At 42.0% G+C, this 280297-nt stretch overlaps 4 protein-coding genes across 13 annotated transcripts; all 4 read right to left on the bottom strand.

Moving 5' to 3' along the window:
- Positions 1-51371: 51371 nt before the first annotated feature.
- On the bottom strand, positions 51372-57024 carry ADRA2A (adrenoceptor alpha 2A). Its single transcript, XM_035133793.2, has one exon. The coding sequence runs from the start codon at positions 57011-57013 to the stop codon at positions 55652-55654; it is 1362 nt and encodes a 453-aa protein (XP_034989684.1). The 5' UTR covers positions 57014-57024; the 3' UTR covers positions 51372-55651.
- Positions 57025-90957: 33933 nt separating this feature from the next.
- SHOC2 (SHOC2 leucine rich repeat scaffold protein) lies at positions 90958-141177 on the bottom strand. 2 transcript variants are annotated; one of them, XM_035132853.2, is made up of 9 exons: positions 141055-141177; positions 116450-117430; positions 111070-111207; positions 102560-102690; positions 98157-98345; positions 95349-95471; positions 94401-94538; positions 93500-93617; positions 90958-92509 (listed from the first exon to the last, which is right to left on the bottom strand). In XM_035132853.2, the coding sequence occupies exons 2-9, from the start codon at positions 117150-117152 to the stop codon at positions 92301-92303; spliced, it is 1749 nt and encodes a 582-aa protein (XP_034988744.1). In that variant the 5' UTR covers positions 117153-117430; positions 141055-141177; the 3' UTR covers positions 90958-92300. The 2 variants fall into 2 exon arrangements, with proteins under 2 accessions (XP_034988744.1, XP_060130714.1); XM_060274731.1 differs by lacking the exon at positions 141055-141177 and adding an exon at positions 139973-140388.
- Positions 141178-155930: 14753 nt separating this feature from the next.
- On the bottom strand, positions 155931-177272 carry PDCD4 (programmed cell death 4). Of its 9 annotated transcripts, none has more exons than XM_035133026.2 (13): positions 177114-177256; positions 168888-169053; positions 167607-167708; positions 166339-166638; positions 165727-165821; positions 164962-165075; positions 163962-164183; positions 161060-161157; positions 160503-160617; positions 159673-159780; positions 158989-159099; positions 157524-157663; positions 155931-156611 (listed from the first exon to the last, which is right to left on the bottom strand). In XM_035133026.2, exons 3-13 carry the CDS (start codon positions 167647-167649, stop codon positions 156551-156553), a joined length of 1407 nt encoding a protein of 468 aa, XP_034988917.1. In that variant the 5' UTR covers positions 167650-167708; positions 168888-169053; positions 177114-177256; the 3' UTR covers positions 155931-156550. The 9 variants fall into 9 exon arrangements, with proteins under 9 accessions (XP_034988917.1, XP_034988916.1, XP_034988918.1 ...); XM_035133025.2 differs by having other exon boundaries at positions 164962-165078; positions 177114-177255; XM_035133027.2 differs by having other exon boundaries at positions 155931-156057; positions 164962-165078; positions 177114-177255.
- A 5073-nt stretch (positions 177273-182345) lies between these two features.
- On the bottom strand, positions 182346-214856 carry RBM20 (RNA binding motif protein 20; the record flags this gene model as incomplete). The annotated part of the gene is made up of 13 exons (XM_035132788.2): positions 182346-189346; positions 193454-193575; positions 194864-194983; positions 196011-196647; positions 199475-199570; positions 201385-202072; positions 203595-203674; positions 205254-205385; positions 207636-207779; positions 208881-208972; positions 210563-210654; positions 211315-211376; positions 213708-214856. Coding segments are annotated over 13 exons (3525 nt in total), but the record flags the coding sequence as incomplete, so codon positions are not given.
- Positions 214857-280297: the final 65441 nt, after the last annotated feature.

Below are 280297 nucleotides of genomic sequence, written 5' to 3'. Positions count from 1 at the left end.
GTCTATTCATTTCTTAGTGCAATTCAGAGAGCTAGTTTTACTCTAAAATGGCTTCCAGTCACTTTACCTGGACTGACTTCCTCCATATAATGCTGCCCAAGAACCAAGATAGCCCACAGAGGTCCATCTTTCTGTTGCTTCAGGAATTTGCAACCACCCATGAGGACATTTTCTTTGTCAGCCCATCACCTCTGGAAGTGCTTTCCTCTGGACACTGCTTCTGCTCAGGGCAGTCAAAACTTTTCCTTTTATTCAGGTCTTTGAACCTTCCTAGATATTTTGGCTGCTGCGAGTTTTGTTATTGTTTGTTGATATTATTGAACTGTTTTCAATGTGCACCACTCAAATCTCCTTAGGGAGGATGAGTAGGATGCAAATGATTTTAAATAAATAAGTAATACCTAAATAAATTTCCTGCAGAGAAAGGTGGAAGGCAAAATCAATCCTCCTTCACTCCTGTCGACAATCATCACCAAAAACAGGGCTTAAAACTCCTTTGGGATATTTCACAAGCTAGTTTTCACACAATACCCCCCCCACCCGCTGCCTTTCCCAGAGATGTTTTCCCCATTACGAATGTATGTATGCTGTCTGAGCAAACTAGGGACTGTGGGCTTGGTGATCAATTAGTGTTTTCTAAGTTGAGCTCCATTAAAAAAAAACAATTTGAAGACTTGTTTCTGAAGTCACTCTCAGGCATCGGCCTGTGCAATATTGAATGCTTTTAGTTTCTTTCCATCAGTCAATGGCAGCTTTGCAAATAGCATTGACGTAAAATTGGCAGTTCCCTCTGCTTGCTTGCTTGCTTGCTTGCTTGCGGGCAGAACACAGTTGCCCTGGATACATTTAAACTGAGGCTGGATATAGACTCACTGAACCATAGACTTGGAAGAGACCCCAAGAGGCATCTAGTCCAGCAATCACAACTAAGGCATCCATGACAGATGGCCATCAAACTTCAGGTGTTCAGATAGCTTCTTTTTGCCCATCCAGAGTAACATGCAAGGGGGACTTCAATTCACCCACATCTCCTCCCAGGTGATATGGGTGAGTTCCATCTATCTCTAGTACTCAGGCATCTCACCACAAGGTGACACTCTCCACTTGCAGCTCAAGCCAGGGCATCGTTTCCTTGACATGCCCACTGTGATCCATCTGAGTAGATTGCAAGTATGATGCTTTTTAAATAAAAACAAAAATCTTTCTATCCAAATATTTCTACCCAGGAGGACAAAACAATTACTGTACTCCCCAAACCATCATAACGCAGGATGGCTCCAAATATCAGCAAATCTGCAACTGTGTTGTTTTCTCCTCTATGTGCTTCCATTTGAATTATTTTTAGCATATCATGACTGGAAAGAGGTATCTGAAGAAGTGTGCATGCACACGAAAGCTCATACCAAAATAAAAACTTAGTTGGTCTTTAAGGTGCTACTGAAGGAATTTTTTTATTATGACTGGAAAGGATTGATCCAACTCTCTGCCAGCCTGGCAATGGATGTAGATGCCATGGCAGATGAGGCTTAAGCCTTCAGGACCTATATTGTTGCAGTAAGAAAGGTAGTGGCTCACATTGCAATCCTAATGCACATCTACCCCAAAACAAACCTCACTGAATTCACTAGTACAGTGGTACCTCTGGTTAAGAACTTTATTTGTTCTGGAGGTCCGTTCTTAACCTGAAACTGTTCTTAACCTGAGGTCCCACTTTAGCTAATGGGGCCTCCCGCTGCTGCCGTGCCGCTGCCACACGATTTCTGTTCTCATTTTGAAGCAAAGTTCTTAACCCGAGGTACTCTTTCTGGGTTAGCGGAGTCTGTAACCTGAAGCGTCTGTTACCTGAAGCGTTTGTAACCCGAGGTACCACTGTATTCCCAAGTTAGTGGGTTGTGGCAGCTGCTGTTATCTGATCACCCATTGACCACATCACTGCTGCTTAGCAGGAAGTACAGGAGGGTGGGCAAGGTGATGTTGAGCTTGGCACAGTGCAAGTGCATCAGCAGAGCACCAGTTGCCCATTTGCACTGTGCTGACCTCACCATGGACTATCTGCGCGCACATGCACAGACACACACAGAGAGAGCAAATGTGAAAGCAGCAGCAATGCAGGCAATGGGAGGTCAGGTAAGCGCCATTGGTTTGGCAATTGCTACTGCTCCCAGGTAAGAGTGCATATAGGATTGCTCCCTAACACTTTCATTTGTCTCATGGTGCCTTAATCGCTTGCTTTTCATTTCTTGCCTTCATGTAGCCTATCAGCCTTAAGTTGCTCACCTTGCTTGATATTTTTTTTTCAGTAGACAACCAGAAGCACACCATGCATTACTGATATATTATATTTTCCCCAAAAGTTAAAAGTTTTGCCTGACTGACTGCTTTACTTATTAATTAAATGTCTTTATTTATTAAATGTCTATCCCACCCTTCCTCTCAAAAGGAGCCCTTTAATGCTGCAGCTCACAAATATGACAGTATTTTTTAAACTTAGCACAGGCATTAGATTGTAAATGCAGAGTAGTCAGTAGGCTCAGTTCACCCTGGCAAGGCAATGGCCAAATGTCTTAGATTTCCGGAGCTTCCTTGGTAACTTGCAGCTTTTCTTCTGCTGTTGGCCCGATATGTAAATATTAATGTCACTTGTTGCGCCCTCATACTGGATTTCAATGCAGTCTGTTGTACTAGCTGGGCTAGACTACGCAGCAGAGCACAGCACAGCAATGCAATGCAAACAATAATTGCCCAACAGCTTGCCAGAACATCCTGAAATAATTATCTTCTTTACCACTGGCGGAGCAGATAGCTGTACAACTCAGCATGCATCCTCATGTAAAGTATTATTCAACGGCTGTAACTTTGCTACCCTTATTGAAGTGCTCTTCAATCTCTGTCAGTTCAAGTTGTACTTCATGTAAATTCCTTTCTTCTTCTTCTTCTTCTTCTTCTTCTTCTTCTTCTTCTTCTTCTTCTTCTTCTTCTTCTTCTTCGACACAGCAAAAACTGTTTATTTTCAAAATAGGAAAATTCCTCAAGGAATTTGCAATCAAACACCGTGTTTTCACTCACCTTTCTGAAATGAATTTCACATAGGTAATTAAATCTGGATAAAGATCCTTGGAGAGACAAACCCTCTCTCTTTTATAAAAGTTAGAACTAAGTTGGGATAGGGACGCAGGTGGCGCTGAGGGCTTGCCGATCAGAAGGTCGGAGGTTCGAATCCCCGCGACGGGGTGAGCTCCCGTTGCTCAGTCCCAGCTTCTGCCAACCTAGCAGTTCGAAAGCACATCAAAGTGCAAGTAGACAAATAGGTAAAGGTAAACGGCGTTTCCGTGCACTGCTCTGGTTCACCAGAAGTGGCTTAGTCATGCTGGCCACATGACCCGGAAGCTGTACCCCGGCTCCCTCAGCCAGTAAAGCAAGATGAGCGCCACAACCCCAGAGTCGTTCACAACTGGACCTAACGGTCAGGGTTCCCTTTACCTTTACCTTTAAGTTGGAATAGTATTTTCACATCCTGAAAACCTCGCCTGCGAAGATCACAGTGGAGAAGCAGGAAGGCAAAGATAATAAGCTGGAGATCAAAGTCTACTGTAGTGTGTCGATACCTCATGGATGTTTGCCGTTTACAACCCCTGCTATCTTATTGCTTCTCCTCCTAGAGGTGAACGATAATCTGTGGATTCAAATCAGTTGAATGTCCACATTATATAATTCAGTATGGTGGCTGTCATTCAAAAGGCTTCAAAGGGGAACCATCAAAGGTGCAAACTACCCGCACTGAATAAGGGTATAATGAGGTTATAGCTGGAGAGCTATTCATATCAGTGCCTTCCATTGATATTTATTCAGGTTTTGTCTGAGACATTCTGCTTTGTGTGGCAATGTCCCTCCTTCCCACATAATCAAGACTCGTGACACAGAGATTAAGATTTAATTGGGTGGTTAAGGCCACAACTTTATTGATAAGCATGTTGAGCGGAATTGGCTTAGGCGTTGGAACCTAACAGACTATATCCGACTCCAACCCGTGTGTTGGAGTCCTTGAGAAGTTAACCACCAGAAAGGAGCCCCGCGATGTAGATCTACTAGAGCTCCTCCTGTGGCCACCGAAGGGGCGTGCCCTACGGCCCAGGCAACTCCAGGCTCAGGACCAAGCAACGCCCCCGGAATCCTTTAACGGAATTACTTCTCCAAATTTGGGCAGCCGTTGACGTAATCTGCCCCTCCTCCTTCTATTGTTATGCAAATTTCCAACGCCTAACCGCCACTTGAGCCCCCCTAGGCTCGCCGACAATCCGCTCGCATGCCTTAACCAATAATTTGAGATTAATTGGATTATTTAGGGACTTCCTATACTGTTTAAGGGGCCGTGATCCTCCTCTCTTATTCACCTAATTAAATTCTCTAACACGTAACCAATCTTTGATTCCCATTATTACGTTCTCGAGCCAAACATCATTCCCCCTGGGCGACAGATGAACACCATCGTAACGATAAAGGGCTGCTTCGCTCTGTTTTAAAGTTGGATGCGAAATGGCACGTCCATTCAAGGACAGGACTCTGCGGATCACGAAGGAATTCAGGAGCCGTCTGGCTCTGTTCAGGGCGATAGGGCAACGTCCATCGCGCCAACTGCGCCTCTCAAGCAAGGAGGACCAAAGCAGCGTCATCCTCGGGCAGGTGTCCAAAAGGGTATCAAAGTCTCTGAATATTTGCAATTTTAAGTCCACGGCATTGCGATAGGCAAGGTCATTCTCTCCAAGCTGGACCACCAGTAGGTCAGGGTAGCCGAGCGAAGCAGCCCGATTTTGTATTGCCGGCAGAAACTCGTCCCACAGCATGCCTCTCCTCGCAATCCAAGACACCTGGACGAATTCTGGAAGGCCCAGCCCGTTCCCCAGGCCCACCTCGATGGCCCTTTCCCGAGCCCAATGGACTATGCTATGCCCGGCTATCCAGACCCGCACGATCCGAGAACCTGAAAATAAAGAATGACAACCGGGGATCAGCCAGGCCACCGCGTCGATGCTACGTACGAATATACCTTTTGTACGCATTCGATTTCCACCTCCCCAAGTCCTGAATTCTCTCGGATGAAAGGCCCAAATGCATGGCTGACGTAGCTGCGCCAATCCTAAAAGAGTGAGCAGAGAATTGATTGGGATTATAGCCGCAGGAGGCAATGGCCTTGCGCAGAACCCTGGTAAATTGGTGGCGGGTGAGCCTGGCGCCATCCTGGTGGATAAGCAATGGGCCTGGGCCGGGGGGCCGGAGATAAAGAAACCGTCTGGTATCCTTCACCGGACATGGACCTGGGGTACCAGTGGCGGGGAGCTTAATAGTCGCGCCCCTTCCCCTCTGGTCCGTTTTGGAACAGCGTATGAGCACCTGCATTTGGGAGTCAGCCAGTGACACGTCCTGCATGAGTATGCCGCGTGTGATGCCCAGGGGGGAGTCCTCGCATACTACCTCGCCCACTCTGAGCGCTCCAAAGTACGCTATAGAAAAAGCTGCGGAGAATAGGCGCGCCTCAAATTTGGACCAACAGAGGGACCTCAACTGCCTGTGTACCTGAGCCAACATGTCAAAGGTAATGGGTCGCCTAGGGTCGCTGGCAGGGGGCTGGAGCCTGCGCCAGCCCTCCATAGCTCTACGCAAATGGAAATTGTCACACGGGTCTGTAAAATAGAGTGATTTTGAAAAGAATGTGATGGCTGCTGTGTGAATGTTGAGAGTCTTTGGTGCGCGCCCCAGGTTCCTCAAGTGCACTACATACTGCATGACCTCCTCCAGGGTAGGTGGGCCCAGAAGGGAAGCAGTGGACTCTTTCTGCCTGAACTTAGTAAAGTCTGACCAAGCCCGTTTATACGAGCTCAGTGTAGACGGGGCAACGGAAGCTAATACTCCCTTTAGGATCTCTCGCTCCCAAGGTTCCATAGGTGTTCCGGGAACGGCTCCGGCGACTGGCTTGCCTCCGGTGCCAACGATCGGAAGCGATCCATCTGGAAGCGAGACAGAGCATCTGCGATGTTATTATTGACCCCTGGCACAAATTTGGCAGAAAAATGCATATTCAACTGCAAACTGAGTAATACGAAGTGGCGTAGGAGGGAAGACACCCTCATCGACCGCGTGGATTGCCGAGTTAGGACGCTGACCACCGCTTGGTTGTCGGTTCTGAAGCAGACCCGTCGGTTCCTGAATTCTTCGGACCATAAGTGCACGGCTACTACTATAGGAAAAAATTCTAAGAATGTTAGGTCGCGTGTGATGTCTGTACCCTGCCACCTGGCCGGCCAACGCTGCGAGCACCATTTACCTCTGAAGTAGACCCCGAAACCTAAAGCACCTGCCGCGTCGGATTGCACTTGGAAATCAGCCCGCAGCAACATGGTGTCCTGCCATAATGACACCCCGTTGTAGTTCTCAAGAAACACCAGCCAGGATTCAAGGTCGGCCTTGACCCCGCGGGGGAGCCGCTTCCTATGAAAAGGTTTGGTTAGGCCTACCGTGAGCCTAGCTAAGCGCCGGCAGAATGGGCGACCAGGTGAAATAACCCTGCAGGCAAAGTTGAGGTGTCCTAGCAGTGATTGCATTTGCCTAAGGGTAAGTTTTTTAAGGGGAATGAGTTGCCTAATGGTCTCCTTGAGGGCAAGTAGTTTTTCTGAAGGCAGGCGTGAGGTTTGTGCAACCGTGTCCAGTTCTATGCCTAAGTACGTGAGGCATGAGACGGGGCCTTCGGTTTTTTCAGCAGCCAATGGTACCCCTAATTCCTCTGCGAGAGCTGAGAAGGCCCGCATAAGGCCTGCACACTCGGAACTGCGAGCCCCAGCCACGAAGAGAAAGTCATCCAGATAATGCGAGACCCCTGGAAGACCTGTCCTAAAGCGCAGGGCCCAGTCCAGGAATGTGCTAAAGGTCTCAAACGCGGCGCATGCCACGGAGCAACCCATCGGCATGGCCTTGTCGATGAAATATGCCTCATTGAATCTGAAACCCAACCATTTATAGTCCCGCGGGTGAACTGGGAGTAGGCGAAATGCTGATTCAATGTCACATTTAGCCATTAACGCCCCTTTGCCAAATTGCCTTACTAACTTCACCGCCTGATCGAATGAGGCATATTTTACCGTGCACAGCTCCTGGGGTATTCCATCATTGACTGACCTGCCTATCGGGTGGGAGAGATTGTGTATGAGCCTGAATTCCCCGGGCGCCTTCTTAGGGACTATTCCCAATGGGGAGATGTGGAGATCAGGTATCGGTGGCGACGCGAACGGGCCAGCCACACGTCCTGCTGAGATTTCCTTGTTAATTTTCTTAATGGCTATATCTGGTCGTTCCCTAATGGATTTTTGATTGGGGGGTCCACCCGTGCTAGGTGGGGTACGCACGGGAATATGGAAACCTGTTGAAAACCCTTCCCAAAGGTATTTAGCTGCATCTCTATTGGGGTAACAGTCAAGCAGTAATTTCAGAGGGTGAAGCTTTACAGGAGAGTGGGCCAGAGCAAGTGATCTATTAATATTTATTAGTCCCCGAGATTGATCCCTGGGGGGCACCTGAGGTATTTCTGGGGCCCTGGTGCGAGTTGCCCCTGGCGCCCCGAAAGGACTGCCTCCCTTTAAAACACGAAACTCCCGGGTGCTGACCCAAACACTTTTCGCATTCGTGGGAGTACTTACAGTTGGGTCGCTGGCAAAGGCCCTTATTATATTCCCAGCAAACCCTGCGTCGCGGGTCCCTCTTGGGTTCAAACCTTGCGGACCTAGGTGGATCCGTCTGCTTCCTTTCTACATATGGGACTACGTGATTGCTCCAAAAATGCTGGTGGCGCTGATCCCACCTGGTTTTTGGGTTTTGCGAAGCATTCCTACGGAAGTCTTCATCGTAATTCAGCGCAGCCGCCTCCCCGGCCATCCTGTAGGCCATCCTAACATCGGCTATGTAGGCCATAAGGTGCATTGCCCTTTTTGGATAAGCAGCTGTTATCACTGCGATCCAAATATGCATTCCATCCAGCCAATTTTCGAAGGTGCGGTCAGCCCGTGGTGTCCTATGTCTGCGCCTGCCGTACTCCTTTCTCTTTTCGCCCTTTCCCAGCGTATGGGACAATGGTAAAAGGGTGAAAATGTCTATAAAATCGCCATTCAAGATTTTTTCCCTTGTTTTATTTGATAAATGGGATCCTAGAATGATATCTGTGTCTGAATTGGTAGAATACTTTGAGTCTGGTATCAAGGCACCGTCCCTCCATTCTAACGTCCCCTTGAATCCCTTACGATGGGTGCTGGCTCTCCTCTTATGCACCCACAAAGGAAGACCCATCTGATCCTCCGCAATCCCCCAATAATCCTCCATTGGGATCTCGCCATCTGAATCGGACGTACCTGAGTCATCGGAGTCGTCATCCCTAGTTCTCTTACGCTTGTCGGTTTTCTTCTTCGCCTTTCCGCTCCGATGACGCTCTTCTTCGTTCCGCGACGCCGCTTCGCCACTTCTCGCCGGCCTGGAGTTGTCATCGTCCCCTGATGTATCGGAACCCCCAGCTTCCCGTTGCACCACTGGTTGCGCGGGCTGGGCCCCTTGGAGACCTGTAATAGACTGTGAGGACTGCCCGGGCGAGCCTGCTGCTTGAGCCCCGGCCCCCAGACTTTGGGCATTGGGGGCATTGGAGCGCGCCTTCTGCCCCCGTGTCCGTGGGGCCTGGCTCGCATAGCTTCCCCGCTCGGAGCTAGAGCTGGCAAATAAGGAAGCCGAGGTGCCCGGCGACCCGCCCTCTGAAAAACAAGTGTCTAGGATACAATCCTGAGACTCGGCAGGCTCCTCCTGCGACTCACGAGGATCATCCTGTGTGGCCTCAGCCGCGGGGGCCAGAGATTTTGCAATGGCCGCCAGCTGTTTGCAAACATCCAGCTGGGTCTTCTGAAGAGTGGAGACCACACGTGCCAAGGCCTCAGTCTTGTCCTGTGCTGCAGGACTCTTGGAGGGGGCCGTACCGCGCACACGCTTGGGTGCCATTATCAGATTGCAGCTAAACCAAGTTATGTATTTGCTTATCACCTGTACTCAGGGTTATTTATTTACTTTATTATTATTATTATTATTATTATTTGTAATTTGCCTATTTATTTTATTATTATTTCCTTATTTATCTATATATATTATTAATTATATTTATTTATTTATTTTATTTATTTATTAATTTGTTTTGAGATTATATATATATATATATATATATATATATATATATACGGGCTTATAATTGAAAAGTTACCGATTTATTGCTATTATAATTTATAATTGCTATGCGTCACCACAGGGGGACGAATGAGCTATTTATATGACCAGAAAGTTAAGTCCCAAAGTAACTCACTTCAGCAAAACTGTCAGCCCTCAGCTGAACAGATCACTTATAATGTACCAGCATTCAGCTAATGCTTGGCAGTGGGTTGGACTGGATGGCCCTTGTGGTCTCTTCCAACTCTATGATTCTACGATCCTAATCAGTTGTTCCTAGGGACGCCACTGGCCAGCACTCAGCTAATGCTTGGCGGGGGGTTGAACTGGATGGCCCCTGTGGTCTCCTCCAACTCTATGATTCTATGATTCTAAGATTCTAGTTAGTTAACTGGCTTATTATCTTTGCATTAACTCTCCTATGATAAACTCTGGATGACCACTAGGCACCACAATAAATCAAGGAAAAACTTTGGCAAAAGCAAACCCTTTGGAATTAACAGTATGTAATGTACCGACTCTGGGTGACCACTTGGCACCACAGTACCACAGCCTGAGGGCTTTTAATCGCTTTAGGTGGCTGCTGGAAACAACTGCAGAGCCTAAAGCAGAAATTGACCTTCTCAAAATGGCGGCCGCTGGTAGATGCACAAGGCCACACACAAGATGGCCGCTAGTAGATGTACAAAGCCACTCACAAGATGGCCGCTAGTAGATGTACAAAGCCACTCACAAGATGGCCGCTAGTAGATGCACATAGCCACTCACAAGATGGCCGCTAGTAGATGCACAAAGCCCCCCACAAGATGGCCGCTAGAAGATGCACAAAGCCACACACAAGATGGCCGCTAGTAGATGCACAAAGCCACACACAAGATGGCCGCCTGGTATATGACGCTGATCAGAGAGACCCACTTAAAATGGCCGCTGTACACCACGTGGTCCCTGACTGCCTCCAAATGAGCTCTCAGCCAAATAAGAGCAGCGAGGGTGGGAGAACAAAATTACGCTGTAAATTATAAATTAGCCGCTGCAATGACGCTTTCTCTGCTAAGGGTCGGCAAGGGGGAGGAAGCCAGATGCTAATGTTTACCGCTATAGGGAAGGTAGGGGGATTGAAATCAGAAGTTGCTCACCCGGCTTCGCGTTGGTCCCTTTAAATAGAGTTGGGAGAGGAGGCAGCCGCCTCGACTCTGCAACCCAGACTGCTGGCAGTGAAGACAAAGAACCTGGGAAGGTCGGTGAACTCGCTGGAGGAGGCTGCAGCGCTTTGAAATGCTGCCAGAGCCGCGAACCCGGCAAAGGCTGTTGGTCCCCACGCTATTTGTTGGCAAGAAGTAGCTGGCGATCGGTCCTGAACACCCTCTTCGTCGTGGGAAGCTGAAGGAGGCTGCGGCGCTTCGAACGCTGCTGGAGCCGCGGACCCTGGCAAAGGCTGGCGGTCCCACGCTATTTGTTGTCAAAAACAGCTGGCGATCGGTCCCGCCGCACAGCTGATGAGCGGTAGCGCTGGTGGCAGCCGCCCGACGATCCCGGGTTCCCTTTGCTCTTTGAGGCTGTCCGCTTAAAAGGCAAGGTAGGAAGGCAAACAGGGGAACAAAACGGCAGGAGCAGAAAGAGAAAAAACGACGAGGCAAAACAGGTTGCAAAAAACCGATGAACTGTTCGCTCCGGCGAACAAGGGAGTAAAGAGGTCGGCTTCCCGCCTGCGGGGAGCTTTAAATCTGCCGGCTCCGCCCCGACCGTTCTCATTGGCTGGTCGGGGATGACGCAGGCGGGAAGCCACCATCGCGTAGGGGCTGAACTCGCAGCCCCTACGCGGTGGTGCAGTCGGTCGGCCCACAACGCCACTTCCGTCACAGGCGCGGAAGTGGCTTTTCTACAGTATCCTGTTCTGTTTCTTACTTTCCACCTAGGTGGCCACTTACACATAGGGATATAGAGTGTCTATTTCAGTTTCTCACTTTTCCAACCTTAAGTGCAGCCCACCTCATTTTCCCATCCATCTATGGATTTTTTTCAGGTCTTCGTGAAAATTTGCAATTTCCCCACAACATTACATACATTTGTATGTTGATAATGTATTCATTGCTTTTTACAAATTCCCAGCAAGTGGGAAGTAAGAATCCCAGACACTAAACACCACCACAGCATCCTAAGACTGCTTCTTACCAGCAGCTCTGTTAAAATCCAAATAGAAAACAAGCAACTTTTGGCTTCACCTCTCCTTGAAAGGTTTCCCTTCCAGCTGGTCATTGCAAAAAATCTGCAGCTAAGAAACTAAACGCATGAGTTTGCTTTTTCCCTCCTCTCTCCCAATTCGTTTTCCTTTTGTGTCATGACTTTTGGATTATAAGCCTGACTCTGAGACCGTCTTGTCAGTGATATTGCAAGCTGCTCTGGGAGAAGTGTGTGTGTGTGTGTGTGTGTGTGTGTGTGTGTGTGTGTGTGTGTATGTTTGTTTGTAAAAGCAACATAAAAATGCTTTAAATAAATATCTATTTATTTTTAAGTGAAATCCACACCTTCTGTACTCATGGCACTGTGTGAGGTTTTTCCTCTTGGCCAGCTTACTCAGAGCATCCACTTAGGGCAGTTGAACTGACTATAAAAAATTGTTGTGGCTAACCATTTCCCCAAAGCTATTCGAATATCATATGATAAGGGAGGGGGGAGGTTGCTATTTGCAAGTTGTCATATTCTAGGAACTTTTGTTTCCATGACTCAGTTGGAGATTGTATATCCCCAAAACTTAAACATTCAATCTGGATATTAAAACCTAGGAATCCCTGGAGATATCATAACTATCATGTTGTACTTGCCAGTTTGGCATTACTGCTTAAACACACACCAGGATGCTTATTTGCTTTTATTTTAGTGTTCAAGAACAACAACAAAATGAACGGGGGGGGGGGAGGAGTCCTAGTTTTTGAAATTGCCAAGAGATGTGAAGCATAAAAGACAATCCTAGTTATTATCTGTATAAAGGAAAAAAATCATTTATCTCTCCATTTCATGCAAATTAAATAATTGCATAAGATGTGGATAATGTTTCCCTCCCCCCCCCTTTTAAAACCAAACCAGCCATGTGGCTCAATTATAAAAAAGAATAGAATGAGACTATCCTGAAAAACAGGCAGTCCTTGAACTGCGGGCTACAGCACAGTGGGCCAATGATTACCAAGAGGGGGAACTTAACATTTTAGATGTACAGTAGTAAGAAAGACACAACACCAGCTTGGGATCAAAATGGCCACAACTTTATTGATTGTAGACGTAAACCAGATTTGGTATAGGTGTGTCCTGTATCAGCCAACCCAATTGCTGGTTGGTATCACCATCATGGCCAAACCTAGTAAAAGGACACACACACACACACACACACTGATGCAGATCTAATGGGGAAATCATGCCAAGATGCCATTCAGGGATGTTCTATGGTCCGTCGGCCCCCGCCTGGGCTCTCAGACAGAACCCAACCCTTGGACCCCTTTAATGGGGCACCTTGAATTGTCCCCCAAGTCTTTGACTAAGGATCAAACCCAATGCCCTTTTCCGCCAAAGTTTCCATACTACCTTGAAAAGCTCTGCCACACGGCACAATGAGGATGCAATGGAGGCAGCAAAGTACACCTTATTTGCTGTCTTCACTGCAGTCTGGGTTAGAAGAGGAAGACAATGGCTGGTGGGCAGACCGGGAACATTTGGGCATTATCTTTACCCAGTTGAATGAGCTCAATGCCAGTATGCAAGGCAATGATGACAATATCCTCACAGCTACAGACGAATTCTGCATTCGAGAAAGAGCTTCAGCTCTGGTGCATAAAGACTGATGCAACATAACATGGAAATGTTCCCACTGGTAAAATGTTTTAAGATGAGCAATGAATTGTATGGCCTCCTCATTCAGGAACATCTTGCAGCACTGGTAGAAAAGATGGATCATTATTTCCCACTGTTGTCTACAGAAAATTTCCACTGGGTTAGAGACCCCTTCACGAATTGCCGCTGTTTAGGATTGGCATTGAATGAAGCGAAGTAAATGGCCTGCATTTCAATTGAATGCACCTTGAAAATGAAACATAGGACTATGCCGCTTCCAGAGCATTGGCTAGTCTTCTACAGTTATCCACAACATATTGTTGAGAACACAGATTTTCAGCTCTGATAAATATGAAACACCAGAAAAGAGAAAGGCTTCTTTGTGCTGATGAGGAGATGAGAGGGTTTTTTTGCCTCAAATTAGACCTAACATAAAGTAGTAGTGTTCTATGTTATAAATCAAGCACTGCTAGAAGTTGTTTTTTTTTTCCAATGTGTTTCTTAACAATAATTTTTTTTGGTGTAGTGTGAGCAATTTTTTATTCCAAAAGTGTGACCCAGAGAATAACGTCTGAGAACCACTGCTCTAGACTAAGGAAGTAGATTGCAGTATCTATTTACATCTGTGCTATAAAACAGTCTGACATATCATAACAGCAAACAAAAGGCTTCATGTTCTCATTATTACTAACCCCAACATTTGAGAATATTGGTTTTCCTTCCTGCCAGCTGTGCACAGGAGGAAACCTCTGTTGAGATTTCATTTTCATAAGACGTCATTTTAAGCTTTCAGCCTAAGGCTCCTGTTGTCGATTCCCCTAGTAAATCAGAAGTCATTTCCACTGTGTCCAGGTGAGTCACTCTGTTATCAAGCAGGTTTTAAGACAGAAGAGCAGAGCAGGTCAGTGAACTACAGAGGGCAGAAGGAATTGATAGCAAGCAAACAGATACAATTATACTGTAGAGCATATTTAACATTTTTTCTAAGCTTCTCAGTGGAATTAAAACAATAATAAAAACCTGTTCCATTTTATTTGAATTGCAAATAAGCAGAGTTGCCCAGAAGACTTCATTGTGCATTGCAGGAGCCAGACCTTTGGATTTTTAAATCTGACAGTGCAGTCCTCTGTGTGTGTGTACTTGAGAATAAATACTGCTGTGACCAGTACAGATTACTCCCAGGCAGTTCTTTTTTCTGGAGGTACTCAAAGGTATGCAGTACTCAGGTACCTTTTTCTTTCAAAAGTTAAAAGTGTGACACTTAGCGTAGCAACTTCATGGTGAGTACCGGCACCTTGTTTTCTAAAGCAAAAAGCAAAAAAACCAAATCACAGGTTCCCAGGTAAATGGGCATAGGAGTATGCTGTAAATGTTTCAATTACCTTTAGTACAGCAGAAGTTAGTTCTGGTGATATTATTTCCTGCTGACCTGCTCTCTTGGGCATTGGTCCAGACAATGGTTTGTAGTCAGAATCTATGTTCACATTCTCTCCTAAAGTGCTCTGGAAAAACAAAACAGCAGCAGCTACATTTCCGTTATATACAAGAGTGAAACTATGACCAAGGGCAGATCTACACTCATGGTTTATAACATTAAGGAAGGGTTAAGGAATGGTATTCATAATGTAGCTGGATACATTACCTCCTACTTTTAGCGTTCATAATGCGTTATTAAAGTGTGACACCAGAGAGCACAGTAGAGCAACCAGGAACCAGCAGTAGAGAAACATCTTGACAGAAGAAACAAGGTAAAAAACACTTTTAATTTACACTTATGCCCTGTGACGTTTTAGAATGTTATATCTAATATCAGGTCAATGTAGATCCAGCCCAACATTTTAGAGTGCCCTTGGCTCCATTCAACATAGCTACAATTTGCAAAGGGAGGGACATGGAGAAGGTGTAAAGTGTAGGTACTGAAACAAGAAAGATGTTGGATTATTTGAGGGGAGGAGCACAGTTGAGAAAGACTTCATTTGAACGTCACTTTAAACAAAAATCGTGGGGGCTTTGCTGCTCCCCTGCTCCTGCTGCCGCCACACAGCTATAACTTAAGCTATAGCTTGGCTTAGCACTACATTTGAAGTTCATGGCTTGTTTCCCCAAAGCAAAATGTAATTGGCAAGCCAAGAACAAATCTTGATCACAGCTTGTGGCTCGCTTGGAAAGAAACAAACCATGAGTCCAGCATTTGGACATAATGCTAAGTCAAAACATAGCTTAGCTCCCAGTAGTGCTTCAGCAGGAGATGGGGGAAGCAGACACATTTTTCAATGCATGCATCACCACACTTTGTAAAGCATAGTTCAGTTTAACTATGGTTTATAAGTGAACACAAAGTGTGCTGGTGCATGCATTGAAAATAGTTTAATTATGGTTTGAAGTGAAGTGCAAAGCAAGTGATTGAGTTGTATCTAAGATGTTGATGTTCTGATCTCTGCCCTGCCAGGAAGCTCACTGGATGGCCTCAGCAAAGTCAGCATCTCATGACCTTGGCTAATTTATTTTACCGTTATTGAGAAGATAATAGAAGGATATATTGTAGCCCAACCTGATCTCTTGGTGCAAGATGGGAAAGGAGTATAAATAACTGGATATCTGCAGACCGAGAGAAGTAAATTTACCCAGTAAATCATCTAAGGCAGACCTCCCTAAAGCAGAACACTTTTTTCCCTGTGAGATTAACTGCTCCAAGCAGGCTCCGTATATCCTTATTACAAGCAGATAAGAAAAGCCTGCTGGATCAGGTCAGTGACCTATCTAGGACAGCATCCTGTTCTCACAGTGGCCAGCCAGATACCTCTGGGAAACCTGTGAGCAGGACCTGACTACAGCAGCACTCCATCCTCTTGCATTCTTCAGAAACCAATATTCAAGATCATACATGGAGACAGAACATAGCCATCAGGGTGAGAGGCCACTGATAGCCCTCTCCTCCAGGAATTTGTCTAATCTTCTTTTAAAGCCATCCAAGTGGGTAGCCATCACTGCCTCTTGGAGAAGTAGATTCCTTCATCTGGTGAGCTGCTACTTGCATGGTGCTGTTTAAAGCTGCTCCACATAGGACATAAAATATGCCAGCTAGCCCAAAGAGGACTTACATAGTACAACACAAAGAGATAGTAGCAGAGATGTCACCATCAAAGGTAAAGGGACCCCTGACCATTAGGTCCAGTCGTGACCGACTCTGGGGTTGCGGCGCTCATCTCGCGTTATTGGCCGATAGAACCGGCGTACAGCTTCCCAGTCATGTGGCCAGCATGTCAAAGCCACTTCTGGCGATCCAGAGCAGTACATGGAAACGCCGTTTACCTTCCCGCAAGTAGTGGTATCTACTTGCACTTTGACGTGCTTTCGAACTGCTAGGTTGGCAGGAGCTGGGACTGAACAACGGGAGCTCACTCCGTCGCGGGGATTCGAACCGCCGACCTTCTGATCGGCAAGCCCTAGGCTCTGTGGTTTAACCCACAGCACCACCCACTGTGTTTGCCATCAAATCCCATCAAATCCACCATCAAATCGCAAATATCAGCCCTCTATCCTAGCAACAAGTTTGAACAGACTTTAGAAAATGTTCACCTAACCACTGAACTGCAGCCTACCCTGGAATGGAAACTGAAGGCTCAGAGGGCAAAAACAGGTGTAACATGATGGGAGATCTGTGATTGTAGATTCTTCAAGACATGGACTACTTAGCAACACTGTTGTGCTTTAAGCTGTAAGTAGAATAGAAAAATCTGCTTCCAGACTTTGATTCCAGATGGGCAGTCCCTTTCGTCAGTGTTAGGTGGGGGAGACAATGGTGTAGCACAGAGGTAGTCAAGATGGTGCCCTCCACATGTTTTGGACTACAATTCTGATAATCCCTGACAATTTGCTAGAATGGGGTTGATGGGAGTTGGGAATCCATCACATCTGGAGGGCACCACATTGGCTACACCTGGTGTAGGGAGAAAAGGTTAAACATTTGTTTCGACTCTTGCTGCACTCCAGATCATGATTCAGAGAGAGAAAGACTTGGGGGGGGGGCAATTTGGAAAGGGAGGAATTAAAGTGATGAGACGACTATAGAGAAGGAATACAGTTAGGGTGGATAACAAAATCTGTATTTGCCAATCACGACTCTACCATGCTGTGTCAGCCTTTGACTTACTACAGAATACTTTATTTCAATGAGTGAATCATACAGAATCCAAATTGTTAAGGAAAATGTGTGTGTGTCCATTTGGACTGCAGAATAAGCTCATGGTCCATTTATCTAGCTCCGTTCAAGATTTGATTGCTAGGCTCTTCTGTATGTTAATTAAACTAATGATGTACCAGATTTATCCATGACTTGAAGCTGAAACAATTAATCAGCCAAGAGGAAATATCACAGTGCCTTTGCTCTTTAAAGGCAGTGACAAGAGATGATTCTTCAAGGGACAGCAAGGCTATAATTTCCATCAAATTGCACAAGAATCTTATTAATATTGCCAAATGGTTCTTTCCTTTTCAACAGCCAGGATGTCATCTATGGAGCTTTTGAAATGCAGCATACAAGATCACCGAGAGAGTAGGAAACTGGAAGCAAGCAAGTGACTGAGTTGTAAGAATAAAAAAAGAGAAGTGGATCGGGGGGGGGGGAGAGATGTTGTCATGCAGAGTGGTTGTATTGATTGTCTCAGTCACTTCATTGTCTCAGTCCCATTTCTACAATACTCCACTCCGTTCACCTTTCAACCTGGTTTTCATGGCCAGCACTACCACCATGGTCACTTAGAATTCCAGGGGTATTGAGCATGCTCCATGCATATTGAGCAGATAATTGTCCCTGCTTAAGGGTGGGGATGTGTTTTTCCTGTGTATCAGAAGTTGAGAATCTGTGGCTCTCCAGTGTTGTTGGAGTCATGGAATCATAGGATTGTAGAGATGGAAGGAACCACTAGGGTCATCTAGCCCAAACCCCTGAAATGCAGGAATCTCTTGCCCAACGTGGGGCTTGAACCCATGACCCTGAGATTACAAGTCTCATGTTCTACCAACTGAGGGATCCCAGAGTTCCATTGACCCAGACAACATGACAAATGGCCAGGGGTGATGGGAGTTGGAGTCCAGCAACATCTGGAGGGCTACAGGTTCCCCTTCCCTGTTTAACTCATCTGCAAAATTTAGGATTTCATCCAGCTTGCTGGTACCTCCCCCTTGTGCTTGGATGGTGCTGTCTTGACTTCATAAGTAATGGTGCTCACACCTGAACACTGTAAACAGAGAGAACAAGCAAGACTCACAAGAAAATGTTGCAGTGTGGAGTGTGTCTGTTCCCTGGTTGAGTCTGCCATGCTCTCCTCCATTCCATTCCCTCTCCCAGCTGTTTTTCTGGTTTTCTTCCCCAACAGCCACTGAGCATACATCATCCTCATTCAGCTATTTGGGATTCTATCACCAAACAGACTTTGTTTTTTTCTGCAAACTTTGGGTTTCCGCTAGAATTGTTCATGCATTGCACCATTTTGGCTACATAAGGATTGGTACTCATGCCTGAACACCAGAAATGGAGAGAATAAGTAGGGTTATCAACAAAATGTTGCACTGTCTAGTACAGGCATCCCCAAACGTCGGCCCTCCAGATGTTTTGGACTACAATTCCCATCATCCCTGACCACTGGTCCTGTTAGCTAGGGATCATGGGAGTTGTAGGCCAAACATCTGGAGGGCCGACGTTTGGGGATGCCTGGTCTAGTACTACTGTTAAGGGTTCCAGCCACTCATGCCATTTCCCAGACTATTCAATTCCATTCCATTTCCTCTCTCTATTTTTCCTTCTCCAACACTGTTGTTGTTGTTGTTTAGTCGTTTAGTCGTGTCCGACTCTTCGTGACCCCATGGACCATGGCACACCAGGCACAACTGTCTTCCACTGCCTCCCGCAGTTTGGTCCAACTCATGTTCGTAGCTTCGAGAACACTGTCCAACCATCTCACCCTTTGTCGTTGGACAGTGTTCTCGAAGCTACGAACATGAGTTTGACCAAACTCCAACACTAACCATCAGTTATTCTGCAACTACTGAGCATGCTCCATTCTCACTGGCCTGGATTGGGGTGGGTTGAAGTTGTTCCATTGAGGGTTTCCCCCCATTTTAACATGTTTTTGCCCTTCTGCAAAACTTCAGGTTCCCTTGAGCTTGCTGGCGCCTTTCTTGGGCATGGGCGATGTCACTTTGTTACGTAAGTACCAGTGGTCGGATAATAGGTTTGCTATTAATATGTAGGATAATGTGCTCAGAGTACAGGTAAGCTAAGAAGCTTCTGGCTTTTATTATTGTCTGGCATGTCAAGGGAAAATATCAAGTGCATTTAAATATCTCAGTTGAAAAATGTTTGCTCCTCCTCGTGGTTGTGGAGGAAGAGAATGATTACATGCAGTTCAGTCGTGTCTCCATACATTTAAGAAAAGATAATTATAAAAAGAATAATTTCAATTCTTAGGGAACCCTCCTTAATAATATTTTAATCTTACCCTTTTCCTACAACGTAATTATGTGAAAATACAATGCCTACTTAAATCACACTTAGAAGATTGCAAGCAGTGGTTGAGAAATCCTCTAGATTTCTCAAAAAGGAACCAATTTGTGCCATTTTGGTAATCTGTCCATAAAGTTCAACCTTCCAGCCTTAAATACATCAACATGGGGACTTGTCATGCCTGAAGCACCAGCAAAGTTCCAAGGTTCATTTACCAAAACAACCATGTCCTAAACCTTGTTCATCTAATGATCAATTGGAGGGCCATTTTCTCTTTCTCCAATATTGTGCTACAATATTGCACCTGCTAAATGACTGCAAATTAACTCAAGGGTATTATTCTTTCAACATGATGTTTCAGATAACTTAATGATACTATCACAGGATCTGTGGTATTGACACCCTGAAATAGCTTTCATAAGTTTAATAACATTTTCCTAAAATTTCACTATGTCGGAGCAGTTGCATCTAATGTGTGCAAATGTATATTGTCGTTATTGTTTGTGCAGCTTATACCAATTTCAGGACAAAATCCTCCAAGGGCTGAAGTGGAAGCATCTAAATAACTTTGTAATAGCTTTAACTTATATTAACACACGTGGAGAATGGCTTCACAATGATCAAAAATTACTTCCAGGCCTCTTCTGAAACTGACTAGCCAATCCCCTTCCCTTCATTTCTTTATGTAACCAGAACTTGCTGTAATTCTGTTGCCGCAAGTCACACATTATTGACAGCCCCTGATGACTTCTTGCTGTCATTGTTTCCTCAAGCTCTGCAAGATGTCTTAGACCACGAGCCCAGCTAATTAATTGAATGACAATATTTCTGACTTTAAAAGTCCCAAGAAAAAGGAAGTCTATTATTATTCTGTTCCATTCAATCTTTCTGTAATGACATGGCCCTCCCAAAACAACCCGTGGTTTCTAATTACTTACAGAGCCCTGAAATGTTTCAACTTTTCACTATGCATTGACTGCCTAAAGCAGCAGCCCCCCGCCTTTCAGGACTGCAACTCCCATTTCATGGGTGATATTTAAGTTTTGCCCATTGAAGGGGACGCGGGTGGCGCTGTGGTCAAAACCACAGAGCCTAGGGCATGCCGATCAGAAGGTCGGCGTTTTGAATCCCCGTGACAGGGTGAGCTCCCGTTGCTCGGTCCCTGCTCCTGCCAACCTAGCAGTTCAAAAACACCCCAAAGTGCAAGTAGATAAATAGGTACTGCAAGAGCGGGAAGGTAAGCGGCGTTTCCGTGTGCTGGTCTGGTTCGCCAGAAGCGGCTTAGTCATGCTGGCCACATGACCTGGAAGCTGTACGCCGGGTCCCTCGGCCAGTAAAGTGAGATGAGCGCCGCAACCCCAGAGTCCTTCGCGACTGGACTTAACGGTCAGGGGTCCCTTTACCTTTACCTAGAAGCCCATTGAAATGAATGGGCCTAATTTCATCATGTTTATTAATTTCAGTGGGCTACTCTGAGTAAAAGCTAGTTGAATATCTCCCCATATATTGCACCCATCTAGTGATAAAAACTTGTGTAGGAACCCTAGAGGAAGCCAGCTGGGGAGGGACAATCTGAGGGTAAAAAGCTGCAGTAACTAGACATTTACATTTTATCACTAAGGCTTAATTGCTTTACCAAATGATACGCCCGGCAGCACAGAAACTGGATCAGTACAGGGTTTTAGAAGTAATCTTTGTCCCTGTCAAAGATAAGTATAGTGCAAAATTGTGCAAGGTCATTTGTTCACTGTGTCTTCAAGCTACTCTGGAGCCACACTGGCCAAATAAGAGGGTTCCCTAAAAAGCCAAAGTTTTTGCAATGCCAAAGTTACACACAAAACATGTCAGGGCAGTGAATGGCCAAAAGACAGAAGCTGTAGCTTGGTCTTGTCTACGAATCAATTAATGAGGAACTATATGATGATAATGGCGCATCATTTGTCTCATCTCTGAACATCAGTGCCAAATTATAGTCATTAACAATCTGATCCAGCTTTAAGGATTGGGGCAGGGGGGAGATTTATAAAATTCAGTGCTGAAATTATGATCCAAGACAATATTACATGCAACTTTAAGACTATAAAGGTGTGGAAACAGCTGTTATTTCATCAGGTCGCAATCTTTTCTTTTCAATTTAAGGAATCACGCTAAGCTGAATGAATTTCACCTTTATGTGCAAGCCACATAGCAAAAATGTTCCTCGGTGGCTTGTGATTAGTGGCACAACAGCTGTGCAATGACTGCTTAATTGCATTGTCGAGTTGGCCCATTTCAGCCTTTAAACTGGGCAAGTTCCTGCCTCCCAAAACAAAGTGAAGGACGCTACAGCAGCGATGCAACCCTTCTCCCCCATTACCAATTCTAATTTGCGTCCCTGTCTAATAAACATTAGTTTTCTGCATACAAAACATTTCTGTTGATTATGAATTTCAAATAATTGGATAGTTTTCTCTAATCAAATGGGCTTGTGCCATCTGTTTGCACTCCAGATCGTGTTCCAAAGGAGCCAACAATGGGACATTCTAGAAACAGCTGGCAGGCACCTCTATTGTCTGCCCCAGAGCACTCTTCAGTTTCCAGGAAGTGAATTGTGTTTTCCCAGCAAAACTGAAACCTGGCACCTCTCACACCATGCCTTTTACTGCATGACCAATGTGTGAGAAGGATGGCATGTGGGGAAAAGAGGCCCTGCCATGTTCTATTAAGCCCCTACATCGTGCTTCAGGGGCAAATGGACAATCAGAGCCTCAAACTGTAAAAAAGAAAAGAAGAGAAATAAAAGTCGAATGACAGCTTCATACTTCATCCTCTGTGAACTTTATCTCAAGGCAGCTGAACTTACAGGTCAGTGCACTGAAATTAATCGCCTCAGAGATAAAGGACTCCTCACATGTGCAGCTGGAGAGAGTCTCTGTTGTACACATGAAAGTTTTCAGCAGCTCCTTCCCTCAATGCCTGTCCACTGAAAACATTTCTCAGCTCACACTATTAAAAAAATATTTGTGCACCTCAAAAGTTGATTAGGAAGTAAAGGAGGCAAAGAAGTGCATAAGGGAGATTGCCAGTGTACAATCTCCTGAGGTATACAGTACATAACTATATGGAGGTCAGGCATTCAGGAAAATCATAGTAATAGAATGTTTAAAGCTGCAAGGTCAGAACTGCGAAAGTGCTTTAAAGATCATGTGGCTGGCAGGTGCTCTTTTTGTTTTCAATGCTTACACCACTGGAGGGGTAGAGTGTTTAGGGAACTCCATCACACCAGAGACACAACATGGTAGATCTTCAACACCAGAGATAGCCCATCTGTATTCTATCAGTAACGGGACCCAGGTGGTGCTGTGGTTAAACCACTGAGCCTAGGGCTTGCTGATCAGAAGGTCGGCGGTTCGAATCCCTGCAACGGGGTGAGCTCCTGTTGCTTGGTCCCTGCTCCTGCCCACCTAGCAGTTCAAAAGCACCCCAAAGTGCAAGTAGATAAATAGGAACCGCTACAGCGGGAAGGTAAACGGTGTTTCCATGTGCTGCTCTGGTTTGCCAGAAGCGGCTTTGTCATGCTGGCCACATGACCTGGAAGCTATATGCCGGCTCCCTCGGCCAATAATGCGAGATGAGCGCGCAACCCCAGAGTCGGTCACGACTGGACCTAATGGTCAGGGGTCCCTTTACCTTTTATTCTATCAGTAGCAGGAAGGTGTCATCTGTGGTCTGCTTGTGACATCGCCGCCACCTCCAGTCAACCACTGAATCAATGGGGAACCTGTGGCCATCCAGCTGTTGTTGGACTACAACCCCCATCATCCCTGGCTATTGTCCATGGTGGCTAGAGCTGCTAGGCGTTGGAGTCCAATATCTGGTTAACCACATCTAATATTAGAGAATTCTTTAGCAACCAGTTTTATGTTTCACCTCTTAATTCTCTATTTTGGTTTAGTTACTTCCCAATATTTGTAAAGATATTCATTCTCCCACATCCATTGCTGCCTACTATTTCAATAAAGAAGATCTACAGGGTTCATTTAGAGGATATTCATAGTACCTGTTCATACATACATATTGGAGGTACTTGCAGAAGTACCATAGCACAGTGGCGCAGCACATGTAACCATGCCCAGGTTCAATCCACAGCACCTCCAAGTAGGATTGGGAAATTCTCCTGCCTGAAATCCTAGAGCAGGCACCCCCAAACTTCGGCCCTCCAGATGTTTTGGACTACAATTCCCATCATCCCTGACCACTGGTCCTGTTAGCGAGGGATCATGGGAGTTGTAGGCCAAAACATCTGGAGGGCCGCAGTTTGGGGATGCTTGTCCTAGAGGACCACAGGTTCCCAAATCCTGGTGAATGACATCATTACCTCTGCAGAAGAATCACACTGTGTGTGTGTGTGTGTGTGTGTGTGTGTGTCTGTGAGAGAGAGAGAGAGAGAGAGAGAGAGAGAGAGAGAGAGAGAGAGAGAGAGAATATAAAATTTGAAAAACAACTAGGGATTCATCCCTAGGGTTTCGCTACCTTATTGACGGTCCATTTATCAGCCTGTGAAAAGAGCATCATTACATCTGCAGAATAACAGAACTGTGTGAGACATTGTAAGATTTGAAAAACTAGAGGTTCCCATCTACTTTACTTTATGGGAACCGTACAGTTTGGAGTCTCGGATTTCCAACAGGAGTTTGTAGAACCACAAGTGCCTTAAAGGCTGCAGACAGTTCACCTGCCATATGTCGCTCATAAGAGAATAATAGGTACCCTGAAGCAAATCATGCTCAAAAGCCATTGTGAGCATGAAAGGAGGAGAATTCTCCGCTTCCCCCCCCCCCGTCCCTGCCCACCCACCAAATTGTTGGTACTCATTTCAGCTGAGAGGGGCTGAAATGCACATGCGATCTACAGTCCTGCTTATTACTTGATTCCCACACATTTTACTCCCCCCCCCATTAAAATACTTTTTTTTATTAGAAAACATCACTTGTGAGTTTATATGGTTGCATTTATTTATTTATTTAAATATATGGTTTTTCTTTTAGGAAATACAGCTGTAAAAAGTCAACAGGATGTACAGATGGATAAAAAGAGAACAAAAACACAGGTGTGACTATGACTGAGTGAAGTAGAGAGGCTGTTTATAAAACCTTCAATATTAAGAAATAGATATTGGGTGATAAGTCAGAGTTACATCAGAGTTTGCATCAGATCAGGATCCATTAACAAACAAAAAACATACAAACAATCATTTGTTTAGGGGAGGGGACAATCTGAAACATGGCTTGGCCAGGCAAGTAGATAATCCATCAGGGAGGAGACAAATACCTGCAGAGGACCAGGTGTCTATGGAAAGCCCACAAACAGGACCCAAATCCTAGAGCACTTTCCTCAGTTCCCAGGGATTCAGAAGCATACTGCCTCTGATGGTGGAGGCAGAAACTGCACTTGCAAAGGGAGGGAGGGAGGATTGTCTGGTGTCATATGATGTAGGCAGCCCCGCCCACCAGTCAAAGTGGGCTACAAGGACTGGAGGAGCTCTGGGTCTGGCCTGCACCATCTAGCAGTAGGTCTCCAGATTTCAAATAGGGAAAACTCCCAGCCCTAACTGGGCATGCCAGGGATTGAACTTGTGGCACAAAGCTCATGCAGAAGATAAGAAAGCTAATAAGAAAAGCCTAACAGCGCTTGATCCTCGTTTCACTGCTAAGTAGTGACTATACCCACCAGCAGCACTATTTATTCTGTTCCACGGCTTCCTACACATGCCACAGTTATAGCAATAAAATAAAGAAGTCTGTTTTGTGGTTTGATGGAGTCATTTTCTTTAAAAAAAAACCTCTCTTTCCCACATGAGAAGCTCTAACAAGTGACAAAAATAGAAACAAAACTCTTGTTCGGTTATGCAACTCTGTTTGGGTTGTCGTTTTAATATATTTAAAAATATATTTAATATATTTAAAAATAATCAACAAAACTGGATCAAACTTTCTGAAAGAGAGAAGTGGAGTAAATGAAGTTTGGGTTTTAAATAAACAAACAGTTATTTAACTAGATATATTTTTAAAAAAATATCCGAAGTTTATTCCAAGAGACTGCTGGCCACTTCACTATGCAAGCCTTATGTTTTATGCTTATGTACAGACCAGCTGGAGGGGAGTAGGTGGAAAAGTGATGAAACTGTGACTGGCTGTGATATTTGCATTCAATGAGTGTGCAATCTGTGTACCTGCATCATACACATTAGTTGAGCTGTACAAATCAGCAAGTGTATACTCTTTCACACAGTACATATGTAGAGGCAGCTTGTACCTGTGCTCAGTGTAACAGCAGTTCACCTGTAATGTTCATTAAGCATAGTCTGTGCCACCCAGGTACACAATAGTTGAGCTGTACAAACAAGCTGGTGTACACTATTTCGTGCAAACACTTGTACATGCTTCTACCTGTTTTTGCTGTAATGCACCAACAGCGGGTGGCACTGTGGTCTAAACCACTGAGCCTAGGGCTTCCTGATTAGAAGGTCGGTGGTTCGAATCCCCTTGACAGGGTGAGATCCCATTCGGTCCCAGCTCCTACCCACCTAGCAGTTCAAAAGCATGTCAAAGTGCAAGTAGATAAATAGGTATCGCTCTGGAGGGAAGGTAAACGGCGTTTCCGTGTGCTGCTCTGGTCCGCCAGAAGCGGCTTAGTCATGCTAGCCACATGACCCAGAAGCTGTCTGCGGACAAACGCCGGCTCCCTCGGCCTATCGAGCAAGATGAGTGCCGCAATCCCAGAGTCGTCCGTGCCTGCACCTAACGGTCAGGGGTACCTTTACCTTTACCAACAGCTCTAATGGTAGAGTGGCAGAGTTCAGAAAACCTCTTTTGAAACCAGAGATTCCCAACTTCTGTCCAAAAGCAGGAAATTTTCTGGCCATCCTGATTTAAGGGACAGATGGAAGCTTAGAAATGGGGGGATGTGGAACAAAGTAATTTAAACAACAATAAGCAGCTATTCCTTCAACTGGAAACATTGCAAAGTTTCTGAGGTCCATTTGAAGAAAATGCTGGCAGGCATGTCTTCCTACTGGCAGTAAGTGTATCAGCATTTGAACACTTTCCTAATGTTTTGCTACAAATACTCCAGCCATCCTATTCCTGAGCACTGTTGAGAGTATTTTGGAGAGCCCCTAGAAAACTCATTCTGTCCGACAGCTAAGACGCCTAACAAACCAAAGCTGTGCAAACATATAAGGCAGCAGCAGGGAACACATCTTGCCAGTGTCAAAACAGCCCCACTTGCTTCCAATCTGGTTAGTTCAAGACCCTGGGCTGGTTTTAACCTTTCAAGCAGCGATGGGGTGAAGTCCCACAGTGAGGCTCCGAAGACAACTATTTTCTCATAACAAGCACTCACGACAACAGTAGAGCTATTCAGTTCTGAGCCAGCTCAAACCCTGCCATGTTATCATGTTATCAAGAGCACGGAAGAATCCATGGCTCCCTCACACCTAGGCTCATCCATCCCTTGCTCCTAACTGGCCTTCAAATTCCCTTCCATCACCCATCCAGCAACTTCAATGTTTTGTTGACTTACCAGTCTTGATGCAGCAGTAATGTCCATAGCTGCCATGTTATCCCTTTTTTTAAGGGATTTTCCCTTATGCTGAATAGGCTTCCTCGCGAGAAAAGGGAAAACTTGGCAGCTATGGTAATGTCATGAAGGCAGGCGAGCAGAGATCAGGCATTACCCCATACATGTGCACTGGGCTGTTTCACATGTGTTTTAATCTGGTTTTTAGCTTATTGTTCGTTTTTACCAATTTTTGAACATTTTAAATAGTTGTTCTTACCTGCTTTTCAAAAATTGATAATTTCATTGTGTTATTGTTTCCTAAGCTGCTTTAAGAGCGAGAGCACAAGGTTTATTTGAAATCAGCAAAGTCTGGGCTTGTTTTAAAACAAGCAGGACTTGGGGGAATGAAAAGGTCTTCGCCTGATGCTGAAAAGGCCATGCAAGCCTCTCTGGGAAGCCTGGTCCACAACTGTGGTGCCACCACTGATAAGGCCCTCTCCTTTCTAGCCACTCATCTCACTTGCCCTTGATGCACAAAGCAGGACTGCCAAGCTGTGTCTATTACAGCTCACACAGGTGTGTTCAGGAGGAGACATTGTAAGCTGGTCACAAAGAGCTTTAAATTGAGCCAGTGAGAGAAACGCACCACACCCATATTTAGAGGTACTCTCATCTTCCTTTCTGAATTGCATTTGCGTAGCTCCACTACAGAGTCTAGGGATAAGGCATGAGGAGCCCAACCTGCAGCTCTGCCCCTATGAGTCTGATTAATTAGGAAGGAAAGTGGAGGAGGGAAATCACAGCAGAGATAAGAACTCAAAGACACGGCTCACCCAGACGTCCTGTTGTGCATTGTTTCTAAGTTCTTTAAAACTCTGTGTCTGAGCAGTCTTCCCCCCCCCAACCATGAAAACCCACTCTTTGCCACTAAATTAGAGCAAACAGCAATCCATAGAAAACCTGAAATTTCATTTGTTCCAATTCACCATTCACCAGGTTTTGTCCTCTTTCTCCTCCTGGTTGAGTTATTCCAAGGCAACATTGAGACCAAGGAGGTTGACAGCCAATGTCACCTCCCAGACTGGTTGTAAGTAAGGAGGTAGGCAGGTTGGGGGCTGGCTGAAAGCAGACCGAACTTGGTGGGACAGTGCCTCACTTGCCCCAATTGAGCACCAGTAGTGGACTATGACTCCCCGAGCAAGGCCAAAATCCCCCCACAACCTCTCGCTGCTTCCCAAAGGCGGGCAAGGAGGTGTTGGGCTCTGGGAAGAAGGTGTGGGGCTCTGGTAGGAGCTTTCTTCCCAAAGCTGAGAAAGTGCTAACTAGGCTTTGGAAAGGATGTGGGAAGACTCTAGGACCCTATCGGAGCTTCCTCCTTTCCAAACCCCAGCGCCTTGCTTATTGGAATTTGAGATGGCACCCCCTCAGCTCAGCACCCGTCTCAGGCAAGCACCACAATTTGAACCTGGAAAACTTCTGCACACAATGGCTGTCTCTGAGCTGAGCTTCTTCCACCTTCCAGCTGGAATGTAAATTTTGGAGTAAGGGAAGGTGAAGCAGAAGCAATTCAGGATGGCCCACACTTACTTAAGAAGGCTTGGATTCAATGGGATTTGGGTTCAAATCCCTGAAAACTTGTTATTTCTAGGGGGGGGGATCTATTTCTAAAACGTTTCCCAGCTCCAAAAGTTGCCATTATTAATTTGGCATCTGAGTCTGAGTGCCTTTCATAAGGCTTAATAAAGGCTGCGTAAAGTTCTGCTTATAATAGCTCCCTCGTTAATAACACCGCGGAGTGAGACAGCTGATTAGCGTGTGAGAATTAATCATGGCTAATCATGGAAAGAGGGGGGGGAGAGACTTCATGACCTGCTGCTTGCTTCCCAAGCTAGCATTCTTTTCTCAATTTTTAAGCAGCCAAAGCACAACCTAAAGAGCTGCAATTCACAGAATCATAAACTTTGTCCCAGGGTTTGTTGTGCTTGGTTCAAAAGCTCCTTCCTGTAACGCGCAGCTTGTAGGTTTGGAGGTTTTGGCCTTTTGTTTAGAGGCAACAACGCCAGCGGAGCAAAGAGAAATCTTGGAACAAAAAAGATGAGAGGAAGAATCATGAAAGAACAATGAGTTTCCGGCAGTACAAGGACAAGAGCACGTCTTTGGGACTTTCTCAGACACAAAGGGGCACTTTTAACAAAACCTTAGATCAAATCTAATGGATAGCTTAGTTGGTTAGAGTGTGATTCTGATAACAAGGTTGCAGATTTGACCCTGTGTGAGGCAGCTGCATATTCCTGCATTGCATGGTGTTGGACTAGATGATCCTGAGATTCCCTTCCAACTCTATAATTCTATGCTTCTATGAAATCAATGGGCTGTGCACTGTGAATTGATTCTAATAGGCTACTTGGTATAAAGGAAACAGGTGCCATTCTCTCTATGAGCTTCTTGGAATCAGTACACAGAAAACGCAAGATAACCGAGCTGGTCTTTGACCGTAATAAAATAATTATTATATATTATTATACGAAAGATATCCTGGAGGAGGGAAGAATATTATGGAAGACCCCATCTGGTGTGCTGAGTGTTACAGTCCAGAACAGGTATCCCCAGACTGCGGCCCTCCAGATGTTTTCACCTATAACTCCCATGATCCCTAGCTAAGAGGACCAGTGTTCAGGGATGATGGGAATTGTAGTCCAAAACATCTGGAGGGCTGAAGTTTGGGGGTGCCTGGTCCAGAACCAACTCTTCCACCTCGCCTGCCTGTTTCTCGTGGTTGGTCTCTGAACTAAAGCATATTCTCGTCCTTGTTTACCCTGCCTCTATTTCTTTGTGTTGAATTTTAGATTTCATGCACATTGGGACTTGGGTCCCTCCCCTTTTACCACCTTGCACATTGTTGTTGTGATTTTTTTTTACCCCTGTAGATCGCATAACGGAGCAAGGATTTAAACTGACTTCTACAAGCCAACTAAATGTAAGACTTTCCATTAAACCCTGCTAGCTTTTCTCATTACTGGAAAAAGTTGGAAACGGCGATTTCTGAAAAAAAATAAAATTTGGACGTATGCAGTGCAGCTAATGGATAATCTAGCAGAAGAATGCTTTGGAGGCAATCTTATGATTTCAAGAACAGTGCCTCGTGAAACTGAACATTCAGGACTGACAACAAGGCTGAATTACATTCCCCTGGTGCAACCCTACGATTAGCAAAGCTGGGGGTGGGGAAATGCTGCGATTTATGTAAGTCTCTGGGATTAGTGACCTAGAGCTTTTATTCTCTTGTTTGTGTTCCTTGTTGAATGTGATGCAGCCAGACCTTGTGTGTCTGGCTGCATCACATTCAACAAGGAACACAAACGCCACACAATGGCACCTGCTGGTCCTTCTTGGCTATTTCAGTTTGTTTCAGCCATCTCTTTCCATGCCAAGTAATGGCAAAAATGGAGTGACAAGAACAAACAAAATCCTGTCATGAACCAAAATATTTACAATGGGAGGAATTCTGTGTAGCATACAAATCCCTTAGCACTGTTCTACCGGTAGTTGTCCAAGCAGAATAGCTTGTGCAGGAGAAGGCACAGGAAGCCAGCATGGATTTCAGGGCTGGATGCATAATAGATGCTGCCTGTTGTGCAACCTGTTGCAGAAAAAGCTTCTGCTAGTGCAAGTGTTGCATTGAATTTCATATTGTGCAACCATTGTTTTCACCCTTATGCTAGCGCAACAGCCCTTGAGCTGGCAGTCAGAGAACATGGAATCTGAGCCAGTGCTCCTTTTACCAGAGTAAGAAATACATTGGAAATGCAAATTATCCAGAAATGTGATTTGGGACTTCTGTTCTTTGGCATTAACAAGAGCGAGAATATTTGTATCCATCATCGCTTTGGGTGGGGGTGTCTTGATGGCTGTTGTTTTTATTATTATTTCTTAAATTTCTATACCACCGTTCATCCCAAGATCACAGGGCGGTTTGCAATATAAAAAAACACAAACATACATACCATAATAACAAACAATAACACAAAGTTATTGTGCCCCCCCCACACACACACAGTTTAAAAGGCCATAGATTGTTTAATTAGCCAAAGGCCTGGGATTCTCCAATATGCTGAACGCATTTGAAACATTGCTGACTCCAAGTGAAAGGTGTAAAACTGTGGATTTCATGGCAGAGTTTTTTGCCATATGCTGGCTACTCTGCATGTATCATGTGTGCAGCATGCAAATCAAGCCAGGCCTTCTGATCTTGAGGCACATTAGTATTCACTTACCTAATCTGCGTGCTGTATTCTGCTCGCACTTGGGAGCAGATTTTGCAGAACCTGCTGCCTTTTCTTTCAATAGGAGTGGGGTGTTCAAGAAGAAAGTAAAAGGAAACAGAAATTGCTGGCTGGGATTACTCTTATTCTTGAAAATCACAAGTCTGTTGGAATTTCACTTAGGTGTGGCCGACCTATGTCCCTCCACATGCTGTTGGACTGCAGCTGTCCTCATCCCAAATCATTGGCCAGGCAGGCTGGGAGTTTGAGTCCACCATCTGGTCATCCACCCATTTTAGAGCAGAAGTGGGCACAAGGTAGACTGCTGAAATGAAGAAAACTTGGGGAAACCAGAAATGGTTTATTTATGCATGCCAGAACTGTGAACTCAGCTCAATTCTGGTGCTCAAAACAAATTTCACTGCTCAGCAGCTGCTTAGAAGCACTATGTCCTTATATTCCAAGTGTGCGTCTTTTGCACCTGGCTCTGGTTGCTCAGGATCTTAGTAAAACTCATAGTAGATCCCACAAGCCTGAAGTCTTCCCTCCCACATTTATTTTAGCAACCAAATGTATGCATTGTGTTTCACCTCCTACTTCTGTTTGATGTAGCTACTTCCCTGTATGTCAGATGTCTTTCGAATGTTGCTGGACTCCATTTCCCATCAGCCTCAGTCAACATGGCCAGTGATCAGGAACAATGAAAGTTGTAGTCCATTTTTGAGAGAAAAATAACAGTGATCTCATTGTGGGAGTTTACTATAGATCCCCAAGCCAAACTGAGGACACAGATGATGCCTTCCTGGAACTGATGGCCAAGCATTCAAAAGGAAGTGAGATAGTAGTAATGGGGGATTTCAACTATCCTGATATTTGTTGGATGTCAAACTCAGCCAAGAGCATAAGGTCGAACAGATTCCTCACTGGCCTTACAGACAATTTCATTGTCCAGAAAGTGGGAGAAGCAACAAGAGGATCAGCCATTTTAGATCTGGTCCTAACCAATAGTGATGACCTGGTTAGTGGGGTAGAAGTGGCAGGATCATTAGGTGGGAGTGATCATGCTCTTCTGGAGTCAGAAAAGCTAAAGCACAGAATGAACTCAGGCTTGCTAGAGAGGTTAAAAGCAACAAAAAGGGCTTTTATGGGTATGTCCGTAGCAAAAGTAAGAACAAGGAAACAGTGGGGTCACTTAGGTGAGAAGATGGTGAAATGTGAACAGTGGACAGAGAAAGGGCAGAACTCCTCAATGCCTTCTTTGCCTCAGTCTTCTCCAAAAAAGAAAACAATGCCCGACCTGAAGAATATGGAGCAGATGATTCAGCAGGGGAAACACAGCCCAGAATAAGTAAGGAGGTAATACAAGAATACTTGGCTAATTTAGATGTATTCAAGTCTCCAGGGCCAGATGAACTACATCCAAGAGTATTAAAAGAACTGGCAGAGGTGGTTTCAGAACCACTGGCAATAATTTTTGAGAATTCCTGGAGAACAGGCGAAGTCCCAGCAGACTGGAGGAGGGCAAATGTTGTCCCTATTTTCAAAAAGGGAAAAAGAGAGGACCCAAACAATTACCGCCCAGTCAGCCTGACATCAATACCAGGAAAGATTCTAGAGCAGATCATTAAGCAAACGGTCTGTGAGCACCTAGAAAGGAACGCTGTGATCACTAAAAGTCAGCATGGGTTTCTGAAAAATAAGTCAGACTAATCTGATCTCATTTTTTGACAGAATTACAATCCTGGTAGATGAAGGGAATGCTGTGGATATAGCCTATCTTGATTTCAGCAAGGCCTTTGACAAGGTGCCCCATGATATTCTTGTAAAGAAGCTGGTAAAATGTGGGCTAGATAATGCTACCATTCAGTGGATTTGTAACTGGCTGACTGACCGAACCCAAAGGGTGCTCATCAATGGCTCCTCTTCATCCTGGAGAGTAGTGACTAGTGGGGTGCCACAGGGTTCTGTCTTGGGCCCAGTCTTATTCAACATCTTTATGTTGATGATGGGCTTGAGGGCACCCTGAGCAAGTTTGCAGATGACACCAAATTGGGAGGGGTGGCTAATACCCCAGAGGACAGAATCACACTTCAAAATGACCTTAATAGATTAGACAACTGGGCCAAAGCAAACAAGATGAATTTTAACAAGGAGAAATGTAAAGTACTACACTTGGGCAAAAAACATGAAAGGCACAAATACAGGATGGGAGACACCTGGCTTGAGAGCAGTACATGTGAAAAGGATCTAGGAGTCTTGGTAGACCACAAACTTGACATGAGTCAGCAGTGTGATGCAGCAGCTAAAAAAGCCAATGCAATTCTGGGCTGCATCAATAGGAGTATAGCATCTAGATCAAGGGAAGTAATAGTACCACTGTATTCTGCTCTGGTCAGACCTCACCTGGAGTACTGTGTCCAGTTCTGGGCACCACAGTTCAAGAAGGATACTGACAAGCTGGAACGTGTCCAGAGGAGGGCAACCAAAATGGTCAAAGGCCTGGAAACAATGCCTTATGAGGAACGGCTTAGGGAGCTGGGTATGTTTAGCCTGGTTAGGTTAAGGGGTGATATGATAGCCATGTTCAAATATATAAAAGGATGTCATATAGAGGAGGGTGAAAGGTTGTTTTCTGCTGCTCCAGAGAAGCGGACACAGAGCAATGGATTCAAACTACAAGAAAGAAGATTCCACCTAAACATTAGGAAGAACTTCCTGACAGTAAGAGCTGTTCGACAGTGGAATTTGCTGCCAAGAAGTGTGGTGGAGTCTCCTTCTTTGGAGGTCTTTAAGCAGAGGCTTGACAGCCATATGTCAAGAATGCTTTGATGGTGTTTCCTGCTTGGCAAGGGGTTGGACTGGATGGCCCTTGTGGTCTCTTCCAACTCTATGATTCTATTATTCTAATACCTGGAGGACCACAGGTTCTCCATCCTTGCTGTATAGGCTCATGTATCAGTTCTCACATATTTGTAGCTATCTACAACTCTAATTCACATGCAATACAGCCCTAGTCTACCTATGTGCTATGCACTACAAAAAACAGGTCTAAGGATTGCATTGTTGTGTTGGTGTAGAAGCTATAGGGTGCAAGTGTGGCCCAAGTACCAATCACCACCACATCCCGTTTTCCTTCAGAAAAAGCCACATTAGAGGATTCAATGGATAGCAGAGATGCAATGAACTGAAAAGGTGATTAACCATTTGCCTGCAAGGCAGAACGACTAATTTTTTAAAAAATTCTGATAGCATCAGTGAAAATTTTGCTCATGTTAATGTAGTGATGTGTAACATCAATATTGCACACATATGATATTATGGGGCAGGGGGATTAATTGAGTATTTAGGTAATTGTCTTTTCAATTACATTGTATGCTGCTTGGAGTACCAGGAAGGGCAGGTAAGCAATATTTTTACATCAATAAAATATCCACATATGCTGTATTAAGATGGAGACATAGCAAGGGAGCAGTAGAATTTCTAATGCACTTTCCTTGACATGGGTAGAATTGCTCAGGGAGACCTATATCTAGTCATGGAGACGAGAGCTTGCATTGAATATCAGCGAAGTCTTCTTTTTTAAAAGGCTAACCTACTACTGTTAATCAGATGACTCATACCAAAAAATGTTCTGTCTGAGGGATTTTAAAAAAGATTATCATCAGATCAGCAGTGCCTGCACTAAACTTGCTGGAGAACAATTTTCTGGCAGGAATTTCATCCATCCTAACCCTCTTCATCCCTGTTAGTGGTAGCAAACTCTGGAAACTTCTATAAAAGAGAGAGGAGTGAAACAACTGATACCATATTAAGCTTGAGGCTATACAGGCCTGCTCATAGCAGGAAGCATTAAACACCTAAGGCTTCCTAGGGCAAATGCCACTGTACCAATGGATCTGTAACCACAGCAGCATGAGTTATATGTATTTGAAGCCATCCTACATGAAAAGTGAGTAGCTGGAGGAAAACAATGACCTGAATCAGGCAGGCAGGCTTTCGTTTTTTGACATGAACTTGATAGCGCATCTTCATCAGTGCTGATCAAGACTCTCATATGAACTTACACATGAAGCACCTTTTTCTTAAATCAAAACAGTGTTGACCGTCTGATGCTGGTACTGCTACCATTTCATCAAAGTCTTGCACAGTGAATGTGAATCATTGGCAAAATATTCCTATCATTACCGGTTGGGTTGGGTTGGGTTGGGTTGGGTTGGGTTGAATTGAGTTGAGTTATCTTCCACAAAACTGCCAAAAATGCTTTGCAGTTTAAAGAATGGCAGATAGATCAAGGGACAACTTAGGGTTGAGACGAATGATAGTTTTTGAGGGAGCTACAGATGATATGAAACTGCATACTCATGAATTGCTCTTCCAAACTTCATTCATGGCACCATCCACATGGACTTCTTCTCCACAATCCAGGAGGGAGAGCCTTGCTAGCCAATCTATGGGTTGTTAAACATCTGGTTGGCATACCAGCATCAGACAATAGGGCTGGCATTCCTTTGGTTTTTATAGTGCCCTGAAGTTTTAGTGTGCAGTGGGGTAATGGCTAGGTGAACTCAACCGTTTTTCAAATTTAGGTTTCACTTATGTGTCCCCATTTTCTGGGGGCAAACCAAGTTTGGGGTGCAGCAGAGAGAACCATTCATGGGGGCGGGCCTTGTAAAATAATTCATACCCTCCAACATTTCTCCATTGAAAATAGGGATGCCCTAAGGAAAAGTGGGACATTCCAGGATCAAATCAGAAACCAGGATGGATGGCTTCTGTAAATCCAGGACTATCCCTGGAAAATAGGGACACTTGGAGGGTCTGAAATATCCTTTTGCCTCCATCCACATTGGTGAAGTCTTATGGTGGGAGGTCAGAAATGTTTGTGAGGAGGGGGCAGCTACACTAGGCCCTTCCCCCTATGCCCTTTTCTCAGTTTCAAATGGCTCTATAAAAAAGAAGGGCTTTTTTACACAGAGCTGCAGTGTAATGTGTAGCTTTTCTTTAGGCATTGCTAGAGCACCTTCTGATCCTCCTCATGGGGCATAAAATGTTTGATAAAGTACAAATGAATATCGCTGTTTTCCACATTGTTTATATTAGGAATGGGGAGTGTATGGCTCTCCAGATGCTGTAGGACTCCCATCTCCCATCAACCCTTATTGCTGGCCATGCTAGCAGAGTCTGATGGGCACTGGAGTCCCTCAGCCTCTGGAGGGCTAAAAGTTCCCCTTCCCTGGCTTCTATCTTGAGAGTGAGCCAGCAGGCAGGCAGGCCTGTGCATGTAATTCCGGCACAGTGCCCAATGTATTTTGAGTGCTTCTATAAATTATGATGATGAGTCTTTCAGCCTAAAGGAACACTCTTTTCTACAGCCCGAAGACAGCCACCCCACTTCATGGCAACGCCAAGATGGCATTCATGAAGGATCACATTTGGTTTTCATTTTAACTGAACTATATACAAGATAGTATTTTTAGAAATAACTATATTGGCATACATGAATGCAAAATAACCTTCTGTGTCAACAATTTCCAAGATGGAAAGTGCCAGCCATGGTTTTTTAGAACTCAAGTCAAATTTGGAAGAGGAACAGCTTGCAGCAGACAACTGTGTATTTGGAATAGTGGCTTACAAGAAATGTGTGCATAGAATGCGACAGCCAGCCCAGGTTGCATACTTTATGGTTGATAATAATTGCAATAAGCCTGGGTTCAGTATCTTGTGGCAAGAGGTAGCATAATCTTTTTTTATTAAATGGCAGTCACAGCATCTAGTTTTCTCTTAGAGCTCCTTCGGCCAGTCAGGCTTCATCCTCTCACACCATTCTCCGGAGATCATATCAAAACTCCCATCCCAATGTTTCTTGTAAGGAAATGTCTCGAAATTGATACAATCGCTCTAATAATGATCAACTTTCAAAATCTGAACCAGGTGGTAGGCTTGCTTATTATAAGGGGGGGGTGATCTAAAATGTGTATTATAGAGATGAGAAACCCTGTGGCCTTCCAGATGTTCCTGGACTCCAGCTCTGATCTCCATCCATGTGCTTTTTACCCTTCATGCTTTCCTTATTGTGCCAAATATCACTGATTTCATGTTAAAACCTGGCAAACCCATTGGTTCCAATTTTCCATGTCTTTTCTGAACCACCAAGCCACCTGAAATGGGTTGGCATCTCCTTTGTAACCACAAAATGTCCTCTCACTCTTTGTACCTGCACTACTATATCCCATTTTCTGTTCCAGACCCCTCATGGTTATGGTTAAAATGCTCCTAAAAGCCTCTCACTTACGTCAAGCATCCTGCATCAGAGTCCATGATAGAGTGGTTTAATACTTGAAAGAGCTCTAGAGAAGTCCCTGTGATCATTAGATCTGATTTCCTAGGTCTACCTAAGCTCACTACAAATTTAGCTTATTGTTAAAGCATGCTGCCACAAAATTAAGAAATCTAAAGGCTTAACACAGTGCCCATCCGGCTCCCAGTTATGCCTGAAAGCATAAGGGATTCCAGTGGCATGAATACTAGATGCATCAGAGAATCAGAATGCCTCTAATACCTGCTTTCCCTCCTCTTTATTATAAAAATAGTGTGAAAATAGCTTTATCGAGAACTTCCTGTGGTTTTTCTTCATAACCACAACATTTCACTGTTAATGTACAACAGAAATTAACATATCTAAAAGCCTAACACTAAGACCTGCCAGCTTCCCATGGCCTCTTTGGGGCTTTTCCTTGCTTTTTCTTTTGTCAGTTTATCCCATTGTAGTGAACAGCAGACAATTAATTATGTCAGTTCAGAGCTAGGATCGTTAAGGGCTCATTGTGGAAGGAATGGCACTTACCATAAGATCCTGTAAGTCCTCAGCCACTTCTGATACCAGAGGCACCACCTTCTGTGGAGGATTGAGGGGGCCCGTGTGTGATGCCACACAACTTGGCACGGAGGGGCCCTCTGAACATTGAGGGGGCCCAGCTCACAAGGTCCTGGTGAAGAATTCCAGCCATATTTTCATTCCTGAGCTTCAGTAATATATAACCCACTATACACAGTTTGAGAAGGAGCCATTGTAATTTTTTCCTGGCACGCTCCCGCTTGTAAGGTCTACATTTAGAAGGGCCATTGTGTTTGACCTCTCGCAAAATTTTATTTTGAAGCAGGGGTGGTTTTCATTTGACATGAGAACATCCTATCTGGTAGGACATTTTGCGTTCTTCTGGGTCTTATTCCTTTCCTCTCCCCTCCCTTGTTTCATCAGATTGTGAGCATGCAGACATGGCTCACCTTGTGCTTTAAATCTGTGCATTGTTTAGACCAGGGGTCAGCAAACTTTTTCAGCAGGGGGCCGGTCTACTGTCCTTCAGACCATGGGGGGGGCGGACTATATTTTGGAAAAAATATATTAATGAATTCCTATGCCCCGCAAATAACCCAGAGATGCATTTTAAATAAAAGGACACATTCTACGCATGTAAAAACACGCTGATTCCCGGACCGTCCACGGGACGGATTGAGAAGGGGATTGAGCTAGATCCAGCCCCCGAGCCTTAGTTTAGACCAGGGGTCCCCAAACTACGGCCCCCAGGCCGGATGCGGCCCAATTGGCCTCCCAATCCGGCCCGCGACGACCCCCACCGCCCGCTGCCGCCGCCCGCTCTTACGGCGCGCGGCGCAGCGGCGATCTTCAAAATCGGCAAAAAATCGCCGAAAATCCTTTGTGCGCATGCGTATGGGCCTCTCCCGACCCAGAAGAGGTCATTTTCGATGCACTTCCGGGTCGGGGGAGGCCCATACGCATGCGCACAAGTGATTTTCGGCGATTTTTTTCCCGACCGTGTGCGTGTGCGCATGCGCACGGGCGCGCACTCCCCCGCCCTCCGGCCCACCGCGCAGTCGGCGCGGCGGGCACCGGCCCGAAGCCCGGTAAGTCTGGGGACCCCTGGTTTAGACCTTTGAGATGCTTTGGAAATAACAAATATCAAGACATGCAATGCATACCTTGCGTATCTTTAATTGAGTGCCCCTCCAAGTGTCCTTTTTACTGCACATTCAATTTGTGCCAGTGATGGTATTGGGGTGGTAATACACGATCCCTATTTCAGTAGTGTTTGGTCATGCAAAAACTTCAGGGTGGGTGTAATGCTTCACTTCCAATCAGTGCAACTTGGTGCTGAAGTCCTATAACTTTTTATACTTCAAATGTCTCTGTTTATTTTTTGCTCCATTTTTGTTATGCTATAGCATGGGTAGGCAACCTAAGGCCTGTGGGCTGGATGCGGCCCAATCACCTTCTGAATCCGGCCCGCAGACAGTCCAGGAATCAGCGTGTTTTTGCATGAGTAGAATGTGTGCTTTTATTTAAAATGCATCTCTGGGTTATTTGTAGGGCATAGGAATTCGTTGATTTCCCCCCAAAATATATACAGTATATATATATATACAGTCCAGCCCACCACACGGCTGAAAAAGGTTGCTTACCCCTGTGCTATAGTGCAAGAGTGCCGCTATGAAAGGCAAGAAAGCAGTAACATTGGGGAAACATTGCAGAACAACTAATAAAGCAGAATGATGTGTGGACAATAGAAATCCACCATTAATGTGCTCTCATTGCATCAATTACATGTTGCAGAATACGGACGGGGACACACACACACACACACACACACACACACACACACACTAGATGGGCTCTGAATCAGTGCTATGGCCAAATTCTGTCCTCTAGTTTTTGAAATAAGAAATTTGCTCACACTTCCTAATCTGAAAAAGGCCATGGAGAGATTATGGCAATGGCTTCCACTGGGATTTGACTGAAATGGGCTATCAAGCACCTGAGATCAGTGCATACACTTTATTTTAAAGCGAGGTTCTTTCATCTTTTAAAAAAAATCTGATTTCTTTAAAAATAAAATGACATTGCTTTAAAAAAGGCAACAATCAACAACTGTCAGGGGCATGGTAGACAGCCTCTCTGGCTTCCTACACTTACAGGAAAACCCCAGCTGAGTATGTCAAGCATCCAGGAAGGCTGCAAAATGCAAATATTCAGAGAGATGATTTGCAGAATGTAAGAAGGACATTCAGAAAGCCCTTCAGCCACCTCAAAATAAGGTAAGCACAAAACTATACCCCACCTATGAAAAGTTCGCTGTCATTTTCTCTCTCATTTCAATGCAATTTCGTTTCCCACTAATTCATAGAGAATGGTTGAAAATAATGCAGAAGATTTTTTTTTTGGCACAGCACTGAATATGAATATATCCATAATAATGAGACATTCCCTTGATTTTTTTGCATTTTAAAGCAGCAAACACTACATATCCCAAAGGACCTTCTGTGTCAAAGGCAAGCTAAGAGTGCAGAGGCTACCACACTAGACTGAATAGGATTTCCCAAGGCAGGAAAACTTTATCTGTAGCTCTGATCTGGATGTCAACACAAAGATAGGTTGAGGCGATGGAAACCATTGTTCCGACTCAGTCGTGCATTCTTATAGGGGCCAACTGAGAGCAGGAGAGGTGTGTGCAATTGCAGTGTCCGATGTCATACCATAGACAACATCCGAAATGCCACACACTAACCATCCCATCCCAAAGCAAATAAAGTGAAGGAAGGCAGCAACGAGTCACATGCCCCAGCAGGCAAACCTGGTAACCTTGCTATTCTATGGCTTCTCTGCACTTGAGCAGAAGCCGAGACTCTCAGCTTGAGAACATCACTAGGTGCACTTCAGGCCCCCTCCCAACCCAAACTCTGAAGAGCCAATTCCATGTCCTTAGACCAAAGTGGGCGTCCTTAACTATTACATCTGCAATATCTCTCATCTCTTTTGTTAGATTCAGGAAACACCACCCTCACACATTCTTCTGCTGCACAAAAATAAAATGTGTACACTTTGTTCAAGGCAGTGCTATGTGACCAGAGGTGCTCCTTTAGTTTCCTTATCCTTGCTGTTTTTCTCATCCTAGTTATAAAGGTTTTCAACACATGCTATTGGAAAAACTGCACTGATATAAATGAGTCTATCTCTGCCACTGGCTCTTGAACTGCCCTTTACTGCCATTAATCATGCTAGACGTGGCTTTTCTCCCTGCCCTCCTTTCACTCCCAGTTCCCTCTCTCTGCATCTACTTTTTCTCTGAGCCTTTTGGGTCAGCCATGAGGAATCCATGGGCCTCCAGCTATTATTGGACTACAGCTCCCATCGTCCCTGACCAATTATTGTGTTGGCTGGGGCTGATGGGAGTTGAAATCCAACAACACCTGGAAGGTTGCAAGCTTCTTATCACTGCTTTCAGTGATTCTGTTTATTCATCTCGCATTCTCCAGAGTTTTGTCCTCTTCTTATTAATCTTTAAAACAAATGTGGCAAACCTCAAGCCCAGGAGACAAATAAAGCCCCCAAGGTCTCTCTTTCTGACCCTCAGGACTCTCCCCAGGCCCACCTCCACTTTGCTACACCAGCCAAGATGAAGCAGGTTCTTGCCTTGCCCATCCAGCAGTCCAACAGAAGCTTCTTTTCCACTTTGGCAATACTGAAGCCAAAAGCCAAGGGCTGCAGAAAAGAACCACAAATTCTATTTCATTATGCTATGTTCGGGGAACCTTTCACCTTCTGGAAGTTGTTGGACTATGTAGCCCATCATCCCAGACCATTAACCCATGCTAGGTGCAGCTGATGACTGCTGTAGTCCAACATCTGAAGGGCCACAGGTTTCCCAGCCATACATCACATCTATAGAGAAAGGAGTTGCATGTGATCTTCTGTGCTACATATCCAGAAGCAAACTAACCCAAGAGCCCTGATTTAATTGGTTACCTTGATTAGTTGTCAGGCTGCAACTATGAACCCACTTTTTCTAGGGTATATATTTCATCTTTCTGAGTGAGGGGAAGCTATTCCCAAGTCAAGTGCTTTGTAGAATGCCATCTCTATGGGGTTTTCTGTGGTTTGTTGTCCAGTTGAAAAAATAAAAGTTAAGCAGTAATGAAAACAGATGGGCAGTTTTTATTGGTTAAGATAGCAAGTGTGAAAGCAGAAAACACATGGAGAACACACATGTCTCTCATCCCTGGAGGTAGCTATAAGTTCTGGACAGAGATAAAATGAGCTAAGAAGCCCTAGCACCTATTTTTTGTCAAAGGGTGGAGACACAACTTCATTCCTTCAGCATGTAAATCTAGTTCCCTTCCCTGGCAGATAATTCACATGAAAGCAAATAATTTCAATCTTTTAAGTAAACAGAAAGGCTCTGTTGATAAGGATGGAACATCCCTATTCATGTGAGAGTCTGAATGATTTGTTTGCCTGCTCTAGGCTATGAATCAATGCTGGTCTCTCATGGCTGCTGGGGACAGAACTGCAACATTTATAAGAGATCTGGATAATTTTATTAAAGAGGGGAGAATCCTTATCTCCTTTATAAGCAATTGAGCTGTCTGCCAGAAAGCTTGATAGCTCCTATGATGGAAACAGAACACACTTTCTATTATACATGCCTGGGCTGAATAATGAATGCATCAGGAAGCTGCAGACAGTCTTAACAGAGCAACACAGAGGAGAAAACACAATGAGCTTTTTAGGCCATATGAACATAATAAAGAAAATGGTAGCTTCCCTGTTAAACGGCTGTAACATTTTGTGGGTGGATGGGTGTGTTTTCTTGCTTGTTTTCAGGTGTCAACCCTAATAAATGACTAAGCTCAATAAAATCCCAAGTTGCAGGGGCTTTGCCAGCTCCTTTTCTGGGTACACAAGAACCCCGATAATATTGGTGGCTATAAAACCTTTGCTATTTAGCATAACGTTGATCTGGCTCATGCAAGCATTCACAATCATGTATGGTCAGTAGTGTCCACCATCCCAGGGAGATCAAAGATTCCTTGTACTTTCCTAATATACACATATAGTACTCTAGGGTGTTGAATTCTTTCATAGTTGCTTTTCTGAGGAGACCTATTACATCATGGCTTGCACCTTCCAAATAATGAAGCCCTAGATTCCTTTTCTTTAATTTTCCATTTAGGACGTGGAGAGAGAGATTTTAATGCAAGGAGATACCTCACAATGAATGAGTGGCTAAGGTTTATCTGTGCCACACCTCAAGCCATTTGCTTTTACCAAGCAGGCAAGGCATTGTGTATTGATATATACTGGTACTGCTTGTCTGAGGAAGAGAACAGCCCACACACCCAAACCACAAAAAGCCTCTCAAACCCAGACAGCTGACACTTTCAATGAAGTAAAATCTGAGGAAAGCAAATGTTATCAGATCTGGGTCTCTTTGCCTGAAACACAGATTCAATGTATCAGGGATAACAAGGTTTGTTGGAAATGGATTATTATAGCCTAAGACCACATTCTTGTTTCATAATATACTTTATGCCTCTTGCTCACTCATCCAAAGTCTGCAGTTAGAGGGTGTGGGGGTGTGCTATAGATCAGGAAATAATATACGACAATCTTTTTTAAAGTTGTGTACTGATTGTGGTTCACAAAACCTCGGCTTAGTAACCAGTTAGGTTTCATCCAAAATTCTGTAGATACAAAGGGGAATATACCAGAAGCTCATCCAGTGAAATGTTTTGCACTACCTGTTCCTCAGCAAAAAGCATGAGCCACTTTGAACACCTATAAACCTTGCTTCACACATCCCTATGTAGCTTCTGTTCCAACATCTCAGATAGGAAAGTGTGCGATTATAGCCAGGCTTCAAGCATCAGTATAACAGTGAGGACCTCAGATGGTTCAATCCACTGAGATGATCTGGGGTGAATGTGATTGCTAGATTATATAGTCACTGGAGCACTAGGGGGGTATATCATCTTCAAATTATCAGACTTGAAAATGTAGTTGCTTTTCTCCTTGTAAATGGTAGCCTTGTATGTTCACCGAACTCCTCAGAACCTTCCCTCTACTAAGCAAATAAAGTCCATTACAAAACCTTGGATGTGTGTGATCACACGCTGCTTGAGAGCTACTGGAATCCCCCATTGATTCTCTAATTTGCTGTCTTTCCACTAAGTCTATTAGCAGTGACCATTCATCTGGTAACATTGCTAATCAAACTGCAACTTTACAGCAAAGTGCAAGGGAGCAGAAGAACGGTTTTAGGGAAATTACTACTTTCACCCTTGAGATACCCTCCCTCTACTATACCCCTTACAACAAGCAGACTCTAGCTAAGCTATAGCCCTCCAGTTGTTACTGGACTACAACTCACATCATCCCTGACCATGCAGGCTGTTGCTGATGGGAGTTGAGCAACAGCTGGAGGGCCACAGTTCAGCCACCTTCAACACAGATTACACACACCATACTGAGGGCACATTACCTCTGGTGCAAAATCAGTATGGTGTGAAGCAGGGATGTGCACCAATGGCAAGATTTGGTTAGGATCCTGATTTGGAGCTTTGTAAAACTGCAACATTCCAAAGTGTGTCATGTTCTGGCCAGTTCAACTCAGAGTAGACTGTTTCATTTCCCCATCTCCATAACATTCCCCCCCCCCTTTTCACAGAAGTGGATTAAATTAGCAGGCACTATAGACCCTCCAGTCTATATGGGACATGGGTGGCACTGTGGGTTAAACCACAGAGCCTAGGGCTTGCCGATCAGAAGGTCGGCGGTTCAGATCCCCGCCACGGGGTGAGCTCGTGTTGCTCGGTCCCTGCTCCTGCCAACCTAGCAGTTCGAAAGCACGTCAAAGTGCAAGTAGATAAATAGGTACCGCTCCGGCGGGAAGGTAAACGGCATTTGCGTGCACTGCTCTGGTTCACCAGAAGCAGCTTAGTCATGCTGGCCACAGGACCCGGAAGCTGTCTGCGGACAAACACCGACTCCCTCGGCCTATAGAGCGAGATGAGCGCCGCAACCCCAGAGTCATCCACAACTGGACCTAACAGTCAGGAATACCTTTACCTTTACCTATGTTTCAATTTTACAAAGCTCCCCCCTCTTTCTCCTCCCATGACCCCCTGAAATCCAGCTCAGAGACACACATTTGTTTGCTACAGACAGTTGCCTACAGTGGAGCTCTGGTGTTTGGATTGCTACAAAGCAGCGTTTCTCAACCGGTGTTCCGCAGCAAAGTAGTGTGCCGCGAGACACTGGCTGGTGTGCCGCGACGTGCGTCGAGGAAAAGGGCGCTTTGCATTGCTGACGGACTTCCGGCGAGGCAAGATGGCGCGCGGCACGGCAGCGCGAAGCTCCTGAGAGCGACCAGCGTGCCCGTGCCGCCAGCCTAGCCTCCGGACTGCCGGAACCGCCGCCGCCGGTACGCGGGCGCCAAGTGAGCCCGGCGGATTGACCGGGGAGCCGCTGGAGGCCCCCCCCCCGCGACCCCACCGGAGCGACACCGAAAGCGCCCGGCTGGAGGATCGACGGACCCCTGGGCTCCGCGGCAGCCATGTGGGCGTCGGAATCGCCCGGCGGATCAAGCGGGGAGCCGCTAAAGCCCCCCAGCGAGCCCGCCTGTGGCCGGGAAGAGCTCCGAAGCCCGGGACCTCCCACCACGCGACGGCCCTGCCTCGTCGCCGCAGCCGTAGCCACCCCAGCCGCCCCAGGAGAAGAGGAAAAAGAGGGAGGCCCCCCCAGGTGAGGGAAAAAGGGAAAGATAGGGAGGAGAGGGCCCCTCGCCACCCCCCAACCCAGGTGAGAGGGTAGGGAACCTCTCCCCCCCCCAGAGGGAAACCCCCGACCCCCCCCAACGGCCACCACACCAGGACAAGATAAATGTTACTTTTAATTTGCTTTCAATAGTGTGACTTCTAAATTTCTGTGATTTTTGGACAGGTTTTCTGCTAGTCTTACTCATTATTATTTTCATATCTATTGTTGGCTTTCAGCATTTTGCTGCTTATTCACTTTTTACCACTTAGCATAATGAAATTTGCTCACGTGAGGTTTCTTTCTCTCTGATATACTAGTAACTAGTTTGTTAAGTGCAAGGTAGTCATTTCCATGCAAGTAAGAAAAGATTCAGACCTCAAAAAAGATTCAGATCTCAAACGTCACACCCAGCTGCAGCCTGAGTTGTTAAAATGTTGTTCTTCAACTTTGTGATATATTTTCTTATTTGGTTTTAAGTAGCTTTATGGTTTTCACTGTATGTGTTCATAATTTCTGTGCGCCATATCGGAAATACAGTACTACCTATTACAGCTCCATTGATACGGCAGACCTTCTGACTCAAAAGCTCTCCCCCAAGGGATATTTGGATATTTATTTATATATAGTCAATATAGGCACAGAGTTAATTTTTTAAACTTTTTTAATGGTGGTGTGCCTAGTGATCTTTTTCATGGAACAAGTGTTTTTGGATATGGGCAGACATAGGTTGCTGTGGTGATGGGGTGTGTGCTTGAGGTGTCAGAAAAAGAGTGTCTTTAGAGCAAGGTGTGCTGGGAAGAAGTGGAGGAAAGAGAGGGCCATGTTGGGCAGGCTGGCTGAAGGCTGGCTGGGAGAGATTTCTTGCGCTCCAGTGCTGCACTGCTGTGGGGAACCAGCCTCTCTTGAAACAACCATGCTGTAAGATCTAGACTCCCTCCAGCAAACTGAAGGTGTCAATAGGTGAGTAAATCCTATTTCTTAAAGCTACAACAGTCTCTGCCACGTCTTCAATTCTCCAAAGGAGAGCAAACCCTAGGTGAGCCGCTTGAATCTTACTACCACTTAGCAGAGTGGGGTTAGTGCCCAATCTCTGTATCAGTATATTCCCAGGACCTGGTACTGAGAGCCCACTGCTTTTGGATGCAGAGTTGCCACTGACAAGCCTACTGTCTATGAATTTGTCAACTCTCCCCTTAGACCCACCTCAGCAACTGACTCCTCCGCGCTTCCTACATTTACAAAGCTTTCTCAGAAACACAGAGATCAGCATTTGTACTGCGCCCAAGGAAACTGTGTTTCCCTGGTAGACCAGATTGCTGCAAGAAAATTATTCCACTCTGTGCTTACAGATCTCACTGCAACCAGCACATTCTATCCAGGCAACCTCCAGATGCTAGCTACAGTTCAGTCCTTGACAATAAAACAAAGGTTTGAAATCAGTTTGTTACTCCTCTGATAAAAGTCATGCTCTTTGGCTGTTCTAAATGATTAACATGGAGGTAATATGACTGTTGGTTTTCACTCTCTGCAGAAACATTCCCCATGGTATTGTGAGCATATGCGATAAATAATTCTGCCCAAGGCAGTTCTAGGTTTATTTGCAAAATATGTGCATGACTTCAATGTATTATTGAAAACTTCAATACAAAATAAAAATGGAGTTAAAAGGGAAGAAACCCAAAGGACGCTATCCAATTTTCTTAATGAATTAATTTAAATGTAGGAATGAAAATGCTGAGTCCTTGTACAACAATTCTAGAAGCGCTTCAAGTTGAGTAATTGATCTTAATTCCTGGAAAAGGTTATTTTAGCGCATACAAAGAACAATCAAGTGTGGTAGAATTTCCTGCTGAAAAACAACAAAGAAGATTATTGTGGTGCATTAAAGATTAACAAATTTATTTTAGCTTCTGATGAAGTGAACTGTAGCCCATTAAAGTCTGATATGGTTCAATTCTAGTGGACATTTTAAAGGAACTGCAAAATTTAGAGAAATGAGAGACCCCCACCCCAGGTTTCTATGGATCACTTCATATTAATTGTACTCCAGAAGCAGAACAAAAATGTTTTATTAAACTTTCCTATTGGATGCCAAGTAGACCAAACCTCCACTAATTATGCAGTTCCCCTGGTAATCAGTTTCATGCCCAGTAATCAATTCTGTGACAATGACTGAAGCTACACAGCATAAAATGCTTAATGTTACTTGTCAATATCCATCGGAAATTACATCCATTTCAGTGGAGAATGTCAAAAGTTATTAAGGCGTTTTGGTTGAGAAATGTATTCTTTCCACCTAAGCGGCTCACAGAAGTTCACTGCCAGCCAGTTCAAACTCTGCCATCAACTTTGGCGGCAATTGCCCTATTTCTCCAGTAGACTTTGGGGGTTACTGGCAGCCACTTTTCTTCTGTAAGCATGATGGAATATCTGTTTATTGCCCCTGAACTGAAGCCAACAGTTTGCATGTTACAGGGTAATGATAGGAGCTTGGCAGAGCCAGCCCAAGACATTTTGCCACTTGAGGCAGGTCCCAAAATGGTGCCTCCCTCCCCGCTATGAAAGAAGGGGTGAGTGAAGCTCTACATCAGGAAAAGCAGGGGGGGGAGAAAAATCAACATTTGGATCTGCTGCCCCTGGGGATCCTGCCACCTGAGGCAGTTGCCTCACCTGGCCTCATAAGTGGGTTGAATCTGAACATTGATTCACAGGAGGCTCAGTAAGCATGGGTGCCTCCGGATTTTGTTTCCTACATTTCGGTCTTATCCATGAGAGGATTTATCCAGCATCGTCTCTTACTTGGTAGACATGCAAACTCCCTCTACAGCTGGACTGAAGTTCATTGGATTCTCTTCTTAGTGACCCTGCTCCCTGGATTGGCTTCCTGTTGCACTTCAGATCAACTTCAAGCTGGTAATCATTACTTTAAAAGCTCTTGACCTTTGAGTATTGTCATTTCCTCACCATCCCTCACTTGCTACTTCTGCTAAATCCAAGTTCATCTATCTGTGCTCAATTTGTCTTCCTCTTTTTTCATTGCATTCTCAAACCTTCCAGTTTCTGTCTCTCGGTATGTATCCAAGCACTCAAAACCTACTTATTTAGCAAAACAATTGCCTCCACCATCCTAACCTCACCATGCCGCCTTCTCCTTAGCATTTGATTTTAAAAGGTAAAGGTAAAGGGGCCCCTGACCATCAGGTCCAGTCGTATCCGACTCTAGGGTTGCGGCGCTCATCTCGCTCTATAGGCCGAGGGAGCCAGCGTTTGTCCGCAGACAGCTTCTGGGTCATGTGGCCAGCATGACAAAGCCGCTTCTGGCGAACCAGAGCAGCACATGGAAACACCGTTTACCTTCCCGCTGGAGCGGTTCCTATTTATCTATTTGCACTTTGATGTGCTTTCGAACTGCTAGGTTGGCAGGAGCTGGGACCAAGCAACGGGAGCTCACCCCGTTGCAGGGATTCGAACCGCCAACCTTCTGATCAGCAAGCCCTAGACTCTGTAGTTTAACCCGCAGCGCCATCTGATTTAGTGTTTCCATTTGGAAAAAGAATAATCACTGTGTGGCTACACCACATTGTGGCAATAAATGTGGACCGTAACCCATACTGCCCCAAGATATGAAGACTTTCACCAGCACCAACAGTTGTACCCAGCTGACGCTACCAACATCTAGCAGTAGTGTTCAGATTCCACACTCGGTGGGGGGCGAGCCACTCTAAGCTGCCAAAATGCAGAAAATCAGCCCTGTTAAGGCTATATTACAGGCATCCCCAAACTTCGGCCCTCCAGATGTTTTGGACTACAATTCCCATCTTCCCCAACCACTGGTCCTGTTAGCTAGGGATCATGGGAGTTGTAGGCCAAAACATCTGGAGGGCTGCAGTTTGGGGATGCCTGCTATATTATGTACCAGCCCTCCCATCATTAGAGAGCGGATGGGTGGTGACTGAGGGGAAAGGGCTTTTGAGTGATGGCATCCTATTTCTGGAATGCACTCCCTAGAATTGCTTTCCTGGTGCCTTCATTGTTGAGTTACAGACTTTCAATTGAGTGTTTTTTTGTATGTGCCTGCATTCATGCTGTTTCACACTATTTCATAGAGGTTTGGTGCTTGAGCCTCTTTTTCATGTTTTAGATTTGTATTGATATGCTTACAATTTTACATTTTGGCAGTCACTTTGAAAGCTTCAGATTAAATCATCATACTGATTAGAAGGAGCAGTTATAGTTTGTCCTCATGTTGCTGGATTCCAGAATATACCGTTACAAATAAGGGAAGTGTCCCATGAAGTCTCCGAGAGCTTCCAGCATCCATTCTGCAGACAGTCTTCATTCAGGCACTGAAAGAATGAGGCATGTTAAAAGACACATGGAACAAGTTGTTTGGGCAAGCTCTCACTCAACAGTGCCTGAAGTGAAAACAGCAAACATATTCTGAGTGAAAAAAAATCAGGGAAGCCTTGGAGAAATGTTTGATTAACTTGTCACTTGAGATATCCCTGAGATCTGTTATCTCTCATATTCTATTTGTGTTTATTGTAGGTGAAGTCAAATAGCAACCAGGATTTCCTTATCATCCACTTACACTTTGATTTTTGTGTTTGTGTTACCAAGGGGAAGACAAGGCTTCTTCATTTCTGTATATGCTTCATTCACTTATGTGCTATATTTTCACTGATTCTTGAAACTCAAACGAAGTTCAGCTCAAAAAATATTGAAGAACAACAACAAAAATTAGGTAGCAGGAGGCAAGAGGTTTGATGGAGAGGAATCCTAGAGGAACAATAACAGAGATACTTCTGCCAAGAGACTGCAGTAAAGAAATAATCAACAAGAGATGAATGAACAGGAAAAACAATGGGTTACTTTTCAAACTCATTCTTCATCCTTTTTCATCTGGTTAGCAGAAAATCTTAGCCAGAATCTAACATATTTAGGATTCCCTTTTGAACCCCTATGCAATGATACAGACTATGTATTTTGTACCTATACATAGTGGTACCAAACTTAATTTAGACTCTGGACCTAATGGTCTCGAAGCAGACTCCAGATTGTATCAGTCTCAGAGTAGACCCCATTGAAATGAATGGGCGCAAGTTAGTCATGTTCATTAACTTCAATGGGTCTCTGAGTTGAACTAGCATTGGATAATGAGTGAATTGGCCCTTCATCATCACCGTTTGTGGTTATCTGTTCAGAGTCAACCAGGTTCTTGGATTAGGAAGATGTGTACTATAATGTGCAATGCAATTTGGACATGGGAGAGACAGAGAAAGAGGTGGCTATAGATAGATATAGAAAAAGATATTCACACACACACACACACACACACACACACACACACACACACACAATAATGAACTATATATTCATTATAGCTATAGGATAATCAAACAGCACTTCACACATGCTTCCTCTGGGTCCCTTTTGGAATTTGGTTAATCACAAAAATGTGTGTGTGTGTGTGTGTGTGTGTGTGTGTGTGTGTGTGTGTGTTACTGTGATAATCAATACAGAGATTTTATCTATGTAGCGAAATGTTTCAGCTTCTGATCATTTTTTTTATCAGAGAAGCTGACAAAGGCAGAAGCCCAAATCTTTTGCCACATTAATAAAATTCCTGTTCCATTATTCACAGTAATATATATTGCAGGGGAAATCCCCAGGAATCAATGATAAAACCCAAATTGCTGCCTTTGCCCCATTTATGGCTTTGTTATCTATTTCTGAGCAGGTGCAATCTTTTCTGGCTTGCTCTAGCATGAGCTCCAGTCTCCCAGCATTGTGAGAATGTGCCTTTCCCCAGCACTAGCAGGTGCCCGGTAGAATTCAGTTACTGCTTTTCTTCCTACTCTTAATAGCTTCTTCTTGCACTTGTAACCTAGTTAGTCAACAGTCTGTCAGCGGCTTGTAAATACTACATGGACACAATATTTCACTTGAGAGAAAGAGAGAAGGGAGTTGGAAAACTCGGCCAGCTTGAATAGGCAAAGGATAAATTGCCCACACAGTAAGCCCTAATCCTTGTTCTTTAAGAGGTACATGAATGGGTTTGCTGTGCCAGGAAAGAAGAAAGCAAAATAATATCAAAGGCTTGTTTGTCAGTGGTGCGCAATGAAGCAGACCATTGTTCACATTAACATGAGGCATAACAATGACTTATGCAAACTACAAGAGGTGACTTCAGCAGGTGCTTTAAAAGGTCAGTTTCCCATTTCCATGTAAGTTCATAAAACCTGGAAATGGCTGAAAATACAGACAAGTTGAGATGTAACATGCTTTTTGATGTGTAAACTTTTTTATTCTTATTTATATATATAAAAAAAACATTATGGCCATATCTGTTTACAGGTATCATTCTCTTAAAAAGCAAAAAAAATGCATCGATGAGGTGGTTGTACCAGGTGCAATTAAAGTTTCAAAAACACATTCCAGAAAAATCAGTATTATCCCCAATGTAAAATATTATCCATTTGTTTCATGAATGCATACTTACTATTGAAATCCTAAAAAATAGTCAATTCTTCAAAAAAGAATCCTCTGGCAACGGTCAGTTAACTTCTTAGTTATGCTACTTCAGACTGGCTGTCTGAAAAATTGTGATTTATTCTGCCATGAGTGAAAGAAGAGTCCCATGAGTGCTTTACCACACATCTGGACATGGCTCTGGCCCTGTAAATGCCAATGGAAGGAGAACATCAGTATGTGCAAACCAATGGGGATGCAGGATTCCTTCTCCCACTGAAAACAGCAGAGCAGCTTTGATGGGCAGGGAAGCTCCACATTTGAACTAGAGCTCCATACATACATTTAAGCTACACCGCACTCATAAGAAATCAGTTTGCAGGCATGTGTGTACAGGCTAGAGACAATGTTGGTGCGCCAGCTAAATAAGGCTTAAGCACTTCTAACTTCTTCTGGACTTGTGCCTTGTAGCTTTGTGCCTGCTCTGGAATCCTGAAGAAGCACAGAACCATAGAGTTGGGAAGGGATCCCCGAGGGTCATCTAGTCCAACCCCCTGCAATTGCAGGAATCACAGCTAAAGAACCCCTGACAGATGCCATCCAAACTCAAGAATCCCTGATGCCACCCAAACTCTGTTTAAAAACTTTCAATGAAGGAGAGTCCACCACCTTCCGAGTGATGGACACCAGACTGTCCTCTCCAGACTGTCCTTTCCAATCGAACGACCACTGAACTCCTTGCCAGACAGAATCTGCTAGAGACTAATACCCCAGCTCAGAAGTGGCCAATCTGCCCTGAGCACTCCTATGAAACCATGAGAGAAGACATAATGTGCCCCAAATGAGGTACCTTATTCAACTAGCACAGGACATCATCGGACAGAGCCACAATGCAGGCAGTTTGCCTAAAACGGAAATAAAACTCCTCCCGTGTCTAATCCTCTTCTTTCTCTAGCAAAGAGCGAATAATTAAGACTCAGATGTTTCAGATTTTAGTAGCTGCAATGAGCGGGAGAAATCACAAAGGTTATAATGGTGGGGCCTTTATAATTGCATCTTTCTGCAAGAAGTATTATCACACAGTTAAAGGGGGGAGAAGGAAGGGAAATACAAATACCAGTCCCAAACCCCTGGTTCATTTCTTAGCATTTTCTCCCTGCGTTGCTAAAATGAGTCATCTTTGCAACAGGTTTGCAATGCCATTGTTAAGCTTGTCGTTTTGTGGCACTGTGCTGGCATAGCCGATGGCATGTCCCGCTGTGTAAACATGTGTGCACCTGAGCACTTTAGAAACACACCACAACTTTGTATATACTAGTACGCACTTCTACAGAAGGGTCACCATCTCCTCTCCCTAGAAAATTGCTTTGCTTTAAAAGGAAGTTCCTGCATTTGAAATGTTAGCCATAGCAGGCTCTCCAGCGAGAAAACCATTTCAAAGCTGGGCACAAGTAACACTTTCAGCGTTCAGTGGCTACCTCTGCTTCCCTTCCTCTGGTTGTAGCATCACATCTGACAGCTGTTTTGTTTCACTGAATAGAGCTGTCACATTCAAAGCTAAGAGGCAGCGCTGAGACTTGCTGCCTGTTTCTACAGTCAGAAGAGGACTGGTCTGAAAGGAGGGGCATCAGTTGTGCTCTGTAGAATGGAGACATTTAAAATAAATAAATAAAAGGGCCAATTCAACTAAGAAATTTGCCTTAAAGGAAGAACTTGGGTAACCTTAGAATTGTGAATATATGTGTTTTTAACCACCATCACCAGCCAGAAACTATCATGACCAGTTTTTATTTAAACGAATACTCTTTTTACAATGTTTAAATGATGTCCCCGATTGCCTTCCCACCCCACACCCTTTTAATCATATTCAGGATGTTTGTCTTATTAGACAAGGAAGTTATTTGCCATCGACTGGGATGGTGGGGTGTGTGGAATCAGGAAGATGTTTAACACAATTATTGACTTTTCCCCCCCTGTGCTGCTATGAATGTTTTTTTTCCATGTGGTGTAGAATAACACCAGTAATTTGCTTTTTCTCTAGGACAAATCAAAGAAAATGTTTATAAACCAAACTTGAAATTAGAAAAAAAAATATGAAAGCTGACATGCTTATGGTTACTCCAAAATAATAATAATTTAAAAATTCCCTATCCACACTGAAATGTCCTTGTGCATGAAAGGAGGTTTTCTTGTGCAGACACCCTGCACAAATGAAAATGTTAACAATCAATGCAAATCAGGTAACACTGTAAAGTAAAGCAAAAAGGCTGCATCTATCATTTTATCTATTTACAGTCACAGGTAGGAGAAATAAGTTAGCATTGAACGCAGTCAGTGGAGTAACGTCAAGGGAAGAGCACCTTATCTTAACCCTTTAAGAACCCAGTTGCTCTTCAGCATCACAAATCTAAAAGGAGCTCATCCTTTTGAGAGGTACTATGCTTCTCGGTTGTGAAACTTTTAATGCTTGTTTCTTTCAGCTGATGGGAAAAGAGGAAATAAAGCCTTTTAACAATACTGCATACATAAACAAAAAAACATAAACATTGTGTTTTTTTGAAAAAAATACATATAGGGTGTATAATAAAACACTGGCCATTGTCGAGCTTATGCTAACAGTTTACAAAGCCAAAAATCCAACACCACATTGGAAATCTTGGTATTTAATACTGTCATTTTTAAGATGGATGAGATGGCTCTGAAGGTTCATTCTGATGTGTCTTTGATTATTTTTCCCCCACCCCACATATATTTCAAGTTCTCAAGAAATATTTAAAGTGGTTTCAAAGCTGCTTTCTCCTACAAAAGTTAAAGAAGTACAGATCTCAAAGATGCAATACTGTAGTTTTGCATGGACGTCAGGGACATATCGTCCAAAGGGCAAAAATAGAAAGAAAGTGCTTCTGAAATATATGACTTATATTTTCATCTTTGTTGCTTCCCTTACACACTCCAATCAGTTAATTTCAGTTTGCCATAAGCCCAGTCTGTAAGTGTATAGAAACAATACCTACAAACAGGTCTCTAGATCCATCACTGGGCAGAAACATCTCCACCTGGGCCAAGGCCAAAGTCACCTGAAGTCTTTGAGAAGTCAAAGGTCATTCACTGGAAAAGACACCACCCACTTCCAAAGCCCAACCAGAGCTGAGCCTCTCTTCCGTAAACAAGTCTTGAAAACAAACTTGAGTCCATCCCTCACACAATCCTTTTCCGGTCTATCCTGCAGAGAATCTTTTTAAAGGATCTCCTGAAGTCATGGTTGAAGATGGTGTAGATGACAGGGTTGAGGGAACTGTTACAATAACCAAACCAGAAGAAGAACTTGAAGAGTGTATCGGGCACAGGGCAGCTCTTACAAACGGCAGTCAATGTGTAGGTGAAGAAGAAAGGGAACCAGCAGACCACAAAAACCCCAATCACAACCGCCAGCACAAAAGTGAAGCGTTTCTCTCGGTTCTGCCTGCCTCTCCACCGGGAAGCTTTCGCATCTCTTTCCTCCTCAACTCTGTTTGGCAAAGTGTCCCCAGGCTTAATCTGGCTTAGCTTGGTCTTCCCCTTGCCCCTTTGCGGCCTCTCCTGCTTCCTACTCTGACGGGTCTCATTGTGTTCCGATGAAGAGGTGTCCTCCAGGTCTATACCGTTGACTTCTTCCCTCTCCTGGCTTCCTCCTGCCACAGCCACCTTCTCCCCATTGAGCTTGGTCATGGCGGGCATGTCATCCTTATCTGCCAGACCATTCTGCCTCCTCTCCATGGCCTCTGCTCTCTTGCCAGGAGGCACCCGAGTCCTCCTCTTGGCAATCTGGTAGATGCGCATGTAGACCAGGATCATGATAAGGCAGGGAGCAAAGAACGAGCCGATGCAGGAAGAGATGATGTACCACGTCTCTTTGTTGATGCTGCAACTGGGTGCCTTGCTCTCCGCATTCAATTTCGCTTGCTGGCTGTCGGGGTCGCCCTGTTTCATGATGGAGATGAGGGGCGGGAAGGAGATGACCGCAGAGATGACCCAGACGAGGAAAATGATGCTCTTAATGCGGCGCGGCGTGCGCTTGAGGTTGTACTCAATGGCTTGGGTGATGGACCAGTAGCGGTCGAGGCTGATGGCACAGAGATGCACGATGGAAGAGGTGCAGAAGAGCACATCTAAGGCCAGGTAGATCTCGCACCACACCTTGCCAAAATACCAGTGGTCCATCACCTCATTGGCCAGAGAGAAGGGGATGACCAGGGTGGCCACCAGGATATCGGCCGAGGCTAAGGAGACCAGGAAGAGGTTCTGAGGGGCCTTGAGCGCTCGGCTGGTGAAGATGGCAATGATGACCAAGACATTGCCAAAGATGGTGACGAGCATGAGCAGCGTGGCGAGGGTGATGAGGGCCAAGGTGGTGTACATGGGGTAAGGGAGGCCACCTTTCTGCCCACCATCGCTCCCATTCAGGCTCCCGTTGCCATCCATGTGCTGGGGGTAGCTGCTTTCCTCCAGCAGCGGGGGGTGCAGGTGTGCCAGGGAAGAGATTCCCCCCCTCTCGGTGAACGGGCTCCCCAGGTTAAACATCAACCCGAGCTCGGTAGGCTGTTGGCGGATGTGACCCTAACACACACCCTGCGAGGAAGGGGAGAGGAGGAGGGAGCTCTGGGTGCCCGGTGGATCAAGCAAGTCTGGTCTGGGGAAGCTAGAAAGAGCAACCTTAATCCAGTCAGCAGGAACAAGCGCTGCCTTCAGCTTTCCCGGTCCCGGTCGACGATAACCGACGAGAGAAGGAGCAGCAGCAGCGATCTCCACTGGGGAGGGAATCGGCTCCGATTCTGCCGTCTCCGGGTCTCCCTTCGGCCAGGGAAGCGCGCGGCTGGCCTCTGCCCTCCCAGCCCTCGCTAGCTCATCTCCGGGCGTATCGACGGGACGAAGTCGACCCCGTCTTCCGCCTCTCCCGCAAAGTCGCCAATAAGTCCAGCCTGGAAGGGAGGGGCTCCTCAGGAAGCCATTCGGAAGCCGCCGGGGCTGGGAGACGACGAAAGTCCCGCTTACCTTCGCGGGGAGGGCTCCGGAGAGTTGAAAGGGCGGCGAGGCAGGTAGGACCTCCCCACCCACCAGGGACGGCTTCTGCTCCCCGTCGCCGGCGGAGCAGATCCCAGACAGCAGCGAGAAACGCCGCGCGGTTCGCTGAAGCCAGTCGCCGGGCGCGAGGGAAGAGGGAGGAGGACTCTCGGCGGGCTTTGCTGCCAGGCGGAGGAGGAGGTGGCGGCGGCGCGGGGGGCGCGCCCGGCAAACTCTCGTCGGTGGCGGAGCCAGCGCCGTCCGCAGCCAGTGGCGCCCGTTCGAGCACTGCCTTCCCGGCTCCCGGCTCGCTTTATAGCCCGGGATCGGTCCGGTGGTACCGAGCAGCAGCGTCAGCGCCACGTGGGGACGGCCCCCTGCGCGCTTCTCCGCCTCTGCCTCGCAAGAGCGCCGCGCTCCTCGCTCGCTCCCCAGGCGGAGAAGGGGGAGAGAAGGAAACTCCGACGGGCCACGGGCAAGACGCGCGCCCTTGCCCACCTGCTCCCCTCTGAGGGCGCTCGCGCGAAGCCCAGCAACTTCCCACGGAGCTGGGTGGACGCGAGCGAGCGCCCCACCCGCACAGCTACAGTGATTTCTTGCGCACACTTTCGAGCCACGGACACACCCAAGGCAGAGCAATCTACCATCTACCTTTCTTTCTCTCTATCTCTCCCACACTGCATAGCTGCCAAGTTTTCCCTTTTCTCGCGAGGAAGCCTATTCAGCATAAGGGAAAATCCCTTTAAAAAAGGGATAACTTGGCAGCTATGCTCTCACACACATGCACCTGACAGCTATGCATATCCTATGCATAGCATTCAGCGTTGTACAAAGCCACCGTCTCTCTGATCCAGGCACCCCCAAACTGCGGCCCTCCAGATGTTTTGGCCTACAACTCCCATGATCCCTAGCTAACAGGACCAGTGGTCAGGGATGATGGGAATTGTAGCCCAAAACATCTGGATCCCTGATCCAGGTAAAGTTAGGCAAAACCAACAAGTGGTATTTGCTTGCACTGGCTCTTGAGGAACTGGCCTGGGGCCAGCACACAACTGCTCATCTGCACAAGAGCAGCACGCACCTTGCACAGCCATTGCACAAGTCCCTCCTTGGGTCACTTCTACAACCTCTGTGCACAAAGACTGATAAGAGCTGCAGAGACCAGCATAGGCCACTTGCACCCCTTGCGAATCCACACAGCACATGCCCAGATCCCTTGGCTAAGGAATGTCTACATCCTTCCCCATACAAATAGGCACCTCTTTATTCTGTACACAGAGATCCTACCATAGGCTCAGCCAGGATTTTTTTGGGGGGGGGCAGAACCAAGTTATCTGTGACGCAAATGGTCAGTTAAGTATTTTTATGGATCCTACACCCACTGCTTACATCAGGGCTAGCTAGCCAACATGGCACCTGACAGATGTTGTCAGAGTCCAAATCCCATCATTCCTCACATTGTTGCCTGAGACTGATGGCAATTGGAGTTGTGGGTAAACAACATTTAGAGGTCACCATGATAGCTATTCCTTGCCTTACAGCATCCACATTCTCCCCTCAGACATACACTCAAAGGACAGCGCTAAAATAAATCTATGCACATGCATGCGCACGCACACACATCTCCAGATTATGCATAGGGATTCCCAAAAGACACTCAAGGCCCAATCCAGGGAAACAAGCAATTTTGTAAAGTCCCATTGATTTCAATGGGGAAATTGAACACTGACTCGTGGTTTTTCACTAGGAAAAGCCATGTAAATTCTTAATTCTCCCACTGAAATCAATGAGCCTTTAAAAGCATGCTTAGCTTGGGTTGTATCAGGCCCTGTGTTCTCAAAACTAGCCTGCCTTCTTGGTTCATCACTGAACATCCCTGTTCCTCTAGAAAAACCTAGTAATCCCTTCATAATCAAGGCCCATCCACACCATATATTTCAAGCACATCCAATGCACATTTATAGTGCATTACTTTCTCCAAAGGTTCCTGGGAACTATAGTTATGGATGCTGGGAACAGTAATTGTGTGAGGTGGAAACTGCTGTTCCCAAGGATTCTTGGAGGGAAGTCTTGTGCTATAATTGTTCATTGGATGTGCTTTAAATGCGTGGTGCAGATCCAAAGCTTCAGTGCCCACTTATTCTCAAGTATGACCTGAAGAGATGAGACTATTCCCAAAGAAGCGACCATCACAGCCTTAGTGTGTCCTGTTGAATTCTACACGACTTTCCTCTGTGTAGATATGTATAGGACTGCACTCCCACACTTCCTGTTGCCTCCACCCTAACATCCCATCTCACCTTTCACAACAGACTGAGCTTGGGGTGCCCCATTTAAGCCTCTGGTATATACGCACGTGAGTTTGCAGGCACAGCAAATTGTACGCATAGGTTAGTGAATAGTCTGCCTTCAGTTATTCAGGCATGTGCAAGGAGGCTGGGTGAGATGCTGTTTAGGTCCATAATCCCATTCCAATCTTAAGGTTCAGTAAACTGCATCAAAACACACGGTCCCTACAAGAAAGAATGTTGCATTCTGAGACTCCCCAGAACGCAAACACACCCACCTGCTGCGTAGCTTGATGCTTTGAAATAAATATGTGCAGAAAGTCCTGGTTTGTTTCAAGGAATATTGTTGTTTAGTCATCTTAGTCGTGTTCGACTCTCTGTGACCCCATGAAAAAGAGCATGCCTTGGAAACTCTCACTTTCTTCTCAAAGCTTCTCCTTTTTATGTCCATGGAGTTTTCTTGGCAAAACACTGGAGTGGTTTGCCAGTTCCTTCTCCAGGTGGATCACATTTAGTCCAAACTCTCGGCTATGGCCTGTCCGTCTTGGGTGGCCCTGCACAGCATAGCTCATAGCTTCTTGGAGCTATTCAAGCCCCTTTGCCACAACAAGGCAGTGATCCATGAAGGGGTTCAAGGAATATACTTCTGAGCAAATGTGCACTGGAGTGCAGTCTTAAGTATGCGAGCCTAAACTTCTCTCCTCAGATGTAAGCCTCATCAAGTTCGGCGGGGCTTCCTCCCAGGTAAGTGGGCTTGTACAATCATTCTTACCTTGTGTGTGACTTACTTCAGAGTAGACATGCATAGGCTTCTGCTTTACATCTTCATTGTACCTCTCTCATCCTCACACAGAAACATTGCCTATATCCCATCAACTCACAAAACTACAGGTTACCTTGGTCTCAGGCATTCCGTACTCATATTACATGAATCACCCACTTTATTATTTTATTTAAAAAAAAACAAATTAACATAAAAAGATGATACAAAGAATAGACCAATACAGTAAAGTAAAAGAAGAATACAACAAGATATTGGCCAGAAAGTTACCATTCTGAAATATCAAAATGAACTCATTCTATAAATTTGCTTGAACTACAGTGGTACCTTGGGTTACAGATGCTTCAAGTTACAGACTCCAGTAACCCAGAAATAGTACCTCGGGTTAAGAACTTTGCTTCAGGATAAGAACAGAAATTGTGTGGCGGCAGCAGGAGGCCCCATTAGCTAAAGTGGTACCTCAGGTTCAGAACAGTTTCAGGTTAAGAACGGACCTCCAGAACAAATTAAGTTCTTAACCCGAGGTACCACTGTACCTTCTTTCATCATATGTTAGTAAACTGTATTCCATATTTTATTAAACCAGCATTTGGGATTTATCAGCCCACAGTTCCAAATCATATTAATTTCAATGAGATAGTAACATGATTAATCTGACTCTGGATTCTATCTTTTGTACACCTGAGGATTCCAGTGCCTTTAAGAGCCGCGAGCAGGCTTTTCTCATTGCAGTACTTGTGTTTCAGTTTAGTTACTTCCATGAGATAATTCATTCTAGGTGCCTACTTCTCTGATACACATACAAAACCCACAGATCAATACAGAGATCTTTTTTTGGAGAGCAATACTTAGTGGGTACTCATAACTATCTTTTTAAGTGCATTGTTAAAACATACATGGTGGGGTTACTTGGCGAAGGGCCACAGCTCAGAGGTGCCAAATTTTTATCTCCCAGAGGGAAGATTCAGCGCTTGTATGAGTTTGCGGATCCTCTTGGCTGGACTGTGACAGCCCCACCCCCGCCCCGCCCCACCCCCCCTTCACTCTAGTTTAACACCTCAATATGCAAGTATTGTGCTTTGTGCATTTTCTTAGACAGGATCAGCTCTCATACCATTTGTCACCTGCTTAAGCGCTTCTCCTTACCTTTTCTGAACTGCTAATCACTGTGGTCAGGATTTACAGAAGGGTCTGGATTCAGATGGGCAGGGGAGTTCTTGGACACTGAAGAATGTGCAGCCCACTGTTGCACAGGAGCCTGCCTGGACCAGGATCACAAAGAGAGAGTTTCCATCTTTGTGTGTTATTCACAAAACCAGAACTTTATTGGAAGAGCCTCACCCATGCAGCTTAGGGAGGTAGTTGGAAAATGTGTCACATTTACTGTGGCAAAATATGGCTTTTGACAAGCATGTGTGCATGTGTTAAGGACAAGCGGGTTTTCTGTTCTGTTCCTTTATTTTGTGGGTTCACTCTGCTCTCTGTTTCACTCTTCCTGATTTACAAATTTGTTCCAGAACAGGAGTATGCACTTCCATCTCCTCCCCAAACACCCCCTCTCTGTGTTAGTAATCTACACAAACACATTATGTATGATTTCGTTCCGATTATGTGGTGCTTTGCCATTGTGCAACCTTCTGGGTGAACATCAGCAGGACAGCCCACAACCCAGAAAAAGAATTGTGATGCAAGTGGAGTAAGTGGATGCTCGGATTGCTTTTTCGCCAGTGCCCACACAGCTGCCCACCAGTGGTGTAGAATAGAGGAGAGATATGCCAAATTGCACAGGAAGAGTTCTATTTTTCAGAAACTGAAACAAACAGTGTATGATTTGTAAAGGGAGTGTGGACCATAGCCTAGTGGTGCAGTAGCTGCCTTGCATGCAGAAGGTTTGGATTCAATCCTGGGCATCTCTAGGTGGCACTGGGTGAGACCCCTGTCTGAAACCCCGGTGAGCTGCTGTCAGTCAGTGCAGACAATACTGGGCTAGATGGATGGACTCTGTAGAAAGCAGCTTCCTGTGTAGGATTCTTAAAGCACCAGAAACACAACTCAGTCACCTGAAACACCAAAATCCAGGGAGAAAGATGGAGGAGAATTTTCGAAAGCATCTGTAGTACGTTCGTGTTTGTGTGAAAGATAGATAAGAAAAAGAAGGGGGTGGCGGGCAGAACTCTTCATTTGTTTGTCTGATCTCCAAGAAGAAAATCAGAAGCAAGGCAAGGTCAGGGCTATGACGTTGATGCTCTTGGCTCAAAATGTTTGATGGCCAGGACTGCTTGCCTAATCATGAAATGTTTTATCTTTCCTGAAGAAGTAGTTCCTCAAACAGGGAGGCAAGAAAGTTCCATTTCAAATGTCTGTGCTATTCTCTTTATAGATATTTGTCTAACATCAGTCACCCCTGATGCCTCTGAGTGCCATAGAAAGGCATTCGGGTCATGTTGCCGTATGAATCATTGAAAGATCCCAGTTAGGGGAGCTGCTGTGTACAAACTTTGCCATCAAACAGAGTTCCTTCGGCATCCAAGCTTTGTATGTTTGGATTGAGCAAAGCAGGATTGCTCTGATTGCGGCAAATTTCATGTTTTGCTGCTACGTTTAAGCTCTGTTGCAAATGGTGACAAGGCGCTTTGGCACAATACCCCACACATGTCCATTTGTATACCCCTGTCCATTTCCACTCTTAAGCAGGACAGGTGTGCTTTCTTTTTCAAATATTGGACAGAAGAGGATGAACTGAAATCAAAACTCACATTTAGAGTTAAGGCGCTTTTAGATTCCTAAAGGGTGTGCTGGGAAGACCTTTGAGTGGCCCATGGCAAATCCTTGAGTGAGGGCCAGTGTGTAGGCAAAGTGTTAGTGTCACTGGCATTTATCCAACACATCACTAAGTAACCATCCCATCAGCAAAAGGATTTCCACTTGCACAATGAGACTTCCCTCCCATCCCTTTCACTTGCCCCCTGAATCTGTTCTGGGGTCGTCCCCAAATCACCACCACCCCTCAGAGCAGATTTGGGGAGGGTGCAGCGGGAGGAAGTTCCACTGTACAAATAAAAAATCCTTGCACTGATAGGATGGTTACATAGCCCTGCACTGTATACAAGGGACCATAGACATATCTTCAGCATCTGTTTTCATTTGGGAATATGTCACTTGCAAACATTGTTAGCGTGAGAAAACAGTCCATTTTAGTGTAGGTTTCACATCTGAATTCCTGACACAGGGAATTTGTTGGGGAAGAAATCGCCCATTAAAACAAGTTCCAACAAGATGTAGCCATAGTCACAAACTCATATATCTTTAAAAGCGGGTTGGACAAGTTTGTGGAGAAATAGGATGTGAATCCACTGTGAAAATAGGATGCTGGACTGGATGGGCCTTTGGCCTGATGCAGCGGAGCCCTTCCTATATTTCTGTGTTCTTAGTTGGACATACAGTCAACTCCATCTCAGCTCTGGTTCTGCTGTTGGCCTTGAAGGTTGACCTCCTCTTCAGCCAGAGTTCTCAGTCTCTCTGTATTGGTGACATCGAGTAAAATAGATAATCGCTGTGAGACAGTCCTTCACCCTCTCTCTTCCTGCCTCTACCTAGATAAAGTAAACTACATGTCCTCCGGGGAGGAGATATGACACTTCTGCATGCAGTGTCATGGCCAGTAACAATCTGTACAAAAGTATTCTTCGATATTTTTATTCATTTATTTTGACCATTTATATGCTGCTTAAATGCAATGGTCTCTTCACAGTATATCGCAACTTAGAACAAAAGGAATAATAATGAGGTAAAGCTATAAAATCAGAATCCAATTAAAATGTCTGCTGAGATTTGAAGAAGAAGAAGAAAAAGAAGAAGAAGAAGTCTTCAAGAGACAACAGAAATTCAACCAGAAAGGGACCTGTTTAACTTAGATTGGAAGAGACTTCCATTAAATTGGCCCCACAATACTGGCATGCGTCAAAGTCAAAGGGGGACTACTCACAGTGACTCCCCTGAAGATCTCCATGATTGGATAGGAAAATAAGGGATCAGGGAATCTCTGATATATCCTGGACCCTTGTTGTCAAGGGTCTTGACAATTAATACAAGTGAACCAGAACCTGCCCCAGCAGAGTACGGGCCGCACTGGAATTGTGTGCTGGCAATAGTCTGTTCCTATCAACCCTCTAGGTTTCCATCAGCTCGAGCCTCCAGAGCAGGCCCAAGTATAGCCCCACATAGAGCACATTGCAATAATTGAGTCCAGAGGTTACCAGAGCCTGAATCACCATGGCTGTCCATGAATGGTCTAGCCATAGCTAGCAAATGGCACTCCTGGCCAGGAGACTTCCAAACTCCAAAACTGTTCTTTCAAAAGGAGTGTGACCCCCATCCGGGACAGGCGCAGGAACCATCAACCCACAATGCCTCCATCTTCCCAGGGTAGTAATAGGAAGACCAAGTTTCTAAGTAATCCTGGCTGTCAGTGCTAAAACATCACAAGGTACTGGGAGAATGGGGTTATTATGGGAAGCGCTAAACAAAACAACGGCGGCTCATCCTATTAAGAACATCATTTCTAAGCCCCTGTTACCAGCTGACAATGTCTCCTGGTTTCATGGTAACTGTAAACATTAATCCATAATTTCAGGTGTTTTGTAAGCAAAATTAACTGGCTAATTAACAGTGCAAACCTTTACCGTACACGTCTACACAAAAGTAAATATCATTACGTTCAACTGCTCAGCACAGGAAATTCATAGTTAATAGATAGAAGAGTTGTGTTATAAAGGAAAATCCCCTCTATAACAACAACAACAAAAGTTCTGTTATGAAAGAAAAACCCAACATTGGAGCAAAAAACTAAAACATTGCTACAGAAAACAAAGAGTGCAAGGGTGCAACGACACCTACTGGTAGTATTAGGTCGCTGCAGTTAAGTTTACCAGCACTCTGATGATTTATTATTATTTTTTTCTACTTACATTCCAGCCAGAAGGCAGCAAGTCTGTTACATCCATCTGCAACTGATGGTTACTGACAGGCTCATGGTAGGGAAGTGACAATCTGAAGTGTCAGGGATTTGAAGAGCAGGCGGTGAGCAATCAGCATATTTGGTGCAGCAAGAGCAAAGTACGTCGATTCTGAAATTCACAAGTGTATTCAAAAGTGGCTTGGTGTTTTGTTTTGTTTTGTTTTTCTAAAATAGTGCAGCATTTCAAGAGGCAATAAAGAATTCCGAACCAGGATTAAAGGCAAGGTGATCTGGCTGTCTAATATATAAAACTAGATGCAACCTATGCCCCAATGTGATTTATGGCTGAAGAGTGATGACAAGCAAATGACTCCACAACAGCACCAAGAGAGAAATACTTTTGCAGGAAAGGAGAAAGGTGGGAATTAATCAACCACCACCATGGATCAAAGAGCTCTGAAACCCTTCATGACGGCACACAAAGGAATTGATGACAGCCATTCGCAGGGAGATGGTTAAGACTACTTTTCAAAAATGGATTTATAGCCTGATGTTATAAAACCATTTTGAGCTATGGTGGCTCAGCCAGAAGCAGCCAGAGAGCTGGCATTTCCCTGCGTTCCTCGGCTGCATCTCTACGCTTGCTTACTCAAGGGTAGGTCCCACCTGATCTGTGAGTGGGCCACTTTTAGGACTTTTAATAGTGCTGTTTTCACTGTCTGCATTTTAATAAATTTATTTTTATATTGTTTTTATAATTTATTTGCTTTTTAACTATGATCTTGTATATGTTTTTAGCTTTCTGTATGTTATCTGTGTTGTTCTAGTTTTTTCCTAAGCTGCCTTGAGTCCTGGTCTGGGGAAAAGGCAGGATATTAATAAATATGGATATAATCATAAGAAGTACAGCAGCACAGCAGCTCTACCCTGTCAGGTGAGCAACCTCTGTCCAGTCCTGTATTTTCTGCCGTATTTCCTCACTTTCCCTACTGGGACCATGAGGATCACACAGTGTGGATTATCATTATGAATGGACCAATGCCACCTCCCAGTGGGTGCAAGGTAGGGAGCCCAACACTAGGTGAAGCCAGAGGCAATGGGAGGCAGAGCCAACTAATTCTAACCTCCTCTTCCCTGATGAATTCTACAAAGGCCACATGGAGACTAAGGAGGAGGGAAGCTGGAAGCGGGTGGGGGCTGGCTGAGGGCAAACCGAAGTTGGCAGGGCAGTGCCCCAATTGCACTACTAGAGCAGCCTGCCCTGCCACTTCCATTATCTTATGAATCCTACTCGACCACACTGCTATGCAAGAAGGTAACAGTCAATGAAGAAAAGCAATGCTGCCACAGGAAGGTAACGTTCACCCCAGGCATCCCCAAACTTCGGCCCTCCAGATGTTTTGGACTACAATTCCCATCATCCCTGACCACTGGTCCTCTTAGCTAGGGATCGTGGGAGTTGTAGGCCAAAACATCTGGAGTACTGCAGTTTGGGGATGCCTGCTTCAGCCTAAGCAGCTTTCACCAGCAGTGCTGGCCAGGGCTGATGGGAGTTGTGGTCCAACAACCTCTGAAAGGCACTGGGTTGGTGAAGGTTGGCCTACAACTTCCATGAGTTGATCCAGACACCCTTCCTGAAATATTAAGAGCCTGGGAAACCAAAACACCAGGCAACAGCAGAGTCTCCTGTCCTGGTGCTTTAAAGATCCACTTGACCCATATCCCATAATTCCCCCAAGGAGCTCAAGGTAGTGTGTATGGTTCTCGCCCTCTTCATTTTAGTCTCACAACGACCCTGTGGTGTAGGTTAGGCTGAGAGATTGTGACTGGCCCCAGGTCACCCAGTGAAGTTCATGGCTGAGCAGGTGTTTGAATAGTGTGGCCTCGCAGGTCCTAGTCCAACATGCTTAACCACATTTAAGCCTGAGCCGCCATCACAATGCAGTGGATCATAAGAATCAGCTATGCCATTTTATGAGCAACTCCCTGTGTAACATTGGGAAATTGCCCTCCTAAGGGCATAATGGGGATGGGCAGTTAACAAAGGATAGCTATTCAAATTAGCACCTATTGTCTGCAATACTAGCAATGTCAATAAGGATACTGTGTTGAATGCAATTCAAGAAATAAATCCCCAATCCTGCACCACCAGGTGACTCTGAAATCAGAATTTAATCCAGCTGGTGGGGTGGGGTGGGGGAGGCAGCCAGAGAATGAGACCCTTGGAGGGAAGAATCAAAAGAGCACAGCCCCACCCCTCTTTTGCCCACTGTGGGGCTCAAACCCATGACAAGGGGCTCCGCACTATAATCCTCACATCAATCTTATAATGTAAAGGTAAAGGTAAAGGGACCCCTGACCATTAGGTCCAGTCGTGACCGACTCTGGGGTTGCGCGCTCATCTCGCATTATTGGCCGAGGGAGCCGGCGTATAGTTTCCAGGTCATGTGGCCAGCATGACAAAGCCGCTTCTGGCAAACCAGAGCAGCACATGGAAACGCCGTTTACCTTCCCGCTGTAGCGGTTCCTATTTATCTACTTGCATTTTGACATGCTTTCGAACTGCTAGGTTGGCAGGAGCTGGGACCAAGCAACGGGAGCTCACCCCATCACAGGGATTCGAACCGCCAACCTTCTGATCGGCAAGCCCTAGGCTCAGTGGTTTAACCACAGCGCCACCTGGGTCCCTAATCTTATAATGTAGGTCGATATTATTCTATAGCAGTGTAGGGACGGAGACAGTGGCTTACCTAAGGGCAACAAAATAGTTTACGAATGACATGATATTTGAACTACTCAGCCTCACAGAAGCCTTTGGGCAAAGCAGAACTTTTGGATGGGCTTTTACAAACTGTTCTCCAATAAGTTTCTCTGGTAAGGTTGGTTTTCTTTAAATAGTTTATTGAGAGTGGTTTTGTTTGTTTGTGTTTCTTTTTAGGATGGTTCAAGTGTCTTGCATTTGCCCTTTCAAAAGAGAGAGGGTGCAGGAACGAGGTGTTTGTTCCTTATGGTCCCTTCCAACTCTACAATTTTATGAATGCTCAAAGCACTGTATCAAGGGTGGCCCTCCAGGTTTGGTTGGGCTACAGTTCCCATCATTTCAGGCCACCTTCCATGCTGGCTGGGGCTGATGATAAGCTGGAAACCAAGAGCATATCAAAGGCCACAGGCACCTCATCCTTGCACTCTCTAAATGCTCATTGTTGTTACTGAAAAAGCTGACCAGCCATTATCATGAACAATTATCTTCAGCATTGTATTTCCTTTTTAATTAAGCATTTTGACAAACATTGCCTAAAAAGGAAGGTTGACTGCCATTTCCTCCCCCCAATAAATTGTGCACATGTTTAAACCCTTCTCTTTTCAGCTGTGCAAGGGGGACAGCTAATCCAGTGCGGCTCTGTGCAGTGCTTAGAATCATTCATTTAACAAGACAGTCTTTTCCACGAATCAATTAACTGGATGCTCCTCTCTCTGTTCCACCAAATATGATGGCTATTCCTCATTCAGCAGCATGAAGAGTTTCCTCGCCGTTGCCTAGCTTTTAAAAGTGCAGCCCAAGCAGATTGGAGGTGAACAAGGGCAACTGTCCTACATCTGACCTTGAAGAAGGGAGCATAACAAATAATGTGCCTCGGCTTGTCTGACAGATCTTAATTTAATGAAATAAAATGCACAGCGCATGCTAATAAACCCTGGAAGCTATCATAATCCTGACAGTAGGTAAGAAAAATATTTACACACCAGCAGGTGGTGTTTGTACAACCTGTACTGCAAAACACTCCTCTTTAATCGATGCAATTGCAAAGGAGAGGTGACAACTGATATTTAAAGGCAGAGAATGAAATAGAAGAAAAGCCCGGCTGGATCATACCAAAGACCAGTCTAGTCCAGCATCTTGTTCTCAAAATGAAAAGCCTGCAAGCAGGTCCTGAACACTCTCCCTGCTTGTGCTTCTCAGGAACTGGTATCCAGAGGCATACTTCATCCGAGGCAGAACATGGCTAGTAGGCACTGAGGGCAAAGGTTTTAGTCTTGTTTCCTGTGTAGAGATTATGAGTTCTCAACACGTGTCATGCTAAATAGTCTGACAGTCTTCACTTTGCTTCTCAATCCAGCTGTGTCACCGGAGGCTCAGGTAGCCTCAGTGCCTAGAGCTACTGTGAGGGACGAGGGATACAGGGAAGTCCCTCCCATCTTAAGTTCCAGCCCATCCCCAAGCGCGGGAGAGAGTAAGGAGAGCTCTGCCTCCAGCGGAGAGTCAGGAAGTGGTGTCCGAGGCTCAGGCAAGGTTGTGGAGCCCAGGCCGCAGGTGGGACAGGAAGTAGGATGCACAGGGGGGAGGCCAATTCCCCCAACTCCCGAATTGCGACGCAAACGTAGGGGGAAGAGGTTGGGTCTGCCAAAGCTGTGGTGCTGGAAGAAAACGCGCCAATCGCCATTCGGGAGTTCAGACACCTCACCTTAAGGATGCATTTTTACCGCTCTGAACACTGTAAATAATCAGCACTCAATAAAAACCTTAAAAGACCATGCTGGAGTCGTTACTCTAGAGTAGCCATACCAGGCCCTCTGACAGCAACTCCCGAATCTTTTTTTTGGCTACTTTGGAGTGCAGCGATGAGCGCTCAAGAGGCTGAGCATTGGAGGCTGGAGGCCGAAGCAGCGAAGCAGGAGCTGCAGAACCTCACAGCGCACGCACAGCAGCAATTGCATGCCGCTCAGGAGGAAGCGCGAGGGGCGCAGGAGGAGCTGAACAAGCTGGTGGACCAGGTGAGGACAAAAGAGGAGACTGAGAAACAGCTAAGGGTGATGGTTTTGGACCTACAGAAGAAGTTGGAAGAGGAGAAAGCCGCTAGAGGTGGGGGGGTGCCCCAGCCGCAGCTAGTCCAAGTGAGAAGGGGACAGAGCCTAGTCACCAAGTTTAGCGGCGACCCTAGGGAGTACCTAGGATTCGAGACAGAAATAAATTATGCGCTGGAATTGCATGCAGCAGAATTCCCAGATGACGCGCACAGAGTCTCCTTTATCATAGAGCATTTGACGGGGGCCGCCCGAGAATGGGTAAGACCGCTCATCGCGCAAAAAAATCCTTGCATGAAGAACGCAAAATTATTTCTAGAAGCTTTAAAAATAATGTACGCTAGTGACAGTGAAATGGAGGCCACTAAAGAGGAGCTTCATAACTTAACACAAGGAAAATCGACAGTTAGGGACTACTGGGCGAGATTCACCATGCTGGTGCACAAACTGGGGTGGGATCTGCAAAGTGAGCCAGTGAAATCAGCCTTCTACATGGGTTTGCACGCAGACGTTAAGGATGAGCTGGCAAGAGGTCCCAAACCGCGAACTATGGATGAGTTAAGCAAAGCGGCGCTAGCGGTGGGGGTGAGACAGGAATCCAGATGGAATGACAAACAAGCGACGCGCGCAGCAAAACCTTGGTTCCCACGCTCCCAGGACAGACCACATCACCAAACCCCACCCCAGGGCCCGCCCCCACACCCGCCCAGGCCAAGCCCAGAGCCGGAACCGATGGAGATCGGAGGAGCGCGCGCGCGGGCTTTTCAAACCCCGGCGGCGCCAAGACGCAAGGAGGGAAGAGGCGGGAATTGCTTTCTCTGCAACTCCCCCAGGCATCGCGTCAGAGACTGCCCTCATCGCAGAGAGTGGCAAGGAAAGGCGGGAACGGTTGTACCTTCCCCAGCTGACGCAGCACCACAGCAGGGAAACGAGACAGCCTGGCTGCAGGAGACAAGGGGGAGCGGCCAGGCACAGTCAGCAGACAACAGCCCCCGCCCGCCCACCCGCACAGAGAGGAGCACAGCCAGCCCACCCCTCCCAGAGCAGGAGTGGTTCTAGAAGTCACGCTCACGCTCACGCTCCCAAATGGCTATCCCCTGACAGTCCTCGCCTTAATTGACAGTGGTGCCTCAGCCAACTTCTTCTCGAGAAACTTTGCGGAAGAGCACCAGATCCAACTTCTGCAGCTGGATTTTCCCCTGCACGTGGCCACCATTGACGGCAGAGAGCTGCTGGGAGGGGCCATCACACATCAAACCCCCCCCATGAGAATGACGGTGGGAAGGCACTCAGAGACACTGGCTTTCAACGTCACAACCATCTCAGACCCCCCCATCGTCTTGGGCATGAGCTGGCTGACGCGCCACGACCCCTCCATAAGTTGGCACCAGAGATGCATCACTTTTGGATCGGACTTTTGTCTGGAACATTGCATGCAGCACCAACCAGGGGAGGGGCCTCCGATAGCCACGGTGGCCACCATGCACGTCAAGGGGGGTGAGGCAATACCCAAGCCGTACTGGGACCTGCAGGAGGTCTTCAGCGAAGCGGAGTCCGACCACCTACCCCCACACAGGCCTTTTGACTGCCAGATCAACCTGGTGCCAGGGGCAACTATACCCCCAGCCAAGCTGTACGCCATGTCAGATCAGGAACTGGAGGATCTGCGCGCTTTCATCGACAAGAACCTCAAGCGGGGGTTCATCAGAGAAAGCAAGGCAGCAGGGGGCAGCCCGGTCTTCTGGGTGGACAAGAAAGACACGCAACAGCGCCGTCTGGTGGTGGATTTTAGACGGCTGAATTCGGTGACAGAGCCAATGGCTTTCCCCATGCCCAGAGTGGATGATCTCCTGACAGCGGCACGCAGGGGCAAGATCTTCACCAAGCTCGACCTAAGAGGGGCGTACAACTTGATTAGGATCCGGGAGGGTGATGAATGGAAAACCACGATGTTCACGCCTCTGGGCTCTTTTGAATATCTGGTGATGCCCTTCGGGTTGCAAGGGGGCTCAGCATGCTTCCAGGCCTTCATGCACCACGTCCTGGGGTCCCTCCTCTTCAAGAACTGCTTGGTCTTTCTGGATGACATCCTTATCTACTCCAATGACCCAGTGCAGCATGTGAAGGATGTCAGGGAGGTGTTGCAGCGCCTGAAGGACAACCACCTGTATGTGAAGCTGGAGAAGTGCAAGTTTCACACCAAAGAAGTGGACTTCCTAGGCTACAAGCTGTCAGACAAGGGGCTGGCGATGGACAAGGACAAGGTGCAGGCCATCCTGGACTGGCACAGCCCCAGGACGCGCAAAGATGCCCAACGCCTACTAGGCTTCGCGAACTTCTACAGGAAGTTCATCAAGAACTTCTCTCGCGTCACGGCTCCTATCACCGACTGCCTGAGAGGCAAGCAGAAGTTCCGGTGGACACCAGAGGCGCAAGCAGCGTTCGAAAGCCTCAAGAGGGTATTCGCTTCAGACCAGCACCTGTTCCACGTGGTGCAGGATGCGCCCCTACGCCTGGAGACAGATGCTTCGGACAAGGCTCTGGGAGCGATTCTGTTGCAACTGGACGCCAACAGAGAGTGGAGACCCTGTGCCTTCTTCTCCAGGAAGCTGACCCAGCCGGAACGCAACTACACAGTGTTTGACAGGGAACTTCTCGCGATCCACGCTGCGTTCCAGCACTGGCGACACTTCCTGGTGGGCGCCAAGCACCCCATCCAGGTGTGCACAGACCACAAGAACCTGGAGTTCTGGAGAACTGCCAGGGTGCTCAACCAGCGGCAGATACGGTGGGCAGAGTTCTTCTCGAACTTCAACTTCTCCATCCACTACATCCCGGGGGAGCAGAATGTCAGGGCGGATGCCCTCTCCCGCAAGCCAGAGTACATGGAGGAGGAGTTGCCACCGGCACCCAGGCATATTTTCCCCCCATCAGCATGGTCCTGCGGAGCAACAGTGGTGAGCGAGGCAGAACTCACAGCACTGACAGCAGCTGATGAATTTGCCACCCGCATCTTCAGAGAACTGAGAGGGGGGGGGAGCAGGCCAAAGACTTTGAGGAAAGGAGGGGTTTGCTTTTTTACAAGGGAGCCCTGTACCTGCCAACCAGACAGCTGAGAGGTAAGGCCCTCAAGCAGATGCACGACAACCCAACGGCGGGTCATTTTGGAAGGGACAAGACCACTCACCTAGTCATGAGACACTTCTGGTGGCCAGGGGTGCGGGAGGATGTTCGGGATTATGTAAGAGGATGTGACACCTGCCAGCGAGCAAAGGTGGTCAGAGCGCCACCAGCTGGTTTGCTGGAGCCCTTAGCCACACCGCACAGGCCGTGGGAAGTAGTGTCCATGGACTTCATCACAGACCTGCCGTCGTCCAGGGGCAAGACCGCAGTGTTGGTGGTGGTGGACCTCATGTCCAAAATGTGCCATTTTATACCGTGTGCCAGGGCGGTCTCGGCAGAAGAGACGGCCAAACTATTTGTTGACCACGTATTCAGACTGCATGGATTGCCTTTAAGGGTTATTTCGGATCGTGGCCGCCAATTTGTTTCCAGGTTCTGGCGGCGGCTCATGAACCTCCTGCAGGTGGAGGTCAGCTTGTCGACGGCTAGGCACCCGCAAACCAATGGACAGGCGGAGCGGGTCAACGCCATTCTGCAGCAGTACCTGAGATGTTACGTCAGCCAGAGGCAAACGGACTGGGTGGATCGCCTGCCACTGGCAGAATTTGCCTACAACAATGCGGTGCACGTCTCCACAGGGGTGTCGCCCTTTAAGGCCAACTACGGGCGCGACCTCAGATCTTTCCCGGAGAGGGAGGGGGAGGAGGAGGAAGAGGGCCCACAGACAGAGGATTGGGCAGAGGACCTGGAGACGGTGCACCAGCAGCTCAGAGAACACTTGGAGAGGGCCAAGGAAGCGTACAAGAAGGGGGCAGATCGCCACAGGCGACCGGGAGAGGTCATCAGGGTGGGGGACAAGGTTTGGTTATCCTCGGAAGGTCTTCCCACCAGGGGGCGATGCAAGAAGTTAGCACCCAGGAGGCTGGGCCCCTTCACGGTCACGCAACAGGTCAACCCGGTAGCCTTCAGGCTAGCACTGCCGGAGGACATGAGAGTGCACCCAGTGTTTCATAGATCGCTGCTGTCGCCGTACAGGGAAAGTACCAGGTTCAGGGACAGCGATCAGCCTCCAGAGGGAGGGGGGGAGACGGGAGACGCCCGACAGCTCAATGAGGCAACTGAGATTTTAGACTCAAGGAGAGGGGTGAGAGGACTGATAGCATGGGAGAGTACCTGATAGCATGGGAGGACACTCCGCCGTCCCACAATGAGTGGATACCGGCCACAGAAGTACCTGAGGAATTTTTAGTGGAAGAGTTCCACGCCCTGTTCCCCCACAGGCCCAAGCCCTGGCACATGGAAAGGGAGGGAGAGGGGGAGGGGCAGGAGGAAGGGATAGCAGGCAGCAGCTCTCCATGGAGATGGGAAGCGGAATTTGAGGACACGGAAGAAGAGGTGTGGGTTTCACCGAGGTCAACGACGTCAGAGGCAGGAGAGGACTGGCAGAACATTTTTACTCCCACCAGCTCTGACGCCACTGACTTCTTGGGATTCCCGTCTTCTCAGGGGGAAGGAGAAAGATCGCAGGATTGGGGGGAAATTTTTACACCCACAGGCTCGGATGCCACAGACTTCTTGGGGTTTCACTCGTCCCCAGCAAGCGGAGAGCCACTAGGAAGGGGGGGAGAGGAGCCTGGGAGGGGGATGGATGTGAGGGACGAGGGATACAGGGAAGTCCCTCCCATCTTAAGTTCCAGCCCATCCCCAAGCGCGGGAGAGAGTAAGGAGAGCTCTGCCTCCAGCGGAGAGTCAGGAAGTGGTGTCCGAGGCTCAGGCAAGGTTGTGGAGCCCAGGCCGCAGGTGGGACAGGAAGTAGGACGCACAGGGGGGAGGCCAATTCCCCCAACTCCTGAATTGCGACGCAAACGTAGGGGGAAGAGGTTGGGTCTGCCAAAGCTGTGGTGCTGGAAGAAAACGCGCCAATCGCCATTCGGGAGTTCAGACACCTCACCTTAAGGATGCATTTTTACTGCTCTGAACACTGTAAATAATCAGCACTCAATAAAAACCTTAAAAGACCATGCTGGAGTCGTTACTCTAGAGTAGCCATACCAGGCCCTCTGACAGCTACCTTTTACCAACTGCAGTTGGTTCCATAGTTATGGCCTGTTCTGGACCAGGAAAGTTTGGCCACAGTAGTTCATGCATTCATTACTTCAAGACTGGATTACTGCAATGCACTTTAACTGGGGCTTCCCTTGCACTCGATCCAGAGGCTGCAGTTAGTGAAGAATGCTGCAGTATGATTGCTGACAGGAGTGAGGCCTTGTCAGCATAGAACACCTGTGCTCAAATATCGGCACTGGTTGCTGATCTGCTGCTGGAACAGATTCAATATATTGCTTTTTATGGGATTTTTTAATACATACTAAATAAATAAAGTATACATAATTCAACTTAGACATTGCTCGATTTTCTTCTTTTCCTTTCCCCCCCTTCCCCTCTCCCCCCAAGTGCTCTTAGATTTTAAATATTATAGAAAGAACATGAATTATATACAAGAGCAAAGCAAAAAATAGAATAGAAAAGAAAAAGAACCAAAAAAGAAAAAAATCAATTAGGTTATATAATAACACAAATAAGCAAACCATGGACTTCCTGTTAATTCCTCATGTAAAACCTTGTTTTCCATATTCAGATTCAATGTATTGCTATTAGCATATAAAGCCCTTAACAACTAGGGACCAGTTTACCTATGAGATCGCCTTACCCATAGCTGCCAAGTTATCCCTTTTTTAAAGGGATTTTCCCTTATGCTGAATAGGCTTCTTCGCGAGAAAAGGGAAAACTTGGCAGCTATGCTTACCCCACACGTGCCCACTTGACCACTTCGATAGGCAGAATTGGCACTACTACAAGTGCTTCATAATACCCGTTCAGCATTTGTAAGAACTCAATCCTTTAGTATGGCAGCACCTGCCCTTTGGAACTTCCTGCCTATTGAAATCAAGCAGGCACCTTCACTATACTCTTTTTGGCACTTCTTTAAAACTTTCTTGTTTAGACGAGTCTTCCTAGATGCTTAGAAATGCTAGGACGAACTTTAATCTATTTTAGTATTTTAACTTTCGTATGTTTTAATGCAAAAAGTTTCCTGGTTTTATGGTTTTATCTTTTTGTAAACTGATTTGAGGTTTTTCGTCTCTCTTTTTTACAATCAAGTGATATATAAATTTTATGAAACAATGAATGAATGAATGAAGGTTCCATCTGAATGACCCACTGGCTCTAACCTAAAAGCAGCCCTATACAGTCGTACCTTGGTAGTTGAACACCTTTGTTGTCAAACAAATCAGTTCCTGAACATCACAAACCTGGAAGTGAGTGTTCCAGTTTGCAAACATTTTTTGGAACCTGAATGTCAGACGCCACTTCTGCAGCTCCTGCAGCCAATCGGAAGCCGCGCCTTGGTTTTCGAACCATTTTGGGAGTCGAACAGACTCCTGGAACGGATTAAATTTGAGAACCAAGGTACGACTGTATATTCATTAGCTTTCAGCTTTCCTTTAGAAAAGAAATATTGTGACATCTTGGGAAACAATTAAAGACCTTCCCAGATTCATATTCTCTATTACTGAAACTTTTTTAAAAAATTACATAGCAAGGCAACTGTTAGATGACTGTAGGTAGAAGATTCAGTTAGGTAGCCATGTTGGTCTGACGCAGTCAAAATATATAATAATAATAAAAAAATTGTCCAGTAGCACCTTAGAGACCAACTAAGTAGAAGGTAACTTTCCGGGGGGGGGGGCTGGATATACATATGAGTCTCACTGCAGAAGAACACACACCCAAACCTTCTAGCTACATGTAACATGTGAGAAGACCTTTACTCTTTCTTGCACAGCAAAGCTATCCTCCCACCTTCCTCTTGCTAGTTATGTGTGGGCAATCAGAATGCCATGCTGTTGGCCTTGAAAAGACAATAGACACTCCCTGATGCTGACAAGCCCATGGAAAGCAGAGAGGGCACAAAGGATCCATTAGCCAAATCAGTAAAACAAGCAGAGCCGGTTAAGGAAGCCAGTCTAGTCCCTTCAATTAAAGCAGCTGTGGAAGGATAAAGGTGGGGAGGGGAGAGGAACTAGCTAGAGAAATATTTCTGGATTATATGTTGAAAAAAAAGACTGTCTGTGGCTTTCCCATAGGTTTCCTTTTTTTTCAGCTGGAATAGGTGCTCTCTAAGACCCAACATTTGTATTGTTTTCGCAACAGAGGCTGGTGCACTAAAAAGCATCACCTTATTAGCCATAAGGTACTGCATATTTAACTATGTCCTTTAGAAATCCTGGCACGTTCTTGTATCAAGTGTGTGTTCTTTCTAGGTGCTCCGTGTATTCTTGGAAACAGCTGTTTGTACACAGCCTTCCAGCTCAGATGTACATTTACAGCATGAAAATGAGTCATCCCGCCCGGGATTCTAAGCAGCTTTCCACACCGGTTCTCCTTGTTCAGTATTTTGCCATCCTTGCAAATCACAGCGAGGTAGACAGATTTGAAATTCTCTCTCGTGTTAGTGCTCTCTTCAACTTTGCAATTAGAGAGTCCACAACCAGACACTTCCACATACATACATTGACAGCAAAGGCCAAAAGGGAGGGGGAGAGTTTCTTGGGATAATTGTGCAAAATTGCAAGCTTTCCAGAAAGCAGACAGCTCCAGAGCCATTTCATGAGCTGAAGAGGTGACCTAGCAGCTTGTTAGAAGTGGATTGTCTGCACCCAGTTATTATTTCATCACCTAGTAGCATGCCAAGGGGGGGGGAGAGTTACTTTTGTCTATCACACAGAAACTTCGCTTGTAATTCTTTTACAATGGCCCCCAATTGAACCACTGGGTGTGATGCTATTGTTCCACACCTCTGCATAGAGGGATTGAGGCATCAGGGCAGTACAGGGATGCTAACTTTAATAAAATTGGGGGGGCAGGTAAGCCCCACTCTGCATAATCAATCACAAGACATGGTATGCGCACACCATTTGAATGACAATACCCATCATTTTTTTGGGGGGTGGCCTCCTCAAATATTTTATTGGGGGAGCAAAGGGACCTCGGCCTCTAGGAGCTGGCTCCTATTGGGCTGTCACTGTGTTCTCTTCTGCTTCTTCACACCCTCTTAAGAAAATGTTTAGAAGACATATGACCTAAAGTCACATTTAGATTTCTTCCATATATGTGTGCACCTGGTTTTCAATCAGTTTATTACGTCCTTACAGCTCCCACAAGCTGACATGATCTCGGACAGCTCACACTAAAGTCTGCCCCAGAGGCTCTGGCACATCACTGTAAGAAAAGCAGCTCTTATTTTGATATGCTTTGTATTGACTATACATCCTGATTTCACATGTGCATAATTGCTTCGCCTTGCGGACGCATGACTGGCAGCCTGTATAGGCAGATGGAGACCACAACTGCCATGTCCAAAGGAGCCCGTGAGAATGAGTTCCAAGTCAAGCTTCAGAAGAAGAGCCAGCTGGTCAAAGGTGTGGTGCCTGTTGAGAGAGCCACAAAGAAAGAAAAAAGGAAAAGCACAGGAAGCTGGCCTTACTCAGATCCAGACCATTTGTCCAGCTAGCTCTAGGTTGTCTGCACACTGACTGGCAGCACATCTCCAGGGTTTCAGACAGCAGCTTTCACCCCAGCCCTACCTGGAAGCATCAGGGGTTGAACCTTGGGGGGGGGGGGGTTGCATGCAAAACATCTGCTTAAGCCACTGAGCTGCAGAACTTAAGACGGCTAGGCAAGGCAGCAAGGCAAAGCTTTCCCAGTTCCAAGTCAATCCGAATGATCCCAAGCCCTAGTCAAGCCACCTTTGCCTTGACACTTGAAGGCAAATCAGACCCAGGAACAGTTTGGCACAGGAGATGAAAGGGTGGAGGGCTGCCACCCTCTCTGGCAGCGCTGAAAAAGCTTGGCCACAGAGGGTGTGTGTGTTCTACCAATTACATCTGCACTTGGATATTTATCTCTTTAATTTCTTTGGAAACCGGGTATTTTGGAAGAGAGCCTAGTTCTTTGATGACAACATGGCAAGCTGAAGACATGTTCACAGTTTTTAAAGCACAGGGCTTAGAAACTTTTTTTTGGTTGAAAGGGGGAATATTAAAAAAAACCAAACCTCTACATTCTCATGTGACAAGATCTTGCACAATGTCAAGGTTTCAGTCTTGCCACAGTGTAGCCCATCTTGGCTGTTGCATTCGCTTCTCGTATATTAGCATTACATCACCACAATATTGCTCATTACCAGCTAGGGTGGAACAATCTGTGGCCTGCCCTGTATAATTCCTTAGAACAGCAAATGCAATGCAGCAGTTCTCGCCCATCCCAGAGGCAGAACATAGAAAGTGTTTTTTACTTGTGCAAAAAGGAATCGTCTTTTTGGCTTCACGGCACTTTCTCCATAAAGAGCCTTGGAGGCTGACTCAGTGCTATGGGCTTGGCTGCTGCATTAGTGAGTCCCTGCAGATGTTTATTGCATCACAAATCGATAGGAATAAACCTTCTGAAGACAGAGAGGCAGCAGTGTTTTGAAACAGCAACTTCTTCCTAGCCTGGAAACCTCTGTCCATTTGGCTGAGGCACAACTTGACTCTGTCAAATGCACCTTTTTAAAAGGGCTCTGCAATGTAAATCCAAGGCTCAGCCAGAAATGGTGGAGCCAAAAAGAATCACAAAACATTACAGTATTTGCCATTACAGTATTTGACACACCCATCTTCATCAATTTCCCACTGGCCAATGAAGGCCCCTCATGCCACTCAAAATGCTGTTCTCAAGGGTTGAGGAGAACCTTTGGAACTGTAGAGGATATGATGTGAACTGCGGGCCCTAAAAAGGGAGATTGGGGGAAATCAGGAGACACGCCCTGCATGAATGAAAGTGATCCCCACTTTTCTTCTAGGAGACCTCCAGAACAATATTATGAAGCTGGCATGCATGTGGGCATATAGAATTCTTTGGATATTGTTTTATGTGTGAGCATGCCTGCCCAAGACTATCTTCAAATTGGTTCTGAGAAGATCATCACCAAAGCATGCCAAAATGACCTGTGTGAAACATGTTCAAAGTTCAGCACACACACTATATTCAAATTGGGGTCTGGAATTGTTAGGGAATTGTCTTAAGACGTTCAGCAATTTTTATATTGAAATAGCCTGAGAAATGTTACCATTTCAGGGGACAAAACATGCCACTCCTCCTCTCTTGAGCCATGATGTGAATGCGATCTGTACCCCCAACACATTACATTGTCAACCTACCAAAAAGTATCTCCAGGGTCCAGCACACAGACTTTGAATGGATCTCCTCCTCCTTAAAAGGCACAGTAGCATAATTGTTGACCTGCAGCACTGCAGTGCAGCAGCCAAAGTAGAGCATATCTTTTTCTCCCAGGCCTGTAGAAGAGTTGCTTAGTCTGCCCTGGGCTTTTCAGCTGCCCTGTTGCTATTGTCTCACTGTTGCATTGTCATTTTAATAATCTGTATTGGTAGTTTTACTATTACTCAACTTGCTTTGAGGCTTTGCAAAAAAGCAGTATACTGTATACATTTCTGGGGAAGAATCTAACATTATTTCCCTTCTTTGCCATTCCCATACATTAATGAGAGGACTGAAAATACAAAACAAGAAATGCTGAAACCCGTTCCTCTAACTGCATATAGGTGAACTTTCCCTGGACTCAGTTTTCATCATGTTGAACATGAGGGGTGAACAGGACTGCAGATGTACTGGAGCAGAAATTGCCAGGTGTTGCCCAAGTGTCATTGGAAGCAAAGAAAACAGGGAGTAGCAGAGGCAAGTAAGGATGTTTAGGATAAAGGGAATCCACCTTGTCTCTCACACAGGAGTTCAAAGGAAAAGTGTGTAAAAATAGAAATATCCAAACTACCTGTCAGTTCAGATGAGCCAGGTGAGTTTCAACTGGCAAACTTTGCTTCAGTGGTCACGATCCGTCCAATGAGCAACCCTTGCAAATTATGCACTTAATTTCATCCTCAGCAAATGAGCTGGATATTGACTCTGCCCAGCAAGTTTTGTAAGTCACCTGGTTGGACAGGATAGCTTTGTGTTTTTCCATTATTCTCACACTCAGCAGAAGCTCCAGCTCTCCTTTGCTCAAAACCACTAATTTTCTCAGCTTCATGTGGCAATTGTTGTAAATGGAGCAGTGTTGGAAACACCAGCTGCACAGACTATAATCACCCAATCCTTCTTGAGTCAGTCAGATTGCTGACACCTTTCCATGGTGGTCTTCTCATAGATAAGCACACACACACAAAAAAAGAGAAAGCTGTGAATTGAAAGAACTTGAAGCGGAAGAGGACAAGCACACAACTATTTGACCTTTCTCCATACATTGCAAGGAGGGGCAGAACTCAAGTGTTGCCAGTCATGGCATTCTCATGCATGTGCAGCCCTCAAAGGAGGCAGATCTTTTGCACTCTTCAAAACAAAATCATTACACCTTTTGCTTGTATGGCACTCACTTGGACAGCAATTCCTAGAGTGGCCAGCAAGAGTATGAGTTCAGCAGAAGTTTGTTGCCCAAGGCAAAGGGCAAGATGGCACCTCCAGTTCCAAATACAGAAGCCCAGCAGCCTGGCAACTTATTACTCAATGCGGCAGCATCCTCCACAACTGAGATCAGCAAGTTGGTGTAGGCAGAATGTGTGGCGCACACAGCTTTGTTCTTGAAGAGCGGAATGACCAGGGAAGCTCAGTACTGATGGCTGGAGTGTTGTGCCACTGTCGCCCTTCACCCCTCCCAACATCTAATGCCTGAGGTGGTCGCCTCGCCCTGACTAATGGTAGGGCCAGCCCTGCAAGTGGGACTGGGAGGGTGTGGTAGACTGCTGGAGAAAGCATGAGTAGTGCTACTGTTAACCCTGCGTTGCAGGGAGTTTAGACCCTGCATTGCAAGAATTAGATTACCCTCAGGATCCCTTCCATTCTGCGATTCCTTTTTCATTGTCTGGGTGGGTGGGTGGGTGGCAGGCACACAGGGAAAGCTGACAAAGTTTAAGTTTGCTTCTTGATAGGACGGCAGCGGTGGGAAAAGTACAGAAGGGAAGATCGCTACACCACTTTAAAGTAGGTTGCTGCTGCCTGTGGTGAGGAACTGACATCACTGCAGAAGTGAATTGTGAGAGAAAAGAGTGAGGCAGAAGGGCCTCCCACCCCTTCCCCCACCTGAAAAGGAATAAGCCAAGCAGCTCCAAAAGGATTCAAAGTCAGTATCTGGCTGCACTAGTGGAATTGAGTATGTGCAAATATCTGCCTGTGTAGGCCTCCAAGAAGCCAGTGGGCTAGGGTTCTTGCAACGAACCTTTGCTCGCCTCTTGGAATGTGTCGACATCAAGCTAGAAAGGCAGAACATCACAGAGATAGTAGCACATAAGGTTGGGTGGAGACCACGAGAAATCACCTAATCATCCCTCCTCAACCTGGTGACCCTCCAGGTGTTACTGGACTCCCAACTCCTACCAGCCCCAGTGGTCAGGGATGATGGGAGTTCTTCAGATCATCTGGAGGGCACCAGGTTGGGGAAGGCTGTTCTAAATGGACAGCTTTAGCCAGAGAGAACCACCTGATAACTCACAACATCAGTTATACTGGAGATATACTGGAGATTTGTATTGGAAACTTCCACAAAGTTTCAGTTTAAAAAAATATGTATTACTTGTGGCTTACCTGATGGTAGAGGAATAGGCAACATTTAACAAATGTTCAAAAAAATCAGAGAGAGTTTAAAACGGCTTCGAAGAGGTCAGCACCTGCAAACTTCACTCAGGCTGCAATACTGACTTTACCCAGAAGCCCCATTCTACATGTGTGCCCTTAGCCCTCCTACTGACATTTCTTTCTGTGTCAAGATGTACTCAATGTTTTGCAGACGTCAGCTTTTTAAAAAAGCAAAAGGCTATCTCAATGTGCATATTTTCCTTTTAAAGAAAGGTAAAGGGGACCCCTGATCATTAGGTCCAGTCGCTGATGAATCTGGGGTTGCAGTGCTCATCTCGCTTTATTGGCCAAGGGAGCCTGCGTACGGCTTCCGGGTCATGTGGCCAGCATGACTACAGTAAGCCGCTTCTGGCGAACCAGAGCAGCGCACGGAAACGGCGTTTACCTTCCCGCCGGAGTGGTCCCTATTTATCTACTTGCACTTTGACATGCTTTTGAACTGCTGGGTTGGCAGGAGCAGGGACCGAGCAACGGGAGCTCACCCTGAGCGGGGATTCGAACCACCAACCTTCCGATCGGCAAGCCCTAGGCTCTGTGGTTTAACCCACAGCGCCACCAGTGTCCCAAAGACTTTACTTACCCACAAATGCCCATGAAGGCCAATCACATTTATTAAGCTAAAAAAAAAGGCCTTGCTAATGTTAGTTTAAGGCCTGTTAACAGCAGAAGGGTTGAGTTTGTGGAGCTTGGCAGCTTCTGTCTCTTTTACTGATATCTATCAGATTGGATGGATCACAGAGATCTGTTAAAAGCCAGTCCGCATGAAAATAGTCATGAGCTGTGCAGCAGAATTAAATGGCACAGCCTGGAATAACCATCTGCTCATTTTACAGATTAAGGAGCTCTAGCACCATTACTTGAATGGCATTGCTTTCAAATGTCCTCTCAGAACAACTCGTATACTACAAAATGCCTCTGAGCAAACCACAACAATCACCAGCCAAATTCTTGGATTCATGAGAGCTCCATCTCATTCCCCTGGCACATGATGTCATGGCTATTCTTTTCCCTGTTTTTAAATCTACGTCTCCTAGCTTCTTTGGTGGATACGCCTCTACAAATTGCTAGTGATGTGTCTTACTTTCATCAACAAGCTCTCCTTGAGCATATTTTAAAATAAAATATTGTAACTGTTTATAATCTTACAAGAGCTAAGAGCCAAACATTGTATCCCAGATATATATTCAACCATTGAAATGAAAAACAGTGATAGGACGCTGCACATTTGTGTGGAGTGGCAGGAAAATGCTGCTGAATGTTTTCCCCTCTAACCATTATAATGACCCCAACCCAAAGCTGCTTTTTCAAAGCTGGAGAGGGCATTTTTGAGTATGGAATAGGTCTGTTTTTGCTTTTTGATCACACATTCAGGAATGCGAACTGATGAGAGGGGAACATACCAGATAAATGCATAGCTGCTATGTTTAGTAACGGTGGCAGCTACGGAAGAAAGCAATTGCAAGGAACCCACATCTGCTCAATGTGGGCTTTTGGTGTTGCCTTATGAAAACAGAAAACATACCTCTTTCTTTGGTTTCCTGTGTTTTAATTTGAAGAGCTGTGCTTGACTACATTGTCTTACCTGATCACATCACAGAGTGGCAGAAACTGCTTTGTCAGTGGATCTCTACTTTTGTGGGGTGTCTGTCCACTATTGCCGCTTTTCAGGTCAGGTGTTATTTTACCCAGAAAAATACCCAAGAAACTTGCCTCCACATTGCAAGCAATTTAAGCTCTGGCTATAAATACGTACAGCGATTTACAGCTGAATCACTGCCATATTGCAATGGGTCCCCAAGCTCATGCCCACACCTATCAGGGATGTTGGCCGACCAAAAATATGGAGACTGATAATGAAATGGCAGCAACCCACATAGTGCCTGGCTGGTGATGCAGAGATCATTTGTCAGGCAGAGTGGTTGAAGTGCACTGTAGCTTTGAGGTTAGAACATGGCCTGAAAACATACATGACAAAACTCAGGAGGATATACACGAGATGGATGCAATGAGAACCCACTGGATGGCATTCAAGGAAACTGCAATCAAAGGAATTTAATTATGTGGTCTTCCACATGGATCACACGTGGTAAGATAGGCACGTGTGCATTTATCACATTGTATGCTGTATACGAAACTACATGGAATTGATATTCGGGGGGGGGGGAGGGAATCATTGTAAAGTGGCCCTAACTGGGACTATCTTTAGAGATGTATGGCAGCTAATGGATTTAGGTTGAATCCTGATAAGACAGAAGTACTGTTTGTGGGGGGCAGGAGGCGGGCAGGTGTGGAGGACTCCCTGGTTCTGAATGGGGTAACTGTGCCCCTGAAGGACCAGGTGCGCAGCCTGGGAGTCATTTTGGACTCACAGCTGTCCATGGAGGCACAGGTTAATTCTGTGTCCAGGGCGGCTGTCTACCAGCTCCATCTGGTACGCAGGCTGAGACCCTACCTGCCCGCAGACTGTCTCGCCAGAGTGGTGCATGCTCTGGTTATCTCCCGCTTGGACTACTGCAATGCGCTCTACGTGGGGCTACCTTTGAAGGTGACCCGAAAACTGCAATTAATCCAGAATGCGGCAGCTAGACTAGTGACTGGGAGTGGCCGCCGGGACCACATAACACTGGCTCTACACTGGCTCCCAGTACGTTTCCAAGCACAATTCAAAATGTTGGTACTGACCTTTAAAGCCCTAAACGGCCTCGGTCCTGTATACCTGAAGGAGTGTCTCCACCCCCATCACCCCATCATTCAGCCCGGACACTGAGATCCAGCACCGAGGGCCTTCTTGCGGTTCCCTCACTGCAAGAAGTGAGGTTACAGGGAACCAGACAGAGGGCCTTCTCGGTAGTGGCACCCGCCCTGTGGAACGCCCTCCCAGCAAAGTAAAATAAGCAACTATTTTACTTTTAGAAGACAACTGAAGGCAGCCCTGTTTAGTGAAGTTTTTAATGTTTGATACTGTACTGTTTTTAATATTCGGTTGGAAGCTGCCCAGAGTGGCTGGGGAAACCCAGCCAGATGGGCGGGGTATAAATGATAAATTATATTATTATTATTATTATTATTATTATTATTATTATTATTATTATTATTATTATAGGAACATCTTGTACCTGAAGTTCTACCTTCTCATCCAATAGCTATGCAAACAGACTTCAACAGGGAATTATGCAAAATAAAAGAGTGCACCTATAAATCACCCAGATTCGATCATAATAGCCAGATTATCACACAGAAGAGCTGTTCAATTCACCTTAAGGTTTGCAAAACCGACATAACTGATCAGATGATCAGTTTGCCTGAGCAACAAGCAGCTGTAGGCACAAGACATCAAGACCTGCCACTAAGAGTAATGATAGTTAACAATGCCTTGGGCTTCTGGAAACAAGAACCTGAGCTTGCTTTTTCTCAACTTTCTCCAGCTCCAGCTGCTGAAGACAGATCAAAATAATGTAATTTGTAACTAATTTAATCATAAAAAAACAAATCGCTGTTGTGGGTGATTTTTCATTGATAGTTTTAATCCGAATCATAATTCCATAATAGGATTATTTTCCATTTATATAACTCCTTTGCATTTAGCACTCATCTTTCCAGTCCTTGATAAGCTTTAATAAATCCTCACAGCAACCCTGCATTATCCTTATTATACACCAATGAGGAAACTGACAGCATAGATTTGCAAAAGGCCACCAAGGAGGTCAGACCAGCACAGGGAAACGGCAGCAGAGACAAGACAATCCTATTAATAGCAGGCACTGTCGGCTGGCTTTACACCTCAGCAAGTGTAAAAATCAGAAATAAGCTGGGCTCTCATCTTAAAAGTGGTCATAGGAAGAAAAAAAAACCATTTGGGCAATATTTAAAGCAGCACAGAAACTCTCCAAAGTGGCAAGGCATTTTGTTGTGTTTTTGCACAAGCAGAGGGTCTTGCTCAGGACTACTGTTGATGGGACTCATCACTTGAATCCTGCCCCACGTGCATTCAGAAGTTCTGTTGAACCCAGTTTGCTCGATTCCCAGTTATACAGGGTTAGGGTTGCACTTTTGCGATCATTTGAATTGCTTTGTAGTTATAGGTATTTCAGGAAGCAAAGCATGAGCTAGTAGTATATGGACTGGATCCAAACTACCAGGATTGTTATAATGCATATGAGAAGTGGAGAAGCTACTACAAGAAAACTGATTGACCTCAGGTGATTTCCCATCTTTTCAATATAGGATACATAAAATGCACCAAAATTCCTTGTCAACTATTGTTTTTTTGATTACCAAATGTAGTGAATACCAAATGAATTGCTTACACTTTCAAGGCTTACTGATCAAAAAGGAAGTAAAGGGGTTTTTTTTAACCAAGATTTCCTTTATAAAGGTCTGCATTTTTACACAACTGCATTTGCTTGCTTTTAGACCAGTTACTATCATGCAAATTTGGTAATAAATATAAATATACAATAAACCTTGTTTTATACTGGAGGGATGGGTGGGACGAACTCTTTGAAAAAGGACCGAGAGAATGGCAATCCAAAATGTCAATCATCTGCGATACTGCACAGATTTACAGACAAAGTTAAATTAAACTTTACCACTAGCAAATGCCCAAAAGACTCAGTGGCAGCTCATTTACAAATATACTATTTATAATGATACATTGATACAGAATGACTTATAAAAAAGCAAGGCAATCTTTTATAGACATAACAATCAACATTACAATAATTCAGAAAGTACAATTTTTGTAGACCGTTTTACACGCTTTCATTTTCAATCACAAATTAGTGTGGTCTTGTATTTAACAGGCAGAATCCTGCACTGTCCTGCTTAAGACCTAAACATTGAAATAATAAACAGAATCTTCAGATCTTTGTAGAATAAAAAAGCCATCAGATTTTTTTGCAGATATTATCATTAGTAATTGCCCTACATGTGCCTTTTAAAGTTGGTGTGTTGTGCAAATTACTGCCAAGTGTATACCTAATTAAAAGCAAGTTCTGACATGCTGATTAAATATACAATGGAAGTGCAATATTGACTATACAAATGCTCTGCTGCATTCAGGTTCTTGAATAATCGGGAAGGCATTATTCCTTTGATATGTGAAGAATACAAAACCATCCCAATGCCCCCGTTCCAAAACTTGTCCTGGTCAAAGATGCTACTTTAAATTTTGCCTGCCATTTTGACAATAAGTAGCTACAGTTTTCTCTTCTTAGTACTACTATACAAAAACATTTCAATGAGCTAGAATCCCTCCTAAGGTTAAATATTTGTCAAGATAAATTGTGTAAATAAAGTCTGAAACATCAAAAAGCAAACACTGCAAAATTTTAGCAGGGAACACATTAGAAAGCCCCCACCAGGGAAGTTGGGTAAAGATCTTTAAAGCCAAATTATGCAGCCAAATTAATTTACTGCCATTAATGTAACATGAATATTACACTAAGATATATACATTGGTTTCCCAAGGAGTCAATGCCAATTATTCCTCCTTTGCAATTCAATGTAGCAACTCAAACCTAAGAAGTGGAGGTTAGGTTTTTTGTAACTTCCCTAACTGTGGCAGATGTACTTTGCAGTCCATCTAAGAGGTTCCTTCGGCAGTGCAGAGGGGGATTTGTGCTGCTACAGCTAAACCAGCACATGAGGCAGTTCCATCCTACTTGCCATTAAAATTCTGTTCTAACACTGAGGCACAGGGTTACTCCAACGAAGCACAGCAAGGGCTACACTGACATCCATATGCATCACATAAAAGTCATACAGGTTTTATCCCTTTGCTGTACAGTTGCCAGAGAACAGCACAAGAGCAGCAGCACTGATGGTGGCACCCTCACTAGAGCCAAGGTGATGACCTCGATGGACATGGCATCTGTTCTTGCACTAGGAAACCCATGTACGCGATTCTATGGGGAACAGTCTAGTAAGAATGCTCCAAATATATCTGCTGTTGTTTCCATGATAAACTTCGGATAATATGCACTGACACCCATCAAAACTGCTTGAGAGACCTGAGAAGATTGTCACTAATTCTGAAGCTTCGCGCAAAAAGGTAGAACTGACTTAGTAGAGCTACTAAATGTGTAGTGTTACAACAGCAAGGGGCACACTTACTAGACATCCCAAAAGAACTATCTAGATACATATATCCTCTACCTTGATAATGTCTCAGTATCACAAATCCTAGAATTTCCCCCAAGTTTCTGATTGGCACAGATTCAGTTTTTAAATTCCAGTTAATACATCCTTGCTAGATTTAGGTGGACATTTCCTAATTGGTTAGAATCCATCATTTTGCCAAGGAAAGTAAAGATATTCTGGGACACAATAACTTTCTATTACGAGAAATCAAATTCTAAAATTCAGAAGACAATCAGCTGCATTATTAAAATATTTTCTGATTTATTTTTAGCCCAGAATTTATTGCTACCTCCGTCTAAATTTATTCCTTTTGCATCCTGTGCTGATTGTGGAACATAAACTTGGATTTGGGAGTCCTGTAGATTCTGTGCTTAACAGTCTATACTTTGACTCCTCTTTACCTTTGATACTGAAGTATAATTGATTCACCTTTTTTATTTTTTTAAAAAGTTCATTTTTTAAAATGTTTTAATGAATGAATAAAACCAGTTTTCAACATGCAAGTGATCTTTCAGAGAGAGAGAGAGAGAGAAACAGTCCGTCACATAATCCTTGGCAAGATGAACAATTGTATTAATATATTTACAGACAAAACTACCAGTTCCATAAATGCAGTTCAACTTCATCTACCCACAACTCCACAAAGTGGCAGAAGAACCCAACCTACTAGAAGCATACTATCCTACATCAAATCTGTAAAATGTTCCAAAGATGCTATTCTCATTTTGCCTGGAATAATTTTCAATACATGGCCAAACTCTGGCTTTAAAAGTAACAGATAGAGACAATTGATTATAGAAAAAAAATATCTCCCCCCTAAAAGTGCATATGGGCAGCATATAAAGACACAGACTGAGTTACTGGGACAAGTTTACAGCTTCAGCATAAAGTGGACTTTCACCTTTTAAACCACCACTTTGTATTTTAACACCTTAATGCTCAGATGGATAGGCTTTCACGCAGCTGAAACTATACAGTCCTTTGTATATCCAGTGACATCTAGACTAGTTTCTGCTACCAGCTTAAGCCCGTTACAGGTTTTATGTAGCTTACCTGCCTTCCTTTAAACAAAAAATCTCCCTCGCTAGTGAAAAACCAATCAATAAAAGCTATAATTCATATAAAAGAAAACAGAGCAAGGCAGTAAGTTATGATGGGCTCAACCCAAAGGAACTCAGGCACATCCAAATCCCACTAAAGCCTCTGACACTTGGAGAGCACTCTTAAGCATCTTTACTCAGAAGTAACTCTTACTTATACTGCCAGGAGTGTGCATCTTACTTATTTACATGGGACAGGCATACCTGATAATCTGATAATCTCTGGATAGTACTGATTAAATGGCTCTTAATGCCAGAAATAAAAATTCCAAAACCTTCAAGAGATGAACAAGATTCCTCTGGCTTCTGTGGTGCGTACAATTGGTTCAAAAGACACAGCTCTCTCTAAATTCCACAATCTCAGAAGCAAACCCACTGTAGTGAACTGACGTTGAAAACAACTGCCCAGAATGCAAGATGAGTGCACAAAAAAAAACCTAAAAATGGCACTGCAAATGTGGTGGCCAGTGTCTGTTTCACCGCAGCGTTATTAGCCCTTCATACAGCCACGAAAATGACAGTAAAACTGCATGTGAACCACTTTACTGTTCTTTTTTACAGAGCAAGTTTTAAGTACAAATGAAAAGGTGTCCTTTTAAAACAGACCGGTCTTTAATACTGAGACTGATAGGATGAAGTTGAGAGAATAAACCATGAAACTGAACTGATTACTTTGAAGCAAGTGTCCCACTTCTGCAGGGAAAAGTGCATTTAGTTCAGCAGCAAAACAGCACAGCATGAAGATATTGTGCTTGGATGCAGATGCTCCGTAACAAAGGAAATATGTACAAGGCAAGGCAAGATTTAAAGCCAGAGTAACACTGTCAACCAACCATAAATCTTACATATACTGCAGTGCTTTAAAAGACACATTCATTAATTGTACAAAGACCGGGGGAGCTCTTACAGTTGCCTGGTGTAATATATATTCATTCCTCGTCAATGCACTACTAGACCTTGACAGAAAATTGCAGGTTTTCAAATATATCTGTCAATTTATGTATCAGAATACGATGCTTGTGCTAGATGAGGCCAACCATAAAATAAGTGGATCAAATAAGATATGCTTACAAACGATAAACTGAAGAGAGAGAAAGGCCTAAATTCAAGCTTTTGTTGAACTGCATCTTTTCCTACTTACGCTTTTGTTTTAATATAAAATCAGACAGTAAGAAGCCCTCGGCATATAAATTTTAGATATGAGTATAACAGAGCAAATCCAACAACAATAATAAAAAATAAAAATAATCCAGTGATTTACTCTGACTGTAAACAAATACAACACCATTTGTTTCAAATCTTAAAATAAGTTAAAGAATCTCCCCAACTAGAGGACAAATCACCCGAAAGGATTTTTGACAAAGAGAATGGGCACAGAGGGGAATGATTAAAAAAAAAGTTTGCGTAATCAAGTTGCTTGTTTTCCCCATAGGAAGAGGGCTCCATCTAAAAATGTTTTGTCCCTTAAACTGTTCAGCAATTAGTTGGCCATTGTTTTTTCAGTGAACTGGTATCTCCAATTACCCAGACATCCATCAAATTCGGCAAAGAAAACTTAGACAAGCACTTTACAAAGGAAAAAGAAATCTAAATGGCTATGCTTCCTCAATTAGCAGAAACACATAAACATGGTCTTGAATTTGCCTGTTTTATATTATTTATGCTTTATATATAATATAATATACAGCCTATATATTATATTATATATTCACACATATGCAATACCTATAATGCTCTTTGCATTTTGTACAGTGTATGGAACAACCCAACTTTTATCAAACCCTGGCACCGTGTGGCCTAGATAATATTATGTACACAATGATACCCTCAATGCAATTTATATTTTGTACATCATTAGGGCAGATATCCATCAGACCATGGCACGATATGGTCCCTGCATTTTGAGAAACTGGATGATAAAGGAAGGTCCACCTGCAACAATTTGAGCTGGAAGGGTATTGAGTGGGCAGTTCTCAATGCTCATTATAGACAATTTACTGCAGAGGGCCAGTTCAAAAGGAAGGCTGTTCAGATGAGGGTTGTCATTTAGATACAGTTCTTCCAGATTCTCCAGTGTACCTACAAAAGCAAGAATTGCCATAATTAGCACTTAAAAAACACCCTTGGCTGAAACTAATTTAGATCCAACTGGTGTCCTTGCACTTATGGAAGGGCTTTCTTTCGGGCTACAGGAAAGGACGAGAGCCTGATGTTGTTAATTCCCTCTCCCCATGGCAGTACTCCATATCACCTTCTATGCTGTTCTGAAGGATTAGACAACTGATTGGAGCAGATTTCTGGAGGGAGGGTGCAGGAGAGTGACTCAATGGAAACTCCCTCCCTTCCTCTTGCATTAGGAGACACATCTGCTAGATCAAAAGCCTTCCCATGAGTGTGAGGGTGCCAACAGAACTCCACAAACCACCCAGAAAGAAGCTCTCATTAAGATATTCTGAACACATCAATAGTTTCTTCTTCTGTCAGTTATCACAGTACGGCAACCCGTTTTCCCACAGGATCCAAACAGATGCCTTGAATTGAAGATGCATTTCTCAACCACAGCCATTTTCTATTGTTTGCATGCAAAACGAAAAGCAGTATGAAACTGAGAGACTGTGACTTCCCCTCACCAACTGAAGCCTATTGTAGATAATAAAATTGTCTTATTTCTACTGTCTTCCCAGCTACAAAATCTTGAACTCCGAACTCCTACCTTCAAGAGACTTCATTATGCTAAAGGTCTTCTGATGAGGGATATGCTAGACTCCCCAGACTGGCAAAGTATCTACCTGTTGCTTTCCAAATGTTACAAGAAATATAGTTCTGCCCACATGCTGTGCTGAATTGCTGAGGGCTGACAGTGCTGTAACTTTGATTCTTATTTGGTGGCTTTTCCCCATGATGGTACCCCAGAATTGGTTCTTCCTGGGACAATCCTGTGAGCAGGACACAACGGGAATGTAGCAAATACTGCAGATCATCAACACCAGTAGACTACACCTCCAGCATTTTATTGGCAGCTAAAACAATACCACATCGTTTTATGTATGGATAAAACAAATATCTTACCAATTTCCTCAGGAAGTTGTGTAAGAAAATTCTCTCCCAGTCCAAGATGTGTCAGATTGATGAGGTGGCCAATTCCTCTAGGAAGGGTGCTCAACTGATTATTTGTTAAGATCAACCTCTGGGAAGAAATATGCATATGTAAGCATCAAATTAATGCCATCTTCAGTCACCCAGAACAAAGATGGGTAACCCTATCCAATCATTAGAATCACAGCCTTCCCCTCCCCAGCAACCATAGGGATGTAAGAAAAGCCTGCTGGATCAGGCCAATGGTCCACCTTGTCCCGCATCCTGTCCTCACAGTAGCCAGCCAGATGCCTGTAAGAAACTCACATACAGGACCCAAGCAGAAGGGGCACTCTCCCCACCAGTTCCCACTGTGGTTTCCAGCAACTGGTATTCAGAAGCATTACTGCCTCCAACCATGGAGACAGAGCATAGCCATAGTAGCTAGTAGCCATTGATAGCCTTATCCCCATTCAAGTTGGTGGTCATCACTGCCTCCTGTGGGAGCACGTTCCATATTTTAACTATGTGTTGTGTGGAGAAGTAGAAGCCTAGCATGGAATTTGTCTTGTTCACAATGGCTGCACACTGGGTCAGCGTCTTGGTCAAGCTATCCACTAGGACCTCAAGGTCTCATAACGCATCAGTTACCCCATGCAACATGTCATGACCCAGAATTCAGGTTTTAGCACTCTGCAATGTTATCTACCATACATAGAAACCAGGACACTTCTATAAAATATCTCCCAGATTTTACTTCCAGATTATCCACCCCCTTTACATGGCAATGCCACATATTGGTGAAATGTGTGCACAAAGAGGCAGCCTTTAATACCAAATCAGGCAAAAAGATCCATTGATAGGGGTTCCGTTTTTATGTGGTAGAGATAGGTACCTGAAGTTCCCTAAGGTACGCTATTTCATTGGGCAAGGATTCCAGCTTGTTTTCCTCTAGATCCAATTCTCTTAACTTTCGCAGGTTCCCAATGCCATGGGGAAGGTTTCTTAGAAGGTTGTTCGACAAGACAAGAACCTAGAGAAAGACGTATGTTGAACTTTTAATAAACCAGCAGGTTATTGGCTAAGTAAACATTCAGTAAACTGAAGGCTCTTCAATTAAAAAGCTGGAGACGGCTTAATTTCGCCTACAAATGCCACATTTCAGGGATGAGTGTCCCTTGCCCTATGCCAAACTCCTCACTAGTTCTGCTTAGCATCCTCCCTGAGTGCTTCTGCCTGGTGAGAATGTGTCTTTCAACTGTGATAACACCTCTAAGCTGGATAGAAAGGAGTGTGTAGAAATATCAGAGTTTTGAAGATTGGATCAAATGTCGCCTACTCTAGAATTAACTTTTGTCTCTGGTCCACTCATCGCTGGCTCTGCGTACAAGGGAACATGGGCACTCAAGCTGAAAAAGGTTCCCTACCTCTGCCACACTGACTCCAGCAAATGAGAATCATGATACAGGGACACATCTCTCAAACAGCTGTACTTTCACATTTTTCCCCAGCCAATGTTGATTTTAATTAGCACAGTTTAGCAAAGGGTTTGCAAAAAAATACCACCCAACAACATACATATAAAGTAGTTTAATCTTCAATTCTAAAATTAGTTAGAGCAAAGACTGAATAATTTTAGCAACCATTTAGGAAAAAGAAACAGTACTGAGAAAAGCAACCTTTCCCAGGAAATGTTTAAAAATTTCTGTGTAGCTTTTTGTGAGTTCTGCACAAACCTGTTTTCAATTTCACTATTATTATTACATTATTTATTAGATTTCTATACCACCCTTCATCACAAGATCTCAGGGCAGCTCACAGGATCTCAGTGTATTCCACTCACCTCTAAGGAAACAAGTCCAGACACATCCTCGGGAATCTTGTTGAGTTGATTTGTAGCTAAGTTCAGTTCTACCATGCTGGTCCATGTCCCAAAGTCCAAGGGAAGGGACGTCAGCTGATTGTCCTGAAATTTCATATGAATGTAGTTGAAAAAGTAAAAGACAACTACTTGAAAAGGACATTAATTGGATACAAGAGTAGTCAACATGTTCCCCAAGAGGATTATAACACACATCAGCCCCAGATAAGCCTTCCAATAGCCAGGAATGATGGAAGTTGAAGTCCAAAAACATCTGAAAAAGCACCACATGGGCCACATCTGTTTTAAAGCTTTTTAGTTTTTTACAACTGTTCATTAATATTTTTAACAGGTATCTTTACATTACAGATCTCTTTTAACTTCCCTTGTCCGGTGGTATTTTACTATTCTTAATATAAGCCACTGACTGTTTTCACAGAAAAGCAGGATAGAAATATTAAACTGTTAACATGACATGGACAAATTCATTACATCACAGGACCAGTGTGCAAAATCAATCCAGCTGTACACATCTAATGACCTGAAATATAAAGTTATAAGAAAGGGGATCCGATATGCAAAGTGCTACTAATCGTATGGATTCACCTTAACCTTCATTTTGCTGAAAACCAGCTACAGTACAGCTTAAGGAACAGCTTCACACCATGTATTTACAGAACATATGCAGCCATAGTTTAAGGGAGTAATCAGGTGTGGAACGACTGCTCCATTTACCTAATTGTTGCTGCTACATATCTGGTGTGTAAACATGGCATGAAATCATCCCCATCTAAACAAGGAGATAATTTAGAATTTGAATAAGCAATTTGTTTTTAAAGGTGGCAGGGATGATGGGGCTACAGGGTGCACAGTCCTTCCTTCTCCATTGCTGGACAGAGAGGTTTTGCAAATAGTAAGTGCTGGCAAAACCCAGTCGCCCACAACCAATGTCTCATCTCCCACTGATAAAAGATGTGTGCAATCTACTCCAGCTACTCTTATGGATTTCCTTCCAGATAGTTTCCATTACACCACAGCTGACACCTGACGCAATCCCCCAACACCGGCTGCTGGAAGGGTCAATACAGAGTAAGTGCTTGTTCATTGCTTCACATGGTGGCCACATAGACATTTCATAGAGAGAAATGTGATGCTACTCTCTCCTCCATAACAATGTCCTACAAATATCTTAAATAAAAAAACTTTTGAGGGGTATATACTGCCTTTCTCCAGAATGTGAACACATGCATGCGCACAAAGTATGGGTTTTTTACTTAAAAATAAACACACAGATTCCATATACAGCAAGGCTGTTCTCTCGGATATCAAGTTAGAATAATATTGCAACTAAGGAAATACTAGCACTATTGGGAAACCCTAATGAGAGACCAATAACTTATAAGGAAAATAGGATTTATTTAAAGCATTATAGCTGGGAAGTGGTACAAAAGAATAGTCAATATTTATGCAAGGTCTACATTTTCATTAATGTTTAAAGCACTGCTACACTGTGCTTATTATTTGTAATCAAATCAGAGCAGTATATTATTTGAAGTATATCTAGTCCTCTCTCAGATGATACACTTTTTAAAAAAGCAGGTTGTGGCTAGTATTTGTGTTAACTGGAAGTACAACTTATCTATATATAAGAGCCAGTTCTCTGCAAGTAAAAGACTCACCACCTGCATTACAAACAGCAGCATTTAATAAAGTTGGCAATACTTAGATCCTCTGTTTTAGACCATTATTAAATGAAAGAAATTATGTGTTGCAATGGAGTTCAGCTACACTTCAAAGAAACTGACAATAAAATATTTGCTTTTGGCAATTTAATATTGAATTCAAGTATAACCAAAAATGTTTCCTACAATGTGAGCAGTCTACTTATTATATTTTCATGAACGCAAATATAAATATAAATATGTAATATGGATCTAGGCTTGAAACACCTTAACATCTTGTTCCAAATGCCAAAAACCATATTTGTAGCATGCAGTGATCTGAGTCAACCTATTTCACTGTCTCAGCAACAACTTTCAGCAACAATGGAAGCAAGCTCTTCCATTTTGCAGACTGCCAACATTTGAAACAAATTTTTAATTACAAGTAATTTATGGATACTTGTTTGTATCCAGTGGTGCCATTCTGTTTGTGCAACAGGCTCCTGTTTGTGCTAAATAACTTGTCTCGCCCCTTCAGTTCCCGAGGCAGTCTCAGAATTCACCCCGGAGGATTGGAAGACAGTCTAGACCAGATTCCAGGGGGCAAGGAGAGGAGATGAAGGGCAAGTGTTATGTGAGTCAAACTCTATACCTGTGCAGCCTTGGAGACAACCCAGTATGTGGCAATTGCCCACTTCTCTGTTTACCTCCCCGTGCATTTGTTTTTCACAAGAAAAAGGAGCAAATACATAAACATGCTGCCCGCTTGGGCTCAGTCAATTTGAAACACTGATTATGCTTAACAGAAGTACTTTGTCTTTTGCTAAAGCTACAAAAGCAGTGGGGGGAAAGGAAGGCTTCTGCCTGCTTCTAAAGAACATATATTCAAATCTGCATTAGAAAAGAAGTTTGTGCTCTATTCATTTTATGCTATTCTCATCAGATATATGAAAAAAGAAGTATCAAATCAACAAAGGCTTTTTTCCAGTTTTATACTTAATATTGGACAACTCATCCTCTACTGTCAGGCATACCTGGTTATCTGCACCTCTTTACTTAACTGCACTTAATGTTTAGTAACATTGGCACGCCTGGATAAAACAGCTCCTGATAATCAGCAATGTCTCACCTTCATGTTCAGCTTACTTAACACTTTTGCTCTGGAGAAAATTCCAAAAGGGATTTTATTGATGCGGTTATGCTCCATATTGAGAGCGTAGATGGTAGAGAACTGTGAGGGGCCACCCACTGGATATGACTGGAAACAGTTCCTTGCCAGAGTGAGGCTAGTCAGATTCACAAGACTGGATAAGAGACCCTGGGGAAGCGAAAAGGAAGCACACAGATCTAAATACAAACTTGCATGAAATCTGAACATCAACATACCGGTACTTGAAGAGATGTTTTTTCTTTTCTCTTGCATGCCACCTAATCTCCATTTTAGTGTGACAACATATGGGTTTCTGTTATTTTTTGCAAAAATTATAACTTTAAAAAAACCAAATACCAGTAGTCTGAACCAAAGCACAGGAAAATGTTCACAATAGCTTCTTTATTTTTTAGTTAAAAAGAACTTTATTTCTTTCTTTTAAAACATTACATAGAAAACCGTCAAACACAAAATAAACACAGAGAAAAGAAAAGACAAAAATACAAATTATATACAAATTATATGCAAATTAATTACAAATTTAAATAGAAATAAAAATAAAAATGCTTCCGATTGATAATATATTGTTTCTATCAATTTTTAATTGTTCCCTGTTTCCTTTTTATTATATTTTCCCACCCCTCATGGGTGAATCTTTTTCCCATTACTATTCATACATTCTCTTTAAACGATACTTAAATTAATTTAGGCAAACTACCAATTTGGTATTTATAACCTCTTTCTTTAGGTGTTCCTCCACTAACTTCCACTCTTTTTGAATTCTCTGTTTTGGTGTATTTCTTATGGCCGCTGTCATTTTATCCAAATTCATATATTCTATTAATTTAATTAACCAATCTTGAACAGATGGCACCTCTGCCCCCTTCCATTTTTGCGCTATTATGATCCTTGCTGCTGCTCCTGCGTACAATATGATATTTCTCTTATCCTTTGGTATATTTTCTGGTAGCATACTTAACAAAAATACTTCTGGAATGTTCGCAAGAGCTTCCATGTAAACGTCAATACCAGGGAACAGTTGTGCACTGTGCACAGTGGGAGTGTGCATGCAGAACTGTCACCAAAACTGATGGGAAGAGGAAGCATCTGCTTGCACAGAACTTGTACATACAGTGCTGTAATTGCTGATTCACATGTGTTTAAAAAAGATAAGCATGTCATTAAAAAAACCCCACTCATTACACCGGTAAATTATTTCCCCAAAGTAATGGCTGAAAATAAACTCTGGGCAACATGAAAAGCTTAGAATTAATTCCAAGTAGTGAGGTAATGTCTAGATAGCTCAGCCAATTATAGTACTTTCGCACTTTGTAACAAGCTCAGCCTATGCAAAAGGGAGAGCCATGTAATTCATGGCTGAGATTGTGCCAGAGATTTAACTTATAGCCACCTTACCATTTATTGTTGCATCCTCATGTAACAGGCATTATATAACACAGCATTGCTTGTCTCATTTTTGTGGAAACCAGTGCTTCCGTAACACCTATGCTATGGTTTCATTTGATAAGCACAATCAATTCTCCATCAAAATAGCTGTTGCTGCATCCATTGCTGTCTAAAACTAGAGGACTTTTAAGTGGGGTTGCAACTTTTAGCCAAGTGATCTGTTAGATTAATAGATGAAAAACTTTCAGTCCACTAAGAAAGAACTCTTCGCCCAATTGAATTGACAAGATTTAAGCAAACTGCTAATATTTTTAATGTAAGAACTTACCACAACTGTGGCAGCAGGCACCATCTTGGAAGTGGCATATTCTGGCCTCTTCTAACAATGAATCCCACTTCTAAGATGGTGTCGACTGTAACATGCCCATACATGAAATAGAAGCATGCATGTTTCTTAGGAATTATTGCTTTGTTTAAATGTAAATTTATGCAGAAGCAATAGACTAAACTATCTTTAACTGGGTGACAGCCTTACTTTAAAGATAACAGCTTGGATCTTAAAAAAGGAATTTCATGGGAAGAACGGCTTCCTATCTCTTCACACCCTGCAGCCATTTGTGCCCAAGGATATCCTGAACAATGTGGGATGGGGCACAGAGGACAGCTGAGGTACACAGGAATTGCTCCAAATTGGGCTGGATTTAAGGGGAGTTAGCTTAAGCAAGCTCCAAAGTTTCCCATCCTCTCCACACACACCTTCCAGGCCACAGTATTCAGGAGCCTGCCTCCTTCACCCAACGAGGACTTTTGGAGGACATCAGCTGTTGCAGGGAGAACGAGGGAACTGTGAATTTTTGTTCTGTTAACTTAAGTTCCAAGACACTGTGAGCTCAGATAAGGTACACACCATATACTGACACAACTTTTAGGATTAACAAGTTTGGGGCTTTTAATTGCACCCTCAATATTTTTAAGTTTACGCTTCTGACAAATATCTGTAAGTAACAATCGAAACAAACACAAAAGAGATTCAAACAGATTACAATATATCATTCACCATGCAAGCTGTTATATATGAAAAAGAAAAGCCCGGCCTCGCCTAGGGACGGCGGGATACAAATAAAAATGTATTATTATTATTACTATAACTATTACTATTATTATTATTATTATTATTATTATTATTATTAAAAGCACCTGAAGACAGGATTGGTTTTCTTCATTTACTAAAAAGGTATCACATTCCTACTTGGTAATTCGGAAATTAGAAAGAGTAGTATCAAACAGTAATGTTCCACCAATGAAAGGAAATTACTGGGCATTGACCATAATAAAAAGATTGATTGGTGGAAAATATCTATTAACAGATTGGGGAAGGGAGACCATTTTTTTTGGAAATTCGACACAAGCACAGCCCCCTGGGCCCAATTTGATATAGGATGGAAACCCAACAAAACAAAATGGGGAGACACGGGTGGCTGCAAAGGGGTGGGGGTGGGGGAATTGCAGAACATTGCCTCTTCCCCTCTTCCACTAAGGCAGGGTTTCCCAACCTTGGGTCTCCAGCTGTTTTCAGACTACATTTCCCACCATCCCTAACCACTGGCCTTTCTAGCAGGGATGATGGGAGTTGTAGTCCAAAAAACAGCTGGAGACCCAAGGTTGGGGAATACTGCACTAAGGGATGCCTTCCATCAACAGAGTAGCACCATGGGATATCACTGAAAGTTTCTTCTTCTAGTTTCTTATGCCAAACTTTCTTTCTGATGCAATTAACATTGCATCATGGTGCCTGTGATGATGGAGTACTGGTAAACTTGCACAAGACTCATCATTTTAAAAAATACAGCATACTGCAAGGTGTGCTCTCAAGTACTAGTTATAGGAATTTCCATCAGTAAACTCTCAAAATATCCAGCAGTAACCACCCTCAGCAGAACATATTTTTACTGGTGCAACAGGACTTCCCCTTCTTCTTCTTTCTCCTGCAGCCCCAAGCCCACCCTCCCAGAATCTGCTCCAGAGTGCTGGGGTACCTCCAGAGCAGACTTGGGGAGAGCACAGAGAGTGAGCAAAAGTCCAAAAGTCTGCATGTTGCCCTAAACTCATAAGGTATTTCATATTAATCATATTTAAGTCCTTCATGCCAAAGATTGCAATGGAGCTTTGGCACCACCGACATTTCAAAGAATATTGAAATCCGCAAAAGCTTGATGCTGAAGGCTGTCATAATAAACTCAGCCACATAGATATTACATTTTTTAGCCATTTTCAAACACACTGATTATTATTTTTTAGGGATCAGAGAAGAGGCTGGATAATGAATGTACTGCTTCGAAAAGAAACAAAGTACTTACTATTTATGAATACTGTTGGACAGCTGCCTCTCCCAAACTAGTCTTTTAAGAACTAATGTTTATTAGGCATTGCATCATCATGAGCTTGGTATATTTTGCAATTCTGCAGTTTTCTTTACAAATGTTTTCTTTCTTCTGCTGCCAAAGAGACTTGCTTTAATGGATTACCCCACTACACTAACATGCAAGTGGCTCTTTGCAGCAACAATTACAATTTATACACAGACTAGCACTTCTGAGTAAAGCCATTTTTATTTGTTAAAAGAGTTTTTGGATTGGGAGCCAAATTTATCTTATGATAAAGCAATCTGTTTTGCTGTCAGTCTCCTTTGTATCTTTAATTACACTTGAGTAACTTTCATAATGCGCTTGGGAGGGGCAATTCAGCTTTATTCTTAAAAGCTTCCAGGCAACTTTCTCACAGCAGCAACTTCTTCAAGCAGTATCCATTCATTCCCATTCAATTAGTGCTAATGCTAATAGTTTATATCCAATTTGGCAAATTTCAGTAGCCTTCCATTTCCAGAGCATTTTTCTTCTAATGCCGGTTCCAGTGCTTTAGAGCAGCATTTAAACAACATTAAGCCGCAATCACACAAAAACTGTAGAGTGCCTCACCTCTGGTAAAGTAGAAATCATGTTGTTCTCCAAATTCAGTTCATCAAGTTTACTGCACTGTGCTAGAGACCTGGGTATTGCCGAGAGCCGGTTATACCTCAGCCCGAGGCTTTTCAGACTGGACAGGTTTCCTAAAAAAAAAAAAAAAAAAAAAAAAAAGATGGCTAAGAGATATTTGCTCCCACTGGTTGCATTTTCTTGGAAAATAACCAATTCCTAGAGTTTTTACAATTTCTTTCCACAATAATATCTATGCATATTTTGAGCAGCAGCATATTTTCAAAGGATTTCCCAAGTACAGACGCAAACACTGGTGAAGGATTCAGAATTTCAGCTATGTCCCATTTTGGTGTAATCAATTTACACTACTCAGCTTTGCTTTCGTCTCTAGCTGCCTAGCAATTCTCTCAAAGCATACAGCTAAGTTTTTTATTTGTTTCTTTTTAAACATTACTGGCCACTCATCACTCTAGTACTTTAGACCACTTTACACATTTCAGATTACATGGGTAAGCACTTCTGCAAGAACAGAGGAAGGGGAAATTAGCAGACCTCCAAAGCAATACAATTAAGGACATAAAAACCTTGCATGTGAGCTGCATGTGCCAGCGGATAATTAATGAAAAGCCTGCTGCCATCTCCTAATGCTTTCTGAACTTAACCCATGAGACTGTATTGCAAATTGATCCATCTCTCTTGGTGCAACGCTGAGCATAAGATCAATATTGCCAGGGCAAGCTATCCATTTCGTCAACAGAAAGCTCCAACACTTGTCAGTCTATAAAACTTCGTGAGATGCAAACTTACAGTTAAATGTTTTGCTAGAAGGTGCTCTTATTAGGTGTGGGAGATAAATTTCTTAGGATTGGCAGCTTAAACAGAATTCACAGATGAAGAATAAAAAACTTTGCTACTGCAGAAATATATTTATAATCATGATTATAAAAAAATTAATACTGGCTTTTTATGACACCTTTGTCCATATTCATTTTTATTACCAAGCTTAGCTATTTCTCAGACCAATAAGAAGAATGATTGGCACAGAAGCTTTAAGTGTAAATTTGCAAGCCACCATCACACTCTGCAGCACCTTTGGGAACATAAGCTTCACACTCATAAAACATACTACAGTATTCATGATTCTAGGGAAGTATGCAAGCAGACATAAGCAAGGGGTGGCTACCTATTTTGCCAATGGAAAACTAGCTGACACAAAGCAATCCAATCTTATGTGCTCTCTACCCTGCTATGCATAAAGGAAGATGCAGACAACTTTTTGTTCATCAAGTATCACAGCCTTGTAAATAAACTCACAAAAGTTAGTAGCGTGCACATTTTTTTACTAGCTTGCTAAGAGGCTAATAGCCTAGGTTTACATGCTGCCTGCAGAGGGGAGGAAATTCTCCCCTATTCCAGTCCTGAAATGTAGGGTACTAGCCTCTTACCATGTGAGTTAAAATAACTGCCTTCTGCCAAACAGGATGGTGGTGAAAGAACAGGACCGAGAGACAGATTTCCCTTTTTCTGTAGCCACCATGGAAACAAAGTAGAGAGGCAGAGGCCGAATGGAGGCATCCAGCTCTCCACTGCCACTCAGTTCTCTTGCCTGCATGGCTTAGTGTGTGTGTGTGTGTGTGTGTGTCAGAGAGAGAAAGAAAGAGAGAAAGGGGGGAATATTAAATCAATGGCTGTGAGGAACAGAAAGGGGGCATGGAGAATCTGTTTTACTTCTGTGATATCTCTTTCTATTAAGAAGGCTGCAGTAAAATTTTGAAGGTGGTTAATTCACCATCTAAGGCCAAATTCACACCATACATTTAAAGCACTATGATGCCGCTTTAAACAGCCATAACTTCTCCCAAAGAATTCTGGGAGTTGTAATTTGTTAAGGGTGCTGAGAGTTGTTAGGAGACCCCTGTTCCCCTCAGAGCTTTTGGTATGGCCCCATGATCAAGTGCATCGTCCTGGATTTTATAATCTAGGGGGGAAACCAAGTGGATCTTGAGGCTGGCGCCATGGGTCAGAACAAGCTGAACAGACGCAGCTGATCCCAAAGACAAAGGACGCAAGAGCTTCATAAAAATTGATGCTTAGCCACCTAGCACAGCATGAGTAATCCAGAAATAGATGAAGTACCAAATTATAATGATGCTTGTAACCTTTGCCCATAACAACTTTTTGCTCATAGGCATTTAGAAGATGCTTGTATTGAACTTGCCTGGATTTGTTTCCAAAGTACAAGACTTTACACCTGCATTTTCCTTGTTACACAAAGCTTCCCACAGAATCAGCAGGTCAATTCTCCTCTAAGTAAGCTGTTCATAATTTAAATTTTGAATTAATAAAGACCAGAATGATGAAGATCTTCACTGCTTACACTGCCAATGAGGTCTAACAAACACACAATGGCAAGATTAAAAAGTTGGACCTACAACTTTAATTCCATTCACCTAAATGACTAGTTTAGTCTGGGGGTGACACTTGACCTTTCAAAAATAATGCTGATAGTCAAAGCATTTAGGGAAGTCCTATGAGGATATTAAGTAGCCCAGAATGCAAGAAGAGGCCTGGGTAGAGAGCACAACAGATACAGATCTATTTTCCTGTAACCTCAGTGGATCTCAGTAGGAAGAGTAAGCAATTGTTTTCTCAAGCCTCTTTAATATTTGCAAACTGCCAAGATAGCTCCTCTTAGGAATGCCTGCTAGCAATTGATCAAAATGGTGAAGGTTACAGAAAAAGGCCTACGAAAAGCTTTTGAAAATTATTCAAGTTAAAGCATATGTATCCGAATACAGTGAGCCAGATTTCATATTGCAGGGCTTGTGATCCACCTACCATTGAAGTCCTTAACTCTCTGTTCACCCTAGTGAACAGCAGTGATAAGTTCGTATGAGAACTACTTGACTCTCATCTGCATCAAGCTGCCACCAACTTAAATCATCCACAATGCATTGCCCTCTTGCTGTAAGTGCAATAGGGATGGCGGAGTCTCCAGCATTAGCAAGGTACCAGGCTATCCTGAAGAGTGTAATGCTTTTTTGCAAGGAGCAAGTCTACACACAGTACAAGCTATTTAATTATAGGAAACTCTTCCTAGAAGCGTTTCTCTTTTTAAAAAGATGGGCTACAACCTTTAATTTACGTACCTTTTTGATTACAGTGGTGCCTTGCTTAACGAATGCCCTGCTTAACGAAATTTCCGCTTAACGAAAGGTTTTTTCTAGTGGAGGTTGCCTCGCTAGACGAATTCGTTTTATGAAAAATTTGTCTAGCGAATCGCGGTTTCCCATAGGAATGCACTGAAATTCAATTAATGCGTTCCTATGGGCAAAAAAAAATTCAATGCATTCCTATGGGATTTGCTAGACGAATTTTTCGTTATAAGAAAAGACCCATGGAAGGCACCACTGTAGTTGGAGATATAAACCAGGAAGATTATGTTTTCTAAACTTTGCTTTCATACAGGTTTTTTACAAGAACTACAGAGACAAGGACTTTTAATGCAGAAGGACTTGCAGTAATAGGCAATCACCTCTCCAGTAAAGACAGGGATTGATGGTTAATTTAAATGAAACTAATTTAGAACAGTATCTGGATTGGTAATGACTTCGGGGAGAAATTGATTTGGGATTATCTGGATAGGATATGGGGAACTAAGTAGGGCTTATCGGGATGTAATTAGAGGTTATTAATTATAGAGGGATTGATTTTGAGCAGAATCTGGGAGTGAAATTAACTGAAGGAAAATAAATTGATGAGGAACTGACCTGGGGTAATTTGGGTGGAATATTAATTCAGCAAGGGATATATGGGTGGTTATTGTGATAGTTTTTAAATGCATTTATGCTCGTTTGGTTAGTTCGTTAGCCACTTTGTAAAGGTTATTTGCTTGGGAACGCAGAACATAAATATTTAGTTTAAAAATAAAATGAGCTAACAAATAAACTGAAGCTCTCCGAACAACTTGTTCACATCCTTAGACACAGGGATCCTCTAAAGCAGGGGTGTCAAACTCAAATTCATCGGGGGCCGCATCAGCAGTTTGGTCACCCTCAAAGGGCCGGTTGTATCTGTAGGACTATGTGTCCACTCTTTATTATCATAAATTATTGTCACTGCATTCAATTATTACTGTTTTTTGTAATAATGTAAGTAATAACTAGCTCTGAAAGCAGAAACATAGTCAGAATAATGGCAAGTAGATATTCAAATGTACAATTATTGTACAATTTATTGAAAAATGATTTTTGGTAACTGCACTGGGTGGTGGAGGCTCGCTAGGGTTTCATGCAGGACCTTTGCAGAGCTACTAGTACCTGGAGATGCTGGGGTCCTTCTGCATGCAGGACAGATGTTCTGCCAGTGAGCCACCACCCTTCACCAAAGGGACTGGCTGAGGTTGACTCACTGGAGCTGCTCTCCTGGTTCCAGGGTTTAAGGGCCAGAAGTATAAAGCAGCATCCTATGTTTCTGAGGAGAAGGAGGGGAGGGGAGGGGAGGGAGGGAGGGAGGAAGAAAAGAGGGAGTGGGAGGGAGAGAGGAAGGAAGGAAAGAGGGGAGAGAAAGAAGAGTAGGAAATAAGGAAGTGAATAAAGAAGGAAAGAAAAAGAAAGAGGGAGAGAAGACGGAAAGGGAGAAATAAGGAAGGAAGTAGAGGGAAAGAAAGAATAAGAATGAGGGAGAGGAAGAAAGATGGGAATGACAGAAGGAAGAAAGGAAGGAAGGAAGGAAGAAAGAAAGAAAAGAGGGAGCAGGAGGGAGAGAGGAAGGAAAGAGGTGAGAGAAAGAAGAGTAGGAAAGAAGGAATAAAGAAGGAAAGAAAAAGAAAGACGGAGAGAAGACAGAGATAAAGAAGGAAGGAAGGAGAGGGAAAGAAAGAATAAGAACGAGAGAGAGGAAGGGAGAAAGGGAAGGGGGGGTCGCCGCCTTGATTCAGCGCCAGAAAAGAGCGCGACAGGACCCAGGGGCAAAAAGCATTTCCCGTGCAGCGTGAGGCAGCGGGTGTCCGTTTTAGGAGAAGCGTGTAAAGCCTCAGAGTTGCACGTTCGTGAGGCTGAGCCGTGGCAGGAGGAGGAGGAGGTGAGGCAAGAGGAGGAGGAGGAGGAGGCGGCTTGCCGGGTCGGTGCCCGGCAGCGCCATGCGGAGAGTCCCGAGCCTCTGGGACGCAGCAGTGCTCTGTAGCACTTTGAATCCTCCTCCTCCTCCACACGGCGCTGCTGGGTGCTTTGTCTGTGCTTCAGCAGCAGCAGCAGCAGCCATTTCCAGGCGCCGAGCCGTGGCAGAAGGAGGATTCAAAGTGCTACAGAGCACTGCTGCGTCCCAGAGGCTTGGGACTCTCTGTGCGGCGCTGCTCCAGCCGCCTTTCTACCCCCCCCCCCGGCCCCAGCTGTTTGTCGGCGCTTTGCCGGAGCGGCGCTTCAGCAGCAAGGTCCCGCTGCTGGGTCCCGCTGGCTGGGGCGCTCGGTGGGCCACATGACGAGGTCTGGCGGGCCGGATTTGGCCCCCGGGCCTTGTGTTTGACACCCATGCTCTAAAGGGTACAGCCACCAAAAAAATGTCCCTTTACAAACAGTAATTCTGTATAAGAGTTCAGCTTCTGTCAGCTTGATTTCCACTATGATGAGACATTGGGCAAGACCTGAGTCACATGAAAAGAAGTACAGTAGGTCACATCTCCTCCCAAACCCCTGAACAACCTCCGAGAGCTGCCCCCATACAAAGGAATAAAAAATAAAGCAGGCGCCATGTAAAGTAGTAATTTGGGAATATCAAGAGCTGCCACATGTTCAGATCTAATTCGAATTTAAAAATAAACAATGCCTTAAAAAAAGTGCTTATTTGAGATTAAGGGCCAAACAATAAACAACATTTGTCAGATATTTAAACAAGGGTACTTAACCAGGATCCTTTTATTTTGGATAAGAAAGCAGCCCAATCTGGAACATGCACCTGGGTCCAGATTCAGGAGCCACAACACTTTTGTCCTGAAAATCACAAATTTCTGGCTGATTTGACCCTCAAAGTGTTGTTTACTGCAAGCAACAACTGGGGTGGGAGACAGTAACCAGATAAGGAGTGACGTTCAGCAGAAACCAGTGTGGAGCCCTGATCTAAGCCAGGCACATGTTCCAGATCAGGATGCTTTTTCTCCAAAATAAAAAAGAAGCCAGGTTAAGCACACTTGTTTAAATATATGTTATTTGCATGCACCTTTTCTATATCAGTGCCTCATTAATTGTTGTAAATGTAATAAATGATAACTATGTGATTCTTTATCTCTGAATTTGTGTTTATTTAGCATTCACCAATCTATCCAGGGTTGCAGCAAGTTAGGCCTGGAAAGTACCGGTAGATACTGTAAAATGTTTTATCTCCTTTATAAACATAGCAGCTGTCTTACATGGAACTGAGTGTCCTTCTACGTATGGATGTTTCTTGTGAAGTGTGCCTCTGAAGAACAATGATGGAGGAGGAGGAGGAGGACAGAAATTTAAATCTAGACAAAAACCTGTTTAAATTATTAAAAACCTATACTTATCTATAGCAAACCATTCCCAAAAGAAGGTAGAAACGGGGAGAAAAAGCACAGACAGATGAGTTCAGAGGTTGGTGTGTAGCTCTTGAAATAACTAAGAGGTGTGTGACTGCTACAATCTGCTTGAAGATGATTACATTTAATCTCTAACTGAAATGAAACAAAAATTCTGCTGAAGACTGAATTAAAGACAGACAGGCAGACTTTAGGACCACCAGCCCATCTACTCTGTTGTGCTTATTAATTTCAAGATTTATGCCCTGACTTTCAGGCAAATGTTTCATGCTGCTAACATTTAAAATTTCATGCATCCAATGCACACCTATGGTCCACTGGAGCCAAGTGCTGGATGTTGTAAGGAAAACTCTTGTCAGTTTTCACATTCCACCCCCCCCCCTTACGATCTTTACAAGTCTCTGGGAAGGCATGTTGAACCTTAATGCAGGAGGGACATCAACAGTACTTGGAATGATGCCTGAACACACATATAATGGTGTCAATATCTAAGTTACGGTAATCATCTGCAATGGCAAAACCTATTAGCAATTTCACTATTCAAAATCCTTGTGTGGGCTGCGATCTAAATCTGACAAGCAGAATCTTGCCTGCAAAAGCTAATGCCAAACAAAAGTTCTTAGACTAACCTTGAACTTACAAGGGACTAAGTTGATCACTCCCTTCCTCAACTGATCTGTTTGGATCAGCTGAGTTGGGGGAGGGGGAGCTGTGTACTTGTACCATGTCCATGTGTCTGTGTTTCTGTGTTTGTGTATACATGGTGTGTGTTCATGCTTGCAAGAATGTGGGGTGGTGACACCCACCGCTGGCATGGAGCAGGGGATGCAAAACCATGGATGCGGGGGAGGTATGTAACAACCTGGGTTGAGCTCTACTATATATATATATATATATATATATATATATATATATATATATATATATATATATATATATATATATATATATATTGTTCCTGTATATTCAGCTGAATGAGACATCAGCCTCCTGCAGGTTATCCCCAACCTATTTAAAACTCAGACTGATGCAAGGGCCGGCCTCAGGGGATCGGGCCCGCGATTGGCGGCCACCGCTGTGGCGCACACGATTCCGCTCTCCCCGCCTCAAGGGCTGGCCTCAGGGGAGCGGGCCTGCGATCAGCGGCAACTGCAGCGGCGCATGCAATCGCACTCTCCCCACCACCGCTGGGCCTCAGGGGATCGGGCCCGCGATTGGCTGTCGCCGCTGCTGCGGCACACACGATCGCGCTCTCGCCTCCGCCGCTGCAAGGGCCAGCCTCGGGGGGTCAGGCCCACGATCGGCGGCCACCGCTGCGGCACGCGCAACCACACTCTCCCCGCCGCTGCTGCTGCAAGGCCTCGGGGGATCGGTCCCTCACTGCCCCGCGCCTGGCGCCGTCACTGCAAGGCCGGCCTTCTGCGCCTCGTGGGATCGGGCCCTCACCGCCGCCACCGGCCTCCCGCCGGCCACGCCACCTGGCATAGGGCTGGATAGGGCCCTTGCCACCGCTGCCGCCGGCCTCCCGCCGACCGCGCTTCCTGCTGATCCGGCCCTATGGCCGGATCGGGCCCTCGCCGCCACCGCCGCTCAGCCGGCCTCCTGCTGCCCCGCGCTCGCTGCCCCTCGCAGGCCTCCTGCTTGCCTTTAAAGTGCCTTTTTAAAGGCCCTGGAACGAATTAATCCGTTTCCAATGCATTCCTATGGGAAACATCGTTGCGACTTACAAATGTTTCTACTTACGAATGTGCATTCGGAACGGATTAAATTCGTAAGTAGAGGTTCCACTGTATATTTACCTGCCTTCAATACTGATTCTCAACAAATGTGGCTGGAGATTTGGGCACAGAATGGCAAGGGACAAGTCCAAATGCCTGCATTGGATTACCCTGGACTAGTCACGCTCCCCAAAACGTGAAGCCAAAAAATAAAGATATTTAGCCACATATTTACATACCTATGGTGTCTGGAAGGTCCAGGAGCTCGTTGTGCTGTAGGTCAAGTTTGGTGATCTGTGTACAATTTCCAATCTCCTTTGGAAGATGCTCAAGCTGATTGTGTGCTACATCCAGTGTTATGAGGTTAAACAACTCACCTAAAAGTGCACAAAGATACATATATGAAAAAGTCATTCTTCTGCCCAGGACTAAACAGTGCAGATGCAAAAGGCCACCTTTAAGGCATGCATGGCATTGTCAAGTTTCAACCTCTAATCCCAACCCACACAATTTCACAATTTCTCTTCTCATTGTAACATAGTAAAGTAGGGATAAGAATAGTAATTGTATGGTGCTGGTATTCTTCCCAATAAAAAGAACATGCATTTTAAATTTCTTCTTTCTGTTTTGCACCAACATGGCTGCTCTTACAACTAGTACTTTTCACAGTACTAAATTATCTTGCTGACATGTTATTTATAAGACAGTTTCCCCCAAATTAAAAACCTGGCAAGAACTGATTAATTTTAATTTAAGGCTGGAATTCTTTGCTTACTTTGCTTACTTACCTGGAGCTAAGTCCCATGAACCTAATTACCGGTACTTCTGATAAAACAACTGATAGAGTGCTTTTCTTAAAAATGTTACAGAAACAGATGCAGATATTGATACTGTGTAAGTAGAACTCTAACAGAAACAGCAAATCTACCATTTCTCACAATGAAGATGAAAAACCTGTCTTATTAAAACACACAGACTTTCTCCTATATATAGACTGCTTAATATTGTCATGCTTTCATTTAAGGAGGTAGGAATCTCACATCTCATTGAGACGCACAGATACGTGGAAAACAGTCGTGTTTGTTTGTTTTTCTTCACTTGAACCAAATCTCCAGTTTAGCTTATATAAAAACAAACTGATAGTTTTTAATTCCCATTTTCCACCTACTACCGGTATGAAACCTTTGTGTTTCACTTAAGGATGGAGATGGATCCAAGTAACTACTCAACTTTATCTTTTCAGAGATAGGGGGATTATTCATCCTACATATTTTCTTTCCAGCAGCCTTAGATGCAACCTGAAACCTGCATATCATGTAGCAGAGCCCCATCTGAATGTCTGCCCCTCCCATGTTCCATCATAAGACTATGACTAAATGGAGACTTTATAGAATCAGCCTGTTTCCTGTCCATCCCATTTTGTTTACCATCTAGCCTGATGGAGCATCTTCCAGAACCCAAAAGCTTGCATGCTGCTTTGAGACACTTTGGTTGGCCGAGTAAAGGTGTTGTCATAATGCAGATTTTATTAAAATAAAAAAATTCCTTCAGTAGCACCTTAAAGACCAACTAAGTTTTTATTTTGGTATGAGCTTTCGTGTGCATGCACACTTCTTCAGATACCAATTTTATTATTTTTCTTACAGCCATCATGGCTACCTTCACTTTTTGTGAACCATGTATGTATGTACAGATGCATTCTTCCTGCCACAATTAACTTGGTGGGGGGAAAAATTGAGACTGCAAGGATGATATGCAACTCTCCTGACCGGCTGCACACTCTCGCTCTCTCTATAAGCAGATTGAAAATTCTAAAACCCTTTACATCATGATAAATCCTGCATCAGATGACAAAGGGAATGGATAGAGAGCTTTCCCTGGGCACGTAAGGAAAAGGACATTATGAATATTAGCAATTCTAGATTTTTGCTTCAATTAGCATTTGTCTTCTGACCTCTTCTCTGAAGTCATCTCCCCTCCATTTTTCTTAAACTGTGCTAGCCCACTGAGGAGTATTATGAGACCTGCACACATTATCCAGCATACTGATTGCATTAAATAATTTTTAGTAACAATAAGATGAGTCAAACTAAGTCAATACAGAGCAGTCAATGACATACGTGTATCTCTGCTAGCAACAGTGTTTATTAATCCTCTTCTAGACTTTCTACCTACATAAAAAGGTAACCTAAACTATAGTTGTAACACCTGAGATTTTAAAAACTTGAAGTATATTTTTAAAATTCTGGCATTGAAAAATATTACTAAGCTTATAGTAAGTACTGTACTAGAATGTCTATTCCCTGATTGATTTTAAAAGTGCCAGTATACAAAAAACAATGCACCTTCATTTTTCTTTTCTTGCCAGCTACCCATGTAAGAACAATTATCTTATTAATTCTGATCAGGAGTCCACTAAGCTCTTAGAAATCCATTCTCATTTCTCTCATTGCTAACATATACAACAGCAAGCTGTCTTACTGGCTCTGGGTTTACCCGGAGCACTGCCCATCAATTGTATCTCATACCTACAATTCTATTGCTGTCTGGTGAAAAACTCAGGAGATAGCACAAGTTACGCTCATCTTATAGAAGAGTGGGAAACCATTTCTTTTCATTAAATTAAATAAGCTCTACATCTCTTGGGCATGGCAACCAACAACTCCCATTACACACCATCCACCCCTTTCTTGAAAAACCTGTCCAACAGGGATGTTCAAAATATGTAGGTCAGCCTTTACTGCAATTTCCCCAAACCACCCCAAATTGAATAATTTTAGAAGCATCTGCTTTCACCTGCTTTGCTACCTACATGTGCACAGCTGTGAAAAATAGAGAAACCTGTCACCATTTCAGTCAGCTGTTTTATTAGAGAATGCATGCATTGAATAATAAAGCTACTTTGTGTAAAAATAAAACCAATTGTATGAAGTGCCTCTAGAAATGTGCAACAAACTAGCTATAAAAGAATGCATAAGGTAAACCTAAGATTACAAGAAGAATGCATTGGATTCAGTCAGAGACACTCCCATTTGTTTCTTCATATTTCTCATGCTTCTTCTGTGACTCACTATAATTTTGAATTTTATCCCACTCTTCACCCTTGCTTCAATGGGATGGAGGATTTCATAGAGAGATATGGAAATAAGCTAGATCTACAATAGGGGATCCCCAATGTTTTCTTCAGGAATGCATAATTCTTAACATTAGCTGTTGGCAGGACTTCCCATTTTTAATTCAGTGCAACACCTCAGACTAAACAGTTCTGAGAAGAGAAAAATAAATCCCCTTTGGTGGTTTCTCTGGCGCCACAGTGGGTATACCAAAATACACAAGCACTGTGTAGTCCTTCCCCCAACAGACACAGCAGAGAACAGTATTTCCAATTGCTTTCCTCAAAGGTATCACACAAAACTTGTCAAAAGGGCAGCAGCAATAAGTCTTGTTCCAAAAGCAAGACAAATATAACCAGCTACCAATAAAAGTGGTAAAGATTAGTCTGATATCACTGAGAAAAGGCAGAGATTAACAGCTAAAGTAAACATGAGCCATTTGTGAGAATCAAGTTGTTGCTTGTTTCTACTGTTCTTTAAATTGTCCACAGATCAGTTCACACACTTTATACAAATTCAACATGACCTAGGCTGAGTTATGCTGCCGCCACAGCAAACATCCTCTAATGCCTAACCATTTTTTACTTAGTTTTGCGCTAGATGTCCACCTTATTTACTTATAGAAACTGCAGAGTGGGCAAAGGTTGGCAAAACTAATACTTGTTTCAAAATTATTCTAAACAAGTGAATGTATTAAGATCACCCTGGCCACAAAAATGGAGGCACCCCTCCCACTGAGGTTTCTATGAGTTTTTAGAGAGTAACTTGCCCTAAGGAAGAGTCAGCAATAAAAAGCCTTCCTAATCCCTCTCCAACTGTTTCCAAGTACAAGAACTGTATAGACACATACACTGCATGAACAGGCATTTTTTTTTGAGTGACTTCAATAATAGAAATGCCATAGGAGTGTATCCTGTTTGCATACACTTCTTTACTTGGTCACTGTATCAGGATAGAGTGCATGGAGGCATCTTCTCTGTGTTGATTAAAATTAAAGTCTCGTAACATTGTCTTAAATCAGAACCACCAGTTTACTTATTAAAAAATAATAATAGAATGAATAAAAGAAGTTTAAGGAAAGAGGCCAGCTGAAAGAAAGCTGAATTTCTTGAACAAAATAAAATAGAAGTGTCTTGAAACACTTGAAGACTAAAAAATTAATAAACTGCAAGCCTAAAGTGGCAGGCACACATACACATCAGCAAGTGGAAATGGAGGGCAGTGAGGTTAGAGGGAAACAAGAGACAAAAAAACCCCCAGTGATAATTACATAAAAGTGGGATAATTACAGCAACAAAGCAAAGTTGGTGACAACACATATATCCTGGTGCATATATCTGTATATAGTTACATAGTTATTTAGGAACTGTTAAAGATGTACATACGGTAGTTTAACTGTAGAAATTTTCACTCTGCATGATACTTCTTCAGGTCTTTATGCTATCCCCATATGGTCTTAATTCAAGAGAGCAGCCAACATAGTCCCTAAACCTCAACCCTCGTAACAGTACTGTTAAATGATCATAGCTTTTTCAGTATTATGGCTTATAGGAAAGGAGTCGGCAATTCATAATTCTTAACCTATTTTTAAAATCTTGAATTTATTCAGGTTCTTAGTTAAAATACTAGCCATGCCATTTTTGCAACTTAAGCAATTTTCCACTCCTGAAAGAAATGTGAATTTATGATTCAATCTTACATTTATGAAATGATTAATTGCAGGCAAACTGATAGTAATTAGATAGCACCAAAACTGCTTTCTCCTAAAGTGTTGTTTGTACCCCAGTTCTTAAGAAGGTATTTCTAACTTTCTCTACTTTTACATATATTAATGATCACCCCCAAACAATAATACTCCTTCTGTCTTAGGCAGCACAGATACACAATCCTTAATACCGTGTTTCTCATATTATAAGACATGTCTTATATTTATTTTTTCCTCAAAAAAACACACTATGGCTTATTTTCAAGGGATGTCTTATTTTTTTCCTCCTCCTCCTGCCGCGGCCAGCATTGCTGCTGCGCCTATCACTATGTCTTATTTTCGGGGTATGGCTTATATTCCTTGAATGCTTAAAAATCCTGCTATGGCTTATTTTATGGGTATGTCTTAAAATATGAGAAACAGGGTATCTAACAGTGTATTTGGGAGCCAAGAAATGGTTCTCTTCTTTCCTCAAGAACTAAGCCTATTTCATGGAGTCCAATACGAAGGAATAAAATTTGTGGGACAATAGTTGAAACCCAGAGAAATATATGAAGTATGGTTCAGTGCTTTAGGAATCTAATGGCCACATGGCATGCATTAATTTGGTGAAGCCCACCCACCGGCAGAATGGAAATCACTTGCACGGCAGATTGAGCATTAGTGGACCCTAGAGAGCAGATCTGGGGGTCCTAGGGAGCAGGAGTTTATTCCTGCAATGGTGGCTCTTGCCCATGGATAACAATTCAATCCACTGTTACATAATAAGATTTAGTACAGCGTTTTAAAAACCACTCTTACCAATTTCTTCAGGTAGTTGCTTGATTTTGTTCTCCCGTATACTGAGCATGATGAGTATCGACAAGTTTTTGATATCCTTTTCCACAGCTGTGATACGATTAAAGCGTAGATAAAGTGTGGTAAGAGACCTTAGCCTGTACACCACTGGAGGAATTTCTCTCAGTTTGTTGTGTCGCAAATCAACCATGCGAAGCTGCTTCAAGTTATCAAGAGAGTCAGGGAGGCTGGTAAGTGAGTTCTCGTTCAGGGCCAGTGTCACCAGATTCACAAGACAGCCCACCTCAGACGGTAGTGACTGCAGTTTGTTTCCATATAAATAAAGTTCCGTCAACTGCGTCAACTCTTTGACAGATGATGGGAGTATGTGTATCGACCTCTTGGCCAAGTCCAAGCGTACTGAGTTTTCTTCCCGACATTTGTTTAGCTCTTTGATCACCTCGGCATTGCTGGATTTCTTGCGAGCACCTGGAGCTGGATTAGGTCGTTTTATTGTATTGTCCACTGAAAAAGCCACACCCGGCTGTGCACTGCTGGAGTCCTTCTTCCCATCTTTGGCTTCTTTCCCTTTGGTCTTAAGCTCTCTCTCTTTGCTTTCTTTTCCAAATCCACCAGATGTCTTGGCCTCTTTCTCCCTTTCCTTTGCCGAAGACCCTTTTGGGTCCTTCTCCTTACAATCTTTTTCTTTTCCAAGATTACTACTCATGGTTCCTCAGTTTAACAAAAAACCACGTGAAATCCAATTTCAATTTCTGTTAGCGAACCTCATTCACCACCCAAGAAATAAGAACCCCCTAGAATGATTCTTTCACTGCTGAACGCACAAGGAAGTCTAGAAGACAAAAACCTTGGCCAAAAGCAGCAAATCTGACGGAACAGTAGCTATCTGCTACATGTTGGTTTCAGAAGTACTTTCTCCCAGCTTTGATATCCAAAGATCCAGCTATTAGAGCTCAGATAATCATAGGATCTTCATTAGAAGCTCTGCAAAACAAAAAGGTAGAAAGGGTAGGTAATATGTTGAGGATTACAAAAAAATGACAGACATGAAATCATACCCCATTACCAACTTTTTCAAACTGGTCTACTGTAACTAAGAGTGTGAGTATGAGTACCTTCTACTTCTGCAACTGCCCCATTGCAGGTTTTATTTATTTATGGAAGTGCTTTTATCTTATGCTGATCTATGCCCCTAATAAAGATTTGGATTGGATTGGTTTAGAAACATTCTAAAGGCAAAGAAGGTGTGATATATTTCCCGAAGGTGTAAAAGGCAAAGAAAAATACCCAATATCTACAGTTCTTAAGCTGACTTATCAACTAAAATGCCAAGGAGGTTCCCCTGCCTTTTTCTGAGCTGATCTTTCCTACTGTTACAGTGAACCACAGTGCTCTGAGAGTCAGCTTGGTGTGCTACCTTTAAAAATGTACACATCTGAAAAGGCAACTGCAGATATATTTGGGGTGCCTAAGTTGTTATGCAACTAAAGTTAGATTTAAAAAACAAACAAATACAATTTATTCCCCAAGCAAAAGCTACCTAACCACCTATTTCAAATGTTCTTATACATCTGTAAATCAAATTACATATTGCCACATAAATGATATGTTGAAGAATACTATGTGTTGATGTTATGGAAGAAAAAGAATGTGGAAAATATTAAACAGCACTTTGTGCCTCTCAGTATAAACACCAAATTTCATTCTTTTGACAACAGAACGTATCACCACTTTCTTCTGCTCTGCCTTATCACCAATATGCTTTTCTATGATGCTTAGGAAACATGTTTGCTTCCTTAAATACTCTTAAAAACCCTCTGCTACATGCATGCTAAGGGGCAGTGTATCTCCACCCAAGTACCAAACACTAGGAACAAATAATGGAAGCCATTTTTTTTATACTCTTAGTAAAAATTCTAGATACAGTACAGGTAGGTAGCCGTGTTGGTCTGCCGTAGTTGAAACAATATAAAAAAAATTCCTTCCAATAGCACCTTAGAGACCAACAAAGTTTGTTATTGGTATGAGCTTTTGTGTGCATGCAGTATATCTGAAGAAGTGTGCATGCACATGAAAGCTCATACCAATAACAAACTTAGTTGGTCTCTAAGGTGCTATTGGAAGGAATTTTTTTATTTTGTTTCAACTACAGCAGACCAACATGGCTACCCACCCGTAACTAGAACTATGGAAGGCACCACATTGAGCCACATTAAATGGAAGTTCATTAACCTCACCAAGAAACTTGCACAGGTACAGACTGACATCTTCTTTCTGACTAAATGCAAGAACCAGGACATTATACCTAAGAGTCTTAGAATTAAGAACCCTCTACAATCCACTTATCCTACTGAATATGCAATCACCCATTCCCACTACCCTTCTGAGTAATACCCCTCCCCACCCTCTCACTATATATAAGGGTCTGGGGACTTCTGTTTCAGTGTATCTGAAGAAGTGTGCATGCACATGAAAGCTCATACCAATAACAAATTTAGTTGGTCTCTAAGGTGCTACTGGAAGGATTTTTTTTATTTTGTTAAAAATTCTAGAGTAAAAGATTTGTGCAACAGGATCTTAATGATATAATATGCAGAAAACCACACATTTGTCAAAGAATAACAAACTATAATCCTTGGCTTGAATACAAACCCAGAATGCTATATTTTATTTTTATAACATTCTAACTTAAGTAGAAGAGGGTAAAGAGAAATACTGAGATATTCCACTGTGTAAGAGCCATATGCCTTTTCTCATCACAGCACTTTACACTTACACTAAGAGGTGCAAATAAGTGGGAATTGGATGCTTGTTCCCCTAAAGTGTCTTTCTATTACACAATAACCAACCACACTTTTATTTGATCAGTTTCACCTAATGCATCTCCACTGCTGTTTTTAAAAGATTCCTAATGCAAATACAGAAAAAGAGCTAACAGAAGCCATGCATGGAAAGATAAGAACAAAATATATTCTAATTATCACCTGCTTAAGGGTTTCTGTAAATATCACCTTCACAGACATTCCACTTGGCCAACATGTATATATGTAGCCATCGTTCAATTTCAAACCCAAATATCTAGTACACATACGGAACATAGATTTTGTTCTGTGAATCGTTCTGAGACCTCTGGGTATAGGGCGGAATATAAATTCAATTGATGATGATGATGATGATGATATGCTTCAGTTTCTGCCTCCAAATTTGCAAGACCCAACTTATGCGGAACACAAGTAATTTTGTCTGCCAGTGGCAGCAAATTTATCACAGCAGAGACTGCTTAACTGCAGTTGTAAGTGAAAACAGTCAGGATTTATCAGGACATTCACAATAAACTTTGTCAGTATGTCCACTTTAGACTTTAGCAAATACTCTGTGAAGTAGTGTTCAGATAGCAATCCTTTTATTCTGCATTATCTCACCTCTGGCGATTGGAAACAGTTTGTACACCAGCCCATGTGGTTCCTCAGCACGTACATTTTTTAGTTCTTTATCACTGTTGTCATGGCAATTTGTGGTGTATTGCAATTTTGCATAATCTGTAAAATCTTGAAAGCCATAAATTGCTCTGAGTGATGGTCTTAGCTCCATCTGATAACACCCACATTACAAAATTGCTAGCTAGCACTACTGACATGTTTGTTGATAAATGGGAGTATACGCAAATGTTGAATGGCTTTGGAAACTAAGTTACACTGCTTTAAGTTAAATATGTGCTAAAGAGTATGGTGAGCAAAACTAAGAGAAAACTGACACAGTCCAAAGGAGTTTCTCCCTTATCCTGTACAGGATCACAAAAAGAATTTTCCACTGGCATTACTCCACAGGATCTCAGCAAGTTTTTGGATCCGCTCCCAAATGTTTCATTATTGGAATGTTGATAAGGAGATCATTTGTACCATCACAATACAAAATATATTCTTAGAATAACAGAACTGGCGATTGAGGGTGCTGGGAGAGCGAGAGAAGGGGGGAAAGGAAAACTCAAAAATTACAAAATCCCTAAAATCCCGAACATGGACCAGCATGGCTACCCTTGCTTTTTATGTAAACAAAGTACAGTAGTAAGTATGATGGATATATTTTTACAGGTAACTGACAATATTTTGAAGTGCTTTGTGGGTAACTAATGGACACTGGAATCGTAACACAGGGGCAAGCAGAAACTCAATTAATATATATATATATATATATATATATATATATATATATATATAGATCTGTTCACGATAACTTTTTACTTTTAACTTGCTTCCTGTTCCTACAGGCCAGAGCGGACTAACCTGACCCTCCAAATGTTGCTCGGCTCCCAATTCCCACCACCCTCACCCAGCACAGCCAATGGTCAGGGGGGAAAAAAACTAATGGCCTTCAGAAACCTAACGCCAATCAGCTGTGAAGGTTATTACAGTTTTTGTGAGTATGCGTTGTGGCTGCTCTTGTAGTTGAGAGCATTTCACCCACCACCCCTGAAGCTACTGTCACAACAGCATTGCACATGTAATGTCTTAAGCACAAAAGACAGAAAAAATGTTTCATGATATTTTGTCAATCTTGGTACTCTCAAGGCTTATTAGGGAAGAGCTGCTTAAATACCACAGACTGCATAGAATTAAACAGAATGCTGTTCTTAATCCCTATGGCTTCACAAGGGAACAGAATCACAAAAGTCTACCAGGAAATTAAGTACACTTACTAGGTTAACAACTGCTATTCCTCTGCCTTCCCATCTTCTCTGCTACAAATTGTGCCTGCTTTAGCCCTTAAATGCTTTTGTGCTTTTATGCACCTCAGCTCTGGCTTCAGTAGTGTAAGATCTTCACTCTGCATTTTCTGCCTACAATTAGTAGCTCAAAAAATCACAGGATTGTATTTCTCAGAAAGGAAAAACTGATTTTATTTCAAAATGAAACAAGGAAATGCTTTCAGCTCAAGCTTGAACAAGAAAAAGAAGAAGGTATCCTTATGTTAATATAAAGCAAAGCAGCTAGGGTGACACAACCAAATAAACACACCCATCCATGGTTAACTGTTAGTAGTTTTTTTAAAAAAATAATAATAATAAATAATAGTACTGCTAATATGGGATTTTCATTTAATTAAGCAATTTTTAAAAAGAGGTGGTATTTTATTACTGACTGCTGATTTTCAGTACAGTAGTTGGGGCTTTACTTACATGAATGCAACAGTCGATACTCAGTTCCATGATATTTCATTTTCCGTTTTGCACACTGGGAGCACATACATGTTACACAAATGCATCTTCTGTGTGAAACTTCTCATGTCCTTCTTTTTGTGGCTATGCGGAAATCCTTTTTGAAAGGCCAAAGCTGAGTTCCATAATCAGAAGAATAAATAATCTATGTCATTTGGATGACATGGATTTTTTATTCTTCTGATTATGGAATGAGGTTTGGTGACCCTCATTAACAGTGGAAGTGTGTTGCACAAGACTGCAATGATAGGGGGAAAGCACCATTGGGTGTGGGGATAATGTTCCAATGGCCATGATATCTATTTTATCCTGTTCTGGGTGGTTTCCCCTTCACATTTCAACCCATACAAAACAGCTGCCACTGTTCAGGAGGGCTCCCCAAACCTCTGAAGTTGGTCTTAGGGGAGGAGAGGAGAAGAAAATTTATTGCATAAGCTGCTTTCCATTTGCACAGCCCACACTGTGAAAAGAATCATGCAGTGGATTGGTGTCAGGGGAACTATGGCAACTTGCAGCACCTGTGTGTGTGTGTGTACGTACACACACACACACACACACACACACACACACACACACACACACCCCATCACTTGGAGATGCATGTCTTCCTTCCACAGTATGTGTTTACTGCAACAATCAGCAGCACAGCCAGGGCAAACATGACTGCAATGTGAAGAGTGAAACAGCTCTGCAGTGGAAGAGCCTATGCTGCAGATTACTTGCCCTTGCAAGGAAAGGGAGGAAATGGTAGAGATGTGAACATGGGTGAGGAAAAGACAAATGATGACCAATCCTAGGCTACATCTGGGATGGAGAGCTGTAAACATAAGAATGAAAAGGGCTGTAATCCTGTTTTAATTATGCTCAAACTACCACACTATAGTAGATTAAGAGTGGAGAAATGTCACCTAACCCAATTACCAAGTAAATTAGAAGGGAGGCTTAGCCAAACCAAACTCTGTGGGCAAGGAAGAAAACAACAAAGATTGTTTTCGATTTTTTTTAATACCAGGAGCACTGCTTTTCTGGTGCTATCAGCAATTTGCAAGCATAGACTTACATACAGCAGAGTCTGCGCTTTGGCAACTTTGCTGATAAAATAGGCTATAAATACGAATGTTTGCTCTCGCAGAAAAATGTGCATACAATTTAAATATGAAAATATTTTTCTAGCAAAAGCAAACTTTTAAAACTGATGCACAGCAATAATGATAAACAGCTACACCAATTGCTAATTACGATGGTTTATAAAATCCCAGTGTCACTTCTTTAAAAAAATAAATTATGCTGCAACTGACAAGAGTACTGGGACTCTTCCGTAAAGTTAGTTGCATCACTTTACTAGAGGACACATCAAAGACCACAAAGAGGGTCACAGTGTTACACCACAAGGCATGGTCAGCAAAAAACAACAACCCAGGAACTCTTAATCACCAGTTCATAAGGAAACTTCTAAGACAACAATACATATCTTTTAACAAGTTAAAAGTGTTCAGCATCTCTGTATTGCTAGGCAAGACAGGACAGATCCAGATAGGAAGAGGCGAATCCTAGAATACAGGTAGAAAAGAGTTCTTCCTTAGGCCAAACTAGATGTAACATCATCCATGCACCCCCATGAATAGTTGGCTGCCCACAAACTGAAGATCTTCCAGCCTCCCTGACTTAACAGCAGCTGTCCCTGCTGCCAACTCTGTAGAATATGAAAAGAGAAATGCTGTGTGTGTTTGTGTGGCCAGTTTCATAACAGTGATACTTGCTAATGTCAAGCACCGTCGCTCAGAATGAAATGTAGCATATTAAAGCATATAGTTATCACTATAACAGCATTCCGAAGTCAAAGGACCTCGGGTGCAATATAAATTGTAACGGAACTGTTTCATCAGATACATTTGTGTGCCGCCTTCCCACAGTTCAAACCATGCTCAAGGCAGCTTACAACATGAAAAGAAGGGGTGCATCCTCTTCATTTGGCCTTTGGTGCTGCTGCCTTCTTTGTGAACAGAGCCTACTTATTTATTTATTTTTGCTTGGACTGCTGTTTTATCTCAGTGTATTTTTATATTGTATTTTGATCTGCTATTTGAGATGAGGTGTATCACCTTCAGCCTCAAAAGGTGACATAAAAATGTTGCACATATTAAAATAAATTATGTCATGAAAAACTGAGCAGCTTCAGAAGATCTTATTGCTGCAAGAGGGGAGAAGTGGGGAGGTATTTTCCAAACAGATTCTACAAAGTCTGTTAAAATGATGTATCACGTTTTTAAACACATGTGCTCAATGACATTTCTACTGTGGGGTGGGGGGTGGAAATCAGACTCTCACCATATGCTAGTTAGATGCTATATTCTTCAGAACATTTAAGTTGCAAGAGTGTATAAGTGCTTTATACATGTGAATTACCAAAATTCCCCACAGAAAACAGATTAAGCCAAGGTTTAATACTCATTTGTTTTTATGTGTCATGAATAAAAGTGCTTTAGATCTCCATATTTTCAAATTAAAAAGGAAGGGAAGCACATATTGACTATTACAAAGCCACAAGCAGTTTATTGTTAGCAGATCAATGCCATTTGTATTATATATACCTATTTGGTCATTAATAGGTATTTTTGGTTTTTTGCACTTTCTCTTTCATAAATGTATACAGTATGTGGAATTTATAAATCTTCAAGGTGGGATTAAAAAACACTCTGGCAAAATACTGCTTTTCTGTTATCTCAACGTATTTTCTGGGGAAAGATGGGATAAGACTCATATCTAATCAGAAATGTATTTTGGTCCATGACCAGCACAAAATGCATATTATACCTCAATGCTAAACATTGCTAGCATGATTATTACATCAGATGCTCCAAATCCAGGGAAGTTAAAACTGCATACATTGAACTTTTCCACTCAGCAATAAGAATTCCCAGAGGGAGTGCAAAGTAACCCTGTAACAACAGGCAGAATCCCTTAAAGAAAGTTCTAGCCTTAATGTAATTCAGCATTTAGACAGCAGTTTTCAGTATTCAAAAATGCCTTAAGACAAGTTTTCAATAATGCCCACAGGTCAGTATGAGAAGACCACAAATAAGATCAACAGTAGTGACGTTATATTTAATTCTGGCTACCACATTGCACCATCCACAGCATCAAGAGGCAGAAACAGAGCCCTCAAAGCCTAGCAGAAAGCTCTGGGTTGGAGACAGTGAGCAGTATTCTACTGAATAGTTGTGCTAGCACAAGAATTAGAACTTGCCACAATGGGATTCCCCTCTCTCCTACCCCTGCACATACCCCAAATCTGCTCCAGAGGGTTGAGTGAAACCCCAGAACAGGTTTAGGGGGTGCAGAGGAGGGAGAAGAGGATAAAATGTTTGGGCAGGAGAAACATGTGTGGTGATGGAGCAATCTGCCTAATGTCGTATTGAATACAGCCTATCCTAAATTACTTGAACTTAATTTCTATTGAAATAAACAGGAGGCATGTTTAACAATCTACGGTGTTTTATACTGTGGTTGTGGGTTATTGCTTGTGTTTTGTTATTATGGTTTGTATTTATTTTGTTTTTATGCTGTGAACTACCATGTGATCTTCAGAGGAAGGGTGGTACAGTGGAACCTCAGTTTATGAACACCTCAGTTTATGAATTTTCGGTTTATGAACGCCGCGGACCCATCTGGAACGGATTAATTCATTTTCCATTACTTTCAATGGGAAAGTTCGCTTCAGTTTATGAACGCTTCAGTTTATGAACAGACTGCCGGAACCAATTACACCCATGCTTCAGTTTATGAACGCTTCAGTTTAAGTACTCCGCGGACCCGTCTGGAACGGATTAATCCACTTTCCATTACTTTCAATGGGAAAGTTCGCTTCAGGTTATGAACGCTTCAGTTTATGAACAGACTTCCGGAACCAATTGTGTTCATAAACCGAGGTACCACTGTATAGAAGAAATTTAATAAATACCAATAGTAAGAATTAACTTGTTCTGTTCATTTCAATTGGAATTAAGTTCAATTTAGTCTGGATCCAACCATCTCAATTTCTTCTGGGAGCAAGAAGCAGCACAGCCCACCGCTACCCTCACATGCATGCAGAGAACTTGGGGGAAACACAGGCTCTCATGTCTCACTTTACATAAGACAAGTCAGGAAAGCTAGAAGCACTGAGGGAGACCTGTGCTGCTCCTGGCCTTCTCCAAAACCAGTTAAAATGAGGGCCCAGTGTGAGGGTTGAGGGGAAGGAAAGTGTTAGCAGTGATTGTAAATAATGTCTGGCTTCTAAGTCCTGCAAAAGTGTGTGGACTGCTGCTCAGTATTATCCCCATACCACTGACAGGGGGATAACTCAAATATAATGGCTTGCCTAACATATTTGAACTTAGAACTGAGAATTTCTGACTCCTCTCACAGTGATTATGCTACACAAACTTTCTCCTTGTGCAAAAACATTACAACTGAAGTGTATGCCAGGTGGGAACTGCAGCATTCACAACTTCTAAAGACAAACCCTTGCAAAACACACACACACACACACACCCTTTTCTGCTTTGCATATTATGTTCCTATCACAACTCATGTTTCTCTTCTAACATTCTCCCAATCCCATCTCTCACATACAAAAACCTGGTTCCACATTTCGCAAATGCAGTCCATAGCACCCGCACCCATGTCTCCCAAGCTCAATTATCCATTAAGAACTCAGAAAACAACTAGCTTAGCACAGACATAGCTACGTCACCAAGTGAACAGAGATGCTTATCGCCATGGAGACCTTTGCACTCTCTCCTCTGTTCCCACTATAATTTTAGAAGATAAACATTGTGCTAATAGGAATGTTTTTGCTGGTTAAAAGAACAACTTTCAATTCAACCAGAGCAATTCCACTCCAACAAAACCACTGCAGAATTCCCTTGATAGTTTATCCCAGACTAAGAACTCCCCTCCACCAGCACCTTGACTGGAATTACATGCTAAAGAGGAAAATATTCTAGACTGAGATCATAGAATTGTAGTGTTAGGATCATCTATTCTAGACCAACCCCTTGAACTGCAAGAATCTGTTGCCCAACGTGGGCTCAAATCCACAACCATGAGACTAAGGGTTTCATTCTCTACCAACTGAGCTATCCCTCATGTACATAGTTGAAGCAAACCCTTTTTGTCAAACTCCTAAATATGCAATTTGATTAAGCTTACTGCTATGACACTTGGGTATCATCCACACAAAAAGGGCAGCTTTTTTGTCTTTTTCTCTCTTCCCCTCCCCCCTTTTTTGCTCTTAATGAATTCACTGTGGAAATGAAGCACAGTGAAAATGGATCATTCCAGTTCCAAATGAAAGGAGGAATTACTCTGCTCCGCAATAGACAATGAGCTACTACCACCAGAGTTGGTCCAAGACATTTTGCTGCCCAAATACCAAATGGTGTCTCCCCTTTCTTCCCTATTTCAGAACAAGTTCCGCAGAACATAATGGTATCTACTTGTGAATAACCAAACAAACTTGGATGCAGCTGCATGTGTCCTGAATTTTCTACTGGCCCCTGCTAGCAACTGCCCATGACTGTAAGGACAATGCAAAGATATGCATGATCTCTGTGCATGCACACACAGCCCTTTGCTCTCACTTTGCCCCTCCTTTCATACAGGTAAGCAAACAAGCCAATTAACCATAGCTACCAATTATTTTGAACCAGAAACTAAGATTAATGACTTTCAAGCAAGCCAACTTCTTGAAGACAACCTTAAAGTGGGGAGGTGTGAACCCCCTTCGCCTCTGAACAGAAATATCAGTTCCAAGAAATAGAGCATCACCAAACAAGCATAAATTTAAGAAGTCAAGTCCCTACTATGTGATGCTGGCACAAAGTGATTTTCTTGATAAACTGCTTTATCGGGAATCTGTCGACTATTTCCATTCCTTCCATGATAAAGGTTCCATTAATCCTCAGACTGATTAGAGTACCAGGTGACTACATCTCCCTCACAGATCCTTGTATCAAGGACACTGTCACTCTTTTAAGGAAAATAAAATGGACCACCATTGCCAAGAAAGTTTGAAGCCCAAAGACATTCGCAGGTTTGCAATGGGGTCTGCATTCCAAATAAGTAAGGCTAGGCTAGTGGAGCCAGTGTGGTGTAGTGGTTAGGAGCGGTAGACTCATAAGCTGGTGAACCGGGTTCGCGTCTCCGCTCCTCCACATGCAGCTGCTGGGTGATCTTGGGCTAGTCACACTTCTTTGAAGTCTCTCAGCCCCACTCACCTCACAGAGTGTTTGTTGTGGGGGAGGAAGGGAAAGGAGAATGTTAACCGCTTTGGTACTCCTTCGGGTAGTGATAAAGCGGGATATCAAATCCAAACTACTACTCCTCCTCCTCCTCTTCTTCTTCTTCTTCAAGCTTAATTTTGACACAAGTCAGAATTCACCTAACTCATTACTAACTCATCCAAACTGAAGAAGTTTATCTGTATCTGTATCTGAAGAAGTGTGCATGCACACGAAAGCTCATACCAAAATATAAACTTAATTGGTCTTTAAGGTGCTACTGAAGGAATTTTTTTATTTTTCATCCAAACTGAGCACTGAGAAGCTTCTGGAATACTAGCACAGCAGCTCCCTGGGGCGGAGAGAAGACATACACAACTCTATTAAAATTAAAGCCAACTCTAACTGACTTTGATGGATCTAGGCCTCTGGGAAACATGTTGGCCATTTTAAATAAATAATCTTATCAAATAAAAGGACAGCGTAAAATCAGATTTATTAGGATAACAAACAGTTCTAAAACTGAGATGGAACATGCTTCAACTGGAGGCCAAATGAAACATCATTACAAATGTGGGAAAGTAATAATATTATTTTATTATAATAATACCTGAAACTCATGCTTTTAAATGGAAAATTTGGCTGATTCGTTGTTGTTTTTAATGTTTTTTAATGGTTTTCATAAAGTTTCCAGCATCTCCTTTAAACATCTCCCAACACACATGTGAAAACACATGGAATAAGGAGAAATTCTGCTGTGCATGACTTATAGATCAGGCAAAAGAGCCCAGGCAATAAGGTTAATAATGTAGAATCATTTGCAGAATTAATTTTTAACTGCAATATTATATCTTGGTTAAGGTTCTTCTCTTTGAATCTGCAAGTATTTACACTTCAAATGAACTTTTACTGTCCAAGCTATGAATTTGATATTTACTCCAAATATACCTTGAAGCATTGTGTTCACTGTTAACTTTTTTAAATTAAAGATTAAGCTTTAATTTAGACTTGCTTATTGGAGAAAAACCAGACAACGCTCGTTTAGACCGATTCTGATAAAGCAAAAGAAAAACCGATAGTGAAATAGTGTATTGCTAGCGTGGGTTGAAAAATACCATCTGCTGCAATTACAATTTGCTTCCCTTACTTTGCAAATAAGAGCTTTTAACTTCTTGGTTCCGGTTTCTGTTTTTGGCTTCATGCTAATAGATTTGTTCGGATCAAGTACACTCACTCAAGGCAGAACTCAATCGCAACTGCAAACATAAAACTGATAACTATTCTTTCCACATTTCTGTATATTATTTCACATATGAGGTAAAGTATCATGCCAATTCCTAGCAAACTCACTCTAGCATGATTCGGAGAGGGGGCAAAATCAGCTTCTTGTTCCAAGCACTAGAATTGCCAAGAGCAAGTTTAGCCCCCTCCTCAATGGTGTGCATGCCTTTACTTTCCCATGTAGGAATGAAAAAAAATCATATTCATTCCTATGAGAGAAAACAAAGAGTTACACCTGGGGATAATATCACACACAACCATAATTAACCCCAACAGTGGCTGGCAATACCAGTACAGTGGTACCTCGGTTTATGAACACAATTGGTTCCGGAAGTCTGTTCATAAACTGAAGCGTTCATAAACTGAAGCGAACTTTCCCATGGAAAGTAATGGAAAGTGAATTAATCCGTTCCAGATGGGTCCACGGCGTTCGTCAACCGAAAATTCGTAAACCGAGGTGTTCATAAACCGAGGTTCCACTGTACTGGAAAGCAGCCCATGGGAGACAACAGTACCTCCCCTCCTGAAAGCACCTTCAGGGTTCTAAAGCAAGGACAACGTATTTCTGAAACTTCTTTTTCCCTCCACCCCACAAAAACTAGAGGGATGTTTGAAAGTGGGGAATAGAAGGAGGCAGCAGTAGGGGCTATAACATTAGTGACACTTAATATGCAAATGTTGCTCAATTATCATTTAGGAGGAATTCTTGGAAATACAACACAAAGCTAGGGCGATCCCCAACTGCAATCCAGTACAACATTAAGATACAGGAGGGGATACAGAGGCTGATGTGTTATATATAACACTAACACACACACACAAAATACACACATATGATTACATGTATGTATGTATGTATGTATGTATGTATACAAACACACCTTAATGCCAAAATGGCTTCTAAGCAACTGATTGAGCAGAGGAGCAATCAGCAATGCCACAGCAAATTAGGCAGGAGTGCAGGTCTGACTTCATGCTAGAACCAGACAGCCTTACCACCACTATTTAGCATAAATGATATCGGAGAATACTGTTTATTTCACCAAGCTCCAAAGCACAAGAATATGTGTTCTAAAAACTTTTACTGGTTCCTTCAAGATAACCTGAGCTGAAATATGCAGGAGTAAGGAAAGTGCTGGGTGCAACAGATTGTTACGTACTTACTGTAAAGAGAATTTTTCACACAAACAGACCTCCAAAATAATGTTTTGAGGCACATGGATGTCTTTTTTATTATTAAATTTTTATTCACTTTTCTTTTTCTATCATTACATACATCTCATATCAATAACATTTATATTGCATCATCTCTTCCCTTCCCTCCCGGGCTTCCCTCAGCTTCCACTTCTGGTTTGTTTCCCTCTTATTACATACAGCTATTTCTTAAAAGTTCACTATATCATTTCTTTGTTATTTCAAATGTTCTTTGTTAATACGTGGGTGTCTATTATTGCAGCAAGAGTCATATACTGAGGGACTTGAGCTATTAAGACTTGTCAGCTGCCTCATACCAATTCTTCTTGCAGCCTGCAAAACTTGATTCACCGCTTTTTCCAGTGTTCATGTAGTGGCAGACCTTCCAGTACACGTAGCTGCCCTCCAATTTATGCAATGCCATACATCAGAAGGATTTGGGCTTCTGATTCCTTGCCACCCACTGTGTCAAGGCATATCAACCTAGTTTGTAAAGTGAACTTCTTGTATTGCTTTAGTTATGAATAACTGGGAGAAGCTACGATGTACAAAAAGTTTTACAAGTCTCCCGATCACCAACACACACAGCGCACCATTACATGACTTTAGTCACACACAGTATGCCTGGAGCTCATAAGAGCTTCATTCACAGCACACACAAAAAAGGCGATAAAAGTGGTAACTTTGATACACCCTAAAACTAGCCTATGTACCAAGGGTGCAAATTTTAAGCAGGGTGTAAGAGTCATTTTAACCAATGTGCTAAGGAATCTTTAAAAGGGTAAAGGGACCCCTGACCATTAGGTCCAGTCACGGACGACTCTGGGGTTGCGGCACTCATCTCGCTTTACTGGCCAATGGAGCCGGCGTACAGCTTCCGGGTCCTGTGGCCAGCATGACTAAGCCGCTTCTGGCGAACCAGAGCACCGCACAGAAACGCCATTTACCTTCCCGCCGGAGCGATACCTATTTATCTACTTGCACTTTGACATGCTTTCAAACTTTAGTAAACTCTAAAGTATTGAGGAATTGACTCAATGATCGCTTGCAAAAACTTTCCTCTATAGGCACACACATTGGCCACACAATTTACATTGGCACCAACCATGTGGCGAATAGCTTTTCTATCCCAGTTTCTAGCACTGCTCTTGGAAGGACAAACAGCTGCAGCGCAAGAAGTTTCTTTAAACAGCTTTGGCCAGTACATCAGCAATGGCTATTCCTAGACACCTTGATGTATGGTCTGGAAGCTGTAGTAGATAATGCAGAATGATAGAACTGCACTGGCTGCTGATTTGCTACCAGACCAGGTATTGACCTACAAAGCCTGAACAACTTTGGGCCGGGCTATTCATGTGAATGCCTTCTGCAATACTGACCTGTCCAGCTACTGTGGTCATCATCAGAGGCCCTCCTGGTGTAACCAACTGCATCTGGCAACAGCTAGCAACAGCCAAGAGGAGGACCTCTTCTGTGATGGCAGCCTTACTATGTAATAGCTTCCCCCCTGAAATAAAGTATGCATTGACTTTGTTGCACCATAGGCACATGCTGAAAATGTTCTTGTTTGCATCAGCATCTGATGGTTCATAATGCCGGCCGCTATAATTTTAAAACTCCCTACTGCTTGCGTTGTGTTGCTCTGTTTTTAGTATATTGTATACATGTGCTTGACTGTATTGTACTCCACTTGCATATGTTTTACATGACAGAAAGCATATAAATATTTTAAAATCAATGCTGGAGCTATATTGCCAGACAAACCCCATAGATAGAATATGTAAAAATAATGACTGAGAGAACTTTGAGGGAAGAGATTTTCAACATGACATGCAGGCTTAGACAGTACTCAGTTTATGAATGGGGGTCTCCAGTTTTTTCCAGAATCATTATGCTTGAATAATACTGTATATATCCTCCAGGAGTGTACCATCTAAGGAGATTCTATATACTGTACCAAGAATTCAAGCTTTCGTTTAAATGCATGAACCATTCCTAAAAGCACATGTCTTTTGATATTACTACCAGCAGGGCTCTGCAACAAAATGTTGCAATGCAGAAGACTTCTGACCAAGGTTGCAGTTACTCATTTCATTACCCCACCCCACCCCCACCCTCAATCAAGTTAGCATTCTGTGCCCACTAAGCATGCTCAGATTCCTATCAGCAATTCTCACTTCGGTCCCTAGGGACACTTAAAACAGATTCACCAAAATATATCAAGATAATGAGAGGATTCTCTCTTCCCTTTTTATCACTATGTGCCTCTTCCTCAGGCTTCCTTTTCCAGTTGTTCCATTCCATTATCCTCCCACTCTGTTTTCTGTTTTCCCCAGTCTATGTTAGTCAGCAATGTGTGGCCACCATCCTCTTTGGCTATTTGGGCAGGGGAGGGGCAGAGGAGAATCCACCGTGAGGTATTTCCCTGAAGTTTTTATACTCCTGTTATCCTGAGTCTCCTGATACCTCATTATTGTGGGTGGTGCAGTTCTGTCTACCTTTGCGTGAGCATGTGAAGACTTGCCCCAGAAATAAAGAGAACACTGATAACCTGTGTCTAAATGTGAAAGAAGTTATCTGGGGAGAAAGCTCTCTAAAATTGGCTTTAGCTCTCTCTCGTCACCAAACCAGGATGATTTTCATTGCATAAATTTGTTTTTAAGTCACCTGATGTATCTTCAACTACTTTCAGTCTCAAAGTTATTTTTAATTTCTCCACAAGCATTCATTGCAAAGGGCATAGCACAACAGACTTGTATTTAAAACAGCTCAAGCTGGTACAAGTCCAACTAACATTAATGCTGCATTCTCAAGAGGAGCAATTTCAGTGATTGGCCCAACTTTAAATAGCCATGTAAACAAAAGAAGAAACTTCATGACATGTCATCAGTGACAAATTCTTTGCTTATGAAAGCAAGAGTTTCTTCCACTGCTCCCAAACTAAGCTTGTTCAGCATGAATAAATTTTGTGTTTTACAACCATCGTAATGTCTGAAAGAAAATGAAAAAACACACCAATTTTTTTCATATGATCAGGATTTTTACTAAACAGTCTTTTACTATACAGTCTTGGAAATACTAAATTGCAGAAGCCAGTGACAAGCATTCACTTCTAGATCGCAAAATAATTTTGAAATCACTTTGCGCTGTGCCTAATCGCAGTTTGCCTAGTTTCGTCACCTTGCATTTACATCTGAGTACTAAATGATTTCATCTCCTTTTATAAATATACAATTAAGGGGGGAAGGGTGCAATGGAGGCTACAGATTGCCAGCATGGACAACAGGAGCACAGGCTAACACAAAGAAAGGAAAGAAAATAGTACCTAGTTGGTATTAACCACTCAATTTAAAGACACATGCATTTGGAAGGAACTGTGCTGATAGAGGAAGAGGGGAATATTGTTTTACACCAAGAATGTTACCTCAATAGAGATATGATTGATCACTGGTCAGTATCAGATAGCACGCTAAATGAGAGAGAGAGAGAGAGAGAGAGAGAGAGAGAGAGAGAGAGAGAGAGTGATTGAGAGTGAGAGTGAGAGAGAGAGAGAGAGATAAGCATAATTTACAGAATTCTGTATCTTTTCAGTAACACACACCACCACCACCACCACACCAATTATTTCAATAATTATTTATCTTTCCAGTCAGTTTGAGCTCTCTTAATGTATGAAACAAATTGTATATTATTGTCTTTTTGGAAAACACAATTAAGGGAGGGCAGGGTTGGTGGAAGCCACTCACACTGATGGCCATTGTGGATAATAATGTTATTAGGGTCATGGACTATTAAAAAAAAGGTTATTTCATTTAATCCTTCCAGATGGTACCAACCATCCTTTCTAGTCCATAGATTAGGAATGCTGTATATGGAAGAGAAACTGTACTCCCTGCCACCAACCTTGCCTATTAGCAGTAACATCCTGCACAATCCTCTTTTAATAAAGCGCACTGCCAGCTCTGAGCAAATCTCCATAAACATAATATATTTTAGCATCAACAGCTAGACAGCAAGCATGAACTCAGCTGTGCAACAAGCAATATTTCGTAAGTCACGAGAGTACAAATGGAGAAGATATTTCAAAATGTACTTGCATCATGTAAAAGGCATTGCTCCTTTACAACAGGGGTGGAAAATCTTTTTTCTGTCAAGGGCTGCATTCCCTCAAAGTAGACAGGGGTTGCATGCTGGTGTTTGGTGGAGGTAGAGACAGCAGTGGGTGTGGCCAGAGCCATAGGGGGCAGGGCACCCCCATTTCTCTTTCTGCCATGCCCTTCTCTTGACATCCACATAAGGTTAGAAAGGAGATGGACTTAGCTACCTCAAACTGCACAAACTTCCCACACAGAAGCCAGTTCCATTTATGAAAGTGTGCAAGCTGCATGCATATCATCTACCCCAGCGTTTCTCAACCGCTGTTCCGCGGCACACTAGTGTGCCGCGAGACGCTGGCTGGTGTGCCGCGACGTGCGGCGACGAGAAGGGCAATTTGCGTTGTCACGTGCCTGGCGGCCGCCAATATACATTACTGACCCGCCAGAAAGCAATATTTCTCCTCCTCTTTCCCAAAGCTCAGTGCAAACGACTGGAGGGTGGTTTTAGAGTCTAGGGAGGCCCCCTAGGGAGGCGCGCTCCAGATCCGCCGCTGGCCCCCCTTAAGCCGCATCAAGGTTGCTCTGCCTCCCCTGCCTCCTTCGCCCGTCCTTCGCCATGGCTGCGCGGCGGACGCTGGGCTTCGCGGTCCAGAATTACTCGCAAGCAGCAGCCAAGGTAACCTTTCGCCTTTGAGCCGCCCCGCAGCTCCCCTGGAAGTGCGCGCGCCCTTGTAATTTGGCAAGTGTTTCTTACAGTCATAATTATATAGTCAATATAGGGCGGCACAGTTAAATTTTTTAACTTTTTTAATGGTGGTGTGCCTCGTGATTTTTTTCCATGGAACAAGTGTGCCGTGGCCCAAAAAAGGTTGAGAAACACTGATCTACCCCACTGAACACACGCAGGCTGGGAAACAGCTGGTCATTTGCACAAGCATCAGAGAGGACACACATATTCACAAGGCTATGCCAATTTGAGGGGGAAAGCACATTATAAAAAACAACAGCATGATGATGATAAAAGTAATTATCATGTTTGGCACTGCCTTTAAGAATAATGTGACTGTAAACTAACATAAGTAAAGGCATCTTCCTTTATAGCCCATCTTGAGTTCCACCTTGGAAGACCAAAGGAAGAAAGGAAAGAATCAGAAATGTACTTAAAATTCGCTCCCTCTTCTTTCCTTTGAAGTTGGATCACTTCACAGTGATCTGACAGGTAAGTTCCCCCCACCCCAGATCCTGTCCCTCAACCCAGATCTACACAATTAACACAGAACTGCCTAAAATCAGTACAGTTGCTTCATGAGATAATGACTGGAAAAACACATAGCAATGATATTATGCTGAAAAGAATGTTATGCTGGAAAATACTTCTGCTTCAAGCCAGATTGAGTACTTTAGGCGTGTCTAATGGAAACTGAGCTCTAGGCAGTGCAGGTAAATGAAACAATGTTATCAACTCATAGACACTTCCCATATCAACAAAATGGAAATTTAAAACAGAAATAATAATATAGCTATCAGCCACAGCAATTCTAAAACAGAGACAAGTGTTTGGGTCCTGACACACTGAACAGGGTTTGTCACTTATTCCTCCATGTCAGCCTTTGTTAACTTGATGCCCTCCATATGTTCTGGACTATTAGCCCCACCAAAAACATATCAAGGGCTCCAGGTCGGCAACAATCTACTTCTTCATACACATAAACTTTTATTCTCCTTTTTCCTCTCTGGTCCCTTATTCTGTTCAGTTTCAGCTTATGCAATCAGCTGATGTGGGCAAGGTGCTGGCGGCAATATATCCAATCACATGCCCTCTTGACCCCTGTTCCTCCTGGCTCATTAAATCTAGCAGAGGTGGTCTGACTGGTTGGGTCCAGAGCATGAAAAACTCTGCATTGCATGAGGGGACGGTCCCTGCCTTGAAAAAAACAGTGGTACAGCACTCCTAGATTTCTCAGACTAGAACTACCAATGAAAAACACACCTTTCGGGGAGAAGATGGTGATGAGGGTTGTGGTGGGGCATGACACAGATTATTTAGATCCATTCCAATCTGGGTTCAGGCCTGCCCATGGGTTCCCTGATGGATACCCTTTGCAAAGAGCAGAGCAAGGGAAGTTTGGCCTTGCCTCGTGATCTGTCCTCGGCTTTTGATGCCACTGACCATGGTATCCCCCTGGACCTGCCTCTGGGGAACAGGAATTGGGGGCACTGTGTTACAGTGATTCCAATCCTACCTCCAGGGCCAAGTCCAGAGAGCTGCATTAGCAGAGTGCTTTGTAGCCCATGGCAGCTATGTTATGGGTTGCCACAAGGTACTATTTCCAATGCTATTTAATATCTTGACGAGACCCCAGGAGATCTGGGGCAAGGTCCCATCAGTATTCTGATGACACTCAGCCCTTTTTCTCCATAACATCTGAATCGGGAGATGCTGTGCAGTCCCTGGACCAATGCCTGGTTGCATTGAGGAAGAACAAGAACAAGATAGAGACACTGTGGGTGGGGGGGTTCCTGTGTCCGAGAAATTAGTCAGTTGGCTATCCTGGATGGGGTTGCACCAAAATTCATACTGCACAAAGGTGTTGTATGGCCCTGACAGAGGAAGAACTTGCACAAGCTTGGCTTGTCATACATTAATCAACACAGAAGGAAATGAAAGTAGCAGGGAGTAAGTTTTGATGGAGAAAGATACATAAATGAACAGCAGAGCGAGTCATCAAAGCTATAGGTGAAGATAAATGAAAACCTCTATTTGCCATCACCTTTCATCTGAAAAGAATTATCTGATCAACTTTACCACAAACAGCTTGGGCAAAACCAGGAAATAATATACAGTATGAGCTGCCCTGAACCTTTAATCTGCGTCCAATGCTTACACAGCATATTACAGTGTTTACAGTATTCAAAAATTACTTCAAATTCTTATTGCAAAATTGTCTTCTCATGACAGTATTTTACAAAAGCCTTTATTAATTTTGATCCAATCTAGAATGTTTATCCATATCAGTCCTTGGACATATTTCTTAGAACTGAAACATGATAATGTATATGAATTTTTGATGGCTAATCCTGTTTCTTTTTAATATTGTTTTATGGAGTTGTAATGTTATATATGCTGTAAGTCACCCTTGGTGGACAAGATATCTCTGTTTTAATAAAACAAATAAATACCACTGCACATATTGAATTTATTCCCTCACAAAATTAATATCTGTCAAAATGAAACTGTTGCCATGGATGAGCTCACTAGAAGAATCGTCAAATGAAACTGAAGCAGTGCACACAGAAAATATGAACACATTCATAAATCTATATACCCAAAAACTGTTGCAGAAATTATACGCTTGTGCAATGAAAATTTGACCGTCTCGCTCAATTAAAACAAGAACCAGCATGATAGCATAATGTAACTATCAAGATAATATACGTGCAAGCCTCTCCTTGGCCTCTATGACATCTGCAAACTGTGGGAAAATTGTAACTAGCAGCAACTCTACACACAGTGACAGCACTGTTTACAAACCTTACTTCTATCTACAGGTAGGTAGCCGTGTTGGTCTGGGTCGAAGTAAAATAAAAAAATTCCTTCAGTAGCACCTTAAAGACCAACTAAGTTTTTATTTTGGTATGAGCTTTCGTGTGCATGCACACTTCTTCAGATACAGTGAAATATAAGTCCCCAGGCACTTATGTAGAGAAGGGGTGGGGATGGGGAGGGGAGATCATTTGCAGTCGTTTTTGGTCATCAACAGCTATCAGTCAGTCAATCACCCACTTCCACCACCCTTCTGAGTGATCTCCCCTCCCCATCCCCACCCCTTCTCTACATAAGTGCCTGGGGACTTCTATTTCACTGTATCTGAAGAAGTGTGCATGCACACGAAAGCTCATACCAAAATAAAAACTTAGTTGGTCTTTAAGGTGCTACTGAAGGAATTTTTTTATCTTACTTCTATCATAATCCATAGCACAGATAAGGAAATCACTTTCTACATCTATAAACTACTGGGAGCATGGGAGCCTGCAGACTTGCATGTAATTCCGGCCATGCTTCTACATTTTAAAGCTATTGCAAGCGGAGCTCCAAGTACAAAGTAGCTTCCCCCCTGAAAACCTGCTGCTTCCCCAAATCATATGTAAATAACCATGGCCTCTTAATTTCACTTGCTACATCTATAGAAACTCCAGAGCTCAACAAACCAATTTACACGTGATGATTATCACAAACTAAAATGAATCCAGCTGCCATCTATTGGGAAATCTTACTTGCTAAGAGCTCTCGGGATAAATCACCGAGACAATCTAAATATTTAAACCCATGTCAACAGTAATGGATTCTGAAAAATCAGCTTATCTAAAATATGACACTAAACAGAATAAATGTAAATGTATTGATAAGAACTAGGTGGGACTCCAGAGATCAAGAAACTATTTTTGCTTAAAGCATGACTGCATATATTGTGTAACTTCTAAGAATGCCAAGCATGCCTTACAGTGCAATCCTACACAAGTCTATTCAGAAGTACAGTAACTTCACTGGGTTCAATAGGACTCACCCCCAGCTGATTGCTGATTGTATTTTCCCTTATTTTTTAATCCCATTTTAAACTTAAGATAAGGCTACAATCCTTTTTTTAAAAAACCCTCTGTTGAAAATGACTAAGAATCTGCGTCAATTGTGGGAAATGCTCTTTAACTTATGTTTGAGCAATTTTATGGTTCCAAAAGGCAGGCTACAATATACAATTAAAACTCAGCCATAATTGCTATTTGCCTGTGAAAACATATTTCTTCATGTGCATATGCAGTTACTAAAAATGAATGATTTTACATACCAGTTTAAGCTACATTTTGAAATGTTGCATTAAAAATGCTGAGTTAAAGTTTGTCTTTTAAAAAACGCATTTTAAAATCTTTTAAAAGAGTCTTGAAAAAATCAAAACACCCAACACTGAAATCTCATGCTCATTAAATAAAATAAATCTCATTAAATAAAACTGTATTTATACAGTTAGCAAACACATACACACATTTGTTACATGTAATAAATGGAAACAGATTTCAAACTACTTTAGTGTTTATCAAATGGTAATCACTAAAATCAAATCCTTTAAATTTGATAGCTAGATGATTAAAGACAGTAGAATCATATACAGAAAACTGAAATATAATCACAATGAAATAGGAAAAGAATTACATACACCTCCTTTAGAAAGGAAAGCGGGGCTTTTCAGAATCAACATCCAGTGTTAAAAATGGAAATACAACAGTGGTGCTGATTACAGTCAAAATCCCTGAAACAATTTTTTCCCTTGATCTTCATGCTTGGTGAAAGACAAGCTGCCCATCTCAGCTTCTGTTATTGACATCACTCCTCCACAGTATATACACACTTTCTCTTGACACCAGACATTTTATTTTAGAGCAGATAATCCAACTCTCACCCATCTGAGGACACTGGCTATACCTGCTGGAAAAGGGCTTCAGTGCTTTGTGTGTTCGGGGCTTCCTGCTTCTTCTCGCGACTACCTTCTGCTGCTGCTGCTGCTGCCGTTTCTCCTTCTGCCTTGTGGCCTCTAAGGCCCAAACCCCTGTCTCCTGTCAGCAGCACAAGCAGCAGCCCGAGACAAGCCTTGGATCAGAGGCTCCTCCACCTACACCCTTGCAGCAGCAGCAGCAGCAGCAGCCAGCAAAGCAGCGGCGCACACGCGCACAGGCTCAGGCACACGCGCGCCCTTTCGCCAACCACCTCCCGAGCCCTTTCCCCTGCATACTCCACCCACTGCCCGAGGTCGACCCGGAGGGGTCCCCCTTGCAGCCCCGCCCTTCTCCCTGGGCCACAGCAGCCTTCCCCGACACCACCACCGGCTGGGGCTGCCTCCCTAAACAAGGGCTTCCACTGCACAGGTGCAAAAAAAACAACAACCACCCCTGCTGCCAGGAGGGGCCTTTACTTGCCACTGCGCCCCCCTCCTTCCTTGGCACCCATCGCCCCCTTTCTCCACGCACGCCTTCCCTTCGGAACCTCCCCCTTTTCAGCTGCTCTGCTTCCTTCCCCTGCAGCCCAACCTCCCCCTCCCCATCCATTTTCCCCCTTGAAAAGGCGGGTTCGTGTGCGGCGCCCCCCCCCCCGACAGACGCGCCCCCTGCCCGATCCGGAGCCCCATTTCCTCCCTTCCCCTCCGCACTCACCTTTGCGGGACTGCTCGCCCCATGCGCAGAATCCCCTTCGCCCTCCCTCCCGCCGCCTCCCCTTTCCCAGCTGCCAACGACACCCCCCCCCCCGGTTGCAGCCCGTCGACCTCCCGCATTCCTCCGCTTCCCCCTCCCCGCTCTCTAGCGAAGGCTCCCGCCTCCCTTACCAAGCTCCCGATACCCCGCTCGAGCCGCCCGCCTCCCTCCCTCCCAGCTGCCCTTACCCCTACAAGACGGCCGCCCTTCCCACTTCCCTCCCCTCCCTCCACATTCCAGCTGCAGCCCCATATCTGCCCCCTGCCGCCGCCGCCACCCCCCGTCCTCAGGCCTCCCCCCCCCCCGAGCTTTCCTTACCGTGGAGGCTCCTCCGCCATCCCCTCCTCACAGCCGCTTCCACCGTCCGCCTCGCCCGCCTGCCGCCGTCACCGCGCACCGAGCGGCCCGTCACGGGACTCCCCGCCCACAGACCTCCACGGTAACCATAGAGAGGGGGAAAGTGGCAGGTGGAGCGGCGCGCCGGCTTCAGCGCCCGGACGCCGCCATGTTAACCGGAGGCAGGGTGAGTGAGGGGAGGGGGGGAGTCTTCGTTGCTATTGGCAACGGACGAGCACGACTCGAGGCATTAATGGCCGAGGGGGGATAGGGGGGCAAACGCCGTGATGCGTGTGCATATAAATATTAGGACCCCAAAGTCTAACAAACGAAGTTGGTTTTATTAAACGTGATACAGAATAAAGGACCCGCTGCCCTCGCTAGGTATGCAGCCGCGCTGAGGGCAAAAAGGCCGCCCTCTCCTCCCCTTCGTACGCGTACCGAGAGGCATGGCTGTCCGTTTGCCGCACAAAAGAGCGAGGACGTCGCCGCTGCTGTTCGCCCGATTGCGCGCTCGCGAGAGGCCCCTGGGCGAGGCAGGGGGTGCGGACGGTGGTGAGAGCAGCCTGCCTGGCTCCGAATGGGTTTTAATCGCGGCGGATAATGGAGAAAACAAATAAGGAAATAAAGCTCCCTTGTGGATTGAATTCCAAGTCGGCATTCCGTCTTCCCGCCGACACCCATTTTAAGCGTGTCGTCAACGTCAGGAATTGCCTCCCTATGGAATGGCCACAGGCCTGGCGAACTTTTTTCATAGGCAAAAGTGGGGGATTGACACCAAAACACATAGGAAGCTTCCTTGTGCATGCATGCATTTTGTTAATTGGGGGGAGGGGAGAGAGAGGAAAAAAAAACAAAGGAGGTCCATGTTTAAATCAAAGAGAATTGTGCAGTGGTGGCCCTCGATTTAATTCCACAAGCTCCACTGCCGACGTCTCCGTTTTGGGCCAAATACGTCCTCCCTGTGCCTGTGGTCTTCTCAAAACGGGAACCGGGAGTCACAAAAAGTAAGGGTGTGGGGCATTGCCCAGGCTGCAATCCCAAACAAGCTTCCAGCAAAGTAAATACCAATGGACTAAGTAGCTTTGGACATTACAGCACCAAGATGTTTAAGTGTGCTACTCTAGTGTCCCCACTAGAGCAGGTGGGGAAGATGGATGAAATGACAGGCATGGGGAGGCGAGGGAGTAGGAAAACCCAGGGCTATCTCATAATTTTCCCATGCATTCACAGACAGGTGGATGACTCTTCTTCCTCCAAAGGCACTCAGGGCAATGTACAACAAACCATGACATGGTACTTTACATTCAGAGGTGTGTTTGTTTGTTTGTTTGTTTGTTTGTTTGTTTGTTTAGTGGAGGAGTCTTCAATCAGATCAGCTCCCATTTGCTGTGTGAAGTGGTGCAGTCCAGACACAGGTTTACCACCACAGCAGTAACTACACAGCCAAACTAGATGTTGCATGCAGGCACTTGTGAATTCCCCCAAGTGCTTCTTATAGCCAAGTGGCCTGAAGCTTTAAGCAAAAGAGGGGATGGGACTGCTTAACCCTTTGCCCCACAGCTATTTTTCTGTCCCAACTTTTTTTTTTTTGCACCATAGTTAGGCCCATAGACGGAGGACAAGGTAGAAATATTTGAGCGGAGAGGGCTTTGTGTGACTAAGCAGAGAAAGCAAAACAAATTTTCAAATAAATAAATAAATGTGGGGTATGATTTTTCACATGAATAAGTAAAGATCTGAAACTAAATTCCTATGCAACAATAGTAACAACCATTAGGTTTTGCATAGATTTCATCGAAGCCCTAATTAATTGTTTAACAATGTGACAATTTTAGAAACGGTAACAAGGAGGGTGTTTTATATCTCTCCTATTCTCAATCCTACACGTTTACCCTGAAGTAAGTCCCACTATGTTCAGTAATAATAATAATTTATTATTTGTACCCCGCCCATCTGGCTGGGTTTCCCCAGCCACTCTGGGCGGCTTCCAACAAAAATTTAAAATACTGTACATTAAAATGTCACCCATTAAAAACTTCCCTGAACAGGACCACCTTCAGATGTATTCTAAATGTCTGGTAGTTGTTTATCTCTTTGACATCTGATGGGAGGGCGTTCCACAGGGCGGGTGCCACTACCAAGAAGGCCCTCTGCCTGGTTCCCTGTAGCTTTGCTTCTCACAGTGAGGGAACTGCCGGAAGGCCCTCGGCACTGGACCTCAGAACGATGGGGAAGGAGACACTCCTTCAGGTATGCTGGGCTGAGGCCATTTAGGGCTTTAAAGGTCAACACCCACACTTTGAATTGTGCTCGGAAACATGCAGTGGAAATTACGTCCTAGTAAATGTGTTTAGAACTGCAGCATAAAGCACGATTTAAAACTTTTTAAAAAATAACAAGCACAACAACCTTGCAGAAATGGACTGTTTCCTTGGGACACCCTGTGATCATGAATGTACCCCAAACTGCCTCCAGTAAAGTATTTCAGATCTCACCATAGCTGTCAAGTTTTCCCTTTTTTTAAAGGAAATTCCCTTATGCTGAATAGGCTTCCTCGTGAGAAAAGGGAAAACTTGACAGCCATGGATCTCACTGTTGCATATCTGAAGGTACTGCATAGACTTAACCACCTAAACCTTCCAGTTTAGTGCTTTTCAAGAGGGGAAAAATGGCTTGAATTAATCATGGAAATGTAAGTCAGCACACTGGGAAAAAGAGCTAGGAGATGGGAGGGAGGACAGTGCTGATGAGACCCAAAAGATTCCAAACATTTAAACAGGAAAAGTCATCCATTTTATTCATATGACACTAGCTGTTTAGCAATGCAATTTCTTCAGCCAAATGTATACAATGCAGTCATGTGTCTCCTGGCTGCCAAGTGTGGTTTTGTTTTTTTGAATAACTCATTTCCCCTTAATAGCCCTGCTCTTGGCAGGCAGAAGTTTACAAGGTGAAGTTTCTTCTATCAATTCATTTCCATGCCAGGGAATGCTTCACCTGCTAGATTTCAGCCCTGAAACAGCAAATGTTGGCATCCAGACAGCCAAGTTGTTAAGATTTTCAGGACCACTTACCATATTGTGATTAGAATCACATACCTTGTTTTGTGTTTCTAAACCAGAAGCTGCCCTAGAAGGCCTGTGGCTGCCCTGGCTGGGAGGAGTCCTCTTTCCTTAGGCTACATATGTCCTGCCCACAACTCCAATCCATTTCAGTCATTCTGCTGGCATGTTTCAGGACTCATAGAATCATAGAATCACAGAGTTGGAAGAGACCGCAAGGGCCATTCAGTCCAACCCCCTGCCAAGCAGGAAACACCATCAAAGCATTCTTGACATACGCCTGTCAAGCCTCTGCTTAAAGACCTCCAAAGAAGGAGACTCCACCACACTCCTTGGTAGCAAATTCCACTGCCAAACAGCTCTTACTGTGAGGAAGTTCTTCCTAATGTTTAGGTGGAATCTTCTTTCTTGTAGTTTGAATCCATTGCTCCGTGTCCGCTTCTCTGGAGCAGCAGAAAACAATCTTTCTCCCTCTTCCATATGACATCCTTTTATATATTTGAACATGGCTATTATATCACCCCTTAACCTTCTCCAGGCTAAACATACCCAGGTCCCTAAGCCGTTCCTCATAAGGCATCGTTTCCAGGCCTTTGACCATTTTGGTTGCCCTCCTCTGGACACGTTCCAGTTTGTCAGTATCCTTCTTGAACTGTGGTGCCCAGAACTGGACACAGTATTCCAGGTGTGGTCTGACCAGAGCAGAATACTCATTCATACTTCCACTTACCTGTCCTGCTGCTTTTCCCCAGGGAAACCCACTGAATCGGAGCAAATGTCAATTGGGTTTTCTGCAGATTGACATTTGCTTCGATTCAGTGGTAAATAGTGGGTTTCCTGGGGAAAGCGGCACAGCAAACGGAAAACTGTTCAGATTCATGTCTAGAAAGCACTGGGCAAGTGGAAAACCTCTCAGATCCATGCTTTCTAGGCATGGGGCAAGCAGAAGTGTGAATAAGCCCTCAAGGACAATATCTGGTATTTGGCCAGCAAAATAGGGATTTCACCAAATCCATTAGCCCCTCATCTGATTGATTTTAGGTATAGTATTGTATTCTAAATCACACAAGGGTTTCTCTCTCTTTGTGCTTACTCTCTTCCTGTGCAGCCCATCCAAACTGCAAACAACAGGTGTTTCCATGCATCACAAAATCTGCTCAATGTGGTTTGTCTCTGGGCTGATTTGTGATGCATGAAAGCTGTTGCTCTTTTACCAACACATGACAGTGGCATGGCTTGTGATTGCCAATGCTCATTCCTACAGTTGTTCCCATTTATCAACAGGCAACGGTTTTCAAACGTTGGAAAACTCGTATAATTCTTGAAACTAGTAGCTAAGGAACAGCAGTCATTATATCTGAGGCCACAAGAGGGCAGTCTTTCATATATATTGGATCTGACACATCAATGTCTTTTTGGCCATGGTTTCCTGGGAAGAGTGTTAGTGAGGTCTACACATTTGAAGGCTTCCTGCATGTAGACTAGACCAAACGGTACAGAGTCATTTCAAAATTTAGCCTTGCCCATTTGACCAGAGGTGATTGCATCGTCCTCTGCATTACTAACCTTGAAGCTGAAGGAATGAGCCTAAAGATCTCCCAACATGCTACATGCCATTAGAAACACAGCTAAGCTGTATCTTCATAAACACATTAATCATTTGCATGAATTACTCAATATTTGAAAATACACCTTCCTTAACTAACTGGTGTCTCTTCTACCAACTTCCCTTCCCTGTATATTTGGGGGGGGGGGGTTGTAGGGAATAGTGATTGTTCAAGAGCAATCAAACAACTGTTCTATGTTTTTCAAGGAGACACAACATTGATCCAGAACTTCTCTGTTTAGCAAGAGCGCAGCTTTAGAAAGGCAGGGTGTCTATCAGTGAGTATTAGCCATGATAAGCCAAGTGATCCTTTCGCTTCTGAGATTGTATACCACTTTCTCAGGGTGGGGCTTCATGTGCTGCTGTGTGCTTCCCAGAAGCATATGGCTGGCTACTGTGGGTAAGCAGGAAGCTGAAATTAAAAAGACTTACAAGTCCATCAAAAAGCAAAAGGGCTAGATGAACCTCTGATGGGAGGCTATTCTATAATTTAGGGTGGAGTTGCATCCAAAAAGGGGCCTCTCTCTTGTCCCTAACAGCCATATTTTATTGGCAAAAGGGCAATGAGGAGGACCTCAGGAACTGAACACAGTTCTTCAGCGTGTACAGTTTTCAGGTGCTGTAAAATAGTAAATGGTGACGACACGGACCACAACTGCGAACTGTGAGGTAGATGTACTCATAAAATTTGTGTTCCGCTACTGAGGGAAGTGACGTAGGCTAGTCAGGCAAAATGGCTGCGTCTGCAGTGGAGAAGGCGTGTTGTGTTCTTGAATTGAGCAGAACGGAATCTGTAAGTGTTGTGCAAAGGCATTTTCAATCGCGATTCGGGGGGGGGGGAACCCCGGAGCAGAAAATGTTATCTGTGACTGTTTCTAAAAAAAACTTTAAACATTCCCCTACAATTCTGTTACAGATAACATAAGATATATTTTACTGTAGTCTTCTTTTTTATAGTGCGCTGAAACTGTATACTTCATTATGAATCACCCTGTATATGTTCTTACGCCTCACCGTCAATAGGTGCAGAATGATTTCAACAAATCTAGGAGCAGATTTTCAAAAATAAAAATGGAATTGTAACAGGGTCCATGAAATTCAGTAGTGTGTCATTCTCAGAATCTCATCTCATGAGCCAACTCGGACCCTGTGATCATCATCATCTGAGGCAATGCTTTTCTAAAGTTAAAAAGGTGTTGGTATTCACCATGAAGCTGTTACAGTAAGTGTCACACTTTTAACATTTGAAAGGAAAAGGTGCTGGTGGTGCGTACCCTTGAGGGCCCCCAGAAAAAAGCACTGACCTGAGGCCATTCTTCATGTGCCCTTCATGAGAGGTGGTTTGATTATTACTTCCTAAGATTAAATATTCCAGTGTACTTCCTAAAAAGAAAGTCCAACTGCATTTAGTGGGGCTCAGTTCTGGACTGCAAAATGTGGAGGGTTTGTCCAAAGCGGGGGGGGGGGGGGAGCCTGTATTCCAAAGGTGCATGAAGCCCTTAGTCCAATTTCAGATGGGTAGGAGAGCCCAGAAGGAGAGATGGGTGGGAAAAGGCCACAATGGATGGAGCAATGGGTCAAAGCTGGTTGGTTTTTTAACTTGTTTGCTGTTGACTCAGCAGCTGCCTTGTTGTTCTGAATTAAAATTTCATTGTACTTCTGGCCTCCCCCCCCCCCAAACTTGCTATTGCGTATGAAAGGCAGCATAGATATATTTAGGGCTTTTTTTCAGCCGGAACTCAGTTCCAGCACCTCTCAGGTGGGCTTTATTGCCATTATAAGAAAACAAGGGAGGTGTTCATACAGAGCTCCAGCACATCTTTTTCTAGAAAAATAGCACTGGGAATATTTAAATGAATGAATGAAAAAGATAACATGATACCTGGTAGGAATTAACATGTAACATTCATATGTTACATAAGCACTGGTTTCTCTGTGCAATTAACCAGTGTTGTTTATACCCACAAACATGCAAACTTATTCCCATGAATGAACTTAAATAATGAGCAAATAAGAAGTGGACATTAGATGTGGATGGTGGGAAACATGGATTTTTGTCTAGATGTAATCAGTCATCTATGCTACCACATATGAGATGAAAAAACCAAAAAGTTATCTTCGACACGTTCAGAAAATTCCAGCGAAGGGATATTCTTGAGCACATATGAGATGAAAAAACCAATGTTATCTTCGACACGTTCAGAAAATTCCAGCGAAGGGATATTCTTGAGCACCCATGAGAATAAATCACCCTATGTTATATAGCAGATGCAAAAATTCCTCATGATCTTAATAGGTACAAAAAGGAGGCTTCCAAAAGCCTACACACATTATAAATGCCAGAGGATTTTACACCTCAGAAGTTGGCACAGCTCACTCATTTTTTGTCTTCATGTGAAACTCAACTTAAAACGTCTTTGGCACAAACTGCAGAAAGACAGGAAATAAAACACAGCCTCGCCCTTTGCAAGTTACTGACAAGGCTGCCATTCATTTTCTACAGAAAAGTTTTCAAGAAAAAACTGAAACTTTCTGAACTGGATAGTGTGTTAAAAATGTGGTTGCATCCATTAAATAGGTGAGATCACCTGCCTTGGGTAGCAGCTATCAGATCTGAAGTACTATTAGAGAGTAGTAAATGGACAATTATTTAAATCTTTCATATATTTACCATAGGGCAAGGCAATGTCTGATATAAAATATATTATGATTTAATTTAATAAAATCTGTGACATTCTTACACTCATATGGAAAAGCTTTTGACTAAGAGTGCTTCCAGATGGGAGCTTAATATTTAAACAGGCTGGTGAAATATCATAAATGAGTTATAGACAACAGGGTTTTTTAAAAAAACAGGGTTTTTTTAAAAAAATAAAACATGTGTTTGTGGTATTGGGTTTCCACTGGAAAGGATAAATCTGGATTAAATGTGGGGTGATATGAGCTGGTGTTTTAATGGAAGTGTTGTGTGGATATGGCAAAAAAACAAAACACAACACTTCCATGCTTGGAGAGCACCAGTTCCACAATAAACACCTGTCTGAAGCAGTGTTTGAAACTCCCATTGCTCTGGGCACATTTTGTGACAGGACATTTCATTAGCGCAAGCAGTTTCTGAGTATCCCAAATGTACCACAGAGCCTAGGGCTTGCCAATCAGAAGGTCGGTGGTTCGAATCCCCGCAATGGGGTGAGCACCTGGTGCTTGGTCCCTGCTCCTGCCAACCTAGCAGTTCAAAGGCACGAAGTACAAGTAGATAAATAGTTACCACTCCGGCAGGAAGGTAAACAGCAATTACGTGCACTGCTCTGGACTTAGTCATGCTGGCCACATTACTTTTAAAAGACAACTGAAGGCGGCCCTGTTTAGGGAAGCTTTTAATGTTTGATGCTGTATTGTTTTTAATATTCGGTTGGAAGCCGCCCAGATTGGCTGGGGAAACCCAGTCAGATGGGCGGGGTATAAATAATAAATATTATTATTATAACCCAGAAAAACTGTCTGTGGACAAACGTCGGCTCCCTCGGCCAGTAAAGTGAGATGAAAGCCACAACCCCAGAGTCGTCCGAGACTGGACCTAACGGTCAGGGGTCCCTTTACCTTTACTAGGCTGGTAATCAAAAGAGGAATATGTTACCGAGTTTGTTATGCAGATCCAGGTCATCAGTAGACTGACAAGCCCCAACAAAAGTAGGCCCCAACAAAAGATAATACAACTCTCTTAAAGGCTAAAGATAATGAATCCCTAGAGTAATTCCCAGAGGTTTTGAAAATGGAAACCAGCCAATTGCATTTTGAACTATCAAGTCTACACAGACAGTTATATTTCACCTCCAAAACACACCCACATCCACAGGCTGCAAAGCAAGTTAACAAAATCTCTTTAAAATTTGGGGAGTGAAAGAGCATGGACACAGAGGCAGAGGTGTGCAGACTAAACTCCACTCCTATGGAATTAAGTTCAAAAGCTGATGTCTTTTGTTCTCCTTTTCCTATGTAATCTGACACTGTTTGTTTAAAATCAAGGCAGATTAAATTGCCAGAAGGGACATACTGCTCATTACCGGTATTAGTTAACATGTCTACTGGAGACACATTTTGCCATCATGGCAGCCAGAACCAATTAACTCCTTTTGATTCCCACATGCGTGGGAATGAAAGGCGGGAAAACACATGACTATATCTTGGGACTAATTAGTTCAACTAGGAAAAGATAATAGAAAGCAGGGGAGGGGGAGAGACCTTGAACAAGTCCACAGCTTGTTATGAACTCTGTACATCAGTTCAGAAGAGCCTTTTTATGAGTTAGAAATTTTATGCAGGGCCAGCGAAACAGAAAGCTCTACCGTGTTTCTCATATTATAAGACACGTCTTATATTTATTTTTTCCTCAAAAAAACACACTATGGCTTATTTTCAAGGGATGTCTTATTTTTTCCTCCTCCTCCTGCCGCGGCCGGCATTGCTGCTGCGCCTATCACTATGTCTTATTTTCGGGGTATGGCTTATATTCCTTGAATGCTTAAAAATCCTGCTATGGCTTATTTTATGGGTATGTCTTAAAATATGAGAAACGGGGACAGTAAGCACTGAAGATGGGAGCTTCCTTACAACAAGGTGTGCCAGAGGAACAAAAGGTGATCCCACTGCATGGAAGGGCTACACAGTATCTTTAGTGTCCAGAGTACCTGAGTTAAAATATATTGCTTTCGAAAAACTTTATTTTTTGGCACCCACCTCCTTCTTCTTTCCCACCAATTTCTTTCAAAAAATTTTTTAGTACTTTTTATAAAAAATATATAAGCCACAACCCACACTAGGACCTTATGGTGAACCACAAGTAATAAATTGAATAAATAATAACAATAATAAAATTCTGTCATTCAGGCATTGCAAAATCTTTCAGAAATCAGTACAGTACTGAACACTTACTGCCAATACATAATGAAGGATATTTTTATAGCTGGGATTTGTTTCTTTGTAACCTCAAAATACAATGCTGCATTTATTATTTATTTTACATTTATTTTGTTGTTTAGTCGTTTAGTTGTGTCCGACTCTTCGTGACCCCATGGACCATAGCACGCCAGGCACTCCTGTCTTGCACCGCCTCCCGCAGTTTGGTACCCCCCCCCCATTTCCACAACAAAGTAAAACTGAAGGTGGCTTACATATAAAAATATAAACCACAACAAAAATTAAAAGCAATCCTGACAATGCAAACAATAAAACTAAATTTGCAATTAAGGGGGAGAGGATAAAACAGGATTATTATTTTAAAAACAAACAATTAAGCTTCTAGGTAGGAGGGGAGTTCTTGGGTTAGGCAAGAATGAGAATGTGTATCCATTGCAGCATGTTAAAACTGCAACCGTGCTCAGAAGTTAGCCAGTGTCCCCTGAAAAGTGTGCGGACGATTGCACCCTGAAACAGAGCGGAAGGGCATTCTGCACATGTTTAGGGGCTCTGGGAACCTTTTAGAAAAGTGCATAGCTGCCAAGTTTTCCCTTTTCTCGCGAGGAAGCCTATTCAGCATAAGAGAATTTCCCTTTAAAAAAGGGAGAACTTGGCAGATATGCAAGCGTTAGAGAGTAGAGCCGGGGTGAGGCTCTCCTGAACTAAGCCACGCCTGACCCGTGGACGCCCCGGGTGGCCGTTTGCAAGCTATTTGTGTTTACATCAATTGCTCCATTCCCAGACGCCCCAGTGCACAGTCTCCGTCAGTCGAAGTCTACCAGGAAACGCGAGAGAGGGCGGGGCGGGGCGGGGCGGGGCGGCGGGTCCCGATGGAACGCAACCTGCGTCACACTTGGAACAACCGCTTCCCCGCCCCCGCGGATCGCATCGCCCACCGCTCATTTATCGGAACCCGCCCCTTGGTTGCTAGTAGTAACGAAGACGTTACTGCCCTTTCGGCCAATAAAAAAGGTGTCTAGGCGCGGTTGGCCTAGAGACCTGAGGAAAAGGGGGCAGTCCTCACGTCCGGCTGCCGTTTGAACACCACGTGCGGGGAAGATGCCTTATTCCAAAGCAAGGGAACCGCTCTTCCTTGGGATCTCTATGATGCTCCGTCTTGCGTCGGTTGAGCCACGAGTTCGACGCAGAACCAGAAGTGTTTGTCGCGGGTGGTTGAGGCGGTTCCTGTGCCCTTGGGCTGCTATGGTGGTCCCCGCTGCGGGTTGAGCAGCTGAGCCCGGCAAATAGAAGCGGGGAGGCAAGGCAGGTGAGGCACGTTGGCAGCAGGGATGTGGAGGGAGGGGCGCCAAGGAAGGAGGAACTGTTTCAATTTGGGGCTTTTAAAGTGCGATATGGCAGTGGGTAAGGCAGGACGTGATGGGGGACGTGGAAAAATCGCACGTACGGTACTGTGGAGAAATAAATAAGGTTTTTTTCCCCTCCTTTCCTAGTACTAAAATGCCCCCCACCCCGAAGCGGGATATTCAGGGCAACTTTTTCACCCAGTGTAGAGTTGGAAGGGACCCCAAGGGCCATTTAGTCCAACCCTCTGCAGTGCAGTAGCTCCTGAGAGGTCTTGCATTTGCAAGGCGAGGTTGTTTAGTTTCTCCCAAACATCTCCAGCAGATGCTTAAACAGGCCTGAGCTAACATTCATTAAGCAAGTTCTAGGGCAGCCCTGCCTTATGAAGATCCTGGATCAGTTGAAGTTAGATTTTGCAGCTGCCTATCTGCTTTAAGCTAAGAGAGGAAAGGGGAATATAGGAATGCAATGTTCACCTTTACAATAATACCATGATTTCTAATCCTAGACTGATTGATGGTGGTTGTTCTTCAATTCTGCCACTAGAAGAATGTCTGAATTAAAATTTCGGGAGGTGCTGCCCAAGCAAGGTGAGTGACTTACCCAAGCATTCATCAAAGTGCACTTGCCAAGCTTCTCAAGTGGCTGTTGTTGTGCGTCTCCCTCTGCTTACCTCTTGTGATCCCCCCCCCTCTTTTTGCCAAGTTACAAAGGTTGCATGGGGTTTCACCTTATCACACTACAGGTGGGTAGCACTCTTAGGGTTTGGCCTCTGGCAAATTCTTTATCAGCACTGCAAGATTTTATATCCTGCACTTTCTCCCCACAGCGTGCTCAGGGCAGCTAACAGGATGCAATCTGGTGAAACCATAGCCCAGGCATCCCCAAACTGCGGCCCTCCAGATGTTTTGGCCTACAACTCCCATGATCCCTAGCTAACAGGACCTGTAGTCGGGGAAGATGGGAATTGTAGTCCAAAACATCTGGAGGGCCGAAGTTTGGGGATGCCTGCTATAGCCAGTATACGATACTATAATTTATGAGGACAATTACAAAAAAAACAGGGCCTGAATGTACCTATTGCCTTCTGGAGCTCTGGACAAATACAACTGTAGTCAAATTCCATCTGAACATGGGCAGGGAAGGGGACTGTCTGGAGAGACAGGGTGTGAACACAGAAGAAGCTCTCTTGTGCATTCTCACCCTCCTAGGCATCTACAGCAATGGTATTATAAGAAGTCTCTTTCTGATTGTAAACTGTGCATTGGGGCATACTGAGAAAGGTGTTCCTTCAAGTACCTGGGGGCCTAGAGCATTTAGGATGTCTGTATAATAGTACCAATACCTTAAATTGGACCAGGTAGCTCACCAGCAGCAGTGAAATACTCTCAGAATTGATGTGATGTTCTTTCTGGCCATCTACAGATGCCTGAGAAACATTATATTGCAGGGATATTTCCATGTAAGTATGTTAATATGTAGCACAGGATCAGACATGTTACTTCAAGGTAACAGTTTACCACTGGCCTTGTTACTATGTTGAGACCTGAATGCTTCCTTACCGAGGATTACAGAGCCTTTATTCTTTTCACAGAAGTAGCCTGTTTTATAACTATTAATAGTTTTACACCTGTTTAGCTCTTTCATGCTCTGCATCCTGTGTTATCTATCTCCCCTTAAGTATTTTTAACAGATGGTGAATAATACTGTAGTATGATTAGGTTCTTTCAGCTAGGCTTGCCCTTTGACCCTTATATTGAAACATATTTGTGCTATTGTCTATATGCTGCCTACTACACTTGATGTCAGGAGAAGGGGCTAGTATCACACTTGAACTTCATTTTTTTAGTACACGAATGGCCCAATAAAATGAAAAGCTTTGATGCAAGTACAGTACTATACCAGCAGCTGCCAAAAAAATGTGAGGTGCTTAAATGGAGACTTCCATGTGTACTACTCTACACAGCTTAATAACAGAGAAGTGGGTTTGGTGGCATCCACATGGAACTGTAGTGTTTGAACTGGCAGATATATTCTTGAACATATATTTTATGAGCTTTGTAATTATCTTAGGTTTCTCAATTTTTCTTGTTTTAGGGATGTTAGCAGTAGAAGATGTGACTACTATGGTGTTATGCAAGCCGAAGCTGCTACCTTTAAAGTCAGTTACCCTAGAAAAGCTTGAGAAAATGCAACGTGAAGCACAGGAAACTATTCGACAGCAGGAACTACTAGCTCAGCAATGTTCAAACTCCGAATTCATTCAATAGTTTACTTAAATGGATTTTCTGTACTGCTGTATCAATGTATATAGCAATATGATATGCTGTGTAAAACAATAGTGAAGTAGCAATGCTCTGTTTCCAAAGAAATTTCATATGAACAGGATAGTAGTTGTAGATTCTTACAGATTTTCCCAATTGTACTACTCCCTTTTAAAATATATTCAAGTATGTAGTCATTTAAATCCAGGCAATCTTTTTAAAAATGGCATTCAAAATCCTGCTCTAGGATTTCTGTATTGTTTTTCACATCAGAGGTCAACTTAGCAGCCTTACATATACTCAGCATGGGGAACCTTTTTGGCCCAGCTGGTCAGATCGTTCACCTCTGACAGGTGGCAGCTAATTTGCCTGTTACCTAATATCATAATGATGCTGGATGATTGCCATGAGGGTTGTCACACCCACCAGCCCAAGTCCCTTGTGCAACACTTGGGAACCACAATGCAAGTGGCTTTGCCAGCCCTGTGCTCAGCAAAGTGCAGTGTATTGGGCTGACAAAGCTGCTTTCTGCAGAGATCAGCTGAGCAATTTCCCCAAGGTTTAGGTTTAGAAAGGTTGACACTTCTCCGCTAGACTACTATAAAACTTGTTTCTATACTGTTAAATATACCAATATGCTAAATACTATTTTGTGTTGTGTTGAATTATTCATTTGTACTGTCACTATTGCATTGATGCAATGAAACAATGAAAACATTCAGTGCACACCCTTCTGTATGTAGACATGTCTAGGTTCATGAGAATTTAAGGTGTTTTTTTAAAAAAAATCCATTCTAATTCACATACATGCAGAGATTACTTGTAGAAGGTAAAGTACTGGTACCATAACTTTAGGCTGTAGGTTTCTTGGACTCAGGGCTGGCAAAGGTCATGCAAAGACAGGCTGGCTCCTGTTATTCCATTTCCTGGCAGAAAGCCATACTGCTGGGTGTGGGGCTGCCTCTGAATTCTGCTTTATATGTCGAATAGCTTTTCATGTAAGAAGGAAACATGCTCTGCATGCATTCTAACTGAGCCAGTCAGTACCAGCTGTGGCTGGATACAGCCAAAAATTTCCCAGTCTTCTGTAGCAGAACCAACTCATCCTTCTACACTTCTCTTTTTTTACAGCTAATCTTCCATCAACTTTATGTCTGCATTTATTCTCACACTAGGGCTTTTAACCATGGCTGCAAACTAGTTTGAAGCTTGTTACAGACTAGCATTAACACTGGTGCAAACATATCAATGTACCATAATAAGCTAAGAGTGGGAGCATGTCTGCTAATAGCACACCCCTACTAACCATGCATAAAAGAATCAGCAATTTTATGTCAGCGGTGGCCTCTTTCTTGCAATGCAAACCATTTCTGTGCTTGGCAAGCTTTTAGGATGAATCAGTTAAATTATTCCAAGATTAGTTCATTGTAGAGTAATGATGCTGGCATACAATAGGTAAAGCGACCCCTGACCATTACCGTAAGTCCAGTCGTGACTGACTCTGGGGTTGCGGCATACAATAAAACTAAACTAAAGTGCACTTTAAGCAGATAACACAAAGGGCCACAGGTAGAGGTCCTCTAGGAGCAGATTAGGAGATGAACCATAGAGTAAAGAGTAAATGATTATGTACTTCTAGAATTGTTTAAGAAAACAAGGCAAAAATCTGCTTCACAAAAGTTTATTTTGCAATACATTCTATCAGAACTGTTCGTTTTTCCAGTATTGTAGAAAAAATAGATGTTCCAGCCACCATTTGCTGAATTAATTTAAGAGCAAATCAATTGTTCCCCTGGAAAAAGATGAATACATCTTATGATCAAACTAAATTCTTAGATTCTTTAAAACAAAGAAAAAAACTTTTTTCTCCCAGCAGCAGCCAAAATAGGGTTCCAGCAGCTTAACAAACCATTCTATAAAGCTTTGTATAAACCAGTGATTTCACTATAAAAGCACTGTCCTTAAAGCAAAGGAGTGGTAGGCAGGCATCAATGCAGAACATGGAATGATTAGATCAAACATATGGCACTTCCAAAATAGCTTATTTTATCAAACTTCCACAGAAAGGTTGTTACTTGTTCTGTCCCAACTATAGATCCAGAGAAAAGAAAACTGAAGAATTTCCCTTGTGAACAAAAGTTTATAAAACCGTCAGAGGGTATTTGTTCCCCAAAACAAGTGCATCTCTTAAAAAATAAATGAACTGTGCTAAACAACTCTTACTATAGAATATATATATATATATATATTCCCTTAAACATCTACAGCTGCAAGAGTTTGTTCATTCAGTAGCTTTCAGCTTTCAGGCGGCCTCCATCTCCTTCACTTACAAAGCGCTTCCTTCCCCTAAAATTAAATATACAATAAGCTTTCAGTATATCCCTTAAACTTGGCCATATGAAGAGGAGGGCAGAAAGTTAATTTGCAATCAAAGAAATTGTAAATCGCCCTCAAAGCAGTGTGGTTAGTTATATGTATGCAAATTATAGACACTTGTGTTTGCTCTGTTCTATTAGCAGCATATGAGCTGCTTGTTGGGTTCGAAATCTGATGGGGGCAGGGGAGGAAAGCCAGGAATCTACAAAGGAGAACCCTACTCTGACATTTAAGAATAGATTGAGATTCCAGAATCGGCTTAGTTAATATCCTAGTTTTGGCGAGGGTTATGCTTCAAAATCATTTATTCTGCAGGAATCTAAGAATTCTTCAACAGGGTTATAATAAGTTATGAAAATTAAAGTGATTTAATAACCAGTTTCCTCTGACCCCCAATCATCCTAGCAGAAGTGGAAAGAAAAGCAGCTACAGCACAGAAGAAGATTGGCAATATCTGAGAAAGCACAATGTAGCAACATGAACACAAGTGAAATATCCATACAGTCTTACTCTCATATTTATTTGCTGTCTTTCTTCAGTTGTAGAACCCAAGGTGGGAAACACGTAGTTCCCAGGTGGTCACCCATTCAGGCACTGACTAGAACCAGACCTAATTCACTTCAACAAGGTGATTGGCCTCTTGGGCCTTCAAACCACACACTTGGATTTAGAATAGAAGTTTGGATCAGAGATTCCAAGCTATTCCACCCACTTTAGCCAGCAGCAGTCCTAAAACAGCCTGTACTACCATGCAAGAAGAAAAAAAATAAGTTGCCAATCTGACTTGATTAAATTCTGTTGACAAACTAGCCAGGTTTACACCCCTTGGACTTAATTTGCTGCTCAGCTACCTCTCTGACACAGTGATTCTTAAGTATGTACCTGGAAGGACAGAGGTCTCTCATTGGCTTGGAAATTATTCCTGCTCTAAAGCATTCCTCTACAAACCGTTCAAGCACAGAGTATGAATGTGGCACATCAAGATTAATGTCCGGGATTTCACGGTAAACCCGTTCATAGCCCTGCAACATCAAAATTAGGATAAAATTCATTATCTCAGGAATTTTCAGTATAAATTAAGTAAACTTTAAAAATGTTTCTATCTAAATGGGTATTGTCAGGGTTGCTGTGACTACTCTTGAGTAACGACCTTCCACATGCTTGTCTTTCAGAAGTTTTCATTAGTGCACATTATTTACAGTGTAACAAACTGCTGGTTTCATGTCTACTCGCTCGAGTCAGATTCCTGCACTGCCCCCCTCCGCGTTCTGGACCAACATAAAAGCCTCGGAACTGAGAAGCGCCTCCCTTTTCTCCTCAATTCCGGCGTTGGGGGGAAAGGTCTCCAGTCTGACTGATTCCTGTCCTCTCTTTCCCTCTCTCCCTGCCGATGGATGTTGCCAGAGCCCTGGCACTCTTTCCGTTTCCTGACTCCCTCCCTCAGACCCTTCGCTCTCATGACTTGCTGGGAGACGAGCTGCTTTGGATGGGGGGGGGGTTGTTCTCTGTAAGCCCTCCCCGTTACAGGTATGTTACCTTTAACTTTCACTTAAATATATATAATTATATATCTTTTATATCTGTTGCCAGACTTCATACTAATTTAGTCCCCAATATCTACAGTTAAAATATTAGCAGCGGCAGACCTACAGTTTTGCGGCCCTAGAGCTTAAACTGTAAACCCTTTCGCAACCAGAAATGAAGTCCGGGTAACCACTGTTACCTTGTTCAATGGGGTTGTTCCATGACAGTTCATCATCACAACTACTACATCTCACATTTTGAATAAAATTGCTGTACTGGATTATCTCATGTGTCAAAGTCTCTGGTGTGAATAAAAAAATTCCTATGCCTTATAGTCTTCAAGTTATGGGAGATGAAAATTAGGGAAATGTTATATACTTGCATGATGCATCATAGAATGATTTGAGTTGTGTGACTCAAATTCGGTCTACAAAAACCAAACATTTTAAGCAATGTGGACTAAAGTGTCTTCTGGGGCACCTCCAGGATTAGGGTCCCTGAAGCTTAAACTTCATTGGTTTCATAGTAGATCTGCCCCTGAATATTAAGTAGCAGGTGACAATAGAGCCACCATTACTAAACTTAAGACAACTAATCTAACTTGGTACAAGACAGATTTCTACATTCTTTCTAGCTTTTCTATTTAAAAATATTATTGAAAAACCCTCAAATTCTGTAATGAAGTCAGAATTTGTGTTCCCTAATCTAATTCTAGGGCTGTTCATTTAATGCCAATTAGTATACACAAATAAATGCAACTTACTGTTCTCAGCTATAAGGATATTTAACAGGAAATGCTTGGAAATCTGTTAGGCACACTTACTCTTTTCATTTGGTCCATAGTAATGACAGCAGACCTCCAGAGGGATTTCAACAAATTAAGCATCATTTGAAAGTTTGTTTCTCCAGTTGATTCCAAAACCATCACAACTGCCTAAAATGTAAAATCAAATGAATTAAATGTTCAGGTAGAAATGGTGGGAAAGTACATATTTTAAGCAAGGAACAAACATAACTATACTGCAGAGGAAAAAGGATATTATGGAAACAAGCCTGAGAAGAGAAAAAATTCCCATAAGTCTAATAGAGAAACATGTTTTTTAAGCCAGTATAAAGTATAAAAGGAAGCCAAAGGTCATATGAAAACATTCTCTTTTGAAATGAACAATATGCAGTATTGATATTCCCTTCATTGAAAATGAAGTAAGAGGTAGTCAATGAATTACTTAAGAAGGAACTTCAGTCTTTTTATTTACCAGGCATCTTATTAGGGAAATAAACTAGTATAAAAAGTACAGACTATGTAACACAGGCTACGGTAGGAAGCATCTTTGTCAGCTTACAGGCAAGTGTAAAATAGTACCACCAAAGTCTCAATAAAGCTCCTTCAACATAAAAATCATTATGCATGTTAAAGTTTATAACTTCAGAACTAAACTTCCAACGACAGTTACAATACTATGTTGTAGAAATTAAAATAAAAAATAAAGTTTCAATCCTGCCTTACTTCATATACAAGTTCATGGTGAAAATGTGGTACTTCTAACTCCTGGAGACAACGTTCTGCTTCAGAAACATCTCCTGAAAGAAGGTATTCTTTCAACAGCATATCAATCTAGTAGATTAAAAATACAGAAATGTGTAAGACCAGATGTTAAAAAGCTTACAATTCTGAAATCTATAATGTATTTCAATTTCTAAAGTAAATGTTTACTGATGAGCACCCTCTATGGCACAGTGGTCAATGCTTTCTTGATAAATACAAAAAAAATATGAATTTGTTATATAATGCAGGCACGATCCCAAAAGATAAATTATGTATTAATTATTGTAAATGAGATATAAATGAAATGGAAATGAAATATTGTTCAGTACATATGTAATCATGAATGAATAATCATGAATTTAATAATATATAATGCATTAGTAAACTAGAGGGGAAAACAGAGGCAGCAGTTGCTTTGTCCAGTAGTTTACCCTACGTCTCTTCCTACTTGCACTCTCAGTTTTGTGGCAGAACAGAGGATACCACTCAATGGGGCCACTCAGACAGCATGTAAGAAAGAAAGGCAGCCAGTGGTAGCAGAATACCACTGAAAGACAGCTTGTGAGCAAGTTGAGAAGATGTGGCATAGGCACTGGGCAGGAGTTGCTCCCATCTCTGCCTTGCTTGCTTTAGATGGTGCAACAGGAAACAATAGGCCTGCTTAAGAGGTGCAGCAGGAGAGTGGGAGGACCAAAAACATGTTGTCAAGGGGCCCCATGTAACACTGAACCAGCCCTGTTAACTTGATATAAAAGTTAACCACTAATGAACAGCTGAACTTAATTACCTACCTCTTTAACAAGATGTTTTACAGACTGCTGCCCGCCTCCTGATCCCCACACATTGTCAATGCGTTTTCCACCTTTGGTCATACTCAGCAATACAGTAGCTCGATCCAGAGCAGCCCTGTGAAGAGAATGGAGAGTTGCAAATAAAAGCAAACATATTTAAGAATTTATACATTCACCATTATGACTGAAGCCTTTAAACTACACTGTAGAAATCTGCATTAACAATGAGATGCAAGATTTATACACCAAGACTGCTATTGTAACAAAGTGACCTAATATTTATGGGGTCCAGTAACTTGTGTTCAGCATTAACTTAGGTCAAAAAGCTGTAGCTTGTTCACTACAAATCATCAATCCAATTCAAATTATTGTTCACACATTCAAAGTTTTAAACAGTGAATATAACAGCCACATTAGTTTATTTCCCAAAATAATCCTGCAGCAGGAAACTATTATTAGCTACTATAATAGTAGCAAATAAACCTGGCAAATACAGAATTTTTACTGGGTTATCACCTTTAACTGCAAACCCCAGCTATGAAGGGCAATGCACTTACCGAGCCTGGACACAATCCACAGTGCCTTTGTAACCATCTATGTAACTATTGCAAAGAATCCCATCTCCGACTGCTCTTGCAATAAATTGACCCACCAACTGCCATGAAAAAGAAATATGTCTTACAGACTAAATTTGAGATAAGACAGGGTTTCTTTGATCAGTCACAATGTCACGCAAAGCAGTAGTACACCCCCAAAATGGGAGAAGGAAGCCATACCCAAGCACCCTTGCTGTTCCCCCCTCGGGCTGGTTCAAACAGCAGTACAGGCAGCGCTGCCACCTCAGCTGCCTACATTTCTTAATTTTACATAAACAGATGAGCCAATTACATGCAGCCACAAATGTAATACAGTGGCACCTCTGGTTGCGAACAGGATCCGTTCTGGAGGCCCGTTCCGGGACTTCCAGGTTCGGCCCATTCGCAACATGAAAAGACGTATCCCGCAGCGAACGTAACATGAGGTATGACTATAAATAAGAATATATTGGCACAATACATAAAAGATAATACAATACATTGGGTGGTAGCAGGGAAGACAAGGAGTTCTGGGACACAGAAAGTAATAATAATAATAATAATAATTTATTATTTATACCCCGCCCATCTGGCCGGGTTCCCCCAGCCACTCTGGGCGGCTTCCAAAAAAAAAACAACAGAAATTCTAAAATACAGAAATCCATCAAACATTAAAAGCTTCCCTAAACAGGGCTGCCTTGAGATGCCTTCTAAAGGTCTGGTAATTGTTCTCTTTGACCTCTAGTGGGAGGGCATTCCACAGGGTGGGTGCCACTACCGAGAAGGCCCTCTGCCTGGTTCCCTGTAACTTGGCTTCTCGTACTGAGGGAACCGCCAGAAGGCCCTCGGAGCTGGACCTCAGTGTCCGGGCAGAACGATGGGGGTGGAGACGCTCCTTCAGGTATACCGGACCGAGGCCGTTTAGGGCTTTAAAGGTCAACACCAACACTTTGAATTGTGCTCGGAAACGTACTGGGAGCCAATGTAGGTCTTTTAGGACCGGTGTTATGTGATCTCGGCGGCCGCTCCCAGTCACCAGTCTAGCTGCCGCATTCTGGATTAGTTGTAGTTTCCGGGTCACCTTCAAAGGTAGCCCCACGTAGAGCGCATTGCAGTAGTCCAAGCGAGAGATAACTAGAGCATGCACCACTCTGGAGAGACAGTCAGTGGGCAGGTAGGGACTCAGCCTGCGTACCAGATGGAGCTGATAAACAGCTGCCCTGGACACGGAGTTGACCTGTGCCTCCATGGACAGCTGTGAGTCTAAAATGACTCCCAGGCTGCGCACCTGGTCTTTCAGGGGCACAGTTACCCCATTCAGGACCAGAGAGTCCTCCACACCCGCCCGCCTCCTGTCCCCCACAAACAGTACTTCTGTCTTGTCAGGATTCAATCTCAATCTGTTAGCCGCCATCCATCCTCCAACCGCCTCCAAGCACTCACACAGGACCTTCACCGCCTTCACTGGTTCTGATTTAAAAGAGAGGTAGAGCTGGGTATCATCAGCATACTGATGGACACTCAGCCCAAACCCCCTGATGATCTCTCCCAGTGGCTGCATATAGATGTTAAAAAGCATGGGGGAGAGGACAGAACCCTGAGGCACCCCACAAGTGAGCGCCCAGGGGTCTGAACACTCATCCCCCACCACCACTTTCTGAACACGGCCCAGGAGGAAGGAGCGGAACCACTGCATGACAGTGCCCCCAGCTCCCAAGCCCTCTAGACGGTCCAGAAGGATGTTATGGTCGATGGTGTCAAAAGCCGCTGAGAGATCCAGCAGAACAAGGAAACAGCTCTTACCTTTGTCCCTAGCCCGCCGGAGATCATCGACCAGTGCGACCAAGGCAGTTTCAGTCCCATGATGAGGCCTGAATCCTGACTGGAAGGGATCCAAATGGTCCGCTTCTTCCAGGCGTGCCTGGAGTTGTTCCGCAACCACTCGCTCAATCACCTTGCCCAAGAATGGAAGATTTGAGACTGGGCGATAGTTGGCCATATTGGCCGGATCTAAAGATGGTTTTTTAAGAAGCGGTTTAATAACCGCCTCTTTCAGCGGGTCTGGGAAGGCTCCCTCATGGAGAGAAGCATTTACCAACCCGCGAAGCCCATCGCCCAGCCCTTCCTGGCTAGCTTTTATAAGCCAGGATGGGCAAGGATCAAGGAGACAGGTGGTTGGTTTCATTCGTCTAAGCAGCCTGTCCACATCCTCGGAGGTAACAGATTGAAATTGATCCCACAAAACTTGACTAGACAGGACTCTAGCACTCCCCCGCCCCGGCCCTGCTCCCACGGTGGAGTCTACCTCTTCCCGAATCTGAGCGACTTTATCTGCAAAAAACTTTGCAAAATCATTGCAGGAGATCATGTGGCCCGTACTGGGCCCGGATGGAGCAGGTGGTTCCGCTAAATTGCGAACCACCTGGAAGAGTCTCCTGCTGCTGTTTTCTGCAGATGCGATGGAGACGGTGAAGAAGGTCCTCTTCGCCGTCGCCATTGCCACTTGGTAGGCTCGAAGTTGAGCTCTAGCCCGTGTCCGGTCTGATTCAAAATGAGTTTTCCGCCACTAGTGAAGGTACATTGTGCCGTGATGGAATTTGCATATAAATTCCAATGATTTAACAATTAGGGGTATCAAAACTTTAGATAAAGATTTTATTGTGTACCTTTATGTAAAAGTACTTAAATAAATGTGAGCAATAGATGTTACCACAGAAACAAATTATAATTAATAATAGGCAAGGCTTTTTTCAGCTGGAACTCGCTGCAACTCAGTTCCGTCAGCTCTCAAGTGGATGCCATTGCCATTATAGGAGAACAAGGGAGACGTTCATGGCGAGTTCTGGCACCTCTTTTTCTAGAAAAATAGGTATTTTAAACAAACCTGCGGTGCTCTGGGGGTGTCCAATACTAATTCTGGCATCTCTCTGAGAAGCCTATCAAATGACTTTTCGACATCTTGTTTGCCAACTACTGTCCCACACAGGTCAGCAAGGAGTTTAGATGTCATTTCTCTGTGACTGGCCTTTCCCTCCAGTGCCAATGATACAGCCAACACTGGTACACTGTATTTCATTTCACCAAGATTGAGGTCTTTCAGCATCTCCTAAATATGTGGAAAGTAAAATAAGCAGTCATTTTATTTTAGTTCAAGTGCACATGAGTTTTATAGTAGAGATGACAGAAAAAAACAAGCAAGGAAGAATGCCTCTCTTATGGAACCAATATAGTAAGAGAAATTCTCTACCTAATGTGTTTGCAAGTTAACTAAACTCCTTTGACATAAGGGACAATTGTCCAATTATGTCAGAGGAGACCTACTGAAATCAATGGATGAAAGTTACTTAAGTCAACTGAGTTCAATGAGACTACTGTGAATATGACTTATTTGGGAATCACTCAGGAGCAATTTTAATTCTTACTATACTTTTGTGGAAGTAGCAGGAGAGAGGAGTTCAATCTAAATATATGGATTTTAAAGAAAGGTACCATTTCTACCTATAAAATGACAAATTGGTCTTTACTGTGAATGTCAACTTTGTTAGGGTTTTAGTCTTGTTTTAATATACTGGCTTGCTTTTGTGTTTTTAACTGTTTTTATCTGATGTGTAAGGTGCCTTGAGACTGTTGTTTAGAAGGCAATTAATGAATCAATGATAATAAATAAAAATTATTACTAGATGCCATCAAACCAATCTGCAACCAACATACCCACATTTCATAATCTAATAAAAGTCTATGTTTATGCCACTAATTATTATAAAAGACAGAAATTTTAAAAGTAACATTAAGGACCTAAGTACCCCCTCTTGAAAGAACTATTTTAAATCTCATTAATCACTGCTTTTGCTTGTAATTTCCAAAATATAAGCCATGAGACATACCGCAACTTCATTAGTATCCCCATGTTCAAAATATTCCTGGATTATTGGAGTTAGCGTTTTCTCAAATGCTCTTCCTTCCAAAGGTGGAACTACTGTTTCATAGACACAGTTATCCTGCTTTAAACGAAGGTGCAACAAATTTAATAAAACAAAATTCATATTGGGGAGGCTCAGAACAATTCAGTTTTAGAATATAATTCCCCTAAAACTTTCACAGGCTTTCTACTCATAATCCCTTTCATACTGGCAGTCAGGCTTCTATGAGTAATGGCTTTGTACTTTTCAGTTGCTGCCATCAGATTCAACTTCTCTATAACAACCAAGAAGGAAGAGGTAAGCTGTTGCACTAATCCAAAAATGGAGAAATGCAGCTATAGCTAAAGATGTGATATGAAAAATGGCTCACAGTGTGTTCTTCAGCCACACTTCAATTCCACCTTCACAATTTATCTGTCAGATGAGCAGAATGGCACAGCAAATGCTGCTTCAAACCCCTATGTTTTGCTCTTTCCCAGTTGCTGATTCTATCACTGGGCCACTGCTGTTTCCTCCTCTAGGGGCTGTTAACTAAGCACAGAATTAAATGTCTGAGGCTAAACAGAATTGAGATGGATTTTCAGAGGGACTGTATGCCCAATTTCTGTTTTTACCAAGACTAGAAAGAGTCAGTGAAAAACAGAGACTACTTACATCATCAGTTTTTGATGAAATAACTGTTCAGGGGTGGGGCACTCATCAGATGAGGAAACTAACCATTTTCCTTACCTGAGCATCATCATAGTTGGGATCTTTAATGTCTACTTCCTCCAAATCATACACTTGCCCAGGTTTTCCCCAAACACCTTTGCCTCCTGATCCACCTGAAAAATAGTTTAACAGCAAAGATGAGAACCAGACTACAAGGCAGTGTTATTTTTGTCTTATTACTTCCCTCTAACCTCTCATAGAAATCAAGTTTTCAAATTCACATGCAAGGCTCACAGAAGCTGAACAGCAAAGGTGACATTGTTCACTATCTTCCTAATATGAACAAGACAGGGGGCAATCACTTTTAATCAGGCTAAATAGAACAGCATAAGCTATCTGCAGCAGTCATTATCAAGTCTCCAAGTATTTGTGTTTGTTTTATTTAAATTTAAATAAATTTATTTAAAGTGTTCATATTAAAATTATGAACCTTAAAATTTCAGAGTTCTAAATTAGAAAAGTATTATACATGCAGATATAAACTATGCCGATCTCTACTGTGTCTATATTCTTGTTGCTATCAAATTAATGTAAAACATTTAGGAATAAGCACAAAATGAAGATCAATCTAAACCTAAATAAACTCTCAATAGGCTATTTCTGTTTGCTGTGATTTCAAAACACACCAACCTTTCTTGGGTAGACCCCTTCCCTTTCCTGAACGAGATCGCCTATCCAGATGCTTTCCCTTTGGACTTGTTGGTACTGTGACTCCATTCTTCAGTGCTTCCCCATTGTCACTCACTGAATCTCCTCTTCCAGAGTCTCTAGAGGAGTTTTTTCTCAGTCTCCTCTTTGCTCTAGCATTGATCTTAGCTTCATTAATAGATGTTACAGCGTTCCAGTTACCATTGATTTCAGGTTTTATTTCCTCAGTTCCACCATTTTCTTCATCACCGGAAAATGGAGTATCACTCAGACTATCCAGTTCTCAAAAACAGAAAGATACAGGAAGGTTTAGCTATTGACCAAAGCAAGTAATTTTAAAATCACACAAATTTCCAACATGGTAAAAGTTCCAATGCCATTCTAAGCATTATGCAAAAAAAAAAAAGTTTTTAACAATCCTTGACAGATTTAGTTCTTGTAGCTCTCCTGCAAAAGTGAAAACTATTGGGTGTGAACAAGAAGAAAGGTTCCTGGGGCATTTGGTGGAGGGGGCAAAATCAGTTGAAAAAAGCTAACATGGTACAGTATTATAGTCACAGTGAGATATATTGCCACAAAATTGTAGTTTACCTATTGCAAATTATATTCATGAAGGGCTTGTTTAACGATGTGGCTGAAGTACACTCCCCCTTTTATATTTGTAAGCCACATTCATATGTATAACAGTGGACAGCTTATGACATATCTTTTTCATCAAACCTACAGGTGTCTGTGTCTTAAATGTATTTTTGTGTTTCTTGTGCTTGCATTGCTATACAGATGTGATATTTATACAAAAGCTTTAATTTTTAATTTGTTTTATTTACTGTGATTTGGACAATTACTATGCAAATATGGAAAGATGGCATATATATATTTTAATAAATGTATTAGAATTTTTTTGGGGGGCCTTGATTATTGTACAGTAGTTATTTTACACAGGAATATGTATTTTCCAAAAGTAAAAGAAATCAAGGGGATTTTTGAAAATAATAAGCGACAAAGACCTAGTTCAACTTCTTATAAAAATGCAACATGCAAATCTAAGAGCAGGTGGAATAGGATACTGTAAAATTAGAACAAACTCATTAACAAACTCAGTAGCATATCTCAGAGCTTAAATAAGTATTAGGAACAATTTTCTCACTTTAGAAAACTTAGTTTAGTTATGTGTTCCATTCTATAATGGAAATGTATTTTGCAGCATTTCAAGTGTCAAAGACCACAAATGAATTGGGCTGCTTCCTTACCTGTTAAGTTGATGTTGTATGTCTGCTCATTTCCTATTTCCATAGCTGTTTGACAGTAACTGAACCAAACGCAAAAAATTGTTTAATATTGTTGTTTCAGACCTAAACACAAAATAGAACATTTTAGTGCAATTAGAACTATAGAAACTGTAACTGTACAGTGTACTTTCTTTGATAAAATTGTAACACACAATATTTTGTAAACATTAAACCTTATGCAAATTTTCTATTATTTTTATTATTTAAAACTGAATCAGCCAAGTTATTCTCTTGCTCCAAAGACTTCTCTTAAGCTTAGAATTTGTAAATTCCTACAAGCAGAGGTTTGGCAGGAATCATCCCTCCCTTCTATCAGACATTTTTTGAAAACTATACTATTTAGACAGGCCTTTGTAATATGAATTTTCTTTTTTTAACCCACTCAGTATTTGTTTTTACGCATATTTTTGTTGATTTTATTCTCATACCTATACTGCCTTGATATGCTTTTATAGACAGACTATAAATACATAATAAAAAATTTTTTTACTTCATTTATCCAAACAACCTATAATCATTATTTCCACTTTGCAGTGGAACTCAAGAGAAAGTTACTTGTTTGCCACCCAAGTTCAGGACTGAGCTATAAATTTAATTAAGACTAGCATTTTTATTTATCTAGTGAGTATTTGCATCTATGTACATCAACAAAATAGAAATTATTTAGGCTGTAAGCCTTACTACCATGTTTTAATATTTATATAGCACCAGCTCTGCTTAGGTATTTTGCAGGCATAGCACCTGTTTTTTGGTAAATGTTCCAACATTTTATCAGTCCTGTCAAAATACCATGCAGATCAAACAACAAAAAAGATACTTTATTTGTATTCATTCTTTCAATCTAAGAATAGAGCACCACCTTCTGGGAATTCCTGTTGCTCTCTGTTCACCTCCAACCTGCATCTCATCCAGTGTTTTACCCCATGGTAGTACTCTCAAATAAGTTGGCATCATCCAAATCTAATCACATTTGTTTTAGATAGCATAGCTACAATACTTCTACTAGAGGAAAAGCATGCAGATAATCCTAATAGATCTTATATCATGCATCACATTTTTTACCTGTGTAGCTTTCATTAAACATTCAGCAGTCTCATTTGGGTTTCCAGGCAGTATCTAACCCAAGTTTTTTTCTCCTTCCCCCACCTTTTATCCAGCAAACACTATGCATTGTTGAGTGGTGAGATTATGACATCAGGTCTTTCACATCATACCTCATAGCAAAGAGTTTTTCAGCATTACCTTAGCCAATCATTCAGAAGTTTGCAGTGTTCTGAAGCACTTTCCTTTCGATAGAAGAGTTTCCTTAGATCTCTCAAAAGCCAGAAGATCGGAGAGTTGATTTATTAGCTTGTGAGATTAATTTCTGTCCTCTTGGTAGAGTATTCCATTACATGCATCAACTCTCCTTCAAATCCAAAGGAAAAGCACATTGTTCATATAGAAAAATGTATGATAATTTAACATTGGAATTATGTATCTTCAGTATCTTGTGGATATGCAAATGTATAACCCTTCATGAAATTAAAATAATTTCTAAGTGACAGCATGGGCAGGGAGTGGCAAGCAAACCAAAACCCTCCCCATACATCTCTTAGGACAGCAGAGGAAGACAATGCTGAATCCTTGGAGGTAGCCTTGTTCCAGATAGTAACCCACTAGTTCAAAACCACAGAATTAACTTCTAGTTTAACAGCATAACCACACACAAATGTTGTAGAAGTACTACATACCAACACCATGAGGTGCGGTGCTGCAGCATATACAAATTAACTCTAACAGAAGGGTAAATGGGATACGTAGGACAGGAACAAAACAAAATTCATTAAGAAAACTCTTCTCACTTCTGCTACATGCCTGGAAACTACTGGCCTGGAAATCTGTAAGTCATCAGACTGCACATATACAGTACAGGTCTGCCACATACTGCAAGCCAAGCTTGCTAAACCATCCTGGTTTTGTGGCAACTATGAGCCTGAGGCTACAAGAACAGCAAAATTAATGAAGCATCTGATGAGACATAGCTCATGATTGCTATTACACATACACTCCAGCTGGCAATGAACAGTTGGCATGTTCTCTAAAAGTGCATATTTTTTTGAAGGCCTGAAGTCTATAATATGGAAAACCTGCCTACTGCAGATGACTGCCTGTGTTCAACTTCACACACACTTTAAAAATAAGAAAGGGAAGTGGTTGTATGGTTAGTTGATCTTTTAAAAGTTTTCAAGTAACATCTGTTGCTAGACCTTTAAATGGTAAAGGAAACTGTGGTTTAGGAGGCATTTCATTTTTGATCTTACAGCACTTAGAATTTTGTAGTTCCTCTATGGTGTTTCTGAACAGCAAGCCACACACATTAAATCATTATTCTCAACAACAAAAACAGTCCTGTAGCTCCAGAGTACTGAAAGGGTATATGGCAGCAGACTCCTCACCCAATCAGTTTATCCTGAATGCCAAATTAATTTAATCCAGATTACCAAATAATATAAACATAATCCAAATTAAGTAAAGAGTAAATGGTCATGAAAACTCTTTTGTTAATCATTAAATGCTTTATTGAGGATGTTTCCATGTGAAGAAACTGGCTTGGTTCAGATGTAATGGGGAAATGGTTTTCCACAACAATATTAAACTGCACCATCCATACCTCAGGTTTATGTACCTTCTCCTCCCTGAAGGAACTTCAGTGTAAAACTAGTCACAGTTCCCTATGACATCCAAATTGAAGGAGCTATGGTTTCTTTACCCTATAGTGAGTAAGAACAAACCAGAAAAACATAGTTTCAAATCATAGCTTGTTCTCTCACTTTAAACAGACCACAGACACGGAATAGTGGTAAGTTTAAATTCAAAGGCAAAATCTTTCTGTCTCCTTTTCTGGATGGGAGGATGAAGTGTGGTGGGCCTCAAGCTTGCTACAATTCATTTTCAAAACAGGAAGCTATGGTTTGCTGTTATGTCTGAATCAGGCTGTTGTATCCTGAAAAGCAACTTTAAGTTGTTTACAGGGGCTTCATTTATTTGAACTTCATTAAACTTGTACTCCTCAAGGACTAATCAATCCAATAAAACAGAACAGACACTCATAACATTAGTTACAGGTAGGTAGCCGTGTTGGTCTGCCGTAGTCGAAACAAAATAAAAAAAATTCCTTCCAGTAGCACCTTAGAGACCAGCTAAGTTTGTCATGCACACGAAAGCTCATACCAATTACAAACTTAGTTGGTCTCTATGGTGCTACTGGAAGGGTTTTTTAAATATTTTGTTTCGACTCATAACATTGTTATACTTTTTGTAGTCACTCAAATTGTAAGTGGACTAAGGTATGCTGAAGCCTTAAATTAAAATGCCAAAGCTTGACTAATGAACCCTAATAAAAGTGTCTTTAGATAATGCTTACAAAGTGGCATAGTAAACAACTACAAAGTGAGGCAATGCTCTCATTCTTCAGAAGACGGTTTTGGCAATGATATCTTATGGATTCTGTAATATAACGTCCAAGTCCAATGAGTTATTGCATTTCACACAAGGGGATATTCTGATGCTAAACCAGATTCTTAAGGATAAGCATTTAGTAACAAAAGTAAACATAATGGGTTATCTTTGTGAGAAATAGAAAACTATAACAATCACTGTACTGATATCCAGTTGTCCCAAGAACAAGTTGGGAATATCAGTGCACATAAACTGACATAATCCAGTGGAGGGAGTGTTGTACAAAAATTAATGCAACTTCATCCTGACCCCAAAAGCATTAAAATGCAGGAACATCTAGCTTGCTGAGACGCAAGCTTAAAGGTAAGTGAATCGGTATTTGATGCATAAGGCAGGACAATGGTGGTTTTCAAACATCAATTAACTATTTCAACATTGATTTGTCTGCCACAAACCCCTTGTGTGCGGCAGAAAATTCTGGGGCATGTTACAAGGTGCACATTCAGTGACTTAGGTCTATACTGGTTTTCACTTTTCTCCACAAAGAGCACAGCCTCTAGTCTAGGGCCCCCCTCAGTGCTCTCCAGCAGTTACACATTAGGTGAGGCCAGCAGTGGAAGGCAAACTGCCTTTTGCGTGGAAGCCCAACTGCCACCCTTCAAATCAAAACCCGGCCTAAAAAAAAAAGAGCAGCAGGATTTTCCTGAGCATGGTCTTCACATCACTGAGAAAGCCCTTCCTGAAGGAAATATACTCCTGTGGTAAAACGATGCGAGGCCCCACAAATGATACGGCCTGTACTCAGCATTAACAGCAGTTCTCCCCTCCCTTTTAATACACGGGAAGCTGCACTAGGCCAAGTCAGGCTGTTCGTCCATCTAGCCCAGCGCTGTCTACGGAGAGCGTTATCGGTCGTGAGAGGCCGGTTCATGAGCTAAGGTGGGGCAGGGCGGCCATACACGGGCCAAATGACGGACGCGGAAAGGAGAGGAAATGGGGCCCCTTCCTCCTCCTCCTCCTGAGGAGTAGGCAGACACGTACGTCCCTCTCCGCTCGGCGTCGCGAAAGGTGGGACGGCACAGCCCTAACGGGAGAGCCCCCATTCCCGTGCTCACGTTTCTGAGGACGGGGTGGGGTGGGGGGCATTACCGTAGGCGGCGGCCCCGGAGCTGCGCCACACGGTGTTTGTTTTTGTTCTGCCCAGCAACACGGCCACGAGCGGCCGATCCTGATTGGCCCAGCCTCGCCCTGGGGCCCGCAACAGCCAATGGAAAAGGGGATTCCGAGAGGGCGGTACAGGGGAGCGTTAAAAAAAAACAAAAAAAACAGGAGGAAAACAAATGAGTGTCAAAATGGAGGGGACGGGAAAGGGCGTGTGACGTGATGAGTGGGTGAGACCATCCAAAATCCAGGTGGGGTGGAGGGGTGGGGAAAGTACTTTTAGCCAAGGGACGACAGAGGAAGCCATGGAGCTGCCTCACTCTAGCCTGAGATTTGCCCACACATTTTCTGCTTGCAGCTGATTAAAAGGTGTACTGGAGGGCTCTCCCTTCTTTGGCACCCAATCATGCATCAAATAAACTCCAGTTCTTCCCAGAGGCTTTCACTTTACAGAGAAGCACACAGCCTAGAGATCTGTTTATTAACATTTTATTCTTCTTGAGCTTCCATGTTTACTTCCAAGGAAGTCCCATTATTGGGATTTACAGGTAAAGGTGCAAATGGTTGTGCTTAAAGTTGAAGGAGCTCAGCCTTTCACACCTGCCACACGGGAAGAAATTTAGAAGGTAGAGCTTACCCAGTAAAGAGCTGCTATGATGAGAAAGGATGCAATTGCTGCATTTTTAAAAAGAGCGTTTTTTAAATGCTCCATGACAGCCTGAAAAAGGTTGTCAACCCTATACCACACATTTCAAAACACTTTTAGGCTGCACTGCTCACTAACTAGGAAGTAATTTTCATTGCACTTAATGAGAGATACTTTACTTCTGAGTGAGGGTAATGTAATGGTTAGTGTTAAACTAGGTCCTGGGAGACCAGGGTTCAAATCCTCACTCAGCTGGGTGAAGTTGGGTCAGTCACTGTTTCTCAGTCTAACCTACCTCACAGGTTTGCTGTGTGAGGGACTTATGAGAAAAGATGGGATACAAATGTAATAGTAAATACCATTAAAATGCACAGGATTGTGCAGTTAGTAAAATCAAGTGAACTTGTTCTATCAAGGAACATAGGACATTGCCTTAGATAATGTGTCTGGAGCTGTCAAGGTCATTCTGTATTTGGCCCTTTGTTATCTTCATGCTATTGTCTGATGTCTGAAACAAGAACCTTCTGCCTCTTTTCCCCCTCCTTGCTGTTCTTGCCCCAAGCAAATTATGAAGGCCCTTTGATGTTTGAAGTTTACTAAGCCAGCACAAGGCTGTGGTTGGGAAGATGCCTGTTCTTAAAAGTTTCGAACAACTGATTCACAACTGCAGTCTTCAGAGTCAGTACTAGAAATGAAAGTGAGCCTAAAGGGTAAAGGTAAAGGGACCCCTGACCATTAGGTCCAGTCGTGACCGACTCTGGGGTTGCACGCTCATCTCGCGTTAATGGCCGAAGGAGCCGGTGTACAGCTTCCAGGTCATGTGGCCAGCATGCAAAGCTGCTTCTGGTGAACCAGAGCAGCACACGGAAACGCCGTTTACCTTCCCACTGTAGCAGTTCCTATTTATCTACTGTACTTGCATTTTGACGTGCTTTCGAACTGCTAGGTTGGCAGAAGCTGGGACCGAGCAACGGGAGCTCACCCCGTCACAGGGATTCGAACCGCTGACCTTCTGATCAGCAAGCCCTAGGCTCAGCGGTTTAACCCACAGCACCACCTGGGTCCCATCAATCCTATTTATGTTAAGCTCACATAAAAAATGTGAAGGTCCCAAAAATGCAAGAAAACGAGTTAAATCCTATGCAGTCAGAGTCTCTGAAATGGCTGGCTTAAGCGGTTTGAAGATTGATATGTGCACAGAGCTTATGATTAACCAACCTCCACCCTCTCAAAAAGACCTTTTCTTGACCTTACAGACAGCTTAATTTATTTTCTTAAAGTATACTCAGAGCCTCCCTATTAATTACATACTGTGCATAACACTGAATGCTGTACAGCCATACTTAATTAGAAGGCTTAATGCAAATGTTATTAAATATTATTACTCTTAGATATTCATTGCAAGACAAACTGATATACATCACTGATTCTCCCAGGATACCACATCCTAGAGCTCTTTTAGGGGTAAGATTATATATGGTGTAGTAGTCCCAGTCTGTGACTGCATTTCTCCTCTGTAACAAATGTATTGATCTCTCTATAGATGCACCCCCTTCAGTACAGGGCAGAAGGTTCTGAACTATAATAGCACAGGCTTCAACATAAACTTATTTAAGTACAGGTAGTTAAGAGCTATACAAGAATTAAAAGGCTAGTCTTGTTACTACCGGTTCTTAACGCAAGTCAGAAATTGTTTGTATGTCAACATGCAACGCAGACCGAACCTGTACTGTAAACATCTGGGAATCTGCATAAGTACATGATTAACATTTTATCTGTGTTTATGCAGGTTCCCAGATGTAGTTTGGAAAGAGGTAATGATGCTACTCTAATGGCTTAATTATAAATGCACACCGACAACAGCTTGAGATCCACAAGCCACTTCCTGATTTGTCTTTGAAATGTTTTGAAGCACAAGCACCTAAGTTGTAACCTACTGTATATAAGCATTCAAGAACTAAGCACTGCTAGGTTTTACCTTGCAGGCCTCCTTTGCCTTTAAGAGCTATATGACAGGCAGAAATTTACCATGTGATTCAACGATGCCAGAATTTGCTTCTGCCAGGCAGAATCCCCACAAACCAAAAGTTGATATCCTCCCTAACAACAAATAAAATGATATTGTCCCACCGCCACTTCACATCCAGCCATTCCTTGAAATCATTACAGCACACAAATCCTCTAGCTATAGAAAATAATTGCTACATGGGATATGTTAAACCACTGGTGCCGAGCTTTTTAAACTGCTAGCATATTTTTTTTAAAATGAGATTGCACTAAAATACATTGCCCTACCTCTGCTGCACCCTCCTGTTTTTATACAGGGGTATTGCAGAATCCATTACCCATACCACAGGTTGGAACTATATCCTAAAAGCAGAAGCCTTTCTGGGTCAGACTAAAGATGGGAATTCCACAAGCAGGACATGAACACGGTCTCAGGTGATTCACTGAAACTGGTATTCACTAGCCTACACCTACAATAGCCACTGGTAGCCTTATCCTTCAAGTCTGTGGCCATCACTAGTTTCTGTGGCAGTGAGCAACCAGAAAGGGAAAAAATGCTGCAAAATGAGTTTCTATTGATGCACAGATTTGTATCACTCATGAAAGTCTCACAATTAAGAAAAATCAGGAGGTAAGAATATTGCTGTCATGATCCAGGAGAAGCATATTTTCAAACACCTGTCTCCACATTGCCCTAAAACACTTCACTACCCTAGTTCCCACAAGGTGTCCATAGAAGTGGGGATAAATTGTAATTTAGTAGCTGAGCAATTATGAGAAGCTGAAACCTGGCTTATTGTTTCTCAAAGAATCACAAAACCATGCTGTCTGAAAGAACCAATGCTACTCTCTAGTCAGTTTCCTTGTTCAAATCCAAAGCCATCTAACCACAAAGTGACCCAAGCATAAAGAAAGGCTCTCTTAGAAATACAGTATCGCACTCCAACTAGGCAAATAGCACTGCACCACATGACTCCAGCAAACCAAATGCCAAGCCACGTGCTGCAGGAAAAGCAAAACACCATCAAAGTCGCTAGCCAATCAGACCTGGGGAAAACATTCCTTCCCAATCAGGCAATGAAGATAAGCGAAACCTATTGGCAAGTCTCTGGAAGAGAGGTTGCACTAGCCAATTGCAACTGTGCTACGCAGCGTCCTACCTCCAGTTAGGGAGTTTACTGGTTCTCTCGATTTACAGTACCTGCAAATTATGCCATCTAAACCCCAATGTCGTCGCCACGCACTTCACAATACCACTAGCCCCTAACTGAAAATGAATCAGAAGGCACCCTGCATAAGTTTATCGAAGCCTCCATTAAATTAGGTGGGAAGTCTAGATGCATCTAAACAAGCCCAAGTAGTAGCCAGAACAGATCACAAAAGCAGCAACCTTCAAAAAACCGAACGATAGAAGACCACTGACATGTAATAGCAGCACTTCATTTAACCCACCACAATCCTACTTAAAGCAACTAGGCGCATCTGCAGCAAGGCGCACACCATTCCACTGCACGCTTACCTAGGAGCATGCCCCATTGGACGCCATTGGGCTGATTTCCGAAATGACTTGCTACAGGACGGCGCTGTCAAACCACCCAGGTGAAAAGTCCCACCGACAAGTGTGTAAGGCTTCGATTCTATGCACTTTATTTGAAAGGGGCTTCCTTCCGAGGAAAGAAGCAGAGGTTCGGGTTACATGCCGCCCATAGATTACAGTCTTGTGCCCATTTTCTCGCTTGCAAATCTATGCACACAATGGAATTTATGTCCCAGAACTGCACAGGATCGGCCAAAAGCGCAGTCTAAGGAAACACTCCCTTGCCTGGGACCACTCCGGCCTGGGACAAAAGTTCATTGCATACAGTGGAACTTATTTTCGAAAAAGCATGCATAAAATCGGGTATGACGAAACACTTTTTTTTTTTAAGCCAGCATTCATAAAATTGTTATCTCCCTTTCCCAACCGTTATAGCCAAAATGTATTATCAATTCGCTTTTTTTAAAAAAATGGAGCCTAACTCGATTGCCGAGAAGCCGTTTAGGAACAGCTCCCTTTGCTCAGATACGGGGATTTCCGCTCACATTTTTGCACCGAGCTCGCACGCCGCTTGCTTTGCATCTCTGGGTTTCTTTTCAGCAGCAAATGACAGCGGGAGGGAAAGAACTACCAGCCTAAACCAGCTACTTAAAGAATGAAAATGTGAGAAAGTCACCCTTTTCCTCCTCTTGCTTTTACCCAGAAGCTGTTGATCATAAAACTCTGGCCCACAAACTCTCTCTCTCTCCCCTAGTTTTCTCCTCGGCAGATCAGCACCAGATTCCTCCACTTGCGACTGTTTTCAAACAACCCTTTACTTCCCCCCACGTTTAAGGCGGCGGGGTAGTCCCGCCTACGGAGCGCAAGGAGTAAAGCTATTGGACGAGGTTGCCCGCACAATTAGAATAGTGGGCCTTCCCACCCGAGAAGGGCGGGTGTTTGTGAGGTTCTTCGAAGCTCCTTTAACAGCCATTTTTCACTGGCGCAGATGATTTAACTTAGAGGCGTTCCGTCGGATTCTGGTCTGTTGGCAACGCTCGTTTGCATTTGAGATTCCTTTAACGCTGCAGTCTTTTACATGCCGATTCACTCCAACATGCCAATGGAGCTAACATGCCAATGGATCAGCTTCGTTACTTTTAAATTTTTTTTATTGCATTGTAGTTATAATCTCACAAAAACATTTTTACAGCGGTGGGAGGGCATACTGTACCCTAATCTTTGAATATTCCTCTAAAATTCTGCTGCGTGCAAAAGTAATGACTTCGACAGAACATTTATTGGGAAGGAAATCTCCCGCGAGCCTTGCTGGGTAGTGATTAGACAGCCACGATTGCCTTACAAACCTTGGTCTTGAACCTACTTGCAGATCGATCGCGATCATATTTGCACATAAGCAAGTACCATTGATTTCAATGAAAAGCTTCCCTGAATGCTAAGGAGTGCGACAAATTAAACTGAAAAATGGAGGAACTGCACGCATACCCGAAAGCGACGGGTGGGCGTGCCTGGGTGGTTAGGGAAGAAACAGGAACATGCTGGCTTCGCAGAAGGATGGAAGGGGGAAACGGAAATTTGATTTACTAAGGCTTTCTGCGTGTAGATGCTGCAGGAAAACGTTCCTGCTGTGGACCACGCCTCCTACTGGAAGGTTTTTGCCTTCTCTCCAGTAGGAGGAGTCGCTCTTCTATATAAATCAGAGATGAATCCACCGTAGCTTGAAAATCGCTAAGGTTCGTGGCAGACAATTTAAGGATGTTTCTGCCTCTTGTTTAGCAAATGGCGCTGTGGGTTAAACCACCGAGTCTAGGGCTTGCTGATCAGAAGGTCAGCGGTTCGAATCCCTGCAATGGGGTGAGCTCCCTTTGTTCGGTCCCAGCTCCTGCCCACCTGGCAGTTTGAAAGCACACCACAGTGCAAGTAGATAAATAGGGACCGCTCCGGCGGGAAGGTACACGGCGTTTCCGTGCGCTGCTCTGGTTCGCCAGAAGCAGCTTTGTCATGCTGGCCACATGACCGGGAAGCTGTCTGCGGACAAATACAGGCTCCCTCGGCCTGTAGAGCGAGATGAGCACCACAACCCCAGAGTCGGACCATATGGTCAGGGGCCCCATTACCTTTACCTTTAGTGCACTGTGCTAGTTGCTACATGTGAAATTTCAATACATTTAAAAATCAATAGGAATATCTACTGTATATGAAAAATGCAACTAATGGATTTTTAGCTCAATGGATGTTCTTTGCACACATGCCAGAGACCACCTGACTGAAGCTCATGGCTCACTGGTGTCTGTGGACCACAGTTTGCAAACTCTGCAGGGTGGCAATTCAGAAAACCAGTGTCCCACCCTGTAAAAGTATCTGTTTCTGGGCATTGTGGGCCGGGGGGGGGGGGGGGGCAAAGTAGCTGGTGAGCTGCCTGTAGTGGCATTTACACTACGAAAAGCAGAATTTGTGAATCGTGGTCCCACATGATTATTAAAACGCAGATGTGATATAAACAGAGCTGAATAATATATATCACGTTTTCAGCCAGGTGATGCTCTTTAAAATATATGCTGAATATAAGAAAAGGAAGAGGGGCCCAGGGTGTTTTGCAATATGTTGATAACAGAGCCAGACAAGTCTTTTGAGATCACAACTCATTTGTTTTTCTGTCCATTCTTGCCGCAACAAGACATGCACTCTGGAAGCACTCCACCTACCAAGAGCAGCGCAAGAGAAAGTGCACCATCATCTGAATGAATTCTCCACGGAGAGAAACAAACAACGCTGAACAGACTTTGCTTCAGCATGAAGGAGTCACATGTCTGGTTTCCCAGCTACACCCACAAGTTTGAACTATTGGAGGCTATTATTACTGCTGTTGTGCTACTATTACTACATACAGTACTAACAGAAATCTCAGATACCAGAGTGTGGTTGCATAAGTAACCAATACATCAGCACCCAGATACGAGGAGGCGACACTGGTATGCGCAGGATAACCCAGTGGTTCACAGAAATTAATGCCCCCCCCAATCCTTTAGGGGAGGGAAAAACCTGAAAGAGGAGAGACCAAAAACTGAGTATATTTAGAAGGCATGGAATGCTTAACTGCCTGTGGAGAAGGGATGAGAAACCAGGAATGGGGCAAGGGAATAGCTTTAACACTTAACAGTGAGTGTGACACCATTTTGTTGTTATCATAATACTGTATTTAACATTTGCATAGTGCCTTCAAATATTCAGAGTGCTCCTCATGCATTATCTAGTTATAATCCTTACAACAACCCTGCAAGGTGCAGTGAGGGTTATTATTCCCCCATAGAGCAGATGGGGGCCAGTGGCTGAGAGAAAACAGCTTGCCTAAGGCTACGTGGCCAACTAATGGCAAAGCTGGGACCTCAACACTCAAACACTGATACCCTGATCCAGCTCTGGAGACCATCTCAGCTGTGAGTCCTGAAAGACCTCCTCCCTGCCTTGCTAGGCTTTTCCTACCTGGTCTGGGAGGGTGGTGCCCTGACTGACGGACTCCAAAAGTTGAGACTGCTGAACAGATGCTAGGGCTGGGATATGGTTTAGGAAGTTTTGTTGGGTGTGTTGCTGTTATTGATATTAATTTTTTTTGTATATTTTAGATCTTATTATGATTTATGTGGAAATTGTTTCAATTTGGTTGTATAACTTTTTATTTGTTGCTTATGGCTATTTTTGTTATGTTTGTAATTATCTTTCTCGTAAGCTGCCTTGAACATGGAAAAAGAGGCATACAAATAAAATTATGCAGGGATGCAGTGCTTTTTTCTGAGGGTACTCAAGGGTGCGCAGTACTGGCACCTTTTTCTGGAAGAAAAACATTTGTTAGATGTGTGACACTTACTGTAACAACTTCAGAGAGTACCAACATCATTTTTTCTAGAAGAAAAGCACTGCATGGGTGTATTATGTGCCACTAGTGCATGGTAGTAGTTGCCAGTAGTTGCACTGCTGTCTGGATTTGGGGTGCTTAAATATGGCAACCCTAACTGCAAGTCATTTTAGGCACTTAACAGGTTCCCCGCCTACTGGAACTGTAATTGGTGTCCTAGAAGCTGCCTTATAGCAGAGCTATATCCCGTCTTAGGTGCTGTTGCATCTCTGATTACACAGTATCGCAGTCACACAGCAACCTTTTATTGAGTGCTGTGCCTATGGATCTATAACATTCTTATCATGACTGAGTCGTTCTGGAGATAAGTGTGCAAAATGTGTATGCAAAAGTTGGCAGCTGTGCAGAGCATGGTCATTTGGGCGTTTACTTTCTCCCTCAGTAATTAATTGCAGAGCAATGGGTTTGCAAACAGTAACCAGTATTCATCAATCAGTCTGGGGATTTCAGTTATCAGTAAGAGAGTCCCAGTAGATTTGGGTGGAGAAACCTCAGTTGTCCAGAGTTTCTAGGCATGTGATCTTCAAGGGCTCTCAGTTAGTTAGCTAAAACTGCTAACAATGCTGAAGATAGGACTAATGCTTCATGCCTACTGATGATAAAGCCTTTGAGCTTTATATTATGAAGTTTTTCTTTCTTTGACTCAAGAAAATCTGATGTTGCATGTCCTAGGCAGAATAATGGTCTTTTGGGAGTGTGTGCAAGCTTTGAAGTTCATAGCATTTTTCTGCAGGTTGTGGATGCTCATGGTGGCCAAAATGACCTAACTTTCCATCTTCTGAGATGGACAGTTGTGTGGCTGAATTGTGTTTTTTTAATGACACCCAAACCAGTGTTTGAGTTTGGCAGCACACAAGAACACAAAAAGACACAAAAAGAAGGCTTTGCAATAAGTTTAATCGTATCACCTTATCTTTTTGTCTGGCCACAAGAAGGGCCTTATGAGATGATAGGATGTGCAGCTGACATTTAAGATAAGGATTTAAGATAAGATTGTTATCCCAGTCCCCTTGCTGAAGAGTCCTTGTTTGCTGCTGTGCCTTTCCCCATTTCTTCAGCCTCAACTAAAGAGTTAAGTTTCTTAGAAGGAAATCCGGATCCCTCTGTTTGGAAAAGATGTAATGTAATCAACAGAAGATGCATATGATCAAACATCCAAGCCAAGTGAAATCACCTGATTGATTCCAGTGCCACCTTTGCCAACTGTAATAAGCTTTCTTTGTTTGTTTTTTAACTGGGAAGTGGTGCTAAAGTGTGATCAGCAGTTTCAATACTGTATTGTCAACAAGTTCTAGGCAGAAGCAAGAGGAAGAAAAGAGTTACAGTATCTTTAAGAAAAATCTAAGTAGCCAGTAGCTGAAAGCTCTTGTATTTCTACAGGCAAATGTATGACATGATTCCCACCCCCAACATAGAACTGTAGTGTTGGATGGGATCCAAAGGGTCATCTTGTCCAACCCCCAGCAACGCAGAAATCACAACTAAATGGGCATCCAACCTCTGTTAAAAAATTTCCAATGAAGGAGAGTCCACCACCTTTCAATGTAGTCAGTTCCACTGTTGTACAGTTTACTGTCAGAGAGTTCTTCCCAATCACTCTTCATGATATGATATTTTAAGGAGCTCCCTAGATATTATCACAATGGAAAGAAGAACAGCAAACATTTAATTTACCTAGGGCAAAGAAAGCTCTTGGACTAACCCTGTTACTAGCCATCTCCAAGTGTTCAATTATCCTTGTCCTCAACTCCCCCCCTGTTAAGAGCGGGCAACTAATCTCACGGCTTCTTCCAACACAAAGGCCTGGTATACTTATACTAATACTACATGGCTTATAGTAATAAAGCCATGCATTGCTAGCCAACTGCACTGTTAATGGTCTTCTAATTGTAATAAGTTTACTTGTTTATCAATCATTTGCTTCAACCGGATGCACAGATACAATGAGCCATGTGCTAAATGCCACAAATGATATCATTTGCTACTAAGCACAGGTCTAGGCTGAGCAGGTCTAGGCAATTCTCTTCCATCTAACTACTGACTTGGCATGCAACCTTAGGCCACTCACTTAATATCTCATCTTCCAGCTGCTGCAGAACAATACTAATTATATACACCACATAAAAGTGCCATGCGGCTTATACTAATGATGCAATGCCTCTAACAACTGGGTTCACCTGTGGGTATTTGGTAGCTCCAAAGTCCTGATGAGGACATCTAGCACATCTCAGATAGAAAGCTTTTATTAGAAGTAGGCTATGATTTTGTCCTGGAAAATTTTTCATGAATAATGCAACAATGAATGTACAGGAAAAAGAAGTTGCCAAAGAGCTGTTGAGAACCACCTTTCCCTTTAAAACCCTTGGTCCTCCTGATGGTGTTGGACTGCACCAGCCAATGATCAGGAATGATCGGTGGTGGAATCCAACATCTGGAAAGCCACAAGTTCCCCACCCATGATTTACAGAAAATTTGTACATCATGTACAGATATTACTACTACTACTAGCTTACTGGTTCTTTCTCAAAGCAGAGCCCAGAGTGGCTAACAACAAATATAAAATACAACCAAAAATCCTAAGAAACACAATATTTAAAATGAATTAACCAGCATAAAATACATTTACTCCAAACCAACACAGTCAGTTGCACAGTAGTATAAGCCAATAGAGCTGCCCTCATCATGCTCCAAAGGCCAATACAAATGTTTCAAGTTGGCATGTGAATGTAAATGGGGAACAATCTGATCTGTACTGGGAGTTTTGCACATGAGATGCCACCACTAAGTATGTTCTACTGCAGGCATAAGCAAACATGGTCCTCCAGATGTTTTGGGACTACAACTCTCCATCATCCGTAGCTAACAGGACCAGTGGTCAGGGATGATGGGAATTGTAGTCCCAAAACATCTGGAGGGCCGAGTTTGCCTATGCCTGCTCTACTGCATGTACCACCCACCCTCTCCCTCTTCCAACCCAAAACATTTTCCCACTTCCTCTTTAGCCTTACTTTGGTGGAGGCCCTTCTCCATTACTGGGCAAAATTAAGAGATCCTGGTCCAGCTCCACCACTTAGTTCAAAGCTGTGACTACAGGCTGCATGGTGGCCTACTCATTTCATGCTCCAACACAAACATGGCTTTTCTCTTGAAACACACAGTTACTCCTCGCTGTGCTTGTAGAGTCTCTCTGCTTTGTTTGCAGCAGGCTGTGATACCACAGTGGGTGGAAATGGGGACAGGACATCAATTCTTAATTCACCTATTTTTCTTGCCTTGAAAGAGGACACTGGAGGGCAATAATGGCAAGTTCCCACTTTTACCTCAACGCAGTGTTACATGACTTGGATCTGCCAGCATGCCATAGCTATGTGACATATGACTTTGTTTTCAGAGCTGTGATCAGTTCCATTAGTGTGACTTCATTTTTTGCAGCCAGGCCAGGTTTCCCGTCAACAGATGCAGATCTTTCAACTCAGGCAACACCCTCCCCTCTAGTTCAAGGTAAGCGTCTGTGGCTGCTATCTGTTGAAGATAAGCTTAAGTAAGCCAAGCTGCTTTGCCAAGCCTACCAAATCCAACAACAGAATTAGTTGCTTTTTCTTTCTTCTCTTTTAAGATCAGAGAACGAAGAATACATGTTCAGACAAGTTCTAAAAGGCCTCAAGGAGAGATTTCATAATCCAAGATACGACATATCCCAAGTTTTGGAACGATGAAGGGTAAATGTTATGCCAAGGGAAAGGGGACATTTGCATCACAGGCCCCACCTAACACCGGGTGAAAGAACTTGGTAATTAACTAGTACCTGCTTAATGGGTTGCAGTACATGGAAACAGGCTAGTATAACTTGTTTAATGTAGTAGGAGGTTTCATACATACCTGTCTCATTCCTGGCTGAGCTGAGTTAGAGGAAATGGCGTATGCCATTGGCAAATGTTGATCTGATATTGGGTCTGGGTCACCTTATCCGTTACTGAATCCGGATCAATATGGTTTACTGATTGCGTGTCTTCTGCTTTCTGCAAGTCAGCTCTGTGGCTTAGTGGGAAAGCAGTAGAGTTGACTGGCCAAGTTTAATCAGATGTGTAATATTTGCCCTACAAACTAAGATGACCAGGCAAAAAGTCACTTTGGCCTTCATTCCCACAAGGATAATTAATAAATGGAAGGGTAATGCAATGTAGACTAAAGTAGAACAATTATGGCCTGCAGCCCAGTTTCTTCACCAGTTCCCTGTGCAGCAAGCAGGGATTTGGGCTTTATTCTAAAGCAGATGGAGCAGAGGATGAGAACGGTCTTTAATTGACGAACTATGTGGAAGCATGGCATCTGCACACTTTCCAATTGCCTTGCAAACTTAGTTTACAGGGCTTCCACCCAGCAACCTCAACAAAAACATTCAAGGTTCTAAAATGCAGAAGTGAAATTGTTCCCAAGAAACTGTGGGGAGCAATCTGATTTTTAGAAACTTAAAAATCTTGCTGTTATGGTTTAAGCTGCTGTAGAACACACGGTTTGCATTCCTCCACAGTGCTGCTTCTGAAGTGCTCCCAGCCTACACAGCAATGGAATTTCTGTCTTAAAAAAAAACATACACACAAGACTGCAATGCAAAAAACAACAACACACACCCTAAAATGCAAGACTGCATAAAACCTAAAATAAAAGTCTCTGCATCACATCTGATACGTAACTTCTAAACACCACATTTGTGTATCAGTTTCAAAACAAGTGAAATGTAGCTAATAGACATTCACTCACAAATATGCATCAAGTAGAATTATGAAATTCAAATTATTTATCCAAGAGATAATTGGATTGTAGAGCAGTTTGCCACTGGTATTTTAAATGTACTACTTCACACACAGTGTTAGATTAAAAGCTGAATTACAGTACTGACTCATGCCATTGCTGCAATATTTAACTGTCCAGTAGGGGGAATACAATATACATATGAAATCTAAAAAAGGAAAAGCAATGTATTTTAATAAAATGGAAAAGGAGAAAATACTTAAAAATGGGGACAATAACGAATTTCACCTGGCTTATTTCTTTAGCACTACCACAGGAAAGTTATCTGAGGTTCCTGTAAAAAGAAGTGCGTTTTAGTAAGCTTTCATCTATATCCTCTACCCCATAATGCCTGCTTAAGGCCTGTTTACACAGTTCTTCTGACACATGAACAGTTAAATCTTCAGCCATACCCTGATGTGCCAGAGTTATGATATGAACATGATTATCGTTAGGGTCAGGCTTTATTCTGGAACGACCTTCTGAATGCCTTGGCCTGGATGCAGTCAAACAAAATGTTTGAGCAGTAGAGGAGCCTGTCCTGGAATTGTCCATCTCAGCTGCAGAATCAGGGTGAGAACACTGAAGTTTGGACCCTGCATGTTAGCTTAAACAAATTAAGCTTAAATATTTTGGTTGCATTGCGTGGAAAGGATCTGGGGGAACAGGGTGTGATCTTGCAGCTTGCTCCTGACCTCCACAGTAGTGGCATTACGTCCACACAGAGAGGTATGTGCCATTGAAAGAAAAGATCATCAGTTCTTGCACAGCCATTAAAATTCTCTTTATTACAATAATTTGTACATTTTAATAAACACAATTTGAAATATCAGGTACACAGAGCAATTAAAACTTGTGATGCTTCCTAAATAACTTAAATTCTAATACATTCTAAATGTTTACAAGCCAATAATTAAACAAGATTGTGTGAACTCAATAAATAGTAACGTCTGGTCCAGTTCAAGTATATGCCAACAAACACAGACTTAACAGAGACAGAAAAACCCTGAAAGCCTGATACTAAACTAGTGTGCAGGCCAGTAGCATAGTTGTCAAGTTTTTTTGGGGGGGGGGCAATTCTTAGATTCTTTGGTTTTAGAATGAAAAATAATAATAATACATGGGATACTTAACACCCATTACAGTAGTAAGTAAAGACAAATAAGAAAAGATTACTAGTTCTAAATACTTTTTAAAAAATTATCTGAGATACTTTGCAACACTTTATAAATAAGAAAGCTTTTTACATAGTACAGTAGTAATAAATAGTCTGCATTGTGCTATACTGTACATACAACTTAATGTGTACAAATGACATTTGTGAAGAATTCAGTCAGGTATGAAAGTAGCATTTCTTAAGTTTCAGATTTTTGGTGCAAAAATTCCAAGCCAAGGTGGCCCATTGTTGCAAGAGAAGAGTCTCCCACCTCCAATGCCATGTGTGGTATCTCCCAGCAGGATATGCATCCTTCATTGGGAACTGCTCATGTCAGCATTTTCACTGATGGCAAAAGAAAGATCTCCATGTTCCCTCCACAGATTAATTTTATCTTTCCTGTAACAGTGCAAGAGTATTCATGTTTCTAAAAGCCAGTCGTAAAGATTTCTTTTATTGCTGGTTTTCATTTTTCTATTTTAAGAGACTTAACACTCTCTTACCCACCTTTGCAATTTTTATGCTGAAAGGTGGAATAAAATGTTTTAAAGAGGATGGATGCAAAGTTCAGTACACCTGATATGCGGGATTAGATGTGTGCTTGAAAGCCATGTCTGCCCCTGCCTCTTACTTACATTGCCTAGCCGAAGGTCAGGACCTCAAAGGCTCTAAAGTTTTGTTGTTTAGTCGTTTAGCCGTGTCCGACTCTTTGTGACCCCATGGACCATAGCACGCCAGGCACTCCTGTCTTGCACTGCCTCCCGTAGTTTGGTCAAACTCATGTTCGTAGCTTCGAGAACATGGATCAATGCCTTGTCGTGGCGAAGGGGCTTGAATAACTCAGAGAAGCTATGAGCTATGCCATGCAGGGCCACCCAAGATGGAGGGCCACCCAAGATGGCCACCCAAGATGCAGGGCCACCCAAGATGGACAGGTCATAGTGGAGAGTTTTGACTAAACGTGATCCACCTGGAGAAGGAACTGGCAAGCCACTCCAGTATCCCTGCCAAGAAAACTCCATGGACAAAGACAACAGGCTCTAAAGTTTATGAATCTGCAATGTGCTGTTTGACCTCATCTCTGATGGTAATACATGGAATGTTTCTGCCATTTAATGAAATGGAACCTAGCCTAGCATAGCTGCCAAGTTATCCCTTTTTTTCAGGGGTTTTCCATTATGCTGAATAGGCTTCCTCGCGAGAAAAGGGAAAACTCGGCAGCTATGTAGCCTAGTGACAGCACACACTAACAAGATAACAAAGTTAACTGAAGATGCTGGTTCCCTTTCCTAGCACACACACAAAAAATACTATACTATGAAACAGGAAATGTAAGATTTTTATTGGGAGATCTTGGCAACTGGGCGATTTTTGTCTTAATTTACTCATAGATAAGAAATTCTTAAAGGTGCCAATAGCAAGAAAATATAATATGGTAAACTTTATAAAGGCAGTCAATGATGGGAAGATACATTCTCCTATATTTTTCCTATAATTTCTCCTATTTTCTTTAAAAACATTTTTTTTAAAAAGGAAATGCAGCAAATACGCTTGCTCTGATTTTAGATATGGCTCAGCAACTCATATGGTACCTGGTGCATTTTTAAAAAGACCATCCTGTGATTAATGCTACTAACAGTTTTACAGAATCTATGCATTTTACCACTCCAAGCCTTACTGAAACAACAAAAAAGTAAAGCAGTTTACTTTAGTGGAACTCTGGGTGATATAAACACACATATTGCTGAAACACAACTATAATAATACTATATTGGGCACCTATATCATCAACATAGAAATTAATGGAAGTGAAATTCAAAGTCTGCTCAGAGCTTTAGCTAATCAATCATTAAAAACATTTTAATTAATTTAGATGGTGTGTCTGATCAACTGGGTAAATGCAGGATATTTTTTCTTTAAATATCTATCTGCCTTTCTTCCATCATTCAGCTCAAAGCATACCAGATGCTCCTCAATCATTTCCCCATGCAGGCACAGACTCCACCCAACCTGCTTAGTTTCAGCAAGGCTGCTGCATCTTGCGTTTTCAACTATGCCCTGGGACCAAACCTCCCCACCATCATGTGCCATCACCTCCCTCCTGCATCCCTCATTGCACATTCTAAGATGGTGCAACAAGTATGTTCATCATCTGAGACAAAGAAAGAAGTCCTACCTCTGGACCTCTTTTATTCATGTGCAAATTTATGCAGACTTAATACACTTATACTGTCAGTCGACTAAGGTTTCTTAAATTGGGTGATGGCTCTGAGTGAAACAAAATGAAGTGCCTAGTTGATTTCTAAAATTAGGAAGAATAAAACCTTAAGGAAAGAATATAAGAGATAAGCAATCCTACCAGAGGCAAAACTTGGAACATATTTAGTCTTCTGAAATGTGTCAAGGCCACTGAAGGGGGAAAGGGCTTCACTACTTCTGCCCCCCACCCCACCCCTATGTGGATTGTAAGCCCTTTGAATATATGAACTGTGAGTATTTCATACAAGACATGGATATTGTTATCTGATTGAACCAATGTTACCAGCAGTAACACAGCAATAACTTATAGATGTACTTACAAGACCCTTAGTTCATTGCTGGACTAGGTGATGTAAATAAAAGTATTTAAACCAAGGATTTTTCAGGTTATTTCTTCCTCACTCCCAGAATATTTTCACTAAACAATTTACCTGAACCAACACTGAGAGAATCCCTGAGAATTCCAGTTTAAAGACAGCTGTTGTGCCTATTACCGGCCGAGAAAATGGAGCTTTACTGCTATCAGATACATCACTTTGCTTCACTGTATTTCAAGCATTGTTTTTAAATGGTGCTGTCGGTGTAGATGCATAGAACAAGATTTTCATCATGCTTGCTTTTCAACAGTGCAAACAAAAGGTGCATAAGCAGGATCAGCAGAAAACCATTAGTGTTCACCTCATAGCATTTTCTCCTCAAAGTGAGGGACAATCCCATTATCATCTTGTGGCAAACTGCTTTCTTTCTCATTCATCTTCAGATTCTCTTCTGCAAGCTGGGATAGGTACTTCTGCGGTGAATGAAATAATGAAAATATAGGTAATTTGATTTTCAACCACATAACTTCATGCCTTCAAGCCACTGCCACATATGCTTATGTCACTCTATAGGGCTGAAGATGCCTTGAGGGATGGGCTCAGCTGGTAGAGCATGGGACTCTTAATCTCAGAGTCATGGGTTTGAGCCCCATGTTGGGTGAAAGATTCCTGATAAGATATCTAGGCCCCAAAACAGAAGTCAGCATAACCAGGCATTTACCAAGGCTCGCATGCCACCAAAGGACCCCACAGCTGAATGAAATATCATTATTTTACATCACGTTTTATTATTATTGATCTGCCTGCAACCTCCCCTCCCCTCCTGCCCAACAGGAAGAAAACCCAAAGGAACAGGTGGGAGAACTAGCTAGGGATGAGAAGTACTGCCACAGCAGTGGCTGTGAGCTCGTAGAAACAGCTGTCCTCTTTTTCGTCGCAACTAAATTGCTTTGTCAGCTTGTCCCTCTGGGCAGTGCAAGGAGGGGGAGCCATGTCATTTGTGTTTAACAGAACATTAATTCACTAGTGGTTTGTTCTGTAATACTAGCTCTGTTCAGAGCTTGATTTGAACAAGGTCTAAATTTGGGAACATGTGAAGTATTAAAGCAAAATACTTCTGAATATGTGTAGAGAGCCTGCTCCCGTCAAATTGAGTAATAATCCCATGAATATACTGTCCACATTATTTGCAGGACCGGGAAAGGAAGTGAAACACACCAGTCAAAACAACATTTATAATGTTCACTAGCTGGCCCTGGCACGCGTTGCTGTGCCTTAGTCTGTTAAATGGAGGCTCAGAGCACCTCTTCAGATCCCCCTGACCCTCAGAGTCCCCCTGTTTTACACATGTTATGTTTAAACAGGCGTATCCCTGTGAGTCCCCCCACCCTGTTCCGACCCATTACCTATCCTGCCCCCTCTTTCCCCCACCCCCAGGTCATCCCTGTGATTGGGGCCACCCTGTCCTGACCCATGACCTATTCGGTCCCCTTCCCCCCGCCCCCACCCAGGCAAGCCCCCACCTCCATTCAGCCTAGTCTTGAAAACGGCCTAGTCTGTATAGTTGAGCCGAGATACAGTGGGGAGTGAATGTTTTCTAGGTGTGTTACCAGTGTAGGCGTCGGTAGAGGGCGCTGTTGCAGAATCTCTCTTGAATTTCCCAGCTTCCCCGGCCCTCTGAGTTTAGTGCTCCAAACCAGTGGGTTTTACCTGGTTTTCCTGGCACAGGTGTGACATGTGGCCAATCTATGTGCATGGAAACACCCACGTATGCCCATGTGACGTTGTGGCCAAGTTTGAACCTGATCGGGCAAGCGGTTTGGGAGAATGCCGCGGCTTAACAATCATGGACTCTCTACATTTTTATATATACTGTATAGATAATGTCCAGCCATTCTAGTGCTCAGCCATGAAGGAGAGTAGGATAGCCCATCTAAGAGTTGCTTCACACACCAAACATAGTTTTAGATATATATTTGAGCTGGAATTGTGTACACATAAATATGTTTTCCCACCACACATATCATTCATATAGAAATGCCAGGGAATTGGGATTGATGTGGCTTCATGCTGCCAGGTACACCTAATAGTCCACGCAGGGTTGTTGTTATATAATGGCAGTGAGACCGTTTAGATTAGAAACTGCATCTAGAATCAGGGCCAGTTTATCTATTGCATTTGATATTAAGGGGAGGTGGTGGCTCTCCTATTAATTCCCTCACCCCTCCCCCACTTTATGGCCCTACTTTTGTAGCAGGAAGGGTGCTTCACGTCATTTCTGATCAGCCCCCAACTCCTACACGCTAAACTGCAACAGCAACTATGAACCACACATGATGTCACTTCTCTTCTGCTACTCACTGACACCACAGCCCTACACAGGGCAGTGCTCTTAGTATAGACCAGCTGTGCACCTAATGAGAAGCTGGATTCAGTATAAATGCACACAGGGGGTGTGGCAAAGCTGACGACTGTCTAAGTGCTTCTTCTCCTGACTCCTTGCCAAGGAAATGCCAGTTACTTCACGCTCCTAAAAAGGGATTCATCTGTTGCTTAGGTTCACTAAAACCATTAATGTATATAGACTTTTAATGAGCAAATGCATATTTTTCCAGCTATTTAAAACTGCTTTGGTCTTGGATTAGTGGCTGCCCTAAAGGGAGAAAAAGAATCCTGAAGGCAAGCCTTTCACCTGTTGCCATCTGCCCTTTCACTTAGACTTGTGCGTGACTTGCTACCGTGCTCTATGCAGCATTCTGTATTAACTTGCAGCATGCAGTTCATTTTCTAGAGAAAGGCCAAGGCTGGGTGACAGTTAATCTTCTTGTGATGTGTAACAATTTGATGCGCAATGACTTTTGATACGAGCAACAAGGGAATTAAACCAAAGCTCTTTAGCTTCTAGTTGGTTTTGACAACTTGCGAGATTTAACAGAAGGCCTGAACTGTGTTCGCACAAAATATAGAGGTCTGAAATGGCCAGCATTATGATGAAAACAGCAATGGAAGTTCTTGAAAGTCAGGGCAGAGAGCTGTAGGCAAACACATATCCAAATAGAAAAGGCTTATTTATCCAAAACAGAAGTATGTAACAATCTTCAGATCTTGTAATCTATAAGTTGTTGTTCTGTACCAGAAAATCCAGTGACTTACTTCTTTATTCACTTCATTTTACATGTAAGATACTGTATATTTCTAAACTGTCCTGTGATCTTTGGATGAAGAGCGGTATATAAATTTAATGTAAATAAATACATTTTGAAAGAAGAAAGCAAAAAGAGAAAAGGTGGACTTGAAAGTGAATTGGGTGTGCTTGCATTAAGACCTATGCTTTTCTAGTTACAGTATTAGAAAATATATTAGAAAATATAGGAGGAGTTCATTTGGTCTGCTTTGTTAGTAGATCAACAGAATTCTACATTCCTGAACTTGCTTGCAGGTTGGAAGACAACTATTAATTGGATTATGCAATTCTCCAGATTTTGTGCTGTGGTTAGGGAAAAATTAATACATTGAAATGAATTGAAAAATGTGTACTTCACAGGCAGAGAGTGTACAAAATGTGTACAATTTACATGTAGGCTTAGAATGTTCACAGAATGAACTTAGAGACTCATACACCCATCTCTCCTCACTGCTGTCTTATACTAGGTCTTTACTGAACTCAACAGCTAACAATCAATATCCCATTATTTGTACATGATACTCGCTGCTGAAAATGACTGCACTGCCTATAGATGTTCAACCAGGCACCCACCAAGCTGAGGATGTTCCAAAACACCTAGGTAACAGGTAGGAAGGAAGCCAGGCACCCCTGCATCATGCTTCTTCCCAGAGCATAGATGCCATGGCTTTAGCCACCCTTAGGAGGTGCTTTACTAGAAACAATTTCTAAGCTTTGCCATGGCTGCTATAACTGGAAAAGGACCTGAAGGGTTGATCCTCAAGGGCAAGACTGATCCACCCCCCTCATCTGTGTCATTATTTTTGCCATAGTTGAATACTGCCCATAGACTATAAAATGTTGCAGTAAATGAATAGTAGAACTGTAAAATGGGTTGAAAATAATCTAACTTGGATTCACAAGTAGACAGTGTTAAGTGTTTCACATCACAAGGGTGGTGAACATGCAGTAGTGCAGGAGGTAAAGGTAAAGGTACCCCTGACCATTAGGTGCAGTCGTGACCGACTCTGGGGTTGCGGCGCTCATCTCGCTTTATTGGCCGAGGGAGCCAGCATACAGCTTCCAGGTCATGTGGCCAGCATGACAAAGCCGCTTCTGGCGAAGCAGAGCAGCACACGGAAATGCTGTTTACTTTCCCGCTGTAGCGGTACCTATTTATCTACTTGCACTTCGACGTGCTTTCGAACTGCTAGGTTGGCAGGAACTGGGACCGAGCAACGGGAGCTCACCCCGTCACAGGGATTCAAACCGTCAACCTTCTGATCAGCAAATCTAGGCTCTGTGATTTAACCCATAGCACCACCTGCGTCCCTAGTGCAGGAGGTATGCAGCCCCAAAACTTTCTGCGTGCCACTACATTTCAGATACTAATTTGCATGCATAAATCAGTTGTTACCTGAAGATTTTTGTAGTGAACCGTACTTCTGCAATGACGAGTCTTTGCTGTCTCCTCATTTGTATAGAAAAGTCCACAAAGTTTGCAGTAAAAGCCAGTTCTGGGCACAACAAATTCCATGCCTATAAAACAATATTGACTTGCAATTATTATGGGTGGTGGTGGTGGTGGTGAGAGAATCAGATAGCCTTATAAATAGAATTCCTTTCCAAGGGGAGAAAAATGGTTGAATTTATTTTGGCATCACCTGAATTTATTATAGTGCTTTCACTGCTCAGATATTTATAATTTCTGTATCAAAAATAATATAGAGAAATGTAGCACAGGAGGTTGCCCTATATAGGGTCAGACCATGAGTCCATTGTTTCTCACTAGGTGGTCTTGGCTAAGTCACTTTTTCTTACCCTCTCTCCCACCTGACTGTGCCATGTGCCAGTTCTTCCTGCAACCTAGGGAATTGTGGTTGTCCTATTAGTCAGCCTTCAGGTCTGACCTGGTTGTGGATGAGGAGGCTGATCTGGTCTGTATTACTGAGTTCTGGGTGGGTGAACAGGGTAGAGTTGGTCTCACCCAGCTGTACCCACCTGGGTACTGGGTGGAGCATTGGCAGGCTTGAAGGTTGGGGAGGGGGAGTTGCTGTGGTCTATAGAAATTCTCTCTCTCCAGGCTCTCTGTTCAGTGGGGGCCTTTTAATCTCTCTCTCTCTCTCTCTCTCTCTCTCTCTCTGTGTGTGTGTGTGTGTGTGTGTGTGTGTGTGTGTGTGTGTGTGTTATTGTTTTTCTTTGTTATTATGGTATGTCTGATATACATTCAAGAGGTGAAGATAAGCTGTCATGAATTATTAAATAGATGGGCACCTTCTGTCAAATATTTAAAATGATGCTTATTGTAAGTTTCTGTCTTTAGAGATGTCCTTTTTTTGGGTCTGATAACAATGAGACTGATATTTATGATAAGTTTATCTTTTATACTTGTCATGGATTATATTTTTGCAGTGTATTGTATATGCATTAATAATAAATACTGACCTACCTTGCAGGCTTCTTGTTAACAATTACATACTGTAACATAATTCATGAGAAGGGCTTTGAACACCAAGTAACTGACTAAATAGAGGCTCACCCCAGTATTTGACATCTCTGTCCCAGTTTCAATGCTATTCAGTGCCTCTGGATAAAATCAAAAGGTCAACTTGACACTGTCTATTTTTAATTTATTCTTTCCCTTATGTCACTAACCTGACTAAACACCACTATTAATATATTGCCAAAGCCAACTGAGTGAGAGCAACAGAAACTTCTCTTTTCAGAAGCTAGTAACTCTTTTAAATCTGAAACAGATACCATGGTTTTCTTGCAAAACAAATGTATTGTAAAGAGTTAAATGTGGGTCCCTTGTAATAAGACATACCTAGCGGAATGCTGAGCTCCGTAAACACATCTTCTTGTTCCCATGATGGTGAAAAGTAAGATCTTTTGGATTCCACCTCTGGGAAGTCAGTAGTCTTCATTTCCTGATACCTACAATTTGCTTTGAAAGCAAAAGGCATACTGAGTAAAATCAGTTCTGTGCAATATTTATAACCTGAACCCGACATATTTTCTAGATCAATCCAATGTTGCTTCTACACTAAATATCTCTCCCCCCCCCATCAAGTTTTTTTCTGAATACAATAAATATACATCTCCTCTCTTGCTTCAGACCTCAATAAGGAATAGCTATAATTTTTAGGTTAACAGATGGCAACTCTAGGCTTTAGAAGTTGGCAAGCTATATGTGGATTGAAGATCTGTCAGAAGGACTCCTACAATCTGAGCCTCAGTCACTGAGAAGAGAAACATGCTTATAGTTTGCCAAAAGTAACAGGTTGTTTTGTGCTGTGCCTGGATGGGTCACATTTGAATTCAAATTGTCACAAACATCAGCTAGATAAAGATATTTGAAGTTAGCTGTGTCTTGAGGCTTATACAACATCAAAACCACAATCCCAATGTCTGAATACCAGCTATAGCCATGGCCTTTGACTAGAACAATAATTTCTGAACTATTAACATTAATCATGAACAATGTAACATATGGGTAACAAAAACAAATCAGGAAACATAAATTATTATGCTCTGGCATGAAAAAAGAATGAAATGTGGCAATCCCAAAAGCCATTTCATGCCAAATTAATCTTTTAAAGATATCTAAGGAATATTTTTTATCAACCAGACATAAATAACTTAGTTGTTGACCTGGTCTTCCCATTAACAATTCTAAGTAATTTAAGCTGGGTGCTCCAAAAGTTCAACTCAACTTGTATGAACCCAGAAGTGACCGTAATAATGGATGTCTCTTCCAGAACACTTGCTTGATACATATCTAATTTCCTTGACACCATCTGAATAAGAACTTAATTTTGACAGTTCTGTTCTTCAACTGAGTTTCTTCCTAGGAAAATCACAATGCTTTGAACAATGTTTACTCTTATGACAAAAGAACTAAAAACACTGAGCAGAAAAAGGACAACAAAACTAATCTAACAAAGGAAGAGAAGGAAAAATATACTAGTTACCCGGTGCCTTTTGATGTTCCTGACGTCCACAGCTTGTTTCCTCCTGGGAGTTTTTTACCAGCATTTCCATAGCTTTTCTACTCTCGCTTTCTAATGATTCCATCTCTTTATCATCATCTATGAGTGTGTCATTCTGCTGGAAGAGCTCTTCTTTTGGAGGACCAGAAGATACACACTGCTCTTCCAACCTTAAATGAATGTTAGTGCTTTCTTTTATTTTTCTTTGCTTATCATGGTAATCAGAATCCCTTAGAGGTCTGTCTTCTTGCAATTCATCTGGCTTCTGCTCAGTGTCCAGATTTAGATGTGGTGCTTTATCAGCTGTATTATCACCTTCAGAGCCAGGGAGATCCCCTGTGTTTTCCTCTTCTGACCCCAAGCTTGATTCCATTGCGTTTGATTTGTCATCGCTTCCACTTAATAAGCTGTGCTCATTCTTCACCTGTAATCCAGCAGTTAAAGAACTCACTAAAGGACATTCTTGGTCTTTCTGACCTACTGTTACTATTTCTTCAAGTTCAGTTATATCAGGTTCCATTATAAGGTCATCTTCTCCCACCTCATCTACAGTTACTAGCTCTTCCATATTAGTTGGATACCAGGTCTCAGCTTCCATCTCACTTCCGCTCTCCCAATCCTGTAACAAAGATGTACATCCCATTGTGAATATGTCAATAAAGAGGATATTATTGGAGGCCCAGTTCAGATGCAACAACACACCATGGTTCATTATTTTAATAGTGTAATAAGTCACAGCAAGTCACAGGCTAACATGTCCCCTCTCTCCATTATTATTATTATTATTCACATGTGGAGATTGAAAACTTCTGTTTCCCTTTTTTAAAAAATGCGGTTTTTATTTATTTTCATGGTACAGAAGATAATTTTGAGAAAACAATTGTTAAACAGTAAAGAGCAAGTAACTTGTCCTGATAAAATTACGGACTTTTATCATGCCACGTGTTAAGGTTTCATTTGATTACTCTAAGAGATCACACCACATTTTCCTATGAGTGCTGGGAAATTGTATAGCCTGCCACTCCTGGTATATCACAACAATGAAGAACCCCTGGTGAGGCTGTTCCATTAGGCCAAGTGGGGAACTGCCCCAGTATTCACAGTCTGCACCACCTGTTTGCTTATTTACAACCAGTCCAGGGGGTGCACTGTATGTGATACCTTCTCCTTAGTGTCTCGCTGTTGCCCTTGTAGATGAAGATGGTCTTGAGAGTGGCCACACGAGAAAATGCCTTTTCTGTGGTGGCTCCCCATTTGTGGAATGCTCTCTCCAGGGAGACTCTCCTGGCATCTTCATTGCATATCTTTAGGCACCAGGTGAAAACATTCTTCTTCATCTGGGCCTTTGGCTGATTAATCCATCTATGACCTTTAAAATATGTTGGGGGTATTGTTTTTGTTTGTTTGTTTTGTTATTATGTTATATATTTTGTGTTTTTATACTGTAAACCACTCTGTGGTCTTATGTGGAAGGGTGGTATATAAATTTAATAAATAACAACAAAGGGATTCAAAGTAGAATTAGTTGGCTCTGCCCCTCACTGGTTCCAGCTCTGCCCCTCATTGGCTTTGCCTACTCTCAGCCTCCCTGCTTTCTGCCCTACCAGTCCCAATGTGCATCAGCCACCACTGAAGAATCTGTATGGTTTTCACTAGCACCCTTTCACCCCTTATCATTTATGATAAAACAGCCTGGCAGAAATGCTAGGAATTTTTAGATGGATGATGATTCGAACTTGAAAAAAGATTTTGATATCAGCCAGAGTAACATTTTGCCTAACAACTTTTGCTTCTGTTCAAAAGGCTGCATATGACACACACCAGCTGTTAGAATCCTTATGTGTGCCCAATGCAGTGTGCCTATGGCTCTGCTGTTGTAGTCCCATTTGAACTTTTGACCTTACTATTTTTGATTGTCAGTTTTTGTCATATGCCCTGGGAGGAGCAATTGTAAAGGGTTGGGGGAAGGAAACTTCCAAAAAGATAAAAGCTAAGCCTATTTGTTTCTCTCCTGTTTGCTCTATTAAACTTATCCTTCTAGTGTCCTAGAAAGGCGTGGAGGGCAGATACTCTTGGGAGATCAGTTTCCTGCTGCTATAGATACTGCTAGCTTTCACATCTGATGATCAGCTCATGACCCTAAAGATATGATGCTGGAAAACATCCAAGGACATTGGCCTATGTTTCTTCAGAGCTGGACTGGGGGACTAGCTTTATGTATCATTTCAATAAGTTCTCACTTCAACTTTATTTAATTTGCTCCTGCTCAAAGTGACAAGTTGGCCTAATGCTTGGATTTAATTTTTAAAACTCTTTAGCTTTTCAAAGATGCCAAATTTTTGAAAGCCAATGCCAAGTATTCAAAGCAATCTAAGTGTGTAGAGAGCAACTAAAAAAAAAGAGTCTGAGGATCTGTCCAAAGAAGCAAAGGTCATGATGACATAATTTGTAAAGCCTTTGGGTGAAATCCAGTAGTGTCCTTCTACAAGCAGAATACACAACATTGGAGCAACGGATCTTCACCCCTGCAGCATCCCACATGCTTCCATAAAATGCCGCAGAGGTTTGGGGTACTTCCTGGAGAAGATTTGGATGTGGGGAGCTGTGGGAGGAAGAGACAAAAGGGAAGTCCTCCTCCCACAACAATGAGTGTCATCCCCACACCTAAATACTTTTGGAAATGCCCTTCCAGACCCAATTCAAAGTGCTGCTTATTGCCCTTAAAATCCTAAACAGCTTGGGTTCTCTGTGCCATAGGGAGAGCTGCCTTCTGCATTAACTTCTTTTCAGTAAAAGTTAGAATCTGCTCCCCAGATTGTAATTGCATTTCTGGCTTTTACGGGGGCACACAAAAACTATTTACAAAAAATTAATTAATTAATCAATCAAATAAATCTTTTTAAAAATTAATATAACCGTACTGGCTATTGCTATTATTAATAGACCACCCTTCCTCATGATGGAGCCCAGGGCAGTCATCAACATAATAAAAAGCACAGCAATTGTACACAATAATTTAAAACGTTTAAAAACAGCATGATTAAAATTATAACTTTATACAGCAGCAAAGTAATACAAGACCCATACAAAACACATGCCCCCAAAGTCTGGATGAACAAAAACATTTTCAGCTAAAATCTGAAATTTGACAGTATTAAGATATGATCATACTTCCCTAGTGGGGGTAAATATCCTACTGTTGAGATGCTGCCACTGTGAAGATCCTATTTTAAAGCAACACACCACAGACCAGGCTCATGGATGTGTTGCCTTCCTGAAGATTTGCACCTTCATTGTGCCATGTGTTTCTATCTGATTTTAGTGTTGTTTGTATTTTTCATGTTTTTGATTATATAATGAATATCTGGCAGCCAAGTGACTCAAGAAATTTTCAAACAAACAAATTTTACATCAGGTATCAAGGCCCATGAACGTATAAATCTCACCTTTTCTTTTCTTGAGTTTTCCATAGGATCTTCTGCTTCTTTCATCTGCTTATTTGCGGGAAAGGGGATCTCCATATTAGAATATATATTTTTAACCTAAGACAGAGATTGTCTATGGGTGAAGACAGATGTAATATAAAAAGTGAACTTACATTGCATCCCTTATTCATGATGTGAGCCCTCTTCCTCCCGCCTTCACAATTTGATTGATGGATGTACATACCAGAAAATCAAATGCTGATTTAGTGGAGGCCTCATCCACACTTCCACTTGTCCCGTGCCTAGAAAGCACAGGTCTTAACAGTATTCTGCTTGACTCATGCTTGTCCCGTGCCTAGAAAGCACAGGTCTTAACAGTATTCTGCTTGACTCATGCTTTCTAGGGATGGGTCCAAGCAATTTCCCCCCTTGTCCTACTGCTTTCCCAGGGAAAATCTGCTCTTGAGTTCTAAATAAGAAAAAACGGGAATGTGCAGTAAACCCAATTGTTGCTTGCTCCAACTGAGTTCTAAAGAACAGTTTTCCCTGGGGGAAAGCAGTGGAACAAGAGGAAGTGTGTATAAGCTCTTATTGTTGCCCTTTCTCAGAGGTTATCAGATGGGTTACCTGGTTTTGTTTTGCTTTTTTAGAATTAGAGAGCTGCATGTGCATCTATCAATCCATTCATTGTGTTAGTTGAACAAAACTACTCAGGGGGTATGGCAGCAGGAAGCTTTATTGATAAAATGATGAGATGCCACTCAACCAGTGCTGGACACAACAAGATTTTTCTGCAAGGAACCCCTGTTTTTTCAGAGCTAGACCCCTGGAGAGGATTACTACATTCGGATTAAACAGTGTAGATGCTTCCAAATTCAACTTGCTTGCTGCTCTAAAACCGCTTTGTCTGTCTTCACCTATCACTGGGTGAGGGTCATAAATTTTAAAAAGCATTATCTTGTAAAGGCAGTCACATGTAAAAAAAACACTTCTTCATTCCCCTATGCAGAAAGACTTACTTTGGAACTATCAACTTCTGAATTTGAAATAGTGGCCAGGATTCAAAGAATCCCCAAATCTACTCCTTGAGCTTAAGCCAGCAGCTACCATGTTGCATAGCAAGCAATGTTGAAACTGAGAAGAATTTGAAAAGTAGTCTGTGATGCGGCATATGAGTTAATTATTAAAAGATTTCTTTATTTTTACTGCACTCTGCTAGCCTCCCCTCCCCGCCTCTTTGTGAACTTAAGCTGATCTTTGGTTCCCAGCTACAAAGAGCAAGGTAATAATGCTGAATACTGGAGTTATCAGAAGATCCAGACAATAAGTTACTAAAGTCCATTCACTGTAAAAATGTACTGTAGGAATGCACGTTCTTAACATCAAATGTGACTGCTGTTCCATAGCAATATCTGCACCAGGAATGCATCTAAATCAAATTGTTGCAATATATTTCTTGGGTATCTTTTTCTATTCTATTCCATTGGAAACTTTAGCTTGTATGTCCTTGTGATTTTACTTAACAACATCATTTGCTCCTAATTTCAAATCCCTTAATTAACCAATAAACAACACACAAATTCTTAAACAGTCAGTTCCATTGAGGTTGTTCACTGGCAGAATGACTTATATAATCAACACAACAGTTAAACACACTAATATTATAATAATATAATATAATATAATATAATATAATATAATATAGGGTGATGCCCGCAACATGGGGGAAAATTAATCTGATTTGTAGAAATAAGCAAGGAGAGATAGTGTTGATGGGAGTCTAATCTGTGCATGTTCATTCTGTATATAGAATGTATATATAATGTATATACAATGTACCATATATACCATGTACATAGAAGAGGTACTTTTAATTACAATGTGTCTCATAATTTTTTTTATTTCCAATAGTAACTTAAATCACTTATTACCTCATTTTTAGTTCCTGTCCCTGTCTTCCCATTAACTCTTTTAGCCTCATCAGGTACCTCTTCCTCTGACTTTTTATCAGAATCCTTGAATTTTTCCTTATCACTTTGCTTTTGCTTGATACTGTCAGGGACCTTGTTGGGTTTCTGTTCTAATTTTTCTTCTCTTGTTGGATCTTCACAATGAGAATGCTTGTGTTCTTTCAATCTTGTTTCTTCCTTCCTTTTACACTTCGGAGCTGTATCCACTATCTGTTTTGAATACTTATCAGATTTTTGCTTTGTGGGTTTCCTATAATAGTCTTCTTCTCTGTTCTTATATCCAGGCAGCCCCTTTGCACTGGGTGACCCCCCTCTTAAATATTTTTCTCTGTAGCTTCTGGTTCCTTCGGAACGTTCTTCCAAGTCTAGTTTATCCAAATGGCGCATATAATGTTTTCTCTCATGCTCCCATGTGTCAGTCCTATCCCTTTTCTCTTCCCCATTCTCTCTCCAGGGCATTGATTCTCTTTCTTCTTCCCTTCGGGAATATGAAGACTGATCCCATGGCTCTCTTCCATTTCCCCAGTCTGTCCAGTTTGTGCTCAGCGGACTATGTGGGGAGCTGCAGGAAGTAAAGCTTGGAGTGTGTGATCTTGGGGAAAGAGAACGGCTTATAGGGCTGCGAGACCGAGGCCTTTCAGGTCCATATCTAAAACACAAAGGAAAAGAAGGATGCTACTTACTATTATTCTTATTGTTTTATAATATTTTATACCACATTTCAATCACAAGACAGAAACACCAAAGCAGTTCATACCATCGTAAAACACTACAATATTCAGTAACAATCAATAATAATCAGCAAAATACCAAGGACATTAAGAAACCAGTACTAAAGGCCACAAAACATCTGAGTAAAAGTTCTTCCAAAATAAAACAGGGATAGAACAATCCAAACCCCATCCTCTGCCTGTGGGGCTTTATGGAGTGCCAGAATCACTGCCACATCTGCAGTCCAGCTTCTTACAGTGGCAGCAAAGAAACAGGGTGGGGAAGGGACAAGTGGTGTTCAGCCATATCAGGTCTTTGATGACCTTAGATCAGGCATCCCCAAACTGCAGCCCTCCAGATGTTTTGGCCTACAACTCCCATGATCCCTAGCTAAGAGGACCAGTGGTCAGGGATGATGGGAATTGTAGTCCAAAACATCTGGAGGGCCGAAGTTTGGGGATGCCTGCCTTAGATGTTCCAGGGCCTTCTGTTAGAATCTGGTGGTGATGAAACTGCCAGAGGGCTTCATGCCTGATGTGAGAACATACTTATCTCTGCTCAGTCCAACCCCTCCACCCCTCAGCCCAGCATAAGGATCTCAGCCTTAGACCCTAAAGTGCCACAACAACTTGCATGTCTTTCTATTTACGGTATCTCTCAAAGTATACTGTGTCTGTATAGCAATATTAAGCATCTAAATTGCTTAAGAATGGTCAAAATTACACACAACACTGCATTGTAATTACACATTTGTACAGTACATGTGCATAAAAGGAGGATTTCTTAATTTGTACTTCTGCTAGCGGGTGCCAAGGAGAATACTCCTATGTCTGTCTTAGATCAGGCAGTTAATTTGAACAGTATAACTACCGCATAGCAACAAGAACCAAAATAAAATTGCATGCAAACAGTAAGGATGATAATGAATACAGATTTGTTCACATAACCAAACAATTTGATGATTTTGAACTGAATGCATATCCAGCCATCTACACATATATTAGCTCTAGAGAATGACTAAAGTACTTTAACTGCAAGTACCCTAACTACAAGTAAAAAGATCATTTATGAGTTCATCTACTAGTTTTTTGTCTTAACTATAGACAACAGTAAACAGGAAATAATAGAAAGTGAATTAATATTTTATTTCAAAGTGGTATTTCAAAGTGTCTGTGCATTTGGCATTTTCTTCTTGAAAATTTCAGAAACATGCTGTAGTTTGTGCTCAGCAGATTTTACTGAGAATGTCAGTACAGTATTTCAGCATGCATTTTCTTAATATAGCAAACAATTTTTAAGTATCTTAACTTTTCAAAACAAACACATTTCAAATAAAAAAACTTGTTCCTAGCTTTAGACTTGCAGAAATGTGTCCTGTCTGCCTATTTCTGTATTATCCAAAAGCATCTCTGTTCTATAAAGCAATCTTTTTGACATCAACTGTTAACATTGTGTAATACCTGTCTGTCTCCCGCAACATGTCCCGCTCCCTCTGAGAATGGATGTCTTGGATTATTGCTGCCACATTCTTACCTGGTTTCTAAGCCAAATATAAATATACAGATTAATAATTGTAAATAAGCTTCACACTTCAAGCTATTGAAAGAGAAGCACTGGTATGAATATTTTCAATTTATTTTATTATGTTTACATTTCAGAATGCTATGGCTTAGCTTCTTACTGTTGAATAAGAGAAAACTAATGAACTAAAAACAATTATTCAATTGGCAAGAAACCATTTGGTTAAAGAAGTTGCTAAGGACAGTACAAGATGGATATCGGATATTCCGTTAGTCACGTTGCTGCTGCATACCAGGAGGCAAAGGAGAAGGAGCGAAGAGGGCACAGTGCATTTGCAGTACACCCACCTGACTCCTCCTGATAAGCAGGAGTGACACAGTTGCAGGTCAAGTGAGTCTGCTGCCTCGCTATGGCATCCATTGCTGGCTAGTGGCTTTACATTTCCACTCAAACTACTGAGATATTACAGCTATTAAGAGCCCTAATAGACACATTATTTAGACAATATTTATATGGTATAGTATCCCATCCTGTGGTTAGTTGCAGACAGGGCTTTTTTCTATAGAAAGAGGTGCCAGAACTTGTTTACTTTTTTTTACGGGGAGCACCACCCCAAGTTGTTGACCTGAGCGCTGTGCCGACCTCTGCCTCTGTTGGCACCACCACACTACAGAGGTTCCGGAATGGACAGAAGAGGTGCCGGTACTCAATTCCGCTGACCTCCGGCTGAAAAAAAGTCCTGGTTCAAGATTTACTGCGGTCTTGAAGCAGGGTGGATATGAGTGGCAGTGTGGTTGACCTAAGTCCCAGATTTGTCTGTTCACGGGAACAGACATATGGAGCCTACAGAACTGAAGCAGCCATGCAGCTGAAGCTACCATTCCACATTACAAGTACCCAACTGATCATCTTCACTTGGCATTTATTCTTACCCACCCAACATTCCATTCAGCCCACACTCACTCCTTTCACAGCAGGTTCATACTGAGCACATGTGGGTGACATACTTATGAGAGAACACTGGCTACAAAAATGCCTTTTAAATAAAAACTACAAACATGCCGCACAACGCAACAGCAATGGCACAAGCTACACGTTTCTGTTGATATGTTGTTTACAGAAAAGCCCCATAGATAAAGTTTTGCTGAAATCTTCTCTACACAGGAGTTTATTACCCAGAGTGGTTACATCAATCCCAATTCCCAGGGAACACAGGGTCTGTGAGGGGAATAGGGGTCTTCTAACAACTCTCAGCACTCTTAACAATCTACTGTTCCAAGGATTATTTGCAGGAAACCATGACTGTTTAAAATACTATGACAGCGCTTTAAATGTATACATAGTGTAGATGGGGTCTATGGGAGAAATCAGGGCTCTTATTTGTCCAATACTTTAGTCTAATACTCAGTCTACGTAAGCAGAAAAGGCAGGCTTGCCCAATAAATGATACCACAGGTATATAAACAATGACATGGTGAAGAGGAAAACAGTAGAAAAGAATTTATGAAAGCTTATCTGAAAACAACATACTAGCAATTAAAGCAGTTGAACAACTAACAGCAAAATTCACAGAAAGACAGGATAACTAATTTATTTACCTTCAACTGAAGTTCTCTGTATCTTTTAGACATTCTAATGAGCAATTTGTCATCATTTATCATTGCAGGTTTTTCTTTGTAGTACTGCACCATAGCCTGAGCTGCCTCAGTATAGGCCATTTCTAGAAAAGCCTGTTATAATACAGAAACGGTTTATAGCTCTCTTTGTATTTTAGATCATTTAGTAAAAAAAGAAAAACATGACAAAAACTGCATCTTCATAGTATCTTCATAGTATAGATAGTGAAGATCATTAGAATAAATAGTAAGATTATTTTAATATATTGTGATATTTATGTGTGGATAAGTAGACACACTTAGATCTCTACTAATCAATACCGGTATATATACATACATACACACACACACACACACACACACACACACACACACACACTGACATAATTTTAGTTACACAGAAAGACAGGACACCAGTATCTTCCACTGATATGTGAAAGAAAGTAGCTTGGTAGATGCATCTTGTAATCAGGGATGTTGAAAGGACAGTCTGCTAAGATTTCCATCTTGTGCATAGCTACTATCGGTACAAGAGCCTTGCCCTCCTTTGCATCTAGCCACACAAGGAAAAATATATCCTGAGCCCTGTGAAAGATTTCAAGTAATTTTCATGGGACCGGGTACAAAAAAATTAGCAGAACAGAAACTCATAAATGTGGGTTTTGGTTTGTTTTTTAAAAAAGATAATTGATTACTACAGTTTAACAAGAAGCTATATGCAGAAGGAAAGGAACATTGGCCTGATTTACACTTCATGGTAATCTAAAAAGTGGTTTACTGAAGCTGTGCAAACTGATGCATTCTGGAGAGCAGCCTGTACCCACTTTGCTCTGACTTGGTCCTTTGAGCCACAGTGCAGCAGCAAAACCAAGGTGTGGCTTAGCATGTCATCTGAACTGGCAATTGGGTTTAAAGCAGGGGTCCCCAAACTACGGCCCGCGCCGACCCCCGCCGCCCGCTGCCGCCGCCCGCTCTTACGGCGCGCAGCACGGCGGCGCACTTCCAGATTGGAAAAAAACACCGGAAATCGTTTGTGCATATGGGCCTCTCCCGACCCAGAAGAGGTCATTTCTGGTGCACTTCCGGGTCGGGGGGAGGCCCATACGCATGCGCACAAACGATTTTCGGCGACTATTCGAACTTGGGAGCGCGCCACCGCGCCAGTAAGTGTGTGTGTGCATGCACACAGGCGCGCACTCCCCCGCCCTCCGGCCCGCCGCGCGATCGGCGCGGCGGGCACCGGCCCAAAGCTGGGTAAGTCTGGGGACCCCTGGTTTAAAGTTTCTCTTCCTTAACCATGATAGGGGTTGGGAGAGAAATTTGGTTCACTTTGCATTTCAATATGAACCTACCTAATTCACATTCCTTAAAACAACACGCACACCAAAACAGCCTTCCTTCAAATTTCACACTTCTGGATTTTACAATGCAGTTTTCCAACCAAATAATGTGTACAAAAATGTTTATATTAGAAGAAAGCATGCCTAGTGAAAACAGCATACAAAAATTAGTTATATAAGGAAAAACTGCTTCCAAAAATGTATATATATCTATATAAAGGCCAATATTGCATCTAAACTGTGTATTTTTGGGATAAATGTACATTAAAGTTCTGGTGAACATTATTGAATAAATTTGCAAACTAGTGTGAAAATGTGGAGATGCAAACTCAAGGTAGGAAAAATGAGAAATTGAGAGACACAAAATCAACAGAATCATCCATCCTTAAGATTGGCTCTTAACAGTGGACAGGAAAACCTATACAAGGAACAGGTAGGTAGCTGTGTTGGTCTGGTGTAGTCGGAACTATACAAGGAAGGTCTCCACTGAGAAAAGGTCATTAATGCCACTAATCTCCTACATTGCAATCCTGTGTTTGCTTGACAAACTTCCTGTAAAATATGCAGGCATCTGAAAATACAATGATCTAAACTGGGCATCTGAACTAGAGTATACTCAATTCACCTTATAAATAAAACAAGCAATTACTCTGGAAGAGTTAAAGAACTAACTACACACAGTCACTTTTGAAATAAGAAAATGCAATTTATGTTAAAAACTCAAACAATACATTTACATACCCTGTTTCTCATATTTTAAGACATACCCATAAAATAAGCCATAGCAGGATTTTTAAGCATTCAAGGAATATAAGCCATACCCCGAAAATAAGACACACTGATAGGCGCAGCAGCAATGCCGGCCGTGGCAGGAGGAGGAGGAAAAAAATAAGACATCCCTTGAAAATAAGTCATAGTGTGTTTTTTTGAGGAAAAAATAAATACTGTATAAGACATGTCTTATAATATGAGAAACACGGTATTTATGCTTATACTATAGCAAACAATAAAAAGAAGGACATACTTGATTGGTAGATTTCATAAGGATATAATTTGTGACTTTTCCAAAGGGAAGTCCAAGATTAATAACATCATTCTCTGTACAGCTTCCTTCAGGAAGATTACAGATGTGTACTACTCGACCTGGTGTACTTTTCCTTTGTGGCAGCTGAAAGTATTAAAAATAAATCTAGATACAGATATCTAAAACAGCATCCAACTAGACGCATACTTTAAAAAACCCTCTTTCTTAACTTGCACTGTATAGGAGTACAAGCCTTAAAGGCAAATCTATGTACAGGATTCTCCTGTAATCCTATGCATTCATTTCTTATCTCAGACATATCAGTCTGAAGAAGTGTATCTGAAGAAGTGTGCATGCACACGAAAGCTCATACCAAAATAAAAACTTAGTTGGTCTTTAAGGTGCTTCTGAAGGAATTCTTTTATTTTATTTATTTATTTATTGTTATTGTTGTTATTGTTATTATTATTTCTTATATACTGACTTTCCTGTCTTAGGGTGGCTAACAATAAAAAATGCAACATTAAAATGAAGTTGAAACCATAATACAATGGGAGCCTCCCCCCTGCCTCTGGCTTACAGGAACGATGAGGTGGGGACTCCCTTACACTGAGGGGTGGGCAGCTGTGTGCACCTCAGTGGAGAAGTTTAAAGGAGCCCCTACCTAGCCTCTGGCTTGCACAAGCTGGAGGTGGGGCGGGGGCTCCGTTATACTTCTACATTAAGGCACACACAGCTGCCTTCCTCTCAGTGGATAAGTGCCAGGCAGGAGGAGCAAGCTGCCTCATCCCCAGCCCCACGAAGCACTGGGGTGAAACCGCCTTAGCTCCAAGCTGAGGCTGTTTCACCCCGGTGCCTTGCAGGGCTGGGGATGAGGCAGCTCGCCCCTCCCTTCTGACATCACAGTGTAGTACCAGATTGTGATGTTTGGCTGGTGATACATTGCAATGCTGAAAACCTAACACTGCAGTTAACAGCTCTCTACAGGATGCTTTTTAAAGCCTTTTAATTTTATTTCCTACATATCACTTAACCAGAGAGGAAGCATATACATGAATGTGGAAGGAGTATAGGCCCAGCCCTGGGCTACATGCAGGCCAGCAATTAATTCACAATTAATTAGAAATACTGTTAGATCATTGAAGGATATTCAATTATATTGTTTTAATGCTGTTAAAGAAAACCCTGATGTTCACTAAGAGCTGAATGCTGAACTATACTTAGTATATTGTGTGAGATACTCACATTTACTCCGGATGGTACAGAAGAAAATGTAGAACCTGGCTGGCCAAATGAAGGTGTAGAGTTGTATGATGTCCCCACATTTAAAGAGTAATCTAAACAAATGGAACATATTGAGTGACAACCCAGAAATGTGTATGATGTCCAAAAAACGAAGAAGTGCTACTTCCTTAAATAACTAGTATCTTTCTAACATTGGGAAAGCAAATCTGTCACAGCCTTTCATGTTCATGGAGGTATAAGCCCATCCTACAAAGCTGTCTTTCTCTAATGATAGGCCACCACTGTCCATGATTCTCTGAGAAATTCTACAAATAGAGGGTGGGCTGGGATGATTTCCTGAGCCCAGTGAGGCATCAAGTCAAAATGAAATATCCATCATGGTCCTGTTTCTACTGGGCAAGATGAACATAAGGAGAACCCTGCTGGATCTGACCAAGCACCTATACAGTATAGTCAAGAATTCTGTTCTCACAATGGACAAAATGCCTATGAGAAGCCCACATATATGAAATGAGTGCAGCATTCTCTTGTTCTCCAGAATTGGTATTCGGAGGCATAGTACAGTACAGTACTTCTAATCCAAGATATACTATGTACCCATTATGACTAATGGCCTCTGACAGCCCCATCCTCTATGATGAATTTTGTTTAAGCCCCTTTTGAAACCATCTAGCTTGGTTGCCATCACCAGAACTTTTAATATCAAATTCCATTGGCTAAGAATGTGTTTAGTGTGTTCCATAGTTTAACTACGGTATGCATTGTGTGAATGAAGATGTACTTCCTTTGGTCTGTCCTGAATCTCCCACCATTCTGATTTATTCATGGTAGCACCATTGTCTGACCTTGAGGTGTGCTATTTGTTGTCTTTAGGATCTTTGTTGGAAAAGGCAAACAGCCAAGGGGGCATAGGGGTTTGGTTCAGAATTTCCCCATGCCTGTCTTCAGATTTTTATTTATTTATTAAACAATTTTTCAACTTTAAAAGTTTTCAGAGTGGTATTAAAAATACCAATCTACATATAAGAAATCTAAATAAATTTAAATATATAAAAATTGAAGTAATATAAAATGGCAATAAAAAGCAAATAAACCAACTAATTCAATTGAAGTAAAGTAGTAAAGTATACAGAAATAAACACATCATCAGCCAGCAGTCAGAGGAATAAAACCAAACTTACTATTTATTATAAAGGTTTAGATTCATTTAAAAGATTTATTAGAGTATGGCAACAGTGACAAAGCTATGGGGCATTCTCCTTTGGCTGTATGCATGATTTGGGTGATAGGTGGCCTCCTGGACAGATGATCTAGTTCATTTGCTATCAAAAATGTCTGGATGGGCTCAATCACAAGAGGTAAATATATCCAAATATACAGTATATTTGTTCTTTATTTATATATTCTTGCATAATGCTACATTATTACATAATGCCCTTTTTTGTTTAAACTTTGAACACAAATACATTAACGTATAGCTAATATTATGTCATTTGCGAATAAACATACAATTAAACATAACCCGGCTTGCTGCAACTGTATGCCAACTAAAAAAAGGTTAAGGATGCAATCCTATGCTCACTTACCAGGAGTAAGTCTTGTTCAACTCAAAAGGTCTTACTTCTGAGTAGACATATAGAGGAGTGCACTATTAATTACATATTTTTGATATTGTAATTTACCTTCGGAACCAGAAAGATTAAATGCAGATGTGTTATTTGGAGAAGAGTGCAGCATTCCTTCTGCTGAATTTAGCACACACCGTATGTTGGAACTAAAAAGAAAGAAAAAAGGTTGACATTCAGCAATACAGTAGGAAAACTGGAAAAGATCTTGGCCTAAATACTCAAAGTACCTTAAATTCCCCTGCTCACTACCATAAATTATTCTGTTATTCCAGGGACATTACATCACTGATGTATTAGGATTGCGTTGTAGGGCATTTGCACTATTGGTTTTGCTGCAGCCTCCTCAAGAATGTCAACCCATAAGGATCAAGCATGCAAATGAAGTGGGAGTGGCAAAATAATGGTTAGGATTGTCAAAAACAGCATAAGCCAGTGTGAAGCTATGGGTTTCAGATGGAAATTGTATCTAGAGATAGCATGCATTCCTTCTGCTTCCAGGAAGAACAGCAGTATGTGTGCAAATACATCTGTCTTGCAATATAGTTGTCTTGCAAGACAAATAATTGGACCTTGGTATTCGAGTCTACATCTTGATGTCATTTGTCATGCATGCATTGTCTGTAGAAGATTCGAAACACATATATTCACTTGTAAAAGGTTCATGTGTTATTACTAGAATTTACATCCACACAGTATTGATGGCTAAGATCACAACTTTAAATCAAGAAGCATGTACAAGAAACTAAATAAAACAGTTATATAAGTCACATAGCAGGCACAAAATTGTTTCTTTACTTTACACTCACTTCTCTGAGAAAGCAATGCATTTTTGAATGTGAAGATTTCCTTTAATATGCTGATCCCAGTCCTACATAAAAATAGTGAGAAAATGGAATAAAATTGTGGAAAAATAGAAGACAACATGTACAGCAGCATTTGTTATAATAGGTCATATGAAAGGCTGTAGTAGAAGTTTCTGGGGATTTTTGTTTTTGTATAAAATTCCATAGTATTCTAAATTTTGACATGAAATTACTCCAGGTGAAACAAATCTGACCCACTTAAACTCTGCAAACATGCACTATGCAAATATCCAGGCCCAAAAATTCCTCGCCATAGCTGGAGTCCACAAACTACCAAGCCCTACTGCTGTGCTCCTTCCAGTGACTCTACTGTGGCTGAATTAAGCTGTTCCAACAGCTGCTGGAAAATGCTCATCCCATTCACAACAGTATCACTGGAGGAACACTGAAAGAGGACAGGACGTATTCTGAACCCCCTATTGAGGACGGGGTTTTTGTATGTGAAGGAGCCATCTCTGCACAAAGGGATTAACTGATCCACCTAAATCCATCCCACTTTAGTCTTGCTGGTGCTCAGGTATAGGTTCATTCTGTCCCCTTTTCTTATTATTTATTTATTTATTTCATTTGAAACCACATGGTGGTGTACAACAAAAAATACATCAAAATTACAGTATGAATTAAAGCAGCTGTCAATACCCCAGGGTAGACATACAATTAGCAAATACAGCAACTAATGGACAGCAAGGTGCAAACATCATTCACTCATTCATTCGTTTTATGCTTGTTTTTTGAAAGAACACACAAGAAGTCTGCATTTAAATGGTGCGTATTTTGTTCACACTTTTAACATAAACTGCACAATTTTCAATGCATTCATTTGTAAAATAAAACATTTTGTATGTGTCACATAATATATTGCTTTCATGCATATTTCTGTGCAGTGAAACTGCACCTCAAATTCTGAAAAAGTGTATAGTCAGACTGGGAGTTACGTTTTTATCCACAAGCAAATTCAGGAGCACTAGATCAGGTTGAGCAACTGTAAAAGAGCAAACCAGACAAATTCCTCCTTCATGCCTATCTGCACAGTGCCCTACAGTGCAGCAGAACTGGTACGCAGGCTTTTTAATGCATTTTTAATCTTTTGTTGGAAGCCGCCCAGAGTGGCTGGGGAAACCCAGCCAGATGGGCGGGGTATAAATAATAAATTATTGTTATTATTTATGTTTTTAAGTGCAAAATACAAGTACCAAAAAAGCCGCGTAACAAGAAATCTCCTGACTGCAAGATTTCTGTTTTTTAAAAGGACATATAAGGGAGGTTGAGTAAAATTAATGTAGCCAAAATTTCTGAAGTGCTGAATATACTCTGAGTGCCTACAAATGTTTTCTTAAAAAATATTTCAATGTATGTGACATTTAAAAACAAACCGAAAAATCATTTACCAAAATTTCAAATAAGAAGAGTTATTGACAACAAAGATGAAAAATATCTCAACCCTGACATATGATTCTTTTCTTAACATGTCAAATTATGTATTTATTGATGATAACAATATTAATTTCATACCTATCCTTCACCTGAAGGTTTCACGGAAGGTTACAACATTAAAAACTGATTATTTCTCACCATACTGGGGAACATTCTGATATAAATCACATACAAATATGAATCAGGTTCCAAATGCATATCACCTGAGGTTGGGACAGACATTTGTCTTATCAAGTTTTGTTCTGAAGGATACACTTTTCCTAGCATAAGAAATGTGACTCCATTAATATTATTATTTTCTTACAGAAGAAGTTCATCATTTCACAAAAACAGCCATCTTGTAAAATAAAATAACATGACCTTACTTGTGACAACTGGATGAGAGCAGAACCTAGCTATTGCAGAATCATGATTAATTTATCTACTATTTTAATACCTGCTCTTCATGAAGAGGTCTGACAAATGATTGAAATACTACAACTCTTCTCCCCAAAGTGCTTTGGATTTAAGGAAAGTTCTACATTTATAATTCATCTGTGTATATCAACTTACTCAGTGTACAACTAACATAATGTTTTAAAGCATGTTTAGCTTGAAGCAAGCCCTAGTGATTTTAATGGCTAAATCTTCTTAAGATTGTAACCTTTGAGTGATATTTAACAAAGTTTTACTCAGAGCAAATTACTGAAATTAATGGACACAACATTGTAGTGGTTATTCATTTCAGTGGGTCTGCTCTTGAGTAAACTTGTAAGACCCAGGCAACAACCCACAAATACACAGCATAAAAAAAATTAATATACTCAACAGTTACTCAACTTATATCAGGAATGCCTTGGAGTTAATTTAATGAAACACACTTCCAAGTACTAGAAAGATGTCCAGTTCTCCCTAAGACTTACCTTTAGATCAAAGACCTTCTTATCGCATAAGGTGCAGATGTGAGGGAAGCAAACAGGTGCTATACTATGAAAGTCATTTAGCTCATGAGACTGAAGAGGTCTCACCGACAAATCTGGTTCCTGCTTCTGTCTCATTCGTGAGTTGCTGAAATTCTGTTTACTGCTTTTGGTTCTGCTGAAAGGAAGTGGAGCGCCAGCACTGAACTTTATGTCAGGCGTTGGTTCTTCAGGGTTGTAGAGATCGTTTCTTATTTCATATGGGGCACTTGTTGATGGCCACATGCTGGCATTGGGCATGGTGTCAGGCTTATTTTGGCTAGGAAAAGTAGAAGGATTTTCCCACTGCTTTGTTTCTGTTTCATGTATTACAGAACCCGCCTCGCCTTTTTGATTTATAATCTGATGAGAATTATGTGGCTCACCAGCAAAAGTCAAAGTCTGCACACCAGCTGTATGCTGGCCTTTAGAACTCACTCCATAAAAGTCTTTCTGAAATCCTGGGTGGTTGTCATGCTTACCAAAATGCCCATCATAGGTTCCAACTCCAGAAGAAGTTGGGACTGAATGAGACGCAGTAGTCACAAAGCCATGCTGGCTGCACTGTTCTGCATCAGGGGGAAATACTTGTTTACCATAGTCATAAAATCCACCTGTAGCAGAGGAGATGCCAGTCTTATTTAGTCCCATAACTACAGCCTGTTGTCCAGCTGTCTGGGATATTACACCTCCAAAAGGATTTATGACAACAGCATTTGGGTTTTGATTTTGAAGGTTATTTACAGGCCCCAGAGTTCCACTCGGTACTGCCAAAGTGGGGTTTTGTGCTGGAAAATGTATTCCACCAGGTGGGAATCTAGAGTTGGTAACTCCAGGCCCTCCAACATGTCCCTGAGGAGCGTTAAACATGGATGGATGTCTTAATTGGTTGAACAGTGGCTGAGACATGGCCACTTTGGAGAGAACTTGATTCAGGACAGTTGCAGCTGCTGTGTTGTTGGTGACTGCTGTCTGAGCCAATTTTAGCCTGTGCAGGGTGAGCTGGGCTTGCAGCTGAGCAAGCTGAAGACCTGCAGGAGAAGGAAGCAGAGGATTCGGGGTGCTGACAGAGAACAGATTCTTGTCCAGAAGCTTGGCAGCACTGCAAAACAACAGGCAATAGTTTTAGTTTAAATTAGTAATTTAACAGTAGACCCTTGTCACCATGACTAAGTGGTAAGATGCTACCCATGATATCTATCCTTGCTAAACCCCTGGAAGGAAGGAAAGTGATTTATGACATACTAATAACCCAGCCCGTCCCCTAATGTGTCTGGAACTATATTCATTTCAGTTATGATGCTGAAGGCAGATCAGTGTTTCAAAGATTTAAAAAGAGGCTTATGTTCATTTGGGACCCAAGCCAAAAAACTATTTGAAGGTCAATGGAAGGACTTCATTGAATCCAGTGGGTTTTCTTATAAGCCCATTACTGAGCAATTAATAGAAGGGCACTTTCCTTGTAACAAATAAGCTAGTGAAAATTAAATTTGCCCAGTATAAGAAACCGGTCAGTGCAGGTCAGCTTTCACCAACCTGGTGTCCTCCTGATGTTGCTGGACTACAAGTCCCATCAGTCCCAGCAATATTAAGCTAAATGGGTCAGTGGTATGATTCAGAAGAAGGCAGCTTCCTAGTTTCTTAAGGCAGTGTTTCTCAACCTTTTTTGGGCCATGACACACTTGTTCCATGAAAAAAATCACGAGGCATACCACCATTAAAAAAGTTAAAAAAATTAACTCTGTGCCGCCCTATATTGACTATATAATTATGACTGTAATTTAACCCATGTGCAACTGTACTTCGTGCCTATTTTATAGTTTTGTTTTTCATCGTTTAATTTCCATCAGCTGTCATAACTGTTCTGTTTTATATACATTATGAATATTTTTTAAAGCTTTACCTCCCCCCCCCAAAAAAATTACAATAGTTCAGCCAGCTATCTCCCTGTCTTGCTATTTCCCCCCTAGGCATTTTATTTTATTTGAATACGTATAGGCCCCCTATTAAGTAGGAAGGAGGAAATTAATCTCCCTCCCGCCGCCCCATGGGAGGGGAGAAGCCTTCAGACCCCCAATTCTCCTCTCAATTCAGACCCCCAATTCTCCGCGGCCCGAAGTGGTACAGTCCAGGCAAGGCTCTGCCTGCCCCCGGATTACAAGGGTGCGCACACTCCCAGGGGAGCTGCGGGGCAGCTCAAAGGCGAAAGGTTACCTTGGCTGCTGCTTGCGAGTAATTCCGGACCACGAAGCCCAGCGTCCGCCGCGCAGCCATGGCGAAGGACGGGCGAAGGAGGCAGGGGAGGCGGAGCAACAATATTGCTTTCCGCCGGGTTAGCGCTGTTCATTGGCGGCCGCCAGGCACGTGACAGTGCAAAACGCCCTTCTTGTCGCCGCACGTCGCGGTACACCAGCCAGCGTCTCGCGGCACACTAGTGTGCCGCGGAACAGCGGTTGAGAAACGCTGTCTTAAGGTACCAGATATTTATTGCTACTGCACGAGCAGAATTGTCACTGTTTCCAATGTATGCTCAGGCAGGAAGGGGAAATAAACATGACAAAAATTACAAAAATGGTGTTAAAATGACAGACAGCAAATATAGAGCTTAAGTTTTAGCAAACCTGGGTGTTGGACTAGATGATGTTCGGGGTCCCTTCCAACTCTACAATTCTATAATCCAGGGCAAGTGTAAAGTGTCATTGATTAAGGCATTGCTGTGGATTGAAGGAGCAAGCGTCCTTCCCTGTGCCAACCATGTGCAACTCACATGACTGTTCCCCTGTTTTAGGAAACCTGCCCAACAGCATGTTCCAGTGGTGTATCTGAGATGTTCTGCCAGTATTATCTGCAATGGCAGTGATGTATCAGGTGTTCCGCCAGTCCAGTGAGGCTTCTGCCAAGTCCTTTAGTCCTTCAACTATAGAATATCGGGTTTAGGTTTATGCCTAAAGGCTTTGAAGGATCAGCATTTGCTTATTAGACTAATTCACACACCACTCTTACATTTAAAAATCCCAGAGCAGTTTACAAATCACACCCAAATATACAACAGAGTAAATTAAAACCGTAAAATCATTTTCATCCTTAAAACAGCTAGTAAACACAGCCATTGACTGCTAGATTAGAAACACGATAATGGTTTTTTCCAAGAATGTAACTACTGACCACTCTTCTCTAACCCTCCCCACCCAAGGACATTTTGGAGATGGGCTTCTGGTTCAGGATTATTAGTCAATTGGGGTTCAAGGGGCTGAGAATGTGTCTCTTGAAAATATAGGCACGGCAAATTGTTTCATTGTTTGCTATTAATTACTGTAAGCATATAAAATAGGAATGGCTTTCAGGCAAAAGTTATTTACAAACAGATAATGTTTATTTTAACCAACTATATTAGTTTAATTATTGTTTTCATGAAATGCATATTTGTAGGGAAAATTTTGTGTGTTTCATACTTTTGAAAGTTTCATGGAACTTCCACATTTTACTCAAAGTATACAAAGTATTCACAATATAACAATTATGTGTTTTATTTAAAATAGGAAGCTGATCTGACATATTTTGGAGGGGAAATTCATAGCACTTGAGTGCCAAGTAAGGAACTGATGGAACACAAATGACTATACTTTGTCATTCCAACCAAGTTACATATCTCCAAATCCAAGATATCTAGCTTATACTATTATTGCAAGTTACACTCTGTGAGCAATGCATTCTATTGTTCAAATGAAGGCAGTTAGATGCAGAGGAATGAGAGCAGCTGCTTTTCATATCTGCAACATTGTTTGTTGGATTTTACACTGTTAACTGCCTCATTGACTTGTGCCATAAATAATCAGCATGCTTCAAATGGTTGTTCTCCGTTTCCACAATTAGTTACACTACTTATAATGCTGAAATGAACAAGAATCATGAGCCAAACAACCAAACGTGGATTTCAAAAGCTATCATAATACTTGCAGATGAAAATTTGAACCATTTACTAATCAGGATTGCCAGATCTTCACTCAGATATGGTGCTTATCTCTTTCAGAGTTCTATAGTGAAGAGAGGATGCAGCCATTAGGCCTTCATCCTTGCTATCCCACTGTCCCCTTTGCTCCTTCACAGATGATGAAAAACTAGAAATCTGTTTCTACGGAAATAATTAAAAGGTCAACTTCAGGCATGGTAAGGAAGCAGGTAAGAAAATGCTAATTAAAACAACAAATTTCAATAATGGTAGTGCCTGGAAAAAGAAAGCAGCTGCTTAAAAATGTATTGAACTATTGATGATTGAAAGTTGAGGTTTAACTCCTAAACACAATTTGTACTGAATGGGACTTACTTCTGAGAAAATATGAGCTGTACTATGGGTAACAGAATAGAAATATAGAAATAGAAATACTTTATTGTCACTGTACCACTTGTTTACAGTGAGATTAAACGAGTCCCCCACCCCCTCACAATCTCTCAGTCCTTGTTACACTCTGGGTGCTGTGGTATGACCATCAACCCCGAACATCAGCTGCAATGTTGCTGTCTTCCATTCAGCAGCCTCACAGCCCATGGGTAGAAACTTCAATACAGTGCAATGTGTCATATGGAACTGCAATTTCAATTCTGCTTTCAACTGATTGAAGAATACCAACTGGAAGAATAATGGCTCAACAGTGAAAGGGAGCTGGTGTGGTAAGAAGCTTCACTGATGAGCAATGAACCAATTAAATAACACCACACTAGAAAATGACAGGATTATGGGGAAAGGAATATTTCACACCCAACATACGAAATCTGGACTAGAAAGAGGGCATATTTATTGCCAGAAAAATAAAAAAATAAAGTTGGTACAAATGATTTGTAATTCAGTTATGCAACTTCGTATCAGTTGAACATGCTCTAAATAATTGGCTTCACTTTATTTATTAAACAAATAATATTTTCCTTCCACAGACACCCCACCGCTTAGCATTTCAACTGATTTCATGAGAGTTTAACCTTAAGACTTGCTTACAAAAGGTAGATACAAATAAGATACACTACACATTCATAACACCAACTTGTTTTTGCTTGGGCCAAGGCTTTCGCCCATCAACACACCCAAGCTATAAAAACTAATGTCAAGATTTGAGGGTGCTCAGCTTTACAAGATTCAAGCCATTATGTACCAAACCTTAGCGTCCCAACATATGTGATTTGATCGGAAACTCCCAACCAAGCATGTCATTACTCCTACTAGAGAATTAGGCACACTCATGCCGAATTATATGCTATGAAAGATAGACTGTGTGGCTGGCATCTGGTATGCTACATTTTATACTTTGCTATGTGGGTATCACAACAATTACAACTATTGTTTTACTCCTTATCCATATTCCGCTAATCATACCAAATGTTCTTTAGGCAACTTGACTCAAATGTGTGTTAATAAACATGAAATAGTAATTTCAATTTTAAAAGTGGAGTTTGAATTATTTTTTTAATTCCTTACTATTTTAGAAGAGCAAATAATGTTTCTTTAATTTGACCAAACGAAAGAGCATGCATTAATTAGTTCAACAGCTAGTTGAACTAGTTCAACAGCTGCAGTGGCAGTCTAAAATGTTCCACTATCTGTGAGATTCATGGAATGGGCACCTGAGAGATATAGTAAAATCATTCATCCCTTCTGCATGCTGTCATAGTAAGTCTTGAATGCACCAGGGGCTTTCCACACCATAAATAAATAAACCAGTTAATCTGAGAGGGCTGATCTATCCCTAAGGACATTGTTTTAGAATACCCAAATTTCATTACAGGAGCAAAATGAACAACTCAGCGGGTAAGGATAGTGTGAAGATCAGCTTCAGTTGCTAAAGCAAATATGAGTCTGCTTAGTAGCAGAACAGAAGGTGAGGTTGTGCCCCTGTGGCAAAATGTTTGGGTTGTTTTGTGCAGCTGTTTTAGAGTACAAGTGACCTTTGCAGCACCCAGACTTTGGAATTCCCTAACTAGGAAGGGTTTTGTTTTTGTTTTTTGGCTTGTTCCCTATGTAATGGCCCTGTGCCACAGCCTTTAGAGGCTGAATTTTATTTTATTTTATTTTGCTTTTTTGCTGTCCCCCTTCCAAGTGTGGAAGCTATTTTATGGGACCAGTCTTTATTCAGGGTATAAAAGAAGTCCCCAGTTAAAGCACAGACCACACAGATTCTTTTTTTAAAAAATGCATGTGGTGGGGAAATACATTTTAGTCTGTAACAGATACAAAGTTTAAGGTCAGACTTAGACTACTTAGCAAAAGGCCTAGACCAGACTATTGAGAGATGGTTAGCAGCAGGACAGGAGGAGACTTCCTTGGGGTGTTTGTTTCATCTCCTTGTAGCTCACATTAGATGTGGAAAAAATGAACAATATATCATGCAAAAAACTGCAAGAGGGCAGTGGACAGGAATCTGGAGAGATGAGAAAGGCTGGATTTAAAATAAACCTGCTGAAATGAACATTTTGTGATTATTATTTTATTTCAGGCTTATATTTGTCTATTGCCATTTTCATTCTGTCATCATCATGATTAATATTGATGCAACCATTTTTCAAAATACTAAAAATATGAAAAATCAATATGGCTTGGGCCCAAACTACCTGAAAGATTGTACCGTACCTCCCTATACAAACCTGCTAAGATCCTTGGGTGCGCAACTTCTCTTGGATGTATTAATCACAGAAGCGCAGAGTGACGCAAGAGACAGCCTTTTCTGTGGCTGCTCCCATATTGTGGCATTGCCTCCCAGGAAGTTAGACTAGCTCCCTCTTTGTTATCCTTCTGCTGGCAGTTTAAGACCTTTTAATTCAGACAGAACTTTGAAAATTAAGGCGCAGATGATGCTTATCACTAGGCTGCTGTTAGGAGAAACTGTTTTTAATTGCTGGTTTTAAATGTGTTTGGATATGTTTTAAATATTGCTTTTAGCTAGTTTCTATTATTTCGTATTTTATAATGTTGTTTTATTATTTTATATTTTATAATGTTGTTTTATAATGTTGTAAGCCACTTTGAATCCTAATTTAAGAGACAGTTGGGATATAAATTTATTAAATAAACAAACTAATTGCATTTTGGAAAATTGTGGATGTATTTCTTTTGATGCATACCACACAACCAGTGCAGCTGAGTCACTCTGCCACTTCGGTCGCCATTGACATTCAAGAACCTATAGTTGTTTATGGTAAGTTATCTGGATCTCTGGATTAGTAAAGTAATCCCTTCTGTGAAAGTGATGAAAAGCTAAGCAGAAAATATGCCCCTTCAAACATTCAAATAATCTGATGATTGCTTATTCAAAGCCAAAATAAATAGCAAATTAAGTAGTTGTGCGTGTGCTTTAAAAAACTATATTTCTATTTTTAGAAACAAAACATCTTTGAATAACATTTGTAGAATGATTGACTTCAACTGGTGGGCTGACCATTAGGTAAGAGAATATTAAATTAGTCTGCAACCTAGTTGTCTTGCAAACCACACTGTAACTGAGATAGTAGGCATTAATTATTTATCCCTTTAAACCAGAGCTTTGCAAACTGTGTGTCACAACACGCCAGTGTGTCGGCTGCAGTGTGTAGGTATGTTGCGCGTCCTGGGGCTGGAAAGGGATTAGTTTAACCTCCAGTCTGCTAGTAAAACTGAATTACTGTGTTGCGAAATGATGCAAAACTGAATTATTGTGTCATGAAATGATGCATGCCTAAAAAGTGTATCACCAACATGAAAAGCTCTGCTTTAAACAAATATGAAGAAGGGACCAGAGGAATCAGGTCTTTGGCTGATTTATATTTTACAGCCTTTTAAATGTGTTTGTGGGAAGGGGAAGGGTTATAGTTTTAACTATTTACTTGTGTTTTTACCTTGTCTTTTATTATGTGAACCTCCTAGAGGTTTTGTGATGAAGGGCAGTATATAAAATAAATGAATTGGAATCAAGCCTTACATCCAATAAGTCACTATCAGGCAGGTGTGTTTGGAATTTTCACAGGGAGTCTAATCAGATTCCCAAACCAGTGACAGCCTACAATGCTAAACTTGTACGTATTTCTGAAAGGTAAACTCAAAACCACAATAAGGATTAGGAGGTGATGGCAGTTAACACTGTAGAAAGTACTTGTACATAAATCCGCCGGCTAACGCAGATGGTCATGTTTAACTATCATGGACATAGCACTAATTTTAACAACATGCTATCTATTCAACACACCACTTCAAAAATTGGCAGCATCTCATTTTTTCCTCTCTCTGAGCAAAGTCTACTTCCTAGCCAGTGAATGATGCTGATACGGTGCCAGCTGTGGAAATACTACACTTAATCCAGACCATCCTATTCTTATGATTATTATGGTGCTGTTGTGTTAACACAGATCTTAGTATTTTGGATATGTGGGATGCCCCATTTATTCAAAATGATAGATGATAAGTCACTGGCTTCCCTACCCATTCTCCTTACTACCTGACTGTGGATATTGCTATAAGGAATTTTACCCACAGTTGTGATTGGCTTTGCATTGTGGGCTGTGGGCTTTTTTCCTCCTCTTTGTATGACTATGATTTGTTCTTTAACAATAATAGAGTAAATCGCTCTATGATTTTGGTCCCATTATACAGTTTTAACTTTATTCCTTACAAGGAAGGTATCGGGACAAACATATATTAGGGTTAAGTGGGGGTGGAAACTCTAGTCCCCAATGGAGATCCTCTTAAGCGATCTTGCTATTTTGCTTCTTAGTCCTGATCTAGTTCAGGGTCTGGCATGCCAGCTACATCTCCAGGTTCACATGTTGCTTATAGAGGAGTGGACCCAATATGCCTGGCATTCTTATTAGCATTGTGCTAGTAAGGGCGGGGTGTGTGTGTTGCATTTGCCAGCAGGTAGGCTGACTGATGCTTTTGAATTATGGTGCTGGAGGAGACTCTTGAGAGTCCCATGGACTGCAAGAAGATCAAACCTATCCACTCTGAAGGAAAGCAGCCCTGAGTGCTCACTGGAAGGACAGATCGTGAAGCTGAGGCTCCAATACTTTGGCCACCTCATGAGAAGAGAAGGCTCCCTGGAAAAGACCCTGATGTTGGGAAAGATGGAGGGCACAAGGAGAAGGGGACGACAGAGGACGAGATGGCTGGACAGTGTTCTCGAAGCTACGAACATGAGTTTGACCAAACTGCGGGAGGCAGTGGAAGACAGGAGTGCCTGGCGTGCTATGGTCCATGGGGTCACGAAGAGTCGGACACGACTAAACGACTAAACAACAACAACAAAGGCTGCCTGATGGCGGAATCCTTGCGCTGCCAAACTCAATGAGCTGCAATAACCTTAACTGCTTATTCTATATGTGTAGTCTTTGCTCCTGGAAAATGAACTCAATGATGCTGGCACAATAAAATACCAACAGCAGTACTATTAACCAAGTTTTTAAAAGTTGACTGGATTTCAATTGTTGTTAAAAGTTCTGGTAAACAGAACAGTCTGAGCCTCGTGTCTCAGGGAAAACAAAACAAATGAGCAAAGTGAATTTGCCTAGAGAGGGAATTTTACATAAAACGTACTTTCACTGGTGGCCACACACATGACCTCTGAAGCCAGAGGCACTCAGAGAACTCTCTCAAATGAAAAGCCCCAATTGTTGGGCAGGTTTATATGGAAGAAGGCACTTCTTTAGAAACCCTAGCCCCACAACAGTAAGGGGTAAAAACCAACACCTTCTGTTGTGCCTGGATACAAACTGGAATCCAGTGACAATCATTAACTACTGGGGAAATATGTTATTCATGGCAATTCCTGATTAACAACTACCAATTAACCATTTCTAATTCTTAGAGGCAGCTCCATATGTAGCACATTGTAGTGATAAAGTATAGCTATCCATTAGCAATATTGTAGCTCAGGGGTAGGCAACCTAAGGCCCATGGGCCACAAGTGGCCCACGGGGGTCGTTTAACCAGCCCACAAGTTGCCCCTGAACCAAGCCGCCCACGCAGCGAGTCACCGTGCGCTATGCTAAACCGGCGGAGCGCAGGGACTCGTTTCTGTGGTGCCTGAAATTGTGTGTGCATGCTCAGACGCCGAAAATCGCATCTACGCAGACGCCGAAAATCGCATCTACGCAGACGCAGAAAATCATGTCTGCGCAGACACAAATGCTGGAAATTGTGGTCGTGCGCGCTCATGCGTGTGCGCGATCCAACCCACAGAGGGATCTCTGCTGGAGTGAACCGGCCCAGGCAAGGTAAACCTTGCCAACCCCTGTTGTAACTGTTGCTATAGTGTTTGGTGTTTTAAGAAATTGCTCGTTTGCCACTGCCTAAAACAACCACCCCTGTACCTGGACTTATTGAAGCAGCTGAAATACATAGGCCCCTAATCTTTCTTTTCCCACTCTCTAAACTGTTAAGTATACTTTTAGTACACCTTAAGTACAGGGAAAAATCAGGCTCTAGTTTAAATATTATACTGTATAGAAAATTTTGCCCCAGAACTACATGCTTCCAAGAAACTGAGAAACATGCAGATTCTGAAGCAATTACAGATAATGGAAAATATGTTTAAGCTGTCATTCTATGGGCCCTCTAGTTCATCTTCACATTCATCCTCTCCTCTAGACCCATTCAGCCAGAGGCCCAAACACTTACCATAGTTTTCTTTTGTTTTTAAAAGTCAATGGGACATCTATAAGAAAAGTTAGAAAGCAAAACGTGGAGGCAACAGTAGAAAGCTTATTAGGCAAATACAGAGGCCCAGCTGTTGTTAGGGACACTTAGTCACTTAAGTTTTACTTAGAGTAGACACATTGAAATTAACATAACTAAATTAGGTTCATTAAATTCAATAGGTCTACTCTGAGTAAAACTTAATTGAATTCCACCATAATTACAGCTGTGAAGGAATGCAAGACATTTCCTGTATCTTTCCTGCTAAAGAGACTCACTCCCTTCCAACAGGAGCAGCTTGCAGCAACACATACACAAGTCCAGGAACATACTGAATGAAACTGTGTGCCTTTAACAGCTGTGCAGCTGGCACAAATTAAAGACAGCAAGGCTTTTCTGGTCTGGAAATACAATTATAGGGAAAGCTTCACCAGTTGACATTCTGTCTGTTAGGCATCTTATTATTTGTGACCCATGATTTTTAATCACAACAACTTGCAACATTCTGAATGTTTGGGGGGGGGATTGCTGAGGAAGAACTTTTTATAAACTAAAAAGTTCATTTGGATAAACTTGAGCTTATCCAGTTCTTTTTATAAAAGGGAAAACTGGAACTAGTTCCTTGTGGACAGGATGAACTTGAAATAGAACAAGCTACTTTTTAGAAATGAACTTTCAAAGCATGGCTCAATAAATGTGTATTTATTTACCTGTACAATTTACTATGGGTTCAGTTCTATAGGTGGAGAAGCTTGAATGCTGGGGGCCAAACTACATGGTGCATTAGTTATTAACTGAGAATGGGATACCTAGAAGAAGCCTTGGGAGCTGTATAAAATGAGGCTGTGCATGCATGTGATTCCCAAGCCACATGTTTCCTACCTGTTTGTTAGTGGGTGAAATATGCTTTTGACTCTTTCCTAACAAAAGCCAGCTAAGTGATGTTCCAAATCAGGGCTGCAGAGAAGAAAGGGGGTTAAATCTTTCCTGCCAAAAAATACGGTACTCCCTAAGTCAGCTATTTGCACATATTTGCTCTTCAGGGGCAAACAGCAGATTTAGCAGGAAAACAGCGTATTCTGTTCAGTGGCTGCTTTTTGCAGCCAGTCCAGTCACAAACAAGCTGTTTAAATATGCTACTAACATATATAATACACTACAATGTTAAATTAAAAATTGGCTACTGCTTGGCAGACTGCTGTCTTGCTTGGTCTGTGGCTTCATATACGGTAGCTGGTGAGCAGCTAGTGGCAGCCATGAACTGAGAATCAGGATGTAGCTGATGCCTACTGTAGCAGAGACTTTTCCTGCCCAATGACTTTGTAGGGGCAGTAAACAAGAGGACCAGTGCTAGCTGAGACTAAGAGAGCTGGTGGGGTGGGGGAGCAGTCTTCCTACCTTTAAACTGCCTCACAGTTCCAGTAATTCTAAGGAGTAGTGCAGAGAACTGAACTCAGAGGGTACATGCTTGTCATCCCTAGTCAAGTCTTTTCTCTTACTGTATCCTAGGCTGATGGGAAGCAACCATCAAGCTGTTTCTTTTCAGCATAACTTTCAGCTCTTGGGACTTGTGGTTTAGTTAGCAATGTCATATAATTCTGTTGGATATGGAAATGGGGAGCAAAAATTGCCCACAATTTGCATGTTCATCCAAAGCCATGAATGGAAATCACACAAGTGAATATGAGTGATATTCACTATTACTGTTTCTGTGGTCCGCAAATGATACATAAATACATACATTATTATCTGCATTGTTTTTGACATTTCCCTTCCCTAGAAATTAATTATAGAATAAATAGCATTAGTTTTGGCCATCACAGATAGTGAGATGAATAATGAGGGTTTTAATCGAAGCCAAATTGTAGCGGAAGGGAAACAGCGTTGACTGTGACAAACACAGGATGGGATGGAAATCCCTGCTTCCTTACATCCCTAGGTTTGGGGTGGGGGTTAAAAACTAGCTTTCCTGCATATGCCAAGGGACTCTCTCTCATATAAGGGAAACCCCTTCAGATCAGTACATGCAAACCTTACTAGTGAATGAAACTGTGTTTGTGACTGTGTTTTTTCAATTAAGCACAGTTTTTATAATGTTCAAATCTGCCTGTTGCGAGTATAGAAACAAAGCAAATACATGATTGTACAACTAAATAAAAAATTGCACCTGTTCCAGTGCTGTCCTGGTACAAATTACATAAATATAATTCACTGCAACTAACCATAAAATAAAGATTAGCCATTACTTTATGAAACCACATTATTGAATTACTCCTGAATTTGTAAACATATGCTAGCAATACTAAAAAATGAACCCATCAATTTCATATGAAATAGGTATCATAAATTTTAAAACATTTATCATATTGATATGTTCTCCCATTCCAGCTTTCATTGTTAACTACATGTAGATGAGATTCTGAAATATTACCGTTTTGTGTTGTTTATAAATTCATCATGTTATTTTTGTGTTGTTGTTGTTGTTGTTGTTGTTGTTGTTGTTTCATTGAGATATGAATGTGGGAGGTGATTAATAACTGCTACTTCTAATAAAAATGTTTGCAGTTGTTGCTAGCAATATGTTGAAAAGTAGACCTGAATTTTGTTCAAAATATCAAATTCCATAGTTGCGTGGGAAAGCAGCAGAAAGGGAAAGTAGCAAAAGGTTATTACCCCAAACCCTATCTCTCCAAAGAATTTTAGGTGAATATTGGTATTCCTTTATATTATGAAAATACAGGAAAAAGTTTGGAAATGTATCAGTATTCCTATTGATCTAACATTAGATTAAATGCATTTATTTCTGCTGTAGTGTTATTCTAAAACTGTGATGCAGTATATGAGCAGTTGTCCCATGGAAATAAAAGAGTTTTGCGTATAACTGTATTTAAGTTTACATTGTTTGTTTTAAGAAACACTGTTCACAAAGATATAAGATTCAAACATAAATAAAAAGAAATATACTTGTTTATAATTTTATAAGATTTCATAACTCTTATTTTCCAGAAATGAAACATGAAAATTTCTATGTTCAGATAACTTAGGCTCCTGTTTTGTGATTCAGTTTCAATTTTCTCAAATAGTTTGATGCCCAGGGCCTAAATATCAACAAGTAAAATGTATACATAAAAACGCAATCCCTTAGTAATGTAACACATTTTTAAAATGTGGCAAAATAATTTAACAGAACATTCAATAGTTAACTTCTGTTGTAACACAAAGTTTTGTTTCAATTTAAATGATAAACCAATCAAACAATTTTATACTGTAGTCACTACTGTACAGGGTGAAAGAACAACATTATGGAGATAATAGAAACCTGTTTCACTTCCATAAGAGCAGACTGGATGACATAAGAGAATCTTACCTTTCGGAGCAAACCAAAATGCAAACAATATATCGTTCTGATCATGAAAAAGGATAGTGAAGTAGTCATTTCTGGTGTTATACATAGTCTTGTAAATCTTCATTTACACTTTTTCCCTGCTTAAACCACACACACACACACACACACACACACACACACACACACACACACACACACACAGCTACATCCAGGACTGGAAGATAGGTCACATGGCTCTGGGTGCCATTCTTATTGCATTACACATACTGAGTGTAAATGGCAAACAATATCAGTTGATGTTTATGCCATATGTTCCGTCTCCTCACATTATTACCACAGCAGAGACGTAATTCAAAGAATCCTGAAGAGAAGAGGATATTCTAGTTTAATAGATTCTGCATAGCAAAAAGGAATCAGTTTGCTTTTGAAGAGGGGAAAAAACACTGGAATGAATAAAGCTATAAAGCTTAAAAGCAAGCACTGGAACATTTACATTGTACTCGATCGGGCAAATTGTCACCCGAACGCAGTGTTACCAAATCTCATATTTTAATACCTTCATTTATATGTATACCTCATACAATATACTTGTACACCATACATTATTGAACATGTTTTGTATTATATTCCTAATACATTCAGAAAGTGGCAGGAGATTCCCCCACACTCAATAAATATTATAGAAAAAATGAATACACTTGTGCTACTATCAGGATAAATATATATAACCAGTAAGCATATATATATTACTGAAGCTCTAACTGGAATAACATAATTACTGACATTAAAAAACTGAATTTAGTATTATAATTCAAGCCTGAAAGAACAGGAATGATTGTTTCAATAGATAGGCTTGAAAAATTAGCTTATTAAATTGCCCAGCTATTAAGATTTATTATAAAATAAATATTTTCAAAGAGTTAAACTTTACCTTTTATTTATGTAACAGACAAGTTCAAATATTCAGTTAACTATAATTTTCAGGCAGTGTGTGTGGGCTAAGGGTTGTTTTTTTAAGTATGCATATGAGGTTTTTTAAATAATGCGTATCAGATAAAAAAAATTCAATACATTTTTTCATCTTTAAATTCATCTTTAAAAGATCCTCTTTTCCAAATATCATTTAGTAAGCGTTGTTAATCTATAAATCTTTTGAACCATAGAGGGCATTTGTTTGTAGTTTACTAAGTTATTGTACCTTAGATAATCAAATTAAAAATATATTTGGAAGAAAACTCAATTTGCTAAAAATATTTTCGTAACATTTATAGATTTGCTCCAAGACTGACTTTTTGCTGTGTTTTATTTGTAACATCTCAGAAATATTTTATTTAAAGAACTTAATGGCATGATTTAGGGCTGTCGTATCTATACAGAAGCTCACTTGGAGTTTAACTAAAATGGAGAGCACTCAGCAGATGGTCTTGGACATTTCTTCCATTGCACGAAACTTCAACAGTAGAAAATAGCCGAAAAGTCCAGAAAAAGCTATGGAAAGCCCCGTAACGCATGTAAAAAACAAAAAACCTGACCATGCTGGGCATATCCTATTAAAAGTACTAAAGACACATTACATACTATTGCTATCAAACCTCCACAATGAATCTGTTTCATGTAAAGTTTCCTAGAAGCATGCGGAAATACATATGCTATGACGAGCCTAATAATCACAGTCGATTTCTAAATCCAACAATGAAACCAATCCTCACCAAAGTCTTGAATATAACTAGCACCTGGATTCTGGGGGTCCTTTCGGTTCCAGCGACTCAGCCATCCTACAGCATGGGTCAATCTTGAGACCCGTTCTTTGCACAGACTAAATGTCCGTCTCCTACAAGTCAAGATGGACTGACGACAGAGTAAAGCAACCCAAATTAGTAAGATTCCTTCTACCTAGCGTACAGCCTGCTCCCAGTATTTTAAGTCTAGGGCAAGCAATATTCCAATTGCTTGGTCTTACATTGTCCCTTATTACAGTCTAAAATTTAGTTTGTCATCCAACATTTTTATTTCACTCAGCACCTTGGGGAGAAATTGCCCCAAATAACAGCATTTCAATGAACCATGGCAAGCCTCACTCCTGTGGAATGTAATTTCCCACCCACCCCAAGACTGAATTTCAATTTAACCGCCAAATATGGATTTCTTCCATAAAAATATAAAGAAGTATAATGCACCTTTCCCTTTGCCCATAGCTACAATTAAATGACCAAAATAAAGTCTTTTAAGGGTTCTTGCCTTATTTGACATCTGAAAATTAATCCAGTGGAGAGATGGATTTGTGATGGTATAGCCTTTCTGTACTTGATATGTAACATCAGGACTAGGAGCCATTTTACTGTTTTCAGATGGGAATTCTGGTCTAATCTCTAACCCACACTTGATCCATATAGATGGTCAACCATCTGTCTACATGCATGCCCAGCTGTTTATGTAATAGGGTGTCTGAACAATCTGTAGCTCAAGGGAATTCATAGACACATCTTAAATTGCACGGGTGTAAGAGAAAATCATTAAAACCATCTGTAGTGTGAAAAAATGCTAGAGAGAAACAAAACATTAAATAGTAATGACTCCAGCAAAAATGATCAAGACAATAAAGTCCTCCTCTTTATTATAGTGTGTGGCAGGAAAGGTAAAGGACCCCTGGACAGTTAAGTCCAGAAGGCGACTATGAGGTTGTGGCACACATCTTGCTTTTCAGGCCGAGAGAGCCGGCGTTTGTCCAAAGACAGCTTTCTGGGTCATGTGGCCAGCATGACTAAACTGCTTCTGGTGCAAACCAACACCGTGACGACTGCAGGAGCGCACGGAAATGCCGTTTACTTTCCCACCACAGCGGTACCTATTTATCTACTTGCAACTGGTAGGCTTTCAAACTGCTAGGTTGGTAGGATCTGGGACAGAGCAACGGGATTCAAACTGCTGACCTTCTGATCGGTAAGCCCAAGAGGCTCAGTGGTTTAGACCACAGCGCCACCTGCATCCAGTATGTGGTATATGCCTATGATACTCTTCTCTTGAAGGAAAAGATAAAATACTATTGTTCTTAATCATTCCCACCTATTCTGTATCTGTTTGAGTGGAAGAATGAGGCAAGGAAAATGTCTAGGATAAATGTCAGAACTCAGGCTGTTAGGTAAAAGGCTATTTGGGCCTACATGGTAGCATTTTCAAATATACTTTCACATTCAAGTTTGAGTAAGGTGATAGAGCTATGTTTAATAAGTTACAGGTAGGTAGCCATGTTGGTCTGGCGTAGTCAAAACAAAATACCAATGACAAACTTAGTTGGTCTCTAAGGTGCTACTGGAAGAAGAAAAAATTATTATGTTTAATAAGGTTATAGTGATGTCAGAGCCACCATATAGGAGTGGTTTTGAAGCTACAAACCTATTGGAGATGGAACAGAATCTATTCCTTTCCAAGTAGCTTAATCAGACTTGTGATATTCATCACTGTTTTCCACTATTTTGATATAAACTTCCTGTTTCTGACTAAGACTTTGTTTGAAATTTAAACTATGGCATTTGCTCCCAAAAGATCGTCACTAACTTGGATGGATGCGGGTGGCACTGTGGTCTAAACCACTGAGCCTAGGGCTTGCTGATCAGAAGGTTGGTGGTTCGAATCCCCGCAACGGGGTGAGCTCCCATTGTTCGGTCCCAGCTCCTGCCAACCTAGCAGTTCGAAAGCACGTCAAAGTGCAAGTAGATAAATAAGTACCACTCCGGCAGGAAGGTAAACGGCCTTTCTGTGCACTGCTCTGGTTCACCAGAAGCGGCTTAGTCATGCTGGCCACATGACCCGGAAGCTGTCTGCGGGCAAACGCCGATTTCCTCGGCCTATAGAGCGAGATGAGCGCCGCAACCCGAGAGCCGTCCACAACTGGATCTAACGGTCAGGGGTACCTTTACCTTTAACTTGGATGGCTTGAAATGATTAGACAATATTTCATGCAGGATAAGGCTACCCATGGCTCTCTGCCACAACGGCTATGTTTTACCTCCACTGTCAGGGGCACAATGTCCCTGAATACTAATTCTGAGAGTCACATGAGGGAAGACTGCTGTCACACTTATGTCCTGTTTGTGGGCTTTACATAGGCATCTATATGGCCACTGTGAGAAGAGGATGCTGGACTAGATGAAATTTTGGTCTGATTGAGCAAAGCTCTTCTGTTCCTATGACAGATTATTGTAGATACAGCCTGACTAGTGGAGAATGGAGTGGAACTATTACTTCTTGTGATCTAAACACTAGACTTCTGTTTTTAGCAGCCACTTTGCAGTGCTGGCTCATGTTTAGCTTGTGATCAACTAAAACTAGATCTGTTTCACATGTACTACTGCCAAGCCACGTCTCCTCCACCCTATATTTGTTGTGCCTTTGATGCTTTGTACCTAAATGCAGAACTTTACAATTATATTCATTTTATCATGCTTGTTTTAGCTTAGCATTCCTGCCTGCCAAGATCATTTTGAAACCTGATTCTGTATTTTATGGTGTCAGCTACCCCTCCCAGCTTTGGATCATCAGCAAATTTGAAAAGCACCCCTCTTACACATCTATACACTCTTCAACATTCAAGTAATTTATAAAACTGTCAAAGAGCATGGAGCCTAGCACAGACTGCTGTGATGATCCACTCTATTTGGCACATTCTCCAAGGAAGACCTGGCCTGAAGGCAAGTCCAGCTGCAGCAACTTCTTGACTTCCTACACAACTGAACTAATACCAATAATGGATTCTTCCTAGAATTGTTTTTTGCATGGAAAATTTCTTGGGTGAGACCTCCTCTTGTCAGAAATGCAAAAAGGGAGCCATTGATTTTGTGGTGATCCTCTGGGAGCTTCTGCTTGTGTAGGGATGGTGAGTTAAGGGACAGTAGGTTATGTTATTAGATTTTATTAGTTTAATCTTGTTGTACCTAAATGAGAATTTTATCTCCTGGTATGATAAAACCCAGATCAGGCTACAACAATTTTAAGATTTTATTCCTTTATGAAACTAGCTTGCTTGCTCTGAGCTAGCCAATTTAGTGTTCAGAGTGGGCCCAGATTTTCCACTGACAGAGGCAAATAAGGGACAGAAATTTTTTACGTACTTAATTAATGTTTGCCTATTGGTTAAGATCCAGAATGCCAGTTGCTCTTTCCTAAACCTGCCATCTTAAACGTCTGGTGTGGGAGGGGGCGCCAATACAACTCCCTGCCGAAGGACATCTAGGTACTCCTCTGCATAGAATCAGAGAACTGTAGAGTTAGAAGGGACCACGAGGGTCATCTAGTCCAACCCCCTACAATGCAGAAATCTTTTGCACAATGTGGGGCAGAATGCACAAAAAATATACATTTCCTACTAAAGCTTTCTAATATTAGAAGCGCTGGGGAAGGCAGCTTTACCGACTGTGCTATACCAGGCTTTCCAGTCAAATGCAGTTCAGGCTACTTTGACTACTATGGGCATTCACTGTTACTGAAAACCCCAATACATGATATAGGATAGAAACTAGACCTAGTGCCTGTCAATAGCTAGGAATCCAGTTATCCGATGGTTGGAGATGTTTTTTCAATACCCCTCTCACAACAGATCAGCATCTGATGAAGGTTTAGATGGTGTAGTTCTCTGCAGAAGCAATGGTCTCTACAGTTATGATCAATTTCTAAACTTACATATTCAATAGGTTTTGAGAGGTCTGTCTAGAAACACATGGGCATGACTGGGTCTCTCATCACTCACTTGACTGATCTCTGTAAAGAGAGTTATCATGGGCGACAGACACAACTGCACCTTTCTCAATAAAAAACCAGTCTCCCAATATTTTATGCAGGCCAGTGGGAAGTGCAGGGGTCCCAGAATACAGTATGTACAACTATAGATTATAATTAGCACTTAAAAAGCTTTTGGGAGTCAATATGAAATATTGAGGCGACTGGAAGCAAATGGGGCTAAGCAAATATGGGGCTAATATGTTCTCTGAGCTTAATGTTTTTCAGGAGGTAGCAGAATTCTGAAACTTTTTTTAGGTATAACCCTACATAGAGTGCATTTCATCAATAGGGCCAAGAGGTACAAGAGCATTTAGACCTGAATAAATGATATTTATAATTATTTCACTTCCACAGATTAAAGAGCAGTGGTCCTGATACTAACAAGGATACTGAGGAAAAACTAGAACACTATGAGGTATGCAGTAGGGTGCAGAAATGTGTGTGGGGGGATTCCTTGTACAAGTGCTTTTATTATTATTATTATTATTATTATTATTATTATTATTATTATTATTATACCACCCTTCTTCCAAAGATCACTGGGCAGCTGACCAAATAAAAATGCAAAATGAGAACACAAAATCCACAATAAAACAAAAACAAACCAATAACAATTCTCCCCCAAACACATTTAAAAAGCCATAGAATGTTAATCAGCCAAAGGACTGATCTAAAGAAATGTGTTTGCTTGGTGTCAAAGATATGTAATGATGGCAGCAGATGAGCCTCCCTAGGGACAACATTCCATGGACAGAGAGTCACTGCAGAAAAGGCTCGTTCTCATGTTGCCACCTCCTGGACCTCCTCATGGAGGAGGCACACAAAAAAGGGCCTCAGATGATGATCACAGGTTCTGGGGCAGTTCATATGGGAAGATGTGGTCCTTGAGAAATTGTGGTCCTAAGTTGCTTAAGGCTTTATAGTTCAAAACCAGCACTTTTCTTGAATATCTCACTAAGTTTCCGCATTATTATTATTATTATTATTATTATTTAAAAAACAAACTTTAAAACTCCTTGTTTAATTTAAGACTGCTGATCTGCCAACTGTATCATAGTGCCCTCCCATGGCTTAATACTAAAGAACAACCATGTGGGGTGGGCGGGTGGGGGGACTTGTTTAACCTGTGTCCTCCAGGGAATGTTTCAGTAAGTGCAGATAGTGTCTCAGATTCAAAACTGAGTTACAAAGACACAAGCTTGGAACATATTATATGAAGACACCTATGCAAATAACTCTGAAGGACGCCTATCCAAATTAGGAGATAGGAAATTTGTATCTTAGTAAAAGTTGCAGGTTCGATCCACATATGGGAGAGCTGCATATTCCTGAATTGCAGGGGCTTGGATTGGATTATCCTCAGGGTCCCTTCCAACTCTATGATTCTGTGATCTATGATCTATGATGCAGTTCTTTCATCCTCCTCTAGACTTGGGTTAAAACATTTGTTATCCAAGTATCCATCATCAATCCTGCAGACAAAACTGTTGCAATGCATTATTTTAAAAAAGTAAGCATGGTCTTCAACACTTTTCATTCAGCAGTAGACCTTTAAAGCTAGAATGTGCAACTTGCCAAACACAGAAACCCAAGATACTTCACCAGTTATAGTTCTGCTCTATTACTATAATACGACAAATCTCAATAATGGCATTTGTAGCCATGTCGGTTCCACATTATAACAGTGAAATTATACCGTTTAACTGTGCAATTTTGTGGTGAGAGTTGAAAAGGTGAAAGCTTGTGGTAGATTTGTAAGCTTACAGCAGTTTTAGGCTCCAATTCTATAAAGCTAAGAGTAAAACCAACTGAGTTCAGTGGGTCTTAATTCTGAGTAGACATGAATGGGATCATACTATCAATCAACTATTCAGTTAAAAGGTCCATCATTTTATTATTCTGCATCAGGACAAGCACATACAGTATCTCTTCCATTCCTTTGGATTTCCTGATTTGATAAGTGCCTTTTCAATAAAAAGAAAACAGACAATTCTGATAAGCTGAGAATCTGAAGATTCTTGTTTCTTAACTAGTTAAAAATTTGTATATCTTTTTTAAAAAACCTACAGGTAATTAGGATTTTTCATTTTGTAGACATGTCCACATTTTATAATAATTTACAACATTGCACTGTTTACTGAGGCATTTTAACATTTTAGTTTGAATCAAAATCCAAAACTGATGTATCTGTATAGTCAATATGCTGGCTGCTTCAATACGAACTTGCATTCTTAATAAAAAGGTAAGTGGTGATCTTTTGAGGGGGGGGATCTAGAAAAAGAAGAAGAAGAATATGAAACACACTACTGCTGAAGGGAAAATTCTATAAAGGGTGACACCCTATGTTTAGTCATACTCAGGCCCCCCAAAATTAATGGTCTTTAAGTGAAAGTATGATTACTTAGTCAGTTATGACCCCCAGAGCATTTTTTCTCTTTTGCAACCAAACACAAGAAGTCTTTGGTTATAAAAAGAGAAGATGAATGCAAACAAATATATTAGGACCCAATTTGTGACACACCTAGGTCAGCAATTCAGGAATTATCACCTCAGGAGAAAGGACCAAACTTGCAGATAGGAGGTGTGTAGATGGAGGTACTGTTTGTTTGTTTGTTTGTTTGTTTGTTTGTATGAATGAATGAATGAATGATTCCACTTGAGGGATGTACACACAGCCATAACAATTCACATTAAGCAGTCATCTAGTCTTTTTTAAGGTGCAAGTACAGTAGCCTCTTCATACTGTCCTGTCCTGCCTTTCATTATTTTTTACTCCGCCCCCCAACCCAATTTTATCTAGTTCTTTTCAGGTTTCAAAATGAAGTTCACATCTTTTGTTTTAATGAGACATCAGTCGTTTCACTCCCCCATCCTTGTACCCCAGCAAGACAGCTACCAAAAGCTAATTACTATCAGTGCAGGATTGATCTGTTTAAGATAACAGAAAGGCACACTGCAGGTGACAATAAAATCATAGAGCGTTCCCCTTACAGAAAAAGGTATAAAGCTTGTGACAGGCAAGTTGAGAGACAGAAGCAGGTTTATAAGATATTTCACTAGCAACTGCTCTCAGTGAGGTGATATTGATTTTCTGCAGCTTGAATAACTCTGGTAGCTCTGCCCAAGTTGTTGATAATCCACACTCTGGATCATCACCTTGTAGTGGTGAGTGGGCTTGCATGTTCTGTGATCCTTGTGAGCGAAGCTGTTGAGAGTAGTGTACTCCCAGCAAGGCAGTAAGGTCAAGGGAGAAGAGCTAGACAAAGAATGATCTAAGATGTCCTCGCACAGAACAAGCGGAAGATAAGAAGGGAAATATTACAATGGCTGTGATGGCTGCAGCAAATAAAAATCTACCAGTCGCCATGATACTCATGCCATCAGAACAGAGCCTTACTGCAAAGACTGTGTGTTGGTCGGCGTGCACTGATCTCCACACTTAAGACTTACAGGCGTCTTCCAAAAACACATCCCAAGCCCAACTCACCCATCCCCCAAAAAGCCCCATGGCGATCGGCAAATGATAATGGGGGCAGGACCATGAAACCTGGAAACCCCTAGTCATGAACAGGCACATGGGTGGTGGATACAGATTCAGTCGTTCTGACTTAAGGAATGAGGCAGTTGAGTAGCCTGGCTATATCTACGACTGAGCAGTCCTATTTAGCATCCACTCTCTTCACCCTGAAAAGGGGGAGGAGGCTAAACATAGTCTGCCTCTTTTTTCCCTGACTAGATTACCGCGCCCAGTGGTGTCACCACCCAGTGATCATAAAAGACAAATGAAATTTGGAGCATGGATTAAACAGACTTTGCTGGATAACACAGATAATGAACATCCCAAACACAGGAGTGTCATCATTGCAGGAGAGCTGCAAAGTTTTAATATCAATAATGCAGCACTTCAAGAAACTCAAAGAGCAAGAGAGGGACAACTGAAGGAAGAAAAAGGAGGAGATACATTCTTCTTGAATGGTCTATCTGAACAAGGACATGGAGTAGGTTTTGCTATAAAAAATGATCTTATAAAGCTCTTGTCAGAAGTCCCTATTGGCATTAATGAGTGACCCTCAACCCTTCAAATAAAGCTCACCCAAAACCAGCAGACAACTATTTTACATGCTAATGCACCAACAGTGTATGAAGACATTAAAGAAAAATTATTCTCACCAGGATGCCATCCTATCAGAGATGCCTAAGGAGGATAAAATTAGCCTCCTGGGTGACTTTAATGCAAGAATTGGGCAAAATTCCAATCTGTGGCCAGGGACTATTGGGAAAGAAGGAATTGGCAAAAGAATTTTACTTTTGACTATACTGTATGTGCAGTGCACAAACTTGTTATAACCAACACACACTTTTGACAAAATAAATAAATTTAAAACAACATGGAAGCACCCTCAGTCAAACCACTGGCACCTCTTAGACTAAGTAATTGTCTGAGCCAAAGATTGCCGTGATGTTCTCCTTAACAGAGCTATGATGAGTGCCGATGACTGCTGGAGAGATAACTGATTAATATGTTCCATGATGGCTATCTATCTCAATGCAGGCTTCAAGGAAGGAAACCGAAGCACAAAATGAACACTCAAACCCTTCAAGATCCTATTGAGTGGGACTGCTTCCAAACAACTCTTAAGAACCATCTGCTTTCAGAGTTCCCTGATAACATCGAGGAACACTGGACCAAGCTGAGAACGAACTATACCAAACCAAGAAACACCAGGACTGGTTTGATGAGAATGACACTGAGATTGAATGCATTATCAACAAGAAAAGGAAGGCCTTTCAGATCTGGCAAAGAGATAGAAACTGTGCCACTAAGGGGAAAAAACCCTATGCCAATGCTAAGGCTGAGGTTCGAAGAAAAACCAGAGAACTAAAGAACACCTGGTAGATAAAAAAAGCTCAAGAGATCCAGCAGTTAGTGGATACTCATGATGCACGGGACTTCTTTAAAGCCACAAAGACCATCTGTGGACCAATAAACTATGGTATAAGCCTCTACACTCAAAAGATGGTACCAACTTCTAAAAGATAAAGAAGCTATTGCATTGTGCTGGAAAGAACATTACTAGCATCTCTTTAACCGCAACTTCCCCATAGATGCTGAGGTTTTCTCACAAATCTTCAAAGTGGGCGGAATTGAACTTACACAACAACTTTACAAGCTCATCAAAAAAACTCTGGGGGAGAGAGGAGATCCCAGCAGACTTTAGCTATGCCAAAAATCATCATTTTTATTTTTTAATTTTTTAAAAGGTAATAGAACGGACTGCGGAAATTATTGAGACATCTCTTTATTAGCTGCAGCCAGCAAAATTCCTGCAAGGATCTTAGCAAACCATCTCCTAACTATATCTGAGGATATCCTTTGTGAATCCCAAAACAGTTTTTGACCTTCTAGGGGGACAGTGGATATGATTTTCACTGCTTCATAGCTTCAAGAAAAATGCAGAGAGCAAAACTGACCCCCGTATATGGCATTTATTGACCTGACTAAGGCCTTCAATATGGTAAATCACACTATGTGGACTGTCCTTCTGAAAATCGGCTGCCCAGATAAATTTGTGAACATCCTTCAGCTTCTTCATGATAATATGATGTCAACAATCGCAGATAACAATGGCTCTCAAGGTGAACCATTCATAGTGGGATCAGGCATTAAACAGGGATGTGTTATCACCCCAACTCTTATTTATTATCTTCATCACCATGATCCTACATATTATCAAAGGGAAATTCCCCACTGGGGTAGAAATCATATATCAAACAGATGGAAAGCTCTTTCATCTGAGTAGGCTAAAAGCAAAGGGTAAGGTTACTGTAACTTCCGTCATAGAGCTTCAGTATGCTGATGACAACATAGTGTGTGCACACTCAGAGGATGATCTCCAAACCATCCTAAATATCTTCTCAGCACCACAAATCCAACTTAATGGTGTAATGTTGAAAAATGTCGACGACTTTTCCCACATGGGCAGTGCTAAATGAGAGACCAGTGGACACAAGCTGTGAATTTTAAAACAAATCACCACTAGATGGAGGTGTCTGACTAAAACAATATTAAATAGGTTGCTTGGGTTGTATGCGTCTATACTGAGGGAAAGATAAATCTAGGAACTGGAGGGGATTTATCTCCTTAAAATTATCTCAATAAAAACATAGAAGAAAAACTACATTCACCTAAGACCTATTAAATGTTTCAGAACCATAGTTAAGTCTTTTAGGACCCTCCCTCCAAAAATCCAAGTAATGTTTTGGGGAAATGCAATATGCCTCTCTCTTTCTTGTACTTTCAGCAGGTTTTCTCTATTTCATTTATAATGTGTTTATAATGCAAATGAGGCTTACCACGCAAATTAAAAAACCTATTCTTTCCAGAGCAAGTCCCTAAGACTGAGGTTTAGGTAAAGGTAAAGGGACCCCTGACTGCTAGGTCCAGTCACGGATGACTCTAGGGTTGCGGCGCTCATCTCACTTTATTGGCTGAGGGAGCCGGCGTTTGTCCACAGACAGCTTCTGGGTCATGGAACCAGGATGACAAAGCCACTTCTGGCGAACCAGAGCAGCGCATGGAAACACCATTTACCTTCCCGCCGGAGCAGTGCCTATTTATCTACTTGCACTTGACGTGCTTTCGAACTGCTAGGTTGGTAGGAGCAGGGACTGAACAGGAGCTCACCCCATCGCAAGGATTTGAACCGCCGATCTTCTAATCAGCAAGCCCTAGGCTCTGTGGTTTAGACCACAGCACCACCCGCGTCCCGTAAGACTGAGGTTTAAAACCAAACAAATAAAGCCCTTGAATTGATCTCTTAGTATTTCCCCCATAAATGGGGTTATAGTTACGTTTATGCCACCAGTGAATTTTAAGACATACTGTACATTTCAAGGGAAATAAATGGACAAATGCTGATTAAGACTAAATTCCTTTGCATAACTCACAAAGGAAACTATTCACAACAGAACACTACTGCATTCCATTGTAATTGATGGGGCGGTGGGAAGGGAGAGATTGTAAAATTTGTCTGAAATAAATAAATGCATTGTCTATTAGAAAAAAAATCCTAATTAGGTATTCTCAGGAAATATGGATAAGCAAGAGAAGATGGAAGGCACTCTGGACCACTGAGGCGACCTGGGCCTCAAGCGACAGCAAAGAATCCAGGAGTACCCCCAAGCTACGAACCTGCTCCTTCAGAAGCAGTGTAAACACATCAAGAGAATGGGAATTTGGTAAGTCAGATAAAAATACTTCAAAAAGAATTAGAAAATGTGGTAGATCAAGAATGGGAAAAAAAAGTCAGTTGGTATAGACAAAGACAGTTTGAACAGGGAAATAAAATGGGGAAATTTTTATCATGGCAATTAAGGAAAAAACAAAACGAGAAAATTATAACAAAAGTAAGAGAAGAAGGAAAATGCTGGAGAAAGATTGATGAGATACAAAGATGTTTAATTGGGTACTATAAAAAACTATATAAAGGGGAAGCCGGAAAGGAGATGGAAATCAAAAATTATTTGGGGAAGTATAGGGGAGAAGTATTAAAAGAGGAGGAAATAAAATTGTTAAATGACCCGATCTCAAAACAAGAAATTACCTGGGCGATAAAAAAATTAAAATTGGGGAAATCGCCAGGAACGGACGGCCTGGGGAGTCAACATTATAAAATTTTAAAAGAAGAGCTAATGGACACATACCATAAATTAGTGAATGAGGCACTAGAGAAGGGAAATATACCTCAGTCATGGCAAGAGGCCTATATAATCCTTCTGCCAAAAGAAAAAGGGGAGGAGATATTGGTTTCGAATTTTAGGCCAATATCACTCCTAAATATGGATTATAAAATATATGCGAATATATTGGCAGAGAGATTAAAAAGAGTATTAAATAGAATAATTAATCAAAATCAACAAGGTTTCTTACCAAAAAGGAAAATTGCAAATAACATCAGAATGCTTCTAAACATATTTGAATTCCTAGATTGGAACCCAGGAAAAAAAGCAGCCTTTGTATTTTTAGATGCTGAGAAGGCTTTTGACAGCCTCTCATGGGATTTCATGAAAAACATAATGACCAAAATTGGAATCAAGGGGAATTTTGCGAAAGGCATCAATGCTATATATAAAAATCAAACGGCCAAATTAATTGTAAATGGGAGAATTTCGGAGGAGTTTGGAATAGGAAAAGGAACGAGGCAGGGTTGTCCGCTTTCGCCCTTACTGTTTATAATGTCTATCGAATGCTTATTAAATGAAATCAAAGATGAAGAGGAAATTAAAGGGATAAAGGTGAGAAAACACATAGTTAAAGTGAGGGCGTTCGCGGACGACATTATAGTAATGCTAGAAAATCCAGAAGAATCAATTTCGAAATTAAAGAAGAAATTAGAAGATTTTGGGATCGCTTCAGGCTTTAAAGTAAATGTGAAAAAAACAAAAAATATGACAAAAAATATAAGAAAAGAAGAGATAGGAAATTTGGAAAAATTGACAGGCTGGCAAGTAGTTAAAAAAGTGAAATATTTAGGCATAGAAATGACCACGAATAATATAAATTTATTTGAGAATAATTATTCAAAATTGTGGAAAGAGATTAAAACGGATTTGGAAAGGTGGAAAAATTTATTTTTAACAATCTCAGGCAGAATAGCAGCGATAAAAATGGTGGTGTTACCCAAGATTATGTTTCTCTTCCAAACCCTTCCGATAGTGGGGGGAAAGTCGATATTCGAAGAATGGCGAAAGATTTTAAGCAAATTTATCTGGGCAGGGGGGAAACCCAGGATTCAATACAAATTATTAACAGAAACAAAAGAAAGAGGTGGCTGGGGAGTACCAGATTTAAGGTTGTACTATGTGGCAGCGGGTTTCTGCTGGATCAAGGATTGGCTAACCTTAGAGAATAAAGAATTGTTGGAGGTGGAAGGCTTCCGCAACATCAAAGGTTGGCACAACTACTTATTAATGGAACAAAAAGGAAACAATAGGGAATTCACAGACCACATAGTTAAAAAATCATTATTCCAGATTTGGCAAGAGTTTAAAAATTTAGTGGAGCCACAAAGCCCCTGGTGGGCATCACCCGTGGAAATGTCAGTGATGAGACCTAGTTGGGGAGATGGAAAATGGCCAACATATAAGGACCTGGTAGTGAAGGAGGGAAACAACCTGAATTTAAAACCCTATGATGAAATAAAGAAGTCCTGCTCAAGTTTGTTACAATATAACCAAATACAAAGTATATTTAATTTACATAAAGCAATTGGCTTTTCAGGTAAGGAGTCAAAATTACAAGAAATAATAATAAATAACGATAAAAAACCATTAGGCAAAATGTACAAATTTTTATTGGATTGGGAATTAAAAGATGAATTGACTAAAAAAGTAATGATAACCTGGTCGACCGATATTGGAAGACCAATATTAATTAGTCAGTGGGAAAAATTATGGAAAATTGATGTTAAATTTACTGCATGTATAACAATGAGAGAAAACATCTTAAAGATGTTTTATAGATGGTATATAACCCCAGAAAAGATTGAAAAATTCTATAGATCGGGAGATGGCAAATGTTGGAAATGCCAGGAAAAGACAGGTTCCTTCTATCACTGCTGGTGGACATGCCCAAAGGTGGCAAAATTCTGGAATGAGGTCTATGAAAAATTTAAAAAAGATGATGAAATTTACTTTTGAAAAGAAGCCCGAGCTATTCCTCTTAAGCATGGTCCCATTGGATTTCCCAAAGGATAGAATAAATATTTTATTATATGCATGTGCGGCCGCAAGAATCTTAATAGCATCAAAGTGGAAAGAAGAAAAGATTCCGACAATACAAGATTGGCAAGAGAAATTAGTAGAATATCTAAAATTGGCAAAACTAACAGCGATACTAAGAGAGATTCCTAGACATAAAATAGTAGAAGAATGGAAATATGTGCAAGAGTTTCTGGAAAAAGAAAATTTAGAAAATAGATTAGTAACGTGTATAAATTAAAGTTATAAAAGGTGAGAAAGAGTATTTAGACAAATAGAATATTATAAAAATAGGGGAAAGGAGAAAAGGCAGTCAACAGGTTCAGAAGAAGGGAAGCGCGTAGTAATTAGTAGGAAGGTTAGCTATTATTATTTCGTTTCTTTCTTTCTTCGTATTGTTTCTTCTTTTCTTTTTCTTTTTCCTTTTTTTCTTCTCTCCTTTTCTTCCTGTTTAATCTTCCTCTTATTTCTTCTCTTATCTCCGGTCTCTCCCTTTTTAATTTTTTGTTGTAGATGTATGAATGGAATGGATTATATATGATTTATGAGTTATATGATTTATAAGAGCTATATGATTTGTATATGTATAATTTTTTCTTTTTTTCTTTCTTCTCTTTTTTCTTTTTTCCTTTTTCTTTTTTGAGGAGCGAGTGGATGTAAAAATTATGATTTATCTGTCTTTTAATGATATATGTTCATTTTAAAGTTTCAATAAAGTACTTTTTTAATTCAAAAAAAAAAACACATCAAGAGCAGGCAACCTCCCAACCATCTGATGAACCACCCACTAACAGTGCCTCAGTTTTATCTGGATTGAGCTTCGATTTGTTGGCTCTCATCCAGTCCATTACTGAGGCAAGTTTACCTACTGTAGCTAATAGCTATGGATACCAAGCCTTTGGCTGGTTAACAAGCTAAGGCTTTTAAAATATGTTTGTGGGAAGGGGGCTATTGGTTTGTTTGGGATTTTTTTATATGTATTTTGCATCCTCATTTTGTATTTTTGTGTTGTGAACCACCCTATGATCTTTGGATGAAGGGTGGTATACAAAATTTAGTATATCATCATCATCATCATTTCATTGGATGACTGTAACTCAGTTATAACTCCCATGACGAAATTAGCATTAGAAATAAACTCCATTTGTCTCTTTTCTAGTGCTATGATATTTGTTTGCCCAGGCAGGTGCATTATGTGACCCATAAGAGCAGTAAAATAACCAGATGGTACAATAGTGATGGGACGCAGGAGCCTAGGGCTTGCTGATCAGAAGGTCAGCGGTTTGAATCCCTGCAATGGGGTGAGCTCCCGTTGCTCGGTCCCAGCTCCTGCCAACCTAGCAGTTCGAAAGCACATCAAAGTGGAAGTAGATAAATAGATACCGCTACAGCGGGAAGGTAAACGGCGTTTCTGTGTGCTGCTCTGGTTGCCAGGAGCGGCTTTGTCATGCTGGCCACATGACCTGGAAGCTGCATACCGGCTCCCTCGGCCAATAACGCAAGATGAGCACCGCAACCCCAGAGTTGGTCACGACTGGACCTAATGGTCAGGGGTACCTTTACCTTTACCTTACAATAGTGATAGGATAAAATCAGGCCAAATATTTATTGACAGAAGCTGGCAGGGCCAGGGTTGGCATGGCATTGGGTCCCAGGATCAGTTCATCATTCCACAAGCCCCTTGGAATGGATCTGCTGGGTTTAGATTGTTCCAAACCTGAACTACGGGAGTCAGCCAGTGTTAAATCTTGCTGTGGTGCAAGCCAAGCAAGCAAGGTCTCATTGGGAGACCAGGGTGCAGATTCCAACCAGGCAGATACTGAACCTATTTGTTTAAAGTTGAGCAACAGAACATGCATTTGCAGAAGAGATGCATACCGTAATTCTATCTCCAGTAGCTGCTGATACAGACACACTATTAACTTTTTCTCTTCCTATTAGGGAAGACATCATTTTATATTTGGCCCTATATTTTCCATAAGAAAACATCATTTTCCATTCGGCCCTGTATTTATCACATACAACACTGTATCCCTTCCACTGCAGTTCATCTTCTGCCAAAAACTATGTTATTCATCTTGTTGTGGTGAAATTATGTAACTTATGTCAATTATGCCACCTCATTCATTCCAGTGCAAAGGAAATGCAATGCAAATGGGGAAAATACCACAACCAATTACATATTATTTTCAGACTAAGCAAGAGCAACTATTATTACTGATCATATTCACTGGATTGATTTCCATTTCCGACATGGGATAATAAGTGAGCATCAGCAATTTCATCTCCTGTTTCCATTTTCATTGAAATTCCCTGGCATCCCCATAGATACTTGGTGATGAAAATGCTGAAGTACATGCAATTTTCAGGTCTTCATTATAATCGCTGACTTCTAAATTCCTCTCAAGAAGTGAGTCACAGAAAGTTAGGTCATGGAGGGACTTGAGGAAACGGTTCAAAGGCATCAGAAATCTCAAGAAGGATGAGATCAGAGAAAAGTCATTTAGATATGGTGCTCTAGTAGGACTAAAGGAGATGGTTGGCTGTATCAAAGACAGCAGAGATCTCAAGTACTGTATGATGAGATCAGAGAAGAGTTCTTTAGATATGGTGCTGAGATCATGGCAGCTTTAGTGCAGAGGCAGAAACTGAGAATGTAGAAGATAAAAACTGGAAGAGAGAAAGTCAAGGCAGTAATATTGTGTTCCAGATGTTCGGAAATAAAGTGTAAAAGTGAGATCAGTAGGTAGGTATAGGGAGGAGAATTGAAATTTGGGCATAGCACCTATTTCAATTTCTTTAAGGTGTCAGGTAAAACTATTTTAATTAAAGCATTTGATGGGATTTAATTTTAGGCAGCAACTGCTTTTTCATCTGTTTAGTTCTGTTGCTTTGAATTTATATCTCTAATTTGTTTTGTCTTTATTTTTATTTTGTAATGTTTAATTCATTTTTATTAAAGAACAATACAGTATATAACTTGTTATTTTTATAAAAAATGTGTTAAAAGATAGAAAAAAGAAAAGGGAAAAATAATTATTTATGTTCCAACATATTATATTTATTTTTCCATGAATCTTCTATGTGTATAATAAGTAAAATAAACTTAAAATAAAAGAGTAAACAACAGAGGGTTTGAGGACTACACATGCTATCACATATTAGCAAAAGACATACTGTATTACAGTTCTTCTTTTTATATTTACCTAGGAAAAATGTCACGATAGGTTTTGGCAGGAGGGAGGGGAGAAACTCCTCATAATTTCCTAATAATTTGTTACTCAGTGCCAAACATGACATCATATCAAAAGTGGCTTTGAATATAAAATGCATTTTAAAAAATCTAAGTATCGACTGCTGGAGGTGGTGTACATGCTTCTCCCTCTCCTCATCTTATCAGGATGATCAGAATCACATGGACAAAATATCCCTTTTCTACCCTTGCTGCAGGTCTAAAATCTACCAGCCACCACCACCACAACTGGCCTATCTATCTATCTATCTATCTAATGTGCATATTACATGCAGAGATACATTTAACATTCTTTACAATTTGCTGCTGTTACACCTGTTCTTTGATTCTTCCTGGTTTGATAATGGGGGGCATGCTTTATTGTGCAGGACATCGTAGAACACTAGATTAAAACCAGCTTTTACTTAATGCCATAAAAATAGAGTATTAAATAAAAAACAGAAGAGTCTTAATCACAGCTGTAAAAGTGTTGACACTATTCAAAGACTACAGTGATGAGGGAAGGTTTACTTCACATTGGTGGCAGCCTATCTTCAAGAGCAATACATGAAACAGAAGGCTAGTTGTGTTTGAAATCCTATCCAGATTATTGGACAAGTCAAACAGCCTTGATGTTTCACCCACAAAAATATGTGCCGTTCCACACCTTCCAAGCTCTTGGGAAGTTATGAATTTCACATACTTCAACATATGTTGTTTTTCATTTGCTGCCAAAAGATTGAATTTCTTTCCAAGCATACAAAACTAGAGTTTTTGCATAATACTATGGCACATACTATTTGTCTTATCGGTTATTTTTTTTAAAAAAACAACAACAACTGGGCACCCACATTTTAGCCTATTTGTTTTAAGATATGCCCTGTTATTTTTTTCAAAATATGGCATACTTTTATGACACAATTGTCATCTAGCATTCACCATATAACCCCACTGAATTATATAAGACAGAGAGAAAAGTTCTACAGAGGTGGTTTAAATTATTACAAATGCCTAGAAAAGTTGGGAGTATTTCACATAACTCTCTTAGTTTGGGATTAAGTCTTAAATTTGCTACATAAATCCAAGCTACCAGGTCTAACTGCTGGTATAAGCAGCCCTAATTTCAGTAAATTCAAGTTATGGGCTTATTCTGCTGTGAATTTAAATTGTCATAAGCTGCCTTGAGTAGTAAATGGGCAGTACCCTCCTCTAAATTCCTTGACCCAAGGGTGGAGCACAAATGTGAAAAAATAATGCTTTCCCACTGAAAGATTACGCACTTTGCAATATATTTCAGATTTAATGAAAATCACCTCCTCCCCTCTTTTGAAGTCCTTCACTGGATTAGAAGTTTGTAGGATGCAGCCTCAGAATCCACACCATTATCAATTAAACATTTCAGGAATATATATTTTATGTGAACTGAAATTATATGTAATTGATTAGATTTTCACATAGGAATAAATCTGATTTTCACATAGGAATAAATCTGGAGTTGTACACCAAGCTTTTTAAACATTAAGTATTGCCTGATGTTAAGTACAGTACATGTATAACTGTTTGGCTTGCACTTCTAAAATAAACTGGGATGTGGAGGGAGAAACTGGCAGAAGACTGGGTGGCAACTTGAACAACCTATGTGACTCTGCTCAACACAGGACACCTTTAGAGTGAATCAGCTTTTCCAAGCTTAAAGCAGGCACAACCAACACAGTGTTACCCAAATGTTGCTGAACTACAACTCCTATCACCCCTTACCAGTACCAGTAGCCATGCTTGCTGGGGCTGGTAAGAGTTGTAGTCCTCAACATCTGGAGAACACTATGCTGAGTATCCCAGGCTTAAAGCAAAGAAAACCTTAAATCTCCTTTGATTGCTTAAAGCACCAATAAGTCGATCACAGTATATGATAGTGTAGTCTTTAATTTTATATTACTGTGTGTTAAGTGCTCTCAAACACTCTAGGGGCCTGCTTTGCAACTGAATTCACTGCAGCAGGCTGCTCAGAAAAGGCAGACACAAATGCTGGTGTTAAATTTGATGTACCAAGATTAGAAGATATAATATTTCAATATGAGAAAATGAGCTAGATAAGCATATCTTCATGCTCCGTAAAGTTATAGACATGGTTGCCAGACATCAAAGACAGCACACAACCAATTCGAAGATTTGCTTGCTTAATGCAAATAACCTAAAATAATTAAAATATTTTCAGTGTGATATGAAACTAATATGGGTCACCAGTGAAAAAATTCTCCTGATCCACAGACATACACACAGACTTCTTGACCTTTACAATTATGCCCAACACTGGGATGCAAGCTAGTGTGGGGGCACTTCTATTTACAGTAACAATAAATCATTTTATGTTAGCTACTGTCTAAGAGTCTGAGAGATCAGTTACCATGGTCTCTGACAGATATCTGAACATTTCTAGTATAAGGTTTGTCTAATTAAAAGGCATAGTCACAATGTTGTAAAATGAATATCCAACTCTATAATTATGAGAACACGCAAGCAAGCAGGGAGGCATGAAGTATAGTTCTGCTCATAACCTTAAGAGTTAAGCCAAGAATAATATTTTGGTTTCTCAAAGTCAGCCTCACTGATTTGTTATTTTCAATACTATCTTCTGATATCATCACCATATTAGAATTCAAAGCATTAAAAACCAACTTGAGTCACGTTTGAAACACTATACTTATTCTTAAGCGCTTAGAAAATGTTAGGAAGAACAAAAAATTGCATGTGGGACAACACCCCCTCTGTGAAGATTTCATAGTGCAAGGAAAACTCATCAGCAATAATCCAACAAAGTATGTCTCCTAGCACAAGCATTTCCACTAGTGCAACTGGAGTGCCCTCTCCAAATCTTCTCCAGAGGATTGGGAAAGCCCCTGAACAGATTTTTGGGGGTGCCTAGTGAGAGGGAGGGGAAATTCCACTCAGCATCTGCTAACAGAAGTACTTCATTGGATACTGCCCACGGCTTCTATCGGTTTATGGCTGAAAATAACATCCAATAGCTATTGTCTACAAGACACCAGGCTTGGAATTTTGGGTAACAGTTGACTGAGCTCCCACATTAGCACTGCAGGGCATCTTCCTATAGCTGCTGCTCAGGTTCTCATGGAAAGCTTGAAAAGATGGAAGGTTTACAATAGGAAAGCCCACTGATATGCAGTTGGCAGAAAATTATTTGAACAAGAGACTGGATACACCTTCCACTTGCTGGATTCTCTGGATTCTCTTTTCTTTTCAACCTGTGTGAGAGTACAGCGTTATATGCAGCACTCACAAAGATCCTTGACATCTGACTGGACAACAGAATTAATGTACACTTAGGTTAACATTGTATACTTTTAAGTGTAATGCAAAACTCACTGGGGCACAAAGTCCTGGCTTCACATATACAGTCATACCTCGGGTTATGGCCGCTTCAGGCTACACGTTTTCAGGTTGCACACTGCGCCGAACCTGGAAGTCCCAGAACGGGTTTCAGTGCTCACGCATGCGCAGAAGCGCTAAATCGCGCTTTGCACATGCACAGAAGTGCCGAATCACAACCCGTGTGTGCGCAGATGCAGCGCTGCGGGTTGCGAGTGTGCCTCCTGCAACCCGAGCGTCCACTGTACATTGATGGGGCAGTGACTGATGGGAGAAAAAGATATTGGGGTCATGGTGGTTAACACAACGAAAATGCCAAACCAGTCTATGGCAGCCGTGAAAAAGGCAAATTTCATGCTATGGATTACTACCGAAGGGATTGAAAAGAAAACTGACAATATCACAAGTCCTTTATACAGCACTGTAGTACAACTACACTTCTTCCATTCTCATAATACTAAAATCTGGGATCATCCAATGAAGTGGAATAGTGGGAGATTGAGAACAGACAAAAAAAGGTACTTATCCAAGAGTGAAATTGACAATGACGAACTTCAACTGCTTTAAAAGGGGATTCGATAAATTAATGGAGGATAAAGCTGTCAATGACTATTAGCCATGATGACTATATCCTACCTCTATGATGAAGGGGAGAACTTTGGGAAAGGACTATTACCTTCATGTCCTTCTTGTGGGTTTCCCAGAGACATCTGGCTGACCTCTTTGGGGAAGCAGCTTGGCCTTTGGGCTCACCCAGGAGGGCTCTTCTTATAGTTCTGCAATATGTTCTTTTGTTTGTTATTACTTATTTTTATGTGCTCTGCTGATTTCTATAATTTTGAAAAATTCATTTGTTTTATTAATATATGTTATTTTCCCTAGAGGTTTTGAAACAGAAGGGTAATATATAAGTGTGTTTTCCATTCAAATAAATAGAGTGAATCCCAGTTATATTTTTAATGATCAACTATTAACAAACACTGTAACACAGCATAGCAGCATACAGAACATTAAGAAAAATGGAAATCTTTCCCCTGGAAAATGGAATTAAGCCAATGGCCCCAGGAAACTGGTACTGATATGGAAGGGATTACTAACCATGTGTCCGGGCAGAATTAGGAAGAAAATTAAGTAATTCCTACATAGGGAAATCATGCCCGAACAAAGAACAGAAAGCAAAAGAAATACATGTACACCCCAAGAAAACTCCAGAAACAAACTAATTTAAATGATCATCTGTCTTATGGGATAACTTTGCATGCCTATTATTATTAAGAGTACTAATTTCTCTTAATTTTAACTGATCCAGGGACTGAAGACTTGGCTTTGCTCTCTGAACAATTTCCACAGTGCTACAGCCTTAAAATCTGTTGGGTGTGATCGCTTGCAGACACAGCAGATTTCCATCTGTCATCGTTATCAAGCTGTGGCTGTCAATCCCAGAGGTTTCACGGGAAGCCCTGGTGTTACCAATCAGCCTGACCTACTGTGCACACGCCACATAGCAATAAACCATAACATTATTGTTTTTATAACAGCATTGGGTTGAAAGCTGCTCCTCTGTATTCAAGCCACAGGACTCTTAGACTCCCCAAAATGCATGACTCACATGTGGTGTATCTGGCCAAGCACTTTTGGCAGGTTTGGGTTGCTAAAACTATCTATCTATCTATCTATCTATCTATCTATCTATCTATCTATCTAGGTAAAGTATTCTAGGTATCTGACTGTTGGATGGCCCAGATAAATGGGTACAAAGGGAGGAAAAACTGGACAGGAATGGCTAGTTTTAAAGATGTGTAAAGTCTGTATTTCATTCATGCTATTTCTGAAGCACAAGACCACTGGCAACTAATCATGATGCCACAAGTTAGGAAATTACATCATATATTTGGCAAATATTACAAGATATAAATAACCTGGAACAGCAAACTGTTCACAGAAAACAGATGCAAAAGAGAACTAATTTACATCTGAACAGCTGGCACTGTATAAAACTTACAGGTCTGCCACTTTAAGCAGACATGTATTTGCAGGGAGACTTCCAATCCAGCAAAGAACAAGAATAACCCTGTGCTTTTGAGATGCTGAGGTACTGTGGAGGTTAATCTGATACTTTATGCAAGGCTATCAATGTGCAAACATAAATAACATGTTCCCATTCCCAACATTACAATCTTTAATGTGAGCAAAGGAATAGAAAACATGCTTGTTAATCCATAGCACTTCACTTGTTAAGACCTTTAATGGCTTCCAATGAAAAACTATCCACTTCCTACATAAGAAAAAAGTTTCCCACAACATCCCCTTTTAGCTACGCCTGACCTGTTCACACCCAGATTTGTAAAGTATGGTTGTGACAAACATATGTCTAGAGATACATACAGGTACACTCATTCAAGTTCACTAATCATGGAGCTGTAATTGGCTCCAGTTCTTTATTTGGTAGACATTTGACTGCAGAATCCAGTTTTGCCTCCCCATCACAAGTGAAATGGCACTTAGTCTACACCTACATCAGTAATCCTCACATTTCCCCCCTTTTTTAATCCCTCCTGTGCTCCCCTGCACAATCTTGCAGTGTACTGCACATGTAAAGCAACATCCTCGCTTTCACTGAGACAAGCTGTCTCTCTAAAAAATAATCAGTCGAGTTTTTACTCTAGATAGTGTTACTCATATGTGCTATCATCTTCAGGACTGAACAATGACCAATAATCCAAATAATTTCCACACAAAGAAACATTTGCCAAGCCTCATTCTTTATAATCAAGTGATCTGAGAACAGCAGACGCAACCCTGTGGAGACTGCTGTGATATCCAGCCAGGGCACTGGCCCACATATCTGTCAACAGCAGCTACTGACCTCATCTGCATCACATGATCCTTCACTCCAAGATATGGTGTAGCTGGGAGCGCTGGAATGAGTCTGGTATGAATCCATCAACAAGAGAACCTTTAGGGTAATAAAACTCTAAGTGCAAAGCTTATTTTGTGCTACGTGCTACATTAGGGAAGGGACAGAAGGATGGATCCGCTCTCTCCTCCTCCGCAGCACGCACACACACACACACACACACACACACACACACACACACACACGTGTGCACATGTGCATGCACACACACACACATGCTCTCAAATTCATGTGCACACAAATGTACAAATGGGCATACCTACACATTATACAATACACAGAGGCCACAGTTGTAAGTGGATGGAAAAGGGCAGAGGGAGTGTCCTTTAATTCTCTCTCTTCCATGCACACATCACCATGCCCACCTGCTCCTTCCCCACACTATTTTTCTCCACTTCCCCTTTTCTCCAAATGCCCTCCTTACCCCTCATCCTTCCAACAGATGGGGCAGTGGCAATAAAAGACAAAGAAGGGAGGCAGTCATCTCTAATCAAGTGGAGTTGCTGAGACTGCCTTGGGGCAGAACTCAGCCTATGTGCTAAGCCATATCAAATCTCCCAGATATGAATGCTTAGCAAGCATTGCATTGCTAATGGGGCATTATGCTTTTCGAAGTGTAGAGAGTCCCTCTCATGGCTAGAGGTCTTCAATTGCCCTGCCTGACTTTCTAATTTTTGGTTTTGGTCATACAGATGCAGATTAACTGAGTTGAGAAGCAGGATATAGATTAAGTGTCTTTTCAGTATTAAAACTGGAGCTGTTGCTCTTTCCTTTCCACTTACTCAGGGGCCAGCAAACCTTTTCAGCAGGGGGCCAGTCAACTGTCCCTCAGACCTTGTAGGGGGCCACACTATATTTTGAAGGGGGGGGAGAACTAATTCCTATGCCCCACAAATAACCCAGAGATGCATTTTAAATAAAAGGACACATTCTACTCATGTAAAAACAATATGATTCCCGGACTGTCCGTGGGCCGGATTAGAAGGCAATTGGACCGGATCTGGCCCCAGGCCTTAGTTTGCCTATCCATGCTCTTACATGCCACAGTATGAGTGGGCCACAGTGGGAAAGCAAGAACAACATTGAAATGATAGGAGGGTAAAAACTAATCACAGTATTTATGTCAGCCCCATTACCCAATCTAGGGAAATGTTGAGTGGAAGGCAAATTGAAGAAAACCAATACTGTGGCCATTCATGCCATTTTAGGATGAAACAGTCTTGCCGGCACCTGACCTGAGCTAGACCTTGAATGGACATTCCCAGGACTCCTTAAAGTTATTTGTCTGTGGAATCCAGAGAGCTGACTCCACTTATGCTCTCCTATGAATCCTGTTTTGAACACAAACCTGAACAGTTGTGACAAAAACAGGCAACACCAAAATAGAACCAATAACTAAATACATTTTATATTGAGAAGGCAAAACCGCTCACTAGGCCAAATGCAATTGCGGGTAAAATTCTTTTCCAGACCCATCAACTGACAGCTACCTAGCATGTGTCCATAGCAAGGTAACTGATAAACAGTGTAAAATGAGAGAAGGAGCACAGGGCAGTGAAACTGGCACTAGCTGAGGTCTAATTGGTCATCTAAATTTATTGCTCAGAAGTAGACTAGATGAGATAGGTTCTCCATCTAGTACATACAACAGTCTCGCCTTGGGGAAATCAGACGGTGCAGCTGTTTGTTCCCCTGGTGGAGGCTAAGCTGCAACACAGCCAAGCAGCAGCTAGATTGTACCACCGCGGGGCTGCACAAACCTACTACAGAACTCTCTGGCTGTCCATTGTCCGCCCCCAGCAATACTGGAACAAAAAGGGGCCCTTGGTAAGCAGGTTGTTTATATTGTACCAGGATCCCTGATGAAAGCTACACATTATTCTTTACACTTTTAATAAAAGGGATTTATCAATTAGGTTAAAAATAAATGCATGAATATTTCAGAATAATCATAAAATACATGAATATTTTCTTGCGTAGCAAGGAATGCCACAAACATTCAGCTTTTAGCTTCATTTTGCATTTTCTGTGCAGCCTGGTTTACATTACTACAATGGGATCTAGTCACATGGGCGTAGCCAAAAAGGAGTGGGAGAGAAGCTCTCCCCCGAATCAAGTAAATAAATAGAAATTCTTAACTAACAGCTCGTTCTGCCCCGTAATGAAAATCCTGGCTATGCCCATGTCTAATCACATAAACTCCTGGAAGGAGTTAACATTTCAAGTATACCATGAGTAGCATAACTACTGCCAGAATAGTGATATAAGGCTACAGTGTCAGACACACAGACATGGCTGGAGATCCTCAGAAACCCATGTATTATTTGGTAACTATCTGGCATTTTCCTATAGAACACAGATGATATTATCATTGTTACTAATTTTTTTTAACTACACTTCACTCTAAGGCCCCAGGGTAGGTTACAAAATTAAAACATAGTGTTTTAAAAAGTTGAAAACAACTTGCAACATGACTATACCTGCATATATTTTAAAAGAATACCTTAGTGCTGAATTCCCAACAAAACATAAAAATACTCACCCAGTTAGTTAATATTAAATACAGTATTACAAGTTGTATTTCGGACTAACTGCAGTTTCCAAAGGTAGTCCCTCATATGGTATAACATATTTCAGTAGTTTAATCCAGAGGTTACCATGGCATTGATCATTGCGGCCAGGCTACCACTGTTAAGGTAAGGATGCAGGTGGCATACCAACCAAAGCTGGTAGAAAGCACAGCATGTCATGGAGGCAGGTGTGGGGGGCAGATGGTATGGAAATCCTGTCTTCACACAGATAACTTCAGTCATTCATACTATTGTCATGCTTTCCTGGGGTGGGTGGGTGGGTGAGTTTTCAGAGCATGGAGTTTTAACGTTTGAATTTGTATGTAATGATAAGAAACATGGAGCATATTCATAATCCTCACACAGAGCACTCCCATGCAAAACTGTTTTCCAGTGGCATTCATATTGATTCGTATGTGTGTCTAAGATTTTAATCTGTTCTGTCATCCTTCATTGGGGGGGGGAGAGAGGGAGAGGGAGAGGGAGAGGGAGAGGGAGAGGGAGAGGGAGAGGGAGAGAGAGAGAGAGAGAGAGAGAGAGAGAGAGAGAGAGAGAGAGAATTCCTACATTTATATTCTTCCCAGGGTAAATATATTCCAAACAGTTATTTTTATTTATTTTAATCACAAAATTAAAAATGTAAAACAGAATTTAGAAAAAGTATAATCTTGACTATATAGTAATGAAATCAACTAAAGTGTTTATTGGCTGTTAAACCGAGCACAGTAAAAGTGGCAAAATAAACATTTTAACAATATAGCTTATCACTTGTATGTTGCATTATTTATTTCAAGTGAGAGTTGTTTATTACAGTGTTATAGAAATCACATATAACTTTTTTCTAGCCAACTGAAAAACTTCCCAACATTTATTGCATCTATTTGCTACAGATGGGCTGCTCTTTTTGAGATTTACAGTTTTGTACAGCTGCTGTGTTTACAACACACACACAAAAAACACCACGGGGCATTACTAAAACAGTAGACAAATTATTTGGGAAATTAAACAACACCATCTGTACAAGGGAAGCAAAAAGAAAGAGCACAGATCCAAATCTGAGAATAGATGCCTGATAGAAAAGTTTAATATGAAAGATTAATCTTTTAAAATCAGGAATGTGTGGCAATTAGACACACTTCAGAATTCCTCCTGCTCACGCTATAATTAATGTAATACTGCATTATGCATTGTGGGTGACTGTTTACTATAATTTCTGAATCAATTCCATGGCTTCTCTTACACAAACAGGTCTAAAACATATTATATATTTCTGTCACATTCAAAATTTGGAATTGCTTGATTTTCAATGGTTTCTCTCTAAATCATATAATTATTTCCTTGATTATTCTTGTTCACTACCCTTTTGCTTCCCTTAGCCTAACCTTAGATTCAACTTCAATCTCCTTTTATAACTGGATAAAAGATATCACAATGCTGAAGACCACTGCACAGTCATTTTTCCTGAAGTAAACAACATCAAGCAGGGCCCCGGTCTCTGAGATTTCTTTTTTGAACACACACATCTCTAGCCCTCCTAGAAAATTATGAAGCAAAATGTGCAGATACCTCCTAAGTGAGATCTGAGTTGCCTGGTTGCTTCTGCCCTTCAGTGTTTTTGGTCAATGAGTCAATTAACAGATGCATATGGTCCTAAAGAGCTGCTGCTTTCCCCTTTCTTTTTAGCACACTTTTGCTGCTTCTGTCGTGTTTTCTACTCCTTGGAATCTCCATAGTTTGCCATTCCTCCCCCCCCCCGCCCCCTTAGCAACTTTGATGCATCTTTCCTGCATGAGGTTCATCTTGTGGCCAGGTAATCCCTAAATTATTTTTGTCAATAAAACTACACAGTATGGTGAATGTTAAAAAGGATCAACTCTCACCCACAAACACTAAGCGCAAAATGTGAAAACTTTGCAAAGAGGCTAGGCAAGCCTCTTGCTGCCCAGGAGCTGAACTGCAGGCAAGCATTAATAATTCCCTACATACTGTAGTTAACTTACAGTGCAATGAAATACATGTCTACTTAGAAGTAAATACATGTGTTTAATTGGACTTACTCCCTGGGATTGCAGCCTAGGCTTTAGTTTGGGGTTGACACTGGAAGAAAGCAAGGCTCTTGTGTCTTTAGCAGCTGTGTGGCAGGCAGAAATTCAGTAGGAAAAGCCTTTTCTAGTATGGAAATACAATTATGGGGAAAGTTTCACCCATTCACATTCTTTCTGTCTCGTTTTCTATAGCCTCTGGTTTATTTTTGGGTCACCTGCAAATAAGGACACAAATTTGGATATGGCACAAAACAAATGCAATTTTAATACAAATCTGTGTCCTTCTCTGGAGATTAGTAAAAGGTCACAAGTCACATACAGTACTGGGTCCAGAGAATTCTGTTGGCACTCTACAAACAACACTTCAGGCCAAGAGATATACCAAAAAAACTTAAAGTGAAGAGACCAGAAGGAAACATCGACATTGTCTCTTCTCCAGACACAGCAATCTTTGAAAAAGACCCATGGGCCTGTTCACATTTTGAACTTACCTGCCTCAAACAACTCAAAAAACATATGGTGTCTCTATATTGCCCTTTCCCCTCACCACTGGGCTAGCTTCATCACCTTATCAGAAAGGGTGCTGTCAAAATTTCCAAGTAGAAAACACATAAATGGTGTTGGTGAGAACATTTTTCAGACTCCAGTTCCTCTTCTATATCTAGTTCCTCCTTCCATTTCAAATGACAGGACAGAGAATGAAGATTTAGAACCCTCATCCACACCACTTTCACTACCATGAGCAACAGAGGAGGCACTCTGTCAGAGGGGAACTCTCCCATTTCCTTGGATCTGGATGCCCACTCTACTCCTCATAAGCTAAACTCTCATTTTAATTGTTCCACATCCTGGGAACATCCAATGACACAATGGCTGTGTGACATACAGTACTCTCTATCACACAAGGGAATGGTGCAATTAAACCAGCATAGCCAGAGATTTTGCCCTACTCATGAGACATTCCGCAAAATTATGCACAAGCAGTATAAAGAATAAAGCAGATTAGTGACATTATGACAGTGATAGGAGAATGTTTTCACGTATGCATTCTGCTAAAAAAAAGTGTGTATCACCATTTTCTCCTATTTTATAATCTGAGAAAAAGCAGAACAACTCTTTGTAAAATATAACCTGCTGCTTCTAACCATATCTCTTGGAAATATAACCAGTGAATGTATAGTTTTCTGAACTACCGGGGTGGCCTTGAAACTTGGCAGTTTCAACCCATCAAAGCTCATAATGCAAGGGCCAGCATACCAGCAAATGAAACACAGTGTTAGTTTGACATTCCAAAGAGAGAGGCCTGGGGCAAAACTACCATAGTAGATTTTCAGATTATCAGGAAGGAATAACAGAAGTGTCAAAGCCTGGGTTATTCCACAGAGAGACATTTATCAAACAAGACAGCTGTTCTGAATCCACCATCTCCCTTCCTGCTGGAAGGGTTGCAATATTACTATAACAGAACATGATAGGAATGGCCAGTCATGCAGGCATAGCATACATGGGAATCCCGCTCTGGACAAAATGTTTCAAGTAGGAGATTCACTTTGATTTGCTTTGAGAAAACTCCACATTTCCAAGAAAGTGAGAAAAGTGGGGAGGTACTTTCCATAATAAAACTTTTTCTTCTTACCCTTGAGATTTTTGAAGAATACAACCTTGTATATTCTTCACACTTCATAAAAATTATCAACAAAGCCACAAACCTTCTGTTGAAGTTGGGGGAAAAAATGTGTACCCTTCACTTGGACTTTTCCATGGGATTAAAACCTCTAGAATATTAATATATTTGACTGTTTACATTTTGTTACATGGTGGTAATAGAAGGCTAACCAAAAAATAATATCCAATCCAAAGCATAGGTTGAGATCAAGTCACATACAACAACAAAAATCCAGCTTCAACACTTGCTTATTGCTTCCACTGTGTGTGACTTGGCAAACATATGCATAATGCCAGCTTATGTCCAGACGATGTATCATACTCCTGGAATAAAAATGGAGCGACTCCTAGGAGCATATGAAATTACTGGCACAGCTGAGCAACAGCAAACTCTTTCTGTCATACACCTTCAGAGCAGTCTTTCCCTAGTATACCCATTAGTTCTCATATATATCAGACAAGCGTACAATTAAGACCAAATTTATAATGTTATTAGATCATTAATTATAGCATATTTTATATTAACTATATTTATCTCTACATTTAGAGAGTTTTTCTCATCAGATTTCTTGTGATAGTTAACTGCTACTATATGCTAGAGATTGTATCTGATTATATATCTCAAATATTAGTTAAGGATTCAGTTTTCTCATTAAAGAACACAAAGTACTGTAGTTTATAATTTAAAACCACTGGAATTTTTTGAACATTTTGTAATTATAAAAACTCAAGCTGAAAACTCTAAAATATAAATGGCATTTTGCCTAGAAATATAAGAAACATTGTTAGTGGATTATTATGCCATATGGCCACCACCAAGATGGCCGCCAGGCATGCGTAGAAGCGACTTCTGGTGCTGCTCTGCCTGATTTCCGGTGCCCACACATGGGAAGAGCGGCACCCAAAATGGAGGCTCCCTGGCAAGTAGGAAATCCAGGGGATTTCCGGGATTTTCCTCCATTCAGGAGAACAGCAGGAAACGGATTAATATCCGGGGGTTTCCCGCGAAAAATTGGATACTTGGCAGCTAAGATTTAGCAAAGAAAAAAAGAAGAAGAAGCCATTTATGAGTTATTTTTATAGGAAAACGGCACTGCCGACATGGGCTCACATACATCTGGATTTTCCCGGACATTTGTCCAATTCCTGCCCAGACACTGCTGCCGACTGCAGTTTTCTGGATATGTCCAGGAAAATCCAGACGTATGGCAACCCTACACCTGTTCCCCAGTAGCTAGTATTCAGAGACACGGGTGGCACTGCGGTCTAAACCACTGAACCTCTTGGGCTTGCCAACCGGAAGGCCGGTGGTTCGAACCCGCACAACAGGATGAGCTCCTGTTGCTCTGTCCCAAGTCCTGCCAACCTAGCAGTTTGAAAACATGCCAGTGCAAGTAGATAAATAGGTACCCCTATGGAGGGAAGGTAAACGGTGTTTCCATGCGCTCTGGTTTCCGTCACAGTGTCTGTTGTGCCAGAAGCGGTTTAGTCATGCTGACCACATGACCCAGAAAGCTGTCTGTGAACAAACACCGGCTCTCTCGGCCTGAAAGCAAGATGAACGCTGCAAACCCATAGTTGCCTTTGACTGGACTTAACTGTCCAGGGGTCCTTTACCTTTTACCTTTATTCAGAGGCATAGCACTTCCAGGACTGCAGACATAGACATTGACTAGTAGCCACTGACAGCCTTATCCTCCATTCTATATCTGTCCTATTTTCCAAGAGGAATGTCTTAATCCCCTCTTTAAGCCATCTAAGTCGGTGGACATCACCACAACTTGTGGTAGAGAATTCCATAGTTTAACTAGGTACTTTCTGGTTTCTGAGTGTGTTGATCTGTATGATAGTGCTAAGCAGAAAACAATTTTAAGTATGAAACAATCCTGATAAGCACAAAGCAGTGCAATAACTAAGCTACTGGATACTGACCCTGGAGTCCTTCTCTTGCTCTTCTGTACAAGAATATGACTCACATAACTGTTACAGAAGAGGGATGCTCAAGGCACACATTGCTCATGATACTGGATAGAAAAGCTGGCAAAACTATGCACCTAGCCACCAATGCCTTTATGAGCACACAGGACCCTGCATTTGGTAATTTCACTGAGGATCTAGTCATCAACAATGTCAGTTATATCTGATATAGCTCTACCTCTCTTTCAAATCAGAACCAGTGAAGGCAGTGAAGGTCCTGTGTGAGTGCCTGGAGGCGGTTGGAGGATGGATGGCGGCCAACAGATTGAGGTTGAATCCTGACAAGACAGAAGTACTGTTCGTGGAGGAGAAGAGGCAGGCAGGTGTGGAGGATTCCCTGGTTCTGAATGGAGTAACTGTGCCCCTGAAGGACCAGGTGCGCAGCCTGGGAGTCATTTCGGACTCACAGCTGTCCATGGAGGCGCAGGTCAATTCTGTGTCCAGGGCAGCTGTCTATAAGCTCCATCTGGTACGCAGGCTGAGACCCTACCTGCCTGCAGACTGTCTAGCCAGAGTGGTGCATGCTCTAGTTATCTCCCGCTTGGACTACTGCAATGCGCTCTACGTGGGGCTACCTTTGAAGGTGACTCGGAAACTACAACTAATCCAGCATGCGGCAGCTAGACTGGTGATTGGGAGCGGTCGCCGAGACCACATAACACCGGTCTTGAAATATCTACATTGGCTCCCAGTACGTTTCCGAGCACAATTCAAAGTGTTGGTGCTGACCTGTAAAGCCCTAAATGGCCTTGGTCCAGTATACCTGAAGGAGCGTCTCCGTCTCCATCGTTCTGCCCGGACACTGAGGTCCAGCACCGAGGGCCTTCTGGCGGTTCCCTCGTTGCGAGAAGCCAAGTTGCAGGGAACTAGGCAGAGGGCCTTCTCGGTGGTAGCGCCTGCCCTGTGGAACGCCCTCCCAACAGATGTCAAAGAGGAAAACAACTACCAGACTTTTAGAAGACATCTGAAGGCAGCCCTGTTCAGGGAGGCTTTTAATGTTTAATAGATTACTGTGTTTTATTTTTCTGTTGGAAGCCGCCCAGAGTGGCTGGGGAAACCCAGCCAGGTGGGCGGGGTATAAATAATAAATTATTATTAATTATTATTATTATTATTATTATTATTATTATTATTATTATTATTATATTAAAATATATATTTTGTATTTAAATTTTAATATTAAACATGTCACACGTTATTATTTCTGTCTCCTTGCATTCTCTACATTTGTTAAGTATTTTGACAAAATGATACATGAAATATATTTCCATATGCAGAATGTTATTTTAAGACAACTGTACATAATTCCAAAATCTGAACATTTGTGAGTGTTGGAAATAAAAGAAACTTTGAGTTGTCAAAAGTTCCAAAGCTGTTTTAATCACAAAAACAAAAATAGCAAAAACTTTAACTGTTATGAATTCCAGTTACGTATTCCTCCCTTCTTTTCCAATTTATGAAGAACCGTCTATTAAGAACAGAAGTTAATTCATTTCCCACCATTTGTCTTTATGATTAGCAATGGCATCAATTTTGACTGATACGGACACCTCTCAATACTCAAAAAAAATTAATCACCCCTATTGATGTGGGCTCAACTTTCTAATCTGAACACAGAAACTTATTACAGGTAGGTAGCCGTGTTGGTCTGATGTAGTGAAAACAAAAAATAAATAAAATTGCTTCCAGTTACACCTTAGAGACCAACTAAGTTTGTCATAGGTATGAGCTTTCGTGTGCATGCACACTTCTTCAGAAGAAGCCATTTTATGTTTTCTATCATAAATGTGTTCCCTAGTCAGATGTATTTACTTTACTATTAATGCTTTGAAAACAATGATATCCATTATTCTTAAAATCAAATAGATATTTTAATGACATAGAACATGATTAAATACCTATTTCAAATCTAGATCAAAAGAGATGCCAGTTTACATTCAAGTGAAAACTGAACCTTAGCTGTCATTGAGCCACCAAAGAGGCTGCAGCTTTGGTCAGGCACAAAACTAAGGAAGCAGGTTTTGAGGAAGAGTCAGATAGGCGATACGGTAAACTCATCAAGAAATCTCATATGAAATATCAATCATTGCTATCCATAAACATGAGCCTGGTTTGGATATATTCAGTTACAACTAGAGAAGTGTATAATTAACTAGTTCATTACATGGAATAGCTGGCACATGTGCAATCTTATTTATGATCTCTGCACCTGTGTTTTCTTTGGTTTAAGTTATAGTAGTGATCTTTGAAAGTACATGAGTGAAGCATCTTAACTTAAACAGCTGACACACATTAATGTATTCTAACAAGTGAACAGGAAGGCATAGAATCATTGTATTTTATCAGTAAACTAATAATAATTCATCAATGTACTTGTTCAGATTTCAAGCCTCCAAACCATATAAGGGTAATTCCAGCTATTAACACAATCATATATTTGGTCATCAGCTGCATTCACATGTGCTGCTGCTTGTCCCAGTTTGAAGAACCAGAGTGATGTTGTGGTTAGAACATTTAACAAGCACTAGGCGAAAAACCAGCTTTAAATCTCTGCTTATCCCTGTAGCTCACTTGGTGAGGTTGAGCCATACTTTACCTCTTAGCCTCCCCGATGATTATTCCAATAGAGGTCAACTGAAACTAACAGTATTTTATTGGAACCGAACTGAGGATGTGGTTTGTAATACAAATCCAAAGGGGAAAGCATGCCTATTTTAAAAACTGTTTCCACTTATACTTTTCACATTGTTTGCTATTTCCCCCCTTTTAGTTGTTTACAAAATCAAAAAATCAGGGCAGTGCTAACCCATATACGTAATTGCAGCAAGAAATTCCACTCTTATACAAATATTTCCTGCAGCAAATGAGTAAAGTGCCTAAAATAAAATATAGACACACAACTTTAAGCACCCACATTATATACATCTTGGAGACATGTTTGGCACAGCTCTCAGTGATGGAAGAAACAGCAGAGACAGAATAAATCTAAGGAATCCAGACTGCCTAGCTCCAATGTAGCAAAGTGTAACAAATCTGATTCATCAGCTTTCAAAAAGTAATGTATTTGTTGGTCGGTTTCTTTACAACAATTAACTTGTACACACATCTCCCTTTCTCCCGTATTCATTGTACACAGTATATCTATCCAATTGTCTTCAGTGGAACTTTAATATTTATATCTAAGCTTGTAACCTTAAATGTAGGATTCTGCTGTAGATTGTGCATGCTTTGAAAGTAATTGTATGTGTAAGTTGTTGCAACCTTACTGTACACCCAGTCTTTTTGAAATCAGCAACACTTACTTGCAAGTAACTATGGTTAGGATTAGGCTATAAAAGGGGGAAAGTTTCGGAGAGAGCTGGTTAAAATACTTTAAAAAAAGAAGAAATTGTTCTAAAGCAAAAGGAACTTCACTCACTTATCAAAAGAGTCTGATTTAAATACAGATAACTTGTTTCTCCTGAATCCGGAGACTATGAGCCAACTGCTTCCAGAAACTCTTTAGGAGCATATTTAAGGCCTGATTCTATGAATTATTAGGCCAGCATGTATATCAGATTCTTAAAAACTCTAATCTATCTCTCTTCGCTACAACCTCATCTCAGAACCAAAAGCAATAATATATTTTCTGTTTAGGACTTCTGCAACTTGATAAAATATATAAAGTCAACTCTGCCAAAATTTATTAAAAAGTAAATATATTAATTTGGCATTATTTTTTCCTTTCTCGGTACATTTCATGCAATTAATTTTGGCATATTGTTTTGCTAGTACCTTCTAGTTACAGTTGTAAGTTAGACATTTCCTTTAGAATGAGGCATTCTTATTTCAGCAAATTAATACAGTTGCCTGCATAAATGAAGCATACAGAGTTATATTAAGGCTAACGTTTTAAAATATGTCCTTCAAGAAGTTTAATACCTTTTTTTTTAGCCACTATCTAAAATAAGCTGATTTAGAGTACATGCATAGTTACTCAGCTCAATTTCTGGCTTACAGAACAAATTTTGTATATTCATACTCTTTAGTGAGTAATGTTGCTTTTGATCTACTGTTGCAACTACCTTTTTATTTGTTTGCCTTGGGTAACACAAACACACATTTGATTAGATATTTCACATTTAGTATCTTTTTCATTAAAGTTTGATGTACAAACTAGGGTTCCATTCTTTTAGCCTTCACTGGGTTTTTCAGGAAAAAAATGTTATCATATACAGGCACATAAATGTTGTTTCCATGATTAAGATTAACCGGAATGTAGTACAGGCTGACAAAAAACATTTGCATTCTAAATTGAAGACCAAGAAAAATGCGGGAGCAGGGAGAGTTAAAGTTTATCACATTCTAAAATACATAAAATACAGCTTTCTACACATCACTAACTAGTTTTCAAAGCTTTACATACCCAGTACCTTTGTATTTTTCAAAAAGCTTGTTAGTAAGTAACCAAAATATACCTTTTTGTGACCTTTCAAACCTTCTAATGGTTTTTTTCAAATACTCCCCCAGCCCATTTCTTTACTTGGGCCTCGATAGCAGCCATGACTGAGTAAAATTAAAAATAGAAATCCAAAAGCTATGGCACTATCTAGGTATTTAAATACCACAACTATCTATGTATCCCCCTATGACCTACCATGGATAATGATATGCTGTCAACAAAGAAAAGGTGATAAGGTTCTCTGTTTCTGCGACTTGACCTGACAAAAGCCAGGTCTTGTTAATCACTTCAATGTCAAAAATAGATACTCTTAACTGAGAAAGCAGCTGCGCACATTTCCATAGTTATGTCAGATAAAGTCAATTATATGGAATCTATTAAGCACTTGATATAAAGGAATCTGGTACTGCTATTACCACTTTAAAAATATCCCTTCCTCCCAAAAGCCTTGAAAAAACAGTGCGATCATGAGCATTAATATGCAATTTTTCAAGAGAAATCATTATAATAATGGGGACTCAGTAGCTGGCCCAAAGCCATATTCCTATCCTTTAGTCCAGGCACCCCCAAACTTCGACCCTCCAGATATTTTGGACTACAATTCCCATCTTCCCCGACCACTGGTTGTGTTAGCTAGGGATCATGGAAGTTGTAGGCCAAAACATCTGGAAGGCCGCAGTTTGGGGATGCCTGCTTTAGTCCATAATACAAATGCATAAGATCAGGTAAATAAACACATCAAGTGCCTTGAAGCCACGACTGTCACAATCATGGCATCACTACCACTTCCTGGGGCAATGCAGGGTGGCAAAGATGTTGGGTCTGTGTTAACACATTGACAAGCACATGGAATTGGTTGCATCCTGGTAAGCAGCAGTGACACCGGTGTCAGGAGGACAGCTCTGTGCCCCCACCCAACCTGATTATGAGTACTGTACATCTGAATGTGCATCTAGCACTCTCACAGCTCTTCAGAATGTGATCCTAAGCACTAGGTTAGATTGAAATAAATTCAACTAAAAATAAAGAACTACTAAGCACAGCTTGACAGTACCTTTATTAAGACAATCCAAAAAGTCACAAAGTAGTAGCAAGCTTTAGTTTAGAGCAGGGATGTACAACTTCCAAGAGACTGAGATCTACTCCCACTAAAATAAAACAAAAAACTGGCAGTGCTCTACTTATTGTATTGTCCAAAATTGTTGAGCCTTTTTTGGGGGCGCATTTGTCAGAGTTGTTGAGCTTTGTTTGGGGAGGAAGACTCAAAGGTATTGAGTTTGTAGGGAAAGGGAGACTCAAAGTTGTTGTTGAGCTTTTTGTGGGGGAGACGCCCCGTGATCGACTGTTAGATCGCGATCGACCTGTTGGCCATCCCTGGTTAAGAGTACTCCAGAACCCTTCATTAGGTAAGATCCTATCCAAAGAGTAAGGCTATATATTTAAAGCACATGGCTTCCTCCAAAGAACTGTAGTTTACCCTCACAGAGCTACAAAGTACCCTACATTTCCAAGGATTCTTTTGGGGAAATAATAAGCTTTACATGTATGGTGAGTACACAGGCTGAATAAATCTCTGCTAAATCAGGCATGTCAAACCTGCGGCCCTCCAGATGTTTTGGACTACAATTCCCATCTTCCCCAACCACTGGTCCTGCTAGCTAGGGATAATGGGAGTTGTAGGCCAAAACATCTGGAGGGCCGCAGGTTTGACATGCCTGTGCTAAATGTTGTTAACTATAAAGCTGCACACCTAAAATTATGTGATAAAGCAATGTGTGACTTTCCTATTTTTGAAAACTTCCTAAAGGTAAACAAATTTGTGAAGGTTTAGTCTTGGACAAAACCAACTGTGTGTCTAGCAATAACTTTTCAATGTTTCAGGAATTCAGGAGTTGTACATTGTTTCTTTCCAGAAATGAGCTACAACTGGTTGAATATAAGCAACATGTGTTCAGCTACTGAATTATTCCCCTTCAACTGGTTAAAGGGCAAGCCCCAGAATACTAAATTCCTACCAATAAATCTGAAATAAAGCCTTGAAGTGGACCTAACAAAAACAGGCATTTCCTTTGACACTTTAACAAGACACAGAGGAGAGAAGAAATTTGTGAAACCTTTATTTCTGAGTCTAAGCTATGAGTTAAGGATGATTAGTGCATTGTTTCTTTTCACCATCTGTTTATGCAGCCAATAAAGCTAAAGACTTTGAAACTGAAAGTGTTCGTCAAGATTTCATGCCACTACACCTGAGCCAAATGTTTTCTATAGAAAACTTTCAGCTTGCAATGTGGAGAGAGCAAAAGGTCCCCTGAAACTGAAACTCCAAGCTCACATTTCTTTTCTTCACTTCTCCTGGTTGTTGAATAAAGCTAGCGGCACTTCTTTTAGCAGCTAGCAGCAACTACAAACAAACAAACAATCTTTCGAAGTCCTCTCATCATTCCGAGGGAATGCTTGGGGATTTTAAAAAGGCAGTTGCCAGTTGCTGAGAGGACGATTTCCACATCTGGTCAAATTGAGGCAGAGAAATTGGAGGGGTTGTTCCAGTTTAAAACAAGTTGAAAGGAACAGACCTCTGCCACAGACTTTGTGCATCCTACCAGATGAGTGTGGGGCTATAACTGCCTCAGTACTCGCCAAGAGCACTTAAAACAACAAACAGAAAATATGTGAGTAATGCAAAATAGCGAACATATATAACAATCTTTTTTTGTCTTACGTACTGTGCTTATTATGCAGAAATATATACACCAGCCTATGTCTATTTGATGTCATCCACAAGCAGCACCTCTCAACATTCCAAAGGTCTAGCTCAGACATTTTTTGAAAAGTCTGAAATTGTTTTTAAAAATACAAATACAATTCTAATACTTCTACTCAACTTCACCAAATCCTAAAAATAAACTACGTTTGATATTAAATTACCTAGGAACTTCTTGCAAAAACTTAAAACTCTACTCCCAAGAATAGATATGGCTAAATAAATGCTGAAAATAGAATAAGGAATGAACCATATGCCCTGAAAAACACAAGAGGTACACAAACAAACGGGGGGGGGGGTGCAAGCTCTTAAGATAAGCAACAAAATATTATGTGCATTCTAAACTAGAAAAACTTTGATAAACTCAAAATATAGCCTATTATAATACCCACAAAGAAGTCCACCAAAAAGTCCTTATAGTGGGAAGGTACTGCATGTGGTTGATTGAGAATTTATTAGAATGCAATTTATCAACTAGTGAACAGTTTGTGTTACTTAATACACAAGATTTCTTGTTATACGAGAGATTTAAGAGGTAATCAATCTTCTGGTATTCACTGCCTGCTGACTTGTTAATCTACGTTATTCATAACGCAGTAACGGCAAGTTTGAATTAAACAAGTTACAGTTGTATTAGGCTGTTGAGTTTCCAGGGGATGTTTTTAATCTTGCTGAATGAAGATCAGCAGAGTAAATGAATCAGCAGAGTAAAGTTACATCATTTTGGAAAATATTGCAAGAAAACAACCAACAATATCAAAATATCAAGCGCATCAGAATCAATTTGAGTTTCATAACAAATTTCTGCAGGCTGATTGTTATGTGAATGGTGCCACTGACCCCTTGGGTGGGTTATGTCGATCCTCTAGGGTCCACAGACCACCAACTGGGAACCACTGGTCTAATCATTTGCAGTAAAACTTTCCAGATTTATTCAAAACAATCACAAAACATTCTTTTAATATATAATATGTGTATATCTATTTTTGTATATCTATATTATTTGTATGTTTATTATATAAATATAATACTTTTGTAGGGCTACAAAAGCAATCATAAAATGAGTTTGTTCTGAAATCAACCTTAATTGATAGTAGTATATTTAGGACTGTAAAAGCAATTATAAAATGACAAGGCTGCTTTGAAATTAACCTGACTTGATTTATCAAGCCCAACAGCTGTTTGAATATGCAATGAACCGTGAAAGAGTATCACTCACCATGGGGCTCAAATATATTCCCTGCTCCACCAAGACTGCTGGTCAGAAAGTGAATGACAGGCAGTTCACATAAAAAAAAGTGTCAGGAGTATGGGCAGGAGTTAGGCTCTGGGACCTGTAGTGCTTTGCAGGACTTGTGCTGGAGAAGCAAGGCGTGGCCACACAGGTGAAGACCTCAGCTTGTGCTGGAGAGGCAAGGAGTAGTCTCTCAGGTGAGGCCACTTGTTATCTCACTGCACCTGGTGGCAGGAGCTGGGAGGGATAAAAGCTCAGCATTTCCCTTCAGCTCTTTGCCACAGCAACGCCATCCCTGCCTGGTTGCCTCTGGCCTCTTGCTCCTGGAACCCTTGCCTTGTCGTTGCCTTGCTCCTCGACCCTTGGACCTTCTCCTTGCTTCTTGTTCCTGGATCCTTCACCTTGCTCCTTGGACCCTTGCTTCGCCTTCGCCTTGCTCCTGCCCCGTGGACCTTCGCCTTGCTTCTTGTTCCTTGCTTTGCCTTCGCCTTGCTTCGTGCCCCATGGACCTTCGCCTCTGCCTTGCTCCTCGACCCTGCTTCTTCACCACCATCTTGCCTCTGGTCCTGACACCCGCCGGCTGGACCGTGACAAAAAGGTTGAGACCTGGAAATCAGGTTTCTAACATCTTGCATATAGAAGATGTTACACATGGCCAAACTTGGCCCTCCAGATGTTTTGGGACTACAATTCTGATCATCCCTGGCCACTGGTCCTGTTAGCTAGGGATGATTGGAGTTGTAGTCCCAAAACATCTGGAGGGTCAAGTTTGGCCATGCCTGTTTACAAGAACTGGCATTCAACGGATGATAGGGAGGGCGATAGAGGCTGCACCTACTCTTTGTTGAATGCAACAGTGTGGGTGGGAAATTCATAAAGAGGTCATTTGCCCAGTAGAAGCTAATGACTACTTAACCAGGAAGTGTTGCATGAGAAAGGCTTCTAAACATAGTTGACTGATGTGAAATCAATACAAAACAAAACAAAGCATAGTCAGGCCTGAATGCAATGCTATTTTCACAAAAATATGGTTTTGAGACAGACAATATCAGTCATGGCAGCCAGAACACATTAGAAATTAATATAAGAAATAAATTATGCTTCATTCTTTTTCAGTATTTTTGTGTTTAAAATGTTATTCCCAGAAATGTCACCAAACGTATTTTACTAATTCATTATACATGCAATAAAAGAAAATTGGGAGAAAATTCATGTTACAGTCAACTCCCATGTACAACTAAATTATGTATAACTAATGCATGGTATGCCACTTAGGAATCATTGATAAAAGGAATCTGTCCCCTCTTCCAAAATGTACCAACTGTTTCAAATAATCTTAACAGTAAGTAAACTGTCACACACAAAAATATCATAAAATTTAGAATATTACATTAATGAAAGACTTTGGAATAACTAAGCACAATTATTTGAAATAACTTCGCATTACGGAATGATATATTTTAATGGCAGGACTGGATGAACAAATCTCTCCCCCCCCCTTTAAAATCAAAATAGAACATCATGGCTAATTAAGCTAGAGTAACAACCAGTAATGTAAAACAAACATTGTTAGCAGTAATATCAGAATTCTACATGAAATTAGTTTGAAAAGCAGCTTTATGCCTATCCAGAAAAACACCATAAGCACTCTCTCTCATTAATTTAAAAAAAAATCCATTGTTCCATGTACAGACATAGTGTGACTATTGTCCTTTGTTCGTTCTCTTTGCTGCCTGATGCTAGAGAGAGAGGGAGCCATGTTGCAGAGCTCCGTGTGTGTTTATATGTAAATAACATAGATTAGCCAAATGCTGAGTTGCTGAGGTCTGTTGGCAATTGCGGAAACTCTGTGGATCTGTAAGTGTGCTGATGTCAGTTGGCATCAGTCGCTGTTATGTTTGGGCTGGAGAAAGCTTTTGAAGCTCTCGACTGATTGTCCAGGAGGGAGAGAACATGCCAGTCGGGCATGTGTCTCTGCCAGGGTCCTACTCGCGAGTAAGAGATCCTAACAGCTGCCACAGGTTGAATTCAGTTCTTGGTATGTCATTAAGATCCCTCCCCCAGTATATAAAAAACCCCAAACAGAGCTTAATTTAACCCAATTTGTGTAATTCAAAAAAGGAGCTGAAGCAACATTAAGGAGCTAAAAATGCTAAAAGTCACAATTAGTCCTTCCAGTGACTGTCATGAAATGGTTATGTGAATCATCCTTACAAAGAAGCTGAAATCAGGTGCCCCTCGTGTATCTGGCTACAACAACTTAGAATTCAGGTTCCTATCCACAATACTACCTTTTCCACTGAAAAAAATCTAGATATTCATAGATAACTTGTTATTTACTTTGAGAAATGTTTCCAACCAAAAACTTGGAGTACAATCCAGCCAAAGTTAAGCCCTTTAAAGTTCTAATCATTTCTATAGAAAAGAGCCAATGAAATACCACATATTGTGAGATTACTATGATTACTCCCAAACTGCAAACTAGATTTCCATAATTTTAACAATTAGATTCATGACAGTAAGCATGATCCACATACAATCTAAAATCTCATTGATTCCAAAACCAGAGATTAAAACCAATGCGAACTAATCCATTTAAGTCAACAGGTTAAAAGTAATTAACCTGGACTGGACCATGCCCTTCGTTCATCTAGTTTCCCAGTACATAAACACTGGAAAAGTCTGTTAATTGCTAATGTGCTCTTCAAAACCAGCTTTCCATGGGAAATAGTTGATCCTGTAGGCATCTTAACTTAATGTGACATTGAGAACGACTCTCAAACCAATGATCTACTTTAAGTACTCAACAGATTGACTGTAATAAATACCTAGATTAAACAGCAGGAAGATTGGCATGTTATAGCAGCTTTAATAAAGATTAACTAATGCATGCTTTGAGCACCATTGTTATGGAGCTATGAAAGCAGCATTACAGTTAAAATGTATCCCTTTTTCAACATACCATTATAAAGTCTGAACGTTCTTTTGTTGACCTTACCCACAGTGATGTAGACAGGGGGTGCCTCAATCAGCACTGAGAAAGCACATAGCTGCCAACTAGCAGTCTGCCCTCGATTATATCTGAAGCACACACCAGGGGCTGCTAGTCAGTCAGTAACTGCACATTTGCACAGTACTAAGGTGCCCTCTGCCTCCACGGCCTAGCAGTTACGGGCAGGAATTCCATTCTTTCCATTATCACTGCACAGCAATGGTTGGCATTTTCCACTAGCAAATCACTTGACTATCGAGCACTGTTCAATAACTCATGGGACAAAAGTTTTCAGTTTCTGAGAGAGAATGGATTTTTCACATGTAGATGAATTATGGAGCATAATGAAAGAAAGCTAAGGGGTAGGCAGGCCAGAGGCATAGGCTGAAGGAAATGTAAAGGGTAAATAATGGAAAAGCAAAAAGAAATAGGAAGAGTAAATGAAGAACAGAACTTGAGGTAAAGGGCAGAGGAGGAACTGAGGGAGGATTATCAGACATGGTTCTGAAGAAACTTCCTGGAGCTTAAAGTAAGCTTGATGGGGTCTACCGTATATTACAGAGAGTGGAAGTAAGGAAAGATGGTCAGGTTGGCAAAAGGAACTGAAAAGGTAAAGTGACTGGGGAAACCCAACCAGATGGGTGAGGTATAAATGATAAATTATTAAATTATTATAGACAATAACATAGGAGAAAGTGAATGTTTTGTTTTCTGGTTACAAACCATAATATGAAGCCATGATTGTTCGTTGCTTATGAACCATAGCTTGTCATTATGGCCAAATTGAACAGCCTTGCTTGAACATTGTTTGTTTAGCCAGGCAATCACATATCTTCACTAAACTACAGAGACACCTGGCAAGAACAGCGGGAAAACAATCTGTGGTTTGTCGGTCTGTTTGTGATTCCTGATTTGTTGAACAGACCATGGTTAAAACAAACTATGTCTCAGCATTATGTGGAAATACAAGTGAAAAGTGTGTTCTGGGGAAACAATACGTACTGGAGAAATGGAAGGGCCAAAGAAAAAGTATGACTGGGAATGTGTACTACAGGTGCAGTGAGAAGTGGGAAGCAGGAAATCAAGGAAGGGCTAAGGACTGTACACAAAGTTTCAAGGTCTAAAGCTTAGTCCCTAATAGGAAAGTGCTGTCAGCTGTCATTTCCAATGCCATTGCAGCAATGTGACCCAGCAAGACAAAAAGACTAAAAGGCAATTAGCAGTGAGGGTAGAATAGGAAAAAACCTGAATTTTACATCTGAACTAACCAGCTAGTTCTTTGACTACAGGCTTCTAGTATGTGCACACACAGTAAGAATTATTTTTTAACAAAACTGAAAACAGAAAGCTTTCTTTCCTTAATCTATATAAGAGAAGTACAGCATTCTAATAAAAATACAAGCAGTTTAAATACAAGGTTTCTAACTTTCTAGTAATTTAATCCAGGTACTACATATCTTACACTAGACAGACTGAAACCAGTAAGATTTTTAAACATATGACTGTGGGTTCTAAACAGATCATTATTCTTCATGTGGCTATCCCAATTTACTGACTGTAAATCCCTTTTAATCTCTTTGCTAGTAATCTGACCATTCCCTAAAGCTCACTTTTTTACTTTAAAGTGATTTGCAGACATTCACACAGTAATTATCTATAGGCAATGTTGGTGTCATTGTCATCTAACTAATTCTAAACAGTAATTATTATTTTACTCTTCTATTTTAACCAATTATAAATGGCATTTTATTACACCATTTAATCAGTATCTTATATCTTATTCTTGTTACAGACTCTTTGTATCATGACCATGCCAAGGTAGAGACTTTTTATAAGTTTAAGACGCAGAAAATGATTTTCTTCTTAAATACAATAGCTTCACATTTAAGGGTTCCAAAAGTTACTAGCACACAGCACTTTCTAGAAAACATACAGCAGAATCAACTGTTTTTAAATATATTTATCATTCTCAAATAAAAATTTCAGAACCTTAAAGAGACAACTTTTTTTCTCAGCTGAAATTGCCTAAGGAATTATCTCTTCCTCTTCTACAGTAACTAATGAAGGAAGTAAGAATGAGAATGACACAGAGTAATCAACTTGGATAAGACAGCTCTACAATGTTATAAAACTCACTGTTCTCACAGTTATCGGGAGGATTAAATGAGATATGCCACCTTGGTGGGAGGGAAGACTATATTACAAACATAGACTCCCCCCCCCCCCAATTCCATAGTGTACAAGCAAATGTTGGGAGATTAAGCTACATGCAAATCAGAGCTGACAAAAATAAAATATATAATATTATTTAAATCAGGTATTTTGAAAATGTTACTTGATTTCTTCACCAAATTTCAGTTTTTCTTTTTAAAATAACCTGGTTTAAAATGAAATCTAAACTTAAGGTATATTTACCATCTTCTAAAACTAAGTTGTGAACCTCTAACTAAGGGCTTGTTCAGGAAACAGCTTCATAGCATAAGTATAGTTCAAGCATTGATGTAATACATCAATGGATGTATTCATTGGTTCCATTCCCGGCCACTGCAGGCATCAGCAGAGTATCCCTAAACATGCCCTGCCCCGCCTCCTGTTCTTCCCTGTTCTGGGTCCAAAAGGACCCGCGCACGGGCGCACCAGCAATTGCAGGTCATTTGGATGTGCCTAAAATGGTCACCACCTGTAGTTTGATATTAATGCTAACCTGTATCTTACCAGGATCATACATTGAGCCCATGTGGCAGATTATATATTTCTGTTTCATTCCCAGTTACTTAAGCTTGGTTACGTGTTCAGTTTTGAGAGTTTGGCATCTTAAAGATGACAAAAATTATTATTATTATTATTATTATTATTATTATTATTATTATTATTATTCACTTCAACAGATGCCTGTTATTCTGAGCTGCAAGTAGATATATAGGGTGGGGGGTAGGGAATTGTAAACAGTTATGCCATAAGGAAAGGAAATGCAGGGGGGGGGAGAGAGCTCAGAGATTCACAATTATCTCACAAACAGGAGCCATTCAGAACATATAGCAATTGATAACACAGGATTTTCTAGCACTGGTAAGCAAATTAACATATACTGTATGGTCTGCTAAAAATCCATTTTTTCTCATGCGACACATAGCTTTTCTCCCATTACATGTGTTGATTGGCTTACTAGTGTCAGAAGGTTTATGTATAGCTTGTGTGTGTGTGTGTGTGTGTTCCATTAAAAGACTCTGAAATCTTTTAGCAAAATTGCTCCAAAATGATCACATTCCAAAACTCATAGTATGGGCTTTAGATACCGGTAGATAAGTATAATTTCATTCACTAGCGACTGCAATCTGTATACAGTGGTGTCTCGCTAGACGAATGCCCTGTAAGACTAATTTTTCGTTTTGCAATCGGAGGTTGCCTCGCAAGACGACAAGGTTTTCTATGGCTGCCGCTTCGTCTTGCGAAGTGTGGCCATAAAAACCTCCGATCACAAAACCTACATTTGTCTAGCGAAAGGGGCATTTGTCTAGCGAAAGGGGAACCAGCTGTAGCGCAAAAAGAAGGCAAAGGAAGATCAGCTGAGAGGCGCTGACAGCTGATCTTCCTTTGCCTTCTTTCCACGCTGCAGCTGGTTCCCCTTTGTGTTCCGCTGGTCTCTGCTGGTTGCCGCGAGCAGTGAGGGGCGACCGGCAGAGACCAGCGAAACACTAGCGCGGGAAGAAGGCAAAGGTTTCCCCACACACACTGCCTGTCGGATCCAGACAGGAGGTGGCAGCGAGAAGAGCTTCTCCCTGCCGCCGCCTCGCTGCGTACAGCTGGCATGGGATGACAGGCGGGAGGCGGCGGTGAGGAGAAGAGCTTCTCCCAGCCATCGCCTCGCCGCGCACAGCTGGCATGCGACGGGCCTTTGGAGACCTTCTCCAAAGCTCCGTCCCATGCTAGGAGTGGAAGGCGAGGCAGCGGCCGGGAGAAGAGTGCTTCTCTCCGCCGCCGCCTCGCACACAGCCGGCATTGGACGGGGCTTAGGAGACGTTCTCCGAAGCCCCATCCCATGCCGTCACCAGTCCCCCAGAGCCCATAGGAACGCATTGATTAAGTTTCAATGCATTCCTATGGGAAACCGGGACTTGTTAGACGAAAAAGTTGTTACACGAATTGACCCGTGGAACGAATTAAATTCATCTAGCGAGGCACCACTGTATATATAAACACTATGAAGCAGATAAAATTATCAAATTAAAATTATGAAAACTTATCTCTTGGGGTCCACTACCCTACTCTTTACACACACATCCCTAACTTTTCTACCTCCCCCAACCCCAGTTGCTTTGCTGCCTTCCTTCCTACCGCCCAAGTTTAGAAGGAGGTTCCTCTTTCTTATATTTTAACCTGGCAGCCAGGTACATTACAAAGCAAGGTACCAGGTAAGGCTCCAGCTACACACCACCATTTCTACAAAATGCCTTTGGGCCCATGTGGCATCCAGGGGCTATTTTAGAAATGAAGATAGCAGGCAACTGCAGCCTTGTCTGGTACTTTGCTTTGGAGCACACCCAGCCACTCAGCAAAAATGTGTTGTTGTTTTTTTGTTTTGGAAGCCATCAGGATCTCATGGGTGTCATGGAAGGTCTCAGCAGGCACTGCATTAAGAAAAACATTGAGAAGCAGAAATGTGCTTTAGGCTGCCATGATCATGTAACAACTCAAAAGAGGGAAGGCCTGATTTTTGTCTGTGAAAGTATTGCATAGAGCAAAAAAGGTAGGAAACTTAAAATGTGTGGACATAAAGCAATAGGCCTTCGCACACAAAGACACATATGTGGGAATAAACACTGACAACACTGCACATGTAAACACAGAGGCTGCAAATTTGCATGGTTAGTAATGTACAGTGGAACCTCGGTTTACGAACACCTCGGTTTACGAATTTTCGGTTTACGAACAATCCTAACCCGGAAGTTAGTAAACCAAGGTGCCCAAGGCCTACTGAGTGTCCCCGAAGACACCAGAGCGTCCGATACCTTCGGGGAGGCTGGGCCTTCGTTTCGATGCCTCCCAGAGGCCAGGGAGCGCTTCTGTGACTGGGCTGCAGCCACGGAAGCACTCCCCAGCCTCCGCGAAGGCATTGGAGCTGGGCCTTCGTTCCGATGTTTCCCAGACGCCGGGGAGCGCTTCCGCGACTGGGCTGCAACCGCGGAAGCGCTCCCCGCCCTCTGCGAAGGCATCGGAGCAAAGGCCCTGCTGCTTTAGGGGGTGTTTTTCATCATCTAGAACGGATTAATCCACTTTCCATTACTTTCAATGGGTAAGTTCGCTTCGGTTTACGAACGCTTCGGTTTATGAACAGACTTCTGGAACCAACTGTGTTCATAAACCGAGGTACCACTGTATAGAAAAAAAGCAGATTACTGAGCTGTGTCTTGTTCCTCAACCACAAAGCACAATAAAATATTACTGGCAGGGTTACAAAAGATAATAAAAGGCCCATTTAAATGCAAACTTTTTTAGTGTGTCCAGCATATAGGTTTACAGTGCTACAGTACAGTAACATGAGAAGAGAATGTTTTGAATAAGTGGGTAATTGAATTAACAGAATCCTAAAGAAAGATTTCACATTCACATGCTTAAATGGATTAAAAATAGAATACTAGAACTGTCTGACTTCACTTTTTAATTTTAGCTTGGTGATGAACTCACCCTAAATACTGAAAGGCACAGCAGTTTTTTTTTCTTCAGCAAAGTGCTCATCATATGTTTATATGAAGGAAATGTAGCATGTTCTATTAATAACTCCTGCAGCCACGGTTAAATCTGTATACCCTGTGCATCAGGAGAATGCTTTTGCTAGCTACTACAGGTCAATCAGTCTCAAAATGCAATTGTAGAACTTTATGGAAATGCAAAGCATTTAACAGTTTAGTTATTCATTCCCCTAAGAAAATAGGTTTATCAACATTTTAATTAATAAACAATAATAATGCGCAAAAAAGTCAGGAAAAATGTGCAACACTGTATAAAGCTTTCATTTATTTTAGAGAAGAAACCTTGTATCTTTAATATATCATTGTGGACAATTGGCCAATTTCCAGTTCATGTCACTTTCGCATATGTTCATCCATAAATATGTTTCATCCTGTTTCTGCATTTTTAATGGGGGGAAATGATCAAAAAGAATAGTATTTTTAACATGCTCTTTCTCAACCAATTTCTATTCTTTTTTCAGCCATGAACTACAATTGGAACATTCAGGAGGTGCAAAAGCTAATTCCAACCCCTTGTTCCATACAACTAAACACACAGAGGGGAACCAAGATTGCACTGGCTAACCCTGTGCTTGACATCTAAGATATTAGCCAAAGGTGGGAATAGCAATGTAAACTCCTATCATATCAGAGGTCCCAATAGGTGTACAGTTATACAGACATAGGACAACTCCCACTCTTTGGAAATTAGAGGCAGAAGACATGCAGAAGTGAGGCGCTGGTGTCAGCCAGTATGATCGCTCTCCAAGCGTTCAGCCTTGGAAGAGAAAGTAGGAACAGGACTACAGGGTGATTTTATTTCCTGCTTTGGAAGCAGCTGATATACTAAATCTGTTCATCTTTGGATTTTCAAGTGTGTATGTGCATGTATTAATGGAAGGCACTCTATATCTTCCTGTATCCTGTATAATCTCAGTACAGTAATCCTAACAGCCCATGATTATCCAAATCTAAACTATTCAGATAATCATACATTGGATAACTGGAGGTATTACAGTGGATGCTCGGGTTGCGAACGTGATCCATGCGGGAGGCAAATTCGCAACCAGCAGCGTTCACAACCCACAGTGCCATGCCTACACACGCGCAGGTCATGATTTGGTGCTTCTGCACATGCGCAAAGCGCGATTTAGTGCTTCTGCGCATACACCGAAACCCGGAAGTAACCCAGTATTTCCAGGTTTGGCGCAGTGCGCAACCCGAAACACACACCCTGAAGCGTCTGTAACCCGATGTATGACTACTTAATATAGGCTATTAAATGTAATGTAGATATATGGGGCTCAAGCTTCTTTTGAAATGGAAGGGCATTTGAAAAGCAGTTTGTAGCATGGGGGGGCATTTATTCAAAAGGGAGGTAGGGCTCCACCGAGTTAGTGAAGAAGTACTCTAAAAACACTTTGGTTCCCAACTCAAGATGGAAAAATGTTGCTACTCCTCTATTCTGACATTAAACTAATTATGTCATGCTGGCATTATAGTGGCAATGCCAATTGAGATGCTAACATACCGTAAATCTTTCTCATTCTAATGCAATTGCAGTTTTATCTCAGATTTGTTTGTATCCCTATTTCTTTACTATTCTGATTTCATTTTACAACTCTGCCTTGCTACGTAATTTTGAAAATGCCTCAAATGTTTCTGAAATATTTTCTCATAGAAGCACTCAATGTTCAATGACACTCAATCATACAGGCCTGACTTCTTGTTTAGCATGCAGAGATTGTTCTACTCTATTTCCCTTCAAACTCTTCATCTAACACTGATTTAAGCACAGTTCCCTCTTCTCCCTGGCTCAGGCATCAGTAACATCATATTTCTGCTATGAGAGTGATGACCTCTGCTTAAGATACTCTTGCAACAAATGAAGTGCAAGACCACTTAAAAGCTGGATCGATGACAGTAAGTGATCCTTTTTATTTTACATTGGATGTCTTTCTTAAATCAAATATGCTGTCTTATTGCCAGGCATTTTAAAACGTCTTTATAAGCTTAGTCAGAAGATGGTATGTTTGTCAAAGGTTATTTTGATTCTTTTTCTTTTCTGTCTGCATC

Source organism: Zootoca vivipara, chromosome 5, assembly GCF_963506605.1.
Source record: "Zootoca vivipara chromosome 5, rZooViv1.1, whole genome shotgun sequence".
Lineage (NCBI taxonomy): Eukaryota > Metazoa > Chordata > Lepidosauria > Squamata > Lacertidae > Zootoca > Zootoca vivipara.
This window is presented reverse-complemented; position numbering and strand designations above follow the sequence as displayed.

Coding starts and splice junctions, on each gene's coding strand:
- ADRA2A (XM_035133793.2), bottom strand. CDS start 57,013: ATGTTTAACCTGGGGAGCCCGTTCACCGAGAGGGGGGGAATCTCTTCC.
- SHOC2 (XM_035132853.2), bottom strand. CDS start 117,152: ATGAGTAGTAATCTTGGAAAAGAAAAAGATTGTAAGGAGAAGGACCCA. Junction 98,346..102,559: donor TGATTTCTACTTTACCAGAG/GTGAGGCACTCT, acceptor TCGCTTCCCCAG/GGTCTCTTATCCAGTCTTGT. Junction 93,618..94,400: donor CGTACCTTAGGGAACTTCAG/GTACCTATCTCT, acceptor ATTTCTTCCCAG/AGGTTGATCTTAACAAATAA.
- PDCD4 (XM_035133021.2), bottom strand. CDS start 167,649: ATGGAAATAGGAAATGAGCAGACATACAACATCAACTTAACAG. Junction 165,822..166,338: donor AAGGGGTCTACCCAAGAAAG/GTTGGTGTGTTT, acceptor ACTATTTTTCAG/GTGGATCAGGAGGCAAAGGT. Junction 161,158..163,961: donor ACACCCCCAGAGCACCGCAG/GTTTGTTTAAAA, acceptor TTTTCATGGCAG/TTGGTGGGTCAATTTATTGC.